At 38.3% G+C, this 261,932-nt stretch overlaps 5 protein-coding genes across 5 annotated transcripts; 4 read left to right on the top strand and 1 right to left on the bottom strand.

The window, feature by feature from the left end:
• Positions 1–5,179: 5,179 nt before the first annotated feature.
• Positions 5,180–32,476, top strand: LOC140246697 (MAM and LDL-receptor class A domain-containing protein 1-like). The gene is made up of 15 exons (XM_072326035.1): positions 5,180–5,243; positions 10,432–10,572; positions 11,990–12,228; positions 13,633–13,756; positions 14,573–14,758; positions 15,409–15,671; positions 16,290–16,380; positions 16,973–17,101; positions 17,491–17,750; positions 25,434–25,518; positions 26,595–26,825; positions 27,166–27,428; positions 28,693–28,780; positions 30,556–30,729; positions 32,295–32,476. The coding sequence occupies exons 1-15, from the start codon at positions 5,180–5,182 to the stop codon at positions 32,474–32,476; spliced, it is 2,520 nt and encodes an 839-aa protein (XP_072182136.1).
• A 3,888-nt stretch (positions 32,477–36,364) lies between these two features.
• On the top strand, positions 36,365–44,701 carry LOC140246696 (MAM and LDL-receptor class A domain-containing protein 1-like). Its single transcript, XM_072326034.1, has 8 exons — positions 36,365–36,389; positions 36,521–36,607; positions 37,746–37,889; positions 39,180–39,439; positions 41,288–41,372; positions 42,028–42,174; positions 43,126–43,283; positions 44,675–44,701. The coding sequence occupies exons 1-8, from the start codon at positions 36,365–36,367 to the stop codon at positions 44,699–44,701; spliced, it is 933 nt and encodes a 310-aa protein (XP_072182135.1).
• Positions 44,609–138,996, top strand: LOC140246695 (MAM and LDL-receptor class A domain-containing protein 2-like). The gene is made up of 80 exons (XM_072326033.1): positions 44,609–44,781; positions 45,590–45,727; positions 46,397–46,668; positions 47,926–48,010; positions 48,656–48,829; positions 50,623–50,891; positions 51,401–51,491; positions 58,417–58,554; positions 59,078–59,346; positions 60,601–60,691; positions 61,966–62,106; positions 62,872–62,991; positions 63,693–63,914; positions 64,673–64,816; positions 67,912–68,186; positions 69,528–69,612; positions 69,953–70,099; positions 70,583–70,737; positions 71,137–71,332; positions 71,962–72,102; positions 73,680–73,833; positions 74,738–74,855; positions 75,699–75,783; positions 76,651–76,821; positions 77,802–78,061; positions 78,579–78,659; positions 85,405–85,495; positions 86,161–86,310; positions 86,821–87,086; positions 89,893–89,983; positions 90,861–90,998; positions 93,289–93,423; positions 93,841–94,074; positions 94,679–94,822; positions 95,570–95,823; positions 97,727–97,811; positions 98,496–98,642; positions 99,127–99,278; positions 99,647–99,839; positions 100,991–101,131; positions 101,780–102,045; positions 103,214–103,246; positions 104,498–104,582; positions 105,177–105,347; positions 105,695–105,954; positions 106,593–106,686; positions 107,849–107,980; positions 108,923–109,173; positions 110,233–110,323; positions 110,932–111,069; positions 111,480–111,602; positions 112,925–113,149; positions 113,872–114,060; positions 115,102–115,275; positions 115,869–116,051; positions 117,123–117,260; positions 118,549–118,674; positions 119,161–119,246; positions 120,238–120,397; positions 120,951–121,240; positions 122,288–122,398; positions 122,654–122,852; positions 123,431–123,700; positions 124,600–124,727; positions 125,268–125,472; positions 125,822–126,078; positions 126,687–126,851; positions 127,954–128,200; positions 128,897–129,010; positions 129,761–129,996; positions 130,632–130,881; positions 131,792–132,048; positions 132,580–132,670; positions 133,475–133,615; positions 134,337–134,534; positions 135,123–135,275; positions 136,800–136,940; positions 137,401–137,535; positions 138,150–138,280; positions 138,991–138,996. Exons 1-80 carry the CDS (start codon positions 44,706–44,708, stop codon positions 138,994–138,996), a joined length of 12,969 nt encoding a protein of 4,322 aa, XP_072182134.1. The 5' UTR covers positions 44,609–44,705.
• Positions 138,997–139,439: 443 nt separating this feature from the next.
• LOC140246694 (MAM and LDL-receptor class A domain-containing protein 1-like) lies at positions 139,440–224,283 on the top strand. Its single transcript, XM_072326032.1, has 72 exons — positions 139,440–139,548; positions 140,221–140,627; positions 141,728–141,818; positions 142,686–142,823; positions 144,334–144,534; positions 145,567–145,719; positions 146,861–147,001; positions 147,468–147,596; positions 148,478–148,608; positions 155,365–155,614; positions 156,161–156,426; positions 156,929–157,133; positions 158,100–158,237; positions 158,987–159,112; positions 161,315–161,445; positions 163,026–163,110; positions 163,980–164,099; positions 165,559–165,705; positions 166,251–166,522; positions 167,668–167,923; positions 168,577–168,805; positions 169,517–169,688; positions 170,101–170,203; positions 170,915–171,067; positions 172,493–172,674; positions 178,319–178,487; positions 179,585–179,716; positions 180,514–180,776; positions 181,330–181,564; positions 181,992–182,078; positions 183,234–183,403; positions 184,369–184,489; positions 185,054–185,203; positions 185,825–186,081; positions 186,962–187,052; positions 187,451–187,582; positions 188,233–188,378; positions 189,199–189,315; positions 189,922–190,156; positions 190,512–190,738; positions 191,350–191,473; positions 192,251–192,367; positions 193,932–194,072; positions 195,047–195,303; positions 195,675–195,759; positions 197,120–197,248; positions 197,783–197,932; positions 198,416–198,522; positions 198,904–199,068; positions 199,752–199,842; positions 200,530–200,685; positions 201,737–201,856; positions 202,400–202,518; positions 202,824–202,979; positions 203,997–204,186; positions 204,647–204,793; positions 205,305–205,402; positions 206,863–207,027; positions 207,339–207,459; positions 209,189–209,305; positions 210,289–210,429; positions 211,274–211,548; positions 212,352–212,568; positions 213,675–213,812; positions 215,215–215,312; positions 215,998–216,159; positions 216,937–217,111; positions 218,918–219,007; positions 219,193–219,286; positions 220,483–220,564; positions 221,354–221,419; positions 222,248–224,283. The coding sequence occupies exons 2-72, from the start codon at positions 140,223–140,225 to the stop codon at positions 222,335–222,337; spliced, it is 11,139 nt and encodes a 3,712-aa protein (XP_072182133.1). The 5' UTR covers positions 139,440–139,548; positions 140,221–140,222; the 3' UTR covers positions 222,338–224,283.
• A 2,675-nt stretch (positions 224,284–226,958) lies between these two features.
• Positions 226,959–237,920, bottom strand: LOC140226293 (dnaJ homolog subfamily C member 5G-like). Its single transcript, XM_072306790.1, has 6 exons — positions 237,820–237,920; positions 234,527–234,608; positions 233,237–233,293; positions 232,437–232,589; positions 229,240–229,389; positions 226,959–227,217 (listed from the first exon to the last, which is right to left on the bottom strand). The coding sequence occupies exons 1-6, from the start codon at positions 237,918–237,920 to the stop codon at positions 227,113–227,115; spliced, it is 648 nt and encodes a 215-aa protein (XP_072162891.1). The 3' UTR covers positions 226,959–227,112.
• Between the last annotated feature and the right edge of the window lie 24,012 nt (positions 237,921–261,932).

The following is a 261,932-nucleotide window of genomic DNA, read 5'->3' as shown; positions in this document are numbered from 1 at the left end:
TACTAATAATTATGAAAGGTTAGAAGAAACCCTAAACATGAACCTGCAGTCGCGCAGGTTAGATTAATGAATTGACCACTTTCATTGACCTATGTCATAACCATGCAATGAGAAAAAAAAAAATGCAATTTGTCATTGTTCATAGTTCATGTGCTCAGTCATGCATGACGTTTGCCAACATAATTAGATATCATTGGAAAGAGGAAGATTTTTTTCTTTCCTCACAAGTGCGTACCCCATAGCTGACACTTATAAAATAATAGCCCTCCAAAGTTGGAGAACCTTTTCTTTTGATACGCAATGTATACATATTAAACGTCTGGTCTACTTCTCAACCGTCCCTCCTTCGATAAACAGAGTCATATTAGACATAGCAGCGTGACAGAAGTTGAAGAAGTTTGTTGAAGTTTTTAAGTGTGACTTTGCACTCTAACAGAATTCAATTGACAGAAATCAGCAAGGATTACAATTAACTGTAGAAGTTCCCGAGTTATTAGATAATCACACGGACATCTAGAATACTGCAATAAAAAAAAAAAAAAAAAAAAATCTTGTGTATCACGGGCTTCAACAAAACACGGATTCTAGTCAAAGCGGCACGTGTTAGTCTACCACTTTAGCTACCTATATGAACACATATCTCAATATTCTAATTATATGCTTTTATCAGTGGCATTGTATCAACAACTTATAAAAGTTAGATAAATTGATGTCAAACTCTCACAAACACAAATCTAAAATGCTACCGGCACTATACAATAATTCGAGAGCATGCATTAGCTTTAGCCTTTGTCATCTCGGGGTCAGACCTGTTCTATTACGGCTATCCTCAGTAACTATTCACTGATACTATCAAGGGCTGTGTTGTTTTTCAGTACATGGATGTTAGTGGTCTGACTTTTCCCTCCTCCTTGTCCTAATAAAAAGCGGGACCCATCTTTTATTTGGACCACTTTGTTTTGCTTTGTTTTTGATATCTCAGCCATTTCAAAACCGATATTTTGAACGAATAAACTTTTATGCCTTTTAGAATATTGTATGATCTTTAATATTTCATATAAGTGGTTTCTAATTATTTCGGAAAAAGATAAAACCTGAATCTATACCTTAACCAAAACTCCTTAAAACTTGGCTTAGACTCCCAAGAGTGTTATAGGAAATTAGCCGATAATACAGGGTGCCACGCACAGTGCCTCGCTAATATTATCCGCTCACACACTTTGACAGAAACACTCTGTGTGCACGTAAATGGGACACAGCAGTGGGAGAAATCTTTAATCGATCTCTTCTTTTGACATGAAATAAAAGAGAAAATGTTTCGCTCCAAACTTTTGTTCTTTTGTTGTAATAATATATTTAGCGACCTCATAGCATAACCCTGCCTCTGTCAGTCTGTCTACAGAGGCAGGGTTGTAGTTCTAATAATAATAATAGTGATAATGACTTCTAGGGTCACGGTTGTCGTTCTCATAGGGAGCTTTAGATTTTAGACGCGCGGACGTTCAAAGAGAGAGACAAAAAAAAAAACATGATTTGAGCGTGCGCAGTAGCGCGGATCAAGTTACTGCGCACGCTCAGATCATGTTTTTTTCTCTTTAAACGTCCGCGCGTCTAAAATCTAAAGCTCCCTAATGACTTCAAGGGCAGGATTGAGTGTGCAGGCAAATGGGAAAACTATATAGGTCTTCTTCGAAAAATCTATGATTTGACTCAAAAACTTTTGTTCTTGGGTTCTCATGATTATAGTAATATATGACTTTTCAGGGCAGGGTTGTCGTTCTAAAATGTATTGTAATAATAACTTCTAGGGACAATGTTGTAGTTTCCTGAATTATTGCCCAAAAGCATGAGTCCATTTCAATAAGATTTTTGTGCACCAACAAACCTAAGTGCTGATGACACCATCACTTCAGTTGATAATTTGCACGTTTGGTTACAATCGTTATTTCGAATGAATGAATAACGCGTGGCAATATAAATTCTACCTGTCCTGAATTCCACCAGTTTTCATCTGAAGTCTGATTTTGATGAGACTTCTATAACTTTGTCCGTGTGATTTAAAAGCCAGCTTAATGATTTTATTGAACTACAGCTAAATACATTATGGTATACGAGATGGTCGCAGTGAACTTGTAAGTCACCCATATGAGTTCAACAATCCTAGAACCCATCTCCAGATTAACACGTCTCAAGTTCTTTCAATGCTTTGTCGGGTGTCATACGGTAAGTAGGGGACCTGCGTCCTGATGGTCATTTACCAGCTTGATAGATCTGCGACGCGAACCCTAAGACGACGCAGCCTCCCTGGTTGGACGATGAAAACAGCAGTCTCGCGTATGTGCAGAACACCATTTTGACCTAATTATCGTCGTCTTATCAATAGCGTTCACGTGGCAGATCTAAAGCTCGGTATAATCCGGGAGTACACTCGGTAAATGAACTGCGCTGTCACCCACGGATTTGATTTTTTATTTTTCTTTGTTAAATTATTTATATATTATATATTATTTATATTTATTATACGTATTTTTCTTTGTTACTACATTGCATTGATGTTGTGTTATTTTATGTATGAAAATGTTGTTGGAAATGAAATAAATGAAATGGAATGAAATGATTCTCGTGGCTCTCAATCTGATCTCAAAGCACGAGATTTTGTCACGCATTGTGTCGCTGTGATTTAAATGACTAGGCCTATACAGTCATATCCAGTAGAAACGGAAACAAACAAAGAAACAATTACAACAAAACCTGCAACGAAGCATTGACTTTCATAAACATAACAAAATTAGACGTGTTTAAAATGTATCGCCATTTGAAAGGTAATAACTCGTACATACTGTCATGCATGAGGAAGGTAGTGCCTTTTGTGCTTTTCTGCAAGGTGGATGTCATTGCGACGTTTCCTGGGTTTTCTTCTTTTCTTTTTTCATTAATTCACAGCAGACGAAGACTTAAATCCCTAACAATGGATCCCACAAGGCTTAAACGTGGATAATGCGATACAGACCACAAGCGATTTACTGCAGTATAATTATGTAGAACAAATCTCGCCGCATCCTTGCCTCAGACGAGTACGAGCAAAGGGGCGTTTTGTTTTACCTCCGCGGTAAAAGGCGGTGTTATCGCCCCCTATTGGTAAAGAGTAAACAGACCGCCGATAGTCATTTCGCAAATACGCAACATGGACACTAAAATTCCTGGACCACTTTGGCGTTAGTTCGCATACGGTCATTAATTGTAGTTTGACATGATACAGCTGAGGCTAGGGGTGTTAAAGGTAGCCGCGCAGTAATGACAAATTATTTTTACATCACACTTGCCGTGCGTAATTCGATCCTTCTATGTTACTGAACAGCATCCGCGTTGCGTCGCAGCATTTTTTTTTTTTGTAAAGCATTTAAACTTTGTTTACTGACTTCATGACTGTGAAAGATACTAAGAATACATTGGTGTACCAGGCAGGGTAAAATGTGTATGGCCTTGGCCATTTTTAATCATTCACTCCCTTGGTCACTCTAGGTGGCTTACTATCTTTGCCAAACTTTGCGTGTATAACTTAAAGGCATAATTTACCATTTGCAGATGAAAGCATTAGTGCTATAAAATAGTTCTAAAATGTGAGTTAGGGATAGAAACAACCACTTTCAAAATTTGAATCCGTATAATCGATGTTAAGTGTTGTTAAATACACAAAATGTGAACAATAGTTATAATAAAGATTTTTCCAGACTAAACCGTATACAGTTACGGTTTATTGAGAAAAACCCTGATATCTCCTTATATTTTAGGTTTTATTGCAAATATTTCATATGGTAGGATGTTTTATGATACAACAGACCTACACATATGCATCAAATATGATATCTTGAAAATCTTTGAAATCACTGCTCCCAAAGGTAAACTGGACCTTTAAGAAACTTTGCAGCGGGGAAACGATGATGAAAGAACAAATCCCGACATGGACAGATTCAAGAATATCATTGTGTTAATTCGTATTCAATTAGTTTGTGATAAGAACCTGCCTTTTTTATTTTGTATAATGTATGCACACAGTTAATAAGTTCTTTTGATTATGGTTTATGATTTGGTAATCTAGGGACACCTTTCATCATAATTTATAATGGTATCATCAGGGACCTATCACAGATCAAACTAAAGAAGAAATGAAAATGATTATGTAAGAGAAGGACTCTTACATTAATGATACTATTAGCATTGTAGATGATTGCGTGTGTTCATATTATCGATTCCATGAGGGTGTTGTTGAATCAGAATTTGATGTAGACGCAAGAACTTCAGTATTTACCACTAAATAATATCAGCTTAAAATCATTTTACGTTACCTAGGAAATACTACCATATTATTTCTTAAAACATTATATGCAAAACAATAATTCAATTACACATATAGACAGAGAGATGTAAAACTAGAAGTATGCAAACTTGCAATGTATAAGGCCTATCACTTTCAAGTGATAAGGCCTATCAATTTTAAATGATACTCGATTATTTGAGTTGTCGTGCGTATTCAATACTTTTCTTTCTTTTTTGCAAAGGCATCTCAACATTTCGGCAAAATTGAAATATAAATCTAAGAATATAAATAAAAACATAAATTTCCGCAGCAAATATTTTCAAGGACATCTTGTAGGTTTCTTTGAGAGTACAATTTGGTTGAATGCGTCCTGTTGCGTGGTACACTCTGTCGAACCACTAACACGAAGTATTTTCAAACACGTTTCAAGTGCTGGTTATCACATATTTCAATCATTGCTCCTATACACCTTGCATAAAAGAAAGAAGTGAGAAATGACACCAGTCTCAGCGACCTATAGTTCAGAACAAATAAAAAAATCATTAATTACCCAGGGGGTGATCCGCCCCTAACACCATTTGGACAAAATCTCTAAGCCCCAGGCCCCATCGCGCATGCTTAAGGGTTTATCCGTGGTTCGGTGGTACACTTTGTTTGTAACAAACTTCCCGAAACTTCGATCAAAAACACGGCGAGGTGACCTTTTTTTATTCAGGAGTATTCCAGTCGGAATAGCCATTGGAATAACCTCGCCCTGTCTGCATCACTTGGTCGAAAGACATTCTCCCTTTTTCATCTCATGTTTGACCTATCGAGTGCGGATAATGAAGGGAATGTTATAATTGGAGTCTTGTCATCAGCATGGAGTCAAAGAGAAGAGCGTTGATTCTTCTCGTGGCTATCGTCATCTCGAGTTTTGAGTTATGTAAGTATGCACAATCTTTGCCTACTTTAGTTCCTAAAGGCAATCCAGTTTCTTAGCGTGTTGTGAATATCCAGCGTGGCGCTGTTTGAAGGGTTTAATCGCAAAACGTGTAAATTCTATTCTTGCCCCTTTGAAATATTTGCCACAAAACCTGCTAATAAAACAAAGAAAACAGGAATAAGAAAATTTGGGATGATAATCATATTTAATCATAACTCCAAGAATAATATGCCTTGTTATGGAACAAAATGAGGTATCATTGGGAAGGTTTCGCTCGGTCTAATGGCGTATGTATAAGCAGAACTCAAAATGTTAAACATTGAGTTTAATTCGTTTTGGATTACACTCTTCATTAATATCTCTGCTTGTACATAAAGTTTCGTACTGTGAATGGCAGACATGGGGTCCCATTTCATTAAAAAAAAAAAAAAATGATACGATAGCAACTCTTGCTGGAATGCCAATTGCCATGGCAACAGCAAGAACCCAGCTTCCAGTGACTTGCTATTGCTATGGGAAGTTGCCATTCCATCCACATGCCAACAGGAGTTGTTATCCTAATGATTTTTTTTTTTCAGTGAAATGAGGCCCTAATTTTCTCTTTGTTTCAGCCATTGGATAACTACAATTTAGCTGACGTGAATCAACCCAATTAGGAACATATTACCCCCTTCCTCCCTCTCTCTCTCTCTCTCTCTCTCTCTCTCTCTTTGTAATTGTGTCCATCTGATTTCCACGTTCATTTTTATAGTTATAATCATTATTTCGAGTCTAAATTATCGTCAATATTATCGTAATCGATATCATAATTATCATTATCAGGCTGATGTTGCGCATGACATCAATCATCATAAAAAATATCACAGGAATAGATTTCTGCTTTTCTGTGATTAGCACCATTTTTGTAACATCTCACGAGTATATGAATTCACGCGGAATTAATGTCATGTTCAAAATGAAACATGGTGCAAGTGTGAAGGTATTGTTACTTTCCTGCTTTTGACTGAAACAGATTGAGCCGCAGTAATCGAATTTGGGCAGGTTTAAAAGGGATGGTACAGTATTGGCGGAGATGAGAATTGGGCTTTTAACTTTTTGTGAGATACCAAGAAAACACTTATGATAGAGTACAGAGCATACCATTTTAAGAGGAATTCAAAGTTTATTAGAAGAAAAATCGGGTTTGGAATGACTGAAACATCCAAAAACAAAGTACATGTAAAACAAAGCGATCGTAATAAAAGGTGGGTCCCACACTTTATTAGAATCGCTCTGTTTTGGATATCTCAGACATTTCAAAGCCAATTTTCATCAAATAAACATTGAATTCCTCATAGAATTACATGCTCTTTCATATTTCATAAGAGGTTTCTCATTATCTCACCAAAAAATGATAGAAACCTGAAATTAGGTCTCAACCAAAACTTTAAGCATGTCATAAATAGCTGAACAGCCGGTTAAATCAATTACATTTTCATGCATGTATCACGAAATCTATTCACTGCGAGAGTGTGACGGAAGCTGTATGTCACACATCTTTCCTGGTCCCTTTACATTACAAGGACATTTCTTAGGTTATTTCTACTAATGTTGTTTCGGTATTTTCGTAGAAATGATTATGTACCTCATTCTGATGGCTCAAATATTTTGTAGTTTGATAAAGTGGTTATGCAGTCATAAGAGTCAAATGCTATGTAATACAATATGTATCTGAATAATGTCCCTTTGAGTTAGGAGTAAATCTCATTAAACAAGACAGTTACTATTCCATGAAATTTACTCCATATTTTAAGCTTACTAGCATTATTGATCAAAACATAATAATTTGGGACCATCTCTCAAAAGTTTTGACAATTGTTCTCTGATTGTTTTTATTAATAGCCAAGAATAGTGTATCGGAGCAACAATGAATTAAATACCTGATTTTTTTTTTTCACGATTATGCTCCAATTTTGCAACCAAAATGATCTTTATCAAACTTCAAGTGGCTTGTTCAAAAGGCATAATGGTGGCCTTGCTAGCTGAATTTAACGATAACTACCTGAGCATGCGAAGAGAATAACATGATAAGACTGCTCCTGCGCAGTTCACATAACACAGTCAACAGTCGTTATCTCACTTTATTGTATTGAACGAAGACATTTTTTTTCTTCTCTCTCCTAAACTCGGTCAGGTCGAAGTTGCATGATTGATTCTTACATCAGAGTCATTCATCGTACTCTTCGCCATCTTCTTCTTACATTTACAACTCCAAAAGATAGATTTGATAGGAAAGCATTGAGTTGCTCATTATGTTAAACACTCTTTTTAGAAGGACAAATATGATTTCATGGAAAACTAAACGCAGGGTCTATGTTTGCTTGCTGTCATTAATAACAAGTTGACATAACTATCATCACTATCGACTTGTCTCCTATAATTTAATTCAATTCAGTTCAATTCAGGTCAATTCAATTTAATTCAATTCAATTCAATTCAATTCAATTCAATTCAATTCAAAGCAATACAATAGAATTCTGTTTCATTTATTAACAAAACATCGAATACAAAAATTAATAACAACATTGCAAAGGGATGAAAGTCAAGTCTGCACAATGTTTATGTAATTCTGGCAAAAATTGTTGTTCCGAAAAATAAGATGTCATCATGACGATCAGAAATACTATTCCTCTAGATGTGTAGATTTCTTACTTTTTTCATAGCTTTAGTGGAAATGATACCAAATCACTATGATGTCTATTTTTGGTCTTTAACACAATTGAACTATTATCCCAATCATTGAAGATTGTCTTTTTTTTTCAGAAGTTGATACTATCAATGATTTTTTTTTTTTTTTAGTAGTAGTAGTAGTAGTAGTTGTAGAAGGTAGTGATAGCATGCCAGAGTTTGACGGATCGCTAACACATTCTCTCAGTTTATTGAATCAGCTATCACAAAAATCATATTAGCAGAAATATATATAAAAACAGCATACGAAAACAAAGAAAACATAATCATGATTGTCACATCACATAAATGTTGGTTTAATCACATCTTTTACATCTTTTCTGCTGCTAAATTTTACGCGTTTCTGTTTCCAGTAAGGACCCATTCTCCATACAGAAGCCATGTTTTATGCACATTCGTTTACCCAATGCAGTGCCTGTTACGGATTGATTATGCTTGTCCGTAATTGTACACCGTTCCATCAGTAGCATAATTATTCAAAGCACCAGAGATTATCTATATCGAGCCCAATGTAAAGACTACCTGTAAAGTTGCTATCTTAGGTAAATTTGCGTCTGCAACCGGGATGATACGGGCTGTAACGCGGGGCTGTAACAAACCGTATAAATCCCAGATTATCAGCAGGGCGAAGAGCCATCTTGTCTAGAGCACGTGTGTCTATAAGCACGTGCACGAGGTAACAGTGTGTTGCAACTTGGAAAGAATATAGTTAAGAGAATATAGTTTTATTTTTTTTCTTTTATTGATCATTTCTATATCAGCCCGCTTTATCAATGTATATAAGATTATATTTATCCTATTTTTAATAGTCATTATGTATACGGGTATATTTTGTGGTTAAAGGTACCTTCCCTCTTCTTTCTTCTTTCTTTCTCTTTTTTTTTATACAAAGTTTGCCTTTTGAAAAAGAAATGATACTCAAAATGCAGACAATAAGTATTCCACATAACTAATATCTAACCCTATAAAATAAAGCCCAAGGGGGCACATTGTGCCCCCTACCGTATTTCCGTTTGCCACTCCTACACCCTTTACCCGATTTCAACCAAATTCGGTGACTTTTCCTAAAATCCTATTATGAACATTTTGATATATAATTTAGCTGTGTTTGATATTGCTGGTTGCCATGGCAACCGTAAACTGACAACCATGTTCGTCAGATTTTGCATGTTTTTCTGTTCCAATTTCAATCAACAATATAATGATGGATGAAATAAGGGTTTTCTTGGCTGTAATTTGCTGAAGAACCAAAATGTGAAGTAATTATGGTCGTGAATTACCCTGAAATGGTTTTCTTATCATTTCCTTTATTTTTATATGACGTAGGCATCAAACAATAGATATAATAGAAATTATCGAAAATGCAGCATTTTCCAAAGACTACCCGTTTATTTTGTGTCATTTTCACACAAGCTTTGCTTGTAATATCATTTGTTGATCATATTGTCAATCTGCAAACTAAGAATTCCAATATTATGGAAATATCAAATGTGATACCAATATATGTACATATCCCAAGCAATACATCATAGGTTTAATATATTTCTATATATTGTAATGAATAGCGCCCCCACATGTTGACCTTGAGAAATTTAAACCATAACAAATAGTGAAGGTTGACTTGCTTATCCTTTGTGGCAAATATGAAAATGGTTGTTAAAAAATAAAGGCATATATACTAGAGATGAAGAAATATAGAAAAAATATGATTTTAACATATTTCCTATGTCTTCCTTTATATTTTGGTAAGTAGCGCCCTCAATAGATGACTTTGAGAAATTTCAAATGTTGGGCCATGTAGAGTATGAGGTGCTCTATCCATGTGCCAAATATGACGGTGATACATCATATAATAAAGAAGTTATATAGGGGACACATTGTGCCCCCCCAATATAACAGGCCCCCTTGGGCCTGGAAGGGGTCAAAATAGATTGGGCTTTATAGGGTTAATGACCCTGCTTGATTGCATAGTTAGTTACAGTGCGTCTGAAAATTACGCGAGCAAATACACATCGTTAGTTATGTGGAATTGGCGCATTATATAAGTACCCTGTATTATTTTTTTTTTATTATTATCACATCACGCACATAAGTTTTATTTACCTAATTTCTTTATGTCTTCTCTCATTCTCTGCTTTTCTTTCTTCCCTTTTCATCCTTCATTATTTCTTCTTTTTCATATTTTGTGAGATTAACCCGTTAGCTACCAACCATTGTTGACCTTGGGATGAAACTCGCGAGACCAGAAACTCTCCATCTATTTTCCAAAATGAACCATAGTTGTTCTTGGGCTTATATCAAAACAGTTAGTGAGCTTTTCCACTATATGATAGCTTCTATGCCATTCGTAATTCATTCTATATACACTTCAAAGAAAAATCCGTCTTTTCCTATTCCTTGCAGTCTAATCGGACAGATAGGCCTATATTATCTTCATGGTCTTATAATTTTCGTTGCACAGGTACGGCCCAGTTCGACTGCGATTTCGATGTTGATATTTGTGGATGGACCCAGGATTCCGGGGATGACTTCGACTGGACCCTACTGTCGGGTTCGACAACCTCGACGAACACGGGACCGGACTCTGACCACACAAGTGGTGGTAAGAATAAAATTGATTGATTGACCAGTTTTTAGTGGCATATTCACTCTGCGCAAAGCCCTTTTTTAAGAGAGAGAGAGAGAGTCTCCGTTATTTTTAAGAAATTCACCATTAATCAGTTTCCATCGATAAATATCCTCATACTTTGGAGCCAAGAGATATATTATACAAGGGCGGATCCAGGAATCTTGTAAAGAGGGAGGGGTAGCAAAGAATATTTTTGGTGCTACTTCCGGATTTCATCTATTTTTTTTTATTTCTTTTGTTTAAAAAAAAATAAAGAGGGGGCGCGCGCCCAGTGCACCCCCCCCCCCCACCTCTGGATCCGGCACGGCTATAATTGGTATTTACATTTGGTAGCCCTTGTAAATGTTGAACATCTGCACGTAAGCACTGAGTAAATTCATATATGGTTGACATATCGATATAGACAAAATGAAGGATGTAATGCTGAAGATAGTGTTTATCACTACGATATGTAGGGCCTACAAGTATGGACACATTCGAGAGGTGACTGCGCTGCAGTTCTTATATACAGGGATCCACACTAACTTTTATTTTTGGTGGCCCAAAGGCAAACATCCTACCTTTTTTGGTGGCCCGATCAGGCCACCAAATTCTTTATTTCTGAAATTTTGGTGGCCCGACGTGCGTTTTTGGTGGCCCCGGGCCACCGGGCCACCGTTAGTGTCGAGCCCTGTTATATAGTATAATGGAACAAGTTTTTTATTTCGATTCTTGACAGGATGGATGATTCCTACAGGACGAGCTATTTCTCAAACAATTTATTTTGCTTTACCAAATTGAAATAACAAATGCAATCCACTGGGTCGTAAAACTGCCTTGACGATCTTCGATTATATACAGAAAAATGAAAGAGAAAGAGAAGAGGAGAGAAAAGAGGAGCCACCCAAACCTACCGCATGCCTTTCATGTTAGGTCCATCTGCTCTTTAGATGCTAGCTTTATAAAATTACAAAATTACGAAGATACACTAGAGTGGGACCCTACAGAAAATATTATGAGCACACAGTAACGTGCTTCTAAGCAGCGGATGTAACGTTATTTTTCAATGAAACTGCTAATCAACTGCCCCAAAGATTCAGTACTTTGATAGAGACACATTCCCTTCTAGCGCAATCCTATTCACAGAAATGATTGACGTGGAAATGTTATGGGCATGTTCGAAATGTCCGTATCAAATGCTCTGACATTTTTTCGTTTGCTGTAGACTGTGACTTGTCTTATATACCACTTAACCACCAATAATCCCAAATCATTATTTCATCCTTGTCACACGGTTTATTGGGACATTTTGTTTCTTTTTCATGTGCACCCTTTCTGACTGTTAACAGCATTAAAACGTTCAAACGTGTAGAAAACTCAAAATTTGCCTGTGATAACATTCCCCTTTTAGGTGGTCAATACGCCTACATCGAGACATCGAGCCCGCGGACAGTTGGGCAGACCGCACGTCTGACCAGCCCGTTTAACCAAGTAACCGCCGGAGGAACCAAGTGTCTGAGGTTTTGGTATCATATGTATGGCGCCACTATCGGCTCCCTACGAATTTACGTCTTCAAGCAGGGCGACCCCATCGGCAGCCCACTGTTCCAGATGTCCGGCACACAGGGAACTGATTGGATTCTTGGCCAGGTATATTGTTTTATGTAGTCGTAGAGGTAGTACACCCATTTCTTTGGGTATTTTGAAATCCAGAGAGATGTCTTGAGAGAGCCAAGGATTACTTATCCTATCTAGGTTACGGTTCATACGCAAGACAAGAACCCCTTGCCTTACTTCATCATTCTGTGTAATCCAAGACAGATGTGAACTCATAATACTGGAATGGCAAATAAAAGACAAAATGATATCGTCATGATGTAGGATCGAACTGAATTGATTATTATGTATCATGTGCATCTTTGTTACAGATACGTAACTACTGTATGTTGTTCGGGTGACGAGAAATCTTTTAAGCCTATTACAGATTGTTATCTCGATATTTTCTAATGTATTTTCGTCGTTTGGTTTTCCTTTTCTTTTTGCTGTCTTTTCCTTTACATTCCACTCCTTCCTTTCATATTTTCGTTAGTAGGTTGATTGTTTATAAGTTCAACATTCATCTAGGGACCTATACGATACAAGCTTGCTTTTCAGTATAGGTTCCCCACATTTAATGTTTGTTAATCTGTCTTCTCTTGTCTTCTCTTTTAATTACAACGTTTTGTCTAGTCTTACGTTCTATCGATGTGGAACAATTATACAATGCTAACGACACCTAAGATCGCTCATTTCATCATTTTCTAATGTCAGTGCATGTCGGTTCATAAGATCATATACAGACAAATATTCTGGTACTGCGGTAAAGAGAAAGTTTAGCTCTCCTTCCCTGCTAGCACTAGAATTAGGTGATCTGATTATCTCTGGAATCATTTTTTTTTTTCACCCATATTGAAATCATTGGGGAAATCCTAAAATAGCTCATAGCCACTGCAATACAGTGCACTCCGGTTATCTCGAAGTCCTCGGGACCGGTGGTTTTCTTTCGTTGTACCGAGAATTTCGTTATAGCCGTCTTTAATTTGTTATAACGGGAGTGCATTGTAACAAGTTCCATCTTGAGAAGGCTCTCTACTATGAATGCAATATACGTATGTTATACTGTATCTATCTCGATATACATTGTACATTTTATTTGCATTATGTGCGTATGCGTATACACACGTTGTTATGTGAATATTATGTTTATACACTCTGATTTATGTTTTTAAATTTCATTGTAACCCCTGTTTATGAATGCATTAATCTGATTATCTGTCTATTTTTGTACTCATCTATTTACTTTTCCCTCGTCATTATTTGAACAAAGAAAACGTATCTTTCCATAACCATGGAGACCACCTTACCCTTGATAGTATAACCACATGACAAAAATGCAGAAAGTACCAGAGGAAAATGACAAAACTTGCGACATTTCAAAATTATATGCATTTGGATACATTTATATAAATTCCCAGATTATTTGACACTGAGAGAAAATTGTGTTCCCCCTCTCAGGTGGATATTACTCGTCAAGATGCGGATCGATTCGTTGTAACTATAGAGGGCGTCGTAGGCACTGATTTCACGGGGGATATTGCAATTGATGACGTGCAGATATACAGTGGTTATTGTCCTCAAGGTAAGCGCAGTATTTTGGAGTAACATTCTGCCCACGGTGAGCAGATAAAGGTCACAAAATGATATGAGACAAAATTCATGACATAATGAAACACAGAGTATAGGAGTTTGTTAACATGAAAGTACGTCATATCTTGTTTTTCTTTTCATCGTTTTTTGTTGTTATTTGTTAGCTGCATTATTGGATGGGAATGTGATTTCGCATAATACATGAAAACTAGTAGATGAATCTGGTTGAATATAACAACGACGATGTTAATCCTCTATACGCGCTTATATACAATAACAAGGTGTGACAAGAATTACATTAATGACACATTAATGAATTTTGATAGCTGATGTGACTTGTTCCCAACGGTTAATATTGCAATAGCTTATCTTGATTTTGCATTACTAGGAAACTCGTTTAAGCGTCAATAGAGAACTCATTTACTTGAGGTCCCTATATCCATTTATCGCTTCCCTGTTGTGTGCGTATTTTACTTGCAGAAATTCTAGAATCTAGAAATACGTTTGTCAGAATTTGCAATACCCACTGCATGATTGCCCCTATTTGGGGTTTTTCAGACAAACAGGTTTGAGTTTCTTCAGTTTGTTTCCCTCTACAAATGAAAATTTATTAAGATCGCAACTGCTGATCTGTAAATATTAACAAACACCCATGTCGGAAAAAAGGAACCCTGGTTCCTTTTTTAAACTCAAACCTGAGCCTTCACCCCTCTGAGTAATATCTTTCTTTCATTTAACAAACAGACAATTAAAAAAAGATACACATTTAAAGAAAACTGTGAATCTTATCAAAAAATTTTCTCAATAGTTGTCGTCACGCCGAGCCCTTCTTCGATTCCCGCCATCGTCCAGTGCGACTTCGAGGACCCCGCTATCTGCGGCTTCTACCAGGACGTCAGCGGGACCGACGACTTCGACTGGCAGCGTCAGAGTGCAAGCACGCCCTCATCGGACACCGGGCCACCAAACGACCACACGTACGGCACTTCCGCCGGTAAGGATTTCATATCACGGAGTCAAGTTCGTTTATCCATTTTCATTTTTAACCAAAAATGTTAATAATTTATTTACAAAAAATGTTATAGAAAAAGATATTATAAGATTGTATGATAGGTGTGAAGCCATGCAATATGCATGATAAGATATTTATTTCATTTTCAAAAATGATATCAATGTACAAATTATAGATATACCGTATTAATATGAATGTATACTAGTATATATATTACATATATATATATATAAAACACTTACTGGACATATGCCCAAATATTGATAATCACAATTTGTAGGTTTAAAAATAAGTATTCATGTAGTGCGTGATGTAGGATCGGCTTATTTTCCATACCATTACTAAAAATATCTATTCCAAAGGCATATTATGTGGGTCTGAAGTTTCTGTATTCATTGTCATTATACGTCATCATTTTCCTTTGATAATAATAAAATGATCTTGATGTATTCCAACCATGTAGGGAATGTAACGCCCCTGGTGACGCCATTAAGGGTGTGTTTTCGACGCGTGACGCCATTTAGGCTGAGGTGCAAATTAAATGTGCCGTATACTCTAGGTAATTGGACGCGAGTGTGTCTGTCTGAGAGTGAACCCCACCCCCCCCCCCCTTCTCTTTCTTTTCGATGAAGGTTATTACATGTTCATCGAGTCCTCCGCGCCCCAGGTCCTGGGTGACGAAGCTCGTCTATGGACGCCATCTTACCCAGCCGCCGGTGGTCATTGCGTTGAGTTCTACTACCACATGTACGGATCCAGCATCGGTACGCTGAACGTGTACGTGGTGCAGAGCGGCGGGTCAGTGGGCCAGTCACTGCCCGCCTGGAGCCGCTCCGCAGACCAGGGAAACGAGTGGTACATCGCGCGCTTCGTTAGCACCATTCCCACTTACCAGGTGAATTTCGTTCACTTCTTTCTCTTTACTTGTACGGAACAGTTTTCCTTTCCTGTGTGAAGAGCAATTACAACAAACTTTGATTTGTTTCTTTTTAACAGGGGAGCAAAGTTATAAAATCATAAGCGCCACACCGCTTCATTGGTAATCTTTTTGCTTTCTTTTTTGCGAGTTATCGATTGAAATACTAATACTCTTTTAAATGGTCCAACACTTTCATTTTAAATTCTTCTATGTTACTTGTGTCGGTTTTTTTTTTTCTGTATTCCCCTAAGATGCCTAACCAGGTAATAACATTTTAGATTATTATCTCAGTTACAGTTCACGAATAGTTAGTTGCAATTTCGTAAATACATGTATCTGTGAGGTGTTTTTTTTAAATCTAAATAAATGTTCTAAGGAGATTGCATTGAAGAAAAAGCATAATCTTATAAACGTATAAGCAAAGAATAGAATAATTCAATAGAAAACACCAACACACTATAATACCCCCTCCAAGGGACGTAAATGGCTTGAAAATACCAAATATACTGTGAAAATTCGCGTTTCATTTCAAAAGCAGAGTAATAAAAAAAGATCAACCTTAAATATCTCGTTGATTTGATTAAATTTCCAAAGGTCGTCTTTGAGGGCGTCGTTGGGTCAAGCTTCACGTCCGACATCGCCATCGATGACTTCAGAATCACAGACGGCACGTGTCTGTCTCAAGGTGGGTGTCAAGCAGGAGCCGCGGAACTGTTTTGTTTTGTTTTGGGGGTTTTTTTTGGGGGGGGGGGCTGCAGTCCCCCCCCCCCCCCCCAAAAAAAAAAAAAAAAAAAAAATGGCTCGTCCCCCTAAAAAGGAAAAAAAAATCACATTATACCCATGAATTTCAGCATCCGTCTAAGGGGGGGGGGTAGGGGGCTAGTACCATTGATATTGACCCCTACCCCCTGTCCCCGAGCCACCCAGACTAGGGAAAACACACACACACACACACACACACACACACACACACACACACAAAGTTCCACTACACATTATTCTTATTCATTATCTCAGTTTCAAGAACTGTCTTGGCGAAGTGGAATCTACAGCTCATGGTATCATTTCCTTCTACAAACACATCCCATCACACATAAAGCAAAAATCCTGACACCTAACCTAGCTATTAACAGCTGATGTAGGACCATGATGCAACGGTTGTCATCTACTATTGGCTAACTCCCATGTAGCATCTGATTTTAACATTTCATTTGCTCAACAAAATACCTCAGGAATTCCCGTGACTATACCTATGATTCGTGTTCTCCTTGTTGCAGGTGATTGTGATTTTGAAGACGATTTCTGCACCTGGACCAATGACGTCACTTCAGACGATTTTGATTGGATCAGGAAGCAGGCTTCAGCAGGCACGCCCTCTACAGATCACACGCTGGGGACTGCAGCAGGTACCTACACTCGTTTTCTGCTGGACAAAAAAAAATTCTGTTCAGATCCACGACATTCTGGCGTGCAATTAGTTAACTTTGTGTTTCTTCATTATGACATCACAAAATGGTGTTTCCCTCTGATTATTCTGATTTCTCCCTTTAACTGAAAGGTACATGTATTGTGAAAACCTTTAATTATTATTATTATTTTTTTTTTTTTGGTATGGCATGCATGGTGGATACGAAGTTGTAAGTCATGCTTGTGTTAATGATGATGATTAACATTTTTATAATAGTGTGTGTCTTGATGTGCTGACTTGTGCGATATTGGTAGAGTGGGCCAGCCTTACTTCTGACTTTTATTGTGACTTTTCTGACTATTTTTTTTCTCCAAACCCCGACTTCAGGCTATTACCTTTATCTCGACACCACCAATCAATCCCCCGGCAATTCGGCCCGGCTCGTCAGCTCGCTCTTTACCGCCGCTCCGGGCACACGACGCTGCGTCACCTTCTGGTACTACATCGAGGGTGTGGATTCTGGCGCCATCGTCGTTGCTCAGGAGATCAGCGGACAGCCTGACGTCATCAGGTGGAGATTAGACTCGACTCAAGGCTCAACGTGGAATTATGGTCAACTGCCAGTCTCACAAAATAATGATTACAGGGTAATTATCGTTTAAAATATGAATGTCTGTGTGGATGTATCTGTGTGTCCAATTGACCTGCCTCCCGATAGAGGTAAGTCAAGTGCTTTTTCATTGTGCTAAAAGAATGAGTTACCTAGAAGATCGTTCTATCTACGTTACCCTATACTGTGTTGCAGTCTTCTTTTCCAACGATGACGGCACACGGATTTAAATCCATAACTAAAATTCATAACTTTTGAACGGATTTTCCGATTTTTTTCAAACTTAACTGATGTATACACTACCAATATATATCTGTTTCACCACATTGTATACTTCGGATTATTTTCCCCACTAAATAATAAGGCCTTAACGGATCCGTCGGACAAGGTTAGTGTTTCATCGAAATGGGGAGATGGTCCGAAACCATCGACGTGTACTGCACGTGGATATTCATCGTTTGTTAATTAATTCATGCACCTGTTTCTGTCCCAAGTGTCACAAAAACATTTTAAACATGCTTTCCTGCTTTAATCCCATATGCCATGTTCAGACGTATTACTTGTCGGAGTAAAATTTCATGGCGCAGCAATTAGAATTCAAATTTATGCTTATCTTACCACGACCCTGTGTCCACATCGTACACGACGAAAGTGGGAAGAAACTCCGACCAATTTACCACGGCCTTCATGGGGATCACCGTGGAGGGTCGGTGTAACTTCCGGAAGTGGTAGCGCCGCGCACGTCAACCATTTCATACCATTGGTTTTTTTTTTTCTTCTTTTTTTTTCTTTTTTTACAGCGGCATCTATCTTCTCTATTCTTGTTGATGAGAATTTCTGAGTGCTAGCTTCTCCGTCGCGATCGACGAGGTTAGAATTGTACTGCACGCGAACGTGTACTCGCATTTGACTCCGGAAGTTTTACCTAGGTCGTATAAGGTTTGTAAGGTCATGGATACTCCGAGGGCTTGTCCGCACGGGCAATTTACTCCGACCGGCTAGTCGTGGTAGCGAGATACTCCTGAAAAAAACTCAGGAGTATCTTGGTCGGAGGAAGAGGTCGTGGTAAGTTCCCCCGACCGGAGGAAGTTACCACGACCTTGTTCAGACGGGCACTACTCCGACCTTTCCTCCGACCTTCCTCCGACCAAGTTTCCTCCGACCAAACCTGCCTCCTTCTGAACGCAGCTAATTTCACCGCCGACAGCAAGCCTGGATAAGAACAAGACGGCGCTTTGAGTAATTCAAAAACTACATGCGCAGAGGATGATAACTCTCTTAGATCAGGAAAAATGCATGTGCAGTCGTAGTGTATGTAACTCAAGCAATTTCATTTGCGAAATGCACGTACTTTTCAAGAGAGAGCCTTTGCAGGTTACTTGTGATTTGTAATCTAAATGTTCACATTTTTCGCACATTCTTTCTGAATAGACAATCCATTGCAATAACGGTAGACGACATGGATGTCTCACCATAAAGCAAAGGCGTTAAGGGGGTGTCTCACCGGGCGTGAAACTAGTTCGCGACTAATTCGCGACTCCAGATTTTGCTAGTTGCAGAGACGTCTTACAGAGTCTCGGAGGAGTCGCAAGAAATTTAAACATGTTCGATTTTTTGGGGGGAGACTTTTTCCAGTCTCCGCGAAGTCTCCATGACGTCTCCGAGACGTCTTCATCAGTTGCGGAGACGTCGCGGAGACTAATTATATCCACGACTGCCGAGACGTCTCCGCGATGTCCCCGAGACGTCTCAGAGACGTCGCCGAGACCTGCTGGAGACCAGAAAAACTGGTGAGAGGTCGCGGAGACGTCTCCGCGACTGTATTTGACGCTGTTTTACCTACTTTAGAAACCACGTGACCCATCTGCGTGCAGGTGCTGACATCCTGCCTAGATCAAGTCAGGTGATCCTGCAACGGCTCCATCATATTTGAAACTTTTTGACACCTGCCATCACTCGTCTCAGAGACGTCTCCTTGGTGAGACCGCAAGCCATTTTTATGTTGGAGACGTCTCCGCGACTGCTGAGACGGATAAGTTGGAGACGTCGCGGAGACGTCTCCGGTGGTGAGATGCTGCCTTTACATGCATGTCCACAAGTGTCCGCTTCAGTAATTACCAATTCTGTGACACACAAGTTGTCATGTTTTGAGGCTTGCTGCTCCCCGTCATTGGTGTTTATTCACAGGCACCTTAGCCAAACAAGACCGAAATGAGGGAAACGGTTGGTCAGCGACGATGCACGATTACACAATCGTCATTGTCCGAACATCATAGAAAGTAAGATGCACGGAATCATAGTATGTCGGCGGCGATGATGGGATCAAAGAAAGACCTCAGTTCATAGTCCATAAGTGGGTCCATGGTTGGACTTGTACGTAAGTGCAAATTGTGGAAATGCTGTCATCTCCCGAAGGTGCGGAAACGCCCAGAATGATCTGGACAGTGAATGGAATCTGTCCAGAAGATGCGGAGAGGTTTCCGAATGAAAACGGATCTTAATAAATTTGCGTTCCGGCGTTTTGTCCGGGCCCTGGTGGAGGCCAGGTTCAATTTAAATCGGGACCGAAATTTGCACGCAGACATCAACTTCTTGACATCTTCTGCAACTTAGTCTGTTATTGTCGTGAGGACATCGTAATGCAGGACATCCCGCCTTTCTGCAACACTTCCTCCTCTTCCGCCCAAACGCTCCTGATGTCTGATGAAAGCCTTCGTTATAGTGCGGGTAGCTTCCGGAAGGCAAGCGGTATGTCACCCGAAATATTTCAGGAAAACTCTTACCACAGACGCGGATCTAAAATAGTGAGCTTTACATCTGCGACGCGAACGCAAAAACGCCGTTATCAGGCAAAAATGCTGTTCTGCACCTGTGCGAGTCACATGTTTGAACCTGGGAGGAGGCGCGTCGTGAACATTAGCGTCGCAGGTCTAAAACTCGCTCGTAGATGAGTGCGCGGAGCTGGTTATTGCGATCAACACACGGAAGCATCTACAAGTTGTATGTAACATGTATAGGTTTTATTCTCAAAATTGAATTCCCCTTTGCGTCAATAAGACGCAAGAAGTCAGAGAAGGAAGGCAAGAATCCTATCCCGCAGCCGACCATCTTTTCTCTCTGATGTTAAAACCAGTGAATGTCAACTTTCCCCATCAGGGCCCAATAATAAAGGCGAACGCAAAGCCAAAGTCCTAAATTACAGACTTTTTTTTGTCAATACACGGTATCCACAAGGAAGAAGAAGTTGTCTTTCTGTAGTCCACGATTTTACCGCTCATAATAGTGATAACATGTGTCGGCGCTGTACATGCTGCTACGAGAAGCACTCTCTCATCATTTCTTATTCTTGTTGGATCTCTAGCCAGCACATTACAGAGGCGAAACTTATGCCCAGCGCCTTCCAAGATCCCTGTAAATCCCTATTATGAGATTGGAAGATCCCCGTTGGATCAGCTGCTCGTGTTTATAGATGATCAAGATCGCCGCAAAAGGCTTTATCGACATTAAAAAAGTATGAGGAACTATTATCTAAAATTATAATAGCTCACTTGGTCAAGGGGCCACTTCCACCCCTAACTCCACTTTCTAAAAAAAGAAGAGTGAAAATGTTCACTCTTGAAGGAGTGAATAACAGAAAGAGTGAGTTTCGAGTATGAATTTTGAGTGAAAATGTTCATTTTCACTTATTTTGGAGTGACATCAGGATCAGCACGTGTGATCCCTGAGGTCACTCCAAAATTAGTGAAAATGAACATTTTCACTCGAATAGTGATCCTGGGGTCACTCCAAAATTAGTGAAAATGAACATTTTCACTGAAAATTCACTCCAATTTCACTCGAAACTCACTCCTTCTGTTATTCACTCCTTCATGAGTGAACATTTTCACTCTTCTTCTTTTTTTTTTTTTTTTTTTTTTTTTTTGAGAGAGAGAGAGCACCAACACCAATAACCCCTCCCCACCCCCCAAGATTCTCATTTTGCCTCCTGGAAAGTCATGTGTTTCTAGAGTTTTTCTTCTTTTTCTTCTTCTCCTCCTTCGTTATTTTCTTCTTCTTTTCACTGCTCCTCTCTCTAACTCCCACTTTCGCGACTCGTTAACTGTTTTGACTTGACCACTTCTGTGGAAATATCAAGTACAACGTACTATCTGTTCTATTAGAACTGTTTATTCAATTCAATTAAATTCAATAAAAACTGTTATAGTTGTTTGTTTAAAACCGATCGATTCTACCGCGTGTTGGACGTAGAACGTTATTCATTGTCATCCAACAAGAATATTATCGTGAATCAATTTTTCAATTTCAATTTCAATTTATTTTCACGCACCATTCACATGGGATTGTGTCACAAACCCCTTGTGGGGACAAGTACACTGTTTTGTATAATTACCAAAAATTGAACTAGGTTGATGTTTACATGGAATGTCGCGTGGGGACCTTGAGAAAGCACAGCTTGTTAAACAAGGTCCCCTAAAAAAAGGAATATTACATGCAGATGAGTGGAAGTGATATACAGTGTATAATTGCAAAATAAATGACGGGCTGATGTGGGAAAAAAAAAAACAAGAGGGGGGGGGGGAGGAAGAGAAGAAAAGAAATAAAACGGAGAGTAGTGACATACAGTTCAAGTATAGGTGTAAATACACACATTGGTCATTAATTAAATTATCATAACAATAGGCCCAATCATACTCGGAAGACGGCTCATTGAAAGCTTATATAGTTATGCGTATAAAAGTTATAGCACTGTAGAATCCAGGCACTCATAGTCGCGCCGATAAGGTACCTTAGAGAGCACATATCTTCAACTGTCAACAGTCTGAAAACACCAGCCATTTTTTTCCCCGCGGCGGCAGTTCTGCACACATGCATGAATCCTCTCAGTCAGCATCCATCATGCTATGTCTATACTAATGTATACCAACGGAAGAACAGACCTATAAACCTCCATGGGCCCTGGTGCAAGCTGGTGCAATCAAGTGGGCAAGTCAAAGATAACGCGCGCGTTGCACGTATAGGACATTTCAGAGGCTTTGGCGACCTGAAAAATAGTGTAAATGTTAAATGAATTTTGATTACATTGAACATCATGATGGTGATCGATATCTAGGAAAAGAATAATCGTGTAAACATTGGTGAAAATTGACAGTGACAATAATATTTTATAAGAGGAAGGGAGTTATACCGTTGGGAATGTATGGGACCAGGAAAAAATGGCTTTGTTTTTCATTGTGGACTTTTTTCCCCTTAAATCACAATAAATCTATTCATTTTCTCTCTTTCTATGGTATTTGACTGCGTAGATCAATATATCAGGGAACTTCCTAGAATAACACTGCAATAACCATAGCCTAATAATTTCAAAGAAAAATAAAACTTAGAAAAAGTCTTCAATTTGTTACGTATGGGACAGCTCATGAAGGAACTCGACCTTTTCAGGACACAGGAGTTTTCGTTTAATCAAATATTTTTGAAGAGAAAAATAAGCCTATGAGTGAATAAAACACAGCACTGACAGGAAGCTCTATCATCTCGATGATGACGTCGCTGTCGATCAATATTTGATCTGAGGAGAAAATTCCCAAGATTAAACTAACAGATAAAGAAAGTGAAAATTACGTAAAAAAGTAAAAACTAACGTTTTGTTGAACGTCTAGTTACCTGTTGTGCAATTTTTCAATCACGACACTAAAATACGCTTTTTGAATCAAATAGGACACCACACACTGCCACGTCTTATCCACTGTTATTCATAAAATAGCTACGACGCAAGATCTTGGAGTGAGGTTGTGGGATGTTCAGGATTTTTGACGATTTTAACTCTGATAACTCTATCTTTTATCACAATGAAGGCATCCATTTTGTTTCTCCTATAATTGTTTGTTCGTACAAAACTTTTACTCCTAAATAATGCCTTCTCCTAAACAATGTACGTAGGCTTACCCATCATCCTTCAAGTATCCCACTTGCCCTGTCCCACAGGGTTTACCCGAAGTCAGGTATCAGCCAATCAGAATTGTGTATTCAGACACATTAGTCCTATTGTTTCTGACCAAAGAGATTTTTCTCCTCCACACCATGACATACGTTTTAGGGGCCGCGGAACCGGGTACTACCACCCCGCTCCCCTCCCCTCCCCCCCCCCCCACAAAAAAAAAAAGAAAAAAAAAAGTCGCCAAAAGGTTATTTAAAAAAAATCAGAACATACCCACATCAAAGGTTCCTTCCTTAGATTTTTAGATTCTTCCCGTCTAAGGGGGGGGGGGGGGAACCATTAACTGACCCATGCAGTCCCCCATCCTCGCCCGCCCCTCCCCCCCCCCCCCCCCCACGTACGATCCCTCGATATCGCGATGGGTAGGGATATGATCCACGCATATGTGGACGAAAACACGGCCACACGGTGAGCGACCTAAGCAGTCTGATACATGTCATGGCCGCGCCGAGCTATTAATCTAAAGTAACGAGCTGAGCGGTAGCAAAGAGGTGGAGCTTACTGCTCGAGGATGAGCCCATCCTGGCCTTGTGCTCGATATGAGTGCTACCTCTTCACTATTCAGTCGTAAAAGCACAATAACTGCTGTGGGGTTCCTAGGGTAGGTATTTATTCTGTTATCATAGAGATAATCATGGTTATTTGAATGTAATTCGCAGCTGGAAAAACTGCACTGTCGTTCACGCGGCCAGAGGGAGGGGTGGTACCGTTATTCGAGATGAGGTTGCACGCAATACAGAGTTAGTAGACAGTGCTGTATAGATCGCTTTCTTCAGTAGGCCTACGTGGGCGTGAAAGTTTGACAATCAAGAAGGGCCGTACACTGTAACATTTAGGCCTACATCTATTACAAAAGACTCTAACAGGATGTCTGTATTTTCTGTTTCCATTATTTTCAATTTCTGGGCCAGGAATTCTGTGATCGATGGGGAGGCGCCTAGCCTACAAAATTAAAGGGGGGGGCGGCGCATGTGCCCCCCATTTTTCTTTTTATTTCTATTGGTTTATCAAGAAATAAAGAGGGGGTGGGTGCAGCTTGGTGCGCCCCCTCTGGATCTGCCACTGCAATATGAATACATGATCCATTACGATTATTATCAAATCCATTAGGCCTAACACTAAAATTCATAAGAAATGATTTTCCCCAAAAATTGCATGATCAACAATTAAAACAAGCAGTCCATTAGAATTTTTGCCCAAATGAAAATTTTTGAGCAATGTAGACCTCTAATTAATTCGGCTCTATCGTATGTTTCATATACACTGACAGACTTAGATCTGCAAACATATGATACAATGTATATGATAGGCCTACAGTGATTGAAGGTCATGTTCATTGAAAATTTGTTGTTTTTCAGCTGAATGGCCTGATTGTGATTAGAAAAGATATATAGCCAGAGAATTCCATTGAATGCTGTGTTTTAAACCATTTCTACACTTGGTGATGAGCATGTTACTTGGATTGACAAAGTCAAATATGTGACAATTTGGTCAGTCTGCTTGTATCACCGTTAACCATAATTTAGGTTTTGTTCATCCATTATGTAATCTGACCAAAGTTTGTTAGAATATGTTTTGTATGGTGTATGCATCCTATTCCAGCTAGTACAAAGCAAAGGAGCTAGGAGTAAAGTTTATACCCTCTAGACAGTGGCGTGTTTTGTTTTGTTTTTTTCTACATCATGTTATAGTCTCCAACCATTTTATTTTTCGTTTATCCCGTAGCTGGTGTTCCAGGGAGAGGCGGGCTCCTCCACCGCAGGGAGCATTGCTGTGGATGATGTCATCGTCACAGACAATAACTGCCCAGGTACAAAGGATCGGTTCAAGCTTAGCTGGAGCCCTAAATTCTCACATCTTTCCTGTCAGAATTTATCTATGCTCTTTGTATTAACAAAGACGTATCACACGGTATCAGTATTAAACTGTTTGTTTTTATTTCAAAGCGTGGTTATGCATTGGTTTTCCAATGTCAGTATGGTCTGTAAGTTAGAAAAATATATTGTACAACTTCTATCATGCCTGGAGTACTTTTGATATTTTGTGAAGTGACATTGGTGAATTATGATTTCCTCCTGATTTTTCTTTCTGGAATTTGCAGGTCTAGATCAGGGTCCAATGTACACAATCAGTCATCTGTTTAGAGAGAAAATGGAGTTCGATCACAATCAGTATGATATTGATTGAAGTTGAAATTGAAGTTGAAGATTGCAATGTAGGTGGATTAAATTATGAGTACCAGGTACTAAATAAAATGTTTTGATCATGATATGATATCTCATAGGAAGCAAGTCATTTAGCATGATTTTTATGAACTTGTGTCTACTTTGTTCAAAGAAATTTGTCTGCACATTTCAGCACCCAGTTTAAGTTTGGCATTAGGATAACTAAATACCTCATTTGGATTGAATATCTGTTAGGATTGGCAGACTACATAATAGATCATGTGTAGGTTTGGTTCTACTTAGCATTTGTATGAAAAGAGACAGAGATGAAAAAATGCACTCTTCATTGCATTTACTCGGAGTTATGCTGTGGTTCTTCTCTTTACACTTGACATTGAAATTTGAAGTTATAATCATTCTTGACGGACTAATAAGGGTCATGAAGGTATGACAAATAATCATACATTGCTCAGCTTTTTGCTCCTATTATTGGAGCCACCTTCTCAGTCTCGGATGCCCTTGCATCTATGGAAACCTATAAGCTTCCATGATGGTTCTTGATGATAACATTTGGTATCTGGCAGATTTCAAAGAAGACTTGTGACACAATATAGATGCCTGACCATTACACGTAGGTAATTTCCAAGTGTCTTGACTGCTGTGATATTCAATTTCTTCCATATGCTATCCACTTCCCCCCCCCCCCCTTTTCTCAATACAGTGCGCCCCTACAGTGCAGACATTGGCCCCACCTTTCCCCCCTCTAGCCCCATCCCCACCACCGCTCCCCACATCGTGATCCCAGCTGGGCCAGCCAACTGTGACTTTGAAGGGGGCCTCTGCAGCTATGTGCAGTCAGCCAGCAACGACTTTGACTGGACCAGGAACTCCGGCCCCACCCCAACACAAAATACCGGTCCTAGTGATGACCACACCCATGCAGGCAGCAGCAGTAAGATGGAAAATGATATCCTGTATGTTACATATAGTATTACAGGCTTTGAGAAAACCAGAAATGGAATCTATTGACTAAGATCAAACATGATTGATATAAGGAGTTTGTTATTTTGACTTGTTGCCACATACATGTGTAGGTATGTGGAAACTGTATCACCGTTAAAAAAGAAAAAAACATAGCTTTTTATCTTCAGGGAAAATTTTGTAGCCTTTTTTCATATCCATACCATAAGAGATAGCAAGAAATGATGAGATTTCTTCTTGCCAAAAATGTTTAAGGATGTGCTGATAAAGTCCAGTTAATCATTTAGATCTCCCTTGTTTGCATTTTACAGGTATTGCAGGATCATACATGTACACAGAAGCAGATACCACCACCGTTGGACAGACAGCTCGTCTGACTAGTGCCCTCTACAGTCCCGTCGCGTCCGACTCCTGCCTAACATTCTGGTATCACATGCATGGCCAGGCTGTCGGGACACTGAACGTCCTGACGGCGTCCGGATCAGCGGAGACTGTGCACTGGACACGGTCTGGAACACAGGGTGACCAGTGGCTAGTGGCCAGGGTACCCCTCTCTGGCACTCAGACCTACAGTGTGAGTACCTCAAAATTTTGCCCTCCTAACTTTTCCTAAAGCATATAAGGGCCTGTAAAATCAAATTGGTATCAAAAGGGCATGTTTTACTACAACACTGTACTTTCTCTCAGGCTTACAATGTTGATGTTCATAAATTGAATTCTCAGCCAACATATCAAAGGGAAACAGAATTATTGGGAAGGGAATTTTTAGGAAAGCAGTTAATACCACAGGTAAACTGTGACATGTAATTAACATTTATTGATGTCAATTTTTCAGTGCTGTTTTGTCATTCTTGAATAGAGATGTGACATACAGAATGAAGTTATCAATTCATGCCCAGTAACCTGCAATATTTCACATGTAATTGGTACAGTTGGTAGCCAGTAATTATATTACATTGGATGACAATAAATGGGATATCAGGGAATATTGGCCCTTATTAGTGCAATATTCCCAGGTATTCCATGAATTAAATCCATCTGATATAATTACTATCATCTGTTATCATCTATAGAAGGCATAAACTTCCAAAAAGTACATTTGCCAGTGCATTTTTGGTCAATATGCTCTCGCATTACACAGTGAAAATCAAGCAAAAAAGAATGTGCATTTTTGATTTTCCTGCTGGAATGTCCCAAATAGATGATAATGTGCTCTGTTCACCATGTGGCATCCAAGCTGGAGGACCTTCTTTTGCACAGCGCCAGTTAAGAAGGACACAGCCACACGGTTCTACTGCAATTCTTCAATAACTTTATTGGGACGTAAACCAAGTCTCTGGTGGGAAGAATATAGCCCCATCCGACACAAGGGGGCGACATAACCAATGGCGCAGAAACTAATTGTCATTGAATAGAGGAAACCTAACCCCACTAAACTCTTTTGTGTCACCATGCAGAAGTGGATCTAGAGGGGGGGTTGGGGGGTTGCAACCCCCCCCCCAAAAAAAAAAAAAAAAAATACCTCATTGACCTTGAACTTTACAAGTAGGTCCAGTTTGGATGGGTTACTGAATGCTGATCAAAGAGGTGGGCAAGTTTAACTGAGTGCCTGGAGGCATAAAGGTTTAACCTCTGTTAGTACCATCAGTCACCTGTTTGAATGCTTTACCAATGTTATTTTGACTTTGTGGAGCTGAAAGAGTTAATTGGAAGAAAGAGCTCATACTATTATCAGTGTAAGAGTTTTGAACAGTTACCCAGTTTGCCCGAGTGTGTACATTTGTACATGGTAGAAATATAATGCTGTGTGCTGCTCTAATTGTTTGACTCTTCCACAGGTTGTGTTTGAAGCTGTCATGACGGGTGATCCAAGCAGCGACATGGCCATTGATGACATCCTTCTTGAAAACCAAGACTGCCTGGCGGGTAACTGTTAATGATTGTCTTTTAACCCGTTGAGGACGGACTGATTTTGCTACAACATGCATTTCCCATTGACCCTTGTCTGAGTATACTCGGGACTTGTCTTCAATGGATTAATGGTTAAAGGACAAGTTCACCTTCATTAACATAAGCATTGAGAGAATGCAGCAATATTAGTAGAACACATCAGTGAAAGTTTGAGGAAAATTGGACAATTGATGCAAAAGTTATGAATTTTTAAAACTTTTGTGTTGGAACCGCTGGATGAGGAGACTACTGAGGCTTGTGATGTCATATGAGTACAACAGTATAAAGAAAATGTAAAGAAAATTCCACATATTTTCACTTTTTTCACATAATAAAAGAGCACTTGACTTGCCTCTTTCTAAAGGCAATGGACATAATATTACCCATAACATATGTCAGTAACGAGTCAAGGGAATGTATACTTATTTCAAAAGATGAAATTTTGTGAAATTCTTTTTATATTTTCCTTATATTGTTGTACGCATGTGACATCATACACTGCAGTAGTCTTCTCATCCAGCGGTGACTGCACAAAAACTTCAAAAATTCATAACTTTTGAACAGATTGTCCGATTTTCCTAAAACTTTCAATGATGTGTTCTACTGATACTGCTATATTCTCTCAATCCTTATGTTAATGAAGGTGAACTTGTCCTTTGATGATCACTCTGCATCCCAAAACACCCCACACAATCCATGTTGTACTGACCTATCACTCATGACTGCACTGGCACATCAACATACTGCTCTGTCTGGCAAGAAAGATGATTCAAACTTGCGATATGTGAGACAATGTCAATAAGACAATCTTGTCTTAAGAAAAAGAAAATATTAATCTGTTCCTGCCACAATTCTCTGAGTGCCTTTAATGCTCCCAAACGAGATTCTTTTTGCCCGTCGACAGAGAGGCACACAGGTTGGTACTCCACCTGTGTGAAGGCAATCAAGCTGTACATTGTATCCCCCTTTCCACGGTCAACTACATGTGCCAGTGAACAATGGAAATATCGATCGGGTGTGAGGTATGAATTGAGCATGCGCTGATGAGCTCACAAAATCTTTTACACAAAACCAAGCACCTGAATGGGGTGACTGGGGTCAGCGAACACAAAAGTCTAACTGATCTCAGCCTTGATCGCTATGTACATGTTCGTACGAATTTACAGCAGAACAAGCAAAAACTAAATCAGGAAAAAGGTAAATAATACTGTGAAATACACATATTTCAAACACAAGGAGAACAAATGCTGATAGAATAAACTCTGATCTTTTTATCAAACCCACTTTTTGGGGCATTATAACACGAAGAAACATGAATTTAGGCAACAAAAGCAGGCACTCTTGTCTTCATCATGGGGAACCTGGGATACAGTATCAGGTTCCCGTAAGGAATGGGTTAAGCTACTGTCGCTAAAGATAAGTAGATTGTTTTGTATGTGCTTTTACATACCTCGTTAATTTCTTGTTAGTAACCAAAATTGGGAAACTCCAGTAAAAATATATCACAAATGTTCCCAAATTGTATGATTATTTACAGATTCATGTGACTTTATGTTCTCAACTTTACCACAGAAACTCAAAGTTTTCATGATTTATTCCCAGTATTTGTAATCAGGAATAATCCTTCAGAAGTTACATTCTATGCTTTGAAATGGCTTTCTAAAGATTGTCCATCACCTGTTTCTTAATTGATCTTCCAGTATGTATTAGTTCTAACTTTTTCATGTGTGTGTGTCTGTGTTGTATCTTAGTTACCCCGAGTCCTGGAGCATTCAGTCCGATGTGTGACTTTGAGTATGGCTTTGCCACCTGTGGATATAGCCAGGAGTCTATCCTGGATGATTTTGACTGGAGTCTGGGTACAGGGCCGCAAGGACCATCTACATCAGGGCCAAGTTCTGACCACACCACAGGCACTGCGGGAGGTAAGAAGGGCTGACTGGAATTAGAAGAGCTTGGCACTACATTACACTACACTACACTACACTACACTACACTACACTGCACTACACTATACTACCCTATACAAATGTAATTCACTACACTACACTACACTATATTACACTACACTGTATTGCACTGCACTGCACTACACTGCACTTCACAACACAACACTACACTACCCTATACTTCACTATACTATATACTACACTGCACTACACTACATTGCACTACACTACATTACATTACACCACACTACAGTACATTACATTACATTACGCTACACCTCACTACACTACACTACACTTCACTGCACTAAACAACTCCACTACCTTAAACTACACTGAACTACAATACAATACATATTTCTGATAAGAAGTGATTGTTTTTAGGACTTTGCAATGAGAAGACAAACTGAAAACATTGATTTTATTGCAACTGATTGACAAATTGCCCTACATCGACGTAAATAAGCACTGAATTGATCAGTGTTTTAGTAGTAGCCATGATAAAAAATCATGGGCGTACATACTCGAGCAGGATTCGAATCCACGACCTCCTGATCACCGGACAGGCGTCATCTCCACTAGACCACTAGACCACCGAGCTTTCGCCCGACAGCAAGTGTATGTACGCCCATGATTTTTTATCATGGCTACTACTAAAACACTGATCAATTCAGTGCTTATTTACGTCGATGTAGGGCAATTTGTCAATCAGTTGCAATGAAAACATCTCGACGGAAGAACTTCATAAATTTGAATAACATTGATTTTGCATTACAGATAAATGACCGTACTAGAATAGTGTGAAAATGTCAAATGATTCCATTCCAGCATCATGCAAACTTTCTCTGCATTCAGTAAGAAGCTCAAAAAGGCTGACAAAGGTTTTATATGTCTGACAAATAGGTCTCTTGTTGTTTTTTCAACAGTCTATGGTAAGTGAAAAACCACTTTGTAGGGGCAGGTAAGTCCAGAATGTTGGTTATATTTCAACTTTAAGAGATGAACAGAATATTCTACCCTTCACAATATTGCACTAGTAGAGTTGCAGACATTTGCAATCAAGAAAGTTACCAACGAAATGTATGGACTGACAATATGAAAGTTTTAATTTTTGGACAAATCAAAATTTTGATCATCCAGCCACTTCCTGTCCAAAGTCTCGTATTGAAATTTGAAGTTTATGAAGCATATACAAGTAGCTATAATGTTTTAAATTTGTCTGTAGTAGTTTTATACATGTAAAAAATATTTTTGAGCACATTGATTGCATCTAAACTTCCAAGTTGGATTTCTCAATACTGTATAATGTCTTTCCAGTGATGATAATCTTACTGTTTCTGGTTTAGGACTTTGAATTTATGTCACACAGCCATCACAGAAAATTGAGATTGTGGAATATTAAAACATACCTACTTTGGAAATTCGAGTATGGAGTGACAGTTAGGAATTTATTGTAACAAGTCGCATGGCATTCGCTAAATTCCCTTCCAAGTATTATATTGATACTTTGTTATGTACTCTGTTAATTTTCTCCCTGGTAGGTAAATACATGTACATTGACACAGCTGCCCCAAGGGTGCCAGGAGAAAAGGCATGGCTCTACTCACACACCTTCCCAGCTGCTGGTAGCCACTGTTTGGAGTTCTACTACCACATGTATGGGGGCAACATAGGCACCCTGTCCATGCTGGTGGAGGTCAGTTCAAACTCTGGATATGTTTAAAAAGAAACAAAAACAAAAACGAAACGAAACGAAACGAAATAAAATTTACTTCCTTTTTAAAACTGGAGGAGGTGCAAAGGTGAAATGGTGTCATGTTTTTGATAACAAGTAAGAAAATCTCAATAAAAAGTCTGTGCGGGACTATTCTTGTTGGGACTTATTAGATTGAACCTCATGCCACAAAGCATTCCGACTGAGAGAAATGGCTGTATGCTGAAATGTTACATAATACAGCTGTAAAACTGATCTTGAGCGAGTTGATGCCAGAATTAGTGCTTTGTCATTTCTTCATTACAGTGGGAAGATGGCATTTGTAGCAGCAGCCAGAACTTTACAGAGTTGTTTCACATCTAAGTTAGATCATTCCCCTTCCTTGAAACAAGGACCTGGGGGTGTTTCATGAAGCTGCTCGTAAAGTTACGAACAACTTACGAGCGATTGGTGATCAGTTATTGTGCTGAATTATGGAGATTCTGATAAGTATAGCACATAAGAACTGATCACCAGTCGCTCATAAGTTGTTCGTAACTTTGCGAACAGCTTTATGAAACAGGGCCCAATAGATTTGTTACCTCTTCTATTAAAGGAGGTTATGTTTTTGCTGCCGTTGGTTTGTTTGTTTGTCTGTGTGCAATTTAACTCAAAGAGTTGTACACAAATTTGGATGAAACTTACAGGAAAGTTTTATAATGACACATGGAAGAGATGATGAAAATTTGGAGGTGATCCAAGAATTTTTATGGATTTTTGAAGCATCTTTTATCTTTTCGCAGGCAGAGTCAATGAACGTAGGAGTTCATGCTGTTCATATTTTAGGTCTGCATAAATATGCACGAAAGTGTGTGCTATGCTCTGCTCAAGTGAGGAACTGGTTACTGGTTTATTTGATGAAAATCACTTTTGAAATGGCTAAGATATTAAAAAGAAAGAATAAAACAAGGTAAAACAAAGTGGTCCTTATAAATGGTGGGTCGCACCTTTCATTAAGACCTACAGTGTATTTGTTTTTGGATATCTCGGCCATTTCAGAAACAACTATACAGAAAACTATACCACCCTTTTAAATGATAGGCTTGGTATTTGTAATCAAAATACCTTTTTTTAAAATGTCATTTGTGATACTAGGTTGGTGGTTTGCTGTCATCCCCCTACTTCACATTGAGTGGTCAGCTTGGTGACCAGTGGAACGTGGCCCGAATTCCTCTGGCCATCAATGACGACTTCCAAGTTTACTTTGAGGCGACAGTCGGTGACGGTGCCCTGGGCAACATCGCGCTCGACGACATAGACATGTATGCAGGATCCTGCCTAACACCTGGTATGAATCTAAGACTAAGATTGCAGTAGATTGGGGAAGGAGACTATTGTGTGATCTGGCCGAGTGCAGTGGATATTTGTTTTATGCAGTATTATTTGCTGAAATTTACAAGCACACTAAAAATGTGTTGTCTTGTAGGCAGAGTTTCCCTATTATTGGAGTTGTTGTTGTTTTAAAGAAAAAAGAGAAAGAGAGAAAAATTGGGGCCCTATACACCAAATAATTTGCCCCAGACAATACTGATATAAAACAAAAAAAATCTTACAGATATTAAACAGAATATTAAATATACCATGATGTCTCCACAAGGGAGCTCATAATGGGCGTCTCCGCGAAGGAGCTCATACAGTCTCCACGAGGGAGCTCATATAAGAAAATACAACTATTAAATATTAATTATTATTAAAGTAATATTATCCAAAACTACAAAATAATCATCATATCTCTAAAAAGAAATCATTATTGGAGCAGTTGAATGTATCCTATTAAAAAAAAAAAAAAATCCTCTAGGAACAATCAATACTTCATCACTTTAACCTTTACAGCTTGAAATCTCACCAGGTATACTTGTAAGTGCAAAAAAGATTAAGGTGATGAAGGTACATTTAAGAATCCTCTTATTGCCAGTTTTGATAACTTCAACAAGTTTTGTTCCTACATTTATGTAGCAGATACCGTAGTAACACAAAAATCCTCTATTGAAATCAGTTGATTCTATGTTTTTCATATAATATGAATAGAAAACTCATTGTGTAAATTCAGCGTGGATAGATTTTGTTTCGCTTAAGTGTCTAATAAGATCATTTGGCATCCAACAAACGAATCTGCAATATGCCTGGCAACATGGATGATGTCATGCGCTAGATTCCGTGCCTTTCAAATCCTTTTGGTGTCTTACAAATGTCACCCACAGCTCATCACTAGTGCTACTGACCTTAGGTCTTGTCATGTGCTTAGTGGAGAGTTTTGGCAACATGATAATTCAGTTCTATCCCCACGTCTCCACTGTGTGTAGGTGACTGTGACTTTGAGTCTGGCTTCTGTACCTGGACCAATGACCCCACTGGAGATGTGTTTGACTGGATCCTGGGTGCAGGTGGCACACCAAGCGTAGGAACAGGTCCCTCCGTAGACCACACCCTTGGAACAGCCATAGGTACTCATGTGGCTGTATTTCTTCACCTGTGTATTTGTATTCTTTCCACAGTGTGCATTTTAGGCAAATTGTGAACATTGCACTGTAAAAGTGGAAGTTTTTGTGGTATGGAAATTTTGCGGGGTACCTTTCTGTTTTTGGAAAGGCTTAATTCTTAATGTCCTTGTTTAATATTGATGAGCATTCTCATGCTCTTTGGACTGTGTAGACATCATTTGAGAATACATGTTGGAATGTAAAATACACCGTAGATCATAAATTATAGCAGCAAATTGTACACTGTTGTGTTTTGAGATACAGTTGGAATCAGGAAATTTCCATGCTATTGATGTCATTAAGGATCCAAAAGTTTGATTAATAGGTGTCTGACAGATGAATTCTTACACTTTGAGAAATTTGTGAAATAATTATTATTAGAGGGATTTTTGTTTTTTGATAGTAAAGAGGTTTTGTTTTTCTTATTAGTAGAGGGATTTTTGTTTTTTATTATCAGAGGGGTTTTTGTTTTTTATTCTACTGATCGGAAGGTATCGTTCTTTGGTTATGGTTAACTAAAGATTGAAATTGGCTACAGGTTTGTCAGTGTGGAGATACGAGTCAATGTCATGAAGGCTGTTGTTTCTGCTCCAGGTTCATTTATCTTCATCGAGACGTCATCACCCCGTGTGTTGAACGACGCGGCCCGTCTCCGCAGTCAGGCCTTTGCTGCCACCCCCTCTGGAGGCAGGTGTCTGCGATTCTGGTATCACATGTATGGCACTCAGATCGGCTCGCTCCATATCTACCTCGAGACCGTAGAGGGCAGTGTAACCTCAGACCTTTGGATCTATGGTGTCAATGCAGGAGATCGGTGGTCAGAGGGACAAGTGCCGATCATCAGCTCTGTGAATTACTATGTGAGTCTTTATGTCTTTCAGTCATTGATTACTCCTTTGTTTTTAAAAAAGATATTTGACATTGTGTTTTTATCTATGCTTTGTCCAAATTTCATGGTCATAACATGATTTTGGAACAAAAAGCCAATTCTCTTGAACCTATTTTTCCAGTCGCTAATTTTTTGTGTCTTTTTTTTAACTTCTGTCACAGGATTACATGATCAGGTGAGACAGATAATGATTTATTGTCTCCAATACATTGCAAAAGCGGGTTGACTTCGGCATCAATGTTTGACATATTGCTCAACATGGCAACTGCTTTAAACAAACTGCCAAACTTTGAAAGAAATTTTCGTAATCAGTAGTGTATTTGCAATCCCGAGTTGCAATGGACATCATATTGGTGAGATTTATGCAAATATTTGGTTGTATTGTAGTATTAATTTTTCTTTTGTTTTGTTTGTTTGTTGACATTTTAGGTTGTATTTGAAGGGATTGTTGGACAAGGTTTTGAGGGAGACATTGCGCTGGATGATCTCATGTTTGTGGAGTCTTATTGTGGAGGTGAGTTTAAGCCTTTCTGTGCCAGGCACTTTGGACATTTTGTAGAATGCTGAGGTTTTCTGAGCCACTTGGCACACAAAGCACATAAATTTAACATTATATTTTGTCTGTGCTTTACATTCATTCTGTAGTCCTACCACCTCAGGCTGATGCAAGACCGCCCTCATTGACCACTCTAGACACAGGGACAGGACTGCCCGTGTCCACACCATCACCTAGTAGGTTTGAACTCACTCTTTTATCACTTTGAAGGCTTGGTTTGAATATGTAGAGTATATGTATTGACAGCATTGGAGATGCCTCATTTGTTGAAGATATTCTGTGGAATGACTGTTTTGTTTACTGAATGACTCCTGTTACACCAGCATGAAGAATGATTACTTCTGTATAAAAAAAGAATTGTATAGTGTTGTTTTTCATGCAATCAATAGTAAAGAGCCTTGCTTAACAACAGGAAAGTTCATTTCGCAGAGACTACCCTATTCTCTTTCGTTTGGCAATCTAAGGAACATCATGGGATTAATGTGATATTTTGATTATTGCCAAGAACCATAGTTGCTAAGCTGAAACAAAAAGAATGCGACACAACTGGTATTTACTATCAGTGCAATGTGCAAAGTGATTCCTGGAAGTAACTTGAAGATGTGAGTGTGGTATTGACATCTGTCATTATTGCAGTCATGACATCTAGTATGAAGTTTGTGAATCTTGTATTAGCGTCAAAAATCTATGAGGATTTCAGTATCTTGGTAAGTTATGGGTTAAAGGTCAAACAGTATAAAGAAGGGATCTAAATTCATCTTCCACCATTTGGAATTCGGGTGCTGCATCACAAGGGTCTACAAACAAACTTATCTGTCTGGAATGACTTGCCAGGATATTGAGTTGATTTGGAGCCTTTTGTGTTCAAATCTAAACTGTGATTGTAGAACATGGCGTCATTCCTGAAATGCCCTCCCTTTCAATTGTGGAAAGGTAAAAATATGATGTGATGATCACTTGGGCCCTAGTAGTAATATTTTCCAACAAGCTGCAGGTGTTTCTTTCTAGACAGAAGCTCAATGGATACTACTATGGCCCGATTTGAAATCAATTATGCAGCATTGATTATGCAGCAACCTTGTTCAGATACTCTGGGACTGCAACATTGTTGGTGTACCTTTTTAGGCAATATTTCACATTTTTGTTATTACCCTGCTAAAATTGTGTTATTACAGTGTTATTTCACATATTTCTTATGCATATGTCTCCTTTTCACAGCAAAATTTGAGTTTCTGCAGGCTTATTATAGAAAGCATTTTTGCCCCTCTCTATAAACTGATGACACTAAGAAAGTTGATGTGTTGTATCTTACAGGTCCCAGTGTGTACAGCTGTGACTTTGAGGCAGGGTTATGTACTTTCACCCAGGCCACGGACGACGGCTTTGATTGGACCAGGAACTCTGGGGAGACCACGTCCACTTACACTGGACCAGCCACTGACCACACCCTGGGAACAGGTACAGGAGAGATGACCTGTTCAAAAGCTGCCTTACAAAGTTTTTAGTTTTACTCTGAAAGTGATGGGTGTTACTTTGAAAACCCATCACCAGAAATCAAGCTCACATGCAGCATTTGTTATGCAGTTTTAGGTTTGTTTAAGTTTTGGTTTTTGGGGTTTTTTTTGTTTTTTTTGTCCTTCAGTGTGTTTCCAAAATTGTATTTAGTACTTGGAGAGCATACTGTTATGGCATGGCCTATCTGTAGTGGGTCTAAGTTTGTGTGAATTGAGATTTTTAACAAAATGAAATATGTGAGAGACCAGAAGTTGAGGATCAAAGAGTTTGTGTAGGTTGGTATTGACAGAACAATCCACAAACCACAAATCACAGAACAATTCAACACACAGTAAGACACTCAGTCAAGTAATTTTTCACATTTTGATTATCTTGTTCTGTATTACGTGGTCTGAAATATGCTGAAATTATTGTCATTTGCGTATTAGAGGTGGCGTTTAACCCTAAAAAGACTGGGCTATTTTGGTAGCTTGAAAGACTGGGGGGGGGGCCTAAAGGGCCCCCCCTTAAGATCTCGGCCGTGGATCGCGCAATCGCCGCGAAAATTTGCACAATGGTAGTGTGCGATGTAATCTACAAGATCGTAAATTTAAATTTCCCAAAATAGTCTTCTTTTATTTTATTTTGATTAATTTTGCTAATTTATGCGAGAAATCGGACTCTTTGATCTAAATCAGTAAATAAAGCTCCAAAAGTGCTCATTTTTGGTCTAATTATTCTTTGTGGCATTCTTAGCAAATGCACTTAAAAAAAAATTCGGTATCAAAATTAATTTCTTATTTATTTTATTGTTTCATGAATTTCTTATGTATTTCCTTGTTTTTTCGACCTTTTGTTTTTGTTGTTTTTTTTAACAAAATTTGTGGCAGACACTTTTTGAAGCATAATACTCCTAAAACAAATTAATTTCAGCCATTGAGAGTAAAAATAAGCATATTTATATGAATTATGTGAAGAAAATCAATTTGCATTGACTTTGTACACAAAATCACATTTTTTAGCCATTTTCGGCCTCACATGCATGTACAAAATGTTACGTAACTTCAGAACCGTACCCCCGGGCGTCACAAATTTGGTGTCAAAATGTGCGAGAAACTTGAAAAAAAAAGTCATAGAGCATCGCGGCAAGAGCATTGCGTGTTGCAGAGTAATCGCGCGAAATGTCAAGGGGGGGGGGGGCCCAGTCTTTTTAGGGTTAAAGGCTATGGGCTCTTTGTATTTTATTCCTTTTAGCGGTGGGATACTATATATACACCGAGGCCTCCAATAACTTCAACAATGTAGCCCGGCTTGAGTCTGCACTGATTCCTGCCTCGATGGGGAAGATGTGTGCTCAGTTCTGGTACCACATGTGGGGGGCCGACATGGGGACGCTGAGTGTGTACGCCAAGGTTGGGTCCACCCTTGGTCCTGTCCTCTGGTCTCGCAGCGGCTCCCTGTCCAGGAAGTGGTACAATGCCCAGGTGGAATTCATCCCCACTACTGACTACAAGGTAAGATACGTTTAAAGGCATAATTTACCATTTGCAGATGAAACAAAAACCCAGCATTAGTGCTTTAAAGTAGTTCTTAAATGTGAGTTAGGGATAGAAACAACCACTGTAAAAATTTGAATCTGTATAATCAATGTTACATATTGTTAAATACACAAAATGTGAACAATAGTTATAATAAAATTGTTTCCAGACTAAACCATCTACAATTATGGTTGAGTGAGAAAAATAGTGATATCTCCATATATGTTAGGCTTTATCACAAAAATTTTGTATGGTAAGATGTTTTGTGATACAACAGACCTACACGTATGCATCAAATGTTATATCTTTAAAAAATTGTTAATCACTGTTCCCAAAGGTAAACACGCCCTTTAAACGTTGAAGATGAGTCCTGAGAATACTTGGGCAGGCGTCTACAGTGTATGTGAAATTTGTGTTATAGCAAAATCAGTCTGTCCTCAACAGGTTCAGGTACAATTCCTTTCCATAAAACAAAGAGAATGGTAAAAGTGTCATAAGCTTTTCGTATGCCACATTTACAAACTTGACTCAGTGGATGGCTTGCCAACTTTGTATACTTTTCTCTGATGATGTGTGCATCAATACACAGTCTTGTTCAGTGACAGGCATGTTGAAAATCAGTTAGCAAATGTATGCAAGTATGTATGCTCAGAATATTTATCATGGCTGATGCTCAAAAACACAAATGCAATTATATAATATAAAAGATTACACAAAGTATACATATTGATATGTTTTGTACTTTACATTTATTGGTTGGCTCTCACTTTAAAGGGACTGTACTGGTTGAGGTGGGGATTCATGTTTTCAACATTCCTAAGTGAGATAATGAAAAGCCTCTTATGAAATATGAAAGAACATGTAATTTTAAGGATTCAACGTTTATTTGATGAAAATTGGTTTTCAAAAGGCTGAGATATCAAAAAAAGTGCTAATAATAAAAGGCGACATGCCACAACTTCATTTAGGATCTCTTTGTTTCACCTTGTTTTTGGATATCTCGGCCATTTCAAAACTGATTTTCATCGAATAAACTTTTGATACCCCTTAGAACTGCATGCTCTTTGACATCTCATAGAGTGGTTTCTGAATACCTCGCAAAACGTTAAAAGCTAAATCCTCACCTCGACTAGACCTGTACACACCCTTTAATTTGTTGCCACATCTTTGTACACCAGGTTTACAGCCCGCTGCTTGTTCAGCCCCCCCCCCCCCCTTTCTTTAATCTTCTGTTGTTATCTTGTTTGATGATGCCTTCCTATTCATCTTAATCCTTTACAAGTTGTCCCCTATGATCCTTGGGATCATCACTGGCCCACCTCTGCCTTTTGTCTGTTCACCCTCCCTTGCCTTAATCCCCCTCCTTACCCGTTGGCTCTCTGCCTTAGATTTCTAACCCACTCTTTTTGTTTTCATTGTCCTGTGTCCCTAGCCCTCCTCAGTCTGTCCTTTTTGTGTGTAGTCCATATACATGTATGCGATTGATTTCCTTACATGTTTATCATTGTGCCTCTGACAAAGATTCTACAAAGGTTAACAGGAATAGTCTCATATTTCTTTTTTCCCCATCTCTCTTTTTGACAATTTTAATGCTCAGCAAACAATGCACATGTAGCAATGAAAAAGCAAACGGGACAGAAAAAAAAATGCAAACAGTCAGCATGGTTTGGAATGATGAATGAAAAAGCTGGTATAGGTGGCTCATACATCTCCCTTCACTGTTCATTGTAAAAATTCTGAGAAATTGTTGATAAGATTTGTTATGTTGTTTCTCTCTATGTTTGTATGTTTGCTGATCTGTTGTGTTTTTTTTTTAATGCACAGTTTGTGTTTGAGGGAGTGACGGGAACCAACTTTGACAGTGACATCGCCCTGGATGACATTTTCATCACAAATGGAGACTGCCCAGGTGAGATATGATGTTCATTTGCAAATCTGTACCCCTGATTTCAGCTCCCATCTCCCCTGAAAAAAAAAAAATAAATAAGAGACTTTGATTTGTGTCAGAATGATATCAACCAAATTCTTGATGAACATGCCTTCTGTGTGGAGCAATGAGAAAAATGAATCTCTTTTAACCCGTCGAGGACGGGCTGATTTTGCTACAACATGCATTTCCCATAGACACCTGCCTGAGTATACTTGGGACTTGTCCTCAACGGGTTAATCTTTTGATTGTGAAACGGTATGCCAATTAAGTCGTTCACATCTCACAAATTACTTTGGCCGAGAAACTTGTATATTGATTGTCCTCGGGTAATGTGAAATATATGAAAATTTAGTCATACATTTTGACATACCTAATCACATAATTCTACAAAAAAAAAAAAAAAAGCATTGTAGAAAAGCCTCAAGATTAATACAATTTTCCATGTGTTCTTTGATTCCAAATTTTCAAATGATTACATACAAGATAAATTATTCTGTCAGAAAATATATTAAAAAGCAACTGAAGATAGATTACCTGTTTTAAGTCGTCATGTAGAATCAGCATGTGTGACTTTTTGTTGGTTTTGTGATTCAGAGTAACATATGATTTAATGCTGTCTTGTTTGTGACTGCAGGCTTCCATACCTGTGGCTTTGAGGACTCCTCACTCTGTGGCTATGCACAGGACACAACCGATGACTTTGATTGGAGCTGGACATCGGGATCGACAGCGACGCCATACACCGGACCCTCTGTGGATGTTACCATGGGGACAGCCTATGGTAAGCCAAACAGGCAACTACAACTACATGTTGTAACACTTGTGTTCTTTTTTTTATTGTGTTGTATTTTTACCTGCCAAATAATTTATGGGTATAATCCTTTTGTGTGATAGGGGTCTATGTCAAACAAGCTTGCAATGTGCAAGAGGTTGGAGCGTGAAAATTTATCATAACCTTGTACTTCAACATCATTTATTTCTCTTGAATGCAAAACGTGTAAATCAGTATATGCCATCCATTTTGAAAAATAAATGGACATCGTACTACTGTAAAAGTGGATATTTTCGTGTGACTAATTTTTCGTGCTCAGCCCAGTAAGAAGAGTTTCACATGGTTTTAATTCTGCGGAATCAAGACGGTAAGTACAGGAACATATGGCAAGCAAAAATATTTGCATGCTTTTATTTTTGCACCTAGTTTCTGGTTGCGTGAAATGCTCGAAAATTTCATCACCACAAAAATGTCCACTTTTACAGTAGTTTGAGTAACAACTTGTATAAGTACAGGCATTTACATTAATACTAAAGCAAATCACCACATCTTCAGCTTAAGCAAAGGATACATTGTATGTACAGTACTTTTTTGTTGTTTTTCCGTGATATTTATTGATTTCCTTCAATTTTACATTTTATTGTACCTTGCCTATGAAGAATACAAACACACACACACACACACAAACAAACAGAAAAAGCTGTACTATACTACTGCCCTTTTGTACAACTGTTCTGTCTGTGTTGCTGCAGGCAACCAGTCAAATATGAAGCAGTTGATAATCGTACTGACAACCAGTCAATATACATAAAGCCAGTTAATATTCAGACAACTGGTCAATATATTATACAGAAAGCCAGTTAATATACAGACAACCAGTCAATATATACAACCAGGCAATATACAGACACCCAGTCAATATCTAACATTATGTTTTGTCCTAATTTTTTTTTTCTCCAGGACATTACGTGTACATCAATGCTGCTATGCAGCAGCCAGGGAAAACAGCCAGACTTCTGACGCCGTACTTCAACCCCGCGACTACGGGCGAGACCGAGTTCTGCTGGACGTTCTTCTACCACATGTTTGGTGACCAGATGGGTGCACTGAGTGTCATGGTGAGTGCATGAAAGCGAGTTCTGTTCCTCAACATCACTTACTCTTTGACAGCTGTGTGTGTTCTTTCTGTTCATTTCACAGTTATGACAAGCAGGCCAGGAAACACTTAGAAACATATACAGTTGGTCAATGTTTCACAGATAGTTGTAATTTTTTTGTAATCAATGGTATATTTTTATTGCCACCCCCATTTTGTTCTTATGATACTCCTTCAATCCAATTACATTATACTTTCCATTATTCAACTTACAGGGCTTCCTTGTGATGATACCAGCCTGCTTGTATAATGAACACACGAGTAAATCATAATAGTATGATCTAATCATGCAATGCAGGGTAGCCTCTTCAGTGTTGCCACAGCTCTTCCACAGAACCCTGTCGTTGTGTTTACCTCACCATTGCCAGCTGCCCACTTATACTCCTTGGTCAAAGGAGTTACACATTGTACTGTGGGGGAGGGGGATTCTTTTTCTGGCAAAAATGCATGGTGGTGCATTAATCCATGGATTGATAAAGATGCAGTCTATGTTGATATCTGAGTCAGGTGTACAGGGCATAATTAAATCTCGATGAACTACATGTTGTAGTTCCTGGTCATTCTAAGGGTTAGATCCATAAATTCTCAATTTGATTCTGAGACTGTCTTCCCCACCATGAGAAAAGCCTTATTTGATTCCTCTCTATCCATTATTGTGTCCTTATTTCTACACTTAAAACTTGGGCTGATCAAAGCAAATGAATCTTGCAGTCGTATTTATTGTCAATGTTTTATTTCCTTTTATTTCTTTTGTCTGTGCAATTTGCCTTAAAAAAAAAAAAAAATGATTTGTTTGGCTCCACCTTGAATACATCCGATTATCTCTACAGTCTTTCCTAATGACGAAAGTCTTAAACATGTGCATAGAACAGGACCCTATGGAAGACCAGCTATTGCAGCTGAGTATGGGTTATCCAGCCATCTTGTCAGATGGAAAATGAAAGCAAGCAAACAAACAGGTACCTAATTGTAAAAGTAGACATTTTCGCAGTGTGGAAATGTTTTCATATTTCGTGTGACCAGAAACTTGTGCAAAAATAAAAGCACACCAATATTGTTGCTTGATACTCATATTTATCACTGTGTAATGTCTTTATTTCATGGAATTAAAAAAACATCTTACTCGGCAGAGTGCAAAAATTACTTTAGTGAAAATATCCACTTTTACAGTAATAGTCATCATTCATCCACCACCATGTAATTCATGCATTTTGTTTGTCCATCAAAAACTATTTTTTTTTTGTGTGTGTGCATGAATTGATGACAGCTTGAAGGAGACCCACAGCCTCTGTGGAGTCAGTCGACCTCTGACCTGGGCGACACCTGGTTCTTTGCCTCCGTCAATGTCTCCAGCTCTGCCGTCTTCCGTCTGGTGTTTGAGGCCATGGTAGGCTCGGGTCCCAGGAGTGACATTGCAATAGATGATGTTGACTACCAGTTATCACCATGTGGTGCCATAGGTGAGGAATTCATTAAAACTCCCCTTATATGAGTCGAATAATTTCCTCCTATAAGTGCCAAATGTGGATCATGCAAATGAGCTGCACATTGTATTGCTCTATGCACTCCATATTATCTTGTTCCCTACACAAACCCTGTGGGTGGGGGGGGGGGGGGGGAGGGGGCTATGATTTAATCTAATCTATTTGGATATGAGTAAATTGTAGGAGCAAGTTAATTGGAAAGTAAATTTCATGACTAGGAAGAGACATACTAACCCCCTCCCCCTCATATACCGCTAATTGAACCCTAACTATGAAGTCATTGATCCAGATACATGTATGGGTAGGTAATTTGATAAGTAGAAAGATATGTTTATGTATGGATGAATGGATTGAGTGTTGGATGGATGGATAGAAAGATTGACAACTCCAGGTGCCCATCACACATCTCAAGGGATACGGAGACCGGGCATTTTCCTCTATTGCTCCTAGCCTATGGAACTCCCGCCCATCTTTTCTCCGTGAAATTGACAAACTGGATCACTTGAAAGCCTCACTGAAAACTCACATTTTTCACCGGGCATTCAATTGCTAAATGTCTTGGAGGAGTCTGCGCCTTTGAATGTTTCTACAACAGATATATGGCACCATACAAATGCTGTGGATCATCATCATCATCATCATCATATAGTAAAGTTGGTAGACATAGATATGTACCACTGAAAAATATGTTCTTACTGAAATATGTAGCTCTACTGAAGCTTGGATCATGATGTAAAGAGACAAAGTTCTCTCTATTTGTAATCTGTTCTTTTTTAATCATCAGGATCCTGTGACTTCGAGTCCAGCATGTGTATGTGGCAGAATGTGGATGGAGATGACTTTGACTGGCTGAGACTACAAGGGACCACGCCCAGCACTGGAACCGGTCCCAATGTCGACCACACCCTTGGAACCTCCTTTGGTAGGTCTTGATTTGTCACACCCAAGACACTTGAGCAATGAAAAAAAAAAAAAAATCACACACACATACATTGTATGCAACAATCAATAAGGCAATTTTATCTTTTTTATCTGCATGCAGTACTCCTACCCTGGTGAGATTCAGACACCTGCTCTAAATTACATAATTAATGATTAAGTTAAGAATAAAATTATTCAGTTCATTATGGCATGATGACATTAAATATTCTATCAGCTTTTGATATAGCTATATTCTTATATAATTCACAGGTATCTTTAACTAGCATAAACATGAACTGTGAGTATGGCTTCATTATTTGTGTGACAAGTACGAGATCAAAACTTTTCAGTGAAGTACCAGGAATGATATCACCTTCAGAAAACTCAACTGATGATCTATAAGATCTATAAGGGAGGGTTCAATGCCCATCAGTGCTAAAATCAGTGGTTAGCCCTTGGAACCCATACCAGATATGGTCGTAGTACAGGCACACAAATTGTACAAATACTACTGTCAAGGAGCTTTCATGTAAAGAAGTTTGATCTTTCACTATCTGAAACAGTTAATGTGTAATTATGCACTACAGTTTTTGTGCTCATGATTAGTTGTGCCTGGGTTTTTCTTAATGAGGGATATGTCATAGACAAATGTACCACCTTCCCACTGCAGGCTCCTACATGTTTATAGAGGCTTCCTCACCACGCTTGGCCAGTGAGGCAGCACACCTCTTCCTTAGCTCCCCTGACCTCACCGGTCAGCGCTGCCTTGGCTTCTGGTATATGATGTTTGGAGTGGACACCGGTCAGCTGCTGGTCTACGGGACGACGGGGGCAGCCCTCCTCTCCAGCGAGATCCTCTGGTCACTGAGCGGTCAGCAGAATGTTGACCAGAACACCTGGCTGTATGGACAGGTCACTGTGGACTTTGATTCCATCAATGAGGTATGCTAACCCATGGCCAATGCAAATCTATGGTGCCTGTTTTAAGGCAGAAATTTATAGAGAATCTAGAAATATGACAAGTTTGATATCTACGGAAAGCTAAGAAGCTAGTTAACAAAACTGGATATCTTTTAGACAATGTAACTTTACCCCCAAACTGTTTTTGAGATTGAAAAAAACCCAATTTCCATGACCACTTAGCTCTGTTCGCTACAAGAAACATCGGATTTGAGCGATGTCACCTAATGTGTATGATAAAAATAAAGATTCTTATATTCAAAGCAGAGACATCTTTATTGCATGATTTATGTCAGAAATTAATCAAAATAACATTAAATGATGGAAAACAGTCAATTTATATGATATTATTTCCTATAAATTTCTTCTTTAAGTCTATGGCGATTTCTGTTTTAGAGGGAACGGGTTAATCAGGAGAATATTTAGTTGATGATAAAAGATGCTGTGCCATGGAGAGCACACACTTGATGTTTACAATCTGTAATCGAGCTGAATTGAGTTTCCATGACAACCATCACCATGCACACTAGCCAAGCTAAATATGAAGTTTCAAACAATTATCAAGATGCTTTAAAGCACTGATTTGTCCACATATCCACTACATCTAAGTATTTGAGATTTGGTAATAATTCATTTTCTCATATGACTTAAACTATATATATTCATGAAAGAAACTTTTTGTTTAGGAAGAGCCTACGTTGTGTATGTATAAAAATCACCTGTACACCAAGTTTTTAACTCTTAGGCCCGAATTCACGAAGGTGGTACAAATGAAACCATGGTTTTAACCATGGACAAAAACCATGGAGCGCCAAGTGTGACATGGAATATTTCGTTACGAAATCAGTCATTTCGTCGATGAAATTATTACTTTGTAACGAAATGACAACATTTTGTAACTAAATGAACATTTAGTCCAGGAAATGATTATTTCGTTAACGAAATATTCCGTGTGACACTTGGCGCTCCATGGTTTTTGTCCATGGTTTAAACCACAGTTTCATTTGTACCACCTTTGTGAATTCGGGCCATTATGTTTTCTATCTGACTTCTATATATTTTTTTTAGATGACTTTGACGAAATAGATGTGCTGACCTACACACTAAAACCTCAAGATTGTGAAAGAATCCAACAGTGGTACACCCATAGATAATACCGAGAAACATCCACTCAAGCCTACTGTGATTCTATGTAACATGATAAGTAATCTGATTGTTGTTGACCTTTGACACACACAGGTCTACTTTGTAGCTGTCTTGACATCTGTTCCCTATGGAGATACATCAATAGATGACATAGTTCTCACAGAGGGAACTTGTGATGGTAAGATTTCCACAGTTTTGAAATGAGTTAGGTCTCCTGTCTACAGACATTGATCATCTCAGAAATAGATTAAGGGTCATGTGCAGTGTATATTGATTTGTGGCTGTGGAGCAAAACTGTGTAGCATATATTACCATTTATAGCTTTCATCTAGTGTCCCCTAATACTGTTTTCTAATCTTTCAATTTTAATTAGACAAAATAATACAAAATTTACAGAAATCATGTACACAATGATACAAAAACTGAAAAAGAAAGAAAGAATAACAATAAAGAAGCTTACAATAACCAGTGTTTTGCAAACATGAATAATGCAAGGTACATGTGTAAGTACTAAATCGAGTGGAATCACAGTATAATGATGTTCTTAGGACCACAAATATTATCTTGCTACATCAGGTTTCTAATTGTTTCAAAGTAGAAAATCAAAAGATTATAAAGAAAATTGGGAGCAGCAGAATATCCTCATCACAACAGGGTTTTGTTATATTCTAATATTGACATCTGACCTGTTGATTGCTAGTATTAAAGTAGTAGCTTCATTAAATACTCTGTGTGTAATTAATCAACACAACATCTTCCATATAAGCATAAAGTTTTGTTGTTTAACAAATAAACATAGCAATTTATAAACAACATTCTGCAGCTCTCCCTGCCTCAGCGGTCCCGAGTGTCAACACAGGTTCAGCGTCATGTGACTTTGAGATCGACTTCTGCCAGTACACTCAGGACCCCTCTTCAGACTTTGCCTGGTCACGCCTCCAGGGGCCAACGTCCTCCACCAACACCGGTCCTAGCGGTGACCACACCTCAGGCTCAGGTGTGTTCTCATTGATCCATTCTAATATCAAGTTTTGTCTTTTTTCTTCTTCTTTTTTTAGCTTTGTGGATTTTTTTTTTTTAGTTCAACTACTTTTTTTATGTCTCCACCACGAAGTGGTGCCGGAGGCATTATGTTTTCAGGTTGTCCGTCCGTACGTACGTACGTCCGTCCGTCCGTCCGCTTTCGTTTACGCGATAACTTGAGTAATGATTACTGGAATTTTACAAAACTTGGTCCAAGTATGAAGTATGACGGGGCAATTATTTGATTAGATTTTGGGTGAAATCGGCTAAAGGTCAAAGGTCAAAGGTCAAGGTCAAATCATGAAATTGTATCCGTTTACGCGATAACTCAAGACTGGATAAAGCAAATTTCACCAAACTTTGTTGGAGGATGATGTATGATGGGACAATTACTTGATTAGTTTTTCAGTGAAATCGGACAGAGGTCAAAGGTCAAAGATCAAGGTGAAATCCTAAAATTTATCTGTTTACGTGATAACTCAAAACTGGATGAAGCAGCTTTCACCAAACTTGGTCCAAGGATGATGTATGATGGGAAAATTAGTTGAGTAGATTTTAGTGACATTGGCAAGAGGTCAAAGGTCAAAAGGTCAAGGTCAAATGCTACAAATGTTGCAATTTCCCCCATATCTATGCAATGCCCGAAGGTATTTTCTTGAAACTTGGTGTGGACATGTACTACTGCATAAAGAGTCTCCAGAGAGAGTTTCATGTCATAAGGTCAAAGGTTTAAAGGTCAAAGGTTAGGCGAAAATGTTGCAATATTACTTTTCTCGCAAATGGTTCAATGTATCTTCATGGAAGTTGGTACATATGCATGTACTGTCTGGCAGGGATTATCTAAGGAATTTAAGGGTCATGGGTCAATACTCGGGGGTCAAAGATCAGGGTCAACTCCTCAAAATTTTACTATTTCCCTCATATACTAGTATATGCAATGCTTGCATTATTAGTTTCAAAACTTAATACATGCATTACCTAATGGAGATTCTCCAGGAAATTTCCAGCCAGAAGGTCAAAGGTCAAAGATTAAGGGTCAAAGGCCAGGTTTCAATGCCCTCCCCTCCCCTCCCAAAGAAGAAAAAAAATCAATTTTGTACCGTCATCACACTCTTTCTTCGTACCTAGGAAATTACTCAATGCATAAACTTCCCCAAAATTCCCCAAATATGTGTACCTGCACTCTTAGAAAATTATAGCAAACCCAGTTCAAGACATTTCTGACAAACCTGTCATTTCAATATTTTGCCAGATATGTGAAACTGTCATGGATTACACATTGTGAAGACATTGTACTGTACGTCTATTGGGAGAATCATGCATTATGGCGGAGGCATCAGTCGCCATAGCGACATTTCTATTTTAAGCTTCGTTCTTACCACTGAGAGAAAATTGTACTGCTGCTGGTACTATATCGTGATATCATCAGGGTGATGTACATCGTCTGTTGAGAATGATAAGGGCGTTAAGTTGCCACAAAACCCATAGTGCTCAAGACCACTTAACGCCCTTCTTATTCTCAACAGACGAATTCAAATTATGTCTTCACAGTTTTTACAACTGACACCAAGATGATTACCATGTAAAGTGTCAGGTCAAGAAAAATGACAGAACTCTGGTATCTGCATGGTTCAATCTCACCAAGACGTGTACAATGCAGAGTACCAAACAAAGCACTTGTAGAATTTTTTGTCCTATGCTGTGTATGAGCAGGTAATACCTATGTTGAGTATACATACAGTATTATATCTCTGTTGTTTTTCAAAGGATCTTATATCTACACTGAGGCGTCTAGTCCCCGTTTGCCTGCAGACACCGCTCGTCTGGTCTCACCATCCCAAAACATGACAGGGTCGGCCGGTATGTGTCTTGAATTCTACTACCACATGTATGGTGGCTCCATGGGAACACTGAAGGTCAACGTCCTGGAGGAGAGTGGAGTGGAACAGACCATTTTCAGCAGGGGGCCGTCTGACTTTGGGAATGTATGGAATCCAGCAGCCGTCAGTGTAGACTCCAATGGACAAAATTTTCAGGTAACAATAAATCATATGTCATATACTGTGAGATATCTTTGGGTTATTGCTCTCACTCTAAACTTCATAAAACCCAGGTACTACTTAACAGCTCATTATACAATTATTATTACATATTAATTATATATTATTATATATTGTTATATATGATTATATATTATCATCTATTAGTTTATATTATTATTGTTATTATATAATGTTCTCTTGTCCAAAGCTTCCAACTTAACCGTATTTATATCTTCATATATATATATATATATATATATATATATATATATATATATATATGAGTATTTGCAAGACTTTCTTTTGTATCTACAATAGGATTTAAAAGAAATTACTTTTGAGACCTGCAGGGCAAGGTAACGGTAAATGTTAAATTGTCAGATCCAGTTGGAGTTAGTTAAGGTACCTGGAGAAGGATTAGAAAATCGCATTAGTGGCACAATTCTTTGGTTTGCAAAAGAAGCTTTGATGCCATTTCACATTCTATTTTGTCACCTCCTCAGTTTGTCTTTGAGGGAGTCATCGGATCATCGTTTGAGAGTGACATCGCTGTAGATGACATCTCCTTTCATAATGGAAACTGTCCCCCGTCAAGTAAGAAATGGTGCTATCATCGTCTTGTATTCCTAGACAGGGATGTATGCATGGACTTTTCAGGGTACTGCCCTCCCATCCCCCACCCAAACTGACTAACTAACTTTTTGTGACATTATACATCTCAATCCCTCCCCAGTTGCAGATTGTCCTGAATGCAAATTTGATGAAAATATTCCCTTTGTTGTGGAACAATATAAGATCTTAACCTTTACAAGTACAGAGTAAACTACTGTTTGTCATTCCAGTGAAGTACTTACCATTTCCCTCTTGGATAATGGCCAGGTAAAATGAAAATTATTCCACACTCTATCCTGTCCTGTCGGCAGTGGTGTAGATATTTGTATGCGTATATTGTGCAAAATAAAGTTGGTTATTCCATAGGCTTTGGGAATATTACATCTTGAGGTAAGTACATGTAGAAAAAAAATATATCTCTCATCAATGTCTGTAGAATATGAAGGCATTAGTCTTAGTCCAAGGAATTTTAAGATTTTCATTGTGAACACCACACTAGGGCCCTGCATACTAGTAACTCAGTTTGTATAGAGCACCGGTCCAGTAATCCAGACTGATGTTTCGGTTCAAATCCAGATGGAATCTCACTTTCTTTTCTCACTTTTCATTTAGAACAGAACATGACAGAAGTGTGAGTTAATAGTCAGGGTCCTTATGTTTGAATTTTAACTTTCGTTGGATCTTTGTGGAGAGTATGAAAACTATACAGTTTTGGAAACGTTACAGTATAAACAATCAGACAAAAAATGTTTCCATTTGCACTGAGACATTCATGGTCGCTGACTTGGATTTTTCAAAATGGCCACCATAAATAATGTTTTGTTAATATATCTCAACTTCTAAGTGACATACAACTTTTATTTTGACAGCTAAACTACCATTTTCAAGGTCAAAGAATCAAATCCTCCTAGTTACAAGTCTGTTGAGACAATTCGAATAGCAGTTCTTGAAAACCTTTACTTATTTTGTAATGGATGTGTGATATCAACTTACAGAGATTTTAGGTAAGACTAATGAAGTGTCAACCTATATAGATCATCATACTTCATCCACAAGGGAATCAGTGTTCTTTCCTTTTTATGCCTCCGCCACGAAGTGGCCGGAGGCATTATGTTTTCGGGTCGTCCTTCCGTCCGTCCGTCCGTCCGTCCGTCTGTCCGTCCCGTTTTGTTGTTGTCGATATCTCAAGAACCGTGTGATGGTTTTACCGTCAAACTTGGTATGAGGGTATATCCTTGGGGGATAATACTTTGTGTGGATTTTAGGGTCACAGGGTCAAAGGTCAAAGGTCACAGGTTATTTTGTGAAAAAAATTGAAATTTCATGTTTTTCTCCATATCTCGCAAATGGTTCAAGGTATCTTCATGGAACTTAGTATATATGCTTGTACCGATGGGCAGTGATTATCTAGGGAAGTTGGGGTCATGGGTCAAAGGTCAGGGGGTCAAAGGTCAAGGTCAACTCCTCAAAATATCAGTACTTTCCTTAAAATGCAATATGCCTGAAGGTTTTTTTTTTTTTTTAACTTGATGTATGGCACGTATTACCCAATATATATTTTGGGGGAAGTTTCTTGCCAAAAGGTCAAAGGTCAAAAGGTCAAAGGTCAAATGAAAGTGCTAAATTGCACTTTTTCCTCCATATCTCGAAAGTAACTCAAGGTATCATCATGAAACTTACATATTTATGCATGTTCTACCTAACAGTGATTCTCTGTGGAACTCTGAGGTCAAAGGTCAAAGACCAGGTTTAGATAATGCTATTTTCCCATTTGATACTGAAATTATACTTTTTCTCAATACCTTGAAAATTACTCAATGCATAAACTTATAAAAGGGTCAAAAGTCAAGTAAAAATCATCAGTTCCCCAAATACCTGCACTCTGACATTTTAATCATTCATCCAATTGAACCTAGTTCTAGAAAGTGAACATTTAGCACATTTGTGTCAAACCTGTCATTTTAATATTTTGCCAATTGTGTGAAACTGCCATCACACATTGTCAAGACATTGTACTATAGACCTATTAGGAGAACCATGCATTATGGCGGAGGCATATCAGTAGCCATAGCGATATATCTAGTCTTTCTTATGAGGGGGTGGGGATGCACTTGTAAAACAGAAACAGAAAATATCATTCAACTGAGTTTTGATATGGTTAGATCTAGCTTACCAGTTTCACCATTGGATTTCATGTTAATATAAACAAGATTGGTTTTCTCCAAGATTGAACTCATTTCTATCATTAGGAGCATGCTTTCTCCTTTTTATCTCTTGTAAAACATTTCATAAATGAGAAAATTTGATTCAAATGAGTGTATGGTTGAATCTAGCTCATCTTTTGTGACCATTGTATTATTTCTTTGCTGGTGCAGCAGTGAGTGTCAGAATGACACTGATGAGGACACTCAGAGCAAGCAGAGATGTATGAAACTGAGGGATTATAATGATGGAGTTATTGCCTCAAAGAATAAACCCATTTATGTCATTAGGAGTATGTTGGTTCGTAATGAAAACTAAATATCAAAGTGGAATTCAACGTCTAAGTCTATTCACTTGTGAAACAGTCAATGAAACAGAAAATGGTTGAATTTTTTTTTTTATTATTCTTTTTCTTTGCCATTAGGGCAGGGAAGGTTAAAATGATGAGGGCATGTAGGAGAAGCATGAAACTGACGATGATTTAAGATGAGATATATAGAAAGTTGGCTGCCTCAGAGATGACACCAATCTCTGGAGGAGTTTCTATAACCCTTTTATTCCCAGCTACTTTGTACACCCTTTCACTTGGCAGGACAGTTTCTATAACTCTTTTATTCTCAGCTCAGTGTAAACCCTTTCATTTGGCAGGACAGTTTCTGTAACCCTTTTATTCTCAGCTCAGTGTAGACCCTTTCATTTGGCAGGACAGTTTCTGTAACCCTTTTATTCTCAGCTCAGTGTAGACCCTTTCATTTGGCAGGACAGTTGTATAGCCCTTTTATTCCCAGCTACTTTGTACACCCTTTTATTTGGCAGGACAGTTTCTATAACCCTTTTATTCTCGGCTCAGTGTAGATCCTTTCATTTAGCAGGACAGTTTCTATAACCCTTTTATTCTCAGCTCATTGAAGACCCTTTCATTTGCCAATACATTTTCTACAACCCTTTTATTCCCGGCTCTCTGTAAACCTTTTCATTATACCCCCCCCCCCCCCACACACACACACATGAAGTGTATAAGGGAGTACAATTTGTTAGGAATCAGTGTGTGGTTGATGGGTCGGGGGGTCGTGCAGTCGGGCTGTCCGTTGCAAATCTTGCGTCATGAACTTCTACAGTTTTGATGCAGTTTCAATTAAACTTGGGATACATGATGACATTGTGATTGTCCTCCACAATTTCAAAGCAGTTCAACTCAAATTTGGTGCAATGGTGGTGTTACTGTCAAATTTAAATTTTAGGTTATTTAGAAGCCAATATATATGAAGATAACCTGTTATATGGCAGCCATTTCAGAAAAATCCAAGATGGCGGCCATATAGGTATTGGGGCAAATGGAAGCTGTGTTTTCCTGATATCTTACACAATGAGCTTTCCAAAAATGCATAATTTTGATACTCTCCAAAAAAATCTGACGGCATTACATACGGAACTAGCCCAACCAGATGCTGTGCGAAGCTATAGACCGATTCAATTTCGATGACCTATTCACCTACCGCCGCTAGCGGCGCTATAACGGTCGCCATAACTGGGGGCCAACGGGGGCTTCCAGCGAGCTAGCTACCCAGCGAGTTGCACTTGCAGCTCAGCAGCCTAGCGTACCCATCGCGCATAGTTAGCCGGGCGCGGCCGCTGCGCCGCGGCCGGCGACCGCCGGCGCCGCGCTAATATTGTGATTGTTTACTCACTGTGGAAAAGTCATTCAGCGGCTTTTAATGCCTTTCTTTTGGGCAAATTGAGTGATTCAGACATATTGATCTACTTTGAAAGCTTCAAAGGAAGGATCAGGAAAACACATTGTGCAGTTGTTGGGTGCACAAATAACAGAAAAAATGGAAATGGAAGCTGCACGGCAGTGTGTGAAATTCAGACACCGCTGACGCCTGATAAAGTAAGGCAAAATTAAAGACAATTTAATAAGTGAAATACAACGGTATAAAATGCAGAGATTTCGAAACAAACTATGTCTACTAGATTCTCTATTTAATTAGGTTATCACTGCATGATGTATTATTCGTAAAATATGTTGTTCATCTTAGAAGACAAGTTTAGATCAAAGAATTTGATAATTCACTTTTTCTTTTTTATCCTTGGTGTCCTACTTGCCAAAGTTAGAATACACTTCCTGGCTGGACTTTATTATTATGACAAACATTTTACAGCCTACACTATAGCTAAATAAAATGTTTCAAGATGCGTTAAATTCTTATATTGTTTCACTTCTTCAATGTTCAGCACTGAATTGACCATAGGCCTATTCAATTTTGGCCTGGAACTCTGAATTTGACTTTTGATAAAGTGATACTTATAAATATTAAACCATGGATGGTGGCAAACATCCGTTTCATAATCATACTAAGAAAGTACAATGTACAATGTATTAGGCGTTAGCATGATGTTATGCAAGGTTACTTAGACCTAAAACAGTAGAAGTTTTGGTTGTAGACATCAGGCGACGTCGTCGTAACTTAAGTTTAGGCATATAGATTTCTACGGCCTAGAAACGCCTATATATTCCGTTTGGTTTACTTAGTTAGGCTTGCCTGAAGTTATCGACAACCGAAAATGATATAGGATGTAGGGTTCTAGAAGTCAATAGGTCTAGATCTAGTCTGGACTCTTGCCTAGATTTCCAGACAAGATCTAACGTTAGACAGATTCTACCCTGCTGGCCTGACACTCCCGAGTAAAGGCAAAAGCGTGCCCTAAAAAGGTTAAGTTAACTGATAGCTTGCAATTTATTGCACCATATCTAGCTCAAGATTCTTAATCATTATTTGTATTTAATTATATCAGTTAACTTGTCAACAGCCTAGGCTTATTAGCAAGACGTCTGCCTGCGCCAAGCAATAATTCTCCCAGCGGTTTTTATTCTCTTACACAAATGTGAATATACGGGGCTAACACGCGAGTACCCAAGTCATCGCCAAAGAAATAGAGTCCACAAACATTCACGGATCGTACCGATATTTACCTTGAAATTCAAGTTTTGGCTACAGCCGTATGTCATCTACCAATTCGCTCATAGTCGGTATAAGTTGTTTAATTTTTTTTATTCTTAATTAGCTTGCGAAAAAAAAAAAGTAACGTTAGACTCTAGTTGTCACAAAGCCAGATGCGTCGATCGCTGCCAGCGCCAGAGATAGCTAGCTGGCCGGCCGGCTGGCGCCGGGTGGTAATTCAATAAAGCACTGGCTGCCGCTGGCACCCTTGCCACGCACGCAGGGCGCTTGCCGACCCGGCCTGGTTGGCCCCCAGTAATGGCGTCGCCTTAAGAGGGCGCACTTCCATGAACAGTCACTTGAATCGGTCTATACAGCAACTGGGCTGTGTATAGTTAATACGGAACTATAACTACTGGGGATCCCAACTGAAAGAAGAAAGGTTGATTAAATGAGAAAGCCAAGCATGCTCTATATTTAAAAGAATCAACTAATGCAAATGCAGTAACTGTCATACACATACCTTAGACTACTAATAAATCTACTACACACTACATGACTAGAGAGGTCATACGACCAGTTGCATGACTTCACACTGCACACTATATGATCAGACTACACAGCTATTTTTATGACCGTTCTTGCTTCAGTACATTATATGTGACTCTGCACCTCAAAACAAACAAAAAGTCGCCCGACATGAATTTTTAGTTAAGACCATATTCTGAAAGAGCAGACTTTAAGCTTTAAAATGATGTATAACTCAAATCAAATGAACTCTCTTAACCTATCTAAATTTTGGAAAGAAAGCACAAACTCAAGAAAAGTGTGAACAGAGAAAAGAGGCTCTGAAGTACATTGTCTATTCAAGCGTTTAATCTTTACCAAACCGTGCTGGCTGTGCGATAAATGGGACAAAAAAAAGGAAGTAAACCACCAGACTAACAGCAATGAAGGGATTATCAGATTAAATTGAAATTAAGCATGCCTCATTACCATATTCTGTCCATGATTAACGCCAACTTTCAAAGCAGTAGCATTATCCTTTCAAAAGTTATCATAGTTGAAAGTGAAGAGTATGGACAAGGTTTTTCAGAAATGAAAAAGGGATTCTACAGACACACATAATCACACTATTCTACCAAAAATGTTCGAGATAAACTGCTAGAAAAACACACTTTCCTGCCCGTTTTATGATACCAAATTTTAGCATAATGTAAAAGAAGACCAGCTCTTTCAGAAAATATGAAAAAGTCAAGTTCGGCTAGATTGACCCATCTCACTTATTTTCAGTTCCACGCAAAATCAATGTGTGCGACTTTATGTTCGTTTTGAGGTGCACGGTCACATATTGTAGCATGATTTGCTGAAGACCCACAACCGGTTGGGACAGTGTTACATGTCAAATCTGTAAGAACCAGTCGCATCAGTGGGTATTGGCAAGGCTGGTAACATCAGACTTCCGGTCTTAAAGTTATACAACCTGTAAATCGTAGCAAAGCCATGTACTGTGCAGTGGCCTTTATTAGTAGAATTGATGATGATGATGATAATATAAAAAGGTATGATGATAATAGTAATGATGGGTACCCACAAAATTAATCATTATGAAATAGTACTAGCACCATTAATAATGGTAATAATGATAACAATTTTAAGAGGAAAAGTAGTTTAAACTTTTCATTCTACAGAGTAGTCACTTCAGTATAGTAAAATATACTGGTGTTTCTCATACCATCGCAAATCTTTTTCTTTTTTTGCAGGAACTTGTGACTTTGAAAGCAGTATTTGTGGCTGGACACAGGAGACTAGTCTGGATGATTTTGATTGGCTGAGAGTCCGAGCACTTGACGTTCCCCATGGCACTCCACTGGGTGACCACACCACTGGATCCTCTACAGGTATCTCATACTGTCATGTGACACTGTAATACTGCCCTCTCTTGACAGAAGCACAGTATGTATGATGTTTTTCTTTTGCTGTCAGGATATGTTCTATATTGCCTGTTTTACTTTCTGAAACCTGTGTTACACTTTAAATCACCACGATTGTTCTTGTTTACTGGAAGTTGCAAGGATGGAATTGTGAGAAATTTTCTAATTCTGTATATTTTCAAACCATTAGTATTAGGAATGGAAAAAAATTATTGTCTCCCTTGAGAATAATGATAAACCTTCAATCAGATGTCAGCATGGGTTGTAGTTTTGCCAAAATTGTAAAAAAAAAACAAAAAAACAAACAAACCCCCCCCCCAAAAAAAAAAAAAAAATTAATAAACAGAAAATAAGTACATGTATGGTGAAATAGGTCTATTTCTTCTCTTTTGTTATCAGTTGATTTGGTGTGCAGGATTTTTGAAATTTGATCAATGTTGTTCAATTAGATTCTATTTACATTTTTACATCCCCTCTCTGCCCTTTGCAGGTTACTTGCTGTTTGCTGATGTAGCGTCTGCACAGCGTTACCCTGGCGACCAGGCCCTGGTGTACAGCCCTTCGTTTGATGCCACCCAAGAGGGAGACTGCATGAAGTTCTGGTACCACATTGATGACTATGTCGACGCAGGGTACATTGCAGTGTGGGAGTCTGTCAATGGCGCCCTCATTGGCCCGTATTGGTCATCCACATCAGGTTCTCAGGGAGCTTCATGGCAGTATGCTACAGTGACGGTCAAGTCTAATGCAACTTTTCAGGTACGACCAAAACTTCTTGCTTCCAATATATTGTACAATGTACATTGTGAATCCCCCTATCCTTAACTTGTTGGTTGAGGACGTGTCCTGAGTTTTCTTGGGCAAGTGTCTATGAGATATGGGGTATCTAATTATATCAGTCCATCCTCACTGAGTTAATACCTGTGCATGATCCACTAGTTCCTCTAATCATTTGTTGTGTGAAGCCTGTAGGTACAGTGTCTTGTCAATGCCCTTGACAAAGATGTTGAGCATCAGCAACAAAAGGATGAGACCCATACAGTACATAATTGCACACAGTTTGGTCATTCACAACCATCATCTGTGTGTAGCCCCACCCCCCCCCCCCCCTCCCTTGCAATCAACCTGCCGTACAATGAAATTGACAAGTACATCTTGTGTCTGGCATTCAAATCAAGCATTCCCCCTCCCCTCTTGAAACACAAACGTACAAATGAAAACAAAACGAATGGATGCATAGAAAAAAAAAAAAGGCTGCTGCATGCACTGAATAGTTTTGCACTGTTATTGCTCTCCTTGAATTTATGAGGTGTACAAATATGTATGTTGACAAGATGTTATTTCGTATTGAATATGACATACTTCTTGATGTGATTCATGTGATCTTTTCTGTTACGTTACGTCTGTTATGTTACGTGTACTTCCCTGGGGGTGGGGGTAGCTAGTTTTCAGCTTTCCTGTTGACAAAGTGGAGTCCAGGTGCTCAGTGTTGTAGTAACTAATAACTTGATGTAGTATTGAAATTAGTGTTCTGTAGAATGTAAAGTTATGAAGCATCATGCTGTTCAAACTCCATGCAAAACTTACCTTGAGCAAAGCCATATCTGGTGCTTTCATGTACTTTAACTTGAGAAGAATCTGAGGTAGAGTCTATTCATGAACCAGAAGCATTTTAGATTAAAATCGAGCAATTCCATTTCTTATATTTACTAACCCAAATCAGATTGCCAGGTAATGGGATAATGACTTATCCCTTTCTTTGGGACTGATTAAAATATTTTATAAAAGACATGATGACCCACAGGACTTCTGTATTTGGCAGTACACCAATGTGATTTTATTTCATGGCAAATCATATAAGCATAATGGCCAAAAATGTTATGAAGTCACTGTTCCTCTGATTTGCAAATCCAAAATATATATATTTTTTCTTTCATATGGTAGCCTGAAACTTATGACATCTTGTCCCCAAAACCAAACAGTACTTTGTGATACTGGTTTGTATGTTTGCAGGTTGTACTCCAAGCTGTGGTGGGACAGACAACAGCAGCAGATATTGCTGTGGATGATATTCTCTTTGAGTATGGAGCCTGCCCAGCACCAGGTGTGTTGATTCTCTGCTAATCAGTCTTTTTGGCCTTGAGCGAGACATTCTATTGACAATCTGCTTTCTAGATTTATAGTGGAGTGCCCTGTGCATAGATAATTGTGTCTTAATATCAAACAGATTGAGTGTGTTTGTGTGTTGCCATGACAATGTCGCAAACTTCCACTTTCTTTATCAAGACTTTTTCATAAGTGAACCCTTCATGTTCTCAGGCCTTACATTGATTTACCGTGCTTTTTTTTGGCCAACATTCAGTAATTCATTCAAACTTGACCTGTTTGTAAAGTTAGCAAGTCCACTCATGTGTAGCAATGTGCCTCAGTTCAACAGGAAGGCCTTGGTGACACAATAGAGTTTTTAAAGGGGATTAAATAGTTTCCACTATGGTGATTGGTAAAGGCAACACAGTCAGTGTTCCCACCCGTTTCTTACAGGAACCTGGTATACCAGGTTCCCAAAATGTATACAAGAGTCCTTCATGTCCTAAATTCATGTTTATTTGTGTCATTCTGCCCCGTGAAATGGCTTTGATAAAAGGTTTGAGATTCTTCTATCAATATCACTTTTCCATTATAAAAACCATGTACATCCCCAGTAACATATGATGACAGAAACGGTATCCCGGGGTACCAACTAAAAATCAGCCATTTTGTTGAATTATTATTTTTTTTTTAAGGTTGTACCCTGGGTGCCAAAAAGTGGAAAATTATTTTGATGCTGGAGCTAGCGCACGCTAGCCACTGCACTGCACTACACTGCACTGCACTGAAGCACACGCTATTGCTAGCACAGCGTACCATGCATGCATCGTATGCATGCAGTGGCATGGGAATGACTATTTGCATGCACACACAGTGTATGCATTTCTCTGTGGCTGTCCTCGAGTGGACGTGAGGTGGCGCTACACAACGTGGTTCCCGGGGTACAACGGTACCGCGGGGTAACGCGTGATGCATCATATGCCCTTTTTCCAATGTATTGTGTACATATTTTGATGTAAAAGTTGTATGAAGATGACAATGTACCGGTAGTTGACCATGGAAAGCGACTACGTGTACCGCTTGACTGCTCTCGAATAGGGGGATTACCAACCTGTCCGTTCTCCATTGACCTGCAAAAAGAATCTCATTTAGCAAATGAGCCTTGTGTTAACCCGTTGAGGAGGACGAGTCCCCAAAATACTCGCGTAGGTCTCTATGGGAAATGCTTGTTGTAGCAAAGTCAGTCTGTCCTCAGTGGGTTAATGCCGAGTCTTTGTCCAAACTCAACAGGCTTCTGTGACTTTGAGCGAGACTACTGCACATGGACCAACCCCCAGACTGGCGACAACTTTGATTGGACGCGGAGCAGCGGGGCCACGCCCAGTGTGACTACCGGTCCCAGCAAAGACCACACACTTTCGTCATCATCTGGTAGGAATAAGATTAGTGCTATGGAAACAGACAAAATATTGACAATAATAATTGCCATCATAGGTATTTCCTACAGACCAAAAACAAAATTACAAACCTCTAGTGCTGAAGAAAGCTTTCAACTTTGGTAATATTTTGTGCCTGTTGCATACTTGCCAAGTGGTAAGATTTTATCAGATTCAGTAAGATTTTTTACGTTAAAAATAGCAAAATCAGATTTTCTGTCAAAGAAATCAGATTTTTAAGATATATTTAGATATACCTTTCATGTGTATTTTCTGAAGATTTGACCGAAAGTAAGATTTTTAACTTCAGTTTGCATATAAAATAAGATTTTTGCAATCCACGAGTAAGATATTTCATCTTGAAATGTTGGCAGGTATGCTGTTGTTAGAAATATTAGAAACAATGAAGTTTGTCAAACTGTTAAATGTTAAAACAAAAGATATTTAAAAGAATGCAAGTTTATTAAACCATGTCTTCAAAGGGTAAGCAATGAATACTTTTCTGTATCCAATTGATCATGATAAAATCTGTTTTCTAGTTAAGTTGCTTTTTTTTCTAACAAAAGATGTGAAAATATAAATTAACTGTTATTCATCGGGATAAATGATTATGCTTTGCATTTATCCTCAATCAGTTTTCCCTTATTTTCATAATGTAAAATGGTCTATCAATATTAAATGATATTTTGTCTTATAGCCTCTAAATTATGTCAATATTTGTTCTGGACTGAAGGTAAAATGAATATGTTTTCTCTCTCAGGTCACTATGTGTACTTGGAAACAAGTACCTTAGTTGCTGGTGATGTGGCTTGGCTGGTCAGTGAAAATATACCAGCTGATGATGGCTGCTTCTCATTCTGGTATCATATGTATGGAGCAGGTGAGATGATGCACATGATTGACCATGTAATGAATTATTTCATAATAAATTGCTACACTTTAATAAAGAAGGGGTGTGCAGTATCAAAGGACCTTTGTTACAGTGTGTAGTACAGTGTACAGTACCTTAGTTATTGCCCAAAGAATGCAAAATCTCTGTATTGCTATTTGTTTGACAGGTGAATATCATTTATTTCATATGTTTACATAAAATCATTTTAAAAATAATGGTTGCTGTATGTATTTTTACTGTATGTGAGATATGTTGTATTCCATTCTAAATTTCCTCATCAGTCTCTGTGAGGTCTTTTTTGTGTCAATTGTCATATATTTTGATGTATCAAAAGAGAGCAAAGATCAAGTGATTGTCTTTGTACCTCTGCATGGAAGATACATTCGTTTGTTCATTTTTCTGTGTCATATACATACTTAGTGAGGAATGCCGAATAAATCTTGAGATAGTTATATAGCAAAGAAGAACTATTTAGGCTCCTGTAGGATGCCATAGAGGTAAATTCAGTTTGCCTTTTGATTTTCTTGCAGTACAACTATTAATAAAGATAAGAATTTCTGTAATTTGGTGTTATGGTTTCACTGCATTACTCCTTGAGTTTTCCTTTCAGATGGCTGCTCTTTTCATGTAGTCGATGTGAATTGGGTGTTTTAGAAATCCCTGAAAATATCTCTTTCTTTTTACCTTAGGTGTTGGATCTCTCAATGTCTACCTGATTGATGGCATCAATGGAAACATGGCCTTGCAGTGGAGCCAGTCTGGTAACCATGGCGACCGCTGGATCAAAGGTCAAGTGTCGACCTCTAACCGCAACACCTACCAGATTGCGGTGGAGGCCACTTTTGGGGGAAATTACACGGGAGACATTGCCTTAGATGACACCTTGATCAGTGTGGCTGGACTGTGTGATGGTAAAGCAAATATTGCAGCTGGATATGTACACTGTATATAAAGAGCTTGCTTCCATAAGGTGCTAAATCCGTAATTTTTCAATGGATTTAGCTCCTTTTGGTTGCAAGCTCTTCATATGTATTACCCACCTAGATTTAAACACATTGTATCATGAATGTACATTCAAGGATATCATGCAGTATCAGGTTATCAATGATACTAGTAGTAATGTGGTCTGTTTTTACCCAGGATAGCCTCTTCAGTGTTGCCACTGCTCTACCAGAAGGCCCTGCCACTATTATTACCCTAGCATTGCCAGGTACCCATTTATACACCTGGGTCGAGAGGGACATGGTGGGTAAAAACATTTTGTCTAAAGAGTAGGCATTTGACAGGATTCAAATTCAGGACTTTCTGATTGAAAGTTAAAGACTTATTTCCACCATGCCACAGTGCCTCCACATGCACAAGTGCATTTTAGCCATGTGGGGTGATGGTAGCTACATGTTTTGTAGGTTAATTTGGTAGAAAAGGGCGCATAGTGTTATGTGTATGCAACAAATTTATGTTGTGTTTTAGAAATGCTGTGAAGCAGGAGTGCTTCAGCACCTGATGTGATAAAAAGGTGTTTTATTCAAGAGAAAATTAACTGTCATTGTTATTACAGTACCTTTTAGGTGTTACTTGAATGTAGCTTTGATATTTGATGGTATATGCAGTAAGTGATGTGTATGTGATATGCAATTATGTTCCATTCATCATTGTCTTTCCATCACAGATTCCAGTGAGTGGGACTGTGACTTTGAGAATGGTTGGTGTCAGTACACCCAGGCCCAGGATGACAACTTTGACTGGGTCCGCCAGCAAGGGTCCACCGGCTCAGTGGGGACAGGACCATCCGTGGACCACACAACAGGGACAGGTCAGTTGCCATACTCATCCTTTCATCCTAGATGTGATCTTACCAACTGCTACATGTATGTGTTGATTTCCAAAGTCAGTAACTGTGAGCCAAGAATAAAAAACAAAAACAAAGACTTTCATAGAGGACTGAAACATTGTTTCAAGAGGATGGGTTGAGTTGCTTATGTTGAGAGCTTTATCTTTTGGTAAATTCTTATTTTTTTAGTGTGTCACATTGAAAAGTAGCAGAATTTTCTCTCAAAGCCTCTTTATTGCTGAATACATATAACTGAGAGTTTGATTGACAACACATGTATGACATGAGTAAAGTTTCCATTTTTTTCTGTCAAATTGGCAATATTTTGTAAATTTTTTCTCTTTTGTTCAGATGCAATGAATTCAACCAGTTCCTTGTAGTCTTTGTTCAAGACAAGATATGCCATGATATTGATAACCGTGGAATAAAAATATTGTATTTTCCCCAATTCAAATTAACCCTAACTTGGCGGGGGGGGCCTCCGAGCCCCCCCCCCCCCCTCGACGTTCCGCGCGATGTATCGCTAACGCGAAAAGCTATTGCCGCGACGTTTCATGACTTTTTTTCTGTCGAGTCTCCCGCATCTTTTGACACCAAATTTGCGATGCCCGGGCGCGCAGGTTCCGAAGTTTCGCATAAGTATGTACGTGCATGTCAGACCAAAAATTGCTCAAAAATGTGAATTCGTGTACAATTTCAGGGGAAACTGTGCTTACAGTCAAATTTCATAAAAGCATGATTATTTTGGGGTTTTATTGATTAAAATCAATTAATAACATATTTTCTTGTTCGGAACAATGTTATGGACAAGTTTCGAAAAAAACAATGAAAAACGTGAAGTCGAAAAAAACAAAGAAATACATAAATTCAAAAAACAATAAAATACTTAAGAAATTTTTTCGGATGGCTCAATTTTTTCTCTTGTATTTGCTTAGGACACTAAAAGGAATATTTACACCAAAAAATGTGCCCATTTTGAGCTTTATTTAGTGATTTATACCAAATTGTCTGATTTCATGCATCTTATGCATAAATTAGCATAATCTAGCATAAATGATAATATTTCTAAAATCTAACTTCATAGTACTTTAGATTACATCATAGGCAATGTGTGTGCCAATTTTCGTCGCGATCGCGCAATTGACGGCCGAGATCTGGAGGGGGGGCCTGGGAGCCCCCCCCCCCCCCCCCCCCGGCTCTACGATCTACGTAAATAGCCCGGCCTAATACGCTGTAGGGTTAATCTTACAAGGGGCAGGGAATTTACATAATTACAAATGAAATAGCTAAGCATGGTTCAGACACATGAAAAGGGTCATGAGGAATGCTGAATGAAAAGTGATCAGTGGTCTGCTCTCCACATCTAGACAGGTGAAAAAGTGTAGTGATAGTAGTTACACATCTTATGAAGATAACCACACATGTGATGTATGACATGTACACACAGTTCTGATTGCTGTCACCTAGTGTACCTACAGCATTTTTATGCAAAGTTCATTCCCAACAGTGTAGGCGACTGACCAGTGGCACTGTATCATACATTCCAAGCAGTATTCATAGACCTATAAGTTGATATCTAATGAAGATAGCATAACATGTCCCAAGTGTACCGCCATGACACTAGTATGATAAAAATTTTGGTGAAGCATGGTCAGAATAGTTCTAGAAAAGAGAACATAACACTAATCTACTTTAAAGAGCTGTAGGAGTCAGCTGATTTGAGCAGTACTTCACAGAATGTCCTTTTACTATTCCCACAACATGTTTAGAGCGTGTTATTCACTCGGTGATAGATTTCTGCTACTCAACTACACAGTTAAGCCCTACTTGCCACAATTGTACAAAAGGAATAATTTTCTTTGCTCAACAATTACATATGAAATGATATGGAGATATATCAGTTGTAGAATCAGTTGTAGTGTGCAGCTTCCATTGAGTACTTTATATCATGGGACATTCACATCTACTGTAGATAAGAGTGTAGTGCATCATATTGAACTACACAAGGAGCTGCATTTTATGACAAGGGCTTAGCTTTTACTGTAGGGGTTATATCAGCTCAATACTACTGATGCTGTTTAATATGCAACTTGACTATGGGCAACCCCCTCCCCCCCCCCCCCCCGCCCCCCATTAAAAAAGAAAGAAGAAGCACCTTTGTAAAGATAATCTAGTTTATTAAAAAAAAAATCTTGCCATTATACTGGCAGCAAACATAAATATGAAGAATGGGGAAAAAATTAAAACACATTGCATTTGTTGAATCCATTGATTGTATTTTAAAGTAATTCAGTATGTTTGGTTATATAGCCATGATATCACCTTCCTGCCTATTAATCTATTGGGGACAAACAGATTTTGCTATCACACACATTTCCCATAGACACCTGCCTGAGTATACTTGGAGATAGTTACAGGAGGTTAATTCAGAGAGTCTTGCTGAATTAGATGTTTGTTTAACTTATGTACAAAGAATAAAAAAAATAGATTTTGCTATTAACTGAGCTGGGTGATAGAAGTTAAATGGAAGAAGAATGACTGAATTGCACAGAATTCTTAACATACAAATTGTCACTCTCAAGATGTATCTTTTATGTGAATTAGTAGCAAAACCTGTCTCTGAAATGAATCATTCTTGTATAGCATACTACTGTCTATCAGAGAAAAAATAGTAAAAAAAAATTAAAGTCTTGTTAAATCTTGCCACAAATAGATTTTCGCTCTTTTAAAGCATTACTTACACAATACTTTTCAGCCACATCCTTTGTTATTTCATTGCTTCATTTCTATACAATGTCAAAGATGCTGGTATCTAGATTTCTGAAACTGGAAGCACTGTAGTAGAACACAGCCTCTACTTAATACACATACAGTCATATATTTCTCTACTTTCACTTGGCAGCCAATGGTTATTACGTGTACATTGAGATATCCAGCCCCAGAGTGCCTGGAGATGAGGCTAGGATCATGAGTCCCGTCATTTCCACCACCTTCCCTCAGTGTCTCAACTTTTGGTATCCACATAGCCTCTACTTAATACACTTGCAGTCATATATTTCTCTATTTTCACATGACAGCCAATGGTTATTACGTGTACATCGAGACATCCAGCCCCAGAGTGCCTGGAGATGAGGCTAGGATCATGAGTCCTGTTATTTCAACCACCTTCCGTCAGTGTCTCAACTTTTGGTATCACATGTTCGGCCCCACCATTGAGACGCTGAACGTCTTCGCCAGGCGCAACGACTCGGCGACCTCCGACCTTGGAAGCCTCGTGTGGAGCAGCCAGGGGCAGAAGTCTGATGAATGGTTCCTGGGAGCGGTCACCATAGCTGAAGCTTACCCTTACCAAGTCAGTCAGAGTCCCACAATGTAGTATGCAGTGTAATTATATGAAACTTTCTGTACCTGTGAGTCAAATTTGCACATATTTCACTCACAGGCCTACTCTTTAGACACGTTATAGTTAAAGATAATATAAAGTTTTGGTACCTCAAAAGTTTCCCTGAGTTTCCTTGTCTTAGTTTGTGTTTCAGGTTAAAGTACCTTTCATATAACTAACACTGTGAGACTTACTCGCCCCAAAGTGCTCTCATGTCTTAGTAATCATGCAATAATGGTTTCGTACAATACATGTATATTGATTGTCGCGGTACCGCGTCGAGTCAAACTAACGGCTCGTTCGAATTTTTCAGAGCCCGCTCTGCTCTGGTACGAAACCATTATTGCATAATTACTAAGACATTAGAGCACTTTGGGGCATGTAAGTCTCACAGTGTTGGTTATATGAAAGGTACTTTAACCTGAAACACAAACTAAGACAAGGAAATTCAGGGAAACTTTTGAGGTACCAAAACTTTATATTATCTTTAATTTAGACAGGCATAGTTAATTTATAGTTTAAAGGTCTTTGCCATAAGTGTCACTGTGATACTCAAAATACAGTGTTTGCTATTAATATTGCTGGACAGAATGTGGCCTCAAAAATGACTGCCTGTTTGCGCTGATTTGGTGCAGATATTCATGATTTCTCATATTATGTGCACACACTTGATATCTCCATGCCAGGACCCATAAAGAAATGCTAATGTATGCACCAACTGAAATGTGTAGCTATGTTTGATGCCAATTATGCCAAGTGTTATCTAGCATCAGTATGCTGGAGTTACACCCTCAGATATTTAATAATGTAGAAAGCAATTTGTGCCCTGCATCAGCCAACTCAGTGGGTTTTCATGCATCAATTATTACCTATATTGTAGCATGAAACTCTGGGTCTGATCGGACAGAAGTAGTCATTACAATATTGTGACACAATTGAGACTCTTCCACTAAAACCATAACCTTGTACTGTGAACATGGAAGATATACACATAGAGTGGACAATGCCATTATTGTTCCACAAAGCTAGCATGAACACAAAAAGGAATGGATGAATAGTTGTAACGGATATTGAAATATGTACAGATTTTTCTTTTCAATAAAAAAAAAAAAAAAATCTTGAGCAGACACAAGCATGTTGATTTCGTCAAAATTGACCCAATCCCAAAAGTGAATAAAAGTTAATCACTCCAAAGTTTCTGACTAAGTGATTATCATTCACTGTCCAAAGAATCAGTATAAATTTTTGTGTTGATACATGGAGAAGGCTACAATAGCTAATGTCCTTGTGTGTGTCTCTTCCTATGTAAAGCTGGTGTTCCAAGCCTACGTGGGATCCTCCTTCACAGGGGATATTGCCCTTGACGACATCACAATACGTCAAGGAGACTGTGAAGGTCAGTGTCAAGGTCATTTCTCCAACATTGTCCCCAAACCATCTGTGCCGATATTTCAGACTTTTTCTACCATCATATTTGTTAGTAGCCTGACCACTTGTGGGTTTTATTCCTTGGCCTGTGAGATTTAGTAAACAAGGACTGTTGTAATATCAAACATACTGTAGCAACAAGGTGCTCAGATGTGATGTGTTGCCTATAACAAAGTTAGACCCAGTAGAACACTTTTTTATACACCAAGTTGTATATTCATCATTAATAAGGTCTATGTTACAACAGCTTTTACAGAGAAAACATGTTTGTTCTAGTTGTGATATTTTACTGTTTGCCTTCCCCACAGCGACTGCAACTTGTGACTTTGAGAATTCGCTCATCTGCGGCTATCGCCAGGATGCCACCGACAATTTTGATTGGACGTACTGGTCTGGAGACACACCCACCCCACTGACTGGTCCATCTGTCGATGTTACGTATGGCAGTGCATATGGTGAGGGAAACCTTTGAGAGATGCTTCACTGCATCTCATGGTAAAAGTGAAATTTGGAGAGAAGTCCAGGTACTCCAGTAAAACTGTGGAATGGCAAGTTCATGATAAATGTCAAGGTTGTGGTAATTACGTTGCTCCTAAAATCGTCTCACAAATATTGACCCCTCAAGCACAGAAATGCATATTGCAGGTGCAGTGATGCAAAATTCGAACAAGTTTAATACAGTCTTTTCTGGATTCTCGTCAGTCATATTCATATGATATACCATTGAGCTGTAGTTTGGTTTGTGAACTGATGCTAGAGTATTTGACAGCAGTTTACTTGACAGTTTTCTGTAGTGTGTAAGCCAATCCTATTACCTTATGATTACACAATGAACCATGGGCAGTGGATACACTGTGTATTTGACTCATCAATTCTCTCTCCATCATATCTGCCGATTTTGTCTTTGGTTAACTACATGTACATGTATGGCTCATCAGGTCACTACATGTACATCGAGACTTCCCGGCCCAATACTCCTGGTGCTAAGGCTAGGCTGATTGGTCCTCACGTTTCCATGGAAACAGCGTCCACGGCTTGCTGGACTTTCTTCTTCCATATGTACGGTCAGGATGTTGGTACACTGTCAGTCTTGGTAAGTTTGTGCAGATTGTGGTGCCAGACTTTTTGGAAGTTTCTTGTTTATGTTTCAGAAAGTTTGTATTGCATGTTGCAAAGCTTTTCAAATATTAATCATATCATGAGTGGCATTAAGAAATACTCATAAGACGCTTTGAGATGTTGGTAATATCAAATCTTACTGTGTATGTATTATATATCTTAAAGATATAGACACACTTTTTACTTCTTCTTTTTTTTTAATGGAAATAATCTTACTGATGTCCCATGCCTCATCCTGAGTTGGTATCAAAAAGCATACACAATCCATATTTACTTTGTATGAGCTCACTCTGTAGCCTTATTTTCTATCAGCCAATGAAGCAAGACCACACACTGTTGTGGTGGATGAATTTTCTGTTCCTTTTCTCCTCAGTCCAACAATGCTGATGCCACACGCACCACACTGGCATCCTATTCCGGCAACAAGGGCAACCAGTGGTATGCCACATCGGTGGAAGTCACCGGCAATGGCTACGAGATCGTGTTTGAGGGGACGGTCGGGAATGGGGAAGAGGGCGACATTGCGATCGATGAAATCAATATGATTGATGGTGGCTGTGATGCGCTGTGTGAGTAAAACATCAAAGATTTTTTTTTTCCCCCTTTAACAGAGATGATCTTCAGCCAGTCATTGTTGGGGTGTCTCTTGTTTAATTTATGGGAAATTTACTTTCTGAGACAAAGAGTACCAAAGTGATAAAGTCTTAGTCTTTTGTTATGGCTTAGTGCTGGTTCCAAACAAAATACCCTTGCATTTCAGACAGTGGGTTGGAACTGGATATGAGCATAGTGAGCAGCTGTTGTTTTCACAGATATTTAGGCTACATGAGCTTGTGTAGAGCCAGTTTCCATAGCTATGAATAGCTACAATGTATGTAGCTCTAAAATCTGAGGTATGTAGGGGTAAGATTAACCAATATGAAATTGTTAATCAGTATAATCAAAAGTTTTCTTTAAAAACCATTTCTAGAATAAACCGTCACTCTGATGGTTTATTGAGAAAATTGTTGATACTGTATCTCCTTGTATTTGTGGCATTATGATTATTGCAAAATGTTTGTACAGTATGTTGTTTTGTGCCACAACTGAACAACACATATGCAGCAAATGTGATAATTCAAACCTTCTTTAATCACTACTCCTGATTGTAGCTTTAATGTGAATTTGACTTTTTTTTTCTCTTTGAATGGACTCACAGTGGATTGTGACTTTGAGGATGGTTACTGTCAGTGGTATAATGCCCCTCTTGATGAGTTTGACTGGCTAAGGGTGCAGGGAGGCACCCCTTCTGCCAGCACCGGTCCTCAGTATGACCACACCCTTGGAGCAGTGGGAACAGGTATCGTAATCAGTTTATTAACCCACAACTCTTGCTTGTGTGACAGTACCATATTGTACATTGCATAGAACAAATGTTTATTATGTATTAATGAAACCTCCAAGGAATGAACCAATGAAGCTGTGGTGCCAGGAGCATTTTGTAAGCATGTTCCTTGCAATGATGAATGTATAGTAGAGCATTTACCATGAGAGTTGCCAGTGAAACAGATTGTGTGTTAACTTTATCTAGTTGCTCTTACTTGAGTCCACAAAATGCACACCCTTTCCATGTCAGCTCTGTTTTCCAGCTTGTACCAACCCTTTGAATGTGGGTATTGAAACAAAAAGTGTATTATAATGTAATTCCTTTTCAATGATGATGAATGATGACTTTTTGCTGAAAAAAAGTAATTACACAGTGATTTTTTTACTAGTTTGGTTGTTGAATTAGTGTATTTCCACTCAAATTGTTTGTTAGTCATTTGTAACTAAACAGAAAATGCTAATACAGTATTCATCGCATAATCGGGCATCTGATAATCGGGAACCTCGCTTAAATGACATACGCTTCCCAGAAACATTTCCAATGCACGTTATTTTCACTGGATAATCGGGCGGGGACCTCTGATAAACGGGACAATTTTTCTTCAAGCGATCTTTGATTTTGTTGATATTTTACACAAAAAATCTACCAAAATACCACAACAATATTTCAAAGATTCCCTATCAGTTGTCGTTTACATCAAAATTACAAAGCAAGCTTCGGACTGGTGTGTTTTGACCTCCGTCCATCCAGTACACGTACATTTCAGCTCGCTGCTCGCCTTCGCTTTTCTGTACATGTGTATATATGGCGAGCCAGATCGCTACAACACATGTACAGTGCAGTGATCGCGACAAGTAAACAATCAAGCCGTGATGATTGAATGATTGAAGGACTTTTCATTGACGTTCCCACATCAGTTCTGGGTAATCATTTCCCATGGTTGTGGATATGTATTTATACAGAACGCCCTACGTGTCCAAGAATTCTATGAATGTTTAAGAAAGTGCTAGCTTTTAATCCACATATTTTGTGTTCGAAGAGAGGCGACAGAAGAAGAACCCGGTTGCGATTACTCTACATCATCGCGAGAATGCAGGGACAGCTAGAGGGTCGCGCCGAGGGGTAGCGTGGTTGTGTATTAATGTACATGTACAGTACGTCAGTATGCATGTGTGTGTGTGTGTGTGTGTGTGCACTACATAACAATGTACATGTCGTATGCCGTTAGTGTATGGTGAGTGCTCATCGCGAAATCGGGCACCCCGCTTAAAGGGGCCGTGTTTGCTACTCCCAACCTGTCCCGATTATGCGATGAATACTGTAATTGATGATTTAGAGCTTTCTATGTGGAGTAAAATACTTTGCACTTATCCTGTTGTTGAATTAGCATGTTTCCACTCACATTGTATGTTCGTAATTTGTAACTAAATAGAAAAGACTAGTCATTGATAACTCAGAGCTTTCTATGTGGATTGAAATGTTCACATTTATACTGGGAGGCTCCTTGATTCAGTTTTGTTAACATTTTGAATGTAAATTTTTCCTTGAAGGATTTTATGTGTACGTGGAAGGGAGTGCACCCCGTTTGCCAGGGGATACAGCCAAGCTATCCAGCGCCATCTTTGATGCAGGACCCATTGACGTTTGTTTCACGTTCTGGTTCAACATGTTTGGTCAGCAGATTGCTGGACTCAGACTTTACAAGTAAGAGGGTTATCCACTCTTCCACTCTCAAGTAAGACCATTGTCCACTCTCAATATAAAAGTCAAAACTGTCATGGCAAGATTGCCTATGGCTTAAGATGCTCCAATTGATAGATGATTGAGAAGATGGTCTGAATTTCATGGCATTTTGCTGTTGAGCACGCTATCTGCAGCCCTCCCCCCTCCCCCCCCCCCCCCAAAAAAAAAGACTGTCAGTAACAACTAGTCAAGCATTCTGAGGTCATTTAAATGTGACAATTAAAATGACTTATGTGTGTCATGATGCAAAGTGGAAGAAACTGATCCTAGTAAATGAGAGAGCAATAAATAGCACTCAGGTAGTTTTTATGAGCATTACAGTTAGGAGTCCCCTACAGTGTACAGCTCTAGATATCCCATTCCTGTTGATATGAGCCATGGCCTTGGTAGAGAGAACTAACCCAGGCCTGACGTTTGTAACTTTTCTGTGGTAATTCTTGCCTGTAACAACTTAACAGGAATTGTCACAATATTTAAGGTTCAATGTACATTATAGTATCAATCATTTCTTATGCTGTTAGAGCTATAATGCAATTGTCAATTCAGCGTATACCAGGATTGGTTGCAGTTGCCCTTTCATGTCTTTGTCTGCACTGAGCATTTCAATTTGATAATATTCACTTTACAGCGTGTGCGCCAAAGGTGTATTCTGAGTGATGAAAAGTAACAGATTGTCACTGAATTATCTCTGATACAAGGCAAAGAAAGTTTGAAAGCCTTGGCTGATAGATACTTCACCTGAATTAATGATATTCCATAACAAGGAGGTAGTCCATTTTCTTGTTGATAAAGAATCATCAATCATCCCATTTAGACTTAGAATACCTTATTCAGTCTTATTTGCTGGTTTATTTCTTTGATCCAGGCAAGACACGTCGGGCGGGGCAGCCAGTCCGGAATTGATGTGGTCACTGGACGGTCAGCAGAGCACTGACCAGACCCACTGGATTCAAGGACAGGTGGCCCTCAGTGGCTCATTCCTGGTAAGGAACAACCCTCAGAGCTGCCAAGAATTAACTGTAATCATCTGGAGGTTTAAAGTATACCATACATACATGGTAGTTATGAGAAGCACTATGAGAGAAGAACATACAGGAGGCAAAGTGTGAAAAAATGGGGGTTGGAAGGAGTCTAGAGATTAGAGTGAAGGATTTTAAGAGTGAGTTGTTATTTTTATTATTATTATTATTATTATTATTGTTATTATTATTATTATTATTATTATTATTATTATTATTATTATTATTATTATTATTATTATTATTGTTGTTATTATTATTATTATTATTATTATTATTTTTTTTTATTATTTTATTATTATTACCATCATTATTATTATTATTATTATTATTATTATTATTATTATTATTATTATTATTATTATTATTATTATTATCATTATTGTTATTATTATTATTATTGTTGTTATTATTATCTCTATCTTTACAAGATATCTCTTGGAGATTAATATTGGAGATTAATTATTGCAGGGCTGCCAACATTGGAAACGAGTTGAGAGTGAGACTCCCATAGGCCAATGTTTTAGGAGTCAAAATGAGTGAGATCAATAGAAATGCATGCAAATGAAATAAAGTTTTAGAGTGAGAAAGGACCAAAATGAGTGAGTCTCACTCTCAATGAGTGAGAGTTGGCAGCCCTGTTATTGATACTGTCTCTCCCACTTTCACCACACTCAGCAATGTTTTCAGCTAGGAATACCATCAACACCTCTTGAATTTCATTATGTTGTCAGTCTTAGTTCCTATTTATGTTATTTTATTCTTTGACCTTATAAACTTACCCTTTGCTTACCCTATACGTCTTAGCTTCAATTCTGGGGAGTGATTGGATCTGGTTACTATAGCGACATCGCCATCGATGACCTGGAGGTGGTGCCAGGAACCTGCTCTTGTGAGTCTTCCCTTTAGTCTTATTTTCTCTCAAAGGGCAGCTACATTCCTAAGGCCCATGCCTATCAAAAAAGTGATGTACTGCATGTGGACACCCCTGTATGTATACAAGCCAGTACACATTCTACAAGCTCTACCCTTGAAGAGCCACATTTCTATACTGTCTATGCCAGTGGATCTTGGCAAATTGTGTTATAAATGACTCCATATTCAAAGTGATTTTACCAGCATCCTAGTTGCATTGTCTATTTAGATTTGTTTTATTTTTTTTTCCCAGAGTAGGCTGCTGATTTTGATCATGTTTCCAAACAAGTGAGTCTTGCCCTGCAACATTGACATGTTGGTATAGGCTGAAAGAAAAAAAAATGCTGAGCTCATTTAAAGTATCTTTCTGTTGCTCATGAGGTTATGATATATATCACATGATGTAGGAGGTGTTCACAGAAAATGAAAATATCACATTTCCAGTAAAAAAAAAAAGCAACAAAAATATTCTAAAACAATAAATTGTTTTGACTTTCATGAATATTTATCATCTATGCCAGGAATACTGAAGTTAATGGTAATGACTGCCTGGCAAGTAACATGTTATTTGGTGTATAAAGAGTAGAACACATCACACCATACATGTAAAGGAATCAATTTGTAAAAATGTATGCACAACATTTCATGCAGAATGAAAGAGAAATCAAAACTATCTGATGCATGTTTATCTTATTTCAGGTCAATGAAAATCTCATATTCTGATGTTACATTCCTTTTTGATTTAAGCAAATAACTGTCCTTGAGATTACCGAAAGTTACAACATCTTCCTCGAATTTCTCAGTAGATTTAGGTTAATCATCTAATTCTGTGTGTTGGTTACAGTAATGCCAGCTGATGCTGATCCTAACAGAGTGGGTGCAGGAATCTCCTGTGCGTTTGATACCATGTGTGGCTGGACACAAGACTCCAGTGACCAGTTTGATTGGACGATATACTCTGGCTCTACAGCTTCACTTAATACAGGACCCAGTAGGGATCATACCACAGGATCAGGTACTTCCTTGCTTCCTTTTTCTCATCACAGCCAAATGTAGTTTCTTAACCCGTTGAGGACGGACTGATTTGCTACAACACGCATTTCCCATAGACACCTGCCCGAGTATACTCGGGACTCGTCCTCAACGGGTTAAAGAGCAGACTTTAAAAAAAAAAAAATTGAAAATAAAAAAAAAACACACACACACGCATTTCATTTGTTCTTGAACCTGTCTGTGTGCAAGCTCTCAGCTGAAACATGCAGTGCTTTTTTTATCAGCACTCAGATAATTCCTTCAAACTTGTCCTAATCCTAAGTTCACCAGCCCACTCAGGCATAACAACAGGAAAGCCAGCCTGACACAGTAGGGATCAATGAGATGAAGTAATGTCCCTTCATTGACAGTTCATTTCCAGACATCTGTGCCTGTCGGCAATTAAAGTGATCCAGCTGAATTGCCACAGGCAGAACAAATCACAGAAAGGGGTAAACTATTGTGCCATTATTCTTATATTGTCTATTTTACTTTTTGTCAGTGAAGCCCGGAGTTTTGTTTTTGTTGCTCACAGAAAAGAAAAATGGCAGTCTTCACAAATAGCATCACACATTATATCCTCGTGTTGTTGTTATTGTTTCAGTAGAAATTCACAATGTGAAATGTATCAAAGCATGTATATATCAATCTTTTGTTGCCATTGCAAAATGTTAATTGTGATCTTTTGTGTTATGCTTCAAAGACTAGTATTTCATTCAAATTGTTTAACAGTACAAACTGACAATTATACACATCGTGTTGTGTGTTACCATTTACATGTACTTGGTGGAAATGAAGAATGATTGATTTGAATTGAATTGGAACATATTAACCTTCCTTGGCTGAAAGTCATTCATCTGTACAGTGTACAAATGTATGTTTTACATACAATTGATGTTCTTTGCTATGTGATTCTGTGTAAGAAATATTTTTTCAGTAAATAACTCCTATTTCAATTGACAGGAAGCTACATATACACCGAGGCGTCTGCTCCAAGGCTGCCCGGTGAGGTTGCAAATCTCATTTCACAGACCATCGCACCGACTGGCCCCAGCGGTGCCTGCTTTGTGTGGTGGTACCACATGTTCGGTGGTACCATGGGCACCTTTAACGTGTACCAGGAGACTAATGGCGTCAGGAGCTTGCGATGGGCTAGGACTGGGGACCAGGGCAATGAGTGGAGGCTAGCTCAGTTCTGGATCAACAGTACAGACACCACTCAGGTAGTCTGTCTCCTTCGTGTATTTTGATCAATACCTTTCACTACTGTGGTCTTGAATACAGTAGTCTTAAACGAGTAATTTTTAACATACATGTATTGATGCCAAGGTACCACAGAGTTCTACAGATCTATGGCATACTTACCTAATTTGTGTGAGTAATGGTTTTGTTGGTAGTTTAGATAACATATAATAATAATAATAATAATACAGGGTACTTATAATGCGCCAGTTCCACATAGTTAACGTGCTCCAAGTAACAGGTTATTGCACACTGATGAATGTTCAAGCCTGTTCTTCAAGTGCTGAACTAATTTATTTGAGAGCAATAGTAGCTTTTTTTGGGGGGTTGGGGGTTGGGGTGGGGGTGGGGTTGTTTTTCTGTTGGGGGTTTATCAAGAATACCTCCTTACATATGCATAAATGACACCCCAGGTAACATGCCCATATGGGTTGCATATGGGCCCAATATGGGTTTGAATATGGGTCCCACATGGGTATGCCCATATGGGACCCCTAGGATTTTGCACCCAAGATTTACATGGGACCCATATGGGCGATCCCAGATGGCCCATATGAGTTCCCGCTGGGGCCCATGTGGGTAATGTATGTGGTAAATATGTGGGCACTATGAGGGTTTTCCCATATGGGCTTTAGCTGGGAAATCATCATGGGTCCCACATGGGTATGCCCATATGGGGCCCCTAGGATTTTGCACCCAAGATTTACATGGGACCCATATGGGCAATCCCAAATGACACATATGGGTTCCTTGTGGGACCCATCTGGGCAACGTATGTGGTAAATATGGGGGCACAGTGTGGGTTATCCCATATGGGCTTTGTGTGGGGTTTCATCATGGGTCCCACATGGGTATGCCCATATGGGGCCCCTAGGATTTTGCACCCAAGACTTACATGGGACCCATATGGGCAATCCCAAATGACACATATGGGTTCCTTGTGGGACCCATCTGGGCAACGTATGTGGTAAATATGTGGGCACCATGTGGGTTATCCTATATGGGCTTTTGGTGGGGTTTCATCATGGGTCCCACATGGGTATGCCCATATGGGGCCCCTAGTATTTTGCACCCTCGATTAACATGGGACCCATATGGGCAATCCAGAATGACCCATATGGGTTCCCAATGGGACCCATCTTGGTAATGTATGTGGTAAATATGTGGGCACCAAGTGGGTTCCCCATATGGGCTTCAGATGGGGTTTCACCATGGGTCCCACATGGGTATGCATATATGGGGCCCCTAGGAATTTGCACCCAAGATTTACATGGGACCCATATGGGGGATCCAAGATGGTACATATAGGTACACCGTGGGTCCCATCTGGGTAACGTGGCTAACATTTTTGCAAACGGTGAGTTTACCATATCGTGTCTTTAACCTATGGAACAGGCCTACCTCATTATGATTAACCACAGCTTGCCCAGCGGCAATGGCAGGAGACACTTGCACGTTGAGTTGATGGAAAACTGACACCAAACCTCTGTTATGAGCAGTCCACTTATTGTATAGATTTTGTGTTTATTTCTTCGATGAACAGCCCTAGTAAGGTACGTGGCACATCTACGAAAGCTACCTAAATACCATGTAAACATACTGTATATACACTGTACATCCACCACCACCAATGACCGACACATAGAGAGGTGTTATTCCCCTCAATTCACTCTTGAATGTATGTAGTTAATAGATCAAGTATCTTATTCTCAAAGTGAATATACAGTGTATTTGTGCATTGTTCTAATTGAAATCTCTTGACCTGTGTCCCTCAGCTGGATATAGGCATTCATAATATTACTTGATAAACAAGCGTAAAAGCTAGAAATGGTGAGATCTTTTTAACAGCTTCTGTACGGGGAATAATACCCAAACTAAACATGTTGATTGAGTGAATGCAGCAATATGAAAAGAACAGTTCAGTAAGGTTTGAAGAAAATTGCATAATTCCGTCAAAAATTATGCTCTTTTGAAATTTTGGTGTTGCCACCTAATTCTCCCTGAACCTGTGCTGCAAACCGCCTCTGTTTTTGTCCATCCAGCTATTTTATTCCACTGTTCTGATTTCTTATTGTGTAGACCTTAAAATGTGTGCTGCGTGAGGTCTTGCTGTGTTTGTCCATCTTTTCTCTTCACCAGATCTGCAAGGACAGAGGGAGAAATATATTCACGAAATTACAATCTTCATATAGAATGTGTTACACATGTTATTCATCAGAAATATTGCTAGATTCAATTATTGAGAGATACAGGCATGCAACATTACACTGTATTTGAATACATGACTGTATAAAGGAATGCGTAGTTACATGGATTTAAAAAATTCAGTATATAATTGTTAGCCTACTCTTACAGGATTTGTTCGACTTTCTTCATAACTAGAGGGTCATATACGTAGTTTAAAACTATCAAAATGAATAAGCTTCAAAGGGAAAGAGAGAGAGAGAGGAAGAGAGGGACAGAAATATTTTCAGTGTACATGTATTACCATTGGTTTTCATTTTCATATAATGGAAATAATATCGAATTATACACTAGAGAATCTTTTGCAAATGCAATGTATATACAATGTATTTCAATCTTCATTTGATTGTGAAACAAGAAAACAGAATCAGTCAAAGGATAAGTATAGTTGTTATACATGCAGAGCAAAGGAAATCACAACAATTACGAATTAGGAAAAACGACTTAGAACATTGCATAAAAGTTACTGCTTGAGGGTGACGGAGTAGAAAGATATCAACTTACACCTCATCTCATTACGTAGGATTTTTTTTTTTTTTTGGAATGAATCTTTTAATTCATTTGATTGTAAAACAAACCCAGGAAGATCAAAGGACAAGTTTTGATTATCCATGAAATGGTAAATGACAAGTAAGATTTAGGAGAAGGTACAATTTTAGTAAATTTTGAGTATAATTTGATTAAGTGAACAGAAAGACAGACACAGACAAAGGAATATGTGTATACATTAAAAAAAGATTGCGAGTGGTCAATAAATATTTTGGACAAACGATATCAAGTTAATCCAACAATAAATTGCTATTTACTCGATATTGACTACCTGTAGGGCCTATAAATCAAATCTATTTAAGCTCATATACAATCTGGTATGATTTATAAACCTATACATGACTTATTTCTTAGAAAGAATTTGAGACATAACAATACACTATAGATAGCCTTTAAACCCCCAAACTATCTTACAATTGTACTTCTATCATAAGAGGGAATGCATTATGGTTATCAATTACCTCTTTAGAGAAGGAGTAATACAACTAAACAACATAAACATATTTATAGTAGATAGAAAAAAAATATGCCAACTAGAGCTATGATGACACAAATTAATATCAGTAGGCCTATACATGTATAAACTTGTTTTCATATATTTCCAAATGCCACTGCTATACTGATTACTATACTGTGAAACGTATCTGTGTTTAAAGTGTTACGTACACGTTGTATATACACATCTCTGATAATACAGGAGCATGAAAATCGCAGTTAGGCTTCACTCACTCAGATCTCCTCCTAAATACATTTTATGCATGTCACAGTAAAACTAACTGCAATATTTCTGAAGCTAAGCGTCTTTCTCACACGCTTAGTATTTGGTAGCTGCAAAAATACTTGTGCTTTCCAGTTAATTGCCAGGATATACAGTCAATCTAGTAATAGAGCCAAGCTTTCGATAATATGCATATGTCGTCCAGTCATTTGAGAATTGGTGTTTTCTTATTGGAATCAGGGAGGCGAGTCTCCCTGCAGTGGAATGTGACCTTTGTGACTTTATTATAACCCAAACAACTGACCACAGCCTTCTGCAGAGATGCTGTGGAGTTGGGGAGGTTGAATGACCTTGCCAGCTCCTCATACTAAGTACCGTACGGTGTGGGTGTGTTTAGATGGTTCAGGATTGAATACTACACAGCTGTACTACCATTATACTGTGTGGGACGTGTTCATACCAAACCATTACACAGTACTGCGCATAAACTTATTCTCCACTTGGGCTTTCGTGGTGAACCTGAAGATAGCGAGTCTAGATTTTTAATGTTTCCATTATAATACATGTATGTAAGAATGTAATTTCTGATTTGACATCATCATAATGTATACTTTAAACTATGAGTGAACTGGAATTACAATCACTGAGTGCTTTCAGCAGCTCCCTTTCTTTCAATACAGCTCACAGCTAGTGTTTTCCCTTATTGCAATTATTTGTAAAATTTTGTACGTGTAAATGCTTTCTCAAATACTGTTACTGCATTTTTTTTAAATGAAACTCAATGATATGAAGTATTGAAATGAAAATGAAATAATGCTAGGCAGGTTGAGCGTTACAGCATAGATTTCTATACACAAAGTACGAGATTAAACCCCAGATCAAATATATAAAGCAATATTGACATAAGAATTAAACAAAATCATATAACACAGCAGGCATATAACCTTTGAATACACCTCTCTATCAACATGTGTAACATTCTATGGATGATCCATTGAGGCAACATGCTCACATACCATCCCAACTTACATATTTGATATATTGCCTTTATAGCTTGCCGACTTGGGATTAGCTTTTTCAATAACTTGCAATCGACATCTTTACCTGAAATACAACATGCTGACAAAAATAAGTTTATTTACTTACCTAAAATGAGGTGAAGACAGATGATCATCAAACTCTGACTGTACTGAAGGAGATCATTCAGTCCTAATGCCAATGCATATACTGTACTGCATAACGGTCATGTACTGGACCCTTCTTTCAAATTCTGGGTCAGTTCCATTTTCAGGTAGGGGTGTGTTTGATGAGCAGGTGGGTTTACCCAGTTCATTCCCATGTAAATCCCATATGGGCATTTGCATATCTTACCCAGATGGTTCTACCCAGGTTGACCCCATATGAAACCCATATAAGCATTTACATCTATTCCCCAGATGGGTTTGCCCAGGTCATTCCCATATGATACCCAAATAGATTATGCTCATCTCTTACCCAGATGGGTTTGCCCAGTTCATTCAAGTATGGTACCCACATCATCTCCTACCCAAATGGGTTTGCCCAGTTCATTCCAATATTTTACCCACATAGATATGTTGATCTCATGCCCAGTTCATTCCCATAACGTACCCAAACAGATATGTCCATCTCTAACCCAGATGGGTTTACCAATTTCATTCCCGTATGGCACCCACATAGATATTATGTTCATCTCTTACCCAGATTGGTTGCGCAGTTCATTCCAATAATATGGTATACCGAGTACCCTCATAGATATGTTTATCTATTACCCAGATGGGTTTGCCCAGTTCTTTCCCAAATGGTATAGCCAAAAAAGATATGTTCAGCTCTTACTCAAATGGGTTTGCCCAGTTCATTCCAACATGGTACTACATAAATATGTTTATCTCCTACCCATATTTTTGCTCAGTTCATTCCCATATGGTACCCACATAATTATGTTCATCTCTTGCCCAGATGGGTTGCCCAGTTCATTCTAATATGGTATACCTACATAGATATGTTCATCTATTACCCAGATGGGTTTGCCTAGTTTTTTCTTACAAGGTTCCCAAAAAGATATGATCAGCTCTTACCCAAATGGGTCACAAGTTGCTAACTTCATTCCCATATGGTACCCACATAGATAGGTTCATCCGTCACCCAGATGGGTTTGCCCAGTTCTTTCCCATATGGTACCCACATAGATATGCTCAGCTCTTACCCAGATGGGTTTACCCAGTTCATTCCAATATGCTGCCCATGGAGATAATTATGTTCACCTCTAACCCAGCTGGGTTTACCCACTTCATATCCATATGAAACCTATATGTATATTGACAGATCTCAGACAGATCGGTTTGCCCAGTTGTATCCCATATGGTATGCATATGGGCATCGGTATCTCATCCATATGGGTTTGCTCATTCCATGCCCATATGGAGCCCGTATGGGCATATAGGCTACATATATTACACAGGTGGGTTAACCCATTTACTTCCCATTTGGAGTCCATATGGGCATTTACATGTACTGCCCAGATGGTTTCCCCATTCATTTCCCATGTGAAACCCGTATGGGCATTTACTTATTTTACCCAGATGGGTTTGCCCAGCTCATTCCCATATGAAACCCATATAGATATTTACATATCTCACCCAGATGGGTTTGCCCATTTATTTCACATGTGTAACCCATATAGACATTTACTTATTTTACCCAGATGGGTTTGCCCAGCTCATTCCCATATGAAACCCATATGGATATTTACATTCATTACCCAGATGGATTCACCCAGTAGATTCCCATATGGTATGCATATGGGCTTTGCATATTTTACCTAGATAGCTTTGCCCATTTTATACCCATATGAAACCCATATGGGTATTTACATATCTCGCCCAGATGGGTTTACCCATTTTGTTCACATGTGTAACCCATATGGACATTTGCTTATTTTACCCAGATGGGTTTGCCCAGCTCATTCCCATAGGAAACCCATATGGATATTTACATTTATTACCCAGATGGATTCACCCAGTAGATTCCCATATGGTATGCATATGGGCATTGCATATTTTACCCAGATAGCTTTGCCCATTTTATACCCATATGAAACCCATATGGGTATTTACATATCTCGCCCAGATGGGTTTACCCATTTTGTTCACATGTGTAACCCATATGGACATTTGCTTATTTTACCCAGATGGGTTTGCCCAGCTCATTCCCATAGGAAACCCATATGGATATTTACATTTATTACCCAGATGGATTCACCCAGTAGATTCCCATATGGTATGCATATGGGCATTGCATATTTTACCCAGATAGCTTTGCCCATTTTATACCCATATGAAACCCATATGGGTATTTACATATCTTGCCCAGATGGGTTTACCCATTTTGTTCACATGTGTAACCCATATGGGCATTTAACAATCTTACCCAGATGGGTTTGCCCAGTTCATTTCCATTATGATACCCACATGGGTAGTCCCATTTAAAAACCCATATGGGTTATCCCATATGGGTCTGATGCTAAATACATATGGGATTTACCCTAACCCAGATGGCCCACGTGGCCCGGAGTATGCCCATATGGGTCCCATATGGGCATGTTACCTGGGACCTTAATCTGTGGTCACTACTTTTCTTGTTGCATATGATGTACCATGTAGGGTAGATCTGGACTACCAGGTATTTGTAGAGAGCATTCTCTTATGTTTTGCTTTTTCATCAAACAAGGGCAATATTCATACAGTCACTACATTTGTATGTTTTACTATGTTTGTTATGTTTCACTCCTCACAGATCATCTTCCAGGGCATCGTAGGCTCATCATGGGAGAGTGATATCGCCATAGATGACACAGAATTAACTCAGGGAGAATGTCCTCCTCTTCGTAAGTCAAAGTTCAAGAGTGCAAGTACTGTATAAAGCAAGACACATTTTCATGGCATGTTATTTTTCCAAATTGGAGCCAATGGCCTTTTAAGCAGCACAATCTTTCTCTTTTTTTTTTTGTTTTTTTTTGCTAATTGCATCTGGCATTCAATGCACATAGTGAACTTTTCGTGCATATTAAGTTTGCGAATCTTGGCTGTCGTGAAATTTGCAAAATTAAACTGCACATGAACATTCATCATTTTACAGTAACTTCTTTGAAAAGACCTTATGTCATATATATAATCTATGTGCCTTGCAAGTGTACATGTATGTTATTCATACTTTTATATAAAAAACATGTGCAAGACATGTAAATCGGGTTAAATTGGGGAACTCAGTAAACATTGAATACAGGATATCCGTCTTGTCTTGGAAAAACTTAATTTTTGTCTTTCAATCTGCATGTCAATCTGCATGTCAAACAAATGTTTCATTTAATTCTTAAACCATTGATGCTAAAAATGATGCATGGAAGTCTTCTGTTCTCAAAGTTTCATGAGTTTTATACAGAAGTGTTTTCATTACACTGAAATCCAGTGTGATGTGCACAAAGTTGAATGCAAATGAACAGCTAATGTGGACTGATTCACACAAAGCTAAGATTGGATTTGTCTTTCACAGCAACCTGTGACTTCTCTGATGGCATCTGCGATTGGACGCAGGAAACTCTTATGGATGATTTTGATTGGATGACTGGTTCTGGTGCGGACACCAGATACGGGCCTGCAGGACAGAGTTCTCTACCGGACAAGACGACAGGGGTCATTGGAGGTCAGTGCAGGAAGATTTCTTGGAACCTTAAATATTACATGTCATCATTTTACAGTTTGAAGGGCAAACATTTCTTTCTGTGCGAACCTAGTGTGACAGTTGTGCCTTTAATTAGATGATGTTTGCATTGATAGATTCACAGGTTTATGTTTTGTTTTACTTTACAACTAAATTGTACTTTTCTTTATTTCATATGGACTGTACTCAATATGTAGATGGTGAGAAATGAAAGGAACTGAGGTATTCGTAAAATGAGTTGAATGAAAATATCAGATGAGGATACAGCTTTATTGCACTTCTCAATGCGTGTGTGGACTCTATGATAGCATTAACAACTTTTACTATGCCTGAGTGTGTACATGTATGTCAAACTAACCAAGCAATCTTCTCTTTTATGATGTACAGGAAGAATTGTAAGATACAATCATACATTTCACTTGTTAATATAGTAAGAGTTTGACAAATATTCTTCTTGATTTATTTCTGTCTTCTGATATAATGTTTTGACAGGATTTTACGCCTACCTTGACCTCCGTGACCCGACCCTTGCTCCTGGTGATTCTGCCATGTTGAATAGCGCCCTCAGACCGATGCCCGACAATGGTGCAGACTGCCTTGGGTTCTGGTACCACATCGATGCAGTGAATGTCGGTGCCATCAATATCTACCAGGTGACCAACGGTACCATGAGTGATGTACTGTGGAGCATCGACGGTAACCGAGATGACTACTGGTGGTTTGCTGGCGTCAGTATGATCGGTCAGCTGCCTTACCAGGTATGCACTGTACTTCGATCCGCAGATTTTCGATTTGGATTACATGCATGCACATACTCACCTGTTTCCTGCCCCAGTTGTCTCACCTCCCACACACACACAAGCAGACAGAAAAATACAGGAATAAAGATATACATGGGCATCCATGCCCACAGTTTTAAACTCATTTTGTTCATATAAAGTTAAAAGCTAAGTAGGGGCTGCATAGACTTTAAAATCTTGGCACTATGTTTTAAAAATTCCACTTTCCATTTATTTATTTTTTTTTGTGGTAATATAATTGTGCTATCAAAAAAGTGGGAATTTTCCACATGAAAATGTTCCAAAATAAGCCTCAGAGTGCACCAGAGAGCATAAAGAACCCTAGAGCTTCCAGGGCCCTAAGGCAGGCCCTGGACCCCGCTGCAAGGGTCAAGCGCTCCATGCTCAAGATGTGTGCTTTGTGTAGACTATTTGTTGTCAGTTGCAAATCCTCCCTAAGTTTGATTTCAAAAAGTTGGCATCTGTGAGTTTTGCTGTTACGAATAATGCATTTTTGTGGGATGGTGATGTTTTGCGCAAAGTCAAATGTACAATGAACAGCTGTTGTTGAGACTCTAAGCTTTTTCTCGAGTTGTGTGTCTTGTATACATTGATTACAGTAGTCTCTGTCTTCTCCTGATCCATTGATGTGTTGTGTTAGTGACTTGTTGAGAGCTAGAGTTTCCTCTTCTCAGCCAGCATAGGCCACATACTGTTTTCCTACGCATCTCACACTCATAGCAGACATCACTCCTTGGTTTGAAAACCTGAACATGGTGCAGACTGCTTTCTATGTGTCTTTAAAGCATGTGAATCGCACATGATGGTGACTTGCTTCAGAACAAGCAATTTCTTACAGTTTAAACAGTCCCTCCTGAGTGAGGTTAGTTGGCAAAATTATTGGTGGGTGGCTGTCACGTCCACGGGGAGCTGCTGGCTGAGGTAGGCCATTTTCCCTGGCATACTCCACAATGAAGTTCACAATGTGGGTTGCTGCATCAAATGTCAAAGCATGCTTTGGTTTTCGTCCAGTTTTTCCATGGCTCCTTTGTGCAATTCCTTCTGTTGCTACATGCTTACTTAATAGATTTTTAAGTCGCTTCTCCCCAATGTTATAAACATACAAGAAGCAGTTCTTACAGACCTCTTGTCCACTGAAGTTATAGGCGTACCGCTTCCTTTTCACTTCCATTGTAGCACTACCTGATCGTTTTACTGTCAGCTTTTCCATGATGTACAGATTGTGCTCCGATTTAGTAAGCTTACGCATTGATAGAATGTGGTCAAAAACAGTGGAGGTGTCCAGTTTCTGGGACTGATTAGCCTCAGAGCACCGACAGCCATTGTTTATTTTCATGCTGATTTCATTCGTCAGTTCATCCTTTATCTACAGTTTCTGGATCAATTCCATCCACTTCCTGCTGGGATGAAATAAATGCTGTAACCTGCTTGATGACATTAAACTCACAGGCATCATCTTCTTCCTGATCCTCTTCAACTATTCATCTATGTTGCATTCAGAGGTCTAGTGTGTCTTCAAGGCGTCACACTCCTTTTCTGGGCTCCCATAGAAACCTGTGTTAAATGCAGCATATTCCATAAATCATAGAAAATCATTCGAATCATAGAATTTTTTTAAATTGAAGCAGATGAAGGAAAATTTTCTGTGCTTTCAAGCAAACGACATATTTTGGGATGTTTTCCAGCTCTAAAAAAAGTTAAGAGCCTCCATACGAGACTAGTCATCCAGTCATTCTCAAAAACGATAAAAATAGCAAATTACGTAAAACGTAAGATGATGTTAAAGTTATTTATTCCTAATCTTAGCTTCTATCAACAACAATGTTGGACTACTGAGTACCCTTCAGTAGGTATAATGCAATCTTATTTTTACTACTCAGTAATACATTAACCACACATTAAAATTTAGATACAGCACTAAATAACAAATGTAACCGTTTCAAAAAGTCCAAGTAACCATGTCCAAACTTTGATATGAATAGTCTCTCATCAAAGATATAAATATATTTGTGTTCTTCAGAACAGAGGCCTGACTTAATCGTACTGGACTAAACTCTTTGTGTTCAGGCTGCTATAAAAATAAAGTCTAGGTGAATGTCTTTTGTGACAAGGCTCAGCCACAATTGTCAGTAGTCAATATATATGCACATGCAAAAGTTGTTGCCTGAACATAAAACACCCTGAAAATACCTTCACCACTAAAACACAGGATTGCTAAGGCCAGCATGAAAAGCTTTAATTTTGATATATGGTGGAAAGAGAAGTTGAAATTTTAAAATGCAACATAGTTATGCATCTACACTTCATCATGCACAGTTTGGTATTTACTTTAATGACGGTCCGCAGATCCCTTACAAAAAAGTGAAAGATTGTAAACATGCGCTCAGCACAGTCCCTATAGAGCATGAAACACTTTTGTGTTCTTACCTCTTCATCCATGATGTTGATATTCATCACGAATCATTCAAAGCAATAAATAATCAAATATGCTGCAGTCACCTCAGAAAAAGACAGGTTGATACAAGTTAAATTAATCGTAATTATCAATGTACAGCCCGTAGCTAGCTCGAGCATCGCAGTTTTTGTCTGTATCAGTTTTGTACTACACATGCATGTTTTCGGTTTGTCAAACTCTTGTGCCGTTTTCTGGCATTTGTGCACAACAGAATTCAGGGCCCTGTGTGTGTATATCTTTTGAAAGATTTGATAAAGAAAATTAACAGTCTTCTCTCATACCTCTAATATTACTCCCACTCTCCTGTAGGCTGTGATAGAGGGTGTGGTGGGGTCTGGATCCGAAGGAGGAATCACCATTGATGAAGTAGGCTTCACCTCGGGACCTTGTAATCCACCAGGTAAGATCATAGCGGGGAGTACAGATCAAATCTTTGCTCCAGTGAGGCTAGTTTGAAATCAGTGTTCTCATTTCTAACTTTGCATTTTTGACATATTTACCCAAGGTGCTGTCATATGATACCATATTGCTTTATTTCCCATATTTGCAAAACTTTAGCTTGTGTTAGGAGGTCAACCTTTTTGTTTCTTGTTTTTCTCATTAATCATAATGAGGAATATTTATCAAACTGACCTGTGAGTATTCTACACTTGATTTTTATAACCCATTGAAAATTAGTTCCAAGTATACTTGGACAGGTGTCTATGGGAAATATGTGTAATAGCAAAATCAGCTCATCCTCAATGGGTTAATGCAGAGACTTTAGTTTCTTTAGTTTCTTGCCTGCCAAAGCGCAAAAATTAGTCGCTCAAAAATATCCATTTTTATAGTACAGGAAACAACTGGGAGCCAGATCTCCCATTGCATGGCTTATCAAATGAAGTCTAAACTGCTGAATTAAGATTCTACAGAATTGAAAACGATCATGCCTCTATTTCAAGATCAGAGTTACGACTGTAAAGGTTGATATTTTTCGCACAAATAGTTTTGAACACCATGAAAATTTCCACTTTTACAGTTTATCATTCCTTTTGAATACCATAAATCTTGAAAAAAAAGAAATTCAACTTCAGTTAATCAAGAATCTTTCCTGTTCTATTTGAAGGTCACTGTAACTTTGAGAAGGGCATGTGTTATTCTATTTGAAGGTCACTGTGACTTTGACAAGGGCATGTGTTATTCTATTTGAAGGTCACTGTAACTTTGACAAGGGCATGTGTTATTCTATTTGAAGGTCACTGTGACTTTGACAAGGGCATGTGTTATTCTATTTGAAGGTCACTGTAACTTTGAGAAGGGCATGTGCTCATGGCAGAACCGAGGTGGAGACAACTTTGACTGGGAGAGGACTTCTGGTTCTACAAACTTTGACAACACAGGACCCAGCTATGACCATACACTAGGAAACGATCAAGGTTAGCTCTGCACTCAGAGTTTTTTTTTTCTATTTTTTGAAGCTTGTATACAATGTATGTCAGCAAATTGATACTTGTGGATAGTCCCAACGTACCATATCTGTAGTGTAGATTTTAAAATTCAATGTACTGTCAACTCTATGTATTAACAATTCAATCTTGACAGGACTGAGAAAAACACATCAACACCAAATTATTTAAATTTTGCAAAGTTGACTGTGTGTGTGATAGTTTCTTTTTTCTTCTTCTTCTTCTTACCCCGTGTGAATGACCACCAAATCATTTTTTACTTCATTTAATTCAATTTTGATTGTCTGCCGTAGCAGACGGAAGTATTTGAACAATTTAGTCTCACTGGCAACCCAGGTCGAAAAACCAGTAGAAACCAGTAGAAACCAGTAAGCATTTTTAACTGGTCTTTACTGGTTTTAACTGGTCTTAACTGGTTTCAACTGGTACCAGTTGAAATCAGAAGGTAACTCCAAATTTCCAGTAACAAAATAAACAATTTTTACTGAAACCAGTTGATACCAGTTGAAGATGTACTGGTACCAGTTGATACCAGTTTAATCATACTGGTACCAGTTTGTACCAGTTGAAGTTGCACTGCTTACCAGTTGAAACCAGTACAAGTCTACTGGTACCAGTTGAAGTCTACTGGTACCAGTTGAAGTCTTACTGGTACCAGTTTATACCAGTTGAAGTTGCACTGCTTACCAGTTGAAACCAGTACAAGTCTACTGATATCAGTTGTAGTCTAGCCAGTTTATACCAGTTGAAGTTGCACTGCTTACCGGCAGTTGAAACCATTACAAGTCTACTGGTACCAGTTGAAGTCTTACTGGTACCAGTTTATACCAGTTGAAGTTGCACTGCTTACCAGTTGAAACCAGTACAAGTCTACTGGTACCAGTTTATACCAGTTGAAGTTGCACTGCTTACCAGTTGAAACCAGCACAAGTCTACTGGTACCAGTTGAAGTCTTAATGGTACCAGTTTTATACCAGTTGAAGTTGCACTGCTTACCAGTTGAAACCAGTACAAGTCTACGGGTACCAGTTGATACCAGTTCATATCTCATTGTGTACCAGTTGACACAAGCTGAAGTCTACTATTTTAATTCCATTAGTTCATCAATTAAAACTGAATTAAAAGGTTATAACAAAACTTAGTTATAACATTAAATTAAAAAGTAAGCAAAACACAATTAAACAAAACATTTGACGTGATTGAACTTGGACTCTTAATGACTTCAACTAAATGAAACTGGAACCAATTAAGACAGTTGACACTTCAACTGACAGACTGTATTTTGACCAGTTTGTGCGTGTGTGTATGTTTGCGTGTGTGCGCACGTGTGTGTGTTTCGGTGTGTGTGCAAATTAGTTTACACAATTTGATACCCATGTAACAGACTGGACTTGCTCATAACTTCATTCCACATTAACACCCACCAAATCATTGAAATTCTAATACCAGTTGATACCAGTTGGTTTCTATTGGTTTTTACTGGTCCTTTTGCTTGTGAATATTCATAAGCTATTCAAATTATCTTCGTGAAAATGAGAAAATATTGTTAAATTTATCTTTTTTATGATATGAATAAACTCAGAAATGTCTGAAATGCATTAGAAATTTATGTAATATTATTGCCATACATATTCACAATTTCAACTTGTCCCTCTGATGAGGTATTTTCATATTTTTATGATAAAAGTTCAATCTACTTGGTAACCATGTCTTAAATCATTACAGCAATATAGCCCTATATATATGAATGAAACATTCCTGGTACTAACTAGGTCAAGGATGTAGGCTAAGCCTAAATATAGTTGTAGGTATAGACTTTAAGACTAGCTGTAGGATAATATTAGGTTAGATATTAACAATGTTCTGACATACACCAAACACCCATACACCAAATAATTCAACACCAAATTAATTTTGTCAACTGGATCCCAGTTGATTCCAGTTGATACCAGTTGACAACTGGTACCAGTTGATTCCAGTTGGACAAATACCAGTTGATACCAGTTGATTTCTAGTCACTCATTCCAATTTCCATATTGAAACCAGTTGCCTTAACTGGAATCAACTGGTAGCAGTACCAGTTGTCAACTGGTACCAGTACCAGTTGTCAACTGGTTTTTCGACCTGGGAATACCACTTGTGGATATGCTGCTGATTTAACTCTGGCTTGGTAGATACAAACAACTTTAAAACTGTATAGTGTGTAGCATCCCTTGTGTCATAATGCACCCTTACTTATCTGTTAATTTTTCCCCTCCAGGTTTCTACATGCTGGTAGACACTGTACCAGACACTGCCATTCTAATGGCAGGAGACACGGCTGACCTATATAGTGAGGTGTTTGACCCGGTGGATGATGCATGCTTCACATTCTGGTATCACATACGAGGAACAGGTATAGTATACAGGATCAGGTGTCCTGCAATGTACGTATGTATGTCACAATTATTAGCAATATCAATGTCTTAGGTCCACTTGGTAATACCCCTTCCCTTTGACAGCATATGGCAGTGCTACAAAAGATTAAACTTATATTCCGGTACAGCACTAGAAGTATAAGCTCTCTTGGTAGCAGAAGGCACACTGTATGCATTCATTTCTTAAGACGGCCCAAGCTAAAATTACTCTAATCTTGCTCTGAAAGAAGCTTTGCTGAATAAAATCTTACAGAATTTTGAATGTTTGATTTCATGGATGTGAGGATTGGAGGAACTACGTTGTAATGTTTCAAGCACACTGTAGCTAGTGATTTGAATTTAGACAATGAAGCAAAAAGTGTTTGACATTGTTAACATTGAATTGTCATTTTCAGGGCTTCCAGCGTCACTTGTAGCCTCGACTTTGACCTTTGACCCTCCCACAACGCACACACTCACCCAGCAGTTTATCGAGACGGGTGATCAGGGAGGGGCATGGCTGTACGGACAGTTCAACGTCTCCACGACGCTGGAGTACCAGATCGTCCTTTCGGCAGTCTTTGATGTGGCTAACTGGACAGGGGACATAGCAGTGGATGACACTGGACTGTTTAATGGCCTCTGTGAAGGTGTTTAACTTTTTACTATCATCTATAAATTAAGAGGTTTATCACCATTTACTGGTGCTCCTTGATTTCTTGAGATCATATCATGGGCTCAATATATACTAGACACTATGGATGCCTTTTGCAACCTTCACACAAAATCGTTATGTTTTTTGTCCTTATATAAAATCAATACCAATGAGATGTATCCTTTCAATCAATATTTTGATCTTGTGGTAACCTAGCAAGAGTTAACGATGGCTTTCTAGAGGATAGAGATTGATGTTGCTTTAATTTTAACCATGGGCAAAAACTTTATATTTGATGTTTTTGTGTGCAAACTGTTAAAAGGGAGAGTTGAGAGGTGACATCATAGCCTTTTCCAACTTGTTGTTTATTTGTCAAAAACATAAGTACAGGAACTATAAATCCAGTAACTGTATGATCATATTTCTTCATATCAATGATATTTCCATCCTTGAACATAGTGTGGTATTATGCTGTAATGTATACTAACATAATGTTCAGTTCTCATTGTATTTCATTAGTTTAAGGAACTATGATATTCATTCATTTTTTTTTCTTGTTCTGTTTGCAATTTCTCTTCTGCCGATCCATCACCTGATAGTTCCGAACCCATGGTCATGTGACTTTGAGGATGGGCTTTGTGGCTACCGACAAGCCACGGATGATTCAGATTACTGGATGCTGGGAACGGGGACGACTCCATCGATAGAGACAGGGCCGTCCGCAGACCACACGACCGGCCTGGGTGAGATACAGTCCCTCAAGTACTGTATGACCTGAAATTTTCACCAATTGCAGCCTGTTGTTAATTCTGCTGCTGCAAGGGTTTAGTGACTTTACCTTTCACAAAATGAATAAGAATGAGGAACCAGTGACAGTACTAGGACCGAATGTTTTTACTTGTTGAGTCCTTGAACATGAACATGTGGAGTGTTCTGCAATTAAAGTACTGTACTAATGTGTTGTGATGGCCCAGGTAATGCTGTGTTTTGGCCCATGCAGCTTGCTGAACCTTCAGTAGTTACTAGTTTGGATTGATCCACCGCTGGCATGGCATGGTATTTTTAGAAATTATCATAGTTTGTTTTTGCACTTTTCTATGTATATCTGCATGTGTTATTTTCACAGTTCAGAGGCAATTTGTGAAATTTGCAAAAAATCAAACCTCTTGAAAAATTTCATTTTGTGCAGTATTCAGTATTACACATCTCATGGGTGTCTTCTTGAGGAAAGTCATCTCACCAGTAAAATGCTTTAAGCCGCTTGGATCCACTAGCTCAGTGTGCCATCAACTTTGTGTAAAAACATTTTGCTGACAGTAATAACAAGTTCAAGAGTGGGTGTGTCCTCATTCAGGTTTGATCATTCACTCTCTATATATGCCTCGGACTAGAATATGCTTTGTAGTAGAAGGTGACCTACCAAAAAAAAAAAAGAAAAAAAAAAAAGAAGAATTATTAACAATGAATCTTGTTTTTCACCTGCGCCATAGGGAGTTACATTTATCTTGAATCCAGCGTGGGTGTGGCAGGGGATACCATCGGACTGATCAGCCCCATAGCCCCGCCCGGATCCTACTGTATGGAGTTCTGGTACCACATGTATGGTGCCACCGTAGGAACCCTCAATGTTTACATTCAAAACAACCAATCATCAACTGGACTCCCAGTGTGGACACGGTCTGGTTCTCTAGGCAACAGCTGGACAAGGGGGTCCATACAGATTGTAGACATTTACTCATTTGAGGTACGGTACATTATGGCTCATGTTTAGAAAATATACATATCAGAAACCCCTTTTATTTCGTCTTACATCTCAAATTCCTTGGAATGGACAATGGAGGTCCCGTGTGTGAGAAATCACAACTCATGCACAATAAATGATCTTGCTTCATTTATTAATCGCAGAGAGCAGGGTAACAACACGGTGAAGTGGTCCCACTTCACATCCAACTGAACCCCATGGAAGACCAGCTATTGCAGCTGAATATGGGCTATCCAGCCATCTAATTCTAAGATGAAAAGTGAAACGAAACAAACAAACAAACAAACAAACATAATGTAGAGAAGAAGAAAGTGCTGCAGACATGATGTTTGAAAGGATAACTTAGTCTTTGAATGAGCCATATGCTGATTTGCAACATTAATGTGTTTTTTAGGTACAGCAGAATATATACCAAGCCCACTTTCATTAAAAATCAGAGAAAATGACATATGGTGTAGAAGATGTAATTGAATTAGTTGCTTATTCATGCTAACTTGTGTTTTTTTTCAATGTACAAAATATGGACAGTGTCGTTATGGTTGCAAGGTTTTGAAGTGCCTTGGAGTCTAATGGAAGAGAAGATTGATTCACAGAATCAGTGGATACTTCAATACAGTGCGCTCCCATTGTAACGAACACTGTTATAACGAAATTCCGGTTACAACAAAGTAAAAATTCAGGCTACAACATTATCCATTCTATGTTTTTTATTATGCCTCTGCCAACGATGTGGCCGGAGGCATTATGTTTTCGGGTCGTCCGTCCGTCCGTCCGTACGTCCGTCCGTCCCGTTTTGTTTTTGTCGATATCTCAAGAACCGTGTAGTGGTTTTACATCAAACTTGGTATGAGGGTATATCCTGGGGGGATAATACTTTGTTTGGATTTTAGGGTCACGGGGTCAAAGGTCAAGGGTCAAAGGTCAAGTGAAAATGTTAAAATTTAACTTTTTTCTCCATATCTCACAAATATTTCAAGATATATCTTCATGGAACTTAATATATATGCATGTTCTGACTGACAGTGATAATCTAGGGTATTTATAGGTCATGAGTCAAAGGTGAGGGGGTCAAAGGTCGAGGTCAACTCATCAAATTGTCATTATTTCCCTCTCATCTATGCAATGCCTGTAGAATTTTTCCTTGAAACTTAGTGTATGCATGTATTACCCAATACAGATTCTCTTGGAAGTTTCTTGTCAAAAGGTCAAAGGCCAAAAGGTCAAAGGTCAAGAGAAAGTGCTAAATTTCACTTCTTCTTTAAACTTATAAAAGGGTCAAAAGTTGGGCACAAATCCCTAAATACCTGCACTCTTATTAGACAGTATAGCCATTCATCCAAATAAACCTAGTTCAAGGAAAGTGAACATTCAATGCATTTGTGACAAACCTGTCATTTTTAATATTTTGCCAGTTATGTGAAACTGTCATCACACATTGTCAAGACATTGTGCTATAGGCCTATTCGGAGAACCATGCATTATTGCGGAGGCATACCAGTCGCCATAGCGACATTTCTAGTTGTTTGTATATTTGTTCGATTATAACAAAATTTTGATACAATGAAAGGATATTGCCGGTCCCGAGAACTTCGTTATAATGGGAGTCCACTGTATAATTTATAGACAAGCTGTCATCTGGCATTTTTGTATCATACATGTATGATAGTGTGTCTTAATTTTCTTCTTCCAATAGCCAAAAAAAAAAAAAAAGAAGGAAAGATATGATTTTGGGAAAAAAAAGTACAATTGTATGTTTTATGCACTTATGAGTTACCATTTTGTGGATGCAGTTTTTCACTTTGCATCATAGTCCCATGTATGCACAGCTCTTGTAGGGAGCTTTCATGAGTCTGTGGTAACTTGATCCATTCTTTCTCCCCCAAAGGTCATCTACGAAGCGGTCAGAGGCTCCTCCTTCACAGGTGACATTGCCTTGGATGACCTTGACCTCTATGAAGGACAATGTCAAGGTGACCTTTTAGATTTTTCCTTCCACATCATGTCAATGTTAGAGACCTGATCAAATAGAGCTCTACCTTGTGCTTTCCGCAAGAAGACAATGTTTGCATAGCTTGTGAGAAAATCATCTCAAAAGGTTCTTTATTAGACACTGCTTAACTGAAATGTATGTGGGCAAAATGCAGTAGCTGTTTTACATGTACACGTGCATGCATCTAAGGTACATATTCACTCAACACTTAGTCCTAATTTCATTAATTGTACTCAGCTACAACAAATGAGTTCATAATCTCTTGTAAAGTCCTAACAAGCTTTTGGTAAATTATGCTTGGTATCTTTCAGTAAACTTTAAAAAAAGACATTGATTATGGTCATGTTTTCACAAAATCCCAAAATTAACAAGCACCATGTTAACAATTGATGCTGCATTGATCAATCATGACCCAAAACAATGTGATCAGTGAATAATTAGACAAGTTTTTATTTGGCAAATTTGCAAACAGGGAGTTAAGAAAAGTGCACAAGAAAATGATGATTATTTTGTGTTATGTATTTCTCTTCAAAACATTTTGGGGAAAAAAGCGTGCTATTGGTGCTGAAGGATTACTCATTGACGAAGAACAGTGATCAGGAAAGAGCAAAGCAAACAAGCTAGGAAATGTGAAAATAATGTTGAAATGTCTTGATGATTTCAGCTGCCCATGAGTGTGACTTCCAAGCCCCAGACCGATGCGGCTACACCCAGGATGACACTGATGACTTTGACTGGTTGTGGGGCGAGGGCAGCACAGACACTATTGGGACTGGGCCGGATGTTGATGCTACCTATGGCTCCATCTATGGTCAGTTTCTTTTGTTGAGTTTGGTCTTTGCATGCTGTCTGACCAAAAATCACAAGCGTAGTTTAACTCAAACCCATGTTTTAAGTTAATTCTATGGACTGAAAAAGAAATGCAAAATAGGCATAATTTCCACGTGTGTGTGTCAGCAGGTGTTCATTGTTGGATATCTGTTGGAGTACAAGTGTCATGCACGTTATACATCAGTCTAAATTTGTATAAATCTTGGACCAAATTCAAACTGCCTCTGGGAATTCAAGAAAGACTTGTGAAAGACACATCCCATACCTTTCCTTAATGTTATACAATGTCTACAGATAGTCATGGGGAGGGGGTGTGCCATAGGTTCATAGAATTTCAGATTTGCTTCAGCAATGACATTGTCAGAGCCTTGGGAATGGGTGCCATGTGCCATGTGTACAAAGCCTCAATAGTCTGGGAGAATTTTCATCATTTTTAGTTCCTTTCCTAATTCATTTTGAAACAGGGAAATACATGTACATTGATGCAACAAACCAAACAATGGGTGATACAGCCAGACTGGTGGGACCAACGTTTACACCGGAGACTTCAGGGGTCACATGCTGGAAGTTTTATTATAATATGAACGGGGCTGACATCGGGACTCTCTCTTTCAAGGTAAGAAAAGGAGCACAATTTGTTTCCTTTTTCGTACGTATCATCTATATTTTCACTAATTTTTAGTCTTGATGACATTCAGAATCATTGAATCTTTGATTAGTGCCTTACTTTCTTGCAAATAGGAGACATGAAAGATACAATACGTCATGTAGTAATAAACCTTTACCATCTCACTCATATTTTTCAAGTTTACTACTTAACTGACTACATACATGCACAACGGGTATTCAATGCATCTACACCTAGTTCTTACTGTCAAACCATACAGGGGGAGTTGATGCAGGTGTATTTCTATGCAAAATAGTTCAATGCTGGAGTAGGGAAAACAAATTTACTGTATATTTGTGTCCCTCTTTTTTTTACAGCTGCAGTCGGACTTAAGTACGCCCCTTTGGTCAGTTTCTGGTAACCTTGGCAACGCCTGGTATGGACAGCAGGTGACTGTCACCTCTTCCCTTCCATACCATTTGGTCTTCGAGGCCGTCGTCGGACCGGGAGAGCTGGGTGACATCGCCGTCGACGAGGTGGACTACCGAGATGGTGTCTGTGATGACTCAGGTAGATTGATATTGTTATCTGTCTTATCAGTTATCGTTAAAAGGAAGACCTTTACTGTGAAAGTAGACATTTTCATGGTTTGGAAGTTTTCGAGCATTTTGTGTGACCAGAAACTAGCGCAGAAATAATAGCACAGTGATATTTTTGCTTGTTACGCATATGTACTGCTATGTAATGTCTTGTTTCTGTGGAATTAAAAGCATGCGAAATCCATCTTTTCTCAACAGAGCACGCAAAACTGCTCACGTGAAATATCTACAGTAGTACTCTTACGGTAGTTTGCTCCATTTTAAAGTCAGATGGTGGTGTCTACCCACAGGGTTTGTATACCTTCAAGTTGAACTCTTCATGTGCTTTTTAACTTTGATTTTGTGTGCAATCCTGTATATGCCATATTTTTTGTGACTTTGGTATTTTTCGGTTTGGGACTTGTAAGAGAATTTTGCGAGCTGTTGAAATCACGTTTGAAGCCACTAATATGAAATGTAAGTGTTACCCCTTATTAGGAGAAAAGTTAGGAAACTACATTTGTGAGTTGATTTCTTTAATACCAGGCAACTCACAAATTTGTGAAAAGTAACAATACCAGAAAATAGACTGCAGTTGTTACAGTAATTTTTCTTCTGTTGTGTTTGTAGACAATTGACAGGACTGTAAGCCTAAATAGTAGTTCTCAAAGCAGTTAAGGTTTGTTTGACAGCAAATGTACAATGAACATTTAAATTACTGAACAAAAGGCTTTCCAAGTGATATACAATGTACCTGGTTGGATTGTAGCCATAACATCCGATTCTGCTATTTTATCATACTGAGATTTTATTTTTAGTATGCCATACCTGAGTTTTCTCACAATTGCACATCAAATAATATGGAAATCTTGCAGAATGCTCAGAAAACAAAACTGTAAAGCAGTTAAGAATTACCAAAAAAGTCATGTGAAAGGACAAAATGTTAAGCAGGCAGGACTTGTACTTTGAAAGATGCTTTTATGAATAAAATATTGAGATTGTACCCCGCATACATTGTGCATTTAGCCAAATGGTAATGTGTGTGATAAATTATCCTCATTTAGATTTTATGAAAGATTTCATCAAATTTCATCTAGAACCATAATATCCACCCCAACTGATTGGTGTCATTTCTGCCACCAGTTTCCTGTGACTTTGAGCAAGACATGTGTTTGTGGAGAAACACACCGTATGGAGACAACTTTGACTGGATCCGACAGAGTGGGGGAACCCCTTCCACTGGGACCGGTCCTCTGGCTGACCACACCCTTGGCACCAGTCTTGGTTTGTTCCCTTCTTTTCCCAGAATCATTTTATTTTTCCATCAGCACTCCCCTTTCCGTGCCACCCCCCGCAACCTTTCTACTTTTAAATTTTCCACCTTGTTCCTAACAGTACGTGTGTGTGGTCTCTTATTTTCGTTTGTTGTTTGAATTGGAATTCATCGTTTAAGTTGGTTAGAGACATTTTCTGTCTGAGCATACATGATAAATGATGATATCAGATTCAATCTCTTTTCTGTGACCCACCTGGCTGTGTCTGATGTGTGCTGATACCAGGAGAGGAAAGATGATGGTTTGTTTTATGATTGTTTGTTTATTTGTTCATTTTCCATCTGAGAAGATGGCTGGATAGCCCATATTTAGCTGTGCTAGGCTGGTCTTCCATGGGGTCCAGTTACATGTAGATGTGATAAACCAATAGGACTATAATTAGTATAAAATGATTATAAGCTTATATTAATTGTCACTCATCTTACTCATTTTTTTTTTTTAAATCTGTGACATTCAAGACTTTTTCCAAGGATCTTGTCTTTGGTGCAACACTCTTTGATACTACCTTCAAAACACAGTAGTACACATATTATTCAGCTTCTCACAGAGCCTCTCGGTGAATTGCTTCTTGGCTATGATTTCTTACCCTTCCCTCCAGGTTTCTACATGTACATTGAGTCCAGCTCAGTGGGAATCAACTCCAAGGCCCACCTCCTCAGCACCATCTTCCCCTCAGGAACCGGCTCCTGCGTCTCCTTCTGGTACCACATGTACGGCTCCACCGTCGGCGAGCTCAACTTCTATGTGATCGACGCCATCTCCGGCTCAGAGGAGTACAAGTGGCGGTTGTCGGGGCAACAGACGACCGATCAGAACCTGTGGATGGAAGGCCGGTTCATGGTCATGGATGGAGACGGTATGACGGTAAGATGTGACTCCACCCTCCTTGGATGTTGTGACTTTTCTGTACGCTGTCTGCAACAAGGCCATTATTGCATGCTCCTTCACTTACGTTAATGGCCTTCCACAAAGCAGACCATTCCATGTACAGTCGGGGCATCAAGAAATGTATTTGTCCTCTGTTGTTGGTGTGGTTGTTGTTTTTTTTTGTAGAGTTTTCCACCGTGAAAATGTGTTAAAAGCATGTTGCTGTATATTATTACCTTGGTGCTGGATTGGAACCCAAACAAACCTATCCCTGGGAGGGCATCCAAGTCAACATGTTACTTAAGCTGTTGAAGACTAGATCCAAGTATACTTATGCGCAGGTTGTCTATTGGAAAATATGTGTTACAGAAAAATCAGCTTGGCCTAAACAGGTCTACAGCACATATTACTGATAAAATCTTACCTCACTGATCTGCAGAGAAGCATTGTGGATTTCAAAGTGTCAAGCTTAATACTAGTAGTGCTGTGGCAGTTCTTGAACCCCAAACGTACTCAATAAAGGTTCAATGAGCAAACCTCTAGACCACATCACACAAGCAAGTGTAGTTTGTGTTGACAGTCACCTGTAACAAGGTTTTGCTTTGCCAGGGGATTAGTTTGCTTGTCTTTTTTTTGTATTGCAAAATAACTCAAAGATTTATGAATGAATTTGGATGAAATTTTCATGAAAACTTTATAATAACACTAGGAAAAGGTGATAAATTTTGGTGGGGATCTGGTTATTGTCTGGATCCATGAATTGTCATACATTTTGCAAAGCCAATATTCTATATCAATAAGAAATATGACCATTTTCAGCATATGTACTTTAATTGGCAGAAGTCTGCACTGAGTGCTTTTCAATTGATTCTTATATCAAGTGCTTACTAATTTGACTAGACAAGAGACTGTTCTACAAAGACCTTTATTCATGTGACTGTGAGGATAGTACATGATATACAGACATTCTTCTTTGAAAAAAAGAAATGTCTAGACGAAGTATCATATCATTGTTGCAGATGCATAAAATGAAGAGGTAGTAGATCTCAGTGATCACTGGCCAAATCGACCCAAATTCATATTTACTGTCAAACTCTTTGTTGTATAAAGATGTTGTGTTTGTATTCAGTGAAAAATATGTTGTATGCTGTCTTTGTTGTTACAGCCTTCACCAACTCCCTCCTCTAACATGGTGGTGGTAAGGGGTCACTTCATATCAGTCATTGGAAAAATTTATCACAGTTTACATGAATGCCGACATTAATTATTATATAGTTTTGTATATTATTCAAATCATACAATCATGTATTTCAACAGTATGTATGTACATGCATATCTTGAGGAAATCAATTTTTTTCCTCTTTGTCCACAGTTACAGTGTGCATATATAGACAATGTGTGCAACTGTAAATCATTACCAGGATTTTTTGACATGCAACTTTCTAATCATTGAACACATGTTTCCTAGAACATGAAGTCACATACATGTAGATATTACATTTGTATTTTAATATTTTTATTTTCAGTTTTATTATGTACATTGTAGATTGTGTTCATATCTTTCTTTTCTCTTTTTCTGTGCAATTCTCATTTTTATATATGCAGTATGACAAAATGTTGTGCATATTTACTGACATACCTCAGAAGTTTATCCATATTTGCAATATATTACCTTGCTACAGTCATATCGAATATCATTTCAGGCTCATACTTTCGGCATTGTGAAACAATGTTTATATGTCACTATACTAACATACAGACATACGTAATATTTTTATGAAATGTTCATATGTCAGTATACTTGTGAATGGACTAACGTCATTCAATTGACTAGCCACTGTTTGTATAATGCGTGCTAACAGTGTTTGGCATAGTCTGTGATCCATTTGATGATTATTGCATTTCATCCTCCCCAGACTTTCACAAACCATTCCATGAGTATGTCAAGTATCATGTATTGGTGTCATTTAATCATTACATTCACAGTGACAAGGGCAGTTTTAATGAATGGCACAGCAAACAGTCAGACAGTGCGCTTGTCACTATGCTTACTATTTATCATGTGATAATCTGTCTAGTTCACACACCAGTGTGTGTCTCCTGACAAACTGTGCAGAATACTGTATTAGCCATATATTTCGTGAGGTTTTTATTTTCGCAAATTTCGCGAGTCAGATGCTATTCGCGAAATTAAAGACACGCGAAAATATTGACTCTGATCATGCTATGCATGTGACATACGCGTATACATGTCTCTGTTCGGTACTGGACTCCATGATTGTGAATTTAACCACTCGCAAAATCGTCAGGAATTTCCGATTCGCGAAAATTTAGACTCGCTAAATATATGACATATACAGGAATGCAGCCCAGATGAACTTCATGAGTTCACACTAATTGAAGGTGAAGTATCCATTTCTAGAATAAATTGTTGTTTTTTCACATGTAGATCAAAGTAGAGGGTACCACGGTGACTAGTTACTATGGAGACATAGCTATTGATGACATCATAGTTCTGGATCAGGTCTGCCCAGGTGAGATATTTTGGTATAACAGTGTATCAATTAAATTGGACTCAGCTACAAAATGGGAGCCACATTAAGTAGATGAACCTCTATCAAGCTGCATTCTCTTTATTGTGTAGTTGTCACCAAATAAATTATTCATTCCAGATGCCTTAAAGAATACAAACATATTTTGTTTTTAGTACTTGTTTTACTTGGTCTGTGCATAACATCCCTATATTTTCTTTGATTTATGATGACTGTTCATTCTTTCTGGAACAATCCTACAGGTATATGTAAAACTCATTTGTAAAGACAGAGCAGTGAAATGGAATAAAACCTACAAGCACAGTGTGCATGTGGATATACAGTAGTACAGCCCCAAAGTAAGAAGATGAGAAACTTGCATGAATCATTTAAGCCATATGTATTTTAATGAAACAGCTCACATACATGTGGTTTTGATAATGTTTACATTCAGTCCTTCTTTAAGATTATTCATTACATGCAGCAATATACATTGTAGTCATAACATAAAAACTGCTCTCATATTTGCTTGGTACTGTGCTTTGTTATTGCAACAAACGTGATATGTCTCTAGCAATAATTTCCTCTTGTGTGCAGTTTCCCCTAGCAATGCTGACCCCGCCCTCCAAGCAACGGTCACTTGTGACTTCGAGATGTCCCTGTGTGGCTGGACACAGATGAGTGATGATGAATTGGACTGGACTCGGCAGAATGGTGCCACATCGTCCACCACCACTGGACCTACGGGTGACCACACCAGTGGCATAGGTACAAATGTGATGAAAGGGTGCATAGCTTTGTGATTGAGACAAGGGTAGGGGAATTGCCCATCCATAGGATCTATGCTGACCCACTTCTGAAAGCATTGCTACACATTTATAAGTCCTTGAGGTTTAGAAAGCAGGAGAATATGAAAACGTGTCTAACTTTGGAAAGACTGCCTTTTGAGATATGAATGAAACAGATATCTCGCTGATATGCTATTTAGAACCAACCTCCCTGCTTTTGATTTATTAATGTTTGGCAGCCCTTTTTTTTTTTTCTTTCTTTTTTTTTTGCATGCTGTTGAAATTTTGATTGTGCAACACAAGTAACAATGATTTTTGTGTCTCCAGGGTTCTACATCTACCTGGAAACCTCTACCGGCACACTCGGTGACGCCGCTCGCATCAAATCGCTCCAGATTCCTGCGACCCCAGCCGGTGCTTGCCTCCAGTTCTGGATACACATGTACGGTGCCACCATGGGCAAGCTGAACCTGTATAGACACAACTTGTTTGACGGGAGTACCACATTGGTATGGCAACAGGATGGAACGCTGACCAATTCCTGGATCTACCAGCAGGTGGACTTTGCCTACGGCCAGGATTACGAGGTTTGTTTGTTTCCATGGAAACAGAGAAAATTTGCTGTGTGGATGGTGTCATCATTTGCTCATACAATACAGCTGTGTCATTTCCATTACAAAAAAAAATATTCTGCAATGAGTATTGGTCATTAAAGTTGATGCAAAGTTCTTAACCCCCTCTGTGTCAGGGACTTTGGGCAGTGCGTAGATTGCAGTGGGATTTTCTGTGCAAATTGGTGCTCAAAACACAGAGATAAGATTTGTGATGCCATGAATACAGCATGTTGGTGTTATAACAATGAAATGAAATGACTAACTATCTGATTGTGATTATAGTCTTTTGCAGAATTCATTAACAGGAAATCAATGCTGTGGTATGCAGTGACACGTGTTTTCTGTGTATTCCTGCAGGCTTGTTTGTAAGAAAGGGATGGAGGTCGTAGGCCAACAATGATGCTAAAACAAAATAGATTGCTAATTTTGGCACACATTATGCAAAGATTTATTTTGGAATGACATAGCATAACATTAATCACTATTACAATGTACATAAAGCCACAAAACGATTTTCTTTTTGTTTTACTTGTGAAGTGGTACACTTGTTATAACATGGAAGTACTTTAATTCCATTGGTGATTTTGTTGTTGTTGTTGTTCAAAATCCAGCTTATATTTGAGGCAGTGCGGGGTTCTGACTTCACTAGTGACATCGCTTTGGATGACATCTATTTTGATTCAACTTCTGTCTGTCCAGAGCAAAGTGAGTTTAATGGTAGCTGCGTTCTACTTTCCTTCAGCAATGTTTGACTGCTTTGTTTATATAACTCACTCTACCAATCTCAAGATTGTAATACATGCTCACTCAATCTTGGTGATGGGTGAGTATGATGCCAGGTGACAGAGATCTTACATGTACAAATTTTCGTTGTGTTTCACACAGAATTAAAGATGATTTTGACCCGTTGATGAACAATCCCGAGTATACTTGGGCAAGTGTCTGTGAGAAATGTGTGTTGTAGCAGAATCAGACCATCCTCAATGGGTTAAACGTTAAGATCAACTTAAAATCATGGTATACTGTTGGTTTTCCTGTACAGTTTTATCAACCATTCAGAATCCACTTAATGTAATTTTTTATTGAATTTTACAGAAAATTTCCCTTTACACTTATGGTTTTGTATAGATGGCTGAATGAAAGAGTCCCCCAACTTTTGATTTTCATTAGGGAGTAAGGATACCTATGAAGACACACACAGGATACCATAATTTGAGTTAATCGTAACTTTTAAAATCAACCCAATTATGTATCTGATGTGAAACAGCCCTCTGGAGTCATAGAAGTGAAGACAGCTAGACTAACTCTATTATATTTCTGTTTCTGCTTTGAATGCCGAGACATGACCACAAAACCTCATCTGTACTAAAAGCCAATACAATACTTAATCAGATGTGCACTGATTTCTCCTAGCCAGCTAAAAGTCAGATGTTCCCCATTGCTTTCTTATCAGCATCAATAATGGGTAGCCAATGGCTTCATTTGCTAGCTGTCAAGAGAACATTATGATCACATTGAGATCCATAACAAATAGGTTGGATATATCAGTGCTGTTCTTATTTAAGGGATTATGATGTCTCCACTATACTATGATAAGTGGTTTATTTGAATATTTTAAGGTGCATGTACAGACAATAATAAATCAACTCATGCCAGGAATGTTAAGCAAGTACTGTATACCAGTATATCAAAGAGGTTCTGCTTAATACTAGAAAAATGTAAAAGAACCAGTCATTGTCACTTTGTCTTGAACAAAAATCCATTAATGTGTACCATGGAATGTTGTTATTAGTTTAGCCTATCATTATTAATTCAGCGTATCATAACAACCATTTTTTGCTTGTTAATTGTTGGATGACTTTCTCAGAGCAATGCAGTTTTGAGCATGACTTGTGTGGCTGGACACAGGAGACTAGTCTGGATGACCTGGACTGGAGCCGTGGTAGTGGGACCACGTACCCTGTGGTGCCTACAGACAAAAGCACTGGAACGGCTTCAGGTGAGAGGACTGTTATTGAGTATAGCTTATCACTGTTCTGTTATGGGGTCATTTTTAGGTAAACTTGATTTCTTTCCCATGTATCTGCGTGGTTTCTCTTCGAAATACAACTGTATGACTCATTGTTGTAAGTTTAATCAAATTCACTGAAATTTCTTGACAAAATGCTTGTGATGATTTATAATTTCACCCTCATCTCATTACATTATTCGCTGAGTACATGCTTTCTTGCATAAATTGTTGATAGGACCAGCAATACTAGTTTATTATACATGTAAGCCTATGTAAATATACCGTAGTGCATGAGATATCACAGCACAAAACAGGCTTGAACTAGTCACAACTAGCAGGTATATGAAAGTTCATAGTGAAACTAGCATCATATTGAATTTTTTTTTTCTGTAATCACACCCTAACATTATCAATGTGCACAAGATTATTTGTGGCTCAGTTTTGTGCATTTTTCTAAAGGTGATTTTGAGTACTATCCTCTCTCCTGAGTAACATAGAGTTAATACAAATTATTGTGTGACCTGCACTGAGCAAAGTGAATAGAGAGTAGGTGATAGATGGTTGTGTTGTGTTCTATTTGAGACCAGTAACTTCATACCTGAACATTTGATCAGCAGAAATAGTTGTAAAACTTTTTTTCTGTAATTTATGGAAGGAGGACATACTCATAATTACAAAGAAAACTTCTGAAGAAATAAAACTTCTTACTTAGGTTTGAATTGAAGTTTCTGCCTTTGATAAACTCATTTCAGTGCAGCTATAAAGTACCAAACTTTGATGTCATAGACATTTATCGCCATGGAAACTGGTTCTAATCAACCACCTCACTTGGCCCAAGTGTTTATGCACACACCTGGTCCCAACCCGAGCTCAAACAAAAGACTTAGATCATCACTTCGGTACTCTGCATTTAATACTTGTTCCACTCAGGTCACTTTGTGTACATCGACACAACGATGCCCCATGCCGACGGAGACTCTGCCATCATACGAAGCCCCACCTATAACCTCTCCTCAGCCAGCCACTGTGTCCAGTTCTGGTACTACCATGATGGTGCTGGTTTCATTACCCTCCACACCCTGGGATCAGGGGCCTACTCCGCCCCTCTGTGGACCTCGCCGACCAATGCGATGAGTGGGTGGCGGTACGGGAGTGGGACAGTCTCGGGCGATAACATCCAGGTGAGGATGGCATTTGCTGGTTTGTGATATTTTTTTTTTCTTTCTTTCTATCATTCATTATCTTTTTGGATAGATCAAGAGGAAAATTGTGATATACAATTTTGTAATTTGTTCAAGACAGAGTGACTAAATCACAAGGAGTATGTATCTCTGTGTAAATTAGAACAATTAATGATATGGCGTGTAATGTGTTAACCCCATCCACTGGTATGAGTGCAGAGCATGAGCAAGTATAATGAAGAGCACATTCACTAATTACTCTCTGTGATAGTATTACACATGTATGTTTTTCATGTGAATGTCTCTCACGCATTTATACTAAGTATAATTGTATGTAACAATTATAACGTCAGTTTTCCCAATCAAATAGAAACGTGTGCATGAAAATACAGAAAGACAAGATGTTGTTTTTTCTAAGGTGATTGGAACATGTTCTGATGAAAGAGAAGCTCCGAGTACTCAGGTATTGGTATATATTCCTAATTGCACAGCTTGCAGCCAGCTTGTATAAAATTTGATTTAGGTTACTGAGATGTTATGCATAGATTACATGAGAATCTGTCCAGCTTACAGCAAGCAGAGTTACAAATTTGGTGGGGAGTATATGATTGTATGCACCAATGATTTATTTGTAATTCAAGATCAGTCACTTGATTGTGCATACTATCACTCAGAGTACATTGTTTGCCAATTGGCACATTAACTTGATTGCTAATTTCTTCACTGATTTGCACAGATGTCTAAAAATTAATTGTCATTGAACCGAGATTACTTAATCCCTCTAATCCCTCTTGTGTCACCATGGACTTTCTGTAAGACCGAGGTACATTGCTACAATATGTACATCTGAATAGGCTTGCTAACTCATGATTATGTCTATTTTAGAAGGAGTAATGCTAAGAAAAGGCGTTGCCAGTGATAACTGAGTGCCTGATCTCGTCAGGGGTTTAAGGTACAAATGTATATTTTAAAAAATTTCTGAAGAAAACTGCAATACGTAATATTGATATTATGACATAAATACTATAAAAATTGTTTGTGCCCTTCTGATTGGTCCAGATTGCATTCAAGGGAACAGTAACAGCCTTGTACAACAGCGCCATGGCGATGGATGAAATCAACTTAGAGTTTGGAGCTTGTCCCCCTCCAGGTTTGTTTTATCTTAAATTTGAGAAATTTTCATCACTTTAATGCAAAGTGATACAAATTTGTATTGTATTGTCATACATTGTTTGTAGCAGAATGATTTCCAGTGAATATAAAATTGAGTTATTTTGCAGTTTGTTGTTAGCATGTAGTTTGTTTACATCATGAGTTTGCACTGTAAAATGTATTTGAAGTGGAAGTGGTGTTTCAGAAATGTTGGCAAGATTGTTGTTCACTAGTAAACAAAGTATGTATCCTTATTTACATTGTTCATGTCTGCTAGATCTTTTTTTTAAAGCAAAAGTGTATCTCTTCTGCACAGCATTTGTAAATGTTCTACCATGCTAAAAACTACTTTTCAATAGGTACTAAAACGAAAACAAAAAAATTTTATGATATTACATATAGCTCTGCTTTAAAAAAAAAGAACAAACATAAAGCAACTTTGTCATTTCCATCATCTAAATGTCTCGGATTGTAATTTTGACAGCCTAGGCTAGTCTCAAAGGTGTACATAATATATCTATGATATAACACATATTTCTTAATAGCAGCTGTATGTTTACAATTGAGGCTACATTTACTATGTGTCATGATTTCTTTTATATACAGGTTATTGCACCTTTGAGACACCGCACTGTGGTTGGTCCAATGTTGACAGCGATGATTTCGATTGGCAGATTCACTCTGGGGGCACGCCCAGTGATAGTACCGGGCCTCCATTCGACCACACCTTGGGCACAATCCTAGGTGAGCAGAATTTTGTGAAATCCAAAAATTCTGATGTATGTTAGAGAGTATCCTTTGCACTATAGTGTTGTCAGCTATTGTACCATTTATCACCATGCCTTTATATGAAGAATAATGTCAAAATCATATTAAGAACTCTAACCTGTGGTCTCGTTCCGTGCTGTTGGAAGTGGTGCACATTTCATTTCCAATCGACTTATGTTAGGATAGAGTAGAAAACGATGTTTTGTCAGGTAAGGGGGAGTCCAAAGTATATTCTTGTTTAATTTGTTAGGTACTTGATATTTTCTTCTTTTTCCATTTAGAATGTTTTGCTTCAAGATAAATTAATGTAACTACAAATTTTGTACATCACTGGTTGGTAATTCTTCTGTATATTTTGATGCTTCCTAACTGTTGTTGTCACACAGGTCATTATGTCTACATTGAGACATCTGATGCTAACACTGGAGAGAAGGCAAGGCTTGAGTCTGAAATCTTCCCTGCCCGCCCCACTGGCTGTTTCTCCTTCTGGTACCACATGTTTGGAGCAGGTGACGTTTGCCCTTCTTTCAGTTTCCTGGCATTTAAGGGTAGTATAGCAAGTACTGAGTTATGAAGCTGTTAACTCGTATCAAGAAGGTACACATTGCCGTACATCACAACTCGAGTCTTTGCATTTCATTATCTGCCAACTCAAAATGGAAATGAGACCAGAGGATTTCCAGTAATATACTGTCAGTCAAGCAATTATCTGCCTCCATCAATTACCTGTTGCTAATCAAAGCTCGTTCACATAATTCTCAATTTACAAGTAACATTGCAACAAGTACTCCAATTGTGACCACAATTAGTTTTTAGGTGCAGTTAAGGTACATGTATGTTCATGTTATAGTGCTGTCCATGGTCATATGCATGGGACTAATGTCATTACTTGGTCCCATCTTAACCCTATTCTAACTGGGCTATTTGAGACCAAGTTTTTACTGGGGGGTCAATTTGACCCCCCCTTCAGATCTTGGCCACCGATCGCGCGATCGCCGCCAATTTGTATTTTGTTGTTTTTTCGACCTTTTGTTTCCTATTGTTTTTTTGCCAAAATTTGTTGTAGGCACTTTTTCAGGCTTATCTACACTAGAATTGCTAAATTTCAGTGGTTAAAAGTTGAAATAATCTACATTGTAATTTATGTCAATTTAACCAAAAAACACAATTTGCATTCAATTTTGCACACGATATCATGAATTTGAGCTGTTTTCGGGTTGACATGCATATGCATAACATTACATAACTTCAGAACGGTGTACCCGGACGTTGCAAACTTGGTCTCCAAATATGCAGAAGACTTCAGTGAAAAAAGTCTTGAAACGACGCGGCAAAATCTTTGCGCGTTGCGGAATCGTGGCGCGAAACGTCGAGGGGGGTCAATTTGACCCCACCCCCCAGTTAGAATGGGGGGTGGATTCGCTGCAAGATAGTCTTGTGACAAACTACTTTGCAACTATTGATCCACTTGCAACAATATTTGGGGCACAGATCTGCCTTTGTACTTCTCATTATGGTATTTTATAAAACTTTCTATCATCTCACATTGATTATTGCAGTGAATATGATTTTTGTCATCTTGTCTTCAAGACTTCAGTTTACCACTAATACTACTTGTCAAACTTGCTGAAATTGCTCTTCAATTTTGATTCATTTTTCCACCTCACATCAGAATATGCATTCTAAAACTCATCTCAAGCCAGCGAGGCGCCATTTGAAAATAGATTGTAGTATCACAAAAATATGTACAAATCAGTAAAAGAAAAAAACAAACCCCCCGAAGAAAAACACATCCAAACGACCTGCATTTACTATCTCTTTCACCAATCAGACATGGGAACCCTGAACATCTACCTCCAAGAGCTCCCAAATGGTCCTGAAACCCTCATCTGGAGTCTAAGTGGAGACCAAGGAGACCAGTGGTTGCCAGGGCGACTGGATGTCTCCACAGGGTTTGAGCACATCATCACCTTTGAAGGCATTGACTCCTCCAGTTTTACTGGTGACATCTCGCTGGACGACATCGACTACCTCACACGGTCATGCAGCAGTGTCCGTATGTATCTGAGTCTATGAAGGCGTAGTTGCAGTGCTGTTGACTTTAAGATACTCTAGTTCACAGGAGTTATTATGTAGTAGACCAAGTTCCAGTAAACAGGGAGTTAAATTGCCATGCACCATTTGGAATCAATGTGTGCAATGTATTTCGAAATGTTGGAGTTTAAGTGTAAAATCATTTTTTCAATGAAGCAATACACCAAGGTGAACCTATTTAAATGGCAGTTAAGTTTATCATGCAGGTGTAATCAATGATTACTTTTTTTAATTAGCTGTTCTGTTTTATTAATTTGCTGTTCTGTTTAAAGTTTTGTATTTCTTGCTTCTTGTGATGTACATTGTATTGACTAATTAATGTAAAGCACCAAACAAGCAGTTTGTGCAGGCGCTATATAAAATCTATGTTTATAATTTCACCTGCAGCATGTGACTGTAATAATGATGTCCGTCTTGTTTTTCCTTTGAAGTGAGAAAGCAAAAACAATTATTCATTTCCAGTCCTTCATACCCACATTTCCCTCATGGTTATTTTTTGATAGAATGATAAAAAATTTTGGTGATCACATTTGAATTTATCATAATATTCAACCAAAATTATTCTGAATATTGCACGATCAAGCATTGTTCTCTTTCTCAAAATATTGCTGACATTACCAGAGCTTTCTTGACACTCTCTTCATACCCTAATCCTGCTCCCTTTTTGTATTTTCCCTTCCATAGCACCATCCACGACCTTAGCCCCCCAGCCGACCAGGCAGCCCTCTCAGTGGGACTGTGACTTTGAGGCTGGGTCTATCTGCAGCTGGGTACAGGGCACCAACGATGACTTTGATTGGTCACTCCAGCAGGGTAGCACAGCCAACAGTGGGTCAGGGCCATCAGCAGACCACACCCTCCAGAATAAGAATGGTACTGATTCTTTTTCTATTATCTGTCTTTTGTTTTGTTGTGATTTGTTTTTGCAATGCTGGCATCATGAATCATTGTGTGATATTGCATATGATATTGTCAAATCTGTAGGTTGTTTCCTATCACACACCTAAAGATATACATGTACCATATTGTTTGAGATGAACATATTATGCTCCTTTTGAGCAAAATGAAATGCTACAAAATCACATACGTGTTGATGCAATATTGAATTGAAGCTCACGTGAGCATTAATTTGCATTTGCATATTTTTGAGAATGGTCAAACCTTGTTAATTTGTGCATTGCTGTGTTCATATCTACTGCAGATGGCGTTGCCCTCAAGATGTGCTGTTTAATCAATATTACATTTGTATCTCTAAATGTAGCAAAATATAAAGTTTTATACAAAAACAGGACACAGACTATAGACTGAATATATTCTGTCACAATTCCTACCCAAAGTACTGTTCAAAGTCATTTTTACAATCAATCATTTGCATGGTACTGGATAAATAGTTGCTTTCCACTTCTGATACATTTGGCATAATTTCTGTGATCTCTGAACAAGAGACTAGAAAAATAGTGCAAGTGAAAAATGAATAGAAAGGAGACTTCACTAGTAACACAGAAATAACCAAGTTGTATTACTTTGTCTGGGAACCTACTTATTGAGTATAGAGCGTGTAGTTTTTAAAGCAGTTTAGAATATCTTAGAATATTAGAATAAATTTAGAAATCTTATGTCACATGGAAGTGAATACTACTCCATCACTCAACTACTGCACACTCCAGCAGCTTACTCAAAACGAGTAAGTTGACATGTATAGATCAACTTGCATGTCATCCTGTTTAAATCTTAAATTTCCCTGTAGCTAATTGTGGCAAAAATACCAGTCTGGTGCAGTGATGTGGGCTTTCTAAACTCGGAATCTGTCTAGTATTTTGTTTGTTTGTTTGTTTGTTTCTTGTATACTTTGTGCAAAACCAACCAGTCAGTTCTGATTATGTAGCTTTCCTCCTTATTGCCATGGTTACCCAGGTTACTACGCCGTGATAGACTCCAGCAGTCAGCTAGAGAACCAGAAGGCCCGTATCTATAGCGACGCCATCCCTCCTCCAGCCGTGTCCTCCTGTCTTCAGTTCTGGTACTTCATGTATGGTTTCCATGTCAACACTCTCAACGTGGGAGTGGGCAACAGTGATGGAAATCTTAGTAAGCTGTCTATCCAGTAATACTACCATTTCAATGTAAAGGGTATCTTTTCTGAGGATATGTTTGTGCATTTGAAGTGCAGAAATGCTAGCATTGCTAAACTTTGCTTTGGATAACAAAAAGCTTATCTTTGTATGTAGAAAATCTTTCTGTCACAAACTTTTATTAATAATACAACCAATTACTCTGTAACAACATCTATTTACATCAAAAACAAAAATGAAAACACACATTTATTTCAAGCTGCATTACATTTCATAAGCATAGGACCTGGGCTTGTGGTGTTTGTTTATCTTATATTTGTCATTAGTCCTATGTCTTCATGTATGCAGTTAAGTTGATTTTTCATGTTTGAGCTGTTTCAATCTTGTAAACTCTATTTGTGGATATTAGATATGCAGTTTGTTTGAAGAAAACAAGATCTAAAGCAGTCTTTTGCAGAGAATAATTTATCTTCAATCAACCAAATTCTTTTTTTTTTTTCTTTTTTTTGTTGTTGAGTAGAGAGTATGATGGGGCTGTACAATTTCAATATGGGCCGTTGCATAAAATGTACACTCAACTAATGACAAGCCTTTTATTGTGTGTTTCAGATGGAGGACCACTATGGACCCGGTCTGGTGAGCAGGGTTACAAGTGGGTCCAGGGACAGGTCCCATTTGCTACCAATTCCGTCTACTCCCGGGTCTACTTTGAGGGTGTGGCTGGAAATGGTTACCAAGGAGACATTGCAATCGACGATGTGATTGTTTTGGATGGAAATTGCCCTGAGAAATGTGAGTGTTGTATTATATTGTACGTCTTCTCTTCAAGTTATTGCATAAGTTCAGTGTACTGCCGTAGTTTGACCATTATACCATATGTGCAATTGTATGCAGCACATTCCTTCCTTAAGAAGCATATAAGAGTTTAAACATTGTGTGTTCGTAATTATTTAGTGGGCCCTGTGCAATGTCTATTGGGATTACAGCATTTTTTAGGTAGTGGGTTAATACAAGCTCTTATTGTGAAACATACACTGTGTGTAAAATTCATTCTGTATACACTTGATTTTCAAATCTTTGTAACTATTGTTTGATCTGTAGAATATACACATGTACATACGTGTACACTGTCATGTAATGAATTTAATTTACACCGGTGTATGAAAACTTACATGTAATATTTAAAGTGAAATAAATGAAATACAATGTATGGTTGAGCTGATTATGTCCAGGTACAAAATGTGACTGGTTTTGATGTTCAGATACCCCATGTAGTTCACACCTCATCCAGTCCCTGTGGGATTCTAAAGTCTCAATAGACTCTGTATACATTGTAGGATCCACCTGGTTTCCAGTGGGCATACATGTAGATTAACTTCAGGATGTAATAGTGCACACCATAGTTAACCCGTTGAGGACGAGTCCCGAGTATATTCGGGCAGGTGTCTATGGGAAATGCGTATTGTATCAAAATCAGTCCGTCCTCAACGGGTTAAACATACATAGGCTCAGTATAACACTATTTTGATGTTAACACTCTGTGCACTATTCACTGTAGAAAATGTTTCTCAGAAATATATCAGTCCATTGAGAAACGTTTTTTCTTATTCAAGAACATGTCCATTCCACTAGAGCAGTACGTCATACAGAATTTGCATATACATACATTTTGTATAATAAAAAAATACTAAATAATCTAAACTTAGAGCAAATTTGAAATACTGTTCTGTACTGCCATACTTGCACAGTGGAACTCACATTTCTTGTCCAACATATAAATCTGTATTTGGAATCAAATTGCAGTCTCTGTGATGTTTCCATAACTGTCCTTTTTCTTTTTTGACATACCGCCAATGTTGATAGTGTACTGTGACTTCGAGGAGCAAGACATCTGTAACTATGTCAACGACAACACTGATGCCTTAGACTGGTCCCAAGAAAGGGGCGTGGCCTCCATAGCCAACTTCCCACCGGTGGACCACTCACAGGGCACTGATAATGGTATTTTACCTGTTAGCTCCTAAGTTCTTCCTTGTTGGTAGAGAATTTAGCTGATTGCTTATAGGGGAAATCCAGTCCAAATATAAGTTAGTCTGATAAGAAAGAGTAAAAATATTACAGTTCAACGGTATAAATTTGATCGAAAACGGATGAAAAATAAGGAAGTTATGACATTTTGAATTTTTGCTATGTTTGGGGGAAACGGTTCTTGAACAGTAAATATGAATTATGCAAATGGCAAAGCTTCAAATTGTCATAACTTCCATATTTTTCATCTGATTTCAGTCAAATTTTTACCATTGAACTCGTAAAATTTTACTCTTTTTTATCAGACTGACTTATATTTGGACTGGATTTCCTCTTTAATAATTTGAAACCTAGTCCCATATTTGGGACAATTTCTTTATGTATTCCATGAAGGAGTATAGACTACCTGATAGCTAGTGAAAACAAGGGCACTCTTTCATCTTGTGTGTATAGTCTTTCTTGTTTTAATAATGATAATAATAATAATAATGATAATGATAATGATAATAATGATAATAATAATAATAGTAATAATAATAATAATAATAATAATAATAATAATAATAATAATAATAATAATAGTAATAGTAATAGTAATAGTAATAGTAATAATAATAAAAATAATAGTAATAATAATAATCATAGTAATAGTAATAATAATAATAATAATAATAATAATAATAATAATAATGATAATAATGATAATAATAATAATAGTAATAATAAAAATAATAATAATAATAATAATAATAATAGTAATAGTAATAGTAATAATAATAAAAATAATAGTAATAATAATAATTATAGTAATAGTAATAATAATAATAATAATAATAATAATAATAATAATAATAATAATGATAATAATAATAATAGTAATAATAATACAGGGTACGTATAATGCGCCAATTCCACATGTTAAATTATAAACATGCTCAAGGCGCAGTAGAAAAAGTGAGTTATGAAGTACAAAAATCATTACACAGACATGCACATGAAAATGAATGACACAATAATGATGATGGGAAAAAAATCATAATATACAATTCTACTGGAAAACAGTTACAAGCAAATGAGTTTTCCCTTCTGATGATGTTCTGCTTTTCTTGGTTATGTGCTTACATGTACATGAGGATCTGTCCACCTGAAATAATGTCGCAAAATTCTTGTTCTTTGTACTTTTCATGTTACATTCCATGCTGATATGATTGTCACATCCTGTTATCCTAGTTAACAATCAGCGCTATTCTGATGCATGCAGGATATTATATGAGCATTAACACCGGTCAGCGTCCAACGTCCGGAGAGAGTGGACGACTGTTTTCTCCTCCGTACCCCGCCCCAGGGTCAGGCTTCAGATGTGCTGAGTTCTGGTATTCAATGAGTGGTAAGTTTACACATTTCTCAATTATCAGTTCATTTAAAATCACACAATATTTAAATAGAAACTTTTTAGAAACATATGGATTTGCCTATGATGGAGACTTGCTATGTGCTCACATGAAAGGATCTACACTGGCCATAAACTAGGAGTCTGGAAGGATAATGTCTCTCTTTCCTAATGGGGAGGCTCATTTTTCTTTTCTTTTTATCAGACAGATGCAGTACTACGTATGTTGTAAGGCATAGATTTTTTCTTCATTATCGTGATCTTTCAGTTTGTTATGTTAATCATTGTTGATCACACATGTTAAGGTGTGAGTGTCTTTCACAAAAATAAATACAATTCCATGGGCTATGATTGTGTTACATACTGGATGATTACAATGTAGATTCAGAGTGAAATGATTATCTTATCAGATTCAGGGATAGTTGGGGTACATTTGTTTGATTGTTTTTCACATTTCTCTTACTCCAATCTGTTTACTTGAAGATTACTTTGGAGTTTTCAGCGTGAAGGCCCAGTTCTATGATAATTATGGTCAACTCTTGCCCACTTCCATGATGACAAGCTACACAGTAAGTATCAACAGTTTCCATGGTGGTTTGGTTTTTCTACGTTTCTCTAAGTCATTTAGTAAGATGTGAGGATTAATATTGTCAAAGTATTTGATATAAACCATAACACTACAGAGTTTAATATACCATTATTGGAAACTTCAATCAGAAGTACTATGTATACTTTACAAAAGCAAGAGAATTTGCTGCATAGATACAGACTGGCATTGAAGTAACCAAACAATTTGTTTTTATAATTGTCTATAACATAGTTCATGTAATAGAAGACACCAGTATTAATACTTGCATGTGAAACTCATTGACATTAATTTACAGTTCATGTTCTCTTTAACTTACAAATCAAATTTTCTGTACATTTGATACAGCTTTAAAGCATGTCACCCTGAAAGCCAAATGAGAAGACTGCAAATTACAAGCTTTGTTTGTCAAAAGTTTCCTTCATTTCCAACAATTTTGATGTCAATTTGGTGTAATCAGAAAAGCCAGAGTATTTATTGTCAGTTCACAATTACAACACCCAGGTAAAAAATCCCATAGAATCAATAGAACACCCACATTGAAAATCAACATTGTACTGATTTTTTGTCCGTTTGTGTATGTAAATGTTTTGTGCTATTGGAAATGAAATAAAATGAAATGAAACTGAATAGAAAGGAAGATGAAGTGTGTTCAGCTTGTAATGGAAGAGGATGATGGTCTCGGAATATTTATGTGCTGTTTTCTAAATCTTTATTTGTTGACAATTAGATTGCAGACATCAATACCCAACAATACCAACAGAAACCAACAGATTACGAATGGAAACCAATAGAAGCCATTAGAAACCAACAGAAATGTCATGTAGGTTTTCTATTGGTTCTATAGGATTTTCAACCTGGGCTGTGTGTATGTCAATTGGTTCAGAAGGCACTTCAGTGTACAATTGTACATGCCAGTTGACAAACAGAGCACAGTAAGGGTTAATGTTTCTTGTGTGTTTGTTTGTGTCAAGGATCCTACGTTGGGTTTCTGGAGAAGAGGAACCCTGGAGGTGTCCTCCGCCTACCAGAACGTCTTCTCCTTCAACATCCTCCTCCAGGGAGAAATCCTGGATGCCTACATCGCCATCGATGATGTCCACATCAAAGATGGACAGTGTAGTGGACAACCAGGTCAGGACGCTGATTCTTATTGCATACGTTTCAAGATTGCTTCTGGACTAGAGCCAAGAGGGCTTTTTAGTTCCATAAACTTTGTAAAGAGTAAAGGCTGTTCTGTGCCTAGATGAGTGATAGAGAAGTGCTTAACAGGGGTGCCAATTTTTGGGGCAAAAACCTGAAATCATCAAAGTTTAGGCTCATTTGTGTACAAATTGGCTTCATGAAGATATACACTGTTTTAAGCCCTGTCTTTCATTCTAAGTGGCATCCCAGATGGAAGTTCCAAGCCACTCTACTTTTAATGTATTGTATAAGAATTCATTTTGATATACATGTACAGTTGGCTTGCTTAGAATTTACTAAGTGCAGCAAAGCAGCTGTAAAGATCAATACACATGAGTCAATTAACGTAGATAACAAATACACTTTGTACATGCATTCACATTTGTACACTGATGTACATACCACAGATCATCAGTTGTAAGGATCACTTTACTTTCCTTGATATAGATAATCAGTACATAGTAATAGAATTTGTGCCCCTGCATTACATAAATTTCCCCAGGGACATGCAACTTTGAGGTGGACATGTGTGATTGGTCCAACACTGAGCTGGGCGATGAGATTGATTGGCTACGACACAGTGGTACCACTGGCAACGTCAATACGGGCCCCGCCCTTGACCACACCACTGGCACGCCCTCGGGCTGGTATGTCTACATTGACTCCGCCCGAGGGGGTACGGGGAGCCGTGCCCGCCTTGAGTCATCGAGTATCGATGCCACCAACGGGGCGGCTTGTTTCACCCTCTGGTACCACATGGTGTCAAGTGGGAGTAGCCCTGGAACCATTAACGTGAGTTATATGCCACTTTTCCCTAAAATACAAGACTAGAGTTTAGTCCCTGATTCATGTGGTAATCAAAGTGTGTTGTCATGTTTGTGTTTATGCTAGGAATTAAGATATGAATTCTGTGACGTAGGCAATATGAAATGTAAGTTTATTATTGAAGTTTATTGTGAGTACCAATACAAGCCATCCTCTATGGTTAGTGCATCTTTGCCCTTTATGAGTACAGTGTTATTCATCTGACAAGCTGCAATCGACAAGAATTGTGAAAAAAGACTTATCAACTTGCTTATGCTCTGCATAAAATTACTCTGGATCTTCTCCTCTTCTCTGCTGATATTTTGTGCAGATGAAAAATGAATTCATTGTAGGAAATAGAGGACAGAGCTACATTAAATCCGACTGTGCTTTGAAAGCCCCTTGGGCAGGTAATGATTATTCTTGCCTGCTTGCCAGAACAGTCCTTGTTTGAGTGGGTTAAATTAATTAAATCCAATGCATGTGTATCCGTTGATATTCCAAAATATGCAAATGAGTGATACAACGTTGTACAATCTTTCAGAATAAGAATAAAAATTCACAAACTGATATATCAGGAATAAAGATGTACAATTTATTTTTGCAATTGAACAGTGCCTTTGTGTGTATCACAGTGGTTTTAAATTCACAAATCTATCAATTAATTGTGGTCAATATATATACCTCTGTTAGTTCGTACTCATCCTCATGAAATACATGTGTGCCACCATTTCAAATAAAATATACTGCAAAAAATGATTTATTCGCGGCATGAATTTTTCACGAGTTGGCGCCGAAGGCCTTTTTTTTGTGGCATGAAATTTTAGCGAACTGCCACTGGCATTCAATGCATGTAGTGTAGACAAGAACTTTCGCGTGTATTCTAAGTTTGCGAATTCTTGCCGCTCGCGAAATTCGCAAAATTAGAATGCACATGAACATTCATCGTTTTACAGTACATGAATTTGAAATCCATAAATATTGCTTCATTGTATGGGTTAGAAAGTGATGAATGAATACCTCTTTACATTCCAGGTTGCCTGGGAGACAGCATACCGCTCAGAAGTCCTCTGGTCCTACTCGGCCTCAGGACCTGACCAGTGGAGCTACGCTGAGTTCAACTTTCAGACTTCGGACCAATTTAGGGTAGGAAGTATAGAAGTGCAGACATACACAATGTGTAATTGAACTTGTAGATGTTTGCTATATGTCATGATGTTTTTCAAATTTATTTCTTGCAAATGTACATGTGACAATTTACCTGCCAGCTTACTGGCAAGTGACCAGATTTTGTAACAGTTCCGTGGCAAATATGATTTGATGTCTACTTTGTAAAGGATGCTGCACTAGGAGAGAGAGAAAAAAAAATATGAGCATCCTCCTAAATACACTTTACGGCAGATACTGATAGAGGGCGTCCTAGCAGAGACTGGCACTTGCGACATTGCTGTCGATGATCTCATCCTCTTCAATGGGGCCTGCAGTGGGCTGACGATGGAGCCGCCGTTTGTCTGCAGCGATGGCCAGCAGACGATATCGGGTGGCTTGGTGTGTGACTGGGTAGCAGACTGTGATGACGCATCAGATGAGATGAATTGTGGTAGGTGCCATCATGGCCGGATGTCAAACTTTCTTTTCCAAGATCTTTACGAGATCTTTGATCCGTGTTCAGCACGACATTAATGGTGGGTCGCAGGGTAAAGAGAGCAAATTGTAAAATATTTGTGCCAGTGTGTCAATATGCAGGATTGCTGAAGAAGTACTTACATGTAAAGGTATTTTCTACCATTTGCAAACAAAACTATAATCCAGCTTTAGGGATTCAAAATATTTCTAAAATGGAAGTTACTGATAGAAACAATTAGTGTAAAAATGTTAACCAATGAGTGTAATCAATGTTAAGTATTGTTCAATAAGCAAAATCTGAGCAGTAGTTATATCAAAATTGTTTCTAGACTATACCATCTACAGTTACGGTTTATTGAGAAAAATAGTAAGATCTGTTTATATTTTTGGCTTCATTGCAAAATTTTTATATGGTAGGATGTTTAGTGATACAATTGACCTACACTTATGCATCAAATGTGATAACTCAAACATTTTTAAAATCCCTGCCCCCAATGATAAACAGTACCTTTAACTACCTGTTATCATAAATGTTTCAATACAACACAACAGGAGTCTGTGACTTTGACAGTGATACCTGCAGCTATACCAGTAACCCCACGGGGTTGTTCCCATGGATACGGCAAGGTGGACAAGCAACCACACCCCCTCCCGGGCTTCCGGTTCCCGGTTCCGACAGCGACCTCAGCAATGGCTACTACATGATAGTGGACTACACAGCTGGGGCCCAGCCGAGCGACTACGCCCGGCTTGAGGGACCGTCGATCCAGGAGGCTGGCTCCTACTGTGCCATAATCTTCTACTATGTCTTGAGTGGCTACAGTGAGTACTAGAGTCTTTTGCTCATTTGTCTCTTCTCTCATTTATACATGTAATTTTTTTTTATCAGCAAGTTCACATTTGGATAGTACAAATTATATATTAAAAACCAATAAAGGAAAACTAACCCATTGAGGAGGGACTGATTTTGCTACAACACCCATTTCCCATAGACACCTGCTCGAGTATAGTCGGGACTCGTCCTCAACAGGTTAAAGTTAAAAAATTGTTGGGTAGGCTTGTACGTGACAGAGGTAAATATTATACAAGAGACTTATGTAGGAGATTATTTGTGTGAGAGGAAACACACAGAATGAAGGATATGAAGGATTTAGAATACAGTGTACTGTTGAGGGATCTACCAGACCGGAGAGGCAGTCAAAGAAATTATAACTTTCCCAAAACAGCATTTTCAACTTTGAAATCAGAATAACAAATTTTGCTTGTTCCTTTGACAACAAATGTGATGACAAATGTCGTCATGTGGTGGATTACCGATACGAAGGGGTTGCAGAAGAATTCATACCTTCCTCTCAACTTTTCCCATGGAACGATGTTTTGCAGAACCACCTCTTAGCAGAACTTAGACTTATATCGTACTCTCGTACCCTAAAGCATATATCTGTACCTGCTAGATAGATTTACTCAGTTTTCATCATTACGTAGAAAACCTGAAAAATTGCATCAGTTGTTACATCACTCGATACCCATTTATGTGTTTCATGTAATTGCTTGTCTTTGGAGGTTTTTGATAATCAAATGTATTGTCTGCAGGCAAATACATTGTATAACAAGTGCTCCATTATTGTTACGACATGCTGATCCCATCCATTATGACTTTTTGATACCCATATGGTATAGGACTTAAACAGCAATGGCATTATTTTGTATGATTCACTCAGGTGACCTGATGGTGTCCTTCAAGGCCTGGTCAGGAGAGGAGACGGTCATCTATAGACTGACCGGTCCTAAGGGTTCTTACTGGCAGCAGGCTTTGGTCTACACTGGACGTATCACCCACAGCCACACGGTAAGGTGGCGCCCTAGGCTTTAGATCAATGGGAACTGTTGCCTTCTCACAACAAGCTGTTTTCCCAAGAAAACTTTGTCTCGCTTTGGGGAGAAATAATTGCTTACTTTATCAGTACTAATTTTCTTTTGTATGCCTCATTTATAATGTTATTGTGGGCAGAGTGTGGTAATTCTGCATTCGGGAATGATCCAAGTGAAGCAGGATATCCAGGAATTGTTCGTTTCCATTTTATGAACATACTCAATACTATCGAGTGTTATCCCAGTAGTTCTTTAAATTAGATGGAATGGTTTATGTTGAAGATGACTCTTGCACAAGACCCCTCCTCATGTGAACATATGAATGCTCCTAAATCAGGCGGAATAAAGATCTGTGCAGTCTTCACCACATTTCAAAATCCACATAAAATTGTAAAAGGAGCCAGACTGGAACAATTCATAATTGTATTTTGATTGTAAACCCACTCTCTATGTAGGTATTATCATTAGTACTACTGTACTTTATGCGTGATGTTTTTGCTTCCCTTTCTACCAAAAGTTCAACTTCCTGAGTTTACCCGACCTCAACAATCCCGGGATCAATGCCGTGGATGATGTCAACTTCTACAGCTGTGGTCTTCCTAACCCACAGACTTCATGTGACATCGGAGAGTTCCGCTGCTCAAACCGCGCCTGCGTCAGCATCGAGTACGTCTGCGACTTTGCTGACGACTGCGGGGACTTTTCGGATGAGATGCAGTGCAGTGAGTGGATGGATGTTTGGGGGTTGCCATGACAACTGATGATTTATATTCCATTATTGGTTTGCCTCATCTGCTTTCTTAATGTCTGACTCCAGCCCACTTAAATGAAATTGTTTGACTCATAATTTGCATGAAGAAACATAAGCTGTAAGATGTATTTTCAAGGTGTAGAAAAGGAAAACGTATGGTTGTATGACCGCATATATCTGCCTTGTTTTTTTGAGCAGAGTTATCATCACTGTGCCTCAACTGCATTTTCCCTATTTGTGGAACAGCTCCAAGATATATATGACATCATGCAAAGCAAGTTTCATTTATCAATTCTTGCCCTCATTGATTGAATGACCAGGTACTTCAGACTACACCGCCCGCTGTGACTTTGAAACGGACCTGTGCACCTACTCTGCCCTTCCTGGTGACTTTGACTGGCTGAGAACGTCATCCGCCCTCGTGGGGGACCACGCCTATGCACCCACTCGGGACCACACCCGCAACAACAGGGGTGGATTCTTCCTATTGGCTGACTCCAAGGGTCAGAGGTCGGGGGACGTTGCCAGGGTTGTGTCGCCAATCTTTGAAGCCACTGGCCTTATCACTATTTGCACAGTGAGTTTGAACTTTCTCATCATTTATATGTAACACTATAAAATACCATTGTTATATCTACTTGTACAAGGATGTGCAGATGTAAGCAACATATCATTTAGGAAAGTACATGTAATGATAAAGGTAACGTCAGGAAATGTCCAAAATAAGCATACGTTTTGAAGATGTTGTTTGCTTGTGTAGGAAGAAATGACAATGTCTTCGAATTTCTTCTTCAGAAGAGCAGTAACAAACTAATTCTAAAATGAAACAATTAAAAGTGCATTCATAAGCCAGTAACTCAGCAATATGGCATGCTTGAATTTTTCAACTATGGGAGAAATTTACACAAGCGCCTTTCGATTCTCACAATACTTTTGCATTCCTCACTTTGAAACAACTAAGTCTATGTTTGATGAGAGGATACATGTTTGTTCCCTAGACTCCAGGCGCCTCGTTGCTCCGTAGAATTGATGTTACCACACATTATGAGTGGTGAGGCCAAATATCAAAATTCATGCTCAGACCCAGTCTATTCTCTTGGTAGGTACAACATGTATTTCTCACATGATAACTATGCGCATGTGCATTTTCTACTGTGTTGTTTTCATGTGTCTTATCTATTCTAGATGCGATTCTTCTTTGTCTCTTACGGACCTCAAGTTGGGACCTTTAATGTCTACACCAGGACAACAGAGGGCGGTCCACTAGATTTGATTAGGTCTATCAACAATTATGTCACCAACAGCTACATTTACATATCAGAGTCGCCAATTGTTACTTCTGACTTTCAGGTATTGCAACTGCACCTTTAATTGCTTTTCAAGTTGTTATGAAAGTGTATCTTTGCTTGTACACGTAATGTTGATCATAGGTTTAAACTTTAATCTCTGTTCACAGTTGAAAACTTTGCTTGTGAAATTTTCTGGAAATGAGAGATATGTCATCGAGATGAATATGTGGGAGGTTGCTCATGTATAATACATTGCAAGCAATCCCAATATTTATGCTTGTGGTCATTATGCTAGTAAAAACCATGTTGACATTCCAGGGGAGTGTATAATAAAGCTGTTCGTAAGGTTACAAACAACTTACGAGCGACTGGTGATCAGTTCCAATGTGCTACACTTATCAGAATTTCCATAATTCAGCACAAGAACCAATCACCAGTCGCTCGTAAGTCATTTGTAACTTTACGAACAGCTTTATGAAACACCCCCCAGCTCCATTGTGTTGGGGGGGGGGGGATGTAACATCGTGCATTGACTAGAGTTACACATGTAGCTGTGAAGGAATTGTAATTGTGATTACCTAGATGCAGGGAGTCTGGGACAAAATTTGCCATGTTCAAACCTGGTATCCTTTTCTGTATTTTTCCCAAGATGGTGTAACCCTTCTATTAAGCATAGATGTTGGTCGTCCACACTACTAGATCCTACTTAAAGGCATAATTTACCATTTGCAGATGAAACAAAAACCCAGCATTAGTGCTTTAAAATAGTTCTAATATGTGTGAGTTAGGGAGAGAAAAAAATCACTGTAAAAATTTGAATCCGAGTAATCGATGTTAAGCATTTTGAATACACAAAATGTGCACAATAGTAATGTTATAAGAAAAATGATTCCAGATTAAACCGTATACAGCTATGGTGTATTGAGAAAAATACTGATGTCTCCTTATATTTTAGGCTTTATTGCAAAAATTTTATGTAGTAGGATGTTTTGTGATACAACAGATCTACACATATGTATCAAAAGTGATACCTTGAACATTTTCTAAATCACTGCTCACAAAGGTAAACATGACCTTTAACTCTATTCATTGTGAAAACCAACAAGAGTTGTTTTTTTATTATCCATTTGCATTTAACAGTTGTGAAACTTGTGTTCCCACAGATTGTCCTAGAGGCAGTAGCGGATGGTGAGAGTGGAACTATCGCTATTGATGACATCAGCTTCTTCAACTGTCCCCTGTCCTCCCTGACCTCCCTACCCCCCGGCTCCACCCCACCCCTACCGACCACCAGACCCCTCTGCCCCTACCCAGGGGACTTCAGCTGCGGGGAGGGCACCTGCATTGCTGCTGCTCGGGTGTGCGATTTCATCGAGCAGTGTCCCAACGGCGCTGATGAGGCACTATGTGGTAAGAGATCATGGCTAAATCTAAGATGGATTAAACTTCATACAAACTTGATGCCCACTATGCAACCAAAGAAAATAAAGTGAGCAGATCTGTTCTTCTATATACTGTAAATAGATCACTTTTGTAGTGCATAGTTTCCCAAACTCCTTCCAGATTTCATGTTGTACACCATTATTCTCACTAATTAGATGTACAAACAAAGGCATACAAACACTTGCACCGTTAAGAATGTAGTTTAAACAAGTCTGAAAAATTAGTTGTAATTTTTTTTTCTATGTGTAATGAATTGTATTCCTATTTCTTTTTAATCCGTATGTTATCTATTTTGAGGTACTATTTGCTCAGTTGTAGAGGTGCTTTACAATGTACTTCAACTATACCAGTGCCTGTGTATAAGAAAATTAGCATGTTTATTTTTGTGGCTGTTTTATAAAACCTTGTGCTATTGTCATGTTGTACATAAATGTACAGCATATTATAGCCTCTTTCCAGACCCTCGGATGATGATATGGTTTCTACACTGTAGCTGCGCTTGAAAAGAATGCAAGAATATCAAATTAACTCCAGAGATTATGGTGTACACTGTATACATGCAGTGTGTGTGTGTTCTTGTTTGTGTAAGGGTGTGGTAGATAATGTTGAATAGATCAGATTCGTTACCCTAATCTTCCATCTCTTTGCAATGTCCTACTGAAGGAGCCTGTGAATTTGATGATGGTTTCTGTGGTGGGAACAATTTTGGCTGGCAGAGGACTCTGGCAGGGTCGAATGCTGATTCACTCCCCACGGATCGCTATGGCAACCCCTCTGGTGAGATGAAATTTTTTAAAGATAAATTTAATCTGTACCCATCTCCTTATAACCTTCATTTTCCTCCAATTTTCACAAAGTTTTAGCACAAACTAGCCGTATTTATTGCATATTTCATAGTGTTTTGTTTTCATGAAGTTTAGAAGTCCACTCATATTTGCAGGACGAAGAACTTGTGATTTTTTTTTTCTGCATTAGACAGGCATTGTATACTGCCTGAGATATAGCCACTTTTTTCTCTTTAAATGGATGATTCCCATTTCTGTTTCTAGGGTTCTTAATTGTGAATTCAGCCATTTGATACCTTCTCTTTTAATTTCCGATTTGCATCATACAATGTTTAGGAAATTTATGGTGTATGCAGTGTGCTTGTGTGTCCAGAGCTTGATATATGGATATGACTTTTCTCCACTGTTTTAAGTCTTGTCATTTTTTTTTTTTCATTTCACTGCAAATATTGACAGGGAAATATTCCTAGGTTTACTGGTTTCTGTAGTTCTGGCATATCGCAGTGCATCTAAGTGATTTCACAGGCTATTCTCAGCTGTGCATTTTGTGAGCTGTGTCATGTCCTTATACCTCTTCATAATGATACTGGTCCAAAAAGATCTTGTGTGATAAGTAAGTCAGTGTCCATGTGGTTTGAAAACATTGCTTGGTTTAAAAGAAAAAATAATGTTTGATAAATTTAAATATGAAAAGCATTGTTTCAACAGGGCTGACACGTTCATGTTTCTCTCTCAGATCCAGGTTACTACCTGCAGAACATATTTGGCTATAACTCTTACACCACGCCGGAGGTAGGACCATCTGGGTCCAGGTGCCAGATCCAGTTCTACTACTTCATGAGTAACTCCACAGATCTGCTGGAGCTACGGGCCTACCTGGTGGATGGGGAACAACTCTTCCTGGCTCGGGGGACAGAGTCTCCGGGAGTCTGGCAGCTTGGTGCTGCCTACGTTGGTGCCCACGATGGGAGATTTGAGGTAAGGGGTCATACTCGTTCCTTTCGTTGCCAGGCTTAGTGTTGTTATTAGTGAGAGAATGAAATATATGGTAGCCATTGAATGGATTCCTTTCGATGCCAGGCTTAGTGTTGTTATCTGCGCTTAGAAACATTGTATTAAGCGCATTACAAATGTAATGTATTATTATTATTTTTCCTATAATTTTGTGATTATAGTTACGATTATTATTACTATCAGCATCAATTTCATTTTTTTTTTTTTTTATTCAAGTTATTATTGTTATTAATCTGTCCTTATCATCATTGCTGTTTTTATTATTGAGTATGACAGACAAAACAGATATCGTGCGAGACATTTTTAAAGCTGCTCAACCATGGTCTGAACTTGAGAGGTCTACCATGCAATTTTTTTGTGTGACAACCTTTTGCCGGGAGAATATACATGTAATGTTGGAGATTCTGATCAACCCATTGAAGACAGACAAGAGTATAATCAGGCAGGTGTCTATGAGAGATGCCTGTTATAACAAAATCAACTCATCCTCAATGGGTTGATAAGGAGTGAGCTACAGGATTTGATATGGACCACTATGCAATGTGCCTTTCTGTTGACAAACTTTCAAATCATTGTCCATTCATATGTCTATTATCCAGGTGAGTTTTGATCATGTGTACCTCAATGCCCTGGAGCCGTTCAGCTACACCATTGCCCTGGATGGCATCAGCTTCTTGGACTGCGATGCCAACTTGACCCTCGCGGCCGACCTGAACTGCACCTTTGAGCAGGACACCTGTGGCTACATCCAGCCTTCATTCCCTGAGGATGACTTTGACTGGACTAGGATCCAGGGATCAACGGCGTCGGCACAGACTGGACCTCGCTATGACCACACCACGGGATCAGGTATGTGGGCTGGTCTTGTGACTAGAACAAGCAGCATCATTAGTTCTCTTCATTTGGACATTCATTCACTGCATCTTCTCTCCTGAATATCCACCAATTTTCAAGAAGTCTGTTGCTATAAAGATAGACTTGAACTTGTTGCAAACTTTGTCTGCACTATGCATTGCAGTGAATAAAGAAAGTTCTCCTGAATATGTAAATGAGTATGAATATCCATTTGGCATCATTGTATACATGCACCTTTACGTATACAGTTGAACCACTCTTATCCGGCCTCCCTTTATCCGGATCTCTCTATTATACGGACGCAATCTCGCCATGATTTTTTTTAATAATTACGGGAGGAAAGGGGGATTCCCAACTCAATCTAACAATGGCGACCTACAGTCGACTTTGCCTCGTATGGCTTATTTTCAAGATCTACTTGATACATTTCTTAATAATTATTTAGGTAAATCATTCCAAGAATTTATAAAAGAAAATGATTTCATTCTTGCAAACACGAACCTCTATTTTGGGGTCTGTTACTGAGTGTAACAATGAAAAGGTTGCAGTATACACATTACTACATGTGGTACTACAATGGGCTACATCAGTACATGTGTATGTATATGTACATGTATAAAGCATTGAGTCTCCCGTATCCGGCCAAATCCCTTATCCGGATGAGCCCCGGTCCCGACTTGTCCGGATACGAGAGGTTCAACTGTATTTGCTTATTTGAAATACTCAAACATTAAAGAACAATGAATTAATTTGAACATGATCTCAAGATGAAGGATGAGATTTATCAAGTCTCAGTCTGTGTTTTTTTTTTCAGCAGCTATGAAAAAGGACAAAACACACAGACACACAATATTGAGCACACGTGCATCGTGTTGTAAAATTATCTTCCATTACTCCTGCACAGGATACTACGTGTACATGGAGACTTCAGGAGTAACGGCAGGCCAAAAAGCCCGGCTGGAATCCCATCCCCAACCACCCCCGCCAGAGAGTGGAGTGTGCCTGACCTTCTATTACCACATGTATGGTCCACATGTGGACCGGTTCAATGTCATCCTGCAGCAGGGGAGTATGGAGACACTGGTGTGGACGCGCACACAGTCACAGGGAAATGAGTGGCTGCTGGGACAGAGGACAATCACCTCACTCTCAAGTTGGTCTGTAAGTAGTCTTTATCAAGTCTTCCCTAGATATTGTCCCTTAATCTGGACTTCAGTAGTCCTATCAAAGAAAGGCCATAATATCTTACTTTTTAGCTTGTGATTGCAACAATCTCAGCTTTTTTTCAATTTCAGTTGTTTCTCCACTTGAACAAATGAAGTCATGGCAAAAGTCACTGATTAAATCACTGATTTTCACATCAAGATATAAACAAGAATACTCAAAAGAAATAGACTGATATAATTACTTGTATCGTATACATATGCATATGTATATATATATATATATATATATATATATATGCATCTCTAATCTGCTGCTGTGCAGTGTAGTATGTTTGATAATGACTTTAGACAAGTGTAAAATGTTCTAAAATTATGGGATTCTCCAAAAAAAATGTGAAACAGGGGAAAGAAAAGATAATAAAGATAGGATTGGTTATGACACTATGCCAAGGATTAGAAGTGTAAATTCTGTGATGCGTCCAAATTTACAAGCCAATGACACCATACATTTGTGATTGACTTACAGGTGATCTTTGAGGCGTTCCGTGGTCCTGGCTTCTCTGGAGACATCGCCCTCGATGATATCATCATATACCCTGGAGTTTGCCCTCCTCAGAGTGAGAGGAAATAACTTTTTAATCTTTTAGGTTGTGGTATCGTGTGTCAGAGGTAAAAATTCAGGGAGCTGAATCAGTCCACAGGACAGAGATGCCATCTGTGCATTGTGGAGTTTTGTTTTGTTTTGTTTTGTTTGCTTTGCCAAATGTACTGCGGGTTTCATGGAAAATGCTGCATTTTTCCAAATTGTATTACTGGACATGTCTATTTCTGGAAAGATGAGTGGTCCATCCTACACATTGTTGTGAAGAAGTGGGTCAAAGAGCCATACAGAGTACCTCTTGTCATTTGCCTTGAATGACCTATGATCTGAGAATAATTGATTTATTCATGTGACCTGTTGTGCCATGCATAAATTTGATTATAAGTGGTAGGCAGGACATACATGTAATCAGTGCTGCGGAAGTAATCACAGATTCGTAGTCACTCTAGTAATATCTCTCTGTCAGCTATCTCAGGAACACACTGCCTCTCTTTGCTCCAGATTCATTTTTGTACATTAACATGCAGCAGGCTTCTTTATGATTGCAAACAGATGTTTCCATGTTTATCATTTTTCTTCTTTTTTTTGGTAGGTATTGCTGAGAAGGAGCAGTAACTTGATACATATTGACTCCAATCAATGTTGTATACCAATGTAATGTCTTCAAGTTATAAAAGGAAAATGTTAATATAAAGTCAGTGTGCACATATAGGTCAGGACATATCTTAAAACTAATGTCATACTGATGTACACTATTTCTATGCTTAGTGCTAAGGCTTCTTTTGATATTGACCTTTAACTTTTCACAAAATGTTTTCAGAGGAGTGTGACTTTGAGGTCGGCGGTCTGTGTGCCTGGAGCCAGGGAACAGACGATGATTTTGATTGGTCCATTGGTAGTGGTGGGTCTGCTGCCAATGGTACAGGACCTGGGTTTGACCACACGACAGGCACAGCAACAGGTATTTACTCTGCTATGCTATACTGTACTTTCTGATTACTTTCTTGTTAATGGTTCGTTGCTTGTCTTTAATTCATTTTAAACATTTTGCATAATTTGAATGTCTCTTCACTAAGGGTAACATGTTGTAATGAAGATGCAGATGAGTAAGTCACGTCAGAGTTGCCAAAAGCCTTGTCTTTGAATAAAGAAATGTCGTAGGCGTAGTTTTGCCTGTATGATGGCAAGAAAAATAAATCTTCACATTGTCAGCTATAAGAGGAAGGCAATGTTTTTCCTTGATTCCAGGAACAGGTTGAATAATCAGTGCAGCTGTATTGCCACAAAGAATTTTATGAAATTTTATGTTTACTCAAGAGAGATAAAGAAGTTGTGAAGAAGTTAGCAGAACTACTCCAGTCCATTCAATAAACATGAAAATGCTTGCACAGTAACAGTGCCCCATTGAATTGTTAGGTATTTGTGTAATAGGTTTTGTGAATAGTTGCATTTGTATAGCATCACTGACATTCCGTAGGATGCGGTTTTCTGTTATCGCAATCTCATCAGTGAATTCATTATAGATTGTATGATGTGCAGTGCTGTGCTTAAGGAGTTCTTCATTGTATTTGATACATCTACCTCTCTAGTAAGACTATGAGAAATACAGATTAATCACACCGTAATATTTATTCAGATAAACTTTATATTGTATTTCTCACATCTATGTTTCTTCTGCAAAGGAATGTTTGCCTATGTGAGCACAGCGCCCCCACGTGTCCCGAATGAGGTAGCCCGCCTGGTCAGTCCCCTGTACCAGCCTGTCACAAGTCAGTGTCTGGGTTTTTGGTATCACATTCTGGGAGTCAATGTTGGTTCCCTCAATGTTTACGTGTATGATGTCGTCACCCAAACCTACACTGTGATCTGGACACAGAATGGTAAGAGATACAGTCATTTGTGATCTATTTCTCTTTAACTGTTGGATTTATACAATGTCCCATTTTCCAGTAAATCAGTTTACAAGCAAATCTCATTGCCTTTAGCTTAATGATTATGTTCCAAGAGTTTTCAGTGTACACGTTAAAGGTTGCATCCCACATGTTTAATGGGACTGTTATGTATAAGTTTAATTCGAAGACTAGAAAATTACAAATTGTTTTGTAAACAGTGCTAAAAAGAATCTCTACTTAACAAACTGCTGGCAGAAAATGGATAGACTTCGCTTGCATTGAGTTTGTTGGCAATGCCATATCTTGGAGGCCAAAGATATTGCATGTGTGAACACTTCAGTTGATATTTAATGCAATTTTCCTTGGAGATTTTCACTCTGCAGAAGAGTAGTAGGGTTTCCATGGGCAACATGTTCAATGCATCTTAAGATGGACATGGTAACTTTATTTTGCATCTCTTTCAAAAGATATAAAATGATGATAGAAAAACACAAGGCATTTATCTTGTAATCTGTAAAGGAAAGACTTTTGTAATCAGCTTTACTGTTCATCACACTCCTCTGCTCACATCCGTAGGTCATGATGAGAATTCCTGGCACTTTGGTCGAGCCACCACACTCGCAAGCCATCCCTACCAGGTGGTGACAGAGGGTGCCCTTGGCTCAAACCCCGTCGGTGACATCGCTATTGATGACATTAAGATATCTGATGGTTCGTGCCCAAGGGCAGGTAGGTGGTGTATTTTGTTTTAAAACTTCCTATTAAAATGTAGAATTCTCTTCATAGGGTTTGGATTTTCAGTTTCACTATTTTGTTTTTACCTAGCTAGTTGTTGATGTTGCTGTTGTCATTGTCGTTGTTATTTCTTAACCTTTGCCGCTTTGTGACAGTTCTATGAAGCTGCATTTTCCTATTCATATCAAAAGTACATGGCAAAAGATTGCTAATAGAAAAAAAATACATGCATGTTGACTGAGTCCTATATATACATTGTGTATGTATATATATATATATATATATATATATATATATATATATACATATATACATATATATACATAGATATGTGACCCGCTACAACAAAATTATCCTAAAGTCGGGCAAGGGCGATTATTTGAAAATTGTATGACACAATTCCCAATTGATATACAATTGTATAACACATCTTATAAAAATAATCGGCTGCGGAGATATCGATGTTTAAAAGAGAGCATGTCGAGACGTCTGGTAAATCACTGTTTCGAGAAAAGCGCCCTAAAAGTTCTCCTTGCGATGCAATCACGACCAAGGGACACGCAAGTCAGTATTCACCACCGGACAATAGAAGTTAAGCCCTAGCAACCTCCGCAATGCTCATTCAAACACAGCGTCGGCGGTCTCCTCACCGACCAATCAGTGACTACTATTCCAGGAGAAGCGGCCGGGCATAGCGCACCCCGCCACCACGCACCAGTCGACTAGGGAGTGTGCGAGCTTCACGCTTCGGTTAGCGGCAAGCAGCAAACTGACCAATGAGATCACTCTGGTCGTTGTTAGGGGCGGAGCCTATCTGTGGCGCTCAATCCAAATGTTCGAACCAGTTTCTGCTTCGTTGAAACGCAAAAAACATGGCCCAGAAAAACGCTATTTTTTGGTCTTTCCTTTCATCATTTTGCTTCAAAATTTCAACAGATGATAGAAGACATGTCAGACTCTAATAATATGTCAAATTCAGAAAATCATAAGTTTTGACCAATTTTGATGCTCTGACTTCAAACTTGATTTTCACGTCTTTGACCGTGCACGACTTTAGGACCATTTTGTTGTAGCGGGTCACATATATATATATATATATATATATATATATATGCGATCATAGTGACACAGAAGGTACAGGTTCTAAGACATTTCATAAGCTTTTTCATGGTTTAACAAAAGTGTTACGGGCAAAAGAATGTGAGGGAGACCAGCTAGATCTTTTGGATCATGAAATAGTAAACACACATAGTGTCGTGGAGTTTTTTTTGTGGCAGTCAGCTAAGTTACTTAGCAGCAGTCTATTTAGGAGCTGTTGTGAAATGTTAGTAGATGTCATTTCTGTCATGGTAGTGCATGTTAGCACAAACTAAACTTAATTGTATATTTAGATACTGCAGTTTTCATCAACTTAGTTATAACAAGATTTCTATGCATTGATATTTTTCCTTCTTTTACAAGGAAGTTGCAATGATGAAATTTACTATTCATCCTCTGAATCTTTTGTCACATGACCAGGATTCTGTGACTTTGAGACCGACCTGTGCAGCTGGACCAACGAACGCACCCGGGATGACAGGGACTGGTTGAGGAACAATGGTGGCACACCGACAGACTACACCGGTCCCACAGTGGACCACACCTATGGCACAGCTCTGGGTGAGAATATACCTCTCTGATATACCTTCTGCGCATAATGTGTCTATATATGTGATGACGTGCGATGATACATTCGCATGCATTCTTTACTCTACATGCACAGTGTACGAATTGCAGTTCCCTTCATTGACTTAGACACATGCTGATCACTCAGTATTTAATAGCAGTCTTGATTGGAATCATGGGCATACATATGCTTGAGTATGTACATGTGTATACAATGTATGTATATAATTCGAACTATTGCATTACTATTCATGTATTTATATTCAGTGGTGGATCCAGGGAGGTATTATTTTCTTTTCTTTTTTTCAATAAACGAAATAAAAAAAAAAATGAAAATGAAACCAGGAAGTAAGACCAGAAATACCATTTGCGCCCCCTCTTTACGGAATTCCTGGATCCACCCCTGACATTGATATTACACCCAAATTGATTCGTTTACCCCCTCCCACTCCAGGAATGTATGTGTACTTTGAGGCATCTGACCTGGGGTCAGGGGTCGTGGCAGGTCAGACAGGCTGGTTGGTCAGTGAGCATCTCCCAGCATCCTCTGGATCATGTGTCTACTTTTGGTATCACATGCTGGGTGGAGGTGAGTGGTCAGTTAAAACAAGCCTTTTCCAGTATATCTACAATTGTATGTGTGATGCCACTGCGGAAGTACACTGTAAAGCTGTGTCGTAGTTTCATTATGAGTTTATATTTGTTTAGTTATCTCACAGAGCATAGTTCAGAGCTGCCAACTATTTTTTCTTTTTTGATGATGATTAAAATTTCAATCTATTTCATCAAACAAAACATATCACTGTACATTGTATTATTTTTTTGATCACCCCAATGTAAAATCTAACTTTAGTTTACATTCATTGTGAAAGAAAAATGCATTAACATATATTTTTTGTCTTGTAACTGCACAAAAACGAGGGTCATAAAGTACCTCAGAAATACTTACTGTTCAAAAAAAAAAAAAAAATCCATAATGATTGTGATTACAACATTACTGTGCATTCTGTAGTAGAATATAGTGTTGACTGTTGGCACTCATATATTTCATGCTGTACTATACACACAGTAGAACAGCCTGTATACACTTAACACCTGTACACAGTGAATCTACACTATACAATTTTTCAAGAAAATGGTGATGACCAGTCTACCATATTGCATTTCACTTATTTGCAACCATCTGTTCTTGTCCAATGACAGCCATTGGTCAGCTCAATGTCCATTTGCTGGACGAGGCCGGAGGTACTACCCTGCTATGGCAGAAGGTTGGTGCCCAGGGTGACATCTGGTTGAAGGGAGAGGTGGATATCAGTAGTGGGGAGGAGTTTCAGGTAAGGAAGCATAACATGCAATGTATCATCTACATTGAAGATATACTGTAAAAGTGGAAATTTTCGCGGTGTTGAAATTTTTGCGCATTTCGCACAACCAGAAAACTAGCGCGAAAATAAAAGCCCGCGAATATTTTTGCTTACCATATGTTCCTGTGTGTGATGTCTAGATTCCGCGGAATTAAAAACATGCGAAACTCTTCTGACCCGGCCAAGCGCGAAAAATTAGTCGCGCGAAAATATCCAGTTTTACAGTACAGTACTGTGAAAGTGGAAATTTTTGTGGAAATTTTTCTGCAATTAGGGCGACATGAAACAAGCTCCAAAACAATAGGCAAAAATAGTTTTGCTTGTAATATGTAATAACATTTTGTCACTTTGATTCCATAGAATTAAAGACTTGCCAAATTCATTTTTCCTGACTGAGAACAAGAAATTACTCATGATGGAAATGTTCACTTTTACAGTTATTAAGATGAAAAAGATGCACTTACAAATTGTAGTGCGTCTTTTTGGTTCATTATAGAAAAGCTTATAATGATTATTGAAATGTTTGTGTCTCTTTGATCAAATAGTGTCATTTTAGTATGCATTGGCAGAATAAAAACCTAGTGAAATTTGTTAAAATCATGAAATCATGCAAGTCTTTGCAGTACTATCACCTAAAAAGTTGCATGATCTTGGTCTCTGAGTGTTTGGGTATGTTCTAGGAGTAGTTTCACTAGAATACGAATACATAAACCACTACTATTGCACAGAGAGCAGATATGTGTGAAAGCCGTCAATGGGCTTTGATCACAACATTCATGTGGTGTTCACTACGTCTTCAATCATTTTGTTGTGTGAAGTGTCTTCAGATGTTTTGATGTATGATGTAGGAGTGTACTTTCATGTCATTGGACATATGAAATGGAAACGGCGTTCAATGAGTCTGTTTTTGCAGTTTTGATATACCACAGTGAGGTGTTCAATCTTGCTGCATTTCTGAAGCCTTTTGTCATAAATATAATGTTTTCTCACAGTGTAGTGGTTTGTTTTACAGGAGTCCCATGTTCCTTCACAGCTTGTTGTCTTTGATATGAAATGCATACAAACTGTGCACAATCTAAACATATTCTGAAGTGAGAATGTGATCTTTATTCTGTGAACATGACAGATTATTTTTGAGGGCACAACCACGAACGGCGTTGGGGGCGACATTGCCCTTGATGATATTGACGTGTCACCGGCTGTCTGTGGTGGAACACCAACAAGTGTGCCTGTCGTCTGTAAGTTAGTGCATCAAACAATCACATGTACAGTGTACCTACAATGTATAGGCAGATGAACCAAAAATATATTCAACCAGGTCATTGACACTGATTAAAAAAAAAAAAAAATTAAAAATGCCACTGTATTGTTTGAATTCAAGTTATTAAATTATAACCTATATTTGATAAGCACTTTATGAAATGTATTGCAAAACACACTAACATAAAAAAAGGTACATACGAGAAACAATTTAGTGTTATAAAATTGAAAAAATTATTTTATGTAGCATGCATAAAATACCACTAACAATGCACTATATATTATGCATTTAATATTATGATAAGCCTTCACACAAGTCCGACACCGTTGTTAAATGTAAACTGTCTAGTTTGGATGTTCTAGTATTTTTACACTTTCATGATCCTTAAGCTTGGCAGGGCTATAGAATTTGTCTGAATCTATTTTCAAAGACTTTCCACAAAAGATGGTAAGAACACAAGCCACCAGATTAAAACTTGTATTGAAAATTACAACAGTTTTCTGATCTTTAGTAGATATTAAAATATTGTAGAGTCTGAGCTGTCTTTGCTGTGTGTATGACATGTTAACTTCTACTAGACATTACAAGGCATGTTTAATGTATGGTTTGTATCCCTCTATCTCAACCCAACCTTCCCCCCCCCCCATAGCAATGGACTGTACCTTTGAGCAGGACCTCTGTAACTATGTCCAGCTGACGGATGATGAATTTGATTGGACGCGACACCAACAGGCAACGCCAAGCTCCGCCTCTGGGCCAACTTTTGACCACACCACGGGGTCAGGTTGGTACGTCTACATCGAGGCCTCGGGGCCGTACATGTCTGGTGACCGGGCCCGTCTCAGGGGCCCGGACCAGAACCCTACTGCCCAGGATGGATCGAACCCGAAGTGCCTGGTGTTCTGGGCCCACATGTATGGACCACACATCAATCGTCTCAATGTCTACCTACAGAGGGCGGGCCAGCAAGACGCGAAGATCTACACCAAGTACGGCACGCAGGGCAGTGTGTGGTTTAAAGCTGAGAAGGAGATATCTTCTGCATCTGCATGGAACGTGAGTTTTAAAAATCATATCTTTATCCTTATTATTTCCAGCTGTTGTCTGCTCAATTCAAGCCAAATAATTCCCCTTGGCTAATGCTGATAGGTTTCAAGTGGTCTATTTCTCAATAGAAATGCATCTAGAATCATATCACATACACGTATATACCTTTTTTTGTGTGTGTTTGTCTTCCCTGACCACAAATATCTTTATTAACTTGCCTTTGCATGAAAGTCTTTACTGTCATGGAGTTCTAGTCACATATGGCCTTGTTTGCCCTATGTTGCTCTTAATCCTGCATCATTTATTATTCAGCTGACAGTCTGATGTATAAATGTATGTGTATTTTTCTTTTTCCCGAAATCATTTTTTAATCTTTTTTTTTATTAGCTTTCTTTATCTTTTGGCCACATAAGTGAACATGTATGATTTCATTCTGTATGCCATTAAGTTTGAAGTCTGTATTCAAATCACTTGCCCAAATTTGAGCCACACACTTTAGCTCAACCTTTGATATGGGTGTTGTGCATTGGGTGTGTGTTGTGTATATTCACTTTGTTCTTCATACAAGTCAGTGGTAGACACCATGTTGAAGGAAAGTCTGTTCATAGTTTAGTGATATGAATTATGCAGTGTGACTATTATTTTCACTTATCTTGTTTTTTTCCACCATGCCCTCCTATTCCAGTACGTACTTATCCAATTAGATATTTACCTCCGCCAAGGAAGGAGGTTAAGTGATCATCGGCGTTGGTTTGTCTATTTACAAATAAAATGAGATATTGACGCAAGGAAGACCTCATTCAATTTTGGTAGTGATCCAGGAATTTTTGTGGATTTTTGAAGGATTTTTCATCTTTTGGCATCTAAGGTGAACGAACTTGGGCTTCAAGTTGTGTGTACTGGAGGTTTACATACATGCACTGATTCAAGTGTGTGCTCTGCTCGGGCAAGGCGTCGTGCAATGATGTGTAAACAAAAGGCTTCTATTTAGGGAAATTGCAAGGGTGGAAATGAGTTGCTGGCTTGGCAGAGGTCTGTGCTCTCCGACTGCTTTTCTAGTTTCTGATGTGTTGATCTTGGTTTAATGCATGACACTCTTTTTTCTACAGGTAATCTTTGAAGGAGTGATGGGTGACAGCTTCTTTGGAGACATTGCCTTGGATGACATTACACTGTATGATGGAGCTTGTCCACAAGAAGGTAACATGCACCAGTCTCTGTCCTACAGTGTATGTGTTGAAAAATCATGTGGCATTTAATTACATGAAGATAATGCTGCAGAAGATACACTGCAATAACGTACTTTCACCTGATCATTTACTGTTTAATTTGTGTTCCAAGATTGCTATTGAAAACCACATATAGCCCAAATTATCTGGATGTTTAGATTATAAGGGAATTACAGAAGAGCGTTCCACAAGATTTAAGATTTAAAGTACATGTATGAATTGAATAGAATCTATGGAAAAAAGCCCCATTAGACAAGTACCACAGATAGGGAGGATAATGAAGATAATGTAATTCCACATTATGTTGTCGATAACTTTGTTATATTATGTTGTTCCTTTGTCTTAGGTGCCTCATATCCCATTAGTCTAATATGCCCTGTACAATGTATGTTATGCTATTATGTGGTATGCTTGATAAATGTATGTCTATATCTTATATGTCATATGTCTTGACAAAATCTCACATTTCAAACCATTATCAAGGAGTGGTCCTGTTCAAATGATGAAAAAAAAAATGTGATGCTTGGTAATATGAGGGCAGTTTTGCTTCACTGTATTGTTTATATGTGCAATTCATTTGAAAATGGTAACTTTCATTTAAGAATTCTGTTTTTGATTCAAGAATTCTCTCTACAGTGTACATGTCTGAGGTTACTGCCTTATGATCCAGATCAGCCATATACAATGTAACACTGATTTGAGCTGTTTGCTCTGCTCCTAAAAGTGAACAATCTGTTTTTAAAAGTAAAGTCAGGACTACCTGGTAAAATTCGGAATAGTCAATGTGTACAGTACTGTATGTATATCTCATCATATGCTGCTTGTACATGTCGCACAGTGGCCTGTGATTTTGAGCTGGACTTGTGCAGCTGGATGCAGGATACATCGGATGAATTTGATTGGACGAGAGACTACGGAGGAACATCCTCCAGTAACACTGGTCCAAGTGTTGACCATTCCACAGGCACTGCAGAAGGTAATCACACATTGAATCACAAACTCTGTGTAGGTAAAGACACAGCGAATATCTTTCTGGGGTATTGTTCATTATTCTGGAGGTTTGTCAATCTAAAAATGAAACAAGGCTTGTTCTATTCTAAAAATCAAGTGAAGTTTGTCATTTCAAAAATGGAATAAAGTTTGTTTTTCTCAGAAGTATGTTAGTCTTAAAATAAAAAAAAAAAACATTTTCATTAACTTGAAAATGTACAGGCAGAGACATATCTCTCTCTCTTATGTTTACAATTGTTTGAAACTTGATTAACCCGTTGAAAACGATATGATTTTGCTACGACATGCATTTCCCATATACAGGTGACTAATCTTCAATGGGTTAAAGAGCAATGTTATGCAGAATGAAAAGAATAGATACATTTTGAATTTATGTAGTCTATTAACTCTTTATGTGCCACGTTCGCACGTCCGACTCAGTCGACGGCGTGCCAACTTTGCATGTTCTGCTCAACAAACAAAGCCGCTAAAACCAATCGATAAATCGCTAAACCCGTGGTACAATCAAAGCGTTTTTCGTGCTTTTGTTCCTCTCACATATACGGCTTGCATTCTATGTGGTGATTGACTATCAAGCGATGTTCCCAACTAAATTTGCGTGTACTTTCTAAGTTTCTGTCACTGTTTTATGTGCAAAAGTCATGCCTTTACGGTAATGTAGCAACTGGTAATTCAAAAGAAAAATTTAAAATAGAATTGTCATACATTGTGTATGGAAGCAAAGTTTTGCATTCTTCTTTAACTTTGCTCACTATTATGTCCAGCTTAACAGAAATTTGTAGAAGTTATACAAATTGGAAAAACAGAATTCTTTCTCAAAGCAAGACTATGTACCTTCGTGTCTCAGAATAACGTGGCACACAGGAGGTTTCCACCATGGCACATTAAGAGTTATAAAGGGCAAATTTGTGTTTTACACAATATTGCAATAAATACTTTGTATTCATTATTCATTGTAAAACTAGGAGGTCCTCTCAAGGATTGTACTCATCCAAGAAAGAAAAAAACTATCAAGTGCACCACAAGAGTGTTGATCTGTGTGTGGGTAGTAAACACAGGTTTACTGTGTACTGATTCAGTGCATGTACTTGAGTACCATTGTGAGTCGTAGATTAGGAAGTGTGATGCCATGTTACAGGGTGATCTGATTTTGCTATTATGCATTTCCCATACAAACCTGCCTGAGTATACTCGTAACTAGTCTTCAACAGGTTAACACTGCTCCATCAATACTGAAGTTTTGTTTTTCTATATTTTCGTACCTTGAAAATCGATTGAGTGTGTAAAGATTGATCAGTAATCTGTAATAAGCTTCACATGAATTTTAATTTATAAAAATAGGTGTATTTTCTTTCTATATGTATGTCTTTAGAAGGCTCTGATTAGCTTCACATGATTATATAAACTAGAAAAGTGCATTTGGAGCAGCCTGTATTATGTTGTGTGTGGTGCTCTCTGTCTCAACCCTTTCACAGGTTTCTATGCCTACATTGAAGTCTCCTCCCCCCGTGTCCAAGGTGACAGGGCACGCCTCCTCAGTCCAGTCTACTCAGACACGGACAACGAATGCCTCAAGTTCTGGTACCACCTCTATGGTGGGGCCATTGGTCAGCTGAATGTATACACCTTGGATCAGGTCACGGTCACTTACAGCAGTGCCCTCTTCAGCAAGTCTGGTAAGAACAGTGGATGGATTGGTTGGATGGTGGAATAGGATGGAGAAGATAAAATGATAGAATTCCTACAGAAGAAATAATGAAGGATAGGATTATAGAGATGAAAAAACAAGAGTTTTGACATATGGGGAATGAAGTTATTGGAAGTTGAAACTTGATGGATAGTTTGGAATGGAGGGGAAATGATAAGATAGCAGAAAAAAAACAACAAGAAATCAAGGAAAAAAGGAGACAGAAAGAAAGTAAAATATTTTTTCAATACTGTAAAAGTGGAAATTTTCGCACTGTTGAAATTTTTGCGCATTTCGCGCGACCAGACACTAGCGCAAAAATAAAAGCACACAAATATTTTTGCTTGCCATATGTTCCTATACTTGGTGTCTTGATTCCGCGGAATTAAAAACATGCGAAACTCTTCTTACCCGGCCAGCACGAAAAATTAGTCGCGCGAAAATATCCACTTTTACAGTAGTTGGGTTGCTGTCTGGTAAAACAGAAGCCACAACATTTATGAGAATGCAGTTATTGCATTTTTTTTTCAGAAATTGCACAACATAAACATACTGATGTAATTGTGTATGATCCAAGGATGCCTGTCCTGATTTGATCCTTTGGGATGATTTAATATCACATGAAGCCAGAGTGATCGCAGGTAAAGTCCTTCAGCCTGTACCCAGACAGGATTTAGAAAGAGAAACATGGATGTCTTTGGTTTTGATCATTTATCAAGCAGTATCCCAAGAAGCCAACTATTGCTTATGTTCAGGATTTTGTACTGTTACGAAAAATGATGCTGATGCGTTCCCACAAATTGTATTATTTGTTTCATACAACTGTACGTCTATTTCAGGAAAGTTAAAAATACCGTTTTTTCCCCAACAAAAATATGCCACCCAGCCTTCAGAATACTGCAGTCCTGTTTACAAGGTTGGCATTCCTGAGGATCATCATTCTGTGATGGAACATGATTGATGTCTGCCATCATTTCATTCTCTTCATACATTTCTTACCTGTAATGATTCCATTTGATAGGTCCATCTGAGGATACTTGGCGCTTTGCACAGGTTGACGTCTCATCCCCCCACCGCTATCAGATCGTCATGGAGGGTGTGAGGGGAACCAACGTCGGTGGCGACATCGCCATCGATGATATCGAGATTGTACGTGGAGCATGTCCAAAACAAGGTACGTTGTACTTAGTTCATTCTTGCTTGAATTAAACTACTTTATGCTCATTAGTGGAAATCTTGCTCTCCCTGTAGATTTAGTATTTATAACACATAATTATGAACAATGTGTGGGTGATATCAAGTATTGAATTTACAGGTGTATTAACCACACTTTGTGTGTTTGTGTGTTTGTTTTTTGTTTTTGTTTTTTGTAATGAATATCCACTCTAAAAGTTAGTATGTGTGAATAGAAGTAGAAAACTTAGAGGAATAGTAGGATAATGAAAGTTTGAGTAAATTCATTTAAAAAGGTTTGAGGTTTGGAATGCTGACAAACTAGACAAACCTCCAGTGTGCAGTGAATTTTTCACTTGATTTTCAAGTTTCTTGGCAAGGTGTGCTGCACACATTTTTTTCTCCAGATTCTTAGCATAGTGAAAGATGAATGAGGATGAAATTTGACTGAATTGAGTAAAAGCCTTAGATCAAATTGTTGTCTTATGTACATCTTCAATCTATAAATACATATAAATCTACATATGAACTATTTGGCAATTCATATTGTGTATTTTGAAGCATTTGTTGTTGTGGTTGTGTTTTTTTTTTTTTTTCCATTGAGGCTGGAATAGTCTTTTCGCAATATGGCTTTGAGGAATAATACCTACAATGTAGGCTTGTCAGACCAATGAATGATACTCAACAGACTACTTGTGGAAAGTTTAAAGGGATGGTATAGTATTGGTTGAGGTGAGGATTCAGCTTTAAACTTTTTGCAAGATACTTAGAAACCACCTTATGCAATGTTAAAAAGCATACAGTTCTCAGAAAGTTTACTTGATGAAAATTGGTTTCAAAATGGCTGAGGTAGCCAAAAACAAAGTGAAACAAAGTGACCTTGATAAAAGGTGGGTCCCACCTCTTATTAGAATTGCTTTGTTTTGAGTATCTCAGCCTAAACTTTCATTAAATAAAATTGAATTCCTCTTAGAATTATCTGCTCTTCGATATTTCATAAGAGGTTTCTCATTATCTGAACAATCATCATCAAGCAAATGTTGGAAATCTGAAGCCCCATGTCAAATGAAACTGTATTATCCCTTTAATGTTTATTCTGTCTCCATATCATGCTAACATTTTCTATGTTTGATGTCCCCCAGGAGCTTGTGACTTTGAGACTGGTCTCTGCGGCTGGTCCCAAGAGCTGACTGCTGACGTGTGGGACTGGCTCCGGACCAGTGGGTCCACCCCCAGCTCAGGAACAGGTCCTAGTCAGGACCACACTACAGGGACTGGTGCAGGTGAGGGGACCATCTTTTATATGACATGGAATTCGGGTACCACTGGCATGAAAATTGGACACAAGTAATGTTATTTTCGTATTGCAGTTACAGAAAAAAAATTCTCTATCTGGGTTAATTTGTGTTAATGTTTTTCCCCACATCTTATGTAGAATGTATTAGGAGATTATTTCTTTCCACATGTGCAAAATACATGTAGTTATAAGTCTAAGGTAACCATACATGTATGTGATACTTGTCTTTACATAAAAGCTGAAGGAGTTATGATGGAAAATACTCTATGTCTCTGCAATTCAGGTTTGAATGAATGGGACCACCTGCAAAATAGAAAGTGGAGCATTTGAATTGAAAAGTTTGAAATTTTCTTCGTTGTTAGTGTAAAGCCCTCCCTTTCTTAGCTTGTAGGGTTACCAGTTCTGGTTGATGCTTGTCATAAAGAATTTTGTTCTATGCATCTGCTGGCCAGGTTTCTATCTCTACTTTGAGACATCTCACACCACCCTGATCCCTGGGGACAATGCCATCTTGGTCAGTGAGCACTTTGACCCCGCCCCGGCAGCCTGCCTCAGCTTCTGGTATCACATGTATGGTACAGGTGAGATCTTCTGACTTGTATTACTATGACCTGTTCATTCTAACTGTGGTGCTGTTTGTGTCATGTACTGTATATTCAGAAAGTTATGATGTACATCAGCAAAAAGACTTTTGATGAATTCTGGTTCTAAAATGGAAGTATCGTCTTTTGAAATGTTATGTGTACGTGTATGTTTTAAATTGAAACGCATAGTACATTAGCAAACCATAAGTATGCTTTCCGTTTGTTTTTGAAGTGTGACCACGTACAATTCCTGAAAGATTAACAAAATGCTTCTGCAACATGGCTGTCATTACTAAGACACCCAACAACTCAAGCGTGCTGTAAGTTTATAGAGTAGCATGTTAGCTTTCCACTTTCTAGAACTCTCATCACGTGTGCCTGTACTTCATGGATAAGAATCTGTAGCGTGCAATGTCAAAATGGAATTCGCTCTGAGATAGTACAGCAACATGCATCTTTAATTTATGTTAAAGGTAACACATTACAATGTAAGTCCATGGTTTATTTTCCATCAGACATTATTACATTGTATTTTGTGCGCAATAAATTTGCAACTCTAAATATTACCACATTTGTAATATCGGACGAAGATTACATTAAACTGTTTTACTTCAATGAGTTTGCACAGAATTGGACACAAATCTTGAAATGTGTCTTTTGCATAAAGAAACATAACTTGAATCCTGTGTGTGTTGTAAGCTACATGTAAAGGCTCAAACCAGAATTGAGCTACATGTACATGTACTTAGAAGCTTGCCAGAATTCTGCAACCAAAATAATTTAGGGAGTTTTTCAAGTTGATGCATGAATTAGTACTGGCTGTTTTATTTGCTGCCCTCCTTTGCAACTGTGCATTCATTTGTAACTCTGCTATGCAGGTGTTGGTGAGTTAAACATCTATGTGACAGACAATACAAACAGCCAGGCTCAAGTGTGGACTAAGAGTGGTGACCAAGGCAACGTGTGGTGGGGTGGGCTTGTCCAGATGTCAAGTGTTGTGGAGTTCAGGGTAAGAGATCGGATTGCCTTGAGACACATTTGAATGGTTGTGCAACATGTATCAAGTTATGAGTAGCTGCTTTACTAGCATACTCATATCATCATCAGTGTGAAATGCCAACATTCTAAACAGATGAACCCATTCAGGACGGGCTGATCTTGCTACAACACGCATTTACCATAGACACAGCTTGCTCAGGTTTACTCGGGACTCATCCTCAATGGATGAAGGATACAAAGTCATTCAGTGTCATTCCAGAGCTTGCAGCTGGGTTTGACTGCAAATGTGTATCTCAGATGACACTTGCTGTGTGTAGATGATCGTGGTGAACTGGACAAGGCAGAGATTGTGTTACATGCTATTGCCTTCTTTCAAAACATAATAGATTGACCATGTTTTGTATTAGTGTAAGTTACCATTCCATTCATTTTTTGAAAATGTGTACTTAACTGCCTAATGATTTCATGAACAAGACTCATTGCCCATCTACAACTTCTGTGTACTTTTCAAATTACACTGGTCTTCCATGATAAAAGTGAACAAAATCTGCCTGATTGTAGAACATGGCTGTGTAACAACACGTGTAGCCATGATCTTATGTTAGAAAACAAGTACTGATATGATATTTCAAAGTCTACTCATTGAAGATCAGGGAACTTATGTGCTTTTCTTCTTCTTTCTTTAAAAGGTTCAAATTGAGGCTGTGTTCCTTGTTGACTTTCTTGGGGATATAGCCATTGATGATGTAGACATCGAGCTGGTGCCCTGTTCTCAGCTCACAACAGCACCTCCAGTCCCAACTACAACACCTACCTCAGGTTTGTGTTAGTATACCAGTCTCTTTCTCTCTCTCTCCTTGGTTTTGATGTTGAGAAGATTGACAAGTGTGTTATAATCATGAGTGTTATGAGATAGGATTACATATTGATTGTCATTTCTCAAAAACCTGCATTCCTTACATCAAGGGCTTGAAGTTTAGAAGGAATGTCCCCTCAATGTGCGTTTACGTTTCAATATAACAATAAAGGTGCCCTTCTTACAGTCCATTTAACAAAGAATGTATCATGAAGGCATGGCTGAATAAGAAAAAAAATACTATTATCAGATCAGGAAATATTTTGCTCAATGTTTTATGGCACCAAATCTCATGTCATATTTTGGGAGAAATACATTTATTTGAGAGATAGATAATAAGATGTTGGTCAGATATCTGGGTGCAGTAATTCCTTATTGATTCTTACGATACATGTCACACGTGGCATTTTATCATCCTAACAATCAACACCAGTGTACAGTGTATATTGGCATGCATTGGTGATGTGTGGAATGCCGGTAAAAGTGACTTTATCACATACTGAACGGAATAGTTTGATGCTTAGATAATACTTTTACAGAGACAGGTTATATACAAGAAATGTGAAAATATATTGCAATGAGTCAAAACTGAAAGATTAATATTTTTTGTTCTCCTTTCTTTCCTCATGAACTACAGCTCCTGTCCTGTCACTCTGCACATTTGAGGCTGACTTCTGTGACTTCACCCAAGATGGCTCTGATGACTTTGATTGGCTGAGAAGATCAGAGGCCACGCCTTCCTCTGGGACCGGTCCTCAGTTTGACCACACCCTTGGAAGTTCCAGTGGTAGGTTAAGATGTCTCTATAATCCTTTCTGTGCTTTGAGTGCTTATCTGCTCAGAAAACCCCTTAGTGTTGAACATACTGTCCAAAGTCCGTGGTACAGAATAAATGTTAAATACATGTAGTCTGATTACAGTTTTGGGGAAAACAAACAAGATTTAATGACTTTCAACTATTAAAGGAATTCCTCACGGTACAGGTGTGCAGCTGCATAGCAAAAGACTTAGGTAGAATAGTTGCCCCTGATGATTAGGAGATAATCAGATTACCTTCAGCACATTTGGAAAAATGAGTTTACAGACCCAAAATTCCCTGTCATCATGTGACCACTCCCAATAAAACCACCAAAAGGGTTCTAACCAGAAAGTTTCCTTTTTAGTCCTCTTTTTCAAAAAGTGGAATTTCAGCTCTTCAGCAAATTATTGGTGGTCTTATTTATAGGACAATATCTATTCAGTGAAGCCCCTAGGGGACCCACTAGTACTGAAATAAAGAAGTTGATTTGAATGGAGTGTTGAATTTTGCAGAATGCTATTCATAATGCCAGTTGTATGGGTTATTGCCTTATTTAAAGGTTTGTGTTTGACTTCCCCATATCAACAGGAATATGCTGGAAGAAATTGCACAACTGCATTGAAAATTTCCCAGGTCCTTCCGTGGAAATGATTATGACATTAAGTTAATAATTGGAGCCAACTTCTGCTGACGGTATCTACATAAAATGCAAGCCTTATGACAAGTTCTATGCATCAAAATGTCTCCATCATTATCTGCTTTGGAAGGTTCTTATGTGTACACTGAAGCAACTGGCCACTCCAATGGTGAGAGCGCATCCCTGTGGTCGGTTACCATGGCAGTCACCCAAGGAGGATGCCTCTCCTGGTGGTATCACATGTATGGAGCAGATGTCGGGAAGCTGGATGTCTTGGTCCAGTACACTGGAGGTCCGGACGTTGTGGAGTGGACACGGAGTGGGAACCAGGGTAGTGACTGGAAGCAGGCTCAGGTTTACCTCATTGGAGAATTCATTGTAAGTTGATCTAAAAATGAAAATTTTGTAGCATCTATGAAGTAGTCCAAGCTCAACTCCTTTAGCCTTTAAGCAGTGAGACAATAATAGGAAAAGTTTGTTATTTGGTGCAGAGAAAGAAAAAAGTAATATTATGTTCTGTGGTAGAACTAGAGAGATTGAAAAAAAAAAGAAGTAATGATGAGTCTTTGGTAGAAAGAAAAATAATATGTCTTCCAGTAGAGAGAATTAAACAAAAGGTACAAATTTGAAATGGATTTTCTTAAAAAGCAATGGTGTTATGAACTTCAAATTTTATCATATATTCGTTTTGTCTGCCATAAATACACATTACGGTGTTCAAGTATGTGCTGCAAGGCAGGTTTAGGTGATTTGAGTCAATCATATATGGCATTGTTAATCTATGAGGGAATTGAATTCTATGGCATTAAAGAAAAGTGCATGGACTTTGTTTTTTTTTTTTTTCAGAAAGAAATGATCATTAAAAAGTTTCTTTTACTTAGGCAGTGGATAATTGTTCATTTCTCCTGCTACTCTCACACTCTTAATGTTGCTTTTATCCCTTAGATTCAATACAAGTTTGTATTTACATTCAGGTAACTATGATAAAAATTAGATATTGATGAGGTAACAGGTTTCCTTGAAAGTGAGAAATTATCTGTGTTTGCAGTGCAAATACATTGTAGTCATTACCATTCTCAATGTTCATTTGATCATAACTCTGCACAGGTGAAATTCAAAGGAGTTGTTGGTAATGGAGATAGAGGTGATATCGCCATGGATGACATTGCTTTCAGCAGTGGTCAATGCCCACCATCAAGTGAGTTAGAAATCTACCAGCGCAAACCTGTGCCACATGTTCATGTAGTTGTATGATTGAAATGTCTAAGTAGTTATTTAAGTGTAACTCATTGGTTTCTTGATAGTAATTTCCACCTTTTTTGTTTCCCTTTAACCCTATTCTCACTTGGGGGGGGGTCAATTTGACCCCCCCTCAACATTTCGCACCGCGATTCCGCAACGCGCAAAGATTTTACCGCGTCGTTTCATGACTTTTTTCATTGAAGTCTCCCGCATATTTTGAGACCAAATTACGTAATGTTTTGCGTATGCATATCAACCTGAAAACAGCTCAAATTCATGATATCGTGTGCAAATCCAATGCAAATTGTGTTTTTTGGTTACATTGATATAGATTAGATTATTTCAACTTTTAACCATTGAAATTAATCAATTTTAATGTCGATAAGCTTGAAAAAGTGCCTGCAACAAATTTTGGCCAAAAAACAGTAGAAAACAAAAGGTAAAAAAAACAATGAAATACATAAGAAATTAACAAAACATTAAAAACAAAAGAAACTGATTTTGATTAGCTATTTTTTTACAAGAAAATTGTTCAATGTGTCTTGAGGAACTCTTACACAAAAATTTAGCAATCATTCAGTCTTTTTAATGGAGTTATACGTGTAGGTGAAAATATGATTTCATGCGTAAATTTGCATAATTAAGTAACTAAAAATAGAAAATCAAAAGTTTTCTTTTGTATGACCATGTAATCTTGTAGTTGACATCCGGCTCTATCTTCAGGCAAAATTTTGCGGCGATCGCGTGATCGGCGGCCGAGATCTGAAGGGGGGGTCAAATTGACCCCCCTGTAAAAACTTGGTCTCAAATAGCCCAGTTAGAATAGGGTTAAACTACATGCAAAGTAAAGAATTGATTGGAAAATGAAATGTTGTTTACATCGCTAATGATGCTGCTGTCTTGAAACAAAATAATCATATTTCCTGTTATAATAGTATTGACAGTATACATACACTTGCTTGGTTGATATTCAGGACCTAACCTGAGAGGGCTGACTACCTTGTCTGTATGTCAAGTCAATTTATTTAGGTCAGTTAGATTATGTTCAAATTCTTAGCTTATACACACACAATTTTTTGTAGTATTCTTTAATATATCTTAACCCTAAAAAGACTGTGCTATTTTGGTAGCTCGAAAGAAATCAAGTTAAAGCAGTTTCGATATCTCTATGACTTCTATCACTAGAATTTAGCTCTAGCTGTGATTTGTATAAGTGTTATAATTGCATTTGTTGCATTCTGTCTGTAGCATTCTGTGACTTTGAGACCGGAGATCTCTGTGGATTCCAGCAGGATCCTTCAGACGTCGGTGACTGGACACTGGCCAATGGAGGGATGTACAACTCACCCTACGGACCGTCCAATGATCACACATTCCAAACTGCCTATGGTAAACTTTTCTTTATCTACAGAGTATACTTGAATACTCTTTCTAAAATTGCCTCATTAAAATGCTCACAGTGGGCAAACATTTTTGTACAATGCACTGTATTATACACTGTAGTCAGTCCAACTGGATTCCTTTTAATATAATTTATTAGACACCATAAAAACTTTGTTATAGAAATAGATGGGGTTTAGCAATGCTAAATGCAGGAATCATCATGAATTTACAAACAAGTCAGGTGTTGATAGATACCCTGTGAATGTGTGTCTTTACAGGCTACATGGCATATTATTGTCATAATTTTCCTCTTTTTTTTTGCTCAAAAAGACAAATACATAGGGTGTCATAATTGTCTTTGAAACTAGCAGCGGGTTACTTGATTATTGTTTGAGACTGTTATTTGTTGGTTTGTTTGCTTTTTATAGTTACTTCATAGTTCACTTTATTATTGATTTTGACTATAAAGTCCTTGCATACATTAAAGCTTGATCAAAATGCTAAGTGCATTAATGTCGCAGATAGACGGATGGGTGAAGGAGAAAGGTTTGCAGTAACACCATGTCATCATTTCAGAATGATAAGGGCATTAGGTTGACACTTGACCCATAATGTTTAAGACAACTTAACGCCCTGCTCATTCTCAACAGGCTATATGTGTATGTATGTATACATGGTGTTCCCGCAAACCTTTCTCCCTCATTTACTTCACCATGCAAACCTTTTAAAGGGTGTGTACAGTTCTGGTCGAGGTTTAGCTTTTAACGTTTTGCGAGATATTCAGAAACTATTCTATGAGATGTCAAAGAGCATGCAATTCTAAGGGGTATCAAAAGTTTATTTGATGAAAATCGGTTTTGAAGTGGCCGAGATATCCAAAAACAACGTGAAACAAAGAGATCCTAAGAAAGTTGTGGCCTGTAGTCTTATATTGATATTATCACATTTTTTAATACAACGTTGTATATCGGCCATTTGAAAACCAATTTTCATCAAATAAATGTTGAATCCTTCAAAAAATTACATGCTCTTTCATATTTCATAAGAGATTTCTCATTACCTCACTTTGGAATGTAAAAAACATGAATCCCCACCTCAACCAGTACTGTACAGCCCCTATAAGCAACACAAGACTTATTGGTGATCTTACATCATGTGTCGACCTCCCGTCTCTCCCTGCAGGAAACTACGTGTTTGTAGGTTTCCTACAGCAGAGTCCTGGCAACCAAGTCAGGCTCATCTCCCCTGTCTACCAGGCCACCTACCAGCGCTGTGCGAGGTTCTGGGTCTACCGCGATGGCCCCAGCCCCCCGGACCTCAGGGTCACGGTGAATGTTGGGGGATCCCCCGTGCTGACTCTGGTTGATGGAGGGCTCCCTCATATGGGGAATATGTGGACAGTCATGGAGGCCTCGTTTTCCAGTCCTCTTGATTACACAGTAAGTTAATGTTGGCCTACGTGTAGCTGCTACAAAGTACATATACTTTGTAGATCACGTGCTATATTTGCATATGTCGGTGTGCAGTTTTTGTTTTCTTGACAGTGCAGTATTTGTTCAAATGTTTCCAATATTGCATGTGCAATGAATGTCTTGAATTATCTGGAAATACAGTTTTTTTCCTTCAATACTCATATGAGAAAACTTGAGCAGTAGTCAGTCATATTGAATGGTTACAATGAAGCACTCAACTGAGTTCTGTCACAAAGTCAACTGTGGTATGAATACAATTACTTCAAGAATCATGTTCATCTCATCAGAAAAATGTGTTATCCTTAGCAAGAACAATTAATGCCGGATGTCAAGGTATCATGGTATGACAATGTTTTGGTCTTTCTGGTTCATCACAGATTGTATTTGAAGCCACACTCAATCAAGATGGCGTCCTAGCCCTGGACGACATCGACCTCAACAAGGACGCCTGTGCTCCCGTAGCGTCATGTGACTTTGAAGCAGACACCTGCTCCTATGTAAACATCCCCTCCGACTGGAACATTGGACATAATGGGGATACGGACCAATTTGACTGGCTGCGACTCCAGGGGCCCAGCCAGGCGACCACTGGACCTTCCATGGACCACACCCGTGGAACATCCCTAGGTAAAGGTCAAGAGGGCAAAGGGGATTGATGCAGAAATATGAGATTAGTAATGATGGATCATAATGTATATTTAATGTGATTCTTGCCATGAACCTCACTTTGTAGTTTGACGGCTGTCTGAGGAGGAAGAGAATTGTTTGACTCTCTCTGATAGTGCAGAGTTTTTCCATTGATATGAAACATGAAACGCTCAGTTGCCATAAGCAGTGGATGAAAATCACAATGATCATAAAATGTTGGTGTTTACTCTCAAGCCTTTGTTTGGAAAGCATCATAAAAAAATATATATACAAAAGTGTATGTAGCAGTGTAAGATGTAAGACTAGTCTGATTAGCTGTTGATCAAGTTCTTACAATGAAGTTACTTTATATGTTACAATGTCACAATAGATACGTATTTGAGTTTTGCATCCTTTGAATCAAGTACGTGTCGAAAAACTGAACATAAAACCAACTCCGTAATTTACAATTGTATTCTATAATTTTTCCTCCTTTGAACGTGGTGCTTCAAAATGCCAAATCCATGTATTTTGACCAACATCTAGGTTTTTACATGGTCCTGGACTCTGCCTCTCCCCGTTCCTCTGGCGACGCGGCCTGGCTGATGTCGGAAACAATCATGGACTCCGGTGACAGGTGCTTGTCCTTCTGGTATCATCTGAATGGTCAGGGGGCAGGATCCCTGATAACCATGGTGCGCAATGCAGCCACACCCGACAACTGGACCCCCATCTGGACAATGTCTGGTAGCCAAGGGGACCAGTGGAACCACGCCCTAGTGACAGTGACTAGTGATGGCAGTAACTATGAGGTGCAGCATGAATGGACTTTAACCCTTAATTGACAAATTGTCCATGGTACTTGTATATATAACTATTGTAAGGTAACTGTTGTTTCCTCTAGAAAGAACTATGTATAGAGATTAGACAGGGTATGCACTAATTTAACTTAAAGTCAACTCACCACACTTTTAAAGCACAGTAGTAATTGTTGCTCTGCATTGCATGTATCTACTATTTGAGTAATAGACATATTATGACAGACTGCAAAGAAATAAAATGTATATCTACCATTGTATGTTCATAGGAAATGACCAAAATTACAGGTTCTCACAACATTCACTCATTGGCATGTATTTTTCTCTTTTTTTTTGGGGGGGGGCATTATATTTATGTCTGGTTTGGGGGCTTTGTATGACTTGCACATCTTTCCTTCTCCATGTAGTTGTTCATTGGTTTGTGTATTCTGCTCATTTTCATTTTCTTTGTCATGGTTTTACAAGTATACACATCCTGTGTCTTTGGATATTCTAGATCATCTTTGAGGGCGTGGTTGGGACACCATCCCAGAGTGACATTGGTCTGGATGACATAGTCCTCTACCAGGGGGCCTGCGCCTCCCCGACACCAACCCCGCCCTGCCAGTTCTACTGCACCAATGGGGGCTGTTTGACAGACAGGACCCAAGTCTGTAACTTCCAGGATGACTGTGGGGACGGCAGTGATGAACTCAATTGTGGTAGGATGGTCCCTTGGGATTCAAACAGGATACTCTCTGTGTTTTGGAGTGTTGCCTAATTGTATTGTATTATGTCTAATTTATAAAAAGATAAGAGAAATCATTGAATATCAGTGAATGCCTGCCTCTTGTGTTCATTATAATTGGTTATGATTAGCAAGGGGAAAAAAAATATTAAATTATCAATTCACATGGAATCTTGTCCTCTGTAGATTATAGAAAATGGAACATATAATAGACATTGCATGTATTCATTATCACCCTGAACAAAACTTATCCTGACATGGGTAATATTCTGAGGCAAAGGTCATTATACAGTGTATTTGGTGGAGCAATGTTCAACAGGAAACTTGTAAGATTGGCTGCTTTTCTAGATGGTAAAATGTAAAGAACTGTCACGACTGTGTCATTCACCTGTACCTTTCATTAAAGTTTGTTTATTGTGTTGTGTTGCAACTAGTTTTTTTTTCTGCAAGTAAAAATTTATCATGATTTTGTCCGTAAGTCCTGAGTCTTAGCTTACACTCAGTCTGACTTGAAATGACTGCAAAGATTGTGATTCCTCCACAACTGATATTATCTGGGGGCCGTTTCATGAAAGTTGTCAGCCCTGACAAATTGTCAGTCTCTGGCAATCATTATGGTAACAATCAGTGACCAGAGCTTCTCAGCCAATCAAATCCACAGATTTTGCTGAAATTGTCAGAGACTCACAACTTGTCAGCGCTAACTAAATTGATGAAACACCCCCAGATGTTCATCAGAGTGATGTAGAATTTTGCCTCTTTCTGTGCAGAGTGGTTGGTTGCCCACTTCAGACAAACTTCCCCAAAAGATTTGATGTGTCAAATAATACCTCTGTGTATACATATCCAACGGACATGAAATGCCATGTCCAAAGCTACATCCAAATATGTTTGTCATGTGTAGTCAATGTTTGTTTTGTTTGCCACTGTGTTGCTTTAGGATCCTGTGACTTTGAAGGAGGCTGGTGTAACTATACAGACTCCAGTGATGGGGGCTTCCAATGGATGATGGGAATGGGAGCCACGCCTACCGACAACACCGGTCCTAGCTATGACCACACCCTAGGAACGTCACTGGGTACAATTGCTTAATTTTCTTGTGTATCCATAATTTGCATATGAAATGGTCCTCTCTCAATTGCAGTGATATGTCCTAAAGTTTACATGTTTCATGTCCGACTTCTTAAATGTCATTCCCTAAACTGGCATAGACGTACTGGGGCAATTGCCTCCCTGAGGGCAATTTACCCCCGGATAAATACTGATTAGTGATAAGGTTAGAGTAAAGATTAGGGTTTGGGTTAGGTTTAGGGTGCAGAGTTTGGGTTAGGATTAGGGTTAGGGTCAGGGGAAGGGCGCGGGGTAATTGCCCAGGGGGTAATCGCCCTAGACTCAACGTTGATGTTATCTTACAAATTTGAACACGGACAGGTTACAACTGAGTACAGGCTGTTTCACCCAATAAAAGTCTGGTGGTTTTTCCAAAACTCCATTTATTTCTATCATACAGGATTTGTCTGAAAAAGTTTTCCCTCATATCTAAGGCTTTTCCATCAAAGTGATTATCATTTATGTACCTGCATCCCTTCAAACTGATTCAATTGATTCCTGTTCCCCATGTAAAGGGAAAGAAAGTAGTACAATATAAAACTTGCATATATTTTGAAATAGTGTCCTAATAAAGTCTGCTGTATGACAATGTCACAGTTGCAAGGGATCAGGATTTGTATATATGAAGGTCATGTAAAATTGTATATTGTCATTGAAATCGTGTCAATACCTACAACCTCTTGTGCATTTTGTTTGCATTTGTTTAAATCACTCAAGGCCACTACCTGTATGTGGATTCTAGTACTGGATCAGGCTACAGCAAGGCCATCCTTGTCTCACCAGAGTTCCATGACTCCAGTCCCTCATGCTTCCTACAGCTTTGGGTTCATCTCTATGGCACAGGTCTGGTTGTTGTTGTTGTTTTGGTTTTAATGGCATTTATCACTCAAAGTTGAGTATTTACGCCCTTTGACTTGAGTCTGACCCACTGTCTAGGGTAGCCTTTTGTCAAGGCCCTTTTGCTGAAAGATGGCTATAATAGGCGAGAGAAGTGAGCCCAGCTGAGCACGACAGCGTGAGGGCCTTTTGAGATCTGCTTCACACATTATTATTCATGACCACAGGTACCCTACTGAATAGTCATATGAATGGGTTCCCTTTGACCAGTGGAATGGTGCACTCCCCACATCATCCATGTTGTCTGGCTGTTCGCATCATCACTAACCACCTGTGGAGGTCTGAGGAGTGCATTCGCCATACAGTTCGACCTCGATTATCCGGCCATGTCGGGACCGGCGCTCATCCGGATAAGCGAATTGGCCGGATATGAGAGACACAATGTTAATGTATATAGCTGCCGTCCAAGCTGCCGTCCCAGTGCACTAGCAGCTAGGCAGCTAGCGTACCCCGCAACGATGGTGTAATATATGCTAGCCTGCGCAAAATATTAGTCCCTTCTTCACAAAAATAAAGTATATCTTTATGTGAAAATCATACATGTTTTACCTCATTAGATATTGAGAAACCTATCATGCACATCTTATGAAATTAGTGATATAGATCCATGAAAGTCACTGTTTTTTCTCAATTTTTGGATGAAAAAAAAGTCCTTCACTGCTTGAACGCGTCTGGATAATAGAGATTTCCAGATAAAAGGAGGCCGGAAAATCGAGGTCAAACTGTATATGCAAATTGAGCTTGAGCAGACAGACACACTGATTGGGCGTCTTTTGCTCCCGAAATCAGGGAGCAAAAGTCAGTAATTCAAAGGGCTAACAAAACAATGCGAAGGAGATCTCAAAAGGCCCTTGTGCAACCCCACTCAGCTGGGCTTTCTTCACCATACAGCAAGAGAGCCTTCAAGTTGGCAAAAGGCTATGTCTAGGGCAGAGCGCACTCTTCCACTAAAGTTTATGGTGGTCATCTTATACAAAAGGCACTGGTGTGTCTTCTTAAAGGACAAGTTCACCTTCATTAACATAAGGATTGAGAGAATTTAGCAATATTACATGTAGTAGAACACATCATTGAAAGTTTGAGGAAAATCAGACAATCCGTTCAAAAGTTATGAATTTTTGAAGTTTTTGTGCAGTCACCGCTGGATGAGAAGACTACTGCAGTGTATGGTGTCACATGCGTACAACAATATAAGGAAAATATAAAGAGAATTTCACAAAATTTCATCTTTTGAAAAAAGTACACATTCCCTTGACTCGTTACTGACATATGTTATGGGTAATCTTATTCCCATTGCCTGTAGAAAGAGGCAAGTCAAGTGCTCTTTTATTATGCGAAAAAAAGTGAAAATATGTTGAATTTTCTTCACATTTTCTATATACTGTTGTACTCATATGTCATCACGAGCCCTAGTAGTCTCCTCATCCAGCGGTTCCAACACAAAAGTTTTAAAAATTCATAACTTTTGCATCGATTGTCCAATTTTCCTCAAACTTTCACTGATGTGTTCTACTAATATTGCTGCATTCTCTTAATCCTTATGTGAATGAAGATGAACTTGTCCTTTAACTCTGCCCTTATATATTGTTACGAGAAGAAAACACAATTGCATGATGAAATCAAGCAATATAATTCAAAGGGGCAGGAAAAGTGGTTGTTAATCATGTATTACCTATCACTGTTTTTACAGTTGTATTAGCTCATGAAATGCTATGAAAATAGATATTAGATCAGTTCAGATTGCTGTCTTAGCAGACAAGACCAGAATGAACTTACACTGACAAAGGCAGCCTCATACACAGCTAATCTAGAATGTGGGCAAAAGTACTGAAGGAATTAAACATGGTGTGGAAAGGAGAGCTGCTAGCATACTTGATCCTCAATCCGACAACAGAAGTCAGCAGTCACACATGGTAGATTTCTTCATTTAACTGAGTTTAGGAAAACCTATTGTAGATAATTCATGTCTGTCAGCATTATTTTGCCTTTGAAGTGCTATTTAGACAATTATAGTGATTGACACTATCAGTTGTGATAGCAATTACATGTAGTCCTTATCAGGGTGAAATATCTGCTCTTCCTCTACTTATTTTTTTTTTTTACATGATTGTTTGACAATTCATGGCACAATAATTCTTTTCTGATCAGACATTGGAAGTCTTGGTGTATATCTGAGATCTGGTCTCTCCAAGACGCTGCTAATCTACTTGGCAGAAGACATGGGCAACCAGTGGAACAGAGTGGACCTGGGCGTCGGCCGTGTGAAAGGACTGTTCAGGGTACTACTCAGAATCACTTTTCTTGATCCAATTCACCTGTTTAACACCATTTGTGCCCCCTGTTCACACAGCAGTAACTTTCCAAACTTTTTACCAGCAGTCAGTTTGTAGACCAATTTACAAAAACACACATCTATTCAATTTGTATGCACAATTTTGTATGCGAACCTGCAAACAGCCGTAAAGTTTTACTGATACTTTAATACCCAATAAAGCACCAAGTGTCTGATGATAACTAACTAAATTCCAAGTATGAATGTGTGTTTTGGTGGGAGGGGCGAGTTGCAAAGCAAAGCTTGTTACTTGATCATTAGAGAGAAAAAAAAACATGAATCGCAATACATGGGTGAACCAGCATACACCTCATAAAACCTTGCTGTAATGTAAGTTTAAACAAATCCACTCAGATGATAATAATGTGGCAATCAAATCCATTCAATAGAGATCCATAGATTGCATGATAACTACACTGTGTATTTATTCACATGATCCCCACATGATTCACACATGATCCACACATGATCAACACATGATTCACACATGATCCCCACATGATTCACACATGATTCACACATGATTCACACATGATTCACACATGATCCACACATGATCAACACATGATTCACACATGATTCACACATGATTCCCCACATGATCCCCACATGATCCCCACATGATTCACACATGATCCCCACATGATTCACACACGATCCCCACATGATTCACACATGATTCACACATGATTCACACATGATTCACACATGATCCCCAAATGATCCCCACATGATTCACACATGATCAACACATGATTCACACATGATCAATCGTTACTGTGCTTTACTCACTGATTGGCAAAAATGTCTGGAAATTAACTGTCAGTGACTAGAGATTACCAACCCTTTAAACCCTATAGGCCCGAATTCACGAAGGTGGTGCAAATGAAACCATGGTTTAAACCATGGACAAAAACCATGGAGCGCCAAGTGTCGCACGGAATATTTCGTTATGAAATTGGTCATTTCGTCGACAAAATGACCGTTTTGTTAGCGAATTTCGTGGGCAAAATGTTCATTTAGTTACAAAATGTCATTTCGTTACAAAGTAAATAATCATTTCATCGACGAAATGACTAATTTCGTAACGAAATATTCCGTGCGACACTTGGCGCTCCATGGTTTTTGTCCATGGTTTAAACCATGGTTTCATTTGTACCACCTTTGTGAATTCGGGCCAGAGTGTCATCATGACCTTTTCATTGCAGTGACTAACATGTGACTACGTAGTACGTCCAGTTTGGAAAGGGCACACTGGCGGATGTGAAAATTAGCAAGTCAGACGCAGTCAATATTCAGGACAGAAATAACATTTTAACACATTCTAATCTGTTGTGATAGTATGTTCACTCTGTCAGCTATGCAATGTTGTCTTATACACATGTACAAGTATATGCAGTGTATTCACATCTGCTGTAGATTGCTTATTAGTAAGTGCTTTGCACATGCAGTATTCGTGCATGCCTCAGTATATGCGTAAAAAGAAATCCTGCGTGACGAGTATCTTTCTCTTTATCTTGATCTCAGATTCATCTTGATGCTATTCGCTCCTTTGATGTATTGGGTGATATTGCAGTCGATGACATTACCTTCAGTGGCTGTGGCTACCCAGGTTTGTGAGCACAGTCATTTTTCCTATTTTCGCACAATTTGTGACTGTGCATCACAAATCTAACATAAAGTAGCACGCACCAATAGGACTCAAAATAGGTGAAACGGGTCAACACAGTCGGTCTTCAGTTTTACATAATTTCTGACAGAGCAATTCTACTTCTTCAATATCCTAATGTTGGGAGCATATAACAAATGGGAAATTGTATGTTTTTCTAAAACATGTTTTTGTAGAATATTTTGATTTGGTACGTGTATTTTTCATTGCTTAAAAACACGGTATAAACTCTTCACTCTCAACTCTGATATCTTTTGAAAGGTTGATGCTACTGCTTTGAAAGTTGGTGTTAGGCATGGATGGAATGTTCAATTTTAGCTGAATCTGATAATCCCTTCATTTTTGTTGCTATGGAGTTTTACATCCTGCTTTTTGTTCCGTTCATTGCACAGAGCACGGCTTGGTAAGATACAGTGCTTGAATGTAGACACTATACTTCAGAGCATCTTTTCTCAGTACACAATTGTTTCAGAGTGTGTGCTTTTATTCCAGTATTTAGAAAGGTTAGCAGAGTCTATTTGCATTGAGTTCTACATCCTTTCAAAGCTCAGAGTCCGTTTTTTCAGAATCTGCCCTTAACTAAAACTTCATGTCTGGCGACTCTTTGTTGGTGTTTTTGATGCAGGGTCACATTTGGTTGACTGCACAGTCTACTTTGTTACTTTGTGTTGCCTCCAGAATGTATTTCAAAATGTCCAAAAGTATGGCCCATGCCTTTTGATGAAGATAAATTTGTCACTTGAAAGCAATCAATGCAGAATCAATGGAGTGCCTGAAAAATAAATCTGATATTATCTATTTGTGTTACACAGCGCCATCTGCGCCCTGTAGTTCCTCACAGTTTGAGTGTGCCAACCAGGTGTGCATCGATGCATCTCGGATCTGTGATCTCAGCGATGACTGTGGTGACAACTCAGATGAAACTGACTGTGGTGAGAAATCTGCATACAAATGTATATATGATTTGTTGATGTGTGGTTTGTTGCAATTTGGCAAAGTGGAATTCATTCAACCAAAGGAGATTGTGATATTGTCGAGATAATGATTAAAGAAGCTTGTATAGATTAAGCATTGCCTACACAGGTGCTGTATACACAAAGTGGAATTAATTAAAGACATACAATGTAATTTACCTTTTGCAGATAAAACAAAAACCCAGCTTTACTGCTTCAAAATAGTTCTAAAATGTGAGTTAGGGATTTAACCCTATTCTAACTGGGCTATTTGAGACCAAGTTTTTACTGGGGGGGGTTGACCCCCCCTTCAGATCTCGGCCGCCGATCGCGCGATCACCGCAAAATTTTGCCTGAACATAGAGCCGGATGTCAACTACAAGATTACATGGTCATACAATAGAAAAATGTTGATTTCATATTTTTTAATAAATTAATTATGCAAATTAACGCATGAAATCATATTTTCACCTATAACTCCATCAAAAAGACTGAAGGATTATTAAATTTTTGTGTCAGAGTTCCTCAAGACACGTCAAACAATTTTCTTGGTAAAAAATAAGGGCAATCAAAATCATTTTCTTTTGTTTTTTATTGTTTTGTTAATTTCTTACACCGTATGTATTTCATTGTTTTTTCGATCTTTTGTTTTCTATTGATTTTTTGCCAAAATTTGTTGGAGGCACTTTTTCAAGCTTATCTACATTAGAATTGATTTATTTCAATGGTTAAAAGTTGAAATAATCTAATTTATATCAATTAAACAAAAACACACAGTTTCCATTGGATTTGCACACGAAATCATGAATTTGAGCGGTTTTCGGGTTGACATGCATATGCAAAACATTTCATAACTTCAGAATGGTGTACCCGGACATCGCAAATTTGGTCACAAAATATGCGGGAGACTTCAATGAAAAAAGTCATGAAACGACGCGGCAAAATCTTCGCTTGTTGTGGAATCGTAACGTCGAGGGGGGGGTCAATTTGACCCCCCCCCCCCCCCCAGTTAGAATAGGGTTAAACAACCAATGTGAAAATTTTGAATCAATATACAATTAATGTTGGGCATTGTTGAATATACAAAATGTGAACAATAGCTATAAATAAGACTAAACTGTGTGCAGTTTTGGTTTATTGAGAGAAACAGTGATATGTCCTTATATTTTAGGCTTTGTTGCAACATTTTTATTTGGTAGGATGTTTCGCAGTACAGCTGACCTACACATATATATCAAATGTGATATCTTGAACATTTTTTAAATCACTGCTCTCACTGGTAAACAGTACCTTTAAACCAAAGGAGATTTTGAAATTCTCTACTGGTTGGAAGAATATGTTCTCTTTTTGCTAGTGTAGCTTCTTTAAGTGTAGGATTGCATACACATGTGAACACATATTGATATGATTTACTGACATCTTCCCCCTCTCTCCACAGAGCTGTATGAACAGTGTGACTTTGAGGCTGGTATCTGTGGCTGGGAGCAGCTGACCAATGATGAGCTGGACTGGTACCGGTTTGCAGGCATCTCGCCTTCCTCCTGGACTGGTCCTACCAGAGACCACACCACGGGGCTGGAGACCGGTAGGATGATGCCTAGATGGATGCACAGGAGGATGCTCCTTACAATGACATACAAGCTTTGAACAAAAATGATCGTTTTGATAATACCAGTAAACAGTTGGGGGTTTTTTCCGAATATGGTACAAATGATCCTCATGAAGTTAATGGGAGGAATAACAATGCTGTGAGTACAATATATATATGTGGTAGAAGTACACACGCAGTCTTATGTTTAGTAGTAGCAGTAATAGTAGTGATAGTAGTTGTTATGGTAATAATGATAATGATATGGTTAATAATAATAATGATAAAGTTGGTAGTTGTGTATTTCATGACTGTTATCATCTAGTGACGGGTCCGGATGGGCGCACCCCTCCCCTTTATTTTTGTTAAAACAAAAGAAATAAAAAGGGAAAAAAAAATGAAATGAAATCCGGAATTGGCACGAGAAATATTTTTGTGCCCCCCTTTATGGAATTCCTGGATCCGTCCCTAATATTGTTATCATTTTATTTATCATATTAATAGTAATAGCGATAAAAAGTGCTCTTATTTGTTTGTTTAAGGGACCTACCTCTACCTGGAGACATCCAATGGTAACCATGGCGACCGTGCACGTCTTGGTAGCCCCATCCTCCAACCCATCCCCCAGTCTGCCGCCACCACATGTGAGTTCCGCTTCTACTACCACATGTTTGGTGAGGACATCAACTCCTTGACCGTCTACACCCGGGAAATCATCAACGGTCCCCTGACGTTGCTATGGCAACGGGTCGGAGAGATTGGGGATTTTTACGAGAGGGCAGACATTGTGCTCACCAATCGTAATCCTTTCCAGGTTAGCCAAAAACTACGTTTTTAATCCTGCCTCTGTTTGCTCAGAATGTCGTATTTGATTTATTGATAGCTACTCGTACAGCATTATTTTGATGAAGGACTCTTTACCTGCCTTAGCCTAAAGTACATTATATCTCCCACACTTGTTCCCAAAAGTTACAAATATGCTCAGTTATCACATACCTGACAGGTTTTGGTTTTTTTTAAGTCAAGTGATACACAGTTCACCTTATAAGCATGCTACCTGCCTGAAATGTGTGCTGTACCTGTGAACAACAGAACCTTGATCAACCAAAGTGAAGTTCAGTTAAAGCTCTCAAAACAAGTTGATTTCCCACAAGCCAAATGCAGGCAAATGATGTAGAAGTTGCACTTAGGAAGTGATGATAGTTGGTCTCTAGATTAACACTTGACATACTATGTAGAAAATTTATTTTGTGTTTAATGTAAGAACCTGAAAATGTAATGCGTGCATGTACTTGGAGAGAGCCATAAGTTTGCCAAAACTACTCAATACATAAACTTATAAAAGGGTTGGTCAAAAGTCAAGCAAAAATCCTCAATTCCCCAATTACATGTACCTGCACTCTTAGACAATTATGGCAAACCTAGTTCAAGGAAAGTGAACATTCAAGGCATTTCTGACAAACCGGTTATTTCAATATTTTGCCAGTTATGTGAAACTGTCATCACACATTGTGAAGACATTGTACTATACACCTATTGGGAGAATCATGCATTATGGCAGAGGCATACCAGTCGCCATAGCGACATTTCTAGTTCATAATACAGTTCAGCTAGCGATCAAGTTCCCCCTAGATCGCGATCACGGGTGATCAGTGATCGCATACGCAATCAATTGATTGTATGCAATTTGGTATACAATCAATTGATTGCGACATATCGCGTATGCGATCACTATTCGCCCTTGATCGCGATCTAGGGGGAACTTGATTGCTGGCTGAACTGTATGTCGTGTTTAACCCGTTGAAGACTCATGCCAAGTAAACTCAGGCAGGCATCTATGGGAAATGTGTGTTGTAGCAAATTCAGTCTATCCTCGACGGGTTGAAGCTGTACAGGAAGTGAAGATATTCCCATACTCTTAGTGAGACTTAATGTGTCTCTCCCAAATTTCCTCCATAGGTTATCATTGAGGCAACTCGTGGAAGCGATATCCGTGGTGACATTGCTATTGATGACACCAGCTTCAGCAGTGGCTGCACCTTCCAGTCTACCCCTCTGCCATCAGTGACCACGCCCATGCCTACCATTGCCATGACAACCCTGCCTCCCTGCCCACCCAACTCCTACCAGTGCCGGGATGGTTCCTGCATCGACATAGACATGAGATGTGATGGTTCACCGGACTGTGCCTTGGCTGAAGACGAAGCAAACTGCGGTAAGCAGAGAGAGTGCAACATGGGACATACAATGTATGAGGCAGAAGGGCCTTAACGTTGGGGGTTGATAAGCAATCTGTATGACCTTCTGCTTTTACATTGACAGAGAAATCAATCACAAAGAAAAGTGAGAGAGAGATTCTTGTGCCCAAATATTGATACGAGGTACATGTTTGGTTTTGGTAATGTTAAAGTTTTTTTATGTAATCCTCCGTTTCGTTTTTCTGTGAACTGTTATTGAGTGTTAATCCCCAATATGCCCTTGAAGTTCCCACTCAGTGCCAAGTTGCTTGTCCTCCAGAGTGATATCCATTAAAAAAATGGATAAGTAACAGAAGTGAACTTTGAGCAAATAAGTTTTGTAACTGATCATCAATCAAGATGGGAAGGCTGATAATTCAAACAGTGGAATCAGTTGTGCATCGAATCCAGCAAGAACCTATAAAGTTACAAACCTTATGCAAATGAAGTCAAAACATGAATGTGGCACTCTATTTGGGTGAGTGAGCATGGAAATGACCAGGTACATAAGGTTTAATGGGATACCAAGAAGACTTGTAGCAAAATTTTGATGACTGGCTGATATAAATAGTGGGATAGAGTGAGTTAACCTGACATCATAAGTTATCTCATCTCTCTTGTCTTTCCACAGGCGCTTGTGACTTTGAAAGTGACACGTGTGGATGGACAAGTTTTGACAATGGTCTTTATGTCTGGCATCGCACGGCGGCCAGTGACGCTCCTGTGGGCAAAGCGCCATCTACTGATCACACGCTGGGCACAGCTGCAGGCTCATACATGTTTGTTGACAGCGCATCGGGGACCTTTGGTGTGAGCGCACTGCTGATAAGTCCGCCCCAGCTTGGCAAGACTGGGCAAAGGTGAGAGTAGAGTTCAGAATAAGATTGGAGTTTTTTTCCCCCGTGTCATATTTCATGACTCAACCAAAATGAAATGCATATTTCTGGATGAAACAATAACAAAATTGTCAAAATACAATTATCATACGAAAGTACATGCAGTGATGTGTGAGCAAATAGACGACACCAAGCTATATTTAAGTAAATGAAGGTACTGACACTTCAGTCCATAACAAAGGACTGTGAAATATGATGGAATCAACTAAGTAAAGGCAATGCTTGTAAGTACTTATACACATGTATTGCTTCGGTTGAATGTGTTCATAGAATTTGTGATAGAGAACAAAATTAGACACAAGGTTAAAGGTGCTGATATTGATTATGATAGATGATATGTTGTGAAGGGTTAACTCTATATGCCCTCTGCAATTAAAGGGCCAGGTTTATTGCGGTGCTGATGGGTATTTGGCTATAATACCCCATATAATGTACATTATGTCGTTGGTGGACAGCCAAGGCCACAGGATACGATATACACTGTAATATCGCCGTGTGTATGGCAGATTGTTGTTAACGCACTGCCGTGTGCATGGCAGATTGTCGTTAACGCACTTCTTGCTCATTGCAGATTGTCACTAGGCTGTGGGAGTGTGCATGGGGTTAACAACATTCTGCCATGTGCACATGACGAGATATCCAGTGACTTTTTATCACCCTTAACACTCACTGTAGGTGTGAGCTGTCTTTCTACTACCACATGCGAGGGGGGCAGGCTGGCACCCTTACAGTCGCTGTGTACGACAACAACCTGTTGGATGGGTCCTGGGTGGAGTCCGGTGACCATGGCAACCAGTGGAATCAGGGAACCCTGGCTGTGGGACCTCGCAATGCTGGCCAGTATTATGTGAGTTGGGTTTATGCAATACTGTGTTATCGTCTTAACCCTATGACTCTGAAATGTCATGAGTCCCTTCATGGATGAAACATACCATGGCCATTTCTTGTGATCAACAGGTCAACAGGGATGGCATTGGCAGTGTTAGAAATGATGTTGATGAAGGCAGCCCTGCTACTGGTTTTCATCATACAGATACATTGTAATAGTGGCATACATTGTAAGTGTTTAATATCTACAAGTAAAACTGTAGGGGTCTTTCTTTGAGATGGATTCTACGTTGATGATAATAATGTTTTTGTTTCTCTTCTTACACTTTATCTGTGTGTGTGGATGAAAGAAAAACATCATTTGTTTAAATCTAATTTCACTCATTTTGAATGTGAAAGCGTTATGACAAGATTAATCTTTCATTTTCTAGATTCGTTTTGAGGCATCTCCTGGTGTAGGCTTTGATGACAGTTCCCAGACCACTGATATAGCACTGGACGATATCACATTTGTCAACTGTGCAGACACTGATGGTAAGGCAATAAAACCTCTTTCATTTCTCTCCTAAAAATGTAAATTTTCGCTGGTTTAGGTCTCTATGCTTAGCTTGAGTTTTTCCTTTACCACATTTACTTTCCTAGTCCTTTCTTTTCAACATCCTGTTTCATTTGTTTCTGCATGTTATATAGCTATATGGCATATGCTACATGTGGAAATTCAATTTTGTCACAAGTGTGTTGGTGTGCAAATCAGTATGTTGGTTCTATATTCATGATTATAATGCAGCAAGCATGTAAGTGTCTGAACATGATGCACTACCAATTACAGCCATCACAAGATAAAGAGAGCAGGAGTATAGTCTCATTATGCTGTTCAAGTCTTTCTACAGCCAGGAGATGATGTCTTTTGCAAATTATTCAACCAGATTACAGGCTATGTTCAGTAATGTAAATGCTTTAGACTGAGTTTTGAGCGAATGATAAGTGTCCAAGGAACTTTAAGCCCACTTCCAAGGTATGATTTCCAAGATATGACATGATAAATTTAAAAGTTGCTTATTCCAATGGTTGCTTTGGGTAACATACATTACATTGATGTTTGATGCTAGTGGTTGAGGAAATGATATGAATGGCTATTGATTGTTACTTTTTAGGCTTCTTGTACCAATAATTGATCAACTATTTTTGTTTTACATGTGGAGTCATTCATTTGTGTAAATTCACACTTTGTCCATCACACTACAGATGTGACATGTGACTTTGGAGCCAGTGACTCAGTGGGCACTCTGTGTGGCTGGACACAGGCAGTGGGCAGTGACAACTTTGACTGGGTGGTCAGGAAGGGAAGCACACCCTCTGCCTACACTGGCCCTGCCACTGACCACACAACGGGAGATGGTAACCGAGACTTAGATTTTTTCTTTGTTTGCCTATACCCCCCCCCCCCCTCCAAGCACACATTAAAGGTGTAATAAAGTTGACATTTTTTTTTTTTTATGTTTGGTGAATTTGAATCTATTGGAGATAGGCTGAAGGCTAATTTTGTTATAACATTAACCCGTTGAGGACGAGTCCCTAGTATACTCGGACAAGCGTCTATGGAAAATGCGTGTTGTAGCAAAATCAAACCGTCCTCAACGGGTCAATTCATTTCCAATAGACGTCTGCCCAAGTATACCCAGGTGTAGTCTCTAACAGGTTCATACATACTCAGTGTCTCATAAGCAAGTTACGTTAGTGTACATTGTTCATTTAGGCTCTTCCCCATCCCCGATTGATCTGCAGGCATATTGATGATAACTGTTTTCTTCTTTGAGTAGTGATGATACATCTTCTCTTCTTACCACTGATAATGTAGGCCTGCTGGAGTGATATGCAAAAAAAGGTACAGCAAAAACATGGCACATTATATTTAGTTGCATGTGAGTGATGAAATTATGGCCCAATTAACAGATGTTCCACCTTTCATCTCTGGACGACACATACCACTCACTCCTGTGTTTTCTGTTATGTTCTGTCTGCCACCTATCATTGAAGCAGGAGACTTTATCATAATCTGTAATTTCTTTCTCCACCAGATCATAAATTTTACTACACTGTAGGGAGTAACATTTTTTGACTGATTAATGCTAATACATTTTCGATTGCAATTCAAGTTCAGTTTTATCTTAATGCTTTCCCAGCTAACATTTGGACGTTTTCTGAACGTTCTTGAAACGTTCCAAGTTCGTTATTTGGACGTTTTGTCAAAACGTTTTCAGAACGTCTTTTTGTGGAAGGTTTTTGACGTATTTAAAATGCTTCAAATCAACGCTATAAAAACGTTTTTTTGAACGTTAAAAAAACAATAAAAACCTTTCAACATTTTGAAGGACCTGCAGAAAACCTTTTGGACCTTATAGACTTCAGGAAACCTTTTAAAAGTATTCAAAACGTCCTGCGGACATTCAGAAATTCTAGAGAACGTTCAAAAAACGTTTTTTGAATGTTCATTAAAGACGAAGTTGGAGTAGCAGACCTAATAAAAATGTTTTATGGATGTTTATAAACAACGAAGACAGAGCAGACATAATAAAAACATTTTGTAACATCCATTGACGTTTTTAAAATGTTTTCCAAAAAACCTGTGTTTTGCGGTAGATGCTAAGTCCAAACTTTGATGTTATACAGGGTATGTATGTATGTTTTAAAAACGTCCATTTTATACGAAGACAAACGCAACCTCAAAAAAAAAACGTTGAGGAAACGTTCTGAAAATGTTATGTGTTTGCTGGGTATCTGTATCATTTTTTTCTCTACCAATCTGCTCCTCTATCTCCCCAGGGTATTATGCATACATAGAATCCTCTTCTCCCAGACTCCTTGGAGAGACTGCTAGGCTGTTGTCAGGACCACTGAGGTCAACCAGGGGTGAACCCTACTGCCTTTCCTTTTACTACCATATGTTTGGCGGTGACATCGGTAGTCTCAACTTCTACATGCTGGATGGATCAACCGAGAGATTGGTAAGTTTGATGGTGCATCTGCACCAAAGAGGTTCTATATATGTAATAGAGCGCGCGCTCGCATATAGAAGCGGGGCCACTTGAACGACCCGCCGCCATTAGCAAAGAGGTCAACTCCCAGGAGACTGAACCCGGAAGTGCCTATAGTAATACACGTAAAGTACAGCTTCGAAGGTGGGGTTGGGTTGGAAAAATCATTCTAATTTTAAGGAAAATCAATATTTGTCCATATACCTCCGGATTTTATAAGAGAGATACATTCTCAACACAGTATACGTGTTTTGATGAAAAAAGGACTTGCTCTAATGTGTCAAATATATGCCTTAACATGAAGCCAAAATTGCCAAACAGGCATTCATGCATTCATACTACGTATAAAGATTGCAGAAAGGTACAGTGTATACTCTTTGGTATGGGAGTACTGATTTCACATAATATATGTCACTTAGAAACATCAAACACACATACAACACATACAACACACACTCACACACACACCCACAACAAACACACATACTCACAGCAAACACACACATACGCATTGTGTGTGTGTGTGTGTGTGTGTGTGCGTGTTGAAATTGAAAAACAAAAAAGTGTTTGTGTATGTGTGTGTTGTGTGTGTGTGTTGGAATTTGAAAAAATGTGGTTTGGTGTGTGCGTGTGTGTGCGCGTGTGTGTGTTTGTTGTGGGTGTGTGGATATTAGTTTCATCCAGCAATGCGGTAGTAGATGATATAGAGGAGAAGAAATCGGAGTTACGAAAAATATATGAGTATTCTCGACAAGGTTTGAGAGTTCGGTCTAGGGCTGAATGGTTTGAAGAAGGAGAAACAAAAACACAGTATTTTGAACAATTGTTGAAATCTAATAAAAAGAAAAGTGTTATTAAGGAAATATATGATAATAAAGAACAGTTGATAAAGGATGTAAATGGAATAATGAAAGTAATTAGGTTATTTTATGAAAAGTTGTATTCTAATAATGATGAAAATATCTATGATATAAATTGTGTATTTTTTGATGATATTCCGAAATTAAGTGAAGAGAGTAGAGAAAGTTGTGAAGGGAAAGTTAATATAAATGAATGTTTTATGGTTTTAAAAGAAATGAAAGGTAATAAAGCTCCTGGAAACGATGGTTTCACAGTGGAGTTTTATCTCACTTTCTGGTCGGTTCTGGGGCAAATGATGGTAGATGCTCTGAATGAGGCATATGATGAAGGGGCTTTATCAATATCAGAAAAGCAAGGTGTTATTACTTTATTAGAAAAAGAAAATAGGGATGTACTATACATCAAAAATTATAGACCAATTACACTTTTGAATGTAGATTATAAGATATTATCTAAGGTCTTATCAAATAGAATTAAAGAAGTTTTGGGAGAGATTATTCATTTTGATCAAGTTGGGTACATAAAGAATAGGAATATAGGAGAAGCGGTAAGATTAGTAGATGATATGTTATTTCATTCTTTGCACTATACAAGTGGGTTTTTGGTCACAGTGGATTTCGAAAAAGCGTTTGATTCAGTTGCACATGAATTTTTATTTCGGGTCTTACATAGGTTTGGTTTCGGTGAATCGTTTTGTTCCTGGGTTAAGGTGCTTTATAAGGATATTAGCAGTTGTGTTATGAATGGGGGGCACTCTACTGGTTATTTCAAAATCAAGAGAGGGGTTAGGCAAGGTGATCCCCTGTCTCCGTATTTGTTTTTATTAGTAATTGAAACACTGGCACAAGTAGTAAGGAAAGATAACACTGTAAAAGGAATATGTTTTGGGGGAAATGAAATAAAGCAAATTTTATATGCGGATGATATTTCGTTGTTTATAAAGGACATAAAATCTTTAAATAGGTTACAGTATATTTTTGATGAATTCGGGAAAATAAGCGGTTTAATTGTAAATAAAGAAAAATTTAATTTTTTGTGGATGGGTAAGGATACAGAGAAACCTGTATTATCTGTATCTGGAAATATGTTGATGCAGTTAAAATTTTGGGGGTGAATTTTGTAAGAGATGTGAGGGGGATGAATGAGATCAATTTTAAAGAAACATTGAGTAGAATAAAAAAGTTGTTAGGATGGTGGAAACAGCGTGATTTAACACTCATGGGAAAAATTCATTTGTTGAAAACTTATGCATTATCAAGGTTAAATTATGTTTCATCACTCATAGTTGTTCCTCAATGGATATTTCCTGAATTGGATAAGATGATTTTTGAATTTTTGTGGAATGGTAAAGACCGGGTAAAAAGGAATATTATGTATCAAGATTATGTTAATGGGGGACTGCGAATGATAAATTTTAAGTTGTTTGTCAAACACAACGTATTATGTGGCTGAAACGTTTATTGTATGGTGAGAAGAAATCTGGGTGGAAAATGTATTTTGATTTTAGTTTTCGATCAGTAGGAGGAAGGTTCTTATTTTTATGTGACTATGAATGGTCTAGATTGACATTGACAAATCCAGTTCCACCTTTTTATTTAGAAATGGTTAAGGTATGGCAGGAAATGGATAAATGTAGGAATTTTGAAGATGAAGTGATGAATCCAGTTATATTTAATAATAGAAAAGTATGTATAAAAGGGAAGAGTATTTTTGATTGTGATTTATATGAAAAAGGTGTTTATAATGTACATCATATTTTACAAGGAGGTTTTATTAAACCCGTTGGGTATTTTCGAAATTTAGGTATTATGGGAAATGGTATATTTAAGATAAATGATATTTATAATGTTCTTCCAGAAAAGTGGAAAGAGTCCGCAGGGAGTGTAAAGTTTCAGCAAATTGATGTATTAAATTATGATATACAGGTGAAGATTTTTGGTAAGATATTAGAATTTCAAAATATTAAATCAAAAATAGTGTATGAGTATTTTGTTACAGCTTTACAAGAATTGTATACTCTGGAAATAAGATATGGTGAAGTGAAGTATGATTGCAGTGATAAGGAAATTAGAAATTTATTTCTTAGACCTAGAAGCACGACTTTACTTAGTAAACATAGGGAATTTCAGTTTAAGTTGTTACACGGGGTGATATATACAAGGGAACATTTGTTTAAGTTTGGTTTTGTGAATGATAATCTTTGTTCTTTTTGTCAATTGGAAAGGGAAACTTATTCACATATATTTTTTGATTGTGTGAAAGTAAAGCCGATATGGCAGTTTCTTATTGAGTTTTATGATTTAGTTGAGTTAGAAGAATTAGAATGGAGAGATATTTTTTTAGGTTTACGAGGTAGTTCAAATCGAATCAAATGCGTGAATGCCTTGATAATTTTGATGAAAATTGTAATATTTCGGTCAAGAGAACAAAATAAGTTACCTAAGAGGGAAAAGATAAAGAAATTTGTTCTGGATTTTATAGAGGAGGAAAAGAACGTTGCGGTTAAAGCAGGTAAGCTCGGTTTTCATTTGCAAAAATGGGAGCAGTTGAAACTTTCATAGAGTCAGATGTATGGTCAGTTTAGGTTTTAGCCGTATTAATGTTTAGGAATTGGTATATGTATCAGCATTATGCTGGTCACTTTTTTTTTTTTTTTTTCCCCATGTAAAATGTTTAGTTAGCTTTGGTTTTAATTTGGTGTGTGTTTAACTGTCAAAGAAACAGGTAACCAAGATACCACAAGTATGTAGTGTGATTTGGCGTGCAAATGTTGGTGTTTGTGAGTGCGCACTGGTGGGTATGTTGTTGTTGTTTTGGTTGATGTCTAGTGCATATATGGGTGTGTGTGTGTGTTGAGGGAAGGCTACGGGGGGGGGGGGGGGGGTATGTTAGTGGGGAAATAGGTGGGGATGGTTAGGGTTATAGGTAGATGTAGTTAGGTTAGAGTAGAGTAATGGTTAGCGGGGAAATAGGTGGGGATGGTTAGGGTTTTAATAGGTAGATGTAGTTAGGCAATGGTAGAATAATGGTTAAGGGGTCAGGCAGGAATATGGTTTGTTTTGATGATATACACATATGGTTATTTTGTGCTTGTACGGGGGGGGGGGGGGGGGGGGGAGGGTGGTTGATAGGTTAGATGGAAAAAAAAATGATGAGTTTTGTTCGGTTAAGTAAAGAATGCTTTTTTTATATGTTTTAGGAACTGCTGTATTCTCAAAAGAGTGTAAGAGAATTTATATAATGAAGTGGATATTGAGCAATCTGATCAAGTTGATCAAGATTTTTTTCCCTTTAAGAGTTATACTTTATCTGATATATTTATGTATATAGTGCGTGCTCTGCCAAAAAAAAAAAAAAGAAAAAAAAAAGGAAGTTAAGTGAAAAAGTGATTGAGTAGCACACATTTCTTAGTCGGTGTGTGAGTGATAAGGCACATTCGGATTGGCTTGATTAGGCTGATCAAAATAGCTTTTTCTGAGAATTATGTAGAATTTTATGTCATTTCCCTTATAAAAACAGGGTATGATTTGGTAAAAAGAATCAAATATATTGTACTGTATGTTTGAAAAATGATTTAGCAGCACAAGAAAGAAGAATACAGCTGCTTTCTTCTTTTGTTGGTGGATGTATTAATTTTATTGTTAATATGGATTTCACATTGAATGAAACTCAAATAAAAGAATATTATAAAAAAAAAAAAAAGTGTGTGGGAGTGTGTGTTGTATGTGTTGTATGTGTGTCTGATGTTTCTAAGTGACATATATTATGTGAAATCAGTACTCCCATACCAAAGAGTATACACTTTACCTTTCTGCAATCTTTATATGCAGTATGAATGCATGAATGCCTGTTTAGCAATTTTGGCTTCATGTTAAGGCACATATTTGACACATTAGAGCAAGTCCTTTTTTCATCAAAACACGTGTACTGTGTTGAGAATATATCTCTCTTATAAAATCCGGAGGCATATGGACAAATATTGATTTTCCTTAAAATTAGAATGATTTTTCCAACCCAACCCCATCTTCGAAGCTGTACTTTACGTGTATTACTATAGGCACTTCCGGGTTCAGGCTTCTGGTAGTCGACCTCTTTCGTGCGCGCGCGCCACTGTTCAATTGGCCCCGTTTTCATTTGTACGCACTGAATGGTGAGCGCTTACTCTATTACATATATAGAACCTCTTTGATCTGCACCTATCATGCCTTGGCTTAAAGCTTGTAGCTCCCACTTGGAAAGTGTTGTACAAGGTTTCTTGTTTGTGTGTTTTCTATTGAGATATAGATCATGCAGTATCACAGCTAACACTGACACCTGGTGGATATCCCCCTTTTTTTATACTCCACATTACAGTATTGTGTATCTATTTTCATTTACTTCCATTTCAAAACATAACATACACACAAAAATCAAAATACAATTGCCTTGTTACAATTTACATGTAAACATTTTGAATGGAGGGATCCTAAAAAGCACACAAGAGGCTTGTTGGAAGTGAGCCCCTACAAACAATCATTACATATCAACTGAGCAATTATCTTAGACAAATTCAAATGATATACAAAGGTGGATGATGTAATGGAAAGAGAAGAAAAGAGGCAGAGATGGAAACAATGCTTACTTATGCAGATAGTTTATACAGATACTTTATGACAGACATTACCTTCATTGGTCTTCATTGGTGCGGTTTTCCTTTCAAAGCTTCTGTTTCTTTCATGTAACTTTTCGTTTCTTTGATCTTTGTTTGTGACAGATTTGGACCAAGTCAAGAACGCAGGCCAACGAGTGGCGTAGAGGGCAGCATATCATCACATCCACAGCTGGCTATGAGTTGGTGATAGAGGGCGTGATTGGTCCCAGCTGGCTGGGTGATATCTCTATCGATGACGTCAGTCTTGAATCTGGAAACTGTCCTGCATCAAGTGAGTTGGTATCCATCAAGAGTGAATATATATTGCACATTTATGCTAACTTTATATGTGATAAGCATTAGAGAGATTACATTTTCCCACTTGTTTTGTTACAACAAGGCAGTCTAATGAAAGTCTGTAAATTAGAAGGTGAAAATAAACTTTTTCTACCAAGAAAGGAGAAGAAGTAAAGGATTCTTGTTTTGTTTCTTGTACCACATTTGGTCTGTGTCTTTATTTTGTCATTAAAACCATTACTATAGATCCTTGAATTATACCTGTCCTTGAAATTCAGTGTTTTTCAAATTTGTACACAGGCATGAATTGGTGTTTTTCAAATTTGTACACAGGCATGAACTGGTAATTGTAAAGAAAAATCATGAATATGAGTGCACCTAAATGGGGAATTGATACCAATGGCTGCCAAATATAACTTTGAATCAAGGAAACTTTAAGAACTTGACATAAAACGTGGTTGTGGTAACAAATTAGAACTGTGTAAGATCACCTGTTTTACTATGCATTCAACACTGGATTTGACTTGTTAGTGGGGTGAGCTTACAGTCATTTGTAACTCATATGTAGTAATATAGGGCCCTTGCAGACCAAATCTCCAATCTTCAGGTGTGTGCTCACCTTTATGGCTGAGCTTTAAATTCTTCATTTGAATGCAAATTTGAGCAGTCCAGTGAGACTGGTCATTAATGGTCATCAGTGATTGGTTTGATCACTAAGAAGAACTTCACTTGCAGTGTAATACATGGTCGTATAGGAACTCTAATGTGTAGATGTTTGTTTCAAATATGCGCTTACTTGTTTTACACTTAAGGGAAGTAATTTTTCATTAAACATCCACATGACTTGTGAGTCTGACTGCCTTTAAGATGGACTTACAGTCATTTGCAATATATTTCTGAATGATATGACCTTCCGTTTTCACCTTTCATTGGAAAATGGTGGAAAACAGTCTTGCGCAACTGAAATAAATAGCATCATTAGCGATTAGTTTGAATGCCCTTGAGAATGAACGTACAATCACTTTAGAATCTTAGTCTCAGTTAATTGGGAACAAAAACTTTTGACTGAGATCACGATACTTTACTTTGCAGTGGAGTGCGACTTTGAGACAGGAATGTGTGACTGGACCAATGATGACATGAGTGATGAGTTTGACTGGTCACTAGGGTCAGGGCTGGGAGGCGTGGGACCTGCAGTGGACCACACCACCAACACTGACTCAGGTTTGTGTCATATGATCACATACATTGCTTTGATTTTCGATACATGTACTGTGTACGCCATATATTTCGCGAGTATAAATTTTCACGAATTGGGACTTCTCGACAATTTCGCGAATGGTTAAATTCGCGATCGTGGAGTCCTGTACTGAACGGAGAAATGTATACGCGTACGTCACATTCATATCGGCATTAGAGTCAATATTTTCGCGTGTTTTTAATTTCGCAAATAGCAGCTGACTCGCGAAATTCGCGAAAATAAAAACCTCGCGAAATATTCGGCGTATACAGTATATAACTTGCTATCATGTACATTTCCATCAGAACATATTGCAGACAAGTGCAGTTATTCAACTCGGAGCAATTGATGATCACATAGTTTCTTTTGCTATGATAATTTAAAAAACAAATGAATGTGATGAATATTCATAAATGGGTATTCTCATAGGATATCATTTCTGTAATCTATCCTGCCCAATGCTGTCTTTTTTCTCAATGATATGGTTTTGTTTTAGGTGCACTTTTTATAGAAAATCCTTAGTCCTCACAAGGTACATGCTGTAACTAACGTCCGATAATTTGGAAGTGAATTTTAGTTAATATGGAATAATCATTTTCTCATTCATTTTCATATTAATATACTTTTCTGTCTTTAGGTATTGCAAGTTATATCATAACACTCATGCAAATTATTAGTAGAATCCACTTTGAAGAAAATGTGTTTGTTTCTATATACATATCTCCTAAATGTGTATTCCTATTCCTGTTGCATGTCGACATCACATGAATTCACCAAACAGGTCAGTATGTCTATGCCGAGGTTCTAAGCCAGCCAGCTGGTTATACCGCCCTCTTGGTCAGTCAGCTGTACAGCCCCAGTGCTCCGCGCTGCCTACGGTTCTATTACCATCTCAGTGGGCAGGATGCTGGCTCTCTCACTGTCTACAAACAGGACGAAGGCGACATTTTTGTCACGGCAGGCTGGAGGAAGTCAGGTGACCAGGGCGACCTCTGGAGGTCAGGTCAGGTCACTATAACCCCAACAATGACTGACAACTATAAGGTGAGCTAGAGTTTAGTGATTTAAAAAAAAAAAGAAATAACAAGGCTTAGGATAAATTATGAAATTGCTACCAGTGTTCTCAAAATGTTGCATCACATTTTTGATATGCAGTAATTTACAAACGGATGGTAACCTTGATATAAATGTTGATTTTAATTGTGGTGATTGAAAATCAAGAATTGTTGATCTTCTTGATTCTAACATAAATGTATGGAATATTTCAACAAGAAACTGCTTCTATAGAATGCAAAAAGTCACTTTATTGAAAGACAGCAATAAGGATGAAAGTAATAATTTACCCTAACCTGGAAGATTAGCCTTAGATGTTAAAAGACTAGTTTACTCAAAATGACTTAATTAAATGAAGTAAACTCCAACACATACACATTGTAACAATGAAAGCTTCCATTGAGTACAAGAAAAGATGATACGTGTATCAATAAATCTTGATATTACTTATGTTTCCAGTAAAATATTGGCCATGATAATCTCATAAGTTTTCAATTATTTCAGCGCACAGTATTCTTTCTCTCCCCCCCCCCCCCCATTACAGATTTATTTTGAAGCCACGTCATCCGGTGGATCCTCTGACTCTGACATTGCCGTGGATGATGTCATCCTCACTGACACAGCCTGCCCTGTAGAGGGCGCTTGTGACTTTGAGACTGATATATGCAGCTGGACCAATGATTATGACAGTGATGTGTTTGATTGGCTGAGAGGCAACTGGGAGACACTGTCTGGATACACAGGGCCTACTGTTGACCACACATTACAAAATGCATATGGTGAGCTTCTGTGATTTATCTATTTATGTTTTGTGAAAACATACAAAGTTAAGCATTCAATATCTGTGTATTTATGGTGTGTGCATTGCAGGTTGTGATTGATAAATTATGTGTTAGGTGTGTAGTAAATCTTTTAAGTTTGAAATAAAATTTCTGTAAGTTTAAACCATTAGAGGCTGCACATGAACTCCCGCAAAGTGTACGTGTATATTCAGATACTGATCTGCAAGTATTTAGATTTTGTTATGTATATGAATATAGTTTATAGATATACATATTTTTCGTAATTTATGATTGCTAATGTCATTTATGAGTCAGAATGCAGATTGTTGGGCAGGGTATGTTCTTCATATCATCTATCTGTAACATAGACCTTGATCTCCTACAATGATATGGTGTTTTCTTTGTTGGCACATCTCTCCAACAGGTCATTACGCCTTCATTGAGAGCTCTGCTCCACGCGTCCAGGGTGACAATGCTTGGCTTGTCAGTGAACACTTTGAGGCCAGTGGAGGTGAGACCATTCACTGTTTATTTTGAATGAAGAAGGATTGTTTATGCTGAGAGTGAACAGTTATGAATAATGCTTTTTGTTGTAGCGCTTTATTGGTATGGGATTTTCATTTTGTATTGTTATTTACTGAGGGAACAAAGCAAAAAAAAAAGCCAGGAATTGAACTCTCAGAGAGCTATATTGTGAAAAGACAGACTTTTGCTATTATATTAGTTTTGCCAGTTGTTCCTATACTGCAAGTTTCCTTTATACATTGTACATTGTATTCCATCTCTCCAGTAGTAATAAAGTATCAATTTCTATGAATCACCTTTATTGCACATAGAAATTAGACATACCTGAACAGAGCACAATCCCAAATTAGAAGTGCATAGCAGCTGAAGTTTTTGACTAAATAGTTAGAGTAAACTCTTTCCTACAGGAACTAGGCAAGTTATGAATTAAAAAAGAAAGCGTAAAGTTATGAATTAAAAAAGAAAGCGTAAAGTTCAGTTTACACCCATATTTATTTTTTCTGCACAGAAAATGTCAAAAGTTGATACTGTGCTCTGTGTACATGTAGTATGGTACCAGCCTTTTTTGGCAGTGGTTGACAATGTAATGTCTGTAGACCCGTCTTAGGAAGTCAGTGTAGCGTTAGTATTGACTGTACACAGATGATTATAGTGAGAAACTAAAAAGGCATTGATAAGAAAATTTCATAGCTCTTGCACGTACCATTCAGCAAAATCACCTTAAATGCATCACATGTTGTATTTCATTGCTGCTACAGTGTCATCCTAACTTTGCCAGTTGCGATGTAAGAATTAGCTGTGTATAGTGAAAACGTGGCAGAAAAGATAGTAAGGCTGAATTCCCTTTCTCCATAGTGACATATGTGCATATTTCTTCACCTTCTTGCCAATGAGAGAAGAAAAGTGAAGGGGAAAAGAATACTTGTACTGACATCTTGTGTGCAAACACACAAAAGAATTCATACCACAAAAACAATACATGTTTGTTCTGCTGACTCCAATGCTATTCCTATTCCAAAATCATTGTGCAAAGCTTTACATGTGTTCATCTCTTTTTCCCATCTTCAGTGAGTTTATGTGGTGCTATAAAGTCAATTGCTTTTTACTGTGTTTACTGCCATCCCATTTCCTTTCCGCCCAGGTCGCTGCTTTGAGTTCTGGTACCACATGTTTGGTCAAGGTACGGGGACTCTCAACGTCCACACTCAGAGACCCAACTCACAGCCACAGCTGGAGTGGACAAAGTCTGGTAACCAAGGCAATGTGTGGCAGCAAGGACTGATCAATGTGGCTGCAACCTCACAGTTCTGGGTCAGTTTTTAATTGTACAGAAACGTGTGCAGTTGGTGTGGTAAAATACATGGTGCCTGCTCTCTTTGTGGAAATATAATAAAGAAGTTTCTGTGGCTTTAGAATACCAGTTCCAGACAGAATGAGACAGAGAATATGACTATGTAGTAAAGAGAAAGGACTCATTGGAGGGATATTGATGACTTCAAGTATGAAGATGTTAGTGTTGTTGATAAAAATGAAAATAATGATGATTATGATGGTGATGAGTCTGATAATGATGATGATGATATTAATGCAGGATATCAGCAATTACAACCTAAAGAGCCTCTTTGGTAAATAATGTTGATCGTTATATGAATTGCAGAATATTGAATTGTCATTTGAATCTGGTCATTTATCATGGCACCTTGTGGCACAACTGTTGTCTGTCTAGAGAAGCAATGGATTTTTTTTTCTTTGTCCATGTAGTAACAGAGTTTACATATTTTTAAAGATATATTCGTGACATGATTTCACAAGATATGGTTCTCACTTCAACTGAAATCATGAAACATCAGTTAGTACATCTGTCTGCGTCTGTGTGTATCTGTGTTTGTCTGTGCAAAGAGTTACCTTTCTTAAGTGAACATAACAGCTGCTGTATTTCAGTGTCTTGTTATCTCTTAAATGTCAGCTTATTTGTCAATCCCTTTCTTTTGTTTTCCTGAAATCATTATGAGTAACTTTTATCTCTCCAAATTTTGTGTACTTGCACCCCCAACTGTGCTCAAATATTTACCAATCTCTTCCTTATATTTCCTTGATGTTCAGTAACTAAGTAACTCAAGGTAAGTTAAACAGCATAGCAGGCTTTTGTTTGTTTGTTTGTTGTTGTTGTTGTTTTTTGTACCACACAACTCTTTTTGCACAGCTTCAGTATTTGTCCTGTGAACCCCCAGTCATGAATAGTACAGTGAACTCAATGGTCATTTTGTGTGCATCAGATCATTATTGAGGGTGTGGTTGGATATAACTACACGAGTGATACAGCAGTCGATGACCTCATGCTACACAGTGGTCCTTGTGCGTCGACTCTCCCACCTCCGACTACCAGACCCACGTATGGTGAGTTCAAGTTCAGTTTGTCTTAATCTTTTCCCTGTCTTAACTACTAGTAGCAAATAAGCCAGTTTGTGAAGTGTGCATGAATTATTACATCACAGTGTGAATTATTACATCACATTTTATGAATTATTATGTCACAGGGTATGAAGTATTACATCACTCTGACAAGAAGTGTTTATCAGATGTGTGATTATGTATTCTCGGAATTCTGCATCAGTAAGCATGCTTACCTCTTATTGTGAACTTTAAAGCAGTTGCTGTCTGTAGCACGAGTTACCATTTTCATGTGGATTACATCTGTGTATGTGGCATTTAGCATTGTTTGGCAAATTACAGTCTACAATTAGATAGTAGATGATACTAACAACAGCAGTTTTCTTTAACCCCTAAGGCATAATTATCACATCAGCCAGGTGTTTGAATTTAGGAATATTAATATTTGTTCTCTAAATCATATTTGAGATTTAGAAAGAAAGTGGGATTAGCCCATTATGACAGTTCATAATGAACAAGTCACACAAGATCTTTCATATAATAGTATCATATCTTTGATTTGAAATCTAGTCCCCGATTCCCACAACTGTGACTTTGAGAACGGGCTTTGCACCTGGGTCCAGGACCCATTGAACAACTTCAACTGGACCAGGGCCTCGGGGACCACTGGCAGCAAAGGAACAGGACCTGCTGGGGACCACACCACAGGAGATGCTACAGGTTTGAAGCAGATTATTTTAGTTACAAGATGGCTAGCTATATACATCATGACATGACAGATATAGGGATATTTGATGTAAATGTCGGTACTCACTCTGTGTGTGTGTACAGTGTATGTGTGGGTGTGTGGGCGCACTGACCCAGACTTTTTGCTTCTTCTTTTGGTTGTATGTTTTCATTAAATGTAGATGAACTCAATCATTAGTTTACTGTATAAGCAGAAAGTGTCGTAATGTACATGATTCCATGTGTCATTATTACAGAAGACGTTTTCACTATTTTCACATCTTAGTAAGATACAGGAAACCATTGAATGTATGGTATTACATGTAAGAAACAAAACAAAAACAACCAAAACTCAACTTTAATGCAAGTCTTAGATCAAGGTGCTGCGAGAATGATCCTGTAGATATGAATGGAATGTTTTAAGAGTCATAATAAGTGAAAAGCAGTGATGTTGATCAAAATTGAATGTACACTGTCATGTTTTCAGGCAACACAAGTTGCGTGGCCGCTAGTGCTGCAAGTGCCTTCACACATGGCCAGTTTTGTGACACCTGTCGGGCCCTACACACTTTACCACTGGCATTTCTCAAACATTGTGCTCTCTCTCTCTTTCAGGTTACTACATTTACATCGAGGCGACTGGAGGCAACCTAGGAGACACAGCCAGGCTGAATTCCAACTACCTGACGAACACCGACTCCAGTGGCTACTGCATGGAGTATTGGTATCAGATGTATGGCAAAGATCTTGGTAGTCTGTCTGTCTATACATCAACAGGATCCACAGAGACTCTGGTTTGGCGTGAGACTGAACCGCGAGGACCATTCTGGAAGCAAGCTCACATCCACTTCACAGGCTCAGATTCCTATCTGGTACAATTTAGCAAAAATTTTTCTGAGTCGTAGGAGGCTGAACAGTGCTTCACATATTCTTTCTTGGGTTTGTGTGTGGCCCTAAAAGGATCTACTGCTGCTCTCATGCCCGATGGTTGGGCAAGCATGCTCTTTTCATATTCAAGAGAATTTGTGTCGGGAGTGGGTAGGCCCTTTCCAGGGCCATATTCGTACCCAAGAAAGAACATGTGATGCACCATTAATCCTTCTACCATCCAACGTTCTACAGCCATTGAAACCTCCAAATATTTCAACAATCATTTCTCCAGCACCACTTGTATTTCATTATTTCGCATGTCCATATGTACTACAACATTCTAAAATCCTCCATGTCACCTTAGGCTGTGGATGAACTCTGTCTGTGTCAGGGACTATGGACAGTGTGTACAGTCCCATAGAGATTTTTGTGCCAGCCTTGCAAAGGGCACAAAGGGTTAATCTTACCTCTTTTTTCACTCATGGAAGCTACTGAATGGTTCTGGAGACAATTAATCAATTCTATGTGTATACATGTAGTTTTAACTAGTAAAATTTAGAATGTATAACATGCCTATGCAATCATTTGTATCAAATTGTAGAAAGTTACCCAAATGTGGAATTTTACAACTGTTACAATAAACTACTTTGACTGTTGGGTATGAGCAGAGTCTAACTTTTTTAACCATCTGTTTTCTCTCTGTTTTGTGAAAAGAAATACATGTGTGTTTTTTTTTTGTGTTATTGCTCTGTGTTGAATAATGCATTCTATTTTAAATTTGCTTGTATGTGCAAGTACATTGCAAATTTTGTAAGGAGTTGAAAACTGTACTTTTGCAATTGTAACTCTGCAAAATGTTTATTGACTTCTGTCCCTTTGAAGGTAATCTTTGAAGGTATCCGAGGTTCTGACTTCCAGGGAGATATTGCTCTAGATGACATCGTATTCCACCCTGGAGCCTGTCCAACTCCTGGTCAGTCTGATATTTATTCTCCCTCAATGTGACTTATTCCTCTTGATATGAATTGGTACAGTTTGATTCTAATAGACCCATAACTTCTCACACAAAACCTAGCAAGAAAACATGAATTCAGATCAACTCAGATTACATTCAATCAACTCAAGTCAAATTATATCAAGCTGCAAGCACCAACAATACCTAGCCTCTCTTCTGCCTTCTTCAGGGTATTGTAGCCATTGATGATGCATACGAGGTTCCAGGTTAAAGCTCTTGAGACTATCACTGAATGATACCTTTTTCCATCTCATTCACTATAATTTGCTGGTACAATGAGTGGAGTTAACATTGTCCTTGTGTATATCAGAGCTGCCACGTTACATTTTATTTTCTTTTCCATGATTTCTACACAGATATGTGTGACTTTGAGAATGGAAACTGTGGCTTGGTGCAGCTGACTTCAGACACGTTTGACTGGGAGCTGATTGAGGCTGGATCTAGAGCTACTGGACCTGCCATAGACAACTCCTATAGGACAGACTATGGTACGCTAATGTATGATAGATTAAATTCATAAGCATAGAAACAGACATTAACAAGTTTTGTCCAAGAAATAACCTTGAAACTGGACACCTACTCTTACTGCTTCACCCTCCCATAAAGTTATTGCATTTATAGTTTTCAAACCATTGTTTTTTGATGAATAATCCAGGTTTCATGATGCTGAGGTCCAGTGTGTGGGATTTGCAGAAAGAGTTAGATCAAACACATTCTGCAATTTTTCTTGCACTGTGACAGTTTACTTAATGTCTGGAAGTATCATAGGATGACTTTCTTGACTGAAAGACTGGAAGTTCAACAAAATATGAAAACTTCTGTTTGGATTTGAAAGGAAAAAAAAAAGAAAAAAAGCTCTCTGACATGCATCAAATGAGATTAAATGATTATATTTTTATTGCAGTCCAGATAAAAATCTCTGTGTTGATTATTGAGAATCAACTCCTTACCTGTCTATTTGAAAACAGCATAGTTTGATTTTATGGAATTGTGTGAAGCTTATGATAAATTCTACCAAGATACTACTTGAAATCATAGACATTGAAAAAAAGACCTAAAAATAGAACTAAATAGTTTCACATTATAACATGCTAGCAGTGTGAAGAAAAACAACCCATTTGACCATCTCTTAATGCAGGTCACTTGATGTTTGCTGACCTGTCCAGTCTGTCCACAAGTGGTGATTATGCCACTGTCCAGACAGGGTTCCTTGACCCCACCCCCACATCACAGTGTCTCCAGTTCTGGTACTACATGGGAACCACTCAAGTCTCTGTTCTTGAGGTACTACTTCACATTCATATTATCAAGTCTTTCTCACTTGGCAACGATATTATTTCAATATTCAGATTTGGGAGAAAAAGCAAGGGTACACAGTCTTGTTTTGATGCGCCGTTATGCAATCAGCTGATATAAAAAGAAAGTTTTATGGTGTATGAAGAGTGAAAAAAAGGCAAAACAGTCCTCACATCCATACAACCTCCTGTCAACCTCCTGTTCCTTTCTCTCTTCTACTGTGATCTGTTTATCTTTACCCTCTTGCAGCATCTAATGGAAAGACATGTTTTGATGTCTGGTGCCGTTGTAATGGTCCGGGCACTTGATGTGTATGAGGTTTTTGTTATAAATTTGTTTAGCCACTTCCATAAATACAATTTAGACTTAAGCTGTGAAAGCCAGTATAGAGGCCCAGTGTGTAAAATGTCTACCATATCATCAAACTGATCAGGTTCAATGCATAATGAGAACAACTACCGGGTACACTTGTAAGCAATGTTGGATGTTGTAAAAATATTCTGCCCCTTGGATAGGACCTTAAACCTGAGTTTCCATGTTTGAATCAGTCACAACTCGCAAATATGGAATGTCGTACTCCACTCCTAACAAAGAGCAGAATGTAAACTGGATAAAGTGGTCAGTCAGGGGAATTAAAGCTAATGGTGACGACTCCTTATGATTCACCTCTGAAAATTACCAACAGTCAGCAGATGGTATTATCTCAGCATCCTGAGTTGTATGAATGAATGGACGAGCTTTTACAGCGTAAACATTGTACATGTTAATCTATGTTTTTGCATTATTGTGTTGGTTACCATGGTTACAGGTTTACCTAAACACAGTGAGTGGAGGATCCACACAGCTCTGGGAGATGAACTCTGTGTCTGGAGCCGATGAGTGGCACGTTGCTGAGGTCAATTACACCAGCTCTGAGAACTATGCTGTGAGTTTACAAATCTGTCTTATGTACAAAAGTCTTAATTAGAGCATTAACCTGCTAAAGACGAGTCCCAAGTATACTCAGGCAGGTGTCTATGGGAAATGTGTGTTGTAGCAAAATCAGCCTGTCCTCAATGGGTTAACAAGGGGTATCGTGTTCACTGGATCTAGCTTTTTTCATTCCAGGCATAAAATTAAATGAAAATGAAATAAATCTTTGAACATGTATGTGTCATGATGTCAGATTGGTAAGCAAAATGATGTAAGACTCAGGAATCTTAGGATTTAAATTCAAGCTTTCTCTTGATTACCTTTCAGTCCTTCTGGAGATATCAAAAATAAGTAGAAAGCGAAAGTAATATTTGATGTCTTTCAAATATTTGCTGAGATATGTACGTTTTGCCAGAGTATTGAGAAGATTTCTGATTTCACCAGAAGAAGGTTTGCCCTTGTAGGAGTTTTCTATCAGGGAGCATGAGACAAAGATTGTCACCTTTCATTCTTGATATACTGATTTTTTTCTCCATGTTTTAGATGTCTCACTCTTTTTTTTTTTCAGTCATTCTAGTGAGCTAAATAATGCTCTTCTCAATTTTTTTTTTTTTTTCAGTTTGCCTTCAGAGCATCTTCCAACTATTACCAAACCGATTCAGGCGTCGGCATTGACGATATCACCATCTCGACGGAGCCCTGTGCTCCATTTGGCGAGTGCACCTTTGAGAACGGCCTGTGTACATGGAAGAATGAGGAGTCCTCCGATGATTTTGACTGGCTCCTGAACCAGGGCGCCACCCACTCGGAGGATACCGGTCCCAGCGCTGACCACACCCTGGGAACTCCCTATGGTGAGATGCTTCACTTCCCAAAATAACAATACTCATCTCACTGAAAATAGTGGGGGACAAGGTCCCTTTTTGGACCACTATTCATCATTACAGGTATTGAGTGAGTAGGTTTTCTTGTTTGTTTTTTTGTTGACCACTGATCAATGCTGAAAGTGTTTGAAACATCATATCACTGGTGCAAAGCCTAGCATCATAGAAACTTCCAGAAATCACTTCTCTCCAAAAGTCAATACCCTTCTCACTTTTTGCATTGTCACACAGGTTCATAAGTCTACATCAAGGCTGACATCATAGAAACTTCCAGAAAACACTTTGCCATGAAGGTCAATGTCCTTTTTATTTCATCCATACACAGGTTCATATGTCTACATCGAGGCAACTGGTCAGACTGAGGGAGATGTAGCCATCCTAAAGTCCAGTGACTTCCTAGCACCAATGACCCGCTGCCTGGAGTTCTTCTACCACATGGGTGGGGAGGATGTCGGGTCATTTTACGTCCAGGTTCAACCCGATACGTCGTCATCGGCAACCAACGTCTGGTCCCAGCAGGGTGACAAGGGGGATACCTGGAGACAAGTTCAGGTCAGTGACCTCTGTAGCTTTTGATTAAAGTGTGTTTATTGGTCAGAGTTGACTCATTAGTGTTGATACACAGAGCCAAGACATGCCAATTACTTTCTTTTGAGGTTACGTGTTGGTGTCAAGCAATATAAACACAAAGATTAACATCTTTTCAAATCATCTGGCTTAAAAGCAGACTACATGTATGACAATCAGGCAAGCATGTACAATGTGCAGAAATATAATGTGCAGTGTACTGTAAAAGTAGAAATTTTCGTGATGTTGAAATTTTTGCGCATTTTGCGCAACCAGAAACTAGCACGAAAATAAAAGCATGTGAATATTTTTTGCTTGCCATATGATCCTGTGCGTGATGTCTTGATTCCACGGAATTAAAAACACGCGAAATTCTTCTTACCCGGCAAAGCATGATGAATTAGTCGTGCAAAAATATCCACTTGTACAGTAGTAAACTGAACTGATTCATCTTCTTTGACATGAATTTGAACTATTTACAGATTAGAATATATCATGTACATGTTATAATGGGCAGCTTCATATTGGCACTGTATAATGCTCATTTGTAACTGAATGTCGTGAAAAAAATTTTCTTTCCCTCATTGTTTGCATAGGTTACTCTCCCTGGTAGGAATGACGCTTACTCCTACCAAGTATTGTTCAAAGGAACAGTGGGCGCCTCCTTCAGGAGTGACATCTCTCTTGACGATGTGACCTTTTATGATGGCCAGTGTTCAGGTGAGATTTCACAGTGCCATCAAAGATTCAGACGTGTTTTTTTTTTTATTTGCAGTATTTTGTACCCTTTTGCCAAAAAGACTGCAGGTTTTGTAGAAAATACTGTCTTTCCCAGTTGTATTTGGCATTCACATGTATATACATGTACATGTACTGTAGGAAAGATGAAATATTGGTTTTCCACCAAAATATACCTTACGAGCCTTCTAAATATTGCAGTGCTGGTTAATACCTAGCATCCCACGTTCATGTTTTACACATCCACTGCCTTTCAGAGTGAGAGTAGAAAAATTGAAATATTCTTTTTCTCTGATGGGTTCTAGATTACATGAACCTTTATAAGTACCCTCAGAGAAAATGATATGGATATCCTATTTATAGTAGGGAAAATCACTGTTTGCCATCTTGTGTTGAATGAAGCCAATCACAACTCCATTCTGCTGACAAGTGGGAAGGCAGACTAGTGGAATTATCTCACATACTGTACCAGGGAGAAGGAAGGGTCACTTTGTTACTTGCAAAGTTTAGAATTTACTTTTATTAACCATATTTTAGTTAAAGGGAATTACTGGTTTTTACTTCATCACATTAACATCTTTTTTTTGGGGGGGGGGGGTGGAATCTGCTTTATACTAGAGATCTGATTTTTCCCTGTACATTTGTACATGTATTTTGTCTGTGAATTTAGGGTTGTTGTGTTTCAGGATAATTTTTGAACATGTCCATCAATAGCAAGCCTGTTAAGGATCTATTTTTAATCCTTGCTATGTATGGAAGATCCCCCTACGGAATGTGACTTCTTCTGTAACGATGAGGATCAGGCGTGTGTGCCCACAGACCAGAAGTGTGATTTTGTGTCTCAGTGTAGCAATGGTGCTGATGAGGGAGACTGTGGTAAGTGTTGTGTTGCAAACTTTATTTGTGTATCCATTTATTGTATATGATATATATTGTGCAAGGCTTTTATTTTCACAAATTTTGTGCGTCAGGTGCTATTCGCAAATCTAACAACACATTAAAACATCCACTCTGATCCTGACATGAATATAACATACACTCATACATTTCTCTGTTTGTTACTATACTCCATGATCACGAATTTAACCACTTGCAAAATTGTCGAGAAGTCCGATTAAAAAAAGAATAAAAATGCCTTGCTAAATATATGCCATATACATATGTACAGTTAATGCATGGATCTATGAATCTCTTAACTACACTATGTACATTTATTACATGATATTTTCATCTTTTTAGTACATAGGGAGGACATCAAAATTCTGCAGTGCTGCTGCACTCTGTTATTCATTTCCCTTGATGTTTTCTGTTATCGGTTGTGGATTTTTCTCAATAGACAAAAAAAAAAAAAAAAGAAAGAAGAAGCACAATCGTTGGCTATGATAGATTTATGTATTGTTCACTGAATGAGATAGAATAGTGATTTTCTTGATACTTACAAAAGTGAATAATTTCCTACTTTCATCTGTGAATGAAAGATCTAAATTTATCATTCTGTTTGGTATTCCAAAACTTTAGTTATCAAAGAGAATAAGATGGCAAAATTTTTCTCTTAACCCTAATCAGGCTGGGGGGGGGGGGAATCCGCCCCCCTCGACGTTTCACGCAATATCTTCGCAGCGCGATAAGCTCCCGCCGCGATGATTCATGACTTTTTTCTTTCAAGTATCGCGCAACTTTTGAGACCCAAATTGTTGCACCCGCGCATACCGTTTTGACGCGACGCCCGTTCGAAAAAAATTTGTCAATCCCAAAATTGCTCCAAAACGTGATTCTGTGTACAAATCCAATGCAAATTGTGTTTTTTCAATTAATTCACATAAAAATTCATATCTTGACTTAAAATGGACGAAATTAATATATTTTAGCATAATAAAGCATCGAAAAATGTCTGTGACAAATTTTGGCCAAAAAACAAACAAAAACAAAAGGTCGAAAAACAACGAAATACATAAGAAATTAAAAAAACAATAAAAAAACGTAAGAAATTAATTTCGATACAGATTTTTTTTTATGCTATGTCTCAGGAGAATGATACAAGAAACATTTTTAAAAAGAAATTAGCTTAGTTAGAGCATTAATAAGTGATTTAGAGCCCAAAACTGATTTTATGCATAAATTACAATAATTAATTAATATAAAATATAAGAAAAATTTTTCGGAGAAAGCAACCATACATTTTGATAGTATACATCGTGGGCGTCGCGTGTGCCGATTGTCGGCGCGATCACGCGTTCCATAGGCGAGATCAGAAGGGGGGGCGGAATCCGCCCCCCCAGATATAGCATAGCCAAAAAAGCCCAGCCTGATTACGGTTAAGCCAGATGACAGCTGAAGTCAGTCCATGTACATTCCAAGGGTAAAGAATAAAAAATGTATTGCTGCAATTACTTCATATGATAGAATGAATAAAGGAAGAGGAACATTTTTTTTTTTCCAGGTTCCACCTGTACATTTGAGGTGGACAGATGTCGTTGGTGGAATGCTGGTCATCCAACCCATAAGTTCATCCGTAGTCAGGGGGCGACGCCCGATGCTAACACAGGCCCCGCCTATGACCACACAACCCTAACATCTGCAGGTAACCCTTATCAGTTATGCTATTACCTTAATGTACGGTGCACTTGACATACAGTTGTTTGTAATCCATTAAATATTTGTAATAGCAAGCATTATCCATCAATCAAATCCAAAGCTTGTTCTGGGACACAGGACCAGACTGAGTGTTTAGAAAGCACTGTTCAGCAATGCTTCAAAGTTGAAATCTGAACTTTCTGGTCCTACATGCTTCCAATGTGTACGATAGAATGAAAAAAATATTCAAAGTCATGAAAATCAACCTCTTAGATTTTTTTTAAAAAGTGGACATCTACAGGTGACTGGATTTGCCGCTCTTAGTTTTTCCTGAGGACACTATTGGTAGAATGAAATTGATAGAAACAATTGTTAGCATGGTGATATTTTTTCATAGATGCTGTTGATAGTGACTGAATGATTCTCAAAACTCTTTTCATTCAGTAGAAATTTGTATAGCTCAGGTGGTAATGGATAGAATTACACAAGTCACTGCAATGTTAAACAATGTTATCAGGTTGTAACTAATTGACAAATTGCATTCTATTGACGTAAATACACATCAATTATTTAGTGTTCTTCAAAATCATTAATTTTAATGCTCTGAGGTGTTATTGTTTTGTGTTAAGGGGTTATTGCCACACAATGTATTCATTCAATAGTAGCACTTACAGCAATATGAGAGACAATATTCTTTAGGCCGTTCTCAGCACAGTCCCTGTGCTGATGCAATGTAAAGAGAGACTAGGTTTATAGTACAGTCTGTTGTTGTTTTTTTCTTCCCTTCATAAGGTGCATGCTAAAGTCTCCTAAAATCATGTATAGAATCATGTGTCAGGAGAGTAAATGCTTGCCAAAATAGAGACTTCTGAAGCCTTGTATGTGTACATTATTCATCATCATATTTATGTGGAGATGAATTTAAGATGAGGTATTGCTGAAACTTTTTTAATGTGTATTTCTGTTACTGTCAACTGTCAGGTTGGTACATGTACGTGGGGACATCTCCTGGTAGTGGAGCAGCATACGCCGTGCTTTCATCCGTTATGCACCGCAACGCAGCGGCAACCTGTGAAGTGCGCTTCTGGTTTCACATGCTGGGTGACGACGTCGGCACACTCCAACTCTGGGTACAGGAGCAGTACTTCCTGATGCTGCCATGGTTCAAGTCTGGTAACCATGGCGATCGTTGGCATGAGGGGGTGGCAGGACTTGGTCGCATCCACGGTGGATTTAATGTAATTATTGTCCTCTGATCTTAAACCAATAACCATGCCTATTTCTCAATGATTTGTGTTTGATTTTTTTTTTCTTATGATATCAATTAAAGAGCAGTCATAATTATTATGATTATATTGTGAATGTTGTCGTACAACTTGTAGGGAGTCTACCTTTTTGCCATATTAACATCTCAGTCTTACTTTAAACCAGTAAAGCTGAGTTGTTTACGTAAATTTACCCTCTTCGTTCTTAGCTCTATGCAACATGTATCATAATGTGACATATAATTGGAAGGTATGGCATTAAGTGATTGGAGTACATGTGAATTCAAGCAAGTGAAGGAGCTATGTATTGAGCTAACAGGAGTTCATGTCTTCTATTACTGTAGGTCAAGTTCCAGTCTGTGAGGACCTTCGAAGTCCTGGGCGATGTCGCCATCGATGACATCAGAATGGAAGGCTGTGCTCTTCCAGGTAAGAATTAGTTGCTTATCAACCACCATTGGTTCTTGCCTATTAGTAATATTTTGCCAGGTCAGCCAGTGGTAAGTGTCAATCATTTTCGTACGTACATGTACTTTTTTTTTGGACAGACCTCTTGCACCTTAAAACACTCTTTGATGAATGTCTGTAACAGACAGCCTGGCAAAAATATTTCATAGTGTTTGGAATTTGATCTGTTCATACAAAACCTTGTTTGTTCTGGAATGCCTTACATTAGGATGTAGATTATATTAAAACCCATGAAGGTATTTGATGTAATTTTTATGCCTCCGCCAACGAAGTGGCCGGAGGCATTATGTTTTGGAGTCGTCCGTCCGTACGTCCGTCCCGTTTTGTTTTTGTCGATATCTCAAGAACCGTGTGGTGGTTTTACATCAAACTTGGTATGAGGGTATATCCTGGGGGGATGATACTTTGTTTGGATTTTAGGGTCACGGGGTCAAAGGTCAAAGGTCACAGGTTATTTTGTGAAAAAAAGGTTGAAAATTCATGTTTTTCTCCATATCTCGCAAATGGTTCAAGGTATCTTCATGGAACTTAGTATATATGCTTGTTCCAATGGGCAGTGATTATCTAGGGAAGTTGGGGGTCGTGGTTCAAAGGTCAGGGGGTCAAAGGTCAAGGTCAACTCCTCAAAATATCACTACTTTCCTTATATTTATGCAATGCCTGAAGGTTCTTTTTTTTTAACTTGATGTATACATGTATTACCCAATATATATTCTGTGGGAAGTTTCTTGCCAAAAGGTCAAAGGTCAAGTGAAAGTGCTGAATTGCACTTTTTCCTCCATATCTCAAAAGTAACTCAAGGTATCATCATGAAACTTACATATTTATGCATGTTCAACCTAACAGTGATTCTCTTTGGAACTGTGAGGTCAAAGGTCAAAGGCCAGGTTTAGATAATGCTATTTTACCATTTGATACTGAAATTATACTTTTTCTTAATACCTTGAAAATTACTCAGTGCATAAACTTATAAAAGGGTCAAAAGTCAAGTAAAAATCATCAGTTCCCCAAATACCTGCACTCTGACATTTTAATCATTCATCCAATTGAACCTAGTTCTAGGAAAGTGAACATTCAGCACATTTGTGTCAAACCTGTCATTTTAATATTTTGCCAATTGTGTGAAACTGTCATCACACATTGTCAAGACATTGTACTATAGACCTATTAGGAGAACCATGCATTATGGCGGAGGCATATCAGTCGCCGTAGCAATGTATCTAGTTATATGTGACTTTGTGTAACGTCATTCTACAGTTTCCTTGGATTTTTAATTAAATCTCCTCTCCCCCCCCCCCCCCCAACATTGTACTGAAAACAGCTGAGCAGTCTTCTGCCTGTGGTGCGGATGAATTCCGCTGTGACCGGAATGCCTGCATTGACTCCCGCCGCCTCTGTGACTTCACTGATGACTGTGGAGACTATTCCGATGAGGATTCTGCCCTGTGTGGTAAGAAGGAGCTTTTTGGTAGATTCTGGTAGCCCTTTGGCTCTTCAGTGCAGCTTTGATATGTATGCAGCTGTGTATGTCAGAAGATACAGTTAAATGTGTTTCAGTTAGCTTCGTTCCATCTGAATTTTCATTCTATATGTTCAACACTCCTATCATAAAGGCTTTAGGAATAATTGTCACTGCTTGCCCAGCCACAAAAGGTAGATGTATACCAAACCTGAGGAGTATGCCCTGAAGCATGAGAATCTCTCAGTTTCAAATGTGGATAGGGATCTCACCTCTTTTCAAGGCTCCTGATATTAAAAAGAAAGTTTTCTGTAGGTCTGTGAGATACAAGTGCTTAATTTGAAAAGTGTGCAGTACCTCAATATAGGAAGTTTAGAACAAAGAGCAGGTCTGTCAAATTCTTTAGTAGAAGCTTTACATCAAGAACTTATAAGTAGTTTGTTCTTTTAATTGTATAACTTTCTATAGCAAACTCATAACTAGCTATACCTAAACCCTCAAGTTCTCCTTTTTCTTTGCTTTCAGCCTCGTATGACATGTGCAGCTTTGAGGTGGATTTCTGTGGCTGGACCCAGGAATCGACCGATGAGACCAACTTCATCCGCAGGACCGGTCCCTCGGACACGGAGAACTACGCCACAGGACCATACAGGGACCACACCACTCAATACACTGGTAAGATGGTGCTTAAGGTGTAAACCATAACTTTTTTCATGCTTTGCACAAGGATTGCATGATATTGTATCATATTGTGGAAGGAATTGTAAGCTCAGTCTCTGTGAAGTACATATTGCTAGATATCATTGTTAATTGTCTATGTATGCGTCAATTTTTGTTTACCTTTTGAATGCTATCATAATTTCTTTCAACAGCTGTTTATGAAAAGTCAGAATTATTCTCCTTCTACCAATTTGCAGATAAAGCAGAATCGTGTTTTGAGATATTTTGCTGACATCTTTTTTTTCTCTCTCAAATGATATTTATTCATATATGTATAAATACATGTACTTCTCAATTATATCTTTATTTTCATTGGAGTGGTGTGATTACAATTTTCAAAGCCGATCAGAATTAAACCTAAGAAAAACTGATAGCAATGATAATCAATGATGATGACATTACTTTAAAAAAGAAATAATATCATGTATTTCATCCCAGGTTTCTATTTGGTCATGGACTCCAGTCTGACTGGTCTGACTGAAGGTTCCAGGGCTCGAGTCATAAGCCCCGCCTACCAGCTGGTTGACTCCTCAGCCACGTGTCGGGTGAGAGTCGTCACAGATTCGATAGATTTTACCATTTTGTGCTGGAATAGTAATATGTCAAGATGTTTAGCACTTGAACAGAAAGAATAGAATCTTTGTGGTATTCAGCACTTCTTTGAGTGACAGATGTGATATATAGCTTTATATGATTACAATTTACCTTATGGCCTATTGAAGTGGTTAAAGTGCTTGTATAGCTTGCAAAGAAAAATATAGCAATGTAATTTGAAGTTGACTTTTCAGTTTTCCATTCAATTATATTGATGTACCAAGGTAACCAAATTATGCATTAGCCAGAGAATGTTGATACATATGCTCATCCATAAATGGACTGTGTGGAAAGTTTTCATTGTACCTTATCTTGTGGCTGTTTGTCCATAGTTCCGTTTGTGGTATCACATGTTTGGCAGCGACATTGGCACCCTTAATATCTACTACCGGACTGCTGTAGGGGCGTACCTTACACCCCTCTTCTCCAAGTCAGGGCATTCCAATGATTACTGGGAGTTGGCAGACATGGAAGTCACCACAAGTAGCAACTTCCAGGTACTATCTGATGAATATCTCATTTGTGAGGGTAATGAAGGCAGTGCTGTGTTGTGCTGTTCTAATTGTAGTTCTGCTCGAGTGTGCGTTATGGATGTGATTGAGTATGAAAAATAATTTGTAAAGGTTCACTATACTACACACAAGTACTGATGGAAATATTTGGTGCACGCACAGATTGAATTAAGGCTACGCATTCCTCCGGTGCAAATGAAATGGGAAGTTTGATAAGAGGTACAAGAAAAAATAACAATGATGAACCTTTAAATATACCATCATACACTAGATATGAGAAAAAAAAAAATATTCAATTCTCTACCTTGTAGTTGATTCATTTGATGGTTGTGTGAAACATCTAATCAAATAGGTTATATATGTATTGTTCAAATCTGTCTTTGCAGATCTAGTCCCAGTTATCCTTCTGGTTTGTCTTGTATCTAGAGTGATAGCCAAATTCAGCCACATACAAATTGAGTGAAATCTTCATAGCTATGATTGTATCAACATGTTGATATATAGAAACACCCTGAAAGGGGAAAAAAAGTCATCAGAACACGCATCTATATTTATCATCCTGCAAATAGCTTCATATTTTGTTTCCAATTGCAATTGACGGTTTATGTGTATGTTGCCATGGTATTTCCTCTTCCTCGCACTCATTCTCTCTCTCCATCTTGTCCTAGATTGTGATAGAAGCAGTGAGAGGTGATGGACCCTATGGAGACATAGCCATAGATGACACCTCTGTCACGCCAGAGTGTGTTCGGGCAAACTGTAAGTCTCTTTACTGCGACATTATGTATAAGGGTTAACGTATTTACAAAATAAGAGCAAAACAGGGCTGAAATTAGCCTTAAGTTGAACCTTACTGCCAAAATTCAATCAAATCATGGCTGCCATTGATTGTTCACTAGTCAACATTGCTCAGAATAGTTGAGAGAAAATCTTTGTTAATTTGGTTTCTCAGTTGAAAAAGATAAAATCATGAAAAATATTCAGTACCATCATTAGTGTGCTATTTCATTTCCAACTGCACAACCTACAGAAACTCAGAATAAACTTATGTTTCAGATCTGCCTTCAATTCTTGTTATATATTTGCGTTGGACTTTTCTTTTATGCTAGTAATCTCTTTTGAGTCGCTGTCTTCTTGAAGACATACTGTAGAAACAAAACAAAACCAATTAAGATACTCATAGTGGAGTTGCCTTGTGAGAATCTAGTGGTGAGCGAAAAGAATGTACTTTTCTTCCAATATCCAAAAGGTAGATATGAAAATTCATTGCATTTTTGTATTTTTGTTTATGTCAATAAGTATTTTAAAATAACTGTATCTTACAGTAACCTGTTCAGCACCAATGTAAAGTATACTCAGACTTGGATGTGTGGAAATGAATATAATGACAAAAATCAAAGTGTCCCCAGGGCCTTACGTGTTTATCTTGCTTTACGTCCCTCTCAGCTGACCTACCCACTGGGTTCACCTCAGCACCCCAGACCACTGTGGGTCCGTGTGGTACTGGCAAGTGGCAGTGTTCTGACTCAACATGTATAGATGTGGACAAGCTGTGTAACTATGAAAATGACTGCAGCAATGGGGATGATGAGGCTTCGTGTGGTAAGATCAAACAAGGGCCTTGATGATTAGTCATTCTTCAATAGCTTGTAAGGGATTTTTTTTTTTTATCTTGTAGGATAATGATGCACTAGAACATTAGTTTTATAAAATATCACTTGTACACAAAGATTGTATGTCTTCAATGAATGAACATCCAACTTGACCCCATGGAAGACCTGATAGGGCAGCTAAATGTTGGCTTTGTAGCCTTCTTCTCAGAAGGAAAGTGAATGAAACAAACAAGGCAAAACAAAACATTAGCATTCAGTTTTGACAACTGTTAAAGTGTTTTTGTAACCAAGATGAAGGTAACTAGAATAATGATTTTGATGATTATTGTTATTGCTGTGATATTGGCAATGGTGATTATGATGGCAATGGTTGTGATGGTAATAGCAGTGGTTATGATGATAATGCTGATTGTTATGAAGGAAACAGCTACATGTATGATTACATGTATGTCAAGTAATGGTAATGATTTTGATGGTAATGACAGTGATCATGTCGAGTAATGGTGATGATTTTGATGGTAATACCAATTTAATAGTAATGATATTAAACAGCAACAGCAAGAGTTACGGCAAGGTTATAGCAATGATTATGATGGTAATGGTGACAATTTGATGGCAACGATTATGATGGTGATGATTGGGGTAATGATGGCTAAGATTTTGATGTTAACGGTGATGAATATAATGGTAACTGATGATTTGTTGGTAATGGTGATGATTACAAGAACAGCAATGATTATGGCAAGAAACAGAAAGGTTACAGTGATGCAGATGTTATGATGATAATGATGATCATGTTCTTGGTAACTGTGAAGACTGTGTGCATTACAATGTACTTTTATAACTTTGGTATCAACAGTCATTAAGAATGAGGCTAATTTATCAAGCAGATGAGAAAATTCTCAATCATTCATGCTCAGGCCTGGTAACCAATAATTTTGTTGATTTAAAAACGAATTGTCATTTGTTTGTGTCATTGAATGATTAAAGTTTGCCTGCATGTTATTTGCACTTTTACATTACCTCTATACCCACACCAGGTTCATGTGATTTTGAGTTTGACCAGTGTGGTTACCAGGACGACAGCTATGGGACATATGCGTGGACTAGGGAACAGGGCAGTTTGCTAAAGGCTGATGTGTCCCCAAAGTTTGCTGGTGGTGAGTTCATTTTTATATCTCAAAAATAAAAATAAAAAGTTTATATATGATATACAAGCTGTATATCTAAAGACTTACTATCTACATGTTTGTAGCTGTATTTGCTACAAATTTTAATTCTGGCACCTCAACCAACAAGCCGCAAATATACTGTACCTGTACCTTGTTTGACCTCTTGATAGTGACATACATTATTTACTGTTTAAATGCACCACATCTGTGGTGTCCATGTGGTTGTTTCTTTATGTGTGTATTACTTTGTAAAAAGAATAGATGATAATAGCTGTCACTGTAACTGCAGAATAATTACCTAGGGCAGGGCCTATACTAAATGTGTATGCATTTAATTCATCATTATTTCATGAATGATGATAGTATAATTGCACAGAATATACATGTATTTACTTCAAGGTGATTTACGTATGTACTCTACACAAGCTTTTCATTCTTACTCTGTTGGTAATTGATACATTCATGTGACATTGTGTGCATTTGTATGTATATTGGATTTAACTCGATTTGTATTTTGTTCACCCCCTGTAGGTTTTTATATGAAGATTGGAAGTGGAAATGGACAGTTCAATGAGCAGGCTAGACTTGTGAGTCCAGTCCTTCCAGACACAGCACCTGGATGCACTGTCAAGTTCTGGTTTATATCTCAGGTAAACAGTCTCCTGATGGAGTCTAGCATGAGTGAATCATTGTTACCAATTGAGGAAGAGCTGGTTTTGCTGTAGCATGCATTAATTTTGCAATAGTAGACACTTGAGTATACTTCCGAGTAGTCAGTAATGGGTTACGACATCCTTTAAATTCAACTTCTTTCTTCCAATAAATTTAATTCACATGAAAGGAAGTGGAACATCTTGCAGAGATGAATATAAAGTTGTTTCCTGTATATATTCATCCAGTGTTTTATCAAATATACATTGTGTGAAGCTGTATTTCTGCATTCTGTTTCAATTAGATGGCCTCTACTACACCTCGCACTGAGTTCTACCTCCAAGTCCACCAAATAAACAACCCTGCTGGGTCAGCTGTGGTATGGATTCCACCCTCTACATCCACCACTGCATGGACACAGGCAACTGTAGGCCTAGGACGCCAGATTAATAGCTATCAGGTAACTCAAGGAGATCGTGAATCCAGGCTGCTCTTGTACTGTAATCACATGTACTCCACACCCCCCCCCCCAAAAAAAAAAAAAAAAAAGCACCACAACCATCAACACCAACAGCAACGTTCCTCAAACAATGGCAACCTTTCCCAAAATCCCACTGCAAAAATTTGCATTTGACAAGCCCAAAATTACACTTTCTCAATAGACCGTACTTGCATTGGCTCCACATATCTTTAATAGAGAAATGTAGTGTAGACTTAATTTTGCAGAAAATTCCCACCAAATTATAAGACCATGTTATCTTTCTGAACTCCTTCACATTAGTTATTCATCAAAGAATCTCCTGTATTAACAACCTGTAACCACTGTACCAAGAAACCAAAGCACGTCCTGGTCATCGTACCTCCCCATTCTACCTCTGCAATCATGGAACAGTCTGTCCTACACACAAACATCCAAGCAACAACCAACACATATGAAATCAAGAAGCTTGGCTGTTGGAAGTACAATGTTATGAAGTACTGGTACATGTAGCTATAAAGATATATAGTAGGGGCCTATGTTGGATAAACTATTTGTAGTGCAGTGCTCTATGAGTTTGCAATATCCGGTCATCTTTGTTTGGATATCTCTGATTTTTTTTTTTTTTTCATTTTTCTGAAGGATGAAGTGAAGGGAATGAATGCTCAGTTTCTCACATCACTTTTATACTGCATGTCCCCAGAAAAATATGACAGTGTGTAATGGAACACACTTACATTTATCATCAATTTTCACTGTCGAATGGAGATACAGAGTTTGCCTGTCTTACGGATGGATATTTTCCAATTACATAAGATGATGTTTTTCATTTCATAAAATATGTATTTTGCATTACAACGTAGATATCTCTCATCAAAAATATATGATTGCAAGGATTGTTTTTTGTGCTTACTCTTATCTTGCTTTGTCCTCACGATTTGTTTGTATGTTTGCATCCTCTTCATAAGTTATTTCTTTTTCTTCTCTTTTCTCCTGCAGCTAAGATTTGTGGTGTTTATAGAGGACAGTACAGATGTGATTGCCATTGATGACATCACGTTTGAAGGCTGTAAGGTGGAGTCCTACGAACCCTGTGAGTTTGTGTGTGATAACCTCCTCTGTGTGCCGTTCTATGAGAGATGCGACTACTCGGACGACTGCACTGATGGAACGGATGAAAGGAGCTGTGGTATGTCCAACGGGAATATTCACTTCCATTTACTTCTGTCATCTTACCAAAGCCAAAAAGGCACTATCTAAATTCAAACTCATACTAGGAAAGCTTGAAAAGAAATGAATAAATAAAAAAGATACAATGTAGATTAGGCATTGAAGCAGCTGATACTTACTAGCACCTTGAACTGTCAAGTTTGATACTACATAAATGTAATTCTCAGCAGAATGAAAAATCGTCGTCATTCATGAAAATGCAATCTCTGCTTATATCAGGTACATGTACATGTACATTTGCTATTAAACTTTGTGTATTTCATCACTATGGTCCAATTTCCTGCTTATCCTTTAGTGTGCCTCATTAATTTCTTGTCCATAGGTTTGTGTGTGAAATTTGTGCCCACTTGACACACTGGCACAAAAAGGGTTAATGAGAATCTCAAATGTTTGACATTGTTGTCACCTCTTGGTTGCAGACTCATACGATAGGTGCGACTTTGAGACTGATCTATGTGACTGGAAGCAGAGTAGTGATGATGATCTGAACTGGGTGTGGCTGACTGGTAACCAAGGGGTGCAGGCTGGTGCCCCCGGAGTAGACCACACCCTAAACACTGCATTTGGTAAGCATCTCTTGCCTTTAGTAACTCAGTCAGGTAATTCAGTGTGGTGTGTCACTGGTGTTATGAAAGTATAGGAGGAGCTGGTCACAACAAATTGTTAGATTCATTGAATGTGCAGACGTATAAGACCTTTTTCCGTGATTTGTAGTCTACAATGTATATGTTGAATTTGGCTACAATATTGATTCGTGATTTTGATGTTTTGATATGAAAATAAACTTCTTTCAGGTAAATAGTATTTCAGTCACAATTAATTTAGCTCGCAATGCTTCATTGTTAGAAGTAAAAATTCTTCAAGTTAACATTTTGACAATCACAATTAACAATACACTATTCCACTTCAGGTACACTATACATGTATCCTACATTATTCCATGGTTTGTATTGTGTGTTTAAACAAGTGTGTATGCAATCATTATATCTTGTTGCCTTCCTCTGTACAAGGAAAATTTATTTTACTTTAATTGATTTCATCACAGTTGGCTGAATTGTTGTATGTTATGTTCTTCAGGCCACTACCTGTATCTCTACACCTATCAGAGCGATGCAAACAAGAGGGCTAGACTGGAAGGACTGGTCTACTCCAAGCCTCAACCTGGGGACTGTCAGGTGAGTGGTCAAAGGTCAAGGGTCATAAGTCCAAGGTTAAAACTTCAATGAAACAAGAATACTCACCTGTTGTAGGATGGCAAAATGTTCAAAGTGGAGAGGCATAAAGATTGGAATGTTATATTCAACCAGAGGGAGACAAGAAGAGAAAGCAGCATGAACATATATATATTATAGTATGTACAAATCCCTAAGCAATATTATACAAATGATGCACAGGATAGAGTGCGTTAAGTGGAGATGTAGCGCACTCGAGGGTATTTACAGCCGAGTGCATGTTGCACTACATTGTAAATACCCGAGAGTGAGCTGCATCTCCACTAACGCCACGAAATAATCCTGTGCATCATTTGTTTTATAAAATTGGTCGAAAACTAACAGCATTTTTCACGTACCTTTGTGGATCAAGATGTTCGTCCCGAACATTTACGCACGTCGCACTCGGAAATCCCGCACACATATAAGTACTGTACGCATAAGAGTATACGTACGCCACACATGTTATGCACACAAGAAAGGCCGGCCGGCAGCCCGAACTAGAAGTTGTTTACAGGATTAACAGCGCGTATAGTAGTGCGCGACGCACTTGTAACAACTGATTGAGTGCGCACTGCTAGTGCAAACATTGTGACGTCGGCCGTGCATATTAGTGAGAAATTAATTCAAGCACACATGACTCATTTCAGCGCTTCCAATTGGCTACATTCTTGAACCCATTTTATAAACATTTATAATGCACTGGGTATGAGGGACAGAAGGAAGCAAAAAAAAAATAGTTGTAAAGAGATGTCAGTCATGTTATCTGGAAAGTGACAGAAATGAGCATCCAGAAAGGTCAGATTACTACTAATTTGTTGAAATGTCTCTGTAGGTTATTCTATCAGCTATGCTTGAACAAAACATTTGTCCATATTTACAAATGATAATCATATTACTCTTGACATACATACGAAATCACAAACTCATACATATAACTATTCTTTGGAAATGATTTCATATCCATTAACTTTTTGATACGTATGAGTAACCTTTTTCTCTATTAGAGTATGAAGAGGAACATGCTACATTCAAAGAAGATCATCTCTAAGTCCTACTTTACTGTTCACACTCTAAATGTTGCATGGCATTGGATTTTGATTTTGATTTTGATTTTGCAATAACATGCATTTTCAACGGACCCTATGCAGCCCAAGTACACTCAGGACTTGCCTTCAGCAGGTTTAGACAATAACAGGTGGAACGTTTTGAACACTGTGTGGTTACAATAACAGGTCCTGTTTTGAAACAAACTACTCTTTATCTTTTGATTATTTTGAAGATTGCCTATTTTTTAATGATTTATTCAGTCTTAATCTCAGACAGTGTTTCATGATGAGGTAAATTCTCTGAAATGTGATGAGGGAGAATTTGGTTATATTTATTCATTTCTTTTGTATGTTTTGAATACATTCTCTTCTCAGATGAGATTCTGGTACCACATGAATGGGGTCAACGTCAATGAACTGAGGGTCTTGACCTTGGTCTCATTATCTGACCTTCCTGAAAGTGTCTGGTCACTGACCGGCCCACAAGGTGACCAGTGGCTGAGAGCTGTTGTCTTCCTGGATGTCAGCAATAAATTCCAGGTGAGAATTTGTCAAGTGTACATATTTCAACCCTTTGAGAACAAGTTAATTTTGCTATGACAATAATGCCTTAGTATACCCAAAGACTAGTTTTCAAAGAGCTATGAAACATAACAAACATGACAAACTTCTTGAAAACAAATGTTTGTTATATATTTTAAGAAAAAAAAAAGACACGTTTCTGAAATATATCGTGGATAGGCTGGTGTTTTGAAGTGAAATCCACATTAAGATTAGACTGAAGATGCATTGACAATATTACAAGAGAGTCTTTGGTGTGAGTCTCAGTGTTTGTGCTCCAACCGATATAGGTTTTGATTGAGGCGGTTGCCGGCGGCGATGATGACAGCATTGGAATAGATGACATCTCTTTCACGCCGGGATGTGTAGTCTCGCCTGACCAGACCCTGCCCATCAAAGTCACACCCACAAGTAAGCTTTCTTTCTCTGCCTCTAAATACTAGCTCTACTGTGTTGAGTGAATGAATGCAATTTTCAGACTTCACTCTTTCCCTGTCTTCCTGTTTTTGTCCCCGCCGAACGAGTTCGAGCAGGGGATTATGAAACGGGCTCCGTACGTGTGTGTGTCCGTCTGTCCGTCCGTCCGTCTGTGCGTCCGTGTGTGATCAAAATGTTCACTTTGCTACTTCTCTGTCATTTAGGAGCCAATTTTGATTCTGTTTGCTTTATATGATAGCACTACATGGGAGCTTTGAAACTTCTACACAGAATTTCAGTTGTGACCTTTGACCTTGACCTTTGACCTATATTGTACATTTTGCTTCAAAATGCTACTCCTTCGCCATTTCTAACCCAATTTCGATTCCATTTGCTTTATGTGATGGCACTAGGTGAGGGCTTCAAAACTTCTACACAGAATTTTGACCTTTGACTTCTTTGACCTTTGATCTTGATTTTTGACCTATATTGTACATTTTGCTACAAAATGCTACTCCTTCGCCATTTCTAACCCGATTTTGATTCTGTTTGCTTTATGTGATGGCACTAGGTGAGGGCTTCAAAACTTCTACACAGAATTTTGACCTTTGACTTCTTTGACCTTGATTTTTGACCTGTATTGTACATTTTGCTACAAAATGCTACTCCTTCGCCATTTCTAACCCGATTTCACTTCCGTTTGCTTTATGTGATGGCACTAGGTGAGGGCTTCAAAACTTCTGCACAGAATTTTGACCTTTGACTTCTTTGACCTCTGACCTTGATTTTTGACCTATATTGTACATTGGCTACAAAATGCTACTCCTTCGCCATTTCTAACCCGATTTCGATTCTGTTTGCTTTATGTGATGGCACTAGGTGAGGGCTTCAAAACTTGTACACAGAATTTTGACCTTTGACTTCTTTGACCTTTGACCTTGATTTTTTACCTATATTGTACATTTTGCTACTAAATGCTACTTCCGGCGGGGACATATATTACGCACCGCGTAATTTCTACTTTTCCTTGTTTTTGTTCATCTGATAGTTTGTGGGAAAACATTGTACAATGATATTCAGATAAATCTATCTGCATGTTAATTTGAGACTGAATCTTGCAATATAACTCATTGCAATAATGATATTGTGTAGGCCTACATGTAAGCAGATGTGAAACAGTGTATTATTTCAATTGGATTTCCCTTTACCCTTTGGAGAAGGGGTAACATACTTGGAAAAATATATTTACCAGTATACATGTATATGAAGAGTTTGTTCGCAAAAACCAATAAGTCCATATTTGCCAAATGGAGATATTTGCGATTAAAGGTCAAGGAAAATAAAGAGAGTAATAAGAAAATTTTTGCTTCTTTTGACCATAACTTTAAAAATGTACCTTTATATGTAGTGACCAATATATCATTTAAAAGGTATTATTTTGTACTTTATGACAGAGACCGTACCTCAAAATCTTCAAAAATGGACTTATTGGTTTTTGCAAACAAACTCTTCATATGTTTTGTGTCAAATTTTAGAGTTGAATTAAGATGATTTAAAGATATGTATTTATGTCAGACAGAAATTAAGTATTGCAAGCAAGAAGAGATAACTGGATCAAAGTTTACAAAAAACAGCTGTCGTATCTTAGTCTTTACCAATTATTGATATGTAAATGATTTGTGGATGTATAAATTCCTATTTGTTTGTTTGTCTCCACACACAGGTACACCAAACTGTGATGTGGGCCAGCGATTGTGTGGGGATGGGTCATGCATTGCGGCCAGCAAGTTTTGTGACTTCAGATATGACTGTGATGATGGGTCGGATGAGGCAGATTGTCGTAAGGATTCATTCCAACTCTCTATGTGCTATGCTCTTTCAATTCAACCACAGAGTCTCAATCACTAGGGCCCTGATTCATGTCTATTGGCAATAGTAGCCATGCTCATAGGCAGGGCTCTTTATCCTCAGTGCATACATGTAGTCTAAAGAGGAAACATTTAGCTGCCTGTCACTTACAGTATACTTTAATTCATAAGTTTCTTTATTTTGAAGTTATCTGTAAACAATTGTTTGTTTCATTTCTTAAATCCAAAGTCATTTTAATACTCGTGCTGAAATTGATTTCATACAGTTGTGCCAAGTAGAAGAAATCTAACTAATGAAAAAAACATTACCTAAAATATGTGTATTTATTCAGTGAATTCAGAAATATTACCAGAATGCGTCAGTGAGGTTTAAGTGAACAACTTGGAAAATCAGTTCAAAAATTATGAAATCTTTTCAATTTTGGGTTAAATGTATGTGCCCTCATTGCTGGACAAGGAGACTAAAGCAGAATTAATATCTTCACAGTAGGGCAGTGATACAGAGATTACAAAGAGAATTCCACAAATTAAACTTTCAAAGAAAGTCACAATTCCTGTAATAATCGCACCAAGACTTCAAGAATATGAAACATGTGGTATGATTTTCCTCAAACTGTACTGATGTGTGCCACTAATATTACTGCGTGCACACAGTAATATTACATGTATATATTTGAGATAAATTTCCCTGTAAATTTTTAGCATGTGTCCACCAGAAAATAGTTACCTGGCTGGACTTTTTCCTGAAGAGTTTCACAGGTTCAGTAGAGGATTAGGTAATACAGTTTTATGGAAGTATAAAACTGTGCTGTGAACATAGAATTCCAAGTATCACTAGGATCTCAAAGTGTTTTGAAGTGTTTTGAAGTGTTTTATTATGTTTGAATGTTGAAGGAAAGTTTATACACAGACAATAGTATTGTACAAGTGTATCTTTTACCAATTTTCTCTTCAGCCACGGTGTGTAACTTTGAGACTGACATGTGCTCCTGGCAGCAGAGCCTCAACGATGGTTTTGATTGGCTGCGGTACAACGGCTCCGAGTCTCAGACATTCCTGGGGCCCCAGACAGACCATACCCTCAACAACCCTCAAGGTAAACAATCAAAGCTTGCATGTTGCCAGAAAAATTTTGGTAGCAGCATCACTTACCACGATATATTGTGTGTTTGCTTGTTTGTTTTGTTGTTGTTGTTGTTGTTGGGAGTTTTTTCGAGGGGGGGGGGGGGGCTTCTTACCTCTTGGTCTACAGCAACCTAATGGTAATGAATCTTGGACATCGTGTAGTCAGTGGGAATTTCAGATTCTTGTAGGGAACTACTGTGCAACTGATACATCCAATATACTCTTATTGGAGTTAACCGTGAATTATAAGGGAATCTTCAGATTTTGCTTTTCAAATTTCATCTTTATTCAATACATGGAGTATAGCCAACTGTGAAATATAAGAAAACATGACTGTGAAGGTATCTGTCTGTCATTTGCGACTATCTATCAAAGGTTGAGACTTGAAAGTTAACCTGTTGAGGACGGTTTGATTGTGCTACAACTCACATTTCCAATACTGTAAAAGTGGATATTTTCGCGCAACTAATTTTTCGCGCTTGGCCGGGTAAGAGGAGTTTCGCGTGTTTTAAATTCCACGGAAACAAGACATCAACTACTGGGTCATATGGCATGCAAAAATTTTCGCGTGTTTTTATTTTCTTGCTAGCTTCTGGTTGCGCGAAATGCGCGAAAATTTCAACACTGCGAAAATTTCCACTTTTACAGTAAACACTTACCCAAGTATACCCGGGACTCATCCTCAATGGGTTACTGCTAGAAATATGAACTGCTACAAACCATCCAATCTAAACAACTGATAACATGATATTTGTGTAATCAAGTTTTGCCAACACCACATTTTGACCATCTCATATCACACACACCACCAACAGGAATATACTACTACGTGGACGGCTCCCAACTGACCGTATCGAGTGCGGTCAACGAGTTTGCCACCCTGGTCAGTCCACGATTCTCCCAGGCTGGCACTTCTTGCTCTGCCTCCATCTGGTATTACTCCTTTGGTGCTGAGTTTGGCCGCCTGGCCCTCAAACAAAAGGTGCTTACAGAGGAGAGAACAGTGGCCATTGTCGATAGTGGGAATGCAGTGGACAATCGCTGGACCAAAGCAGAGATTCAGATCCCTAAATGTGCATCAGACTTTCAGGTAGGAATCTATAGCCACAGTCACACACTGGAGTTACTGTAAAATGACTAATGTTTGCATGCATTTTAATTTTGTGAATCTCGCGAGAGCCAAGATTCACAAAATTAGAATGCACATGAAGGCGCTCATCTACACTATATGCACTGAATGCCAGAGGCACTTCGCGAAAACTTCATACTGTGAAAAAGGGCGTCGGCTCCAATTTGTGAAAATTTCATACCACAAAATTATGTTTTACAGTATCTGGTTTGGCATCGCAATGTGAAAAGTGACTTCATGTGCCACAGTTCACTCGCAGCAAAAACAATCACTCAGCTACAATTGAAGTGCTTTGGATTACTCTGCCATTCTCATGAGCAGACCTAGTGTTGCGAGTTGCATTATGAGATATAGCAATTAGTTATGGGCACTTGTTAATGCGACTGACTATATTTACAAGTATTTGCTGTTCCCATTTAATTGTTTGTTTTGGTTTCAAAATTTTCAAAAGCATCTTACTTGCTTGATTGTTTAAGTGATTCATATTAAACTTGGCAAAATGTTTCAGAAGTTTTCTTTTCTCTCACAAATAAGCAAATTTACTTATTTCCTTATTTTTTTGCCAGATTTGATGGATATAGCCAGTTTCACTTAATCCATCTCCAATAGGAGATCTATGCAAAGAAATGCAGAGTTGGCAATTTACCAATGACATGAGACGTAATCTGGAGTAAATTACCCCAGAACTTGATTGGTTAAAAGAATGTGTGAGAGTACAGTAACTATCAATGAGAGATTAAACTGGTTTCCCCCATTGCCTTCAGGTGCTGATTACTGCTGAGAATCACCAGTCAGCGCCGTATGCAGGCGGCTTTGCCATCGACGATGTCAGGTTCGACAATTGTGCCTATGATCTAGCAACGCCAGGGGCCTGCCCCGTTGGTCAGTCAGCCTGTAGCAGTGGTCAGTGCTATCCTACAGAATATAAGTGTGACTTCACAAGGGACTGCTGTCTTGATAATACTGATGAGATGGACTGTAGTAAGTTGGCAATTATTCAAAAAATTCTACAACATTTCAACATTTATGTGTTATACATGCATGTTTTTCAAAATTGTAGATATATCTGTAATTCTGTTGGGTATTGCTAGTCTTGTGTATAGAAAGAAAATAGTGTTGACATTGGAAATACAGTCAAACCTGCCTTAGCGGCCACCTGTCTATAGCGGCCACTGAAAAATCCCCCCGAGAGAAAAGCCCTGTTAAAGACCCTGTATATAGCGGCCACCTGTCTAACGCGGCCAGCGGCCACAAATTTTGTTTCCCGCGGTAGATTTTAACCTGTCTATAGCGGCCACAGAGCCGGTAATTTGGCGTGTTTTTCTGATTTGTGGCCGTGCCAGACATTCATGGGCAACGTTCAGTGATCGCCACCGATGCATTCATCACTTATTCAGTCATAATAATGCACTAGTGTAAAGCTTTCTTCACGACTGTACACATGCAATCGTGCAACAATTTCATAAACACCGGCATTGTTCAATGCATGAAATACACGTGTGTATACTTACGCATAGTACTTATGTACATTAAATACTTATCGATGTATTGAACGATTATGTACATGTATAGGCAATGCACATTAAGTTGGATTACCTGTCTATAGTGGCCACCTGTCTATAACGGCCACTTTTTTCGTTTCCCTTGGGTGGCCGCTATAGACAGGTTTGACTGTATTTAAGTGATAAATGAAGAATTGCATAGGCACACATATTTATTCCGTATGTTCATGAACATGAACATGATTTTGTGATAAGGCATTTAATATGATTGTGCTGGTGTTGAATGTATAAGAATCGTTTTGTGATAATGCAGGAATTATAAGACTGAATGTTTAGATCATTCAATTGCTACTCCGTTCACATACCCATAACGCATCATTCACACTGAAATTTATATCAGTATGCTTTATTGGTGGAAGAAAGTTAGGAAAATAAAGGGAAAAAAATACCATAGTAACAGTAAAGGATATTACAAAATATATACATGGCAGATAGTAGTATTAAGATTATTATAATCCCCAGCAGAGGACTATTACAAGGTTAAAGGCAATGTGTATTTGTGCTTGTCTTTCACTGTGTGTTCAGCTTCTTATGCACGATGTGACTTTGAGTCAAGCCTCTGTGGCTGGGTGCAGATGACTGACGATGATTCTGATTGGACAAGGATTCAGGCTGCGGCATCATCTTCACTGTCATTTGATCACACACTGGACAGTAGTACTGGTGAGATTCACACACTGAATAGCAGTACTTGTGAGGGTAATATGTACAGTCAACCTTGCCTAAGTCAAATCTATTTGGACTGAAGAAGTAGCTTCGAAAATTTGATTTATAAAAGGTTAAAATCAATAGAATATAAAGGGAAGAGGACTTGAAAAGACCTTTGACTTACGCGATTATTCAACTTATGCGAGGTCTACTTATGCGAGGTTGACTTAAGCAAGGTTGACAGTAGTATGGATGTATGTTTGAGGAAGGAGAGGGGTTACATTGGATCAATCAGATTTATTATTCTACCGTATCATGCTGTATCAAGTTCCTGCGTGTCATGGTGTAAACCCACTTTATTCTACATTCTTTTTGAGACCACAATGCATTAGCTCTTATCGAAGGCATTCTTGCTTTTCAAAGCCGTGTAATTTTTTTAAGGAAGTATTTATGCAAGAAATGGGTATAGGAAAGTTACAGAGAAAGTGGCAAGCTTTAAACATACTGTAGCATATTGTGATTTATCGATTGGTTTGTGCACGGTTGTGCATTTGATTGAAGTTGGTAATTAAGCCATTGACTGCGTTCAGTGTGCAAACATGCCACACAAAGAGTTAAAGGACAAGTCTACCGTCATAAACGTAAGGATTGAGAGAATGTAGCAATATTAGTAGAACACATCAGTGAAAGTTTGAGGAAGATCAGACAATCTGTTCAGAAATTATGAATTTTTGAAGTTTTTGTGCAGTCACCTCTGGATGAGAAGACTACTGCAGCGTATGATGTCACATGAGTACAACAATATAAGGAAACTATAAAGAGAATTTCACAAAATTCATCTTTTGAAAAAAGTCTTTTATTATGTGAAAAACTGAAAATATGTTGAATTTTCTTTACATTTTCTTTATACTGTTGTATGCATATGACATCACAAGCTGTAGTAGTCTCCTCATCCAGCAGCTCCAACACAAAAATGTAAAAAAAAAATAATAATTTTTGCATCGATTGTCTAATTTTCCTCAAACTTTCACTGATGTGTTCTACTAATATTGCTGCATTCTTTCAATCCTTATGTTTATGAAGGTGAACTTGTCCTTTAAAGTTACAATTATTACATTCAGAGTATGAATATGCCTGCAGATAATGAAACACTGATGAGCTTTCATCACATAGCCCCAAGAAGTATCACCTGAGGAGGTTTAATGATACCATAGAAAATTAACATTGAAACTAGATGAATGAACTCTCAATGAATTGGATACTTGCGATGATGCCATGGACACTGTACCTATGAGGATGATAGTGGTGGCAATGATGAAACATAGAGTTTGTATGTTTGCCCTTGTTATACTCACACAGGCTTGTTTGGTAATAGCAGATGACTGAAGAGTAAAATATTTTTTATTCTCTTACCCAGGCTCTTTCCTCGTGGTGGATCAGTTCCAGCTGGCTGGCAGTGGTAGTACCGCTCAGCTTGGTAGTTTTGTGATCAGTCCAGTTTCCTCAGGCTGTACAGTGAGTCTGCAGTAGATGTGAAACTGTTAAACCGCCCTCACTTGACAAGTACATGTATTGTATTGAGGGAGAATGATGGATACAGTTACAATTTATGTTATTGTTGGGTTAACTTTCTATTTTATGTCTATGTCTCATTTCATATTTTAGTCTTCCACCTTTCAGGGTATCATTTTACTGTGGTATGATTTGCATAAGTATCTGTTTTAATTCTTACTTCTTTGCAACAGGGTTGGTTGATTCAGCATCTACTCAAATCATGCTAAAGAGTAAAAGGACAAGTTTACCTTGATATGTGTGTGGAGTGAGTGAAAGCAGCAATACTAGGAAAATGCATGAGTGAAATTTTGAGGAAAATTGTGCAATCCCTTTAGAAGTTATGAATTTTTGAAGTTTCAGTGCTGCCATTGATATGAGGAGTACTGCAGCTTGTTATGTCACACGCATATAATGACATAAAGAAAATGTAATACCATTCAACATGTTTTCACTTTTCTTGCATATTAAAAGAGCTCTAGACTTGCCTCTTTCAGAGAAGGCAGGGGGAATATTACCCTTAAATACATCAGTAACATGTCAAGGTAATGTGTAACTCTAATATTTGTGTGAAGGTGCTATTTTCACAATATGAGTTTTTCACACCATCACAATACCTTGCTTTGATATTTTTTTTTTCCTTAACCAGATGAGGTTCTACTATTACTTGAGTGGGGATGATGCTACCCTTAACATCAAGGTCATGACCCTAGTAGGAGGCCCTCTAGAGACAAAATGGAGTATATCTGGTGACCAGGGACTGACGTGGAATCGAGCCTCATTACCACTCTCCAGCAGTGTCCTCTTCCAGGTAAGATTCATACTCTTCAGTGTACAGACGCCACTGCTTAAAGGGATGGTATAGTTTTGGTTGAGATGGGAATTCAGGTTTTAACTTTTTTTGTGATATGATCAGAAACCGATTTTATAAAATATTAAAGATCATATAATTCCAAAAGGAATTCAAATTCCCATGTATTAGATGAAAATTGGTTTGGAAATTGTTAAGATATCAAAAAACAAAGCAAAACAAAGTGGTCCTAATATAATGTGGGTTGGGTCCCATATTTTCTTAGGACCTCTTGATTTAGGATATCTCAGCCATTTCAAAACAGATTTTCAGCGAATAAACCTTTGAATTTTTCTTTTAATTGTATGCTCTTTAATATTTGATTGAAGTGGTTTTTCAATTATCTCATACCAAGTTAAAACGTGAATTCCCATCTCAAGCAAAGCTATACCATCCCTTTAATCAGGACAATTCTGGAGTGCAAGTGTCGTCCAGATTGAAAAGAGGTCAGCAATTTTGTCAACGGTATACTGCATGAAGTTCAACAAATGGGGGATCACATGTCGCTCCAGAACGTATTCAAATCAAGAGAATGATAATATCACAAGCTATTGAATCCAGAACCTTCTCAAGGAAAGCACCAAGTTACTGTCCACTAGGCCATAAGAGAGCCTACCTTATAGCACATAAGATTCTCCTAAACTGTTTCTGTAGTAGAGGCTTACAGTGCAGATGATGATGAAATTATGTTACCTTCAAAGTAAAGTTTATCTGTCATATTTGCCAATCTGTGTCCAGATTGTTCTTGAAGGGGTCAAAGGTGATGACCCCAGCTCCTTCCTGGCAGTGGATGATGTGTCCTTCACACCAGGGTGTGTGCAGTCCAGCTCACCTCTACCAATCAGTACCACCACCTCACCCACTACCGAGGCAACCACTACCAAGGCAACGCCTGCCAGAACTACATCAAAAGGTAAGTTATCTCTAACTCACCTGAAGACTTCTTGACTCTTTGAGTACCTGCGTTGCTCATGGCCACCCTAAGGGGCTAAGGAGTTAAACATGTGACCATGCCCTCTTTCAGTTCATGTCAAACCTTATCCCTGTGAAGACTAGTCCTGTGATACTTAGCTTGGGCAGGCGTCTATGGGAAATGTGTGTCAGGACAAAATCAGCTTGTCCTTAATGTGTCAACCATGTAGGTAACAGTAACTCCTAGCTATGGAATATTTTAAATTTGTAAAACCGATGTTTAACTTAAAAAACAGGAATTTGAGTGAAGTGTCATTATGATGAGAAAATTGAATGAGTTTGCATGACAGGATCTTTGCAAAAATATGTTTGGCTGTATCACCAGCAAATATTTTTTCATTCCATTCACCAATTTTTCATGAAGAATGCTTTCTAATACCAATGTGCAAGTCATATTATATTTTGCAGTGTACTCTTATGAAGTGACCTGTGGTGCCCATGATAATTTGCATGTGCTCATGGTTCAAGAATCTTGCTACTTTGAAAGACAATATTTTTGCAGCATGAAATTTTTGTGAATGGGAGCCAACGGCTTTATTTGCAGCATGAAATTTTTGCAAATTGCCTCCAACATTTAATACATATAGTGTAGACTATGCCCGCCTACAGTTTGCTGTTACCACAGGGTTGAGAATTTCAAGATTCAAGCTTCAAATGAGCTGTATATTTTGTAGGTGCACAAGAGAAAATTTGTGTATGCATGCACCATTTTTATGCCTCCGCAACGAAGTGGCCGGAGGCATTATGTTTTCGGGTCGTCCGTCCGTCCGTCCGTCCGTCCCGTTTTGTTTTTGTCGATATCTCAAGAACCGTATGGTGGTTTTACATCAAACTTGGTATGAGGGTATATCCTTGGGGGATAATACTTTGTGTGGATTTTAGGGTCACAGGGTCAAAGGTCAAAGGTCACAGGTTATTTTGTGAAAAAAAAAATTGAAATTTCATGTTTTTCTCCATATCTCGCAAATGGTTCAAGGTATCTTCGTGGAACTTAGTATATATGCTTGTACCGATGGGCAGTGATTATCTAGGGAAGTTGGGGTCATGGGTCAAAGGTCAGGGGGGTCAAAGGTCAAGGTCAACTCCTCAAAATATCACTACTTTCCTTAAAATGCTATATGCCTGAAGGTTTTTTTTTTTTTTTAAACTTGATGTATGGCATGTATTACCCAATATATAATTTTGTTGAAGTTTCTTGCCAAAAGGTCAAAGTTTAAGTGAAAGTGCTAAATTGCACTTTTTCCTCCATATCTCGAAAGTAACTCAAGGTATCATCATGAAACTTACATATTTATGCATGTTCTACCTAACAGTGATTCTCTGTGGAACTGTGAGGTCAAAGGTCAAAGACCAGGTTTAGATAATGCTATTTTCCCATTTGATACTGAAATTATACTTTTTCTCAATACCTTGAAAATTACTCAATGCATAAACTTATAAAAGAGTCAAAAGTCAAGTAAAAATCATCAGTTCCCCAAATACCTGCACTCTGACATTTTAATCATTCATCCAATTGAACCTAGTTCTAGGAAAGTGAACATTCAGCACATTTGTGGCAAACCTGTCATTTTAATATTTTGCCAATTGTGTGAAACTGTCATCACACATTGTCAAGACATTGTACTATAGACCTATTAGGAGAACCATGCATTATGGCGGAGGCATATCAGTCGCCGTAGCGATATATCTAGTTAATGATATACTTTAAAGTTCCCTCTTGCTATTTGTTTCTTCTTCTTTTTTTCAGCTAAAGCCACGTCACCAGGCAGTACTGGAGGGACGACGGTAACACGGCGCTTGCCTACACCGGACAGCCAGACTGGCGACAAGAATAATGGTAAGTTGAATGATGTTAATGTTTGAGCAGTGTTTTTAATCGGTCAGATGTAAGTGAAACAAATCCCTTGGTTTTATGTTCTTGGATTTTGTGTGTGTGTGTGTGTGTGTGTGTGTGACATGCACCACAATTTTGTTGGGATGATATTGTAAGGATTTGTGTTGTGAAACTTATTTTCTTTACAGACACAGTTTACATCGCTGTGGGAGTCGTGGTTGGAGTGATGATCATCCTGGCTTTCCTTGTGATGGCATTCCTTCTGGTCTCTAGAAAGAGACAGTGAGTCCTCGTTTTTTTGTACGACAACATCTTTAACGAGATTGTACAGTTTTGGTTGAGATCTAACTTCAGGTTTCTAACATTTTTTGGTGAAATAATGAGAAACATTGTATGAAATATGAAAGAGCGTGCAATTCCAAGAGGAATTCAACATTCATTTTATGAAAATCGGTTTTGAAATGGCTGAGATATCCAAAGGTTGGACCCACCTTTTATTACAATTGCTTTGTTTTACTTTTTTTTTTTGGGGGGGGGGTGGGGGTGTCTCAGTCATTCCAAAACCAATTTTCTTCAAATAAACTTTCAATTCCTCTTGAAATGGTATGCTCTGTACTATTTCATAAGTGGTTTCTTCGTATCTCACAAAAAGTCAAAAGCCCAATCCTCATCGCCACCAAAACTATACCATCCCTTTAACCCTTTCTGTGCCAGGTACTTTGTACAGTGTGTACAATGCTATGGAGTTTTCTGTGTCAATCGGCACTCAAAGCATACAAAGGATTATTAATAATGCCTTTAAAATCACTACATTAGTGAATGGAGCTATTCGAAACACAGTTTTCATTAATTTTGTTATTGACATCAATTAGTTTGATAGTCAATTATGTACATCATTAACAAGTGCTGTTCATCTATCTGGACTGAGTGCAAGAATGGTTACTTGAACAATTTTACATTGAACTCTGATGTACATTTTTGAAGTACATGTATGTAATTTATTTTATGCTGGAGAGTATTTGAGCAGAATAACATGTCTTAAACCACCCTTAGGGATTTAACCAAATACCTTGGTAATAAAAGTTTTTCTACCCAATGTGTATGCTTTGTAAATAATGTGGAGTGTGTGCTTCTGTACACATGTGCCATGATCACATGCACGTACTGGACCCGAAACATTCTAAATGTCTATCCTACGTGTAGCCTTTGTGTCTTTGTACTTGGCCGATGCTGGTACTGTATATGGCATCTTAAAACAAACTGAGTTCTAACTGTAAGTACTGTCATGCACCTGAATATCAATTCATACCGTCACATGTGCCAAGCTGACACAAATCAACTTAGATTGTTCTCAGGTATGGTCAGGTGCAATGTACATATTATATAGAATTTGAAATCAAGAGTTTACAGAGTTTCACACCCAGAGTTGGAAGTTTATGCTCATTTTAAAGACATATTTTTCTGTAATGATTTGCTAGGGGTAAGACTGCAGAGGAGACAACAGCTATTCCTGGCTCCATGGAGAATCCTGGATATGACACAGACCTTGGAATCACCACGGTAACTACAAGTCCTTCAAACACATTGTAACCTTCTACAACGAGCACAACAGAAGTTAAGATTTTGCTCACATCCAAAGTTTGAGAACGAAGACTGGTGAATCATAATGTGTTTTTGTAAATGCAGAGCAATTATATTTTTTTTTTTGTCACATGTTTTAGTTTGACACATTGTACTTAATCATCTAGGAGAGCAATAGTAGGTTTGCTTGCTGATGCTTGTCAATTTTAAGTATCAATATCTTACTAGAAATGGGAAGAGTTTGCTATCGCTGTCTGGTAAGATGCATCTTATGTTGAAAGACGTTAACATACCAATTAAAATCAGGAGTAATTACCTAACCCATTAGTAACTGAACTGCCCGAACCAGCCAGTCTTATTGCTCCCTAGTACACCCGAAACCGCCCATCCGCTTTTTTTTTTCCCCATAGTTTTATACTTCTATCTTTTTTATTGTTGTAGAATATGTGATTGTTATTTGAAAGAGGTCAAAGGTTAGCAAAAGTATGTCAGAATTACTTCTGTGACACACCATTCTCTTGGTGAAGTCTTAATAGACTTTCATATAAACATAACTTATGATGTTAAAACAAAAATAAACATGCAGTGAGCTATTTTACATAATTTTGAAAGTTGTCGAAATGAGAGTAATATTGCTGTATACCTTCTAGGGAACAATAGGCAATTATATATGGGATCTTAAGTTGCTATGTAGTGTTAATCCTGTCCTCCAGTTAAAAATAGGTTTTTATTAAGCAAGGTTTTGATTTGTCTCATTCTTACTCATAGTTTGCAATGAGTGATATCAACACAGAGATGTTTGGAGCAAGTGGAATATATGCAACAGGTTTACCGGTAAGTGACTTAAACATGCTTCAATACATTGATTCTCAACATACAGTTTATATCTATTGGCAACTACTGTTAGCTGCCATTTCAATTCATTTACTGTTTCAATTCATTTTGGCAAAATAATGAAATTTAAGAAATCAAATCGTATGTGTGAAGCCCTTAACTTTCAGGCAGTAGATATGTTGTTATTTCTATAATGAAAGCCATTTTCAGACATTTTGGGAAAGATTCTGGAGCATACTTCTGTGCTTGTGAGAAAATAGAAAATGCATCTCCATTTGTAATTCACTAAAAGAAAATAGTTGGTTTCATATCAGCTTTGATTGACAAGTCAGTATTCTGCATCATTCAAATTTTATGTGATTTTTTTTTGCATGTTTATTTTGTTTTTATACTGGATTTATCCCATAATTCCCTCTTTAACTGATATGACGACTAACTTTATATTTCATAGATGATGTTTGAAAGTAGTCAAAATAGTGGCAGCATGTAGGGGCCTCTTTGAAAAACAGAAATAATGATTCTGAGTCAGATTATCTACTCAAATGAGTTAAAGGCGCATGGAAGAAACTATGAATTAATTTTGATGTGTGATGCAATCTGCAAAACGAAGTTGACATTAACCCTACAAGTGCCACAATCACATTTACTGGCCTACAACTGGGTACTACAGTGTACATTACTAGCTCACAGCAGAATGCCTATTAACTGGAGGTATGTTTTGGGGGTTACATGAAGAATTGTAGAGATAATGTGCATATTCATATCATATCATGTCATTTTCATATCTCTCTCCTCTCTCATTATCTTGTTTTCTCTTCCCTCACGCAGGATGTGGAGAAAACTGATGAAGGTGGGATCTCCAATCCAACTTACAGTCATCCCGCAGAGTTCCCAATCAACAATGACACACAAGCATAGTCAAAGTCACATTATATTTTAAACATGACCATCTATTGTCAACATTATTCCAGTACTTGAGTCCCATTCAGATTTTTAAAACTACCCTTCTCCTTCAACAATATACCAGTACTTGAGTCTCATTCAGATTTCTAGATACCCTTCTCCAGCTAGTGAAGCCTGATTCCAGTGCTCGAGTCCTGTTCACATCGTAAAGATACCTATTTCTTGTTGACATTATTCCAGTACTTTAGAATGTATGCGATATCTTCTACCCTAGTCCAGACTGTTTGTCAACATGTGCAAAGTTTCATTAATATTTTGTTTCACGTACTATTGTCGTAATCATGTACCAACTTCACTACACATTACAGAAAGTTTTATATAAGAGAGCAGGTATACAATAATAATAATACAAAGAATTGGAGGTATGAAGTAAAAGATATCCACTCTCGAGTTTTAAACTGTGAAGAAGTCCTCCATGGGACATTGATGTGTGTAATGTTCGACAGGGTTTTGCTGTAAGAGGTTGTCTATTAATGTGTGCTTCTGCCTTGCTTTTTATTTCATTCTTATATCCTAAAGCAACTGTTTACCAAGAAATAGGACTTCCCATAGACTTGTTACATAGAACAACCATCAGCCTTTGGCTATGAGTTAAACCATTTGGAATCATACATTGTATTTTATTTTGAATTTATCAATAAATGCTCTGACATACAGTGTATATGTTTATAGAGTATGTTTACAGAGTCATTTCATTTATGTGATTGCCGTAAGAGATAGTTTGTGATTGGTGGAGTATAGTCATGTTACATTGTACTGCCATGTATTCATGTCGTATATCACTATGCAAATGTTGAGCAAGTTTACTCATGACACAAAGTGTTCATTGGAGACAGTTACTGTGCATTCGTTTCATGTTAGCAAAGCTACAAATATTACTCCCAGAAGTGTTTCATGAAAAGAGCATTGTTGGTGCATTTATGAAAATGGAATTAGGACCTTCTCATTCCTATGAAAGTGAAGATAGTATTAAGCTATCAAGAAATTACCTGTACCTTTCCTTCCATAATATTAACTAATAGAATGTAAGGAGAAATTATACAGTACAGTACTGTAAAACACGATATTTCCGCGGCATGAAATTTTCGCGAATTGGAGCCAACGGCCTTTTTCGCAGCATGAAATTTTCGCGATTTGCCTCTAACATTCAATGTGTATAGTGGAGACAAGAACTTTCATGAGCATTTTAATTTCGCGAATCCTGGCTCTTGCAAAATTCGTGAAATTAAAATGCATGCGAACATTCCTCGTTTTACAGTATACAGTTATATACAGTTGCATGATGCAAGATGGACCAATATGATGCAAAAAATTAAAAAAAATAATTGTATCTTAAGGTTAGAGGCCAGACTTATTTGCACGCAGATAACAATCTGTGACCATTTTCAATGGATAAAATGTTAATAGCATGGTATTAACCAATAATAAAGTAAGAAATAATGATTTTGCTCTGCTCATAAATGAATTTCATTTGATTTTAGGGTTGTAAACATTGACCACCATACTTGTACAACATAGCCCTTTTACATGTAACCCCAAAACGAGATACATTTACATTGTATCGGCACACAGGCAGATAGAACTTATCCTATAGGAGGGGTGTGATTATTATTTTGTTGATCTTGTTAATGATCAAATGTTGTATATCTTGCTTTCTAAATCTTTCAAGGTACTGAAATACGCTGCATGGTTTCATGGGGATAAATCTCATAACATGCAGCGAGTTTTAGGAATTCTGCTAATAATTTACTTTGCTCAGGAGTGTCTCCATGCAATAACCTGTTGTACAATGTGATTAAACCCCTATGAATGAATGTTGTGCCAATTGTGTTATCATTTTGTGAAAAGTAATGCAGATGTAAACATTATTAAAGTGTGAGTCGTTATTAAACAAGAACATATATTACAGTAAAAGGAATGTCAGTCAGTTGTGTGTTCAATTTTCATTTATTTCATATTATAGCCAAGACCTTTGATGCAAATATACATTAACCTTTGATTAAAAGAAAAATTATTAAAAAAAAAAAATTATTTACATTATGAAAAGTGCATTTACATTCCAGGCAAGTAGCAGTCACTTTACATGTACTCCTGTATTATCAAATCATCATCATCAAGAAATAAATACTGTATTCACACATGTACATGAATCAAAAGACAATGTACACTCCATTGTATATAATTGGATATACAACACTTGTGTAATATATAACACTGGAGTACACATGTAGTACATAAATGCTGCATTATGAGATCTGTGTCATGTGGAACATATATCGAAGTATGACAAAAGAATATCAGTACATATTGAAAGAAGAAAACAGGTTGTTAAAAAAAAAAATGGTTAAACTGAATGAAACATTGCAATATTCAACAACCACATGATGTGCATATTGTGTTCCTTCAATAAAATACCCTGCTCTTTATTTTCTTTGTCTGTATATGAAGAGTTTGTTTGCAAAAATCGATAAATCCGTTTTTGAAGATTTTGAAGTAAGATCTGTGTCATAAAGTACAAAATAATACCTTTTAAATGATATATTGGTCACTACATATAAAGGTACATTTTTGAACTTACAGTCTAAAGAAGCAACATTATTCTTATTATTCTCTTTATTTTTCTTGACCTCTAATCGCAAATATCTCCATTTGGGAAATATGGACTTATCGGTTTTTGCAAACAAACTCTTCATGTTTCCCTCTCTTCTCTTCTCCATGGATATATTCTATCTTTATCTCTCTCTCTTTCTCTCTCTATCTCTCCCCTTGTCTTTATATGTTTCTGTCTAGTATCTCTCTATTATTGTCATATCTCTCTCTACTTCTCTCTCTTTCTCCCTCCCTGATTTACCTATCTGTACAGTACATGTATTTTACTACTAGATTGCCCTTATTCTGAGCTCCAGAACAGTGGACCAATATCTTTAAAAAAAAGAGAAAACTAATCACAGTATTTTGATTTGCATTATTAAAATAATCTACGGTACGAATGTAATTGGCTATTTGCGGTGTTCAAAAAAATAAAAATAAAAATAAGGAAACAAAATCTGGAATGCACTAACAAGACAAGTCAAACCCACTGGGTCAATTGCAGACTGGTTTTACCAGGAAATGCGGTGGAGTAGAATTGACATAGCCTCGTGTGGACTGAACTTAGTTTCACAATATATGTATCAGTTTTTGTCTACTGTGGAAGTCTACTGAGGAAGTGCAAAATACACTTTGTATTTAGAAATAAGGACACTTATACAAATGTACTTAGATTACAAAAAAAAAAATAATAATACTACTAAGAGTATGTGCATCACAGACACTGAAAACTATGGCCTATAAAACAGAATGAAATAGGCTGAGAACTTTTTTTTTTTCAAAAAATGTAACATATGCCTATATGTTAACTAAAATTGCTCACTTATACTGTATTGTACCGAAAGAATTGTATTTAAAACAGTGCTAATCTCTTCACAAAAGATACATAAGTATGAACAGATACGTATTTAGCATGTGGTCTAAGGTTCCCTTACAGCTCATTTGATAACTACATGGTCATTAAAGGTGGTGTTGACCATTCATGGAAAAGTTTGACCTGTTGCTAGGAAACTAGTTGGTACCATTCAGAGACTGGGAATCTCAGCATCTCAGAACAAAATAATGTAAGGTCCCTGTTGTGACAGTGATTCGCTTTGGTACACCCATCACTGGTCTTATAGCCAATGTTAAGACACGATGCATGGTGCATTGTAACACTGCATGGTGCATTGTAACACTGCACCAACTAGAACTCACAACAGATGGCCGTAAAAGGCCGCTGCACGCTACACGACTTTGCTACAATTCACCAGATCGACGTACAACCTAGAGACCAAAAGTCTGACATCACTAGCCTTGCCAGGGTGTTAATGCCAGTTGTAGAGAATGACATACGGTATTGACTTTTCACCACAGGTCATGGACTTTCAGCCAATCACGCTGCAGTATATGAAATGACGCCAGTACAGTTATAAGACTAGCTATGTCGTCTGATCACATGGTGTGCGGTGTTGAGTCATGCAACTGGTCGTATCATATGACCCTGCTTGCCTCCAGAGTTGTGCCACCGGTTGGATCGCGTGGAGTTTGCAGTGGGAAAGTGTGACACACACAACATCAGATCGGATACCTTGCTGAGAACGGATTACGTCATAATATATGTCTCATGGGCTGTGCTTGGTGGCAGAATAATTCAGCTTCAATCACGGAAATGAAATCACGGAAATGAAATAGGAAACATGATCACAGGGGGTAGCTCGAATAAGGAGCTGAGGGAGCTATATGCATCCTGTTGGTCTTCCGGACTAGGAAAAAAAATACTGGCTATTCAATGATTGAAACTTGCCCACACATCTAATGTCTATATTTTCAGATAACTCCTAAATCAAAAAATAGATTTAGCTCTTGAAAACTTAAGTAGCCATTTAATGGTTGAACTGGTCTGTTAAAAAAGAGGGGGAAATCGTCTTGGCTGTGAAAAGCTACGGAAGATAACGGTGAATCACTGTCAATTGACATACATGTAAAGTAGCAGGCAATGGACATCATACAGCGCGCCCGCTATCGAAGCATCGGAAGAGTCAGTTTGATACTTGGAATGTGCGTCACATTGTGCCTGCCATTCATCCAACACTATAAAAAGACGATACATTGCATCCTCCCCGCTCCCCGCTTCCCCGCTCCCAGGTGAACACGGAAGGTTAAGGAGCGGGCATCGCGAATGCTTCGTTGTGGATGCCGCTTTCCGAGCTCGGTTGGGTTGTCACGGTATCTCCTCTCTTCTCTTCCGCCCTTTCCTTGTCCTCCTACAAGAGGAAAAAGAAAACGAAAACAAACAAACGAAGGGCAAATGCAGTTTAACACCTAGTCACAGTACTGTTAAGATGAGATTAGCTTCGTGCGTTCACACAGATGACTGCGATTAACTGTCACAACGACATCCTGTCTATCCGCCGGTTTTGCTATCGATCTTCCTATCGCCTCGTTTATCTCTTTTGGAACATTGCACGACATTCACTGTGACTTTTTCCTCGGCCTAGACGAGGCAGATGGTTAAACAAGGCCCTCGAATTAAAAAAAAAATAAATAAATAAATAGATAAAAAAATATGTGAATAACGAGTTTTAATGTGTATGACTCAATATATGCTCTCAAATATAGGGTCACTTTCAACCATAACTTAAAAAGTACATATATTTATCAGTCAGTCCGCAGCACCCGATAATTCGCTCGTATTTATTCAACTCGTATGCAAGCCCGCTTTAGGCTTGCATACGTAATGAGCTGCGAAAGGGGATTTTGTCCTTGGGCTTTCGGCTACAAAAATACACCTTATGTTCACAAATTTGGTATCAAATTCAAGGAAAATATGTAAACTATCGTCACATGTTACTCAAATTATTGTAAATGAAAAATATCATAGCGTAATTTGAGCTTGAAAAGTGATGAAAAAAGTAATTCGTGCAGTACACTTTCAAGACGTCAATAAAAATACCAAATTCACCTTGCGTCTCAATGAAAATGCTTTATTTGGTAGTCCATCTCCTAATCTTTGTATCCATGTGAATATCTTGACAATTTGTTGCTTAATCCGGTCAGGAACCAGTAAAATATACATCAATGTCAGTGCTGATCAGCTTGAAACCGTGCAATCTCAAGAGTAAGCTCTCTCATTGGACAGCGCCTGCACTCGGCGCTTGCATTACGTCATTACGCTGCTACATAACGGTTTCACGCCACTTGCGGTTTCTTGGCACGCGTGTAGTTCAAGCGCTGAACGCACGCACTGTCCAATGAGAGAGCTCTTTCGCACCACTGTACACTTTGTGCGGAGCATACTTCTGGCTTAGGAGTGAATTTTACAGACATTTCAAAACGGAAAAACTAGTATAAATCATGCTTGCGTCTCCTTGACTCCAATATATGATGAGTATCTAAGTTTCCTCTCTACGAAAAAGCCAAAATCAGAAACAACAGTTTCTTAATCCGGTCAGGAACCAAAAAAGAACTTTAGATGACAAAATCTTCCGTGAAAAGCAGGTAAAATTTACGCAAATTCAACTGATTATATAGTCATGATAAGATCCGATGTTATAGGCAAATTTAGTATCAAAATAAAGATCAAAGTCTGGAAAACAATTTACCGTGACTTCTAGCCATGACGAATGTATGTACAAGTCGCTACACTGTGAAAACCATAGCCCTATCAAAGTCTCGCAAAATCTCGCACGACGAGACACCTTTCGAACGCAAAGATCGTCAACGAGAGTGCTGAATAAATCTTGCCGGATCGGCTCATTAGCATACGTGCTGCGGACTGACTGTTTATGTCCTGCAAGTAGTTACCCATCTTTGTTTAAATACCTTAGACATCGTCAATTTTGTTAGCACGGAAAAGAAAAAATACTACTACTTACAGTACTATTATTACTACTACTACTACTACTACTACTACTACTAATAATAATAATAATAATAATAATAATGATAATAATAATAATAATAATAATAATAATAATAATAATAATAATAATAATAATAATAAATACAATAAAAACAAGTAAACAAGTAAATAGATGAAATAATAGATGACAAATGGGATATTAATTTATGTTGACGTGAGGTCTTCTTTCATATATAAATACATTGTATTGCAGGAGAGAAGTGGAAAATATGTGTATACGCACTGCATACACGCTAAAAAAAGAAAATATGGTAATTTGTAGATACTTGCAGGGACTATGAATTAAAACGGAAGAGCTCTTAATGGTGGGAATTTTGATAGAAAGACTTGAAGAAAGAGAGAGAGATGAGTACGTGGAACATACCGCCTCGCTAACGTCGGAGAAGTCTGCCTCCTCGTCGTCATCGGGGGCCCGTCGGCATCGCGAGCACAGACCACAGCACCCGAAGCAGCAGAAGAGACAACAGCAGCAGCAGCAGCATCCCGTACAGATTACACAGATGATTGACGTCACCTATTTGGAGCAATAGAACAATAATTGATCATACAGGTTGCATACGATCTGACGGGAACACTCCTCATGATCATACAGCTCGTCACAACAATATTGCCACATGCAATACTTCCATTTGTTATTGCAACAGATTGTTATGACTATGCATGCAACAACTCGGGTGAAAATTTGACTTAAACTCAAAGAGTTTCCGCTGCTGCGGAAGCAGCACATCTCGTCATGAAACGAGGTCGAAGTCATTAATTTATATCAATTTACTAATGAAAATTGACTAATGAAAATCATGCTCAGCCCTCTGTTTTTCAAACTCGAACGGACAAAAATGCAGCCAACTGTGCGTGACTTTTTCATAAATATATCAAGCCAAAGATTGCGCGTTGAATAAAACAAGTTTTATGTACACTAAACTGATGTAGATTATTGTTCATCCCGTCGAGGGGTAACCTCCAAAATTCTTATAAATAATATATTTTTTAAATGGACTTCACTAAAAATGCACTGTAAGCAACAATGGTAAGAACCATTCTTCCACTGGAAGGACGTCGGAAGAACACGATTGTTAATCGGCGAAACGTCGCACGGCGTAAGTTTCAAATCCAGTTTTGTGGCACCTAATAGTTTTTAAAGTTAAACGCATAAATGTACACTCTTTTGTTGTTGTCATATCGTCGCTACTCTTTGGATCTATGTCTAACGGGCAGTGGTTGAAAAAAAAAAGTAATCGTACAAATGCATACAAATTGTCAAACACATGCGATGATTACTTTTATGTCTTAGTAAAGGTTTTCAGACATTCAAACAGTACGAATAAAAACACAAGAAGTTAAAACATGTAATATAATAGAGATCCTATGACAAAGTCTGCAGACAAGCAACCAAGCTCCTCAGAAATACTCGTTATGATGTTTTCTTATTCCAATAATTCTTTCCTTGTCTCGTCTCAGTGAGCCATCTGCAACGAATTCATGAATTCGAATAACATGAGATACATACAAATGGTGGAACCCTCCAGCATTGATTTGCATATTTTATTATCATTTTGCTCGCATTTCACATGTCACTTTCTCATTGTGGTGCATAAGTTGTCCCGTTAATTTAGTTACGTAACCTTTGTCTCATCCTGCAAGTTATTACACATCTCACAAGAGTACAGGAGAACGGAGGCGTTAAATAATTACATTCGTCCATTAGTCGCCACTTTTGCTAGTTGGGTGTTCTTCCACTTCATCGCTTAGTGACTGTCGTAATTTTCATCCGTGAAGCAGAGCAGGTCTTCGAAAACTGTTTCTTGCTTCAAATTCACAACGTGAGTCAATACATAAAATTGTCGATTGTTACTTTCCAATGCAGCCGGGGATTCCTACCGGTTTCTACCGTGGTCGCCTGGTCATTGTCCTGTCTAAAGTCACTTTATAGAAAGGGACGATATGAGGTAAAAACTGAGGTGTCGCCTTTTCAAGCAAGGCTCAGCCTTACTTTTAAACACCATTACAAGATAACGCTTCTCTGACAAGGGAAAGACAGACAGGTGAGGACTGCCGGTGACAGGCTCGATATTCCTGCTAATTAAGGACTAGTGAACAGCGATGGAATTGTGCGTTCCGGTGATAGTCAAGTGCCTTCATTGATTATCAAAACCTGCATGAGCAATGGACCTTCTAATCAGTGCTATCATCGAATCACAGAATTTAAACCATTCCTTGCTGCACGAAGTGGTAAGCCTACATAACCAGGACTCTACCAGGACTGACAAGACATTACGCATCAAGAACTTCAAAGGAGCCATATCAGAAGAAAAATTTCACGAGGTACAAATCTTCAAAGATTCATCGGTAACAACAGGACACGCACTGGGCGCGCGTTTCCGTTTTGCCCGAGGAACGGCGTTTTCTTCTATGTCTCTCAACGCTAATAACACTCATGGATGTCATATGCAGCAGCAGTGGTGATCAAAAGCGATGATCAAGAGGGGGTTAGAGGTGACACTGGCCGACTCGCTACTTCATTGAGCCCGGGGAGACAGATGGATGTGTTCCTGGCATCAGTTTGGAAATTTGGCATGACCCAGATTGGATACAGGTCAGTATCAATCCATGTGACTTTTATACGGGAGTACCCCGAGCCTATATATACCATCATTAAGGTGTTCACTGTGCTTTTCTGCTTCACTCATTGCCATGCCTCCTATCGAGATATAAGACTTGATAAGAACTTTATGGAAGTCCGATGTAAGAAGTTTTGTGAGATGTTGTTGGTTCCGATTAAGGTAAGCAAGAAAAAGAGACATTACGTCATCCTTTCTCTTCCCATCTCACTGCACTCCAGGAATTCAGGCTATGCACTGCCATTACGGAAAGCACCATTGTAGAACCCTGTCACAATTTCACTGTGAAATAGCTCGGTAGCATTGTCGTCCACACACGATGCAATGAGCCAGCTCGTAATTAGCTCTTTGTATACATTGGTACAAATGGTCTTTCCTTCCTATTTTTTCTCAGCTGGCTAGGCACTTCACTTGTCCTGAAAGCAGGATAATGCATGAGCTTGTCCGACGTAACAATTTTTATGGAATTCATGTTCAAACAAAGAAGAAACTTGCGCAGAGCAGGTGACCGCTGGGGTGACCAGTGCATGTCGTTCATTGTTACTCTTCCTCGGCTTTGATTTGGTGCAAAGACTGAACATGTTTTCAGTTTGACTGATTTAGTAGCCATTACGGTGATGGGTCATCGCTGCGACGCTACAAGGTGTTGTCACATGAAAAGCAAAGAAATCTTCAAAAATATCCCTGGATAAAAGACGGTGACTGGTAACTGACTGAGTTGGTCGGCTGACAAGCTGCACTGCGCTCTGTTCTTTTTCCCCTAGTCACCCCGTCACAATCATGTGTGAATGCAGTTCGCGCGCTGGGTAAATTAAAGTCACTCATCTATTCTGTGCCTACCCCCATTTTACCGTTTTCTGAGAATGCATCTAAATGATGTGAATGATTTTAAATGATGTAAAAAAAAACAAACAAAACAAAACAAGATTAAATGCAGATTTACCTTGAAGCATCTACTGTTCACCATGAAGTACCACTTTACGTAGTCCTCGCCCACCTGGTCTGCGATGTAGAGACCCAGAGACCCGTATTCGTCATAGATCTGTTTCTTCTTCTCATCAGTTAATACCTTGTGTGCCCGATTGATTTCTTTAAACTGTTTGGTGTCATGATAATGATCAAAAGTATACATTACAAACAGAATCGGTATTTTCGATTCATAATTTACTAGAATCAAAGAACAAAATCATGATCAATTTCCTTAAATGGAGCGGAGTAAATGTCTAAATGTATTTCTTCCAACTAGCTAACATTTACCGAACGAAATCATCCCACATCAGATTTTTATTGTGTGTTTTTTTCTTTAATCCATCATAATTATTGTCAAAAAAATAATCATTCATCTACAGTAACAGCAAATAAAAATACACGTATCGAAATTAGAACTTCGAAACTCACCACTTGACTTTTGTTAATTGATTTCGTAGAAGACAGAGCTTTCAGATAGATAAGAGATTTTATATCAACGATAATTGTATGCAAAACAAGAAACACGGGGAGAAAGAACTTTGGGTTTTTGTTTGTTTGTGTTTGTGTGTGTTTTGGGGTTTTTTGGTTTGTTTTTGTTTTGTTTTATTTTCTGTTTTGTGACATCCTCTGACTTGCGCACCGCGTACCCCTGATATAACCCATTACATCATTTGAGTAGGCCCTATAGCAATGTATGGAAATGAAATTAACAAAACTTCATTGGCATTACTGGAAAACAAAAGCAACAAGTCACTATTGATTGGTCAAACTTACTTTGTCCTCTGCAGTAGGATCATCTCTGTTTTTATCAGGGTGATACCTCAGTGCTAACTGAAGAAGGAAGAACCACAACGAAGAACCATGATAATATGGTTGTTACATTATTAATCAACACTCACAACCATAGAAACGTAGGACCTACATATTAGATATACGTGACATAGTATCTCTCTAATACCAGCTGATATAGAGTATATCGGGGATGGAGGTTCTGGTAATGTTTACACGATTTGTGGAGTTAACCAACACAGGGGATCGCCGTGCCACGGGGTCTATTTCCGAGATATACCCGGAATATCATGAAACAAAGAAATGGAAATGAAATAAAAACGTTTCATCCTATGATTCATCTAGGCCCAAGGTTCTTAGATTAATTACGTAACCTTTGTCCCACCCCTGCAAGTCGGTTACCTCCTACTCCGTCCATGATAATAGACCATTGATTATGAGAGATTGTGTGAGCATGAGACCTTCAATGATTCGAGAATGAGTTTAATGCTTTGAAGCAGTTTAGCATCGAATGCTGGCGGAACAATCTCTTACTATGTTTTCCTTCGTAAAGTACTGTAAGAAATTGTGCAATACAAAATATCACTGTCATAGAGCTTTAGTCTCATTTCGATCACAGATCCATATCGAATCAGCAAAAATAAATCATATATCAACAGAATGAATTACAATTGTCTTGATAACAAGGTGTTTATTATTACTATTATCATTATTATTATTATTATTATTATTATTATTATTATTAACATTATTATTGCCTATGAATGCTTTAGTTTCAGAGGTACACTATGACTGTGACATTTATTTACAGCTCAACGCTGAGGTATTTTGTAGTGGCACTCTGGTTCTACTTCCATCAAAATCGCAAATGCACATTGCTCACTAGTCACAAAAAGGAAACAAACAACAGAAAACCTATAGGTTTAGAGATAATTATCAAGAACACACTTCAGTTGCAAATCTTATCAGATATGTTTTGGAGTCGTCTTGTCCTAAACTACTGGCTTAATACTTAAGAGATGAAGGCGCCTTTGCCAGCATTACGAAAAGTTTGACAAAATGACGTGCTCACCTAACTTGCGTCCTGTAGTCAGACTGTGGACAAAAGGATATTTTTCATGATTTACCTACTAAGCTGTAATATCATTGAAATCGACGACGAACTATTAGGTAATGCGCACTTACTGACACTTGTATAGACCACTTTGCGCAGATAATTTTGTAACAACAGACACAAATTTCTTGTGCGTGAGAAATCATCAGAAAGAAACTTACTCTTCTGTACGACTTTTTGATCTGTTCATCAGTGGCATTCTTTGTGAGTTCGAGTAATGCGTAGAGTGACTCCCCTGACACGCTAAGAAAGAAAATAAGATTAAAAAACAAAACAAAAACAAGACACAAAGAGGGAGGAAATAAGTGTGAATATAATTATTATATAGTGAGCAAATACGTGTATGAAACATGAATATGCGGGAACAATATGAATCAGATGTGTCTGTAAGCTGCAATATGTCGTGTATAACGGCTTAACTTGAGAAAACTGACATAAGAGGAGAAAATCCAATGTAAACTTCACTTGAAGAGAAATATATTCAAGGAAAAATTTGAGAATGATGGTGGGGCATATCATTTCCATTGCATCACTCATTTCGTCAATATTGACTGGTCGCTGTTTAGCTATTAAAATGTATATAATGATCCATCTCTTTCATGTCCCATCTTGTCTCATTTTGTGCCTCCTGTTCGCTCCCCCTCCCTCGCTCTTTGTTACCCCCCCCCCCCCCCCACACACACACACCTCCATCACACTTGCGCCCAAGTCTTTATCTCAAATCGAAGGATATGCAAACAGCATAATCTTTCTTGAGAACAAAGTGTAACGTTCAGTTTGGTATGTATGCACTACTTGCCAATATGCGGCGTAGGTATGCTCACACGTAATTTCAAGTTTATGAATGGACCTTTGATGTTCATCTTAATATGTAATATCTGAATTCCTCATCTCGTCCATCACAACACACATTTATTGTGTTCAGAATGTTTTCTCGAGTGTAAATAATTATTAAGAATGTTTTCACGAGTGTAAATATTCAGAATGTTTTCACGAGTATAAATATTCCGTATATGGAGCGATCTACTAGGAACAGCCGACGAAAAATAGACTCGACCTCATCTCATGGCAGCCTAGCTGCTGTATTCATTGAATACATCAAAATACTTCTGACTCTCGTCAAACACATACGAAACATAATATGGTTGATGTAATGAACTATGTAGGCCTGTTACATTGGTCGTGTTGTAGGTCTTGTATTTAGTTCTGGGTCATCTTTTCGCTTCTTATCACTCTCTCGTCTTGGCCATCTCTTCCTCATCATCTGTCGCTCTTGTGTGTGTGTGTGTGTGTGTGTTTGTGTGTGTGTGTGAGTGTGTGTGTGTGTGTGCGTGTGTGTGTGTGTGTATGTGCTTGACTTTCTCCATAACCGTCATCGTTAAAGGCATAATTTACTATTTGCAGATGAAACAAAAACCCAGCATCGTATAGTGCTGTAAAAAACTGCTAAAATGTGAGTTAGGGATAGAAATGACCACTGTAAAAATTTGAATCCGTATTTCCGATGTTAAGTATGGTTAAATACACAAAATGTGAACAGTAGTTATAATAAAGACGCTTCCAGACTAAACCGTCTACAGTTATGATTTATCAAGAAAAATACTGATATATATCTCCTTATATTTTAGGCTTTATTGCAAAATTCTTATGGGAGGATGTTTTGAGATGCAACAGACCTACACATATGCATCAAATGTGATATCTTGATTTTTTTTTTTTTAAATCACTGCTCCCAAAGGTAAACTGGACCAGGCTTGATTGATCGTCCTTCGTTCATATGTCTTCTCTCTCCCTCTCTCCTCCTTTTCCTTTTCTTCTTTTAATCCACCATTTTTTCCTTGACTGCAATTTCAACCAGCGTATAAATGAACACAAAATCAAATGGTGTCTACTCTGTCTTCTTGCCAATTTCCAAATTGCTAAGACCCTATAACCTTTGCTGTATCCAGTATACAGTATATTGATTAATATGTAACAAAATGTAGTTAAGTTTAATTCTTTTGTTTGCTTATGTCATTGATCTGAAATTGTATGAATCATATCACTGTAAATGTATCGTAATTTATATTTTGTGTATATACAGGGCGCCATTGTAAAGCAGTTAGCAAACTGAATGTGCCTATCCTGTATTTTTAAAGAAAACATGAATAGATATTAATAAATAAATAAATAATTTCTTACACTTACATAATATTAGATTCAAGGTATACACACGTACCAACGAATTACTAATTGTTTATACAATCTTAATCTAAACATGGCTTCTTTCATTTAATCTATTAACATGCTTCCTCATTCGATGGTTTTGCATTAACAGATATCTCATCTTGTGTGGAAATAGTTGATGTTTAAGATACAATGACTAGGGAAGTGATTGGGAAGAAATTGCGGTTTGACCCCCCCCCCAAAAAAAAAAAAAACAACAACAACAACAACAACAACTATATATATATATATATATATATATATATATATATATATCACTTGGTGATTCTATCCTACTATGAAAACTGAGTGCTCGATGTCCTCAACGGAAGAACTTTAGACAGAAGTAATGAAACAAGTTTACGCGGTTGACTGCAGGTTCATCCGTATTTATTGCAACTCTGAGTTTCATGCAACCTCCGCATGATTGCACCTCATGGAGGTTGCATGAAACTCAGAGTTGCAATAAATACGGATGAACCTGTAGTCAACCGCGTGAATTCGTTTCATTACTTATGGATATATATATCTATATATATATATATATATATATATATATATATATATATATATATAAAATCTTCTGATGGGATAGTTGCCTTTCTCGACCCTATGAGAAGCAGAAGTTCGGTCTTGAACCACAAATCTTACAATCAGTGTCTATTCTTTAACATGCTGGTCAGGACATTGCAATTATTGTGATTATTTTTTTCTATTTGCCTAAATAGGCATTTCGGGCAATAAGGGAACATAGACCTCTTTAAGCGGGCAAGTGTTCAAAATATTTCCCTTGTCTAGCGCCGAGATTTAGTTGTCCACAGCGAGTGGACATAATATAGGTTTGTCACACCACGCCGGTGATGGGATATATAGCATTCCGCATTATACACAGTACATTATTGACTGGAGTGCACAATGGTAGTTTAAACCTAGCCATGGATTATGCAAACTTCGATTGCGTATACAGCAAATTTGATAAGAAAGACATGCTGACATGCGCATGTAACAAGGTACATGTTTGTATTTACACTTGTCTAGTCCATGGACTAAATTTTACATTGCGACTTTGATTTGAATTATCTTGTGATTTCTGGTTATTTATGTCTTGTATTGCCTGTGTGGTTCTATGTGGTTATATAATATGCAGTCAAACCTGCTTTAGCGACCACCTGTCTATAACGGCCACTCTTTTCTACTCCCTTGGGGGACCACTATAGACAGGTTTGACTGTATCTCCACATCTCCTCACCTCATCGACCGGGCATCAGACTGTGCTTTGGTGGTGTTTTCCTGCCCGGACTGCTCGGCTTCCGCCTCCTTCTCCGAGGGATTCTTCTTCTCTTCATCCATCATTCACTCCTTGATATGCCAGTCTTGAATCAACAATCTTTTCGTTTACTCTGTCTTGAAGAATAAGATGATCTTGGCCCTGTCTTCTAATATATGATGCCGTGCTGCACATGAAGTCCTAAACATCTGACAAAATGAAAATGAACACGGAAGTCTTATGACGCACTAGTTATTATTATAATCTAATATCTAACCACAAAATAAATATGCAGAGACTGCAGAACCGACAGAGCACTAAAATGAACCCTTGCATGCTGAAAAAGTGATACCATAGTACAGTATTCATCGAATTACAATCTATGTACACCAACAGTAGTGGTTGAACATGAAGTACTCGTATTAATAATAGTAGTAGCAGGTATAGAAGAAGTAGTAGTAGTATATAGTAGTAGTACTAGTAGCAGGGGGCGGATCCAGGAATTCCGTAAAGGGGCGGCGCCTTTACAAAATTAAAGGGGGGCGCACGCGTCCCCCCCCCCCTTTCTTTTTAATTCTTTTTTTTTTAAACAAAAAATAAAGCGGGCGCGCTCGCCCGGTGCGCCCCCTTTGCATCCGCCACTGAGTATAGTAATCATAATAGAAGTTGAAGTTGTGAAGTAAATTTTTTGATAGTGATGTATTTTTAATCAAACAGTATATCAAATCGTAGATCTAATTGGCATAAAAAAAGCTATGGGTAAACAGTCCCTCTGAACAATTAATAATCAAGAATTCATTCATTTCTCAGAAATACAAATGTACGTCGAGAACTGAATCCCTGCAAGGATTCAAAAGTTATTGTACAAGAAAATTCGGAGGAGGTGAGAATCCCTTAACATGTATGCCGTTGTGGTTTAAGACTATACTCTCTACAAACAATGAGCCAATTGCTTATTTAAGAGAAATATATATATATATATATATAATGTGCACGATCACTTTAACAGAGGGACAACCTTGAAAAAGGCCTTCACGCAACTTTCAAATGTACTGAGAAACCGGCTTCTCAATATTCGATAGACAACACGTATCACACATTCTGATATGATTATTACAATAATGATGATCGAAGGGATTCGCTTCGACATTTTGAGCGTACTGTATGGATGGTTGTGGTTAGAAATAAACATTTTGACAAAGTATGGTTGCGCTAGTACGTTTGTAAAGATCAGTAGTATGCACCTACATGTTATTATAGCTAGAAAATAAGAAAGATAAATACTCTGAATGTTATTTCTTCTAATCAACGTTGGTTACTATTGTTAAAGGTAGGGGATACCTTTTACAGACCTCCCAAAATGCAGCAAAACATTAAATATGAACCTCAGGGGACTTGCTTAGGCCACTGCTGAGAAATTTGGAAGTCAACAGTTATCTACAGTTTGAATAATGCACAAGACTCAACTACTCAGTAGTTCTGTGTGTCAGCCACACTTAAGCTTTTTTGTTGCAGTCTTCTGTATTTTTTATCTTTAAACACAAATCTAAAAGTATAAGAGCTGATGTATTATGGCAAGAATGTATATAGAAATGTTTGTAAGTTTTGATGAACTTTCTTCACAAAATATAAATGATGGACACACATGCAGTGCATGGGTCTGCAAAGGTAGCCTAGTAATGTACTGGAATTTACGGTGAGCCCAGAAAAAAATTCAATTCAAAATCTAACGGTCAATAAATTAACGGTCAATAAATTACCTTCCACTTTTTCAATATTTTATGGGAGTTTCTAAAATGATACTCTCTTCAACATACCACTGTATTTATACAACTCTTCATTTGAGGCATGCAAATGGGATTCCCTACCTTTAATATGAATTTTAACAAGTGACATCAGAAACTATTGACCGAATATCCTTTCTCTGTTCTGATCACGCGTGAGGATGGACAAGTAGAAACCTACATTAATGACCGTCTCAAATTTGCTGGACAGCGTCAACCCCGCGAGTGACGTATCCATGGTAACGCGAACCTACGGGATAATTTCAGTGAAGATGAACGACTGATCACGGAGGTGAGAGGAAACCTCCCTGGACTGATCCAACATCACACCACACCGAGAAGTATTTTGAGAAGCTGATGTTTCACTCGATTGCAGAGCTACTCATACGGTTTCAGTTAGCGTTTTGTCATCTGCCTTGAAATGATTATTGCGGAGTCATTCTATATGATTTATAGGCCTATAATATTCCCGTTGAAAATTAATTAAACAACAGTAATTGATGCACTGCCACTTCTATGCCTGCATCAGAGACACGCACGCACGTGGAGCAGGTGTTTCTTTATACCATCACTCTGGTGAACATTAACACAATGTTTCTAGAAAGACCAACACTGTGTTCCAAGCCCGTCAACTGAACACCAAAGAGATAAGTAATATTGAGACATTGAACGAAGCTAGCGCAATGAGGCCGCGTTCGGGGCGTAATGAACGGTCAGCTGTCGAGAGTAATTATACTAAAGCGAATATCAGCAATACCACCTCGATCGACGTACCCCACAAACTATAGTGACCAGACATTACCCGCCTCAATTCGATGCAGCCTTTTAACTAGCTTGCTACGTCGATGTTAAAAGCACGTTGCATCACATAAGCCTATTCAACATTCAGTGATCAACAATCAGCGATCACGAAAAAAATCACATTACAAGCATCATATATATTACAACTCACCTTTCCGCCACCCGTGTGTAGGTAAGTATTCATGTCATGTTCGTGCTTCCTTGTCGACCAAACTGAGCGCGAAAAGGCCGCACACACTTGGCACACAAGGCGGTTCTTGAACCCGCACGCATCGGCATTGTAAAGGAGGGAGATCCCGTTCAAAGTTCACGCTGAAGGAGCTGTGACAATTCAGTACAGACGGAGCCCTCAAAGAACACGGGGGTAGGCAAAGGGGCGGTTTTCATCGATTTACCCATCATCGTTTATCAGTCTCACGAAACAAATCGGGCCCCGCTTTGGGATCAGCGCGGATTACGTAATCACATCGTCAAATAGGGCGGAATGAGTGTAACGGCGCCAGTTCGCACGTTCGAGAATGCTGTACCTGCACTGTGCATCAATGATAATCTGCCTTTTTAAGGCCTTTAAGCTATGAAGGTCTCGGTATCGATGTTAAGACCGCGACCGTTAGCGATTGTTGTACAGTAGTTAATCACTTCTCAACAAGACATCAACTGAGCTCCTTTTTTTTTTTTTTTTTTTTGGCAATGAATCACGCTTCGAGTCTCTTTCCACCTTCCTCTCTTCACTTACTCATTGCTCACCTCAGTGCTGAACTGTAAAACAATGACCCGCAATATTTATCGGTATGTGGAAAATGCCTCCTATAATAATGATAATAATAATAATAATAATAATAATAATAATAATAATGATAATAATAATATAATGATATATCATTATATGATTATGATGATGATGATAATAATTATTATTATCATTATTATGATCATCATCATTATCATTATTGTTATCATTATTACCATTATCATCATATTCATATCTATCCTGCATGGGTCACCTTTTCAATGTAAACACTGCTCTTCCATAGGAGCAAGGCATTATTATTGCCCTATATAACATTACTCGTACCCTGTTTACCTATATCACACATGAAAGAAAAAAAAAATCAAATTTAGTGAATAAAGTGTGTGAGACTTGCGAGGTTGTGACATAAACTCTTCCTCCAATTTGATTATGTGGTTGCCAACAATATCGATGTTTCGTGATAACACGCTAAGAAAAAATTCTTGATATCGTTACTCATTTTATGTCCGATGTCCGTTTTGACGGAACCATTCTATTTGTCTGCTTTTGATGCGGAATTCCTCTTCAATACTCCATCACTCTCTCACTTGTAACGTCAGAACTACACATTACTCTATGCAAAAATTCTTTTAAATCATTTTGCTTTGATATTTTATTGGCATTAAAATCATAACATTTGGTAGAAAGACATAAAGTTGATGGAGCATAAACAGTTGTAGATTTATAGTCATTTGGCACAAATAATGACATCTATCAAAAAGGGCATAATGAAAAACTTGCTGTTATTACGAAGATGATATATTGACATTTTCTTTGCTTTGATATACAATTGTTGACAGTCTCTTATCATTTTATTGTTTTCTTTCAATATATTGAAGCACTTCTCAAACGTACTTTTATAGAAATCACGTGATTGCCCTAAGAGAAATCGATGACCTTTCTATATATAAGCATAATCACAACCCATAATCAGTCAAGCGCTCAAATAATCTTTCTTTTTGGGTGTTTGTTTTTGTAAGTTTTCTTTTGTGTTTACATGGTCTTTGTTTTACAAGTGACATCGATCATATATTGGTTTACATTTTATTGCCTGGAGGCTTTTCGCTCTTCACGATAAATGCACCATAACGGAGAAAACTACGTATATTTATATTTGCAAGAGAATATTTTTTCCGACATGTTTGTTCAATCACAGATCAGCAGTTGCGATCTTACACAATGTTATTCATTTGTTAGAGGGAGATATATTCCATATTCCAGAAAACCGGGGTAGTATGTAGCGCTTTGAGCACTCTTTAGAGTGGATATAGCGCAATATAAATTCATATTATTATTATTATTATTATTATTATTATTATTATTATTATTATTATATTTTTATATATTGTGTTCCAAACATTTGCTTTTGATTTGCTTTTTTGAAGATATAGATTTATTGTGCGTCTAGGCGTGCACAAAACTCATTTCACCTCTGATTTTCCGTGATTACCATGACCTGACGTAAAGATTCGATGACTTGAAAGCGTTATGCGAGCATAATTATTATTTTTTTTAAAGTGCTGGAATGATTTTCATAGAGATAAATAGCTGTGGATTCCGGGACAGACTACAATAGAGCTTGTTGACACTTTCCAGAGGTAGATAAAGTGGTCTGAACTTCGAATAAATTGACTCTTACAAGTGACTTGAAGAATTACATAATTATTATACTCGGCTTGATCTGTTTCGTCAAAGAATAGAACAAATTTCATTTCATTTCTTAAAAAAAAAAAAGAAGTAAGCTGCGTTATCTCCATTTGGCACTCAATAGGTCAGACGAATATTCTTGGACAAAATTATAGAGATACAACTCTGTTTCATCTACAGTGTGTTGTGGAAAGGTGGCAAACTCCAGATGTTAACCATCGATCCAGTTGTCCTTACGAAAAGATTCTGCAAGTTTTAAAAACACAGACGGAAAGACAAATTATAGAACAAAAATCATTGTGTTAAGTATGAAAAGGGAGCTGCTTATTACAAGTAAAGGAAAATTACAATTGAAATGCAGAGATACGTTCAAGATGTCATACTTCACATTGCGTAAATGTTAATTTGGAAAGTTGTCAGCGAGAGCCAAGAGACAGATAAGCTGTGGAAACAAAAAAAAAAACAAAACAACTGGAGCCATTCTAGGAAGAGCCAAAATTGCTTAGGAAAACAGTGTTATGAAAACGTATTAATGCAAACATTTAAATGAAATACAAAGAAGGAAAAATACCTTCCGCGGAATAAAAGCAGGATTCTATGATTCTCATCATTCCATCAGTTTCTTTCTCGGGGTAAGACTCCTCCTTCCCTGTCCTCCCCATTCATAAGTCATCCCGCCCTCTGTTGTTGACAGTTACCTCCCTCTCCTTCCGTCCCTGATCCCACCATCCTCTCATGGTTATACATTGTGTTGCGTGCGCCAACGTGTAAGAGATCGTTGCTAGGTGTGTTTAGAGGTCCCTGGGTTGTCGTCCAAGCGTCCATGCCGACTGTTCGTCACTCGCCTGTTTTGTGTTTCTTTGTTTTATTTCCAGTAACGCTACTCTTTGTGCTCATAAGGTCTGCCTCAAGTTCTTTATATCCTCTCAATCCTCCGAAGTGTCCATTTCTGTCTTTTGTGAGTCTGTCTTTTGTCAGTTGCTGATTCATCCTCACATGAAAGTTCATTATGCTTTTACATGTCATTGTTTCATTCCTTTTGTCCCATTGCGGAGTTCGATATTAGTCCTTCCCTCCATCTTGATCTCGTCGATGTGTGATATTGTTTCTGCTTTCCGCGTAGGATTGTTCCTGCATCCATTTTCCTTCTTTCGCATTAAAATGTTTCCAGATTTGTCTCTGTCATCTCGCAGCAATGAATCCAATTTAAAGACGTATGACGTATCTTTTCCATTTCAGTTTGTGTTGGTTCTCCTTCTTTAACCCACATCGCTAGTTATCTAGTAGGAAGATCCCCTCTGCTGATTGGATGCTTATTCCGTGCATTTGACCAATCACCTTCCTTGTGCAATGACAAAGTTTTCTGTATCGTGCTATATTGTAGTGCGCTCTGCCTGAATTGTTTTGTTGCGTTTCCCGTGTTCCTTCTTTAAGAGCCCCTACCATGCTTTTTAGCAAGTATCCGTCAGTGTCCACAGGAACTTTGTGCTGAATGAACCCACTGCTTCCGGAACCAGGTGAGGCTTGTATGCTGTGTAAACTCGGTGGGTGATTGCCATAATTAGCAGGCAACGGGTTATGGTGAGTTTCATCAGCTTCTCTGTTACTTCTGCAGTTTTTTCTGACTTTCTTTTCGTTTTTTCTTTGATGCTTTCGTCATCAGAAGTGGGTTTCTTTCGACAAATTTGCACTGTGGCGTTGCTTGATCCATCAATCATAGTTTGAGGCAATTTTCACTCCAGTCACAAATCTGATTCAGTTTCTACCGCTGCGTCGTTCAGCGTTTGGAATGTTGTTTTCATAAATGATTTATGGCGGTTTAATTTTGTTACCATCAATAGTTCCAGTCCTCACTTGCTTTCCCATGCATCATTCTGCATACTTGATAACGCAAGACAGTATCATCATTTTGTCCCTTTCGGATGTCGTACCGCTTATCTTGTATTTGGTCATCAACGAGCAGTTATAAATTTTGTTGCTTCATCTTATTACATATAGGGAAATGTTTTTATCTCTTTGCGGTCATCCATTTGTATGTACCTCCATTTGCTGCTGGTCCCTAACGGTCGCTCCTCTCAATTTTCATGTCCCTTGTTTAGCACCAAACCCATTTTGTCCACTTCACTTGATATTTCCTTAGGGAGTTGTCCCACGTCCAACTCGACCTTTTCCGTCAGAAATAATGTTATTCCCTTCTGGTAGATTTTTTTCTTTAGATGGGTTTCTTCTCTCTTTGTCCCTGTATAAGACTCTGTGTACTCTCAGTACCTGGTTATTTCCATTGGTGGTATTAATATTGCAAAGCAAAGCCCAGCTGTTAGAATAAGCTTCTTGAGTGAGGGGAAGACGTCGATGTGATCTTTCTACCGGTCTGCACCAGTCTGTTTCTGTGATCTACCAGTCTGTACCAGTCTGTTTCTGTGATCTACCAGTCTGCACCAGTCTAGTTCTGTGATCTACCAGTCTGAACCAGTCTGTTTCTGTGATCTGCCAGTCTGAACCAGTCAGGTTCTGTGATCTGCCCATCTCCACCAGTCTATTTCTGTGATCTGCCAGTCTGCACCAGTCTGTTTCTGTGATCTGCCAGTCTGCACCAGTCTGTTTCTGTGATCTGCCAGTCTGCACCAGTCTGTTTCTATGATCTGCCAGTCTGCACCAGTCTGTTTCTGTGATTTGCCAGTCTGCACCAGTCTGTTTCTATGATCTGCCAGTCTGCACCAGTCTGTTTCTGTGATCTGCCAGTCTGCACCAGTCTGTTTCTGTGATCTGCCAGTCTGCACCAGTCTGTTTCTGTGATCTGCCAATCTGCACCAGTCTGTTTCTATGATCTGCCAGTCTGCACCAGTCTGTGTCTGTGATTTGACAGTCTGCACCAGTCTGTTTCTGTGATCTGCCAGTCTGCACCAGTCTGTTTCTATGATCTGCCAGTCTACACCAGTCTGTTTCTGTGATTTGCCAGTCTTCACCAGTCTGTTTCTGTGATTTGCCAGTCTGCACCAGTCTGTTTCTGTGATCTGCCAGTCTGCACGAGTCTGTTTCTGTGATCTGCCAGTCTGCACCAGTCTGTTTCTGTGATTTGCCAGTCTGCACCAGTCTGTTTCTGTGATCTGCCAGTCTGCACCAGTCTGTTTCTGTGATTTGCCAGTCTGCACCAGTCTGCTTCTGTGATCTGCCAGTCTGCACGAGTCTGTTTCTGTGATCTGCCAGTCTGCACCAGTCTGTTTCTATGATCTGCCAGTCTGCACGAGTCTGTTTCTGTGATCTGCCAGTCTGCACCAGTCTGTTTCTATGATCTGCCAGTCTGCACCAGTCTGTTTCTGTGATCTGCCAGTCTGCACCAGTCTGTTTCTGTGATCTGCCAATCTGCACCAGTCTGTTTCTATGATCTGCCAGTCTGCACCAGTCTGTTTCTGTGATCTGCCAGTCTGCACCAGTCTGTTTCTATGATCTGCCAGTCTGCACGAGTCTGTTTCTGCGATCTACCAGTCTGCACCAGCCTGTTTTTGTGATCTGCCCGTCTGAACCAGTCTGTTTCTGCGATATACCAGTCTGCATCAGCCTCTTTCTGTGATCTGCCAGTCTGAACCAGTCAGGTTCTGTGATCTACCGGTCTGCACCAGTCTATTTCTGTGATCTACTCGTCTGCACCAGCCTCTTTCTGCGATCTACCAGTCTACACCAGTCTGTTTCTGTGATTTGCCAGTCTGCATCAGTCTGTTTCTGCGATCTACCAGTCTGCACCAGTTTGTTTCTGTGACATATTTGCTACTGATAATAGTTTCATGTCTCCCCTTTCTTCATATCAAGGCTCCCATTACTCCTAATTTCCCTTGAAATCCTCACACCACCTGGGAAAATAATGTCGCCGCCAATCCTCACAAATTATCATTTGCAATGCAACAGTATGATTCTAGTGTCGCTGCTTCGCATCGTCTTTGGCACTGCAATGAGATATAATTCTCGTGCATATATGTCAACTATCCCTTTCCAGCGCTGCACTACGAAGAAAAAACAAAAACTGCATTGTCTTTCAGACCGTGGATTTTGACTCTGACATCTGACGTGCCATGATCTGCAATTTTCTTTTCTTTTTATCCTTTGTCTTCATCCAAATCATGAGATAAGGAAGGTCTTCCTCGTCGCGCCCGAGCTGGTCCACGGAGAAAGTCGCTCTCTGTGGATGGAACGACGTGGTTGTATTCTTCGCTGACGGATAGATACTTTGATTTATAAGCTCCGAGCAATATATCAAAGTAGTCATAAATTATTCTAACAATGTGCAACAAAGAAGATTCCTTGAGTATTGATTATCTGCCATTCATCTTTGGCAAGGGCTCTTCACTCCATCTGTCATTTTGCCTGTCCCTCCTTTGAACTGATTTCAACCAAGATGGCTTTTTAACGCTTTTTCTGTTGATCAGCTTGGGCCAACAAACTTATTTCTGGCAACAGGGATTATTCTCCAGACAAGAGACGTTTGTTATATTTCCCCCACAACATTTGTCGCTTGGTTTCTCTCTCATGACTTCAACGGACAGTGTGTGAAGTCAGGCTATCAGAGTTTATACGTGCAGGTGATTCACAGGAGCCTGTGACGTTCGTCTTCTTCTGGGATTTGGTGACCAGGCGTGACTATTTTTCGGAAAGGTTCTTTCTGTCAGACACTGTACAATACCCGATTGTAAGCGTTAGTTTTTATAGTTTTCCTTGTTACGTCTATTAAAAGAGGGCTTTTCGGATCCAGCATTGGCTTACAGGCCATTGTAGGTGATAGTTCATACCAGACCAACCTACTCTTTGTTCTGACGAAGGTTCTTGTGGTTGCGGACAAGGCCGTTTCCATGGCGACAATGTCGACTTCTTCACGAGCTGTGACGATACTATGTTGCAGTAGTAGATGGCTTATGTACTAAGTAAGTCTTTGCCCAACTGCCACTGATCGTACTAGGTTCTCGCACCTACTCAATTCTCCATGGCTGACACAAAGTGCTGATGTCTGATGCAGCTTGTTTCACTATCTCACCATGAATGAATGTCAACATGTCTCAGAGGGACCATCACTGTATCTTCTGTCTCCATGAGGGGGTGTAGAAATCCATTTCCCTTCCAGTCAATGTGGATCGAAGTCATTGTCTTGGTGTTCTACTGCCACAACTGTAGCGGATGCAGACTAAAGCACACATGCAGGGATGGATTCTAAACAATGTCTAGAGCCTGCATCCTCTTTCTTCCAACTCCACTCCCCCTCCCTTTCCCTCCCCTGAGGCTGGCCGCCTACCAAGAAGCGAGCCAGCCTCCTCCGCTACCCACCGAGGCCTCCTCCCAAAGCATCTCCTCGGCTGTAGCGACATCTACACTGCTCCACTCCATTCCCATAGAGGGCGCTACAGTGGTCTCCCATTCCATGGCTGACGCGTCCACTCTCTCCCATTCCATCTCGTCCGACTCCAGAACCTGTGGAGTGTCGACCACATTGACTTCCCAATCCATCCGCGCCATCACATCCACCCAGTCCGTCTGCAAGTGGGCGTGTCCCTCCCTTGGTAGCCCCACCCTGATAACGGGATCACGGTAAGTAGACTTCCTTGCCAGCCGTCTATTCCTCCTCAATCGGGACTTGGGTCTAGCTTCCTTCGATGTGGAATTACTCGTTGGTGCATCCTCCTTGAGTCTTTGCTTCTTGGTGGAAATTTGATGATCAACGTCGCCATCGTCTTCAACGAACCTCCGTTTGATGACGTCTCTAGCCTTTGACCTAGTTTACCACGAATGCACAATATTTAGTGATACCAAACCAACGTGTTGCATGATATTATAGGCAATATTACCCTATCGAAAAGGGACTCATAATCAAGCAATAGCCAGTATTATGTTGTTTGACGACGCTACAAAGAAATCCAGGCCGTGCCTTATCATTTTGGCTTTGTTCATAAAGAGTTTACATCTATAGTGAACGCATGAAATTAGAAAAGGAAATGTATACAGCAAAATGATGCCGATCACTGTATTAAAACAGCGGGTAGTCTAGACTGTGATGGATGAGAATCATGTGAACTGTTACATTCAAGAGCTATTGCAAAGGAAGATGTAATAGCAATGATTTTATGGTTCAAAAACAACAACATTTCATCAGATATAAATGCGTCTCTCTCATCTATGAATATCTGGTTAAGTAGGGCCTACCAATGATACAGAAAAGTACAGTTCAAAAATACAAATGTTGACTTGCGGAGACAGAACTACCAAAGTGACTCAAATGTGAGCTTTTTTATCGGAGCGATACTCATCAATATTCATGATGAATACTTCTTGATTATTTCCATGAAGACGAATACCGCTGTAGGGACATACTGTTGAAACGTCATTTAAAAAGAAAGATGTAAGATGAGGAAATTAGCGTGTAGATTATGTTGTCAATCATGTAGGCAAAAATTGAGGGTAACAAAAACTTCTATCGTGTTGTCAGTAGAAGGTGCGTCGCGGAGAGACACCTGAATGTTTGCTAGAATTTCAAATGTTAAAGAGATGAAAAGAAGAAATAAAATGTTACAAGTCTGCAAGCCTACGATGTAATATCATGCCATTGCAAAGTCAAATCAAAGATTAAATAAAACGAAGTGAAACTGAAATTGTAAAACTTACAGAATCAAAACCTGCAATAAGAGCTCGGTTTGTTATTCGGAAAATTGGTGCTATATCACTAACCTCGTTTCAAGTCGCCGTCTTCGGCTAGCGGAGTTTGCCCGCTGCTGAAGTGCGCCCTCTGTTGGTTGATGACGAGATTGTCCCGTCGATGACAGCCTCGCCAAAGGGACCAGGTAAGGGCGAGATCGTTTGGGAAGATGGGATGGTTCGCACGACTGTGGGGACGCGAAATATTATCATAGCTATCAAACCTGTCCCTGAGTGAAGTAATGTCGTGTTCTGAGCTAAGTGTCGTATCATTATCAGTTATTTATAATGTTCTTCAATAACTCTGATCGAACAAAGATCACGTACATGACACAAACACGAACGAGCAGGAGAAGAGTTGCTTAAATATTCAATGATAGTTCAAGTCAGAGACTGTGAATGGCAATATTTAGCTAATTTCAACATTGCACCACGCATTTTATCGTTTATGTGTTTGATTAGCATTCAGAAGTATAACAGCTTTCGTGCTGAGCATTACCAACGACACTCACTGGGGCAATTACAACTTGACAGTGGAATTGCTATTCGTGTTCCGAATGAAGAATGTAAAGCAATGGAAATGGAAATACCTCGACTGTAGGTGGAAAGATCTGCGAGGACGCCCTCTTGAGACAAAGGTCACCATTCTCTCGTGATTTGGCGCAGCTGTCCTGTTCCCTTGTGTTGGTCGCGGGAGGGCGTATCACAGAAGACTGGGATTTAACCTTCAAGTTTGAGACGTAACAGTCACCATGAGTTTGAATGAAGAATAATATAAATTCTTAGCAGCCCACTATCTGACTTAGATAGACCTTTGTGATGTGTGGCGTTGGAAATGTGATCAAAACTTTGATTTGTAATAGTGCTCGCTGAACAGGGATGTAATAGACGTGCTCTGTTTTGGAAAATAATCATTTGTCCCTTGAACAACAACAAAAAAAAAATCTGACTTATTTACAAATTCATGTTAAAAACTAGAGATTGTAATTTGTCATCACTGACAAATTAAGGTGATCCGATTTTTTTTTTTTTTTTTTTATCAATGATTCGAGTCCTGATCGCAATAGGCATGACCATACAGGTTTCAGCTGTGTTTAGAGACATTGGCCGTGTGATGTTTGGATTCTCATTTAGAAAAGGGAATCATGTCTGCCATCTTTGGTACTATTCTGTATACACTAGATAACGAAGATACAGCAACAAATACATATGACCTTTGACCCACCTTTACACTCCCAAGATGGCATCTGAGGAAAAAGTGGTTATTTTGTGAAATGATTCTCGCGACATCGTCTATACGTGTGCAAAATATGGGAAAGATAGGGCAGGCATTCACCAAGACACAAGACGAAACATTTATGACATTTGACCCTAATTTACATACCCAAGATGGTGTCCGATCAAGTAGTTGTAATTTTATGAAATAATGTACGTGACATGAACTAAATACGTGCAAAATATGGAGGTGATAGGGGCTGTTTTTCTTGAGTTATTGCAAAGAAAGTTGCAGAAAGAAAGAAATATCTGAATACATCGAAGATAAGCTTTAATTTCAACCAAGATTTTTCACGTGATTCCGACATCGTATGAAAAAACAAAGGGTATAACGATAGCGCAAAGTCTCAGCTACAACATATTAAAATCTGGGAGAAATTCACTAAAGGGTAAGTGAGCTAGTTGTCGATAAAGACAATCATGTCAATTTTCACATCTAGAAAAATTCCCTCCCATAGAGATAACACGTCATAACGAAGATACAGGAAGAAGTACATATGACCTTTGACTCCATTTTGCACAGACAAGATGGCCTCTGAGCCAAAAATGGTAATCTTGTGAAATGATTCTTGTAACATGGTCTTTACGTGTGCAAAATATGGGAAAGATAGGACATGTATTCACGAAGATACAGGATGAAACATTTATGACCTTTGACCCTAATTTACATACCCAAGATGGTGTCTGATCAAGTAGTTGTTGTTTTGTGAAATAATGTACGTGACATGAACTAAACATGTGCAAAATATGGTGGTGATAGGAGCTTTTTTTCTTGAGTTATTGCAAAGAGAGTTACAGAAAGAAAGAAATATTTCAATACATCGAAGATAAGCTTGAATTTCAACCAAGTTTTTGGAAGTGATGCCGACTCCGTATGAAAAAACAAAGGGCACACTTACGATAGCCCAAAGTCTCAGCTACAACATACTAAAATATGGGAGAAATTCACCGAAGCATAAGTGAGCTAGTGCTCGATAAAGATAGTCATGTCAGTTTTCATTTCCAGAAAAACTGCACTCCCATAGAGATAACACGTAAACTGGCCAAATTTGACAAAATTACTTTCAATCCATTTTTACAAGGTGATACCATCATCCAATTAAAATATTGTTATTACAACTTTGAAAGTACATTTAATAAGCTACAACATACTGAAATCTGGGGGCAAATCGGCAAAGGATAAGGGAGATACGCTCGAGTGAACTTGAAATTTGATGACGTCATTTTCAAATTTTAGTTTTTTTAATTCATTGTGAAATTTGATACCTTTTAATCATTTTGCCAGCATCGGCAACCCATGAGATGACATATACAACTCATGAGCTTTCAGAATACGTAAAGAAAATGGGGGGTCATCGTCCATCCCGACGAGTAAAATCAGATTTAAAATTGGCGGTTTTTTGGCATAGTTGAACTGTATATCGGCATTGACGCGCGCGCGGAATTTCAACTTTGACGGGCCCGTATGACGTCATATTGAATCGGATTGACTTGAAACTTGGCAGAAATCTTCCTTGACATTTCAGGCATCCGATAAGTGTGAAAAAACGGGAAATTTCTATGACATTCGAGCTGTGCGTGCGCATATGCGCGCGCGCGTACGCGTCCGTCCAATTTTTTCAATTTGTCAAAAAATGCTCTAAATGGTCTGAAACGTGTGCAAAAAAATTTTGAGCTCGATTGGAGTATGCAAATATTTCAACGCGCGCGTACGCGCACGTTTTTAGAAAAAATATGAATTTTGAGAATATGAGTAGAATGTGCATGACTTGAAATATATGTGACGCAAATTTCATTGAAAAATTCCATTCCATTAATTAGATATGATTGAGAATGTGTTTTCATATAATGACGTCATAGTGACGTCACGGTCGACTGATCACAATGATACATTAGATTTGTTGTCTTTAGGACATGATGCACACATGGTATAATTTTGAAATTGATAGGCAGAGTGCTTTCTGAGCTGACCTCTGCACAACTTTTGGGGAGAAATAAAGAAACTAGAGATTGTAATTTGTCATCACTGACAAATTAAGGTGATCCGATTTCTTTTTAATCAATGATTCAAGTCCTGATCGCAATAGGCATGGCCATGCAGGTTTCATCTGTGTTCAGAGACATTGGCCGTGTGATGTTTGGATTCTCATTTAGAAAAGGGAGTCATATCTGCCATCTTTGGTACCAGATCTGTATACACTATAACGAAGATACAGCAACAAGTACATATGACCTTTGACCCCACTTTGCACAACCTAGATGGCATCTGAGCAAAAAGTGGTTACTTTGTGAAATGATTCTTGTAACATTATCTTTGCGTGTGCAAAATATGGGAAAGATAAGACATGTATTCACCAAGATACAGGATGAAACATTTGTGACCTTTGACCCTAATTTACATACCCAAGATGGTGTCTGATCAAGTAGTTGTTATTTTATGAAATAATGTTCGTGACATGAACTAAATATGTGTGAAATATGGTGGTGATAGGGTATGTTTTTCTTGAGTTATTGCACATAAAGTTGCAAAAAGAAAGAAATATTTCAATACATCGAAGATAAACTTTAATTTCAAGTAAGTTTTTTGACGTGATCCCGACATCGTACGAAAAAACGAAGGGCTAATTCATGATAGCCCAAAGTCTCAGCTACAACATATCAAAATCTTGGAGAAATTCACCGAAGCATAAGTGAGCTAGTGCTCGATAAAGACGATCATGTCAATTTTCACATCTAGAAAAATTCCCTCCCATAGAGATAACACGTCATAACGAAGGAACAGAAAGAAGTACATATGACCTTTTGACACCACTTTGCACAGACAAGATGGCATCTGAGCAAAGAGTGGTTATTTTGTGAAATGATTCTTGTAACATGATCTTTGCGTGTGCAAAATATGGGAAAGATAGGACATGTATTCACCAAGATACAGGATAAAATATTTATGACCTTTGACCCTAATTTACATACCCAAGATGGCGTCTGATCAAGTAGTTGTTATTTTATGAAATAATGTTCGTTACATGAACTAAACATGTGCAAAATATGGTGGTAATAAGGTATGTTTTTCTTGAGTTATTGCACATAAAGTTGTAAAAAGAAAGAAATATTACAATACATCGAAGATAAGCTTTAATTTCAACCAAGTTTTTCCACGTGATCCCGACAACGTATGAAAAAACGAATGGCACACTTACGATAGCCCTACGTCTCAGCTACAACATATTAAAATCTTAGAGAAATTCACCGAAGCATAAGTGAGCTAGTGCTCGATAAAGATAGTCATGTCCATTTTCATTTCCATAAAAATTGCACTCCCATAGAGATTACACGTAAACTGGTCAAATTTGACAAGGTTACCTTCAATCCATTTTTTCGAGGTGATGTCGTCATCTAATCAAAATTATGTAATTACATTTATGAAAGAGCATTTCATAAGCTACAACATATTGAAATTTAGGTGAAAATTGGCAAAGGATAAGTGAGATAAGCTCGAGCAAACTTGAAATTTGATGACGTCATTTTGAAAATTTACTTTTTTTACTTTATTAAGAAATTTGATATCTTTTAATCATTTTGTCAGCATAGCCAACCCATGAAATGACATGTACAACTCATCAGCTTTCAGAATATGTAAAGAAAATGGGGGGTCACCGTCCATCCTGACGAGTAAAATCCAATTTAAAATTGGCGGTTTTTTGGCATAGTTGCACTGTGTATCCCCATTGACGCACGCGCGGAATTTTGAATTTGACGGGCCCGTATGACGTCATATTGAATTGGATCGACTTGAAACTTGGTATAAATATTCCTTGACATTTTGGACATCCGATCCGTGTGGAAAAATGGAAAATTTCTATTTCATATTAGCTGTACGTGTGAATATGTGCGCGCGCGTACGCGTCCGTCCGATTTTTTCAATTTTTCAAAAAATGCTCCAAATGGTCTGAAACGTGTGCAAAAAAAATTTGAGCTCGATTTGAGCATACAAATTTTTCAACGCGCGCGTACGCGCGCGTTTTGAAATAAAAATGAATTTTGAGAATATGAGTAGAATTTGCTTGACTTGAAATATATGTGACGTAAATTTCATTGAAATATTCCATTCCATTAATGAGATATGCATGAAAATGTGTTTTCATATAATGACGTCATAGTGACGTCACGGTCGACTGATCACTGTGATTTTACTTGCGCTGTCGTCTTTGCGACATGACACATATATGGTATAAGTTTGACATTGAGAGGCAATGCACTTTCTGAGCTAACCTCTGCACAACTTTTGAGGAGAAATAAAGAAAGAAACAAAGAAAGAAGAATAAAGAATCAGTACAGATACAGAAGGTGATCCGAGAGGATACTCGGATCACCTAATAAAGAAGAACTAGAGATTGTAATTTGTCATTACTGACAAATTAAGGTGATCCGATTTTTTTTTAATCAATGATTCGAGTCCTGATCGCAATAGGCATGACCATACAAGTTTCGTCTGTGTTTAGAGACATTGGCCGTGTGATGTTTGGATTCTCATTTAGAAAAGGGAGTCATATCTGCCATCTTTGGTACCAAATTCTGTATACACTGAATAACGAAGATACAGCAACAAACACATATGACCCTTGACCCATCTTTACACTCCCAAGATGGCATCTGAGGAAAAAGTGGTTATTTTGTGAAATGATTCCTGCGACATCGTCTATATACGTGTGCAAAATATGGCAAAGATAGGACAGGTATTCACCAAGATACAAAATGCAACATTTGTGACCTTTGACCCTTATTTACATACCCAAGATATTGTCCAATCAAGTAGTTGTTATCGCATGAAATAATGTACGTGACATAAACTAAACATGTGCAAAATATGGGGGTGATAGGGTGTGTTTTTCTTGAGTTATTGCCAGAAAAGTTGCAGAAAGAAAGAAATATCTGAATACATCGAAGATAAGCTTTAATTTTAACCAAGATTTTTCATGTGATTCCAACATTGTATGAAAACACAAAGGGCACATAACGATAGCGCAAAGTCTCAGCTACAACATATTAAAATCTGGGAGAAATTCACCGAAGGGTAAGTGAGCTAGTCGTCGATAAAGACAATCATGTCAATTTTCATATCTAGAAAAATTCCCTCCCATAGAGATAACACGTAATAACGAAGATACAGGAAGAAGTACATATGACCTTTCACCCCACTTTGCACAGACAAGATGGCATCTGAGCAAAAAGTCGTTATTTTGTGAAATGATTCTTGTAACATGGTCTTTACGTGTGCAAAATATGGGAAAGATAGGACATGTATTTACTAAGATACAGGATGAAATATTTATGACCTTTGACCCTAATTTACATACCCAAGATGGTGTCCGATCAAGTAGTTGTTATTTCATGAAATAATGTACGTAACATGAACTAAACATGTGCAAAATATGGTGGTGATAGGGGCTGTCTTTCTTGAGTTATTGCAAAGAAAGTTGCAGAAAGAAAGAAATATTTCAATACATCGAAGATAAGCTTGAATTTCAACCAAGTTTTTGGACGTGATGCCGACGTCGTATGAAAAAACGAAGGGCACACTTACGATAGCCCAAAGTCTCAGCTACAACATATTAAAATTTGGAAGAAATTTACCGAAGCATAAGTGAGCTAGTGCTGGAGAAAGATAGTCATGTCAATTTCAATTTCCAGAAAAACTGCACTCCCATAGAGATAACACGTAAACTGGTCAAATTTGACAAGATTACTTTCAATCCATTTTTACGAGGTGATGCCGTCATCCAATCAAAATGCTGTTATTATATTAATGAAAGAGCATTTAATAAGCTACAATATACTGAAATTTGTGTGAAAATCGGCAAAGGATAAGTAAAATACGCTCGAGTGAACTTGAATTTTGATGACGTCATTTTGAAAATTTACTTTTTTTACTTTATTAAGATATTTGATATCTTTTAATCATTTTTTCAGCATCGCCAACCCATGAAATGACATGTACAACTCATCAGCTTTCAGAATATGTAAAGAAAATAGGGGGTCACCGTCCATCCTGACGAGTAAAATCGGATTCAAAATTGGCGGTTTTTTGGCATAGTTGCACTGTATATCGCCATTGACGCGCGCGCGGAATTTCAACTTTGACGGGCCCTTATGACGTCATATTGAGTCGGATTGACTTGAAACTTGGTAGAAATATTCCTTGACTTTTCAGGTATCCGATCAAAGTGAAAAAACGGGAAATTTCTATTGCATATGAGCTGTGCGTGCACATATGTGCGCGCGCGTACGCGTCCGTCCAATTTTTTCAATTTTTCAAAAAATGCTCTAAATGGTCTGAAACGTGTGCAAAAAAGTTTTGAGCTCGATTGGAGTATACAAATATTTCAACGCGCGCGTACGCGCACGTTTTAAGGGTAGAGATGGATTTTGAGAATATGAGTAGAATGCACATAACTTGAAATATATGTGACGTAAATTTCATTGAAAAATTGCATTCCAGTAATGAGATATGATAGAGAATGTGTTTTCATATAATGACGTCATAGTGACGTCACGGTCAACTGATCACAATGATGCATTAGATTTGTTGTCTTTAGGACATGATGCATACATGGTATAATTTTGAAATTGATAGGCAGGGGACTTTCTGAGCTAACCTCTGCACAACTTTTGGGGAGAAATAAAGAAACAAACAAAGAAGAAGAATAAAGAATCAGTACAGATACAGAAGGTGATCCGAGAGGATACTCGGATCACCTAATAAAGAATCAGTACAGATACAGAAGGTGATCCGAGAGGATACTCGGATCACCTAATAATGACGCATCGTCAAGTTTACGTCTGTTGCAGAAGTTCGCTCAACCTATTTGTGATCCTTGGGTGAAAACTTTCCCCCAATTTTGGACACAAGCCTTCCGAGCAACAACGTGTGTGCACGTTCAGGTCACCGGGTCACGTTGTTTACTCATCTCACGCTTGAACGGAGATAGCAAAGAGACGGAGCGTTTCCATTATCAAAATAGGGGTTCGCTGCATTGCATGGAGGCATTTGATGAAGCATAATTTCTGACACACTGTTACAAGCTACAGAAATCCTTGCATCTCACTGCCTGAGATAAAATTTGTCTGACAGCTTTGTCGCGGACAAAAATGCTTCCTGAAATGCCTCAGGATTAGGCCTACATAGACAGCCACAGCTCTTATGAAAGCAGGGACTCCCCACCTCCCTGACGGAAGCCAGTATACGTACAGTACTGTAATTAACCATACGCAACTTTGTACATGTGGGACTCATTGCAACGAACCGATCGTTCATTGTTTGGCTGCCTAAGAACCTCATTCATTACCTCATTTTCTGGCTATGCAGACATTTTTTTCATGAAATTATGTACACTTCCACCAATCTTAAAGCATACTTGATCATTTTAATCACCTTCATGGCCGTTGTAATAAGTTTTTTTCGGACAAAATAGGAGGATTCCTTGGGAAAGATCACCGTTGTTACATTCGGGCTTCTCGCGTGAGTGACAATGGACTGTACGTACGTACAATGACAATGACAATGACAATGACAATGACAATGACAATGACAATGACAATGAATTTTATTTCTTAAAACGGCCCCTCCCGGGGCATGGAAGAAATACAATGAGTATAAAACACACAATAAAAGAAAAAATTAAATCTTTGGCAGTCACAACACATAAATACATGTAATATAATATCGGCAAGATTTAACAACAAATAGAGCACACTGTGCCAACTTGCACACCTCACAGTTTTGGCACTACTAAAAATGATTCTAGACAAACTTCAACATAATTATCTTACAAAATCTAGACAAATTCTTCAACGTTTTAATACTCTTACTACTAAATAATTGATGAAATTTAATAACGTTAGAACGGCGTGAGAAATATCTCTTAATATAATGCCTACGTGTTTCACTGAAGAAAGGACAAACCATCAAGTAATGAAATTCATCCCCTTGAACTTGCAAGTTACATAGAGTACATAATTGGGATACTTGATCAGGTAAATATCGACAAGTAGCAATAGGCAGCTTGTGGTTCCCACAACGAAATTTACATAGAGTTATTCTTTCCACAACATCCAGCTTTAATAAGTAATTTTCTAAGCCAACCTCCTGTTTAAAAATTCTATAATTAAAACATAAACGGTTTCTGTTCACTTCAGCAATCCAATTTTGCTTGTCCATATCATCCAACCTAAGATTCAAAGATGATTTCACCCATTTTAGATTCAGTGGGACATCCTCTAACCATAAATTTGACATACCACACTTGTCTAAAACACCTCTAACGTTCTTGATCCACTCTGATTCAATCTCACCACAATCATGTAGCTGGCGTAACAATTTATAAATAATGTATGAAAGCTTAGACTTTTTTCCTTGACTAATCCTCGCCCAAAAATTAACCAAACGCTTCTCTACCGTACTTGTTAAAGAGAACCTGCCCAATTCCCCATACACCATACAATTTGCAGTACCACGCTGAAGCCTAAGGATACTTTTTAAAAATTTCTTATGAAACATTTCAATGTAATCCAGCTTACAAAAACCCCAAATCTCACAACCATACAATAAAATTGGAACAACAAGCTGGTCAAAAAGAGCACATTGTATATCTACGGGTAAGCATAACTTCTTAGCCTTACAGATCAAATTAAACATGGCCCGCCTAGCTTGATTCACTTGTCTTTTAATAGCCTTATTAAATGATCCATTATAGTTGAACACTGTTCCAAGATAAACATAATCATCCACAACATCAAGCTGACTTTCACCAAAAGAAAAAACAGGGTATTTACGAACTTTACCTCTTGAAAAAATAACCACTTTAGTCTTACTTGTATTAACTGATAGTTTCCAAAGGTCACAATATTGCTGAACAGCAGACAAAGCAGATTGCAATTCATCAGCTGACTCGGCCATGACTATTGTGTCATCAGCATATAATAACACGTAAAGGCGAAGAAAAATTTCCACATCATCATCACTGAGATGTTTCCTTATCTCAGATGCACACATATCAAGACCCTTATAATGTCTGCTAACAAAATATTCAAAATCATTTAAATACACTGCAAATAATAAAGGAGATAAATTTTCGCCTTGCCTCACCCCAATATTACATGGAAAAAAGTTTGAAATGCTGTGCCCAAGCTTAACGCAAGATTTGGCATTTTCATACATGTTAAAAACAACACGAATAACATTTCCATTTAAACCACTTGAAATCAATTTTGACCACAAACAAGACCGGTCAATTAAATCAAAAGCTTTCCTGTAATCAATAAAGGCACAGTAAATCCTCTTTCCCCGTTGTAAATACAGATCAATCAGCCCATGTAATGTAAATATATGATCCAAGGTACTGTAGCTCCCCCTAAATCCAGCTTGCTCATCACCTATCACTCCAGCACAATCTAAATATTCTGTAAGCCTCACATTAATACAAGCAGTAAACAACTTCCCTAAACAACTAAGAAGGGTGATTCCCCTATAATTGTCAGGGTCGTCTAGCGAACCTTTCTTCTTGTACAAAGGTTTAATCATCCCTAAACACCATACTGACGGAACTACACCTGACATCAAAATGATATTAAACAACTTAACTATAAATGAAACCAATGCACTTGGACAATCCTTCAAATATTCATTCAAAATGTTATCAATTCCACAAGCCTTATTATTCCGCAGACTAGTAATGACTTTCAAAACTTCCTCTTCTATAAATTCTCTATTAATATATTCATTAATACTAGAGTGTGTAATTAGTGAGGGATCAAAATCTGTACCAGCCTCAGAAGTTGGACTACTAGGCTTAGTGCTTAACTTTTCAAAGTGCCCTTTAAACATATCCAATGTTATTTTACCTAGCTGATCACCACAATTGCTTGCTTGATTTAAAATGTTCCATCTCCCTTTGCGATGAATAGTATCGCCCATTACGTCATCGCTAGGTTTTCTACTTTTGAGACAGTTTTGCCAATTGATCAGTAGTTTTAGCCTAAGAAAGCAGCGGAGTTAAATAACCAATAGCAATGAGTTTTATATAGTCATGTAGATTACAGCCTGCTCTATCCAAAACACTTCGCCCCAAGTTGATACGATATATGGTTCTGATTTGATCGATGTTGAAAACCAGCGAGTACCTACGAAATCGTGGAAATTTCTTCATTTCCCATAGACTTTTTACAAAAAGTGAACATGCTTAGCCAAATTAAAACTTGAAAAGCAGCGAAGATAAATACTCTCTGGAAAAAATCATAACATGAAAAGAAAGTAAATTTTGTCTTCTTTTCAAATCGCTTCGCCCCCTTCCGTGCCGTCAACAAGAAATATGACATATTTCAACATATAGCATCAAGATACGTTTTTTGATGCGAGAAATTACACGTTATAGCTAATCCGCGCGTGTGCGCACCGCTCGCGCAATCCTTATGTCCACGAAGTTTCACAATAAATCTATGACACTCCTACTATACTAGTTCATGGGCTACGTTTTGCCAATCAACAATCAGCTTTATCCGGCCGCTTTCCAGAGCAGCTTTAGCGATGCTATACGAAAAAGGCTCACAATAGAGATAATATTCGTTCTCTATCTCAGTGTAAAGATGTGTTAAGATATTGCCATGTTGGCAGATTTGAAGGAAGGGACTAGGAGTATATGTTCATCTTCGCTTCAGTCTTCGATCCCTACAATCAGGCATTTAATAGCCCCGTCATTATTCATTTACTCATCACTTACTAAATTCTATGAATCTGTCCAATGATTCTTCCCTTCCTGGTAAAAGAAAAAAAAACAACACACAATTACTCAGTGTAAGATATATGCCTTACCTGCTTGATCTTGGCAGTGGTCTGAGCTGGCTGTACCTTGCATGACGCCCCTTTCCGGCTGGGTGCATCTCCTCCTAAAGAGAAGGTCACGTGACGTGTGATGGTACTGTGTCCTTTTAGGTAGACGCCCTTTGTTGTCTTCAGGATTCCCTTTAACCCTGTCTTGGTGCCAGTCTTCAGGTTTGCCAGTCCTGTTTCAGAGGTCTTTGGTTGACAGCTCTCAGCCCTCGTCTCTCTGGCATCTGAGTCATCGATACTTCGG

The sequence above is a fragment of the Diadema setosum genome, chromosome 3 (genome assembly GCF_964275005.1).
Source record: "Diadema setosum chromosome 3, eeDiaSeto1, whole genome shotgun sequence".
Classification (NCBI taxonomy): domain Eukaryota; kingdom Metazoa; phylum Echinodermata; class Echinoidea; order Diadematoida; family Diadematidae; genus Diadema; species Diadema setosum.
This window is presented reverse-complemented; position numbering and strand designations above follow the sequence as displayed.

Coding starts and splice junctions, on each gene's coding strand:
- LOC140246697 (XM_072326035.1), top strand. CDS start 5,180: ATGGAGTCAAAGAGAAGAGCGTTGATTCTTCTCGTGGCTATCGTCATC. Junction 10,573..11,989: donor CTCTGACCACACAAGTGGTG/GTAAGAATAAAA, acceptor TTCCCCTTTTAG/GTGGTCAATACGCCTACATC. Junction 16,381..16,972: donor CGGCACGTGTCTGTCTCAAG/GTGGGTGTCAAG, acceptor TCCTTGTTGCAG/GTGATTGTGATTTTGAAGAC.
- LOC140246696 (XM_072326034.1), top strand. CDS start 36,365: ATGTTTGTGGAGTCTTATTGTGGAG. Junction 36,390..36,520: donor TGTGGAGTCTTATTGTGGAG/GTGAGTTTAAGC, acceptor TTCATTCTGTAG/TCCTACCACCTCAGGCTGAT. Junction 36,608..37,745: donor CGTGTCCACACCATCACCTA/GTAGGTTTGAAC, acceptor TGTATCTTACAG/GTCCCAGTGTGTACAGCTGT.
- LOC140246695 (XM_072326033.1), top strand. CDS start 44,706: ATGGTAGGCTCGGGTCCCAGGAGTGACATTGCAATAGATGATGTTGAC. Junction 69,613..69,952: donor ACGTCAAGGAGACTGTGAAG/GTCAGTGTCAAG, acceptor CCTTCCCCACAG/CGACTGCAACTTGTGACTTT. Junction 129,011..129,760: donor TCGCTATGGCAACCCCTCTG/GTGAGATGAAAT, acceptor TCTCAGATCCAG/GTTACTACCTGCAGAACATA.
- LOC140246694 (XM_072326032.1), top strand. CDS start 140,223: ATGGACTGTACCTTTGAGCAGGACCTCTGTAACTATGTCCAGCTGACG. Junction 147,002..147,467: donor CACTACAGGGACTGGTGCAG/GTGAGGGGACCA, acceptor TCTGCTGGCCAG/GTTTCTATCTCTACTTTGAG. Junction 211,549..212,351: donor AATGTGCATCAGACTTTCAG/GTAGGAATCTAT, acceptor CATTGCCTTCAG/GTGCTGATTACTGCTGAGAA.
- LOC140226293 (XM_072306790.1), bottom strand. CDS start 237,920: ATGGATGAAGAGAAGAAGAATCCCTCGGAGAAGGAGGCGGAAGCCGAG. Junction 233,294..234,526: donor TCAAAAAGTCGTACAGAAGA/GTAAGTTTCTTT, acceptor TTCCTTCTTCAG/TTAGCACTGAGGTATCACCC. Junction 232,590..233,236: donor ATCCTACTGCAGAGGACAAA/GTAAGTTTGACC, acceptor GACACCAAACAG/TTTAAAGAAATCAATCGGGC.